Genomic DNA, 288,358 nt, shown 5'->3' with positions numbered 1-288,358 from the left:
GAAGGAGGTGGGAAGAAATCCTGGATGTGACCAACTCTCTATCCCCACACTTTAACCAATCCTATTTAGGGAGCTTCGGAAGCACCTACTTTAGTTTATCAGGACTTCTTCAGCCCTCTGCATATGGCCATAAGGTGAAGTCAGTGTTATCTGCGCAGCTATTCCTCCAGTTTTGTGAAGCTTCAAAGAAAATTCCACTGAAACATGAGTGATCTCGTATTCATTCGCTGCCATGCATTGCTTTATGTTCCATCCTAATTGGGCACTCTGAATCCAACATTAACACATTATTGGCAACTAAACCCACAGCAGCCTTGCCCCAATTAGGAATTTATAAGCTTTTGACACACCGCATGAGGCATGTTTAACCATTAAAGACAAACCTAGGAACAGTTGGCTATTATGCTCAGCTGCATGTTGCTCCATGACTGCAATTGGGCAACTCTAGACTTCAAAGGATGTGAAACCCCACTCCATCTCTTCGTGAATCACTATCCTTTCAGAGTAGATCCCAGCACATTGCAGAACCATTAAGACACATGTTTTATGTCTCAACCAGAGAAACAAATTCCCGTGTTGAAAATGAAACCATTTTCCCTCTTCCTGATGGAAGGTATGAGATCTTGTTTTGAAAACTGTTGCAGAGCAATCACAAATTCATCATCATATTTGGGAACTGGAAATGATTCATAACCAGTCATTCTTAATCAGTGGCAGATTTAAGTAGCTCACAGTCAATTGTATAACAATTGGAAAGGCTTCATTTCATCCAACCTGAAACACAGCTGTCAGGATGGGCCCCAAGAGTCACTTGAGTGGTGAAAGTAACACCTAGCATTGGACACTAGGCACAAATGTGCAAATGATGGTAAAGGAAGTGAAGAAATACACTATTTATAATGTTTATCATTTTTTTCTCTTACTGTATGTTGTAAGTGGTAAACATTTACCTGAAAGAACCCTACCAAAAATCTTTTTTTCTTTTGATAAAAAACCAATGCTCATCTCCTGAAGAGGAAGTCCTGAGCAATTTTTCAAGTTTCAAAATTAAACCTGTCCTACCTGAATCTGACTGTTATTCACTGAAAAATAAAAAAGGACAGAAAAGAGCTCTCCATGATTCCAGTGGAAGTTTAGGGCCCTTATTAGACTGTGAAAGGCTTCAAGAATCAGAGAGATACTGAGCAGAAGAGAAAGAAGAAGAGAGAAGACAAAGAAGAGAAAAGCAGGAGACAGGAAAATGAGGAGAAGGAGAAGTGCTGAGCAGGAGAATAAAAGACAGACCAAGCAGAAGCAAACCAAAGCCAAAGGAGTTCCTTTGCTGGCTGCGGGTGGATTCACTGACTCTGAGAGGCCACGTGGCTCTGCCTGGGATCGAGGCTCTTGAGAAAGAATGCCCTAGGTGGAGGGGCCTGCCTGGGGTCACATCAGCCCATCCATCCGTTTGTCGTCCCAACTACATCTGTCTCTGCTTTCCTCTAGCCCCGAGAGGCTGCCTTCCACATGGGCATCACTGGGCTCCAGCTCCTTCACCAGTGCCTACATTGAGGGTCAGCCAATGGAAGCAGGCACCAGATGGATATCACAGGCTGGGAAGTGAGAGAGATCAGAGCACTGCCTCTATTGCCTCTCTGGCCACGTGTCTCACGCTGGCTTCCTTCCTCTAGGCTACAGCTCCTCCCAAAGGCCCCTCCTCCACTGCCTCAATTTCACTTAGCGTCTGCAACGATCATTTCATCTTCTTGCCCTTCAGGCTAAGCTTTCCTTATGACTTCCCATGGTGGTTAGTCCTAGGTGTCTCATCCTCCCTTGCTAGTTTTCTTAACCTACCCATGCCTTTAGAAATAGTAACTGTAAAAAAAATCTCTGGTTATCCTCAAGGATCTAGAACCAGAAATACCATTTTACCCAGCAATTCCATTACTGGGTATATACCCAAAGGATTATACATCATTCTAGTATAAGGACACATGCACACGTATGTTCATTGCAGCACTATTCACAATAGCAAAAACCTGGAAACAACCCAAATGCCCATCAATGATAGACTGGATAAAGGAAATGTGTCACATATACACCATGGAATACTACGCAGTCATAGGAAAAGGATGAGTTCATATCCTTTGCAGTGACATGGATGAAGCTAGAAACCATCATTCTCAGCAAATGAAAACAGGAACAGAAAACCAAACACCGCATGTTCTCACTCATAAGTGGGGGTTGAACAATGAGAACACATGGACACAGGGAGGGAAACATCACACACTGTGGCCTGTCGGCAGGGTGAGGGGTTAGGGGAAGGATAGCATTAGGAGAAATACCTAATGTAGATGGCAGGTTGATGAGTGCTGCAACCACCATGCACGCGTATACCTATGTAACTAACCTGCATGTTCCACACATGTATCCCAGAACTTAAAGTATAATAAAAAAAAAAAAGAAAGAAAAAAAAATCTCTGGTCAAACATCTGAATGGAATTCTGTTTTCTGCTGGGACTCTGAGCAGTACAGGAAGCAAGGACATACCATCTGGTGCCCTCCTGGTAGCAGCTGCTCCAACTTTGGCAGATGTGGAGAACTTGAGACTTTCCACGTACCATCACCATCATCATCACCACCCTGATCCAGATGTGGAGGATATGTGTGTGTCTCTTCTAGGGAGGTTTGTGGGCTTGTTTATTTTTACTTGGCACAGCCTCTCCTCTTTCCAAATATCTTGGACCTCTCTGGTCTAAGAAGAAAAGGGAGAGAATTCGTGTTTCTTTTAGCACAAATAAACATACAAGAAAATGTGTATCTGGTAGGCATGATAAGTGTCTCCCAATAGCCACTGCCCACTCCCTTTTTTCTTCTTACCAGTGGAATCCTAACTTCAGGTTAGGTATCAGGTTCTCATAGTAAGCACAGACCATCCGCATCCTTAGAGTTCGTGTCTTGCTGAAAGCCTTGGCCATCCCTGATAATTTTATTCCCCTTCATTCAATTGGAGGCATATGAGTTGATTCTTGCCAATGAATTATGAGGGAAAGTGTTCTTGGGGCTCCGGGGTTCTCCTGGTTTTTAAAACGAAGACACCAAGTGACCTTCTGGCCTCAATGATATCAAAATGGAAAAAGAGGACGGAACTTTCCTGAATCTTTAGTGATGTTGTTTTGCTGCTAAATTAACCATCCTCAGGGCCATCCTTCCTCTGCATTTCTAATTCTATAGGATGATAAATCTCCTTTTGGTGTAAGTCATTATGAGTCAATTTAGTAGTTGTTATAGCTCAATTCATTCTGACACAGAGGCTCTCATTAGATGGTGCGCTGAAGCCAGGTGTTACTAGTCACATCACAGTTTTCACATTAAAATAAAGATATAAACTGTGCATAATGCTGCGTTTGGGTTAGAAAAGATCATAGTGGACACTGTTCTATGCTGGCAGACCCCCTGGGTTACTAAATTCTTTCAATCTCCCTGCCTTCTGTTGGCACAATGTGTACAGGGCATACACTACTTACTCTTAACCTGTCATGTAAGTGGCAGTGCTCTTGCCTGTGATTGTTTTAGGAAGGGGTAGGAAACTGTATCCTACCCCAATGTGATGTGTGAGGAGGACTTCTAAGGAGCAGAGAGTAAAAGGGGGTTTGCCAGGGACTCCAGGGAGAGGAAAACAGGGAGCTATTATTGAGTAGGAATAAAGTTTCAGTTATGCAAGATGAGTTCCAGAGAGCTGCCACTGTTCAACATAGTATCCATAGACAACAATGTATTGCACACTTAAAAATCTGTTAAAATCTAGACTGGGTAAAGAAAATGTGGTACGCATACACCATGGAATACTATGCAGCCACGAAAAAGAGCAAGATCCTGTCTTTTGCAGGAACATGGGTGGAGCTGGAGGCCATTATCCTTAAACTAACACAGGAACAGAATACCAAATACTGCATGTTTCCCTTATAAGTGGGAGCTAAATTATGAGAACTCACGGATACAAAGAGGGGAACAACAGATACTGGGGCCTACCTGAGGGTGGAGGGTGGGAGGAAAGAGAGAATCAGGAAAAATAACTAAGGGGTACTAAGCTTAATACCTGGGTGACTAAATAGTCTGTGAAATTAACCCCCCATAATGTGAGTTTACCTGTATAGCAAACCTGCATATGTACCCCTGAACCCAAAATAAAAGTTAAAAAAAAATTGTTAAAAATAATAGATCTGATGTTAAATGTTCTTACTAATAAAATCAAGATAAATTAGAGAGAGAAATACCTCAAGCAAAATTAAATAATTTAAAAATAGGTAGGACAAATTAGGCAAAGGGAAACATTAAGGTAGAGAAGAAGAACTGTAAGAACAGTAAAGGCAGTTTCTTTTATGAAGCATAGACTATGTGCCAGACACTCTTAAACAGCTGTATGCTAACAAGGAACGCTCTATCGGTTACCTCGGATTTTCCTGATGGTCTGCCCTGGAGGTGGGGACTGTTATCCCATCTTTCAGATAAGAAAACTGAGACTCTGAGTTGTATAACTCAAGGTTACAAAATAAATAAACATAACATATGTATAAATACTTTGAAAAATGTAATTAAAGTTCTCTTTCCTGGACTTTGAACTTGCAATTCCTTCTCTCTGGGGTGTTCTCTCCTATCAGGAGTGCCTGTGTCTCCCACCCCCTCTTTACCTGTCCCTCTCCTGCTTGCCCCTCCGATCTCCCCTTAGCTGTCACTCCCTCCCTGAGGCCTCCCTGAGGCCCAAGGCTGGGCAAGGCCTCCTTCTTTAGCATTTATCTTTCTGCATTTTCCTGCGTGCTCATCTGTGCCCCCACCACCACTAGACGAAGGGCTTCTGTAGAACAGCAGCCTTGTCTGTTATAATTTCTCCCATAACCCTAGTCCTTCGCACAGGTCATGTTTCAGGAAGATCTTCCAAGTAAATGAAAAGATGCATCTGCTTATGATAACCAGGGAGAATACATCCTATCATATACTTCAACATGAACTCATTACCCTCTGGGAAAAAAAAAAAAAAAAAAGGAATGAATGCCTATTACCCATAGAGACAAATAAATGATGTCATCATTACACACTAATTCCAAGTTAGCAAGCTAGTTCCTCTTTTAAAAAAAGACAAAGCATTCGACCAGACAACAGAACTGTAAGCCTTAATGCAATCTCTACAAATGACCTCTAAGAAGAAAGAATAATTTTTATAAAACAAAAAAAAACACTTAAAAATAAAGCAAAGCAGTCAAATAGGCTCCAAATCTAAAGGTGTGAACCCCACGAAGCCTAAGCGAAATCTTAGACTCTTTCTCTGAATCTCCTACACAAACCCACATACTAACCCATTCCTCAAGCCAAGAAAGAAGAAACCTAGAAACAGAAACCAAAAGATGGTGTTGAACTCCCCTGCTGAGGATTTTATTGCCAAAGCACATAAACCAAAGGGCTTCAACAATACTAGTGAGCTATTTTCTCCCACGTAGCCCAGTTGCAAACCTCCTGAAATCAATTATGGCCCAGGACTCACCATTCCCAATAAAGGTTGTGATAAAATTACTAAGGACTTTGTGTCCAGATGGGGAAAAAAAGAAAAAAAGTCAAAATGAGGAAAACAATGTCCTCCTGTGAATGGGGCCAAAATTCCTTCTTAGGAGCATTTTATCACAAGACATATTACCTACTTTCCCATCAACCACACCCTCCAGTGATACTGCATTTGAACTCTGGGATTTACAGCATCACGCATTTGGGAATAGTTTATTTTTCCATGCTGATAATTTTAAGGAAGACAAAAAAAAAAAAAAAAAAAAAAACCTTAAAAAAAAATCCAATTGGCCGACAGTAAGTGGTGGAGAAAACAGAGGAGAAATTTGATGGGAAATAAAGTAACTACTTGGAGAAACAATTCCATACAAACCAAATACTATGCCTCGCTGGGTAGAAGACTTTTATGTGTTAGGCAGAATAGCATCAAAAGGCTTCAAAAGGTTCGGACTGGACAACAATAATATTTCTCTTGAAAAGGGCTAATGAGCTACTGCTACACACAGGAATCTTGGAGGCCTATGTCCCAAAGCTAGTATCGTGTGCAGTGACCTGAGAGATTGTTAGATAATGTCATAGTGTCTTGTGCTATTTCTTAAATGTGGATTGGGATAATTAACTACTGAATATTGTGGGGAACGTCTTGATACACCTAAAGTAGGGAATAAGCTGCGCGCATAGCCAACTCCTCCAAGGAAACCCATATAAGGGCAACATTCCTGGCCTCGAGAACATCAAAATTTCTTTGCCGTCTCCTCTCTGTCCACCTGGGCCAACTCTGTAATATTCTGTATGGGGTGAGGAGTTCATTCCTGACCTAAAGATGATCAGCTCTTGAGATGAAATGTGCCAGACGGACATCCCTACATTACCTCATCCTCCTTAGCTACCAGCTTTGCAAACCCCAAGGGATGATGTAGCCCTTGGTGAAATGCACCCCAGGGCACTACTTCCATGACCTTTTCTAGGCTGCTTTCAGTTACAGACCACTTTAAACACGTGTTTTTCTTTTATTTTTTTCCCTGAGTGTTCTTCTTCAACCTTCAGACACATATTGGCAACCATTAAAACACACTCATCAATACTTTTTGGGGGCAGAGAAATCAGAAGGTGCCAGTTTAAACTCAAGTCTCTTCCTTCACGTCCTTTCCTCAAATGTTATCATCTTTCCAAAGTTCCATGCTGCTAAAGATATGACCAAGATACGGTTTCACATAAAAAAAATAAAATGTGGGCCAGGCATGGTGGCTCGCACCTGTAATCCCAACACTTTGGGAGGCCAAGGAGGGCGAATCACCTGAGGTCAGTAGTTCGAGACCAGCCTGACCAACATGGAGAAACCCCATCTCTACTAAAAATACAAAATTAACCAGGCGTGGTGGCACGTGCCTATAATCCCAGCTACTTGGGAGGCTGAGGCAGGAGAATTCCTTGAACCCAGGAGGCGGAGGCTGCAGTGAGCCAAGATCATGCCATTGCATTCCAGCCTGGGCAATAAGAGCAAAACTCCATCTCAAAGTAAAATTAAATTAAATTAAATTAAATTAAATTAAAATGTGACTTGTTTCCTCAAACTAAAGATGTGCAGGTCACAGATAGTAAAAGCTTAGCTTGACACATCTTACCAGCAATTTAAAAAAATTATGGCCGGGCGCGGTGGCTCAAGCCTGTAATCCCAGCACTTTGGGAGGCCGAGACGGGCGGATCACGAGGTCAGGAGATCGAGAAACGATCCCGGCTAACACGGTGAAACCCCGTCTCTACTAAAAAATACAAAAAAATAGCCGGGCGAGGTGGCGGGCGCCTGTAGTCCCAGCTACTCGGGAGGCTGAGGCAGGAGAATGGCGTAAACCCGGGAGGCGGAGCTTGCAGTGAGCTGAGATCCGGCCACTGCACTCCAGCCTGGGTGACAGAGCAAGACTCCGTCTCAAAAAAAAAAAAAAAAAAAAAAAAATTATACACACACACACTCCTTTTCCTTGATCCAAATGTCTGCACTATTTGTTAAGAAGAAAATAACGGGCCGGGTGCGGTGACTCACGTCTGTAATCCCAGCACTTTGGGAGGCCAAGATGGGTGGATCACGGGGTCAGAAGATCAAGACCATCCTGGCTAACATGGTAAAACCCTGTCTATACTAAAAATACAAAAATTAGCCAGGTACGGTGGCGGGCGCCTGTAGTCCCAGCTACACGGGAGGTTGAGGCAGGAGAATGGCATGAACCCGGGAGGCAGAGCTTGCAGTGAGTGGAGATCACGCCACTGCACTCCAGCCTGGGCGACAGAGCGAGACTCCGTCTCAAAAAAAAAAAAAAAAGAAGAAGAAGAAGAAAATAACCAAAATTATTATAAATACATATATACATTTTAACTCCAAAAATATGAAGAGTGTAATGCATTACAAATAATTAGAATCATCAAGTCCACATGGATCTAAACAGTATTATATGTTCAGAAAACTGGTAAATGCATGTAAAGGAAGTGTAACCATCCACTGAAGTAGGTACTTTCATTATCAGCCTTTTACAGATGAGGAAACCAAAGCAGAGGCAGAAGTAACCTACCCAAAGATACACAGTAGGTAAGTGGCAGAGCTAGGGCTCAGACCCCAGCAGTTGGGCTCCGAAGCCACACGTGTAATGACTATATTATAATGCTTTACTCCAGACAAGTGGTAAATAAAAGGATTTATTGAGCACCTACTATGTGCTGTGCACTGTGCTTGTTGTGGGGAGTGTAATATGGGACAGAAAAGTAGACACAGTTCCTGCCTCAGGAGAATCCTAGTCTTCCAACATTACCCAATCAGGAGTCCTACAAGGAGCTGTCAGAGCCTTTAGTGGGGTTTTTGTTCCAATTAGGAATGAAAGTCTTTGCTCTTTTTCTTTGAGACAAGGTCTTGCTCTGTTGCCCAGGCTGGAGTGCAGCAGTGCAATTATGGCTCACTATAGCCTCGACCTCCCGGGCTCAAGGGATCCTCTTGCCTCAGCCTCCTAAGGTAGCTGGGACACAGGTACACTCCACCACACCCTGCTAATTTTTAAGTTTTGTGTAGAGATGGGGTCTCACTATGTTGCCCATGCTAGCCTTGAACTCCTGGGCTCAAGAGATCCTCCCACCTCAGCCTCAAGTGCAGGGATTACAGGCAGGAGCTACCACACTGGCTGTTTGCTTTTTAGGGCTGCTCATACAGAGACCCATGAACGGGATGCCCTTCTTTGAGGATGACATTTTAAGGAGCATCTCATTGGCCCTAATTTGCACACTATTTGAAGTACACGCTCCTCTCAGTTCAAAATTGCCCTTTCGGGATCTCAGTGCACATATAGGACCTCCTCTCCATTTCTCCTGTGGTGCTTAGAAAATGAAAGCTACATTCCTCCTTTCAACAGCCCCAAACAGTACAGTATCCACTTAACCAGTTACAGGATGGAACCACCTCAGTGTATCAAGTCGATAACCTCAAGTAGATAAATTCTGAACACCTTGGGAGTGATTAGCCTTAGAAGAATGTCAAGAATAAATTCATTTATTGATGAGGCCATAAAAATCATATACTCCATTAAAGGTTATTCATTTCTACAATGTTAGGACTATTTAATTCAGGATCAGAATTTCACAGGGCCTACAAAAACGGTTAAGACCTGGCTGGGCGGGGTGGCTCACGCCTGTAATCCTAGCACTTTGGGAGGCCGAGGTGGGCGGATCACTTGAGGTCAGGAGTTCGAAACCAGCCTGGCCAACATGGTGAAACTCCATCTCTAATAAAAATACAAAAAAATTAGCGGAGCGGGCACCTGTAATACTGGCTACTTGGGAGACTGAGGCAGGAGAATTGCCTGAACCCAGAAGGCAGAGGTTGCTGTGAACCGAGATCACACCACTGCACTCCAGCCTGGGCAACAGAGCGAGACTCCGTTTCAAAAAAAAAAAAAATGTTTCAGACCTGAAAACAAAATATTTCTAATGTGTGAAAAGGAAATATCAATATCACACATAATAGATGTTTAATAAAGTATCTACAAAGCAGAAAACTATGTTCATAATCAACTGTATACATATACATATGTGTATATGTATGTGTGTGTGTGTGTAAATATGATTTTGTGTGGGATGTGGTTGAAATCGAATCTATTATAGTATGTAGTAGAACATTCAGATATAAGAGCAACACGAGTTTGAAGAAAAGAAATTTGTGAAGAATAGTGAGGAAGTCTAAAATTTAACTGTATGTTGGATTAGGCTTCCGAAGAGCAACCCAAAGCAATTATTTTAACTTTCCTGCTCTTGGAATTTTTAAATGTTTCTTTTAATTAATTGTCTGAAGTGAGTGGCCCATTTTGCAGGGTAGTGTTCCCTTGAATTCATGCCCCAGGTATTTACTGAGTGCCTACACTGGTGAATGACGGTCACATTCCTCGTCAAGGCTTACGCCTTATCAACATCTTCAAAGCCCTGCTGGGTCTGCTCTGGCACCAGGAGGCAGAGACAAAATCAACAGTGTCTCCTTACCTGACTGTCTTTGGCAAGAGGCAACATGACTTTGCCTTCCCCAGGGAGGAATGTTGCCTGCGCCCAAGAGCGAATCCAGCCGGGTGAACCTGCTCACCTCTCAGCGCCCTCCCTCTGGTCTGAGTGATTCAGAGGGAGACCTGCCACATTAGTGCTCCTGACTGGGTTGGGTGAGCCTGAGAAACAGGCAGCTTGCCCTTTGATGTGTCTAGACACAGCGATGATTCAGAGGTCCCTCTCCGGAGTGCCCGTGAGGAGTGCTGGAAATGTCAGGAGGAAGAAGCCTGCCTTCCTGAGGTTCCTGCTGAGCAAAGCAGGCCCCAGGCTGGACATCAGTTCTCTCTAGCTACTCCCTCTCTTCCCCTGAAGGAACCAGATGATGAATCACCCGCTGGAAAGATCCAGTTCTTTCCTTCCTAATAAACAAAATACAACTTGCAAGCCTCATTGAAAAAGTAACCAGGCCTAGTGCCCTCTAACAACACCTGTTTACCTATTTATTTTGCCATGGCTCAGAAAAGATGCATGGTGTCCTGAGGAGGACTAAAGTGGTTTTCATATGTAACTCACCTCCCCAGGTTCCTTTAGGTGTTTTCTAGAGTAGAGGACCTGAGCCTGGGGAGTAAGGGAGGCAGAGAAGGTCTATGCATCCCTGAAAGGCGGTCAAAGCGTGCATGAACGTTCATCAGGGCAGGGATTTCAGCTGGGGATTCAAAGATCTGCTAGCTCTCCAGACTAACTGAGCTCAAAGTCTTGAATTTGTATGCAGGGCCAGGCAATGTTCTATACATTCATGTAATCCTCCTAACCAAGTTACAAATTGACACTACTATTTCCTCATCCCTGTCTTACCAACTCCACAGTAAGCTACCAGTAACCGTGGCATAGCCAGGAATCTGACCCAGGCACGCTGGCTTTAGCATTCATGCACCCAACCACTGTACTGCTTAAATAAAACACAGATAAAGTGACTTACTTATCTACATTTTAGTTATACCTAGTCTGAGTGACAAGTCAGGAAGAAAAAGTAGCTTCGACCAAGAAGAAATGCAGAATTACCTGGGCTGTTTGTTGATCAATCCACTAGAACATTTGGCAAATTTTCCCGTGCTTACTATCTCGTGTCTTGGAGATGTCTATGTATATGTGTGTGTAGGGGTGTGTGTGTGTGTGTGTGTGTGTGTGTATAATTTGTGACCCAAATTTTAGTAGGTGAAAAATCAGTTAGATTCTGATCCTCGATTATTTTATTATAATTTAGTTTCCTATTCTAAATAATTTGAAACATGATAACTATTTTAGTAATTTTGGGGAAGACAATGTCTGTTCAAGGACTTTTTTGATTAGCATTTTAAAGTAAACATGTTTGTTCACTAAATAGGGAAACCCATTGTCTGGAGAACTGGCTTTGTCGTAAATGATGGTCTTCACCAGAAACCGAAGTTCATGAGTTTGCGAGTCATCTCTGACTCGTTCTTCAGGTTTGCATTAAAATTCGGGAGAAAAGGTTTATAATCTAGCTGGGTGTTTTGCTGCTGTTTTTCTTGTTGTTTTGCATTAAAGATGCTCAAAATGAATTGAGAAATAAAATCAGCCGTGCATAAAACATGGGCTTAGCCTCCTGGTCAGTGTCATGGGCAGAGGCAGAAATGGTTCCGGTGGCTGACTTAGTTAGGGAAAGGAGTAGTACTTGGGCATTAAAGATTTACCAAATTGTATTTTTGCAATTCTATTTTTGGGGCTCTGCCGAGCAAAAAAAAAAGAAAAAAGAAAAAAAAAAGGTCCTGCAGCTCATGAACCTGGACTCTGAACATCCTCTCTTTAGTTTACTATAAAGAGAAAATTATTTAATGAAAAACAGTGAACAGTGCTGGGATGAAAGTTTAAGGTCTTTTAGTTAACAGCTTTCCTGTGGTTCCTGAATTTCTGGCTGAACAAGCATAAACTGGTGAATAATGAAGGCAACCAAAGTAAAATATAGGAAACCGAAGTAAAATACTAAAATATTGACTTCACTGAAGGTCCTTTTTGAGGACGAAGAGTTAAGAAAATGATCGCACTAAGGGTTCCTTACTTAAGTAAACACTTGACAGGAAGTGAGGTGAGAAATACCTTGTCAGAAAATGTGTGGGATGCTGGAAGATTCTTTAATGCAAGTCACAGACTGGCAGGTTCCCAGCCAAATGTGGACCTCACATGTGCTTTTTTGGCTTGCATGATGTGCTTTAAACTTTTGAATTTGTTGACAGCTTTTAAAAATTGAGGGATTGCATTCTCAAAGTTGATATTTTTCTCTTGCCTCCAAAAGTTAGATCTGTTGCCAGCCGGGTGCAACGGCTCATGCCTGTAATCCCAGCACTTTGGGAGGCCAAGGTGGATGGATCACCTGAAGTCCGGAGTTCGAGACCAGCCTGGCCAATATGGTGAAACCCCGTTTCTACTAAAAATACAAAAATTAGCTGGGCATGGTGGTGCACACTTGTATTCTCAGCTACTTAGGAGACTGAGGCAGGAAAACCGTTTGAACCTACTAGATGGAGATAGAAGTAGCCAAGATAACATCAGTGCACTCCAGCCTGGGTGTCAGAGTGAGACTCTATCTCAAAAAAAAAAAAAAGTTAGATCTGTCTATGGTGGGCCCACTTTCTGCTAAGAACAGTTGGCTACAGCTGGGTAACAAAGCCCCCTTTAAGCAGGCCAGACCTTGGCTGGTTTGCCTGTTTCCACCATTCTGTAGAACCTCTCACCTGGTCTATCTCACTCAAGCAAAGCTCTGGCTTTACGTCATACGCATTTAGAATTTTCACAAGTGCCGTGGCCATGGACCACTCATTTCTTCACTGCAGGCCTTATTTTATTCACTTCAAAAAAAATTTTTTTTAAGTTGAAAACTAAAGATCTCTTTAGTTCTGTTCAGCTGTAAAATTCTCTAAGAGAAGCACTTTCCTACCCTTATGAAAAATCTTACTGGAAAAGGTGGAAAAAGAAGCTAACATTATTTTCCTCATGATTTCTGGGCCTAGAAATTTCTCTAGAGTACTATGATTTGCATGTCTGAATCTTTTGTTCTTTTATTTCATCCTCTTTTATTCTTTTCCATTAAAAAAAAAAAAATCAATCTGTTCCCTGCTCCATCCCTCACACATCTTTGTCTTTTCTTCCTGGTGACATCTTCAGTTTCCAGACTGACATTGCTAGTCATGATTTCCAGGACCCAACTGATTAAAAAATTCTTATTTTCTTATATGAGCTATAGCACTAAATTAATATTCCAACCTGATCTGTAAGAACGTAGCCGCTGTTGGACTGCAGATATATCTACAGATGCCACCAGGGCACCTACAAGACAGGAAGACACTGTCTGGACACTCGCCTTCTGTTCAGGGCAGGCCATGAACTGGTGACCACCTGGGCCTTGTCCAGTTTACAGGCATGTATCATTCAGCCCATTTTGTATTTTCAAAAATAGGAATCTATTACTAAGATTAAAAACATAAACGAGACATTTCACAAACAATCCAGATTCCTAACCACTATTTAAAATGGGAGATGTGTCTGACATGGGCCACATCTCCAGATGGCAAGAATTAGCCAAGCAGCTTCCCCTTGAGATGGGTCTGAGCTCTCCAGTCTGCCACAGGCCCCACCTGGCTTGTTTGCCCATATATACCATTTTTCTAGCTCCAGAAAGCACTGGAATCTGATCTGCAAGTTCCTGTTTGGGTTTGAAATGCCACTGTACTTAAACAATGAGATGCAAATCTAATTCACATTCAATACCCACATCCTGGTGGAAAAAGTGCATTCTAGTACTATTCCCATTTTACACATGATAAAATGAGATTTAGAGAAATGAAATCTGTTACCCAAGGTACATGCCTAGCAAGTAGACCAGCCAAGGCATATCTGACCCCAAAGCCCATTTCCTTTACCAAATGTGGTGCTTTGTCCTTCTTCTCCCTCTCTTCCTCCCTTTTTTGTTACTTCTTTACTTCCTGCCTGCCTGCCTGCCTCTTTCCTTCCTTCCCTCCCCCCCTTCTCTTCTCTTTTCTTCTCTTCTCTTCTTTTCTCCCTTCCCTTCCCTTCCCTTCTCTTCCCCTCCCCTCCCCTTCCCTCCCCTCTTCTTTCTTTTCTTTCCTTCCTTCCTTCCTTCTTTCTTTCTTTTTTTCTTTCTTTCTTTTGTATAGTGCTTGTAGAAACTGAATTGACTGAAAAGAATGTTTGGATTTGAATTCTTGGCTTCTTCTCTAAAATTGGAACATTTGCCGGTTTGTCAATACTAAGCGCTCATTCTCTGACCTCCCTCCGCTTCTTAGTAGTGGGCTGGAGCCGAACAACTGCTGTCCCCAGAGCACGGGCACCGCTTCCCAGGCTGCTGAAACTCCCATCATTTTCACACCTGACTCTCTTCAATCCCTCATGCTCCTGACAGCACCCACTGCCACCAAGGTTGACTTCTCCATCAGGAATAGTGTCGGGCCCCAGGACACTTTTAGGGGTCCACAAAAATGTTTTTATTTCAATTTATTTTAAAATCAGAAGGAAAAAGATATATAATAATGGCAATGAATATGTCATAATGAATCCAACCTGTATTTTTCTTTATGCCAATGCAGTCATTACATATAATTTCTTATTTAATTGGAAGAAGTTTCAACTGATGGAGTATGTCAATTACTTTTCACATCGAGGTTAAGAACACAGACCCTAGAGCCAGACTGCCTGGGTTGGAAACCAGGCTCTGCCTCCCCAGCCAATGTGTCCTTGGATAAGTTACTTAATCTCCTCATCTGTAAAATGAGGATAAAGTCATTGTCTCCTTTTAGACTTATTCAAGGATTAGATGAGTTCATATACATGTAAAGCACTTAGAAGAGTAAATGCGACATACATGTTTAATCTTGTTAGCTACATTTTTATGGAATGAATGATTATGTTACCACCTCCCCCACAATGTATATGTTGAAGCCCCAACCCTCAACGTGGTGGTATTTGAAGACGTGGCCGTTAGGAGGTAATTAGGGTTAGATGAAATTGTTAGGGTGAGGTCCTCGTGATGACATTAGTGCCCTGGTAAGAAAAGACACTATGTTCCCTTTTGCTCGCTTGCTCTCTCTCTCCCTGCCACATAGCGAGAAGACAGTCATCTGCCAGCCAGGAAGTTATCCCTCACCAGACCCCAACCATGCTGGTGTCCTGGTCTCACATTTCCAGTTTCCAGAACGGTGATAAAAATAAATGCCGATTGTTTCAGCCGCCCAATGGGCAGTATCTTGTTATGGCAACCCTAGCTAAGACACATGTCCAAACACAAAAAATGTTTTCTTCAGCTGTTAACATTTGATGACAACTGCCTAACACCTTTCTAACTCAGGGCTTTTCAGCCTTGACACTATAATATTATGGATCAGATTTTTGCTATTGTTGTGGGAGGCTGTCCTATGCATTGTGGAGTGTTTATCAGCCTCCCTGAACCCTGTCCACTAGATGACAGTAGCATTTCTCAATGTGACACCAAAAAGGTCTCCAAACACTGACACACATCTTTTGCTGGGGTTGGAGGTGGAACTGTCCTTGTGGAGAAGCACTGAGCTAATGCATGTCAGTCCTGAACTATGGGGCCTCAGCAATCAACAGAGCTCAGTGCCTCTAGCATCTACTTACCTTTCACTTGCCAGGAGTCCAAAGAGGAAATTCACTCTGTACATTAGATTTTGTTTTGGGTTCCCACCTATTGGCAACAAGCATCTTCGCTGATATATATTTTCGTTGCGACGTCTATGGAGAAGCTTCCTGACTTTTTATACTGTCATTCTTCATTATTGAAAGCAAGTCTTCATTAAGGTCTTGCTTTGGAATTACACAAGGGTCAGGTTTTGTGTTTTCCCCTTGAGAAGCCCCTCCGAATTCCCACTGTCAGCAGAGTAACAGAACTGAGGGGATCGGGAAGATGAGTCAGAGTCCCCCCACACCCACCCACCCACCCACCCACCCACCATTCCTCCCATCATCACTTGCAACACAAAGAGATCGCCCTAATCCTTCTTTCCTTCCTTTTCCAGCTATATTGTGGTGTGATTGACAAATAGGAATATTGAAGGTGTGCCCCGTGCTGTTTTAACATATGTATGTGTTGAGAATGATTACCACAATCAATCTAATTCACACACTCATCACTTCACATAGTTACCCGTGTGTCGGGGGTGGGGGGGCCTTTCAAATGTGTCCTAAAAGATGACACCCAATGGCAAGGCAGGCATTCAAACCCCAGGCTGCCCTGTGTGTATCAAACCCTTGAGTGAGAGAAGCAGTAGTCCCAGAGGAAGTGGGCTGATTCATTCATTCAACCCTCAGGAGGTACTCTTAGAAAAAATAACCTCTATAAAAATTAGCCGGCCGTCGTGGTGCGCACTGGTAATCCCAGCTACTCAGGAGGCTGAGGCAGGAGAATGGCTTGAACCCAGGAGGCAGAGGTTGCAGTGAGCTGAGATCACGCCACTGCACTCCAGCCTGGGCAACAGAGCAAGACTCTGTCTTAAAAAATAAATAAATAAATAACCTAGAAGCAGTAGGTAGAGTGGTTAGAAGTTCAGCTCCCCAGTCAGGGAGATGAACATGACACCTACTACCAATCTTCCAGTGGCTTCTCCATAAAATGGGAATGGTGTCATCTTTACCCAGAAGAATGGTTGTATGAGTTAAAGACAATTAGGCATGCAATGCCCTTTGCTCAGATCTTTGAATTTGGTTCATTATCATGATAAGAACAGCAATATTAATAAACGATATTTACTGAGCACTTTCTATGCACTAGACTCTGCTAACTGCTTTGCCTACATGCTGGCATTTAACTCTTACAACAGCCCCATGGTAACTGTTATTACCAGACTCATTTTATGTGGGTCAGAAACTGAGATTCAGAAATGTTAAGTAATTTTCTCCAGGTCACACAGCAATTAAGTGTTGGAGCCAGGATTTGAATCTAGTGTTTCATCCTAACCACACTATTTATTTACTTAATGTTAATGAAAACTTTATCAAGTGGATACTATTAGTGGGCCCCATTTTACGGATGAGGAAACTGAGGCACAAAAAAGTTATTTAACAGGTCACCTAGCAAGGTCAAAGTCAGGCATCCCTTGTCTGCTGCGCTGGGCACCAGATGCTATGCCAAGTCCTTGGTGTACAGTCCTATTTGACCTTTGCAAACATGGAGAAAGTGATTATCACCCACATTCTAAATCAGGACATCAAGACTTGAAGATGCACCATCAATTGCTCCTGGTTACACAGCATAATTGAGATTCAAATCCAGCTTTGGCTGGTCACAGAGCTTGTGCTTTAGCTGTTACAAAACCCAGGGGCCTCCCGCCCTGTTCCAGCGGTCAGGATCTCAAGAAGCCACTTCTCTCATTGTATTGTATTGTATTATTGTATTGTGTTGTATTGTACTGTATTTTTGAGACAGAGTCTTGCTCTGTCACCCAGGCTGGAGTGTAGTGGTGCCATCTTGGCTCCCTGCAACCTCTCCCTCCTCAGTTCAAGTGATTCTCCTGCCGCAGCCTCCCGAGTAGCTGGGATTACAGGCATGTGCCACCACAAATGGCTAATTTTTGTATTTTTAGCAGAGACACGGTTTCACCATGTTGGCTGGGCTGGTCTCCAACTTCTGGACTCAAGCAATTCTTCCCAAACTTTCGTCTCCCAAAGTGCTGGGATTACAGGCATGAGCCACCACGCCCGGCCTCTCCTTCTTTCATGTCTCCTTCCCCCATATATCCAAAAACTTAAGGTCTTTTAGGTCTAGCCTCAAACTAGGACTAAACTTTAATCTCAGGAACTCAGTTAAAGGTCACAGCTCTCAAGCAGGGGAACTGTGTGTGTGTGGTGGGCGGGGGCGGGGTCTGCCAATGATTGCCAGCTGAACTTCATCACCTCCACGACTCACTGCTAAGTCATTTCATACACATGTTGCAAAATCGAACCCAGACATTTCTTATATCCCTCTTAGGCAAACAATTTAAACAATTAAAAAAAAAAAACTTGCTTTCTTACCAAACATCTATAAAACTCGAAGAAAGAAATACCCATTTGAAAACAATTCCGTATGTTTAGGTGAGAATCACTGGTATTAGAATAGCTGAGTTGATCAGTTATTTTGATAAACGTGCCTTTAAAATTAATATTCTTACTTACCATTTGCAATAGCAAAGCCCAAGAAGCTCCAAGGTTGAGAAATACTTAAATCCAGTCTAATCCTCAGAATTTGTTCAGGGAAGCAGAACCAGGATGAGTGAGTTTGAAGAGGTTTTTTTGAGATTAGATTGTGTATGACTGTGGGAGCCGTTCCTGAAGTCAGCAGAACCGGCTGTTGAGAAGATGGGCTTGAAGTAGGAAGGCTAAAGAACAGCATGAAAGCTCTGTGATACACTGCAGCTGTGACTTTTCTCGTGGTCTCTGATCTCAACCACGCACGTGACCTGCATGAGCGGTGGAGCCTCCTCGCTACGCAGTTACACATCTGCCTGGACCAAGATTTGAAGACCAGAAGGAGTTGGTCAGCAGGGGCTTCAGGAGCCAGGAACGGAGCCACTGCCCAGCACCAAGGAGATGAGCCTGCTGAACCCCACAGCCTGCGGCAGCTGCGAACATGTTGGTTCCCTGCTGACCCCCAGATGCTTCAAACTGCCTGCTCCTCACTTCCCTCTTCTAAGTCACATGCACATTTCTCTTGCTGGCAACTCCCAGCAGGGGATATAGAAGAACACAAATTCCGGGAAATGTAGTCCCACTTTAGCTAAATTGGCGTGGTGCAAATTCTCCCTCAGGAGATGGGTTTCCGTACTTGAACATTAATAATAATGGAAGCTAATGTATTGCATCATTCGTTCAGCCATCCATCCATCTATTTATTTGTTGAGCATCCCTTGTTGGGCATTGGAGAGGCACAGGGGAACAGAACAAGGTCACAGTTCCCATGGAGCCCCCTTCGTTTTTCTTCCAGATACTGGGTTTTCTGCTTTGAGATTCAGATGAGGCTTTGGCTGACCACAGAAACTGCGCCCTCCTCTGAGACAGAGCCTACTGGCCTCTCCCTGGTCCCGTGTTCTGGATCTCAAGAGGCCACTGCTCTCCCTCTCCCATGTCTCTTTTTCCCACACATCCCAAAACTTAGGATTTCAAATGGAATTAGATGCCTGACTTTGACCTTGGACCCAATCTTTCCCACCTCATCAATTTCTCTACAAAGTGGCCAAGCTGATACTTTTAAAACATGCATGATGCCTCTCCCTGCCCTCAATGCGCCAGTGGTTTCCCAAACTCCATACAAATATAAAAGCCAATGTCATTACCATTGAAAAAGGTCTGAAAAGCCTCCAGGGTCTGGCCCTGGCCCCACCTTGGTTCCCCCACTCCAACCCACTCTCCACTCCAACCCACTCTCCACTCCCCACTCCAGCCTACTCTCCACTCCAACCCACTCTCCACTCCCCACTCCAGCCCACTCCCCACTCCAACCCACTCTCCACTCCCCACTCCAGCCCACTCTCCACTCCCCACTCCAGCCCACTCTCCACTCCAACCCACTCTCCACTCCCCACTCCAGCCCACTCCCCACTCCAGCCCACTCTCCACTCCAACCCACTCTCCACTCCCCACTCCAGCCCACTCCCCACTCCAACCCACTCTCCACTCCCCACTCCAGCCCACTCTCCACTCCCCACTCCAACCCACTCTCCACTCCCCACTCCAGCCCACTCTCCACTCCAACCCACTCTCCACTCCCCACTCCAGCCCACTCTCCACTCCAACCCACTCTCCACTCCCCACTCCAGCCCACTCTCCACTCCAACCCACTCTTCACTCCCCACTCCAACCCACTCTCCACTTCCCACTCCAACCCACTCTCCACTCCCCACTCCAACCCACTCTCCACTCTCCACTCCAGCCCACTCTCCACTCCCCACTCCTGCCCACTCTCCACTCTCCACTTCTGCCCACTCTCCACTCCTGCCCACTCTCCACTCCCCATTCCTCACTCCAGCCCACTATCCACTCCCCATTCCTCACTCCAGCCCACTCTCCACTCCCCACTCCAACCCACTCTCCACTCCCCACTCCAGCCCACTCTCTACTCCCCATTCCTCACTCCAGCCCACTCTCCACTCCCCACTCCAACTCACTCTCCACTCCCCACTCCAGCCCACTCTCCACTCCCCACTCCTGCCCACTCTCCACTCCCCACTCCTGCCCACTCTCCACTCCCCACTCCTGCCCACTCTCCACTCCCCACTCCAGCCCACTCTCCACTCCCCACTCCTGCCCACTCCTCACTCCAGGCCACTCCCCACACCAGCCCAGCCTCTTGCTTTTCCTTCACTGCACTAAGAGCTGCTGCCCCCAACTCTGTGCCCACCGGGTGCCTCTGCCTGCAGCACTCTCCCACAAGAGTGTCACAGGGCTTATCCTTGCTTGCTTGCTTTCTCCATTCAACTGTCACTTCCTGAACGAGGTTTTCTCTGTCCCCTCTGTAGAATCCTTTAGGACATTCCTACTCAAGGCACTCAGAACTACTTGACTTGCTATATATTTGCTTGTTATCCTTGGTGCCCCCTATTGCAACGGGTACCCCAGGAGGGCAGAAACTTGGTTTTATGGATGGCAACTTTTCCCTACCTACCCCTGTCCCATTCCTTTGTATTATTTCCTTCACAGCACTTATCATAATCTGGAATTGACTCATTTATTCTGATCATTTACATTTACATGTTTCCTCCCTGTCTCTCCTCACTAGAACACAGGCTCTTGGAAATGGGAGAAGTTACCTGACCAATTCATCATGTGTCCTAAGGCAGAGCTGGCAGAGACCCGCCCTCTTAGAAAGGAGTAAAGAAGGGCGTTCCCAGAGAAAGACATACTCTAAGGCAACCCTTGTACCCAAGGAAACAATCACGGCAATAAACTTATTCCTGGGACTTGCATCTTGAAAGTTGCAAAGCCCCACCTAACCAAGCAACCAAAATACATATTGCCAATAAAGGGACTCACTGACACTATGCACCCCGGAATATGATGCCCCAAGAACACAACACTATTCCGGTAGTTTTTCTGTCCAAATACTTAACCTGAATCTAATCAGGAGGAAAGAACCAGAAAAACAAACACAAACGGGGGTCATCCTACGGAATGGCTGGCCTGCGCTCTTCAAAATTGTCAGTATCAGAAAAAACAAAGGAGGGCTGAGACACCATTCTAGAATAAAGAAGACTGAAGAGAACTAATACCATCTGTGACCCTGGATCCTAGATCAGATAATTAACTCCTTAAAATAGCATTTTGGGGGCAATTGAGCAATCGAATCCAATTAGAATATGGACTCTACTGATGATAGCATTGTAGCAGTGTTAAATGTTTTTAATGTGATCAGCGCATGTGCTTATGTAAGAGAATACCCTTGCCCTTAGAAGATACATGCTGAAGTTTTTAGGAGTAAATGGGCATAATATCTGCCATTGATTCTCAAATGATTTAGCAGAAAAAAATTATGTATATATTATATCATTATATATTACATATATTACATAATACACAGTACCTGTTATAAAGAGAGAAAGTCAATGTGGCAAAATGATAACAATTCGAAGGGTCTAGGTGAAAAGTAAAAAGGTATTTATATTGTTATTCTGCTAACTTTTATAGTTTGAAATTTTTAAATAAAAAGTTGAATTTTTTTTTCAAAGCATCATGCTATCTAGAAAACACTAAGAGCGTTTGTTTTAAAATGAGATGCATGAGGCCTGAGTCCCAAGCTAGAACCAGGGCTCACCTACCAACAGAAATAGACGGGTGGGTGTGAATGAGACTGAGGGCCAGAGGAGGCACAAACCCTCACAAGCACCGCCTCAGAGAGGAGGGGCCGTCGTGGGAGAAGCCCCTGGAGGAATAAAGCAAACTACTGGATAAACAGTAAATCCTTTAGGTGAATTCATAATCTTGCTACTTCCCCAACTCTTATGTGGCTTTGAAAATAGACTGCAGGTAACAGGGAAACCCAGCTACACAGGAGGGTTATAATGAATTTCTAAACACAAGGGCCTGGTGCCTAAAAACATCGATTCAGTTCACTCAGTGGATTTCCATAGCCACTTGCACAAGGTCTAAATTTCTCAGTCAGGTGGCAACCTGCCCCCTTTACTTTCTGTTCCAGGTTACAGCCTACTACTTCCATCTCATAGTCTGGGCCCCCACATCACACTAAACCTCTTCCAGTCCCTCCAAATCAGCTGTCCTCTTGTACCTCTGTCTAGAACAATATTCCCCAAACTGTCCTTGGGGAAGAACAAGCATTGGGACTTTTTGTTGGACTTAACTTCCAATCCATCCTGTACATGCATGTGATCTTGATACAGGACAAGGGTGCGGTTTGTGTCACATGTGATACCCTCATGAATTTAACATCACCCAACCAGGTCTACACCAAGTTCAGACAGTATAGATGTATCCACTGATGAATCCACTCATCACATGCCGGGGTGTCTTTACAATGTCAAATTGCCACATACAGTTTAAACACTGAAATTCTGTTTCTGAAACACTAAGAGTGTTTGTTTTAAAATGAGATGCAGGAGGCCTGAGTCCCAAGCTAGAGCCAGGGCTCACCTACCAACAGGAATAGACGGGTGGGTGCGAATGAGACTCGGGGCCAGAGGAGACACAAACCCTCACAAGCACAGCAAAGCACAGCCTTAGAGAGGAAGGCTGTCCTCTGTAGACCCTGTAGAGATGAGGTTTCACCACGTTGGCCAGGCTGGTCTTGAACTTCTGATCTCAGGTAATCTGCCCACCTCAGCATCCCAAAGTGCTGGGATTACAGGCGTGAGCCACCGCAGCCGGCCCACCTTTCTTTACTTACCTTTAGTCCGGTACTTCTCAGAGTGAGGTCTACAGAATAGCCTGCACCAGAATCCCTTGGGGTGCTTAGTGAAAACGTAGCTTCTGGGCCCCAGCATAAACACACTTTATCCAAATCCTGGGGAGTGCAGCCCAGTCATCTGAATTTTAATAACCTTTCCAAGGAATACTAAGACACACTGAGGTTTGATAACCCCTGCCCTATATGCTTAAGGCCTCCTCTATTTACCCACCACGACATCTGCCAGCCTTTTTTTTTTTTTTTTTTTTTGTAGTTACTACATGACTTTATAGCTCCCCTGCTGCACCATAAACTCCTCAGGGCCAGGGACTGTATCATCTTTTCTTCTGTGTCTCTGGAGCCTAGAGAACAGTGTTTTGCATTCCCACCAAGGGCATACGAATGTTTTTTTGATGACTGCTATCCCAACAGGTGTGAGGTGGATACCTCCTGGGTTTGATTTGAATTTCCCTGATGATTAGTGATGAATATCTTTCCACATACCTGTTGGCCATTTGCATGTCTTCTTTGGAGAAATATTTATTGAAGTATTAGCTCGTCTCTTAATCAGGTAATTCTTTTCTGGTATAAAGTTGTAGAAGTTATATATTTGGAAATTAACTCTTACTGGATATGTAACTTGCAAATCTTTTCTCCCATTCTGTAGGTTGCCTTTCACTCTATTATTCTTTCCTTTACTGTGCAGAAGATTTTTAGTTTGACTGAGTCCCACTTGTCTAATTTTGCTTCATAATAAAACGCAGCAATCCCACTTATGAGTATTTACCAAAAAGAATTAAATTCAGGATCTTGAAGAGGTATGTGCGCTACTGTGTTCACAGCAACGTTATTCACAATTGCCAAGATGTGGAAACAACCTGAATATCCATCAAAGGATAAATGGATCAAGTAAATGTGTTATATCTATATATTCCATTGTATGTGCTTACAGGTATAATTATATTCCATATACATAACACACACACAATGGAATATAATTCAGCCTTTAAAAAGAAGGAAATCCTGAAATATGTGACAACATGAATAAACCTTGAGAACATTATGTCAAGTGAAACAAGCCGGTCACAGAAGGACAAACACTGCATGTTTCCACTTATATGAGGTAGCTGAACAGTCAAACTCATAGAAATGAAGAATGAAATGGAGGTTAACAGGGTCTGGAAGGAGGAGGAAATGGGAGTTGTTAACCAACAAATATAAAATTTCAGTTATGCAAGTTAAGTAAGTCCTAGAGACCCATGTACAACACTGTGCCATAGAAAACAACACTATACTGTACACTTACAAGTCTGTTAAGAGGGTAGATCTCGGCGGGGCACGGTGGCTCACGCCTGTAATCCCAGCACTTTGGGGGGCCAAGGCGGGAGGATCACGAGGTCAGGAGATCGAGACCATCCTGGCTAATATGGTGAAACCCCGTCTCTACTAAAAATACCAAAAAATTAGCCGGGCGTGGTGGCGGCACCTGTAGTCCCAGCTACTCGGGAGGCTGAGGCAGGAGAATGGCGTGAACCCGGGAGGCGGAGCTTGCAGTGAGCCGAGATCGCGCCACTGCACTCCAGCCTGGGCGACAGAGCGAGACTCCGTCTCAAAAAAAAAAAAAAAAAAAAAAGGAGGGTAGATCTCGTATTACATGTTCTTATCAAAATAAAATAAAATAAACCAACCCAAAACGAACCCATCTGGGAGGAAGGATTGTTTTATGTCTCCACCTGGCTTTTTGGGAATGTAAGTTCTTTAAGGAATACAAAAGCCCTTCCTGTCAAGTCATTTCACTGTTTAATTGTCATGGTTAGACATTTCATGGTGTGCTGAGTTGGGAACTTGTAAGACATTATATGCAAAGTTAGGTACTTCAGATTTAATGCGTCTATTTCATGACACGCTTTGTGTTATTCACATACACGCACCTGCACGGAGTCACCCTGCCGGATTTGCACCCGTTGACACTGATCTCATCTATGAACTGGATGCCTCACCCGCCCTCCTGGTCTGCCTTGGTTGAAGTCACACTTTAACCGGAAGGTCACAAACTCCCCAGCCTCTCTGAACCTTCCCTCAATAGGTCAGTCATAGCTCCGCCGGCACCGGACTTAAATTTCCTCTTTAAGTCCTATCTATGCTGTTGATTACTTGAGCAAGCAGCAGAAACACTGATAAACAGCAGGGAGGGATGCCGTTTTGTTCTTGCCAACCATCTCACCTCCTGGCCCTTCTCAACCCTCTCCGGGCCAGGGAGTGTGAATGAGCTGGCCATCATGAGAGCTCGTGGAGTTTACACAGACCAAGTGGAAGTCTGATTAAATAATTAACTCAACTCGGGCCCCAGCTTGCACCGTTTGACCTCTCATCTGAACCCAGCAGAAAACAAGGTGTAACACTCGGAACTGGAATCCCTAAGTCCAAAACCTCTTACAGAAAGTTTGTAGCAGAAAAAATGGTTGTTACCCCAAAAGGTACACTTAGACATAAGGTGCTAAGTGTGCTGAAACTATGAAACAGATGAAGACAAAAAGAGGAGAGAAGGCAACACAAGTAATGAAATGGGATTTCTTTATAATTATGAAACATTTCAAGCATACAAAAGCAGCCGCCATCCAGCTTTGTCAAATCTTGACATTGGTCATTCATACCTTGACACTTTCAGAACAAATCGTATCCCAGATGCAGTTGAATTGCACAGCCTTCTTTTCAGCAAACTCATCTTCATTCCTCCTTATCCAGAAACAACAGCCACCCTGAATTCAAGAATTTGGTATTCATTATTTTAAGCTTGTATGATATTCTTGCAATAGATGAATATATTCGTGATCCGTTTGTGATATTGTTTGTAGATTTTATTCTGCATATATTTTCCTGTAATTTCCTTTTAACTCAATATTTTACTTTTATGATATTACCTTGCCAATACTTAGAGCTCTCATTCATTTTTTTAATCTAGTTGCTGAACCTTCGGTTTGTTTCCATTTTTCACTATCTCAAATCCTTCTGCCATAAACATTCCTGCCCAAGTCTCCTTGCATACATGTGTGAGTTCCTCCAGGATATTAATTACTAGGTTACAGGCATGCACAGCCTCCTCCTTACTAGATCTTGCCAATTGATTCTCTCTCCACGGTTTTTGCAACTTTAAATGCCCACCAGTACTCTATGAGAGTTCCCACTGTGGTACAATTCAGTATGATTTCATTCCAAATTTTTGGTTCACACGAAGTTCTTAATGAACAGCTTTATTTCATTGGGGAAAGAAAAACATAAAAGCTCTAGGTATTAACTTATGACTACATAATGTACATACTTTAAAAAGGCATAACACAGTGAATTAATAGCTTAACATTTATACCTATCCCATATATACACAATTGCATTTATATTTTATATGAAAAGCACTTACCTCTGAGATAGAATAACAGCTTCCTAACACACGTCAATATAGTAGTAATAACAATAATTTTAAAATAATAGCTAGCAGATTTTGAGTATTGACTCTCTGCAGGCCACACTCTGCATTCCATAAATATAATAGCTTGTTTCATCCTCACAACAACCTTGTTATTTAGAAACTATTATTATTATTATTCATTATTATTCCAACTTTGTAGAAGAGCTAATAAAGCTTAAAGCAAATACGCCAGTTGGCCAGAGCCACACGGCCAGGAATTGATGAAGGCAGGGTTTGGACCATCCTCCCCTAAGCTGTGTAACTTCAGAAAATCTGCTTTGTCTGCCTGTTTCCTTGCCTGGCTAATGGAGGAAATAGGACCTGTCTCATAGGGATGAAACTGAGGCTATAATGCAAGAAGAGCAGTTAGAACAGCAACAGCACATGGTAAGCACTTTAATAATTAGTGGCTTTCACTATTTTTCAGTTTAGTAATTCCATCGTTTAAAAATAATTTAAATAAAGATAATATTAAGATGAAAAGCAAAAATTGGAGACCTTTGCTGTCACAACTGTTTCGTGCCAAACGCTTCAAATATTTCTGGCTGCCATCTTGTCTCAACGTTTCCTAATCAGTGCAAGACTGTGCTTGCTTTGAGGTTGGCTTGTAACTGGCTTCACTAGTGACTCAGAACACCATGATCACTTTCCCCTTGATTCAAAATTAAAGCAATCCTTTCAAATCCAGAGACAAATGATCCAACTGAGTATGTATACCCAGTTCAAAGGCAAGAGAAATAACTGAATGACTGCGTATGTCTCCAGAGGTAACAGGTAAGTAGAATTTGCCTTATCAAAAATCCTAATTCAAAACAAGTAAAATGTTGTTACTGTCCTCCAAAGAACCAGCCATTCTACATTACCTAGATATTAGAATCATAGAATTTCAGGTCAAGGGGAGCTTTTGAGATGATGGAAATAAAATGTTTCTAATGTGTCTTTCAAATTAGATCGGGAAACTCTACCATGCCCATTCCAGGAGAGCTAGCACATACATTGGCACATTAAAGGCTCTGAGAAGTCTAAGGATAATAACAATAATCTGTTTAATTTGCTTTGCAGTTATTTCCCTAATTGGATCACAGCATGCTTTAATTATTAATCCCCTACACCCATCCTTTGGAACCAATACCCCGCAGACCTCACCTTATCTAAAAAAGCCTCATTTTGACACATTAGCAGACTGAGGCCCAGAGGCCAGTGGGAAGATGGTGAGCAGAGTTCTTGGGTACGGAGTTTAGTACTTTCTTCATCATCCCACACATTTCCCTTTCTGGAAGAGAGCAGCTACCCACCCCCACTGCTCCACTGCCCAAAAAAATCAAGTCACATTTCTCACACAGCTCAGCATCCACGGTTACAGTCCATTGCTTTTTCCTCTTCTGTGCCACACCAGTGCAGCCGTGGCTGTACACCATAGCCATGGCTATATATTCATTATAGCCATGAATACCTGCTAAGCACTGTACTTAAATCATTCATTTGATTCGTACAATCTGGTGGATATTATCCCCATTTTATACTTGCGCTAACTGAACACTAACCTAAAAACCAGCAGAGCTGGCAACTGTCTCTTCCAAAACCGGCTCCTTCTGTGCATGGCAGGAAACTGGCTTAGCCTGCTGATTAGGAAGGGTCAGGACGGCTTATGATAGCTCTCTACAAAAATCAAAAAACTTCACAATTGCTTATTAGTTATTTTGCCAAGCAAAGAGAGTATCATCTCAATGTATAGGTGTGACACATGTCCAGAAACAGTAACTCAATTCCAAAGCTTGACAAAAGTGAAAGGCAAGCTTAGCTCTTGCTGAGAAATACCACTTTTCCAGCATGACAGGGACTATGGAAGCCACTTTATTACCACCTTCTAGGCCAGTTCTTAGCATTACATAATGATTTGATGTGCAACCATTATGTTCCAACTTGAGTTTGGTGTTAGCCTATATTCGTACCCTGGTACCACCATGTCCTAGCTGTGGGATGTTGGATGAGCTATAACACCTCCAAGACTCAGTTTTCTCAAAAAGAGCACTTGGCACAATGCTTGGCATATAACTGGCCTTCAATAAATGGTAGTTGTTTCTCCTTTGATGCACCTGGTGATCCTTGCTTCATCGTATTATCCTTTTGGTTTTGTTCTCAGTGCCCCTGCCAGCTGGCATTTCCCCCCAGCAGCTGGGCAGTCACAATGAGAATGCTTTTCCATCGTTATCAATCTAGACCAGTTACAGGCTGGAGCATTTCACCTTCTATGCCCCGGTGACCACAGTGACCTGGAGAAAATGATTGCTCGAATATCCTCAGTGACCTTGCTTGGAGATGTGTCACATTCCCCACTGGAACACATGCATTATGGGGAAATCCTAGCAATGAACCTGCAGGAGGAAAACAGACTGTCAACTACTATCCAAAGGTCAAAAGAAAGCTCAGCGGTTGTCAAGTGCTGATCCTGTTTCTTTGGGAGTCTGGCACAGAAAGATAAATCTCATTTTTCATGATCATGAATGCTCCATGTTCTCATTCATATGTGGAAGCTTAAAAAAAAAAAAAAAAAAAAAAAAAAAAAGACTTCATAAAAGCAGAGGACTATAATGTTTACCAGAGGCAGGGAACGGTGGGTAGAGTAGGGGCAGGAGGGAAAACCAAGGTGGGTAAACAGCTAGATAGGAGGAACAAGGTCTAATGTTCTATAGCACTATAGGGTAACTGTCATTAACAATTTACTATATCTTTTCAAATGACTAGAAAAGTGGACTCTGAATGTTCCCAGTGCAGAGAAATGATAACTCCTTGAGATGATGGATATGCTAATTATCCTGATTTGATCATTATAGATTGTATACATTTATCAAAATCTAGAACTCTAGCCTATAAATATGTACAATTATTGCGTCAATTAAAAAACTAATAAAAAAGATAAAAAAAGAGAAAGTAAACGTCACATTGTGAATTGTCTGATGAAAGCCACATGGCAAAGAACTGTGGGCGCCCCCTAGCGGTGGAAAGCGGTCTCTGGCGGAGAGTGAGCCGATAAAGGGGATTCTCAGTTCTATTGCTGCAAGGAAATGAATTCTGCCAACAACCAGTGGACTGGAAGGGACACTGAAACTCAGATCAGAGTGCAGTCCAGCCAGAGTGGATTTCAGCCTGGAGACCTTGAGCAGAAAACTCAGTTAACCCATACCCAGACTCCTGACCCACAAAAACTGTGGGATTATAAATGTGTGTTGTTTTAAAGCCGCCATGTTTGTTGTAATTTGTTCCACAGCAATTTACATCTAATGCGAGAGCTGTGGTTCCCTAACCAAATTCCCCTTTTTTTAAGAATACACATTTAATCAATTCATTCTGAAAAAGTTCATCCATTCCTACCCTTCACTGGCAATATTAAAAGGCCTAGGCCTTGTAAAGAATGAACAAAATCTATTTCATGATTCTCATTGCTGCTGCTCCACTCAATCGAGTGTTTTCCAAATTGCTTTCCCTGGAAAACTAGTTCTGCCAGAAAGCCATACGTCTTTTGAAAAGTCTAATGCTCAACAGACATTTTTTTTTAATCAAAGGTAGGTTCAACAAAATTAAGTCTGTTGATTCCAGGATTCCCAGGGCCTTTTATATGCTGGTATGTTCCATGTGAATTTCAAAGAGGAATAGAAAATACACAGTTTTTCACAAGCAGAGAGCAGCCAGGAAGGTACTGACCATTCTTGAAAAAGATGACACAGTTTTACGAAGCACAGTTTTGCGGGTGTATCTGCATTCCAGCACAACCTGATTTTGTGCAAGAAACTTGATTTGCTCCACTGACTCAAGTAAAGGAACCTGCCTGTAAGTAAGACTCCATTAGGAGCTGGAATACAAAGCTGGATGCAGGCAATTCAGTCAAGGGAGAAAGACAGACATGAAGAGGCCACTTTGACTCAGCATGGGAAATGCTACCATGTGGGGTGGGGCAAGTCCCATATGTGTGACTGCAGGGGACAATCAAGCAAGACTTTACCTTATCTGCCCCACCCCCTTCCACCCTGCTGACCTCACCCACTGCATTTTTTTTTCTCCCCCCACTCACTGGTCATCTTGCTCTTTCTGGAACTTACCAAGCCTGCACACTCTCAGATCTTTGCACTCTTCACTGCCTTCTCCTAGAAGATTCTTCCTCTAAATATTCATATCATTTGTTTTCTCAGTTCTTCGTGATCTCCAGACAAATGTCACCTCATCAAGGAGGTCTTCCCAGACCACCCCATTCAGTTCCAGATCCACACCTTCTTTCCTGCAGGGCCTTCTTACCCTGTAAGCTTCAGTATTTCCCCTGTACAATGGGGTGATTGGTATGGTTTGGGGATTAAATGATATGAGGTGTGGGAATAGGGCTTGACATACAAAAGCCCCCTTTCCTCTACGTATGCCTTTCCTTCACTCTGCACTTTGATCATATTCTTTCTTAAGCAAAATGACTCGATAAGCTGGGAAAGAGGAGTCCTGATTAACACGAAACCCTCTTCCTCTCCATTTCATCCTTGGCAAGTTCAATGAAAGTAACTGGTTTGAACAAGCTTTGAAAGAGGAATCAGGCTGGGCGCAGTGGCTCATGCCTGTAATCCCAGCACTTTGGGAAGCCGAGGCGAGAGGATCACTTAAGGTCAGGAGTTCGAGACCAGCCTGGTCAACATGGGAAAACCCCATTTCTCCTAAAAATACAAAAATTGGCTGGGAATGGTGGTGCATGCCTGTAGTCCCAGCTATTTGGGAGGCTGAGACACGAAAATTGCTTGAATCCAGGAGACAGAGTTTGCAGTGAGCTGAGATTGTGCCACTGTACTCCAGCCTGGGGGACAGAGCAAGACTCCATCTCAGGAAATAAATGAACAAACAAACAAACAAACAAAAGCAGAATGAGATCAGTGATTCAGGGCTAAAGCTTTTTTGACTTTCAGAGCCACTAACAGGGTCAGTGCTGTGCAGCTCAGTCAGAATGCACACGTTGACTTTCTGTCAGTGCTTCTGACTATTAGAGAAATAGGCGCTTAGGATTGAGAGGACAGAGGCAGATGAAGCAGAGTCATGTGCCACATACCATTTCCAAGGACAGACCACACCTATGACTGTGGTCCCATGAGATTATACTGGAATCAAAATATTCTTATTGCCTTGTGTTTACCATACCATAATTTTTATCATTATTTTAAAGTGTACTCCTTCTATCTATAAAAAACAAAATTTTTTTAACTGGCAAACAGCCTCAGGCAGGTCCTTCAGGAGGAATCCAGAGGAAGGCATAGTTACCATGGGCGATGACAGCTCCATGCGTGGTATTGCCCCTGAAGACTTCCAGTGGGAGCAGATGTGAACGTAGAAGACAGTGCGATATTGATGATCCTGACCGTGTGTAGGCCTAGGCTAATGTGTGTGTGTCTTCATTTTTAATGAAAAGTCTTAAAAAGTAAAACAACAAAAATTTAATAGAAAAAAAGCTTGTGTAATAAATATGTAAAGAAAAAATATTTCATACAGCTGTGCAATGTGTTTGTGTTTTAAGTGTTACTGACAGTAGTTCTCTTTGTATTCCCCTTGTGGCCAAATGTGGCTACAACGTCCAAGAAGTGCATCCTCTCAAAAGCATCCCAAGCAGGCAGGAAGGAGAACCTTCTTCCTATGACAGTCAGGGAAGAAAATGTTTCCAGAAGCATCCAGCAGACTTTCCCATATGTCTCACTGGCCAGATTGGGCCACCTGCTCACCCCTAGACCAATGAACAGGATGTCTTCCTTTTGCCCCCCAAATTCATATTCTGCTCTTTAATACCCTATGTAGACTGGTAAAGCCTACCTGTAAAGATTTTAGGATTCCTGTATACCTGGATGGTCTCAGCCAATGGGGGGTGCCAGCTCAAGGTCTCAGGGAGAGAAGACAGTGATGGGGAGAGGGGAAGGAGCCCCCTGACTTCCTCCTGGCTTGACCTCAGGCTGGCTGAGGACTTTGACATAAGGTCAATGCTCCTGTCAAGGACTGCCCCGACTTGACTCTCTCCTAAATTCTCCTCTCTTGCTCCCTTAGGTCTAGAGTTGAAGGGATCCTTCTCACGGGGAAGGCGGCTGCTCAGCTGTTGTCTGTGGTTACTTCACTCTTCCTTGCATTACCACACATTCACATCCCTATAAACAGCCTATTTTCAGGAAACGCTCCTTAAGTCACCTTATTTTGACTGTGCCATCAGTTGTTTCTTGGGTCCCTGATTTGCCACTACCTATCATTGCGAAGTAGATCGCAAGTTAGACGAATCACGAAGTACGATCGCAATTTCATTCTCCTGGGGCAAGGGAAAGGGCCTACTGTTTCCCAGAACAGTGCTTGCTACTCACCTGAAACTTGGACCCCCATCTGAGTCTGTTACCAAGAAGAATTTGAACCCGTGGCTTGAGGAGGCAATAAACAATTTCCGCCACCATCTACAGCCATGGTTCTCTAGCTGTCATGTGTGTCAGAATCTTCTGGAAGCCTTGTTGAAGTTTCTAATGCAGAAGGTCTGGAGCGAGCCTGAGAATCTGTATTTCTAAGAGTTCCAAAGTGATGCTGCTGCTGGCGACGGACTGCACTCTGAGAACCGCTGACACATACTTTAGACTCTAAGTCATCCTGGTGAGACGGAGTTGTGGGAATAAACTATCCACAGGTGAAAAGAGCCAGAAGACAGGTAAGTAGAAAAAGAACAACAGATGACACGGGGAGAGGAGGATGTGGAGAAAGTGAAGATCTCAACTGGATTTCTCGGTGCTGTTCAAGGCCACCCTCTGTGCGAAGCTCCCAACTCAAAGGGTCCTTCCCTGCTCTTGGCACTCAGGTGGCGGCACAGGTGTCTCACACCATATGTTTAGCTGGCTGTCTCCAGTAGGCTTCAAGTAAGTTTTCTTTCGTTTTCTTTTCTTTTTTTTTTTTTTAGACAGGGTCTCACTGTGTCCCAGGCTGGAGTGCAGTGGCACAGTCTCCACTCACTGCAACCTCTGCCTTCCAGGCTCAAACGATCCTCCCACCTCATCCTCCTCAGTAGCTGGGACTACAGGCGCATGACTCTATGCTGGGTCAATCTCTGTATTTTTTGTAGAGACGAAGTTACGCCGTGTTTCCCAGTCTGATCTCAAACTCCTGGGCTCAAATGATCTGCCCACCTCTGCCTCCCAAAGTGCTGGGATTACAGGTGAGCAAATTTTCTCAGGCTGGGAAATAGACGAGTCTTCTCCACTTTTCTACCTGAGCAGCCGGCACTGCGAGGGGTATGTACAATTGTCACTGAGAAAGGGAGCAGTGGAGATGGCAAAGGGAAAGAGAGAGGAGAATGAGAAAGGAAGAGAAGGAAAGAAAAAGAGAAAGAGATCATGCAGGAGAATCTCCAGGATCTGGTGACAATGCAAATTTCGATCCAGCCTGTTTGGTGTGTGGCCAGAGACCCTGCATTCTAGCATTCCCCCACAATGATGTGGAACTGCTGGTCCCTGGCCTGCACTGAGGTAGTGACGCTCACCAAACACCCTCTCTTTACCTGCTCACGTTTGCAGACAATACTAAGACCTCTGGCACAGTGGCTCTGTAACGCAAGCGCACCAGAACCACTGGAGAGTTATTGAAGACACAGATGACTGGGTGCATCCTTAGAGTTCCCAAGTCCATCCCGTGGGGTGGGACCAGATAGACTGCATTTCTGACAAGTCCCCCCAGGTGACGCAAATGATGCTGACATTTTGAGAACTGGTATACTAAATGGCAGGACCTTTTTCTTGCTATTTCTATAGCATTAAGTGACAGATATAGCCTCTATTGATTCCAGATGTTAATGGTTTTGGATGTTGATAAAAAAGAAAGCTATTTTTTTTTTTCTCCCACAAAACCCCAGGCAAGAGGAACACCGGGCCCTGACCATCTAAAATATAATCCAACTTCACCACCTGCTGGTTACTTGAAGAAGTACATATAGTGGCTGAACATCCTGTTTGAAAACACCTCATTGCAAATTAATCTTGGCAAACATAGTGCGATGCGAGACACAAACCACCACTATTTTCATCTTCATTCCTCTAGGAAATAAATATGATTTGGGTAGTTACAAAATCAGTCCCCTGATTCACGGATAACTAACATTTGGTAATATTTCCAATGTGCCAGACGTCTGCCCTTCAACAATTGATGTACATGAACTCTATGGGAAACTGAAGTGCAGAGAATTTAAGTAACTTGCTTAAAGCCACACAGAAAGAAGCGGTGGTGGCTGGGTGTGGTGGCTTGCACCTGTAATCCTAGCACTTTGGGAGGCTGAAGCAGGCAGATCACGAGGTCAGGAGTTTGAGGCCAGCCTGGCCAACATGGTGAAACCCCATCTCTACTAAAAATACCAAAAAAAAAAATTACCTGGGCATGGTGGTGGGCACTGTAATCTTAGCTACTCAGGAGGCTGAAGCAAGAGAATTGCTTGAACCCGGGAGTCGGAGGTTGCAGTGAGCCGAGATCTGCACTCCAGTTTGGGTGACAGAGCAGGACTCTATCTCAAAAGGAAAGAAAAAAGAAAAAAGGAAAAGAAGGAAGGAAAGGAAGGAAAGGAAGGAAGGAAGGAAGGAAGGAAGGAAGGAAGGAAGGAAGGCAGGCAGGCAGGCAGGCAGGAAGGGAGGGAAAGAAGTGGTGGAGACAAGATTTAAACCAGTTATTCTGCACCCAGAGTCCTACTCTAAATCCCCAGGCTAGGCTACTTCCTCCCAAAATAGCTAGAGGGAATATCCACTTAATAATTTTTGAATTAATTAGCTCATTCCTCCCAGAAACATAGCATTGGAATATACTTTAGATGCAAACTTGTCCACAGATTTATTTTATAAAGAAAAAGTCCGGGGTACAGAGAGGTGAAGTGACTTTCCCAAGGCCACACAGCAAGTTGGCGACAGAACAGCAAAGTCACCCAGACTCCTTTGAACACACCACACTTTCAGCAAAGTTTCCTAAGGGTTTTCAGGGCTCCAGCACTGGGCTGTGCCCTGTGACAAAAGGAGAACTGGGAATGTGCCCCTGCCCCTGGACAATTAGAGGTTCTGAAAATATTTGAGAGACTATGACTCTGGAAACAATGAGTTCACTCACTGAAAAAATATAAAGCCTCCTCACATTTTCTTTCTTTCTTTTTTTTTTTTTTTTTTTAAGACGGGGTTTCACTCTTGTTGCCCAGGCTGGAGTGCAGTGGCACAATCTCAGCTCACTGCAACCTCTGCCTCCTGAGTTCAAGCAATTCTCCTGCCTCAGCCTCCTGAATAACTGAGATTACAGGTGCCCATCACCATGCCTGGCTAATTTTTTGTATTTTTGTAGAGACAGGGTTTCACCATGTTGGCTAGGCTGGTCTTGAACTCCTGACCTCAGGTGATCCACCCACCTCGGCCTCCCAAAGTGCTGGGATTACAGGCGTGAGCCACCGTGCCCAGCCTTCATGCTTTCTATTCCACCATTTAAAAAATATTTTCTAGTCATTCGAATAAGCTATTAAGATTTTTTACATGTACTACCTGGATTATTATTTACTCAATATTTTTTCTGTAACCCATTCATTTTGTTGTTACTAGTTCTTGCCCTAAAGTAATAATATTTGTCCATTGAAGTGTATGACATTACTTGATACATTTGTTGCTTGATTTATTCATTTAAATACATGGAATTCATTTGTGTAATGCCTAAAAGCATCTAGCTCTCCACAAGTGACATCCCCCCAACTTTGGGGAAAAGTGACGAGGTCTTCAGTTGCCCTACGACCTGTCTTCCTATCCTGGCAATGATGTCTGCAGGTTATATGAAGTGAGGAAGTGATAGTAACCCCACTTTTCAGATGGCACAACTGAGCTTACTAAATTTATGCTTAGTGTTCCATTATTGGAACGCTAAGCGTGTAGAAATTATTTATATCCTGCTTCTCAAGGTCATCATCGAGGTCTGATTTTTCAAAGTTAAAAAATTGCAACCTCAGGCATAAATGGGTTAACCTCATTGAACCCCTGCTTTACTATCTGAAAAGTGGGGTTAATATCACTTCCTATCTGATACACTTATTATTGGGATTGAACAAAATAATCCCGCATCAATATTTGCCAAGATACAGTACGCCAGGCAAGAATCCCAAGAGAGCCTGCTATTATAGTGAGCTATTAGGATAACTCCTATGAAGCATTACATTGTATCTTTTTAAAATAAAAGACCATGAATCTCAAGGCTGGTCATCAATGTGGCACTTCATGATTTTCTTTGACAATGTCAGCCTTTCTTCAGAAGATGGGATTTTGTTACCCATTTCACAGCTAGACACACTGAGGCTTACTGGAACATCATCATAGTCCATTCCCTAAGGTGTTTGAGTAGCTCTACAGGAATGTGGCATTTTTAAATCTAATTATTGTAGATTTTCATCCTAATTTATTACCTAAATATGTGGGTGAGATTTATGCTGTTATGCATGTGAATTTTTTTCCTATATCAGGAACCAACCACCCATGAATTCTTAATGCTGCTTCCTAAGAAGGAAATGGACTCTACCCAATCGACGATGGCCTCCTTCATCATTCATGAAGGGCAGTTCTCTTTTCCCAAGAATAGATTGTTCATGTGGAGAAAACACTTAGAATTCAGAAATTCTTCCATTTATGCAGGAGGAGGAAATTGAATTTGACTGTATTCTTTGGCTTTTCTATACCATAGATATGAACATAAGGCAGCCCTCTGATTTCACGGAGGACTCAGTGACCCAGGGAGTTGACATAATTATACACAAACAGAAAAACAGGAATTATTAAAGCAGATTCAGATTCAAGCTACAAAGTCGACTCAATGGGAGGATTGTTCTTCTCTCCTCGAGGGAAGGTTGAATGAAAGTGGATGGTACCAGACAAAATCAGAAAAGTGCACTTCATTTTTTCCTCCCTACAGCCGGTTCTGCAGCGGCATTGCATACTTGGGAGCCAGCTGGGGGAAGAGGGAAACAATGCTGCTATTGAAAGGACGCTGTGTTTTGCACACATGCTTGCTTTAATAATATGCCTTGTGTTTCTGCTTGTACATATTATTTAATCTTCCCTGGTTATAAATGTCCCAGCAAATCAGCTAGTTTGCTTTGCAGTCTCAGCCCCCACTGAAACAGAAAGAAGTAAGCGCCTGATTAGGCTATGCCCTATGGGGATTCTTAACCCTGGGTGCGCTCTGAGATCGGATGGGTGGACTTTAAAAAACGCAAAGTACCTGCTGTACTTTTGTAACTCCTTTTTTGTTTCTATATGATTTAAAAGTTAGATTCATGAAATAATAATTATACATCATTGTTAACGGGCACACATGTACAAAGATACAATCTGTGACAATAACAACAGAGAGGGGGAGTGAATAGAGATGTGTAGGAGCTGACTGTTTTTGTACTATGGAAACGAAGTTGGTATTATTCACTAGGGTTTGATAAGGATAAGAAGTTAATTGCAATCCCCAAGATAACCCCTAAGAAAATAAGGAAAACATATACCAAAAAGAAAATGAAAATGATATACTACAAAAACAATCAACTAAATACAAAAATGAGGAACAAACAGCATACAAGATATACAGAAAACAAACAGCTAAATGGCTGAAGTAAGTTCTTCCTTGTCAGTAATTACTTTAAATGTAAATAAATCAAAAGCATAGATTGGCAGAATGGATTTTTTAAAATAGTTCAATATATTGAGACTCATTTTACTTTTATTTATTTATTTATTTAGTTATTTAGTTATTTAGTTATTTATCAAGACGGAGTCTCGCTCTGTCGCCCGGACTGGAGTGCAATGGTGCGATCTCGGCTCACTGCATCCTCCACCTCCTGGGTTTAAGCAATTCTCCCACCTCAGCCTCCTGAGTAGCTAGAATTACAGGTGCCTGTCACCACGCCTGGCTAACTTCTGTAATTTTTTTTCTCAGTAGATCCCGGGTTTCGCCATGTTAGTTAGACTGTTCTTGAACTCCTGACCTCAAGTCATCTGCCTGCCTCAGCCTCCCAAAGTGCTGGAATTACAGGCGTGAGCCACTGCGCCTGGCCGAGACTCACTTTAGATCTAAAAATAGAAATAGGTTGGAATAAAACAATACAAAGTGCCCCTGCGCAGGCCCCAGTCCAGGTCTGCGCAGTTTTCATCCTCAGGACAGTGGCTCCAATGACTCCAACACGCAGCCAGAATTGAGAACCACTGAGCTCGAGGCAGGTGGATGGGCTTGAATGGTCGATGTAAAGTAATCGGGGAACTAGCTGGGTGTGAAGCACCCATCCTCAGAGGAGCACCGTGAGAGGCAGCAGGGCATCATGGTCAGTGCTCGGACATCAGAGAAGCCATTGGTTCAATTCCAGCTCTTACTCTGACGGGCTGGGCTTCTTCACATCTGTCTATAACCTCCAGCTCTTTCCTGTTCTATAAATGGGGAATAACAAGAGCTCAATTGAATAACGATTCATAAAAGCCATATTATGGCTCACAATAAATTGTTTTAAATGGACCAGAATAGAATACAGGAGCATAGAATTGAATAGAATGTGTCACATGGAATAAATATAAGCAACTTTTTCAGACATGTGTGTGTGTTTCCTATAAACAGGGTTCTCAGCAAAAGTGATTGTCTAAATTGTAACTTTTACCAAAAAGTTTGAAAGCCTCTGTTCTAGCCTGAAGAGTTGTTGTGAGGATTCAATGAGACAATGCTATGGTGCATGTCACAGATGAAGAACTAAATAGGTCAGATAAATAGACAGATAGGTAGATAGACAGACAGATAGATAGATAGATAGATAGATAGATAGATAGATAGACAGACAGATAGACAGACAGACATAGACAGATATAGACATAGATAGACATAGATAGATACATACAGACATAGATGACAGAAATAGATGGTAGACAGACAATCTGTAGCATAACATGTCTAATTCAGCATACAGGGGAGAGAAACATCTGGATGACACGGTGACTGCCTCAGCTATGGTACCATTAGCAGTAGAATTGAAAAGGCTGCACTCCAAAGAGAATGTGATTTTCAAAGGGACTTGGGCCTTCAATTAGTACCTTAATTTAGTGGATAGGACTCTGCTTCCCAATATTGAGATTCAAATGGCGCCACATCTCTTCTTTTTTCTCTATCAAATGAATTTAGCTCCAAGACGTTACCAACTCAATTTCTGAGAATTTCCATCCTCATCTTGGTTGTGGAGTCTCTGCTTTTTCTATAATCGTACAATATCAGAAAAAACTAATATTATAATAGCTATTATTGAGTAGGTTTAGTATTGCTAGGCACTGAACTAAGCACTTTAAACATATTCTATTGTTAATCGTATCTATGAGATAGATACAGTTTTGACCCCCATTTTTGTTGGTTTGTTTCTGTTTTGTTTTCTTGAGACAGGGTCTTGCTCTGTGCCCAGCCTGGAGTGCAGCAGCTCACTCCAACCCCTGCCTCCCAGGCTCAAAGCATCCTCCCACCTCAGCCTCCTGAGTAGCTGAGACAACAGGTGTGCACCATCACGCCCAGCTAATTTTTTTATTTTTTGGTAGAGACAGAGTTTCGCCATGTTGCCCAGGTTGGTCTTGAGCTTCTGGGCTCAAGGGATCCACCCCTCTCAGCCTCCCAAAGTGCTAGGATTACAGGTGTGAGCCACCATGCCCAACCACAGTCCCCATTTTTACAAATAAGAAAACTGAGGGTTCAGAGTCCCCAGGGAGTGACTATACGGTTGCAGTCGCAATTTCTGCCCATTATCTCTGCTCCTGACTGGCTCTTGCACCGTCTGCTGAACTCTGCTGCTTCAAGTCGTCTCAGAGACGCTTTTCACGAATGACCTTTCCCCTGACCGTAGAATGAGAGTCAGAGACTCACATTGCTGCCCCCAGAACCTCTGCACTCAGAAGCCAGATGCCACTACCATCCCACAGCTGCCCCCACCAGGAAGACTGAGGGCAAAGGTGGTGCTGGTATCTGCTACCCACAGAAAACAGCAATTCCCCAAAAGGAGTGTTGTCCTTTTCTTGGTACTAGGCATTGCCATTTGCCTACCAGGTTGGAATCACTTCCCCTTTCTCAATCACCAGCCCATTTCCCTCCCTGACCCTCTATGCACCTCTGTCTCCCAAGAAAAGCCTGAATGTTGTCTTCTAAATGTTCAGAAAACGCTGTCTTTGATCTTGAGACAAAAAAGCTACGTCTCAGGGAAGGACAAATAGTGAACACAGATAGCTTGATGAATTTCTTGAGGTATATCTCATGGCTTCAAAACTCCTGCATTAAAGGCATGTATTTCAATACATGTGTTTGCCATGGTAACAAATACATTGCAGCAGACACTGCTGGTTCCCCCATTTCTCTGCAAATAGACACTGTTTATTTTTCCAGACAGTGATGGATCCATCCCTAGGGGGATAAGCCACACTTGCTTCAAGCCAATTTGTAGCTTCAAGCCAATTTGTAGCAACGTGTTAAAATGTGCCAGTGATTTGTCTGCAGGTGGGCAATTAACCCAATTGGCTCAGGTGTGGCCAATGAGGAAAGGACAACTCTATGAGAGTTTCTTAGAAACGTTTTCCTACATCAGAGAGCCATGCAAGGAAGAGGACCCTTTCCCTTCCCGTTCTGGACCCTGCCATGCCGGGATGTGACATTTAAATTAGTGACAACTGCGAGATTATAAGCCCAGGGACAAAAGCCAGTGCTCTGAAGATAATTCAATGGAAAGACTGATGATATTGTTAAGCTACTGTATCACCTTTGGGCTGCTGAACTGTGGATTTCTTAAGACATAACTAAGTGAACTTAGGGTCTAAACCACTGTTTGTTGGGCATTCTGCTACTTGCAGCCAAAAGTATTCCCTACAGATACACAATTCTTTCAGGCAAAGAAAAGAAATAAGTACTAGAAGAAAAAAATGGAACAAACAACGAGGCCATCGTGCGTGACCTGCTCTTTTCTGCTTTCAATTATTTGCTTTTTCAAATCTGATCTTCAACAAGCTTAGTCCTCTGTTACACCAAACCCCTATTGACTCCAATAGGATCGGCTCCAGATTCAAGAGGCGGAAGAAGAGACCCAGAGCCAGCAATTGAGACGTGGGGTTTTGCTGGGGGCTTACGTACCAGGGCGAGTTCAGTGGCAGCAGACTGGACATGAGAACCACGTGATCCAGTGGTGGTGGGCTGAGCAGAAGAACTGCCACAGCTTGCAAAAGACAAGCAGTTTATATAGCGTTTTCATGTAGTACCTTCCCCCTAACAACCTTCACCTGGCAGTCATTCAACCTCAATCCCCTCTGTGGTCCGTGTTCCATGGGATGGCCCAGGGCTCAGATGTTCTTCATAGACAGGGAACAAATCTCTAGGCTGGCCACTTCCATATCCCCTATCTCAGCACACACATTGAGGTTCATCTGCCACACAGAGTCATTCTAAAGGTATGCTTAAGTTATTGCTATCAGGTGTGTTCACCATATCCCCATCCAGACATCCTTTGGGTCTAAAGAGGTTGGATAACATGTTATTACCTATAAATGCAAAATCTTTGGATCCTTTTGTGTCTCTAGCAATACTTTTCAAAAAACTTTTCGGATTATTTTACAAGCATTCACTGTCTGCTTAGAATATTCCAGAGCAATTCCAGGACATTGAAGGGACCAAGATGCATGAGAGCTGTTCCCCGTCCTCAGGGCCTTACTGTCTAGAGGAGAGGCATGCATGGAAAAAAAATTGTTTCAAAGGTAACATGGCAAGTGAGAAAAATTCCACCTGAGCAGAGAGGAGGGACATTCATACTCAAAGCCTTCTCAGTTTCCTCGGGGAATCTTCAGTATACCTCAGGTATAAAGCACAAATGGTCAGATGTAAAGGGCATGTCCCATTCTTGGTAATATTAAAAGATCAATGAAGAAAGTTTCCAAGGTGTCCCTGGAGCACAAGAGGGAAAGAAGAACAAGCAAAGTCTTTGGATGAAAGGAAAGAGATGTGGAAAATTCCAGAAGATAAGCAAGGCTTAGGTTCCTCTTCTCCATTTTAGCAAATGACCACAGAGAAGAAGCATCTGTCACCCTTGAAAAATCCCCTAAGGGAAGACTGTTAAAAGCCTGTCTACAGGCTTGAATTGGGAACAAGGGAATGACATAGGACTACCAACCATAAATTATAAATAGAATCGTTCTAGATTCTTATGATTCCCCCCACTGAACAATTTCCTTGCTCACAAATACTTTGCAATTCTTTTATAATGGTTGGCCTTTGCTGATTTTATTTCCCCACAGAATGTAACTGAATTTTCACGGAAGCAACAACTCTCTTTATTTTTATCCTTACGGTTTACTGAATTAGGTATGACTTATTTCAGTTGCCATTAACAAGTACTACAGGTATAAGCAAGCATGGGATCAAACACAACTGAGTTACTAGGCCTTAATATCAACAGGCGGACAAAGAGGACCCAAGACCGTGGAATAGCCAACTCCCATTCACTGTCAGGGCTGTGAGCATCCTTGGGATGGAGTGGAGGAAAAGTCGATCCAGTAAACCTGTAAAGTGGAGGTGAATAATATGATCTATTTTCCTTCGGTCAATCATTCTGCTCTCTGGGCTTCACAATGTATTTCCTCACAAAAGATAATGTTTTTTAGATTGCAATGCAGCATGACACGCTTGCTATTTCAGAAAATTTGCCCAACTTTAACTGGTACTTTGAATTGCTAGCTCAACAGTTGATCAATCGGATTGATCTTAATGGGACTAGCTTCTCCAGTGCCTCTGAATCCACACAGCTCATTGCCCTCACCTCCCCTGCTGCTCTGCTTCTGTGTGCCTCTCCTGGTCCACTTCCCACCCATCTCTGCTCTCTGCTTCCCCAGGCCAACATGTATGGCTGATGGCAACACACAATTGATGTAGTGCTGTGTCCTTGGGCTTCTGGTTGGGTTTGGCTACTGGGGATCCCAGGTAGGAAATTCTAGGAAGGGACGAGAGTGAGGTGACCTCAGATTGGCAGCATCCTTAGACAGAAAATCCCTGTTCTGTTCTTACAGCAGATAGCGGGCCAGGCACGGTGGCTCACAACTGTAATCCCAGCACTTTGGGAAGCCAAGGTGGATGGATCACGAGGTCAAGAGATCGAGACCATCCTGGCCAACATGGTGAAACCCCATCTCTACTAAAAATACAAAAATTAGCTGGGTGTGGTGGCACGCACCTGTGCTACTCAGAAGGCTGAGGCAGGAGAATGGTGAACCCAGGAAGCAGAGGTTGCAATGAGCCGAGATCACGCCACTGTACTCCAGCCTGGTGACCGAGAGACTTCATCTCAAAAAAAAAAAAAAAGTGGATAGCTCTATCCCATGCTCTGTCTTTGGGGTCCACTGTTGCTACCCCTGGGTTCCAGGTTATCCTGTCCTGCTACGCCCCACTCGAAGCTTGGTAATTAATCTGTCAGGCAATGAATCTCAGTAGAATTATCCTCATATTCAAGTGTGTCATCTGCGTCATTTTGACCCTTGCTGATACACTGGATGGCTCTCAAGGATTTCATCTACTGACTTACAATTCCACAGTCATAGAAGTAGAAACTCATGGGGAAGGACCCAGTGCCTGAAACACTTTCTTTTTAGTAATAGATATTGTCGAGGATCCAAAGCCACCCTTCAGAAAACAAACTTGGTGGCCAGGGTGTGGGATTGTTTGAGAAGCTCCCTACAACACATGCTCTCCGAACAGCTGTTCTGTTCTTGGCTTTCAAACAGGGCAGTGTCCTTTTATGAACGTTTACACACTGTAACCCAGACAAGAAAAAAATATATGATTCCCAGGAAATCGGCAGTCATAAATGTATCATCCTAGGGTGAGGTCCTAGCTTTCAAAAATCTTCTCTCCTCTTTTGGAAACCTAGAGTTGCGTCGAGAATGTGCTGATTGATAAGAGCAGTATACATTACAGTAAATTCATGTGCCAGGCATCGATGAAGCACTCACTGTGGGCCAGGCATGAAGCTGAATACGTCTCATGTTCTGCCTTACATCATCTTCACCAAAGCCCTGAGAGCAGCCATTGCTGGTCTTCTCGACAGAGGAAGAATTTGAGACTGAAGGGAATGAAGTGACTCACTGTCAATTTCACAGGCAGAAAATATCAAAGCCAGGATTCAAAGCCAGGTCTGTCTGATTCCAGGGCTGCCAGATGTATACCAAGAGTGGGGCAGGCGACAGGGGCTTAAATGTTGTCTTTGTCACGTAGTGCTTGGATCATCTTGGGCAGGTCACCAAACATTCAGGGCCCACGTTTATAAAATAAGGCCAATGGAACCTGTGGCCCAGAACCATTGTCAGTAGTAACCAAGGCCCCTTCTCCCGCCTGCAGGGATTCCTATCCCTGAGTGGACGCTGGAGGACATGCAGGAGAAGGGCAGGCCGCTGGGTTTCCCGGGGGACAGGGCTTCGCTTTCCTCTTGCAAATGTGATTTCATAATTCATTCTGGCCAACTCAGACCTTAAGTTGAACAATAATGACATAGAAGCAAAAAACCACCATATATTTTATGACAGCACCGTGCCAACAGCGTGCTGTGCATTATCTCATTTAAACCCCACGCCATCCTAAGAGGAAGGAACTATCATAGCCTCATTTTCACAGTGACTGGACTGTCAGAGAGGTTAATTAGCTTTCCCAAGGCTACACAGTGAGGAGGTGGCAGAGTTCACCTCAGAACCTAAATCTACCTGGCTCCTGCACCTTTGCTCTGAACCCATTTATGCCCGAGGTTGCAATTTTTTGAAGTGAAAAATCAGACCTTGGCAATGACCTTGAGCAGTAGGATATAAATAACTCCCACATGCTTAGTGTTCCAATAATGAACACTAGGCATAAATGGATTTCACTACTCTAGACCTCTTTCCTATTTTTAAATTCTATTTAACAAGCACTTCTATGCTTACTGTATGCCAGAAACTGTTCTGAACACTTCAAATATTAACTTGTGTAAAAATTCCATGAGGTAGGTATATTATCGTGCCTACTATTACAGGTGGAGAAAACTGAGGCCCAGAGACTCTAAGTAACTTGCCCAAAGTCACACAGCCTTTCCAATTCCAAGCACACTTTTTCTTAAGTTTACAAACTAACCCAATGTCAGGCACTACAACATTTTAAGAGTGACAGATTTGAATTGCCCACTGAATTACTATTCCAAATGATGAGTGCCAACACGCTATAAAGTTTTATCCTATGTAAAAATGTGAAGGAAACAGATATTGGTTTCCAATGTTTAGCGTCACCAGAAAAAGGCTGGGACATACGATGACCCCATTGAGGATGCTGAGAAGATGCAAAAAAGCAAACTCTGCGCTGGTTTAACCTCAGACCTCCAAGAAAGCTTCCATAATATTTGCTGCAAGCAAAATAATTCTGCATTACAAGTCTGCCAGTGGGCAGCCTGGGCCAGGAGAAATGAACTGGAGAAAAGCCCAGTCTCTTGTTCAATAGGGGTATGGTGAATATGCTGTGTTGACGACTAAAGGTTAATTGCTCTGAGTAATACTGTGGCATTTAGGCCTGGTACCAAACAATCTGGGACAATATTGACCTAGATTCAGCCAACATCTGAATGCAAACACAAATGAAAATCCAAGTCTGTAGGTAGGGAGAGCCCAGGCAAGGTTCTGAATTCAGGAAGCCCAATCAGGAATGAGACGATCCCTTCAGAACCCAAAATGTAGAGTTTATATATTCCAGCACTGTTCCATTACAAACACTATGGATGCTCGGCCTTTGCACATGTGGCTCTCTGTGTTGAAATCAACTTTCTCCTCCCTGCCAGACCTCTGGCTTTCATCTGACCAATGCCACCTTTTTATTCAACTCTCAATTTATAAGACGTTTCTTTCAGAAAGTCTTATTCTCCACCTTAGACTGAGATAGTGCATCTCATTCTTGGCCTCATATTCCCCCTTTATTTCCTGCTATTTGCACATTCTTTTCACTTTATACACACCTCTCTCCCTGTTAGTCTGTAGCCCAAATAGAAAATGTACTCTTTTTATCTTTGTATCCTTTTATAATCTTAGCACTTAATGCAGGGCCTGGCACGTGGTGTGTGCTTAATAAATGTTTGGAGAACAAAAAGAATGGATGGATGGATGGATGGATGGATGGATGGATGGATGGATGGATGATTGGATGGATGGTAAAATAGATGGATGGATGACTGAATGGATAATTGGATGCATGAATGGATAGATGAATGGATAAAATGATGGTAGGTTGGATGGATGGAGGATTGGATGAATGGATAGATGGACGAGTAGATGGATGAATGGATGAAAAGATGGTAGGGTGGATAGATGGATGAATGGATGAAAAGATGGTAGGGTGGATAGATGGAAGACTGGATGGACGGATGGGTAGATGGATGGATGGGTGGGTGGATGGATGGATGGATGGATGGATGGATGGATGGATGGAGAGAGGAATGGATACATGGAGAAAGGGATGGAAGGAGGGTGGAAAGATGGACCAGTGACTTGTTGGGTGAATGGTTAGTTTCATACCTGAATGGATGGGTTAGTAGGTAAGTGAATGAATGGCTGAGTGGATGGTGTAAGGGATCGATAGGTGAATGGCTGGATGCTTCTAGAAGGCAGCTGATAAAGGAGTGACAGGACCTTTCATCTTCTGTAATTCAAAGAAACCTAATCTTTTTCAGCTATAATTGGTCCATAAAATTCTGTACATCTGTCACTGGAGAAGGAGGCCCACACCAAATTTTCCCTTACTCAGAATGAAAGTTGTTTTATTTCTGGACTCTTGCCCTCCTTCAAGATGGTGTAGTTACTAAGTAAATATATTTCCTCTGGATAAAAATTGAGTTCCATGTAAATCACATTTGTGATTGATTCTAAGACTCTGGAACCATATCTCCCCTTGTTCCTAAGGAAAAAATAGCACTTCCCTGGAGTTTTTTATCCATGTTCTCTGACAGGAGAATCATTTGTTTCTTAAGTTGTGGTAGCTTGAGGCTTGACGGGTGAAATCAAATCAACTTTGGTGGTTGATCTGAAGGATAAATAACCTCAAGCTATTAGAAGTAATGTCCGAACTTCATTTGAATTTCAACTGTATCATTTACTAGTTGTGAGGTTTGGCTAAGTTTCTTAACTTCACTAAGTCTTATTTTCATCATCTGTAAAAGGGGAACTAGGATTTATTGAAATGTAGTATAAAAGAATGGTTCGAAAACTTGTGTCAGGATACAAGAAAAATAGCATGGTGTAGTAATTGCTCAATCAATGTGAGGCTGGTATAGTAGCTGGTTGGTGGAGTAACGCAAGTAGTAATAAAAATATTTTCAATGCAGTTAATAAATGAATAACAGTACATGCAGATAGTGTTTCACAAGTTATGAAATGCTTACCAGTGGTGATAGAAAAGTTTGCACTGGGCATGAAATGAACTTTAAATACTATTCAGTCACCAACTGAGAAGGTGAGGAAGTTACTCCATTTGCCATTTTCTTTCAATTATCAGCTAATGCTTCTGGCTGTATCAAAGAGAAAGCCTTAGTTTGATGCTAGAATTTCCTTTTGTTTTTTCTTTTGAGATGGAGTCTCACCCCTGTCACCCAGGCTGGAGTGCAGTGGCGCGATCTCAGCTCACCGCAACCTCCACCTCCCAGATTCAAGCGATTCTCCCGCCTCAGTCTCCCAAGTAGCTGGAATTACAGGCGTGTGCCACCATGCCTGGCTAATTTTTTGTATCTTTAGTAGAGATGAGGTTTCACCATGTTGGCCAGGCTGGTCTCGAACTCCTGACCTCATGATCCACCCACCTTGGCCTCCCAAAGTGCTGGGATTACAGGCATGAGCCACTGCGCCCAGCGATGCTAGAATTCATTTAACATACATTTAACAGAGTGAGCTGGCCTTGGGTGTGGATCTCAGGCAGGCAACAGAGTCTAGCTAGAAAGTAAGATCTTTCTTTACATTTTTTCAGGTTTATTTTTTAATGTTACATTTTATTTGGGGGACATAATACTAATTTTTCACTTACGGTAGTCATATTCAGTCTCTATTTTAGATACTTTAAATGAAATCGTGAGTCAATTTGAAGAAAATATGTTTTCGTTTATATGGCACGAGGAATGAGAACAAAAAGCTTCGGTGTATAACTAAAGATTGGGAAGCCCTGCAATAGGAGAGAAGAAAACACAGATATGGCAAAACTGATCACGTTTACATCCACCTGTGAAAAACTTGTGTGTTTTTTTTTTTCCTGAGTTTCTGTTTCAGTCCCTCAGAGCAGTGTATGTTATTGCTTCAGAGATGGCTTCTCATTTTCTCAGCTATAGTTCTCCAGAGAAGCGAGGATAACCCAGATGTCTAAACACTATGTGAAGTGAGCTGGAAAATCTCCTTCTCCCAGGGGAAAGACAAACACTTAAGCTCGGCTTCAAACTTCTACCTCAGGCGCAACAGGAAAATCAATGGACACCACTTAGCAGCGTGGTCAGGGCTCACAAACTCACGTGTCTGCAGGGGGCAGGAAGACTCAGGAAGTATGTTTGTTCGAAGTGGGAATTAATCGTATATATATATTTAAACAGAGTCTCGCTTTGTTGCCTAGGCTGGAGTGCAATGGTGCAATCATGGCTCGCTGCAGCCTCGACCTCCCGGGTTCATGCAATCCTCCAGCCTCAGCCTCCCGGGTAGCTGGAACCACAGGCACACACCACCATGCCTGGCTAAATTTTTTTTTCAATATTTAGAGATGGGGGTCTTCCTATGTTGTGTGATATATACCAGGGTGTAAACTCTCCAGCTAAGAGCACAGTATGTATTGGATGAAAAAATTATACTTGTTTCCAACACAGACATACTTTGTATTTTAAGCATATGCAACTATGTTTATATTAAATTTTAAAATTATGTTACATTAAATGCATCAAATATCTACGAAGTATATGTGACTTTTCATTTACAAGGACGCTTTTGCATTCTTATGAAGACATGGGATCTCCTATCGTGTTCTTTTTTCATACTTTTTGTAGAAATAGTTCATGGTTCTTATAAATTTGCTTCAAGAAAAATGGCAGCACGAGGGTGAGGATAAATAGGCAATGGATGTGGGGCCAGCAGGGAGGGAGTGACAGAAACCAAGATAAACTAAGAAACAAGTGTCCCTTTGCAAAGGCTACCAATGCCTAGACCCAGTAATTGTGATGTGACAATATTGCCAAACCTTTTAATTGTTAAAGGAGAGATTAGAACTTTAAATTTATTTATTTATTTATTTGAGATGGGGTCTCGCTCTGTCGCCCAGGCTGGAGTGCAGTGGTGCAATCTCGGTTCACTGCAAGCTCCGCCTCCCAGGTTCACGCCATTCTCCTGCCTCAGCCTCCCGAGTAGCTGGGACTACAGGCGCCCGCCACCACACCCGGCTAATTTTTTATATTTTTAGTAGAGACAGGGTTTCACCGTGTTAGCCAGGATGGTCTCAATCTCCTGACCTCGTGATCTGCCCACCTCAGCCTCCCAAAGTGCTAGGATTACAGGTATGAGCCACTGCGCCTGGCCAGAACTTTAAATTTTTATATAAAGTTTCCTGATTTTTAAGTGTTGGCAATTGGCTGGGTATGGTGGCTCATGCCTGTAGTCCCAGCATTTCGGAAGGCATAGGTGGGAGACTCACTGGAGCCCAGGAGTTCAAGATCAGCCTGAGCAACATAGGGGGACCCCATCTCTACAAAAAATGAAAAAAAAAAAAAAAATCCAGGTGTAGTGGTGCACACATGCAGTCCCAGCTATCTGGAAGGCTGAAGTGGGAGGATGACTTGAGCCCAGGAGGTCCAGACTGCAGTGAGCCATGATGGTGTGGGTGACAGAGTGAGACCTTATCTTAAAAAAAAAAAAAGTTGGCAATTAATCCTCACTTGGAAAAAACACACTTCCCTCTAGCAACATCATAGAAGACTTGTCACAAAGCTCCTGCCCCCAGCCCCTTTCTTTTATCTCTGACTTGGTGGAGTAGGGAAAACTGATCCGCAAGGAGGCTGAGTGCTAGAAGATGAAAGGAACTGGGTGTCAAGAATCAATGGCTTTGGCAGTTGACAAGAGATAAAGACAAATGTTCAGTCAACATGAGACCACACTTTTAATGTCACAGACATGAAGGAAATGAAAATTACAACAGCAATCTTAATGAGACACCTTTTTAAAATTGAGCAAATACAAAATAATTTAACTGTTAACACCCAATTTTAACGTGGGTACAAAGAAACCATCCCCTTCGCACGTTTGTTCATCCATTCATCCATCCATTCACCCATCCACGGAAGTGCCAAGTATAATTCTGAGTTATAGAGACCCAGCCTGGCCTCACGGAAGCCCATCCAGTTGAACAGGAATTTGGCCATATGTATCAAATGCCTCTGAAACATGACTACCCTTTGATCCAATACTTTAACATCTGGAAAACGCTTCTAAGGGAACAGTCTAGGAAATCTGTCATGTTTATAATAGCAGAAGGTGTCAAACACTTAAATGCCCAATGTAGCCAGGGAGTTAATTCATCTAAGGTACTTAAAGCCCCCAACCCCTGTTTTAAATTTATTTGTGACATCTATAATGGAAAAAAAGTTTCTGTTTTCAAGACAGTATTTCAGAATGAGTAATATAGGTATGATATTGATATGGAAGGAAAGAAATACCAAAAGAGGGTATTTCTTAGTGACAGGATTATAGATTATTATTTTAAATTTTATCCTCTGTGTGTTTTATAATAAATTTGCGATGAAAAAACAAAAAGCAATTTTCAAATGTTTGTTCTCAGAACACTTTGCACTATTAAAAATTATATAAGATCTCAAAGAATTTTTATGTGGGTTGAGCTATAACTATTTACCACATTAAAAATTAAAATTAAGAATTTTAAAAATTAGTATAATTTCATCTCAAAGAAATAAATCCCTTCTAGTTTAACACAAACAACATTTTTATGAAAAATGATTTTTTTCTAAAAATTTTTCAACAGAACTGTTTTGTTCCAAAACACAACAAGGCAAAAATAATGATAGTTTTACATTTTTGCAACTCTCTTTACTATCTGCCTGAATAGAAGACAGCTGGATTCTCATGTCTGCTTCTGCATTCAATCTGTTGCCATATGTTGTTTTGGTTAAAGCATACAAAGCAACTCCAGCCTCTTGCAGGTCTGTAGCTGGAAAAGGGAGAAGTATTTGAACAGCCTTTTTGGGTAATTGCAGGCAGTTTCTACACCACCACCAAAACCTGGCGAGTGATAGTTGCTCAAAGTTTGTTGCAGTGTGGAATCTGAAACCTACCATTGAACTTCTTTTTTGTTTTTTTGGTTTTTTGTTTTATTTTAAATGGAGTCTTGCTCAGTCACACAGGCTGGAGTGCAGTGGTATGGTCTAGACTCACTGCAACCTCCACCTCCCAGGTTCAGGTAATTCTCCTGCCTCAGCCTCCTGAGTAGCTGAGATTACAGGCATGAGCCACCACATCCAGCTAATTTTTGTATTTTTAGTAGAAACGGGGTTTCACCATGTTGGCCAGGCTGGTCTCGAACTCCTGACCTCAGGTAATCTGCCCACCTTGGCCTCCCAAAGTGCTGGCATGGCATGAGCCACCGCTCCTGGCCTGAACTTCTTATCTGTGCCTGTGAGAGGATGAGAGTGAAAAAGCTTAGTATTATGATGAAGACGGTTTGACCTCATAAATCCCCTGGAAGGTTCAGGGATTCCTGGGCCACCCTTTGAGAAGCACTGTCTCAAAGTGTGTGTCGCTCTCAGAGGCAGCCCTAGGACAGCTGGAGTGATGGCTTCACTTTGCGTATGTTTGGATGACCTTTCAAATTGTTAATTTCATTTTTCTACTGCACATTTCAATTAAAAAAAAAAAAAACTTTCCTGAGGCCATTGTCATAGATTGGTTGTGTAGGAAGCATACTCTGAGATGGAGATTGGCCTATGGAGTTCATATTTCCTGCCTCCTATTCTATTTACCACAAGAAGAAAAAAACCCACAAGAAGTTACATGATAGGGAAAAATTATTAGCACTTCATAATACTATATTTTCAATTCTATTTGAAGAAATATTTACAGATGCTTCTGATTTAAAACGAGTTTCTGACTAAAGAGTTCCTGCCGTAGAATCCATGGACAACATTGTAATATCTATACAATTTCATTTTACCCTACATTTTTCATAATGATATCTTGAAACAAGGCAGAAAAATGGCAGAAAATATATTCCCTTCCTCAGCCCCCTCCATGAATAGAGAGTTTACCCGGGACTCCTGTAACTCCCCCACCCCTGGCATTGGTGTTCTCTCTCTGTGGATTCTGACTCAGCGTGGGGTTGGGTGAACTTCACCACGAAGCCAGTGCTGGAGCCAGGTCTCACAAAATCAGATGTTAGATTAGGTGACTCTCACCCTGTCTGAGCTCCAATCATTTGGTGTGTCCCCAAATCTAGACTAGGACCCATGAGGTCAAGATCTCCTTCCTCTGTCATTCAGGAGCTCCTGGGTTCCCTTTCTTTCCAAACCCAGAACCGAAAGTGACTGGGATTCTATCTTCAAAAAGTGTTAGAAGCATAAAAGTGAGCCACCTCTAATAAAAAAAAAAAAAAAAAAGTCTGGTAACAGCACTTTGGGAGGGTGAGGCAGGTGCATCACAAGATCAGGAGTTTGAGACCAGCCTGGCCAAGATGGTGAAACCCCATCTCTACTAAAAGTACAAAAATTAGCCTGGGGCAATGGTGGGCGCCTGTAATCTCAGCTACTCGGGAGACTGAGGCAGGAGAATCGCTTGAACCCAGGAGGTAGAGGTTGTGGTGAGCCAAGATTGTGCCACTGCACTCTAGCCTGGATGACAGAGCAAGACTCCGTCTCAAAAAAATTTAAAAAAAAAAAAAAAAAAGACCTGTTAAGACTGTTCTAAGTGTTTTGCATATATTAACTAATTTAACCCTCACAACAATGACACGTGGTAGATTCTATGGTGTTCCCCGTTTTACAGAAAGATTAAGTCTGGCTACATGTTTACCTGGCTGTCCATGGTGGAAATCTCATAAACTGTTCCTCTCTCCCCTGAGCACACCTTATCAGTTCTGCTTCCAAATTATGTCTTTATTGTTTCCTCTGTCCCCAATTCCTCTTTCTTACTTTCTTCTCCCCTCCTACCAGGGTCACACGTCATTGTAGTTGCCTGTTGACTTGACTGTATCCCTCTCTTTGAGGACATGGACTGTGCCCAGTTACCTACTGAGCCCGGCTAATAGCAGGTGCTCCAGGAACACCTATGGAATAAATTCACTGTAACTCAGTTGCCCATGGAGTAGACACTGTCGGTGGCCATCAGCTATTTCCCATTCCCAGTTATCTGCTAAAAGATAAAACCCTGTTTTTGCTTCTTTGGCAATATGTTCACCCCGGAGAGAAATCATATTTGTTTAAATTAGTGACCTTTAACCCCGACTTACACTTTAGGATTGCCTAAATTATTAAAACTACCTATCCTCCCGCCCCACCTTCAAAGATGAGGATTTAGATTTCTTAAAGCTCCCTGATTGATATTAACATACAGCCAGTGCTGAAAACCATGGGTCTAAGCCTGAGGTAGCAAATGATGACCCATAGGCCAGATACAATTGCCACCTGCTTTTGTAAATGAAGTTTTATTGGAACATAGCTACACCCATTTGTTTATGCACGGTCTATGGATGTTATTGCTCTACAATGGCAGTGTTAAATAGTTGAAATGAAAATCATATATCCCACAAAACCTAAAATATTTATTATCTATTTCTACTTAAGTGTTATATATGGTGCAAGCTATTAGTCAAAGTTCTTTTTATTTTCTTTTTCTTTTTTACAAATGGATGACCAGCTGCTCCACTACCTTGTGCTGAAAGACAATCTTTTCTCCATTGGGTTACCTTTGTAACGTGGTCAAAAATAAATAGACGGTGTATGTGTAGGTCTGTTTCTCTCTATTCCAGGGATTGGCAACTATAGCTTTTGGACAAAACCTGGACCACTACCTGCTTGCTTGTTTGTATGGGTGTTTTTTTTTTTAATTTAACGTGTTTATTTTATTTTTTAAATAATGTTTAAACTATTTTAAAGATTACTACATATTAGAAAAAACTAAAAATACAAAATTTGCATGCAAAAATTTCAAACTAGATGAAAGAGTACACAGGAAAATTCTCCCTCCCATCCCCACCCAGTTCATCCAGTTCTCCTCCCTGTAAGCAACCAACTATTACCAGTCTCCTTGATGACTGTCTAAGTCGCTACAGGAATATAAGCCTTTAAAAACTTTTTATTCAACCATGATATCCACATAGAATTTTTTTAAACTGTGTGTGTTGAGAAACACATAACATTAAATTTACCATCTTAACCATTTAAGTGTACAGTCCAGTAGTGTTAGGTACATTCACATTGTTGTACAACCATCACCACCATCCATCTCTAGAATTCTTTCTTTCTTGCAAAACTGAAGCTCTATCCCGATTAAACGACTCCCCATTCTCCCCTCCCCCCAGCTCCTGGCAACCACCATTCTACTTCCTGTCTCTATGAGTCTGAATACTCCAGTTACCTCATATAAGTGGAATTATACAGTACTTGTCTTTTTGTGATTGATTGGTTTATGTCACTTAGAATAATGTTCCCAAGGTTAATCCGTGTCGTAGCATGTATCAGAATGGTCTTCCTTTTTAAGACTAAATAATATTCTGTTGTATGGAGAGGCCACATTTTGCTTCTCTCTCCATCTGTGACGAGCACTTGGGTTGTTTCTAACTTTAGGCTATTGTGAATATTCCTTCTTCCAGTTCTTTTGAGTGCATGCCCCAAAATGAAATTGCTAGGTCATATGGTAATTCTAGTTTTAATTTTTGTGAGGAACCTCTATACTATTTTCCATAGAGTCTGCACCATTTTATATGTCCCAGTAGTCCACAAGGGTTCCAGTATCTCCACATCCTCACCAACACTTTTCTGGTTGTGGTCGTTTGTGTGTTTTGGTTTTTTGCTAGTAGATAACCTTAGTGGGTAGGAGGTGATATACAGAATGTATTTTAATTACAAAAATTAAATCATGTTTACATATTTAAAACTTCAAACAACACCAAAGTTTATAAAATTGAAATAGCAGGTCCCCTCCCCTCTCTTCCCCACCTGATACACCCTCAGTCTCCCCCCAGATGGAAGCACTGTTAATAGTTAGAGATTTTGAAATTGTATTGTCATTCTTTTTTTTTTTTTTTTTTTTTTTCCTTGAGACAGAGGCTCACTCTGCTGGCCAGGCTGGAGTGCAGTGGCATGATCTCGGCTCACTGCAACCTCTGCCTCCCGGGCTCAAGCAATTCTCTTGCCTCAGCCTTCTGAGTAGCTGGGATTACAGGCGTGTGCCACTACACCTGGCTAATTTGTATATTTTTAGTAGAGACAGGGTTTCACCATATTGGCCAGGCTGGTCTCGAACTCTTGACCTCAGGTAATCTGCCCGCCTCTGCTGGGATTACAGGTGTGAGCCACCGTGCTCTGCCTGTATTGTTATTCTTGAGCTCAGAAAACTCAGATTATTGTTGCACTCCTTCTACTCTTCCCTCCTTACACTCACTTCCATTGCCTACTTCCCTGACAAGAACCTTAGTAGGTAAATATTATTATCCCCATTTTGCAGCTGAAGAATTTGAGGCTCAGTGAGAAGTAGGTTACTTAAGGACACAAGGCAAAGCCAAGAGTTCAAATCCAGGTGAGTGGGGCTGACTCCAAGTTCAATGTTCTTTCCACAGCTTTCTCCCTCTGGCTTCTGTCCAGACTCTTAGAGTTTAGTTGTTATGTCACCACCTGTATTTTTTTAAATAAAGTTTTATTGAAACACAGCTGCATCCATTTAAACTTTTCCTTTGACTGCTTTCACCTACAATGACAGAATTGTAGTGTGAAACAGAGACCATGTGGCCCACAAAGCCTAAAATATTTGCTATCTGGATCTTTCCAGAAAACGTTTGTTGACTCCTGACCTAAGTCTATTACAGCAATCCTACTACCCTTTGCAGGGACTGGTTTGCAGATGGGAGTGGTGAGATCCAGTTCTGACAAGTGAGGCATGAAGAGAAGTCGATTACTCTGTCTGAGGCCTTCTCAAAAGCTTTTTCTCCCAAAAGGAAAAAAAAAATTCTATTTTTTCTTTCCTTTCCTTTTTTTTTTTTTTTTTTCAACAACATCTGGGAAGGAAAGGTGTTTTGTGTCTATCCCTGCTCCATACAGCTGAAGTTAGGGGGAGACTGGTGTCTAGAGCTGAGGTGGTCTTCTTGATTTGATGAGATGAATACCTGAGTCTGGCAGAGGAGAAAATCAGAAAGAACCTGAGTTGCAAAGACACTGTTGAGCAGCTGCACCAGCCCCGGAAGCACCTTCCTGTGGATTTCCTGTTAATGAAACCGGAAATGCTCTTTTGGTCTAAGCTGCTGTCCGTCATGTTTCCTGCTACTTGTGGCTAAATGCATCCTCTCTGGCTTGCCTGCCACCATGCCCTTCCCTCTATCCCATCCTCAGCAATGTCCCCAACTTAGGGATGCCAGATTTAGCAAACACAAATACAGCACATCCAGTTAAATTTGAATTTCAAGAGTATTTGAATTTCAACAATAATGAATAATTGTTTTTGTATAAGTATGTCCAATATTGTACAGGAAACATACTTATGCTATGTTTATGCAGTATTTGAGACATACTTAGAGTAAAAAAATTATTGTTGTATCTGAAATTCAAATGTAACTGGACTTCTTGTATTTTTTATTGTGATAGAATATAAGGAACATAAAATTTATCTTTTGAACCGTTTTGAATATACATTTTAGTGATATTAGGCACATTCTAAATACTGTGCAACTATCACTATTATCCATTTCCAGAACTTTTTCATCTTCCCAAACTAAACTCTGTACCCATTAAACAATAAGTTCCCATTCCCCTTCTGTCAGCCCCTGACAACCAATTCTATTTTCTTTCTCTATGAACTTAACTCTTCTCATTTAAGTGGAATTATACAATATTTTTCTTTTTCTGTCTGACTCCTTTCACTTAGCATAGTGTCTTCAGGGTTCATCCACGCTATAGCTGTGTCATAATTTCATTATTTTATCAAGCAACACTACCCCAAATTCCTCACAGTGTCAGTATATTTAGTGACCCTTCAGGATAAAGCCCAGACCCCTAGCATGATAACCAAGCTCTTTCCCTGGCCACATTCATAGCCTTATTCTCAATAAAAATAATGCTAAGTATTGCAATAATATCCTATAGTCCAGCCACTGGGCACCTGCTGATCCCAGAGTTTATGATGTATTTCCCTGCCTCTTTTCTCTCTCTCTGGAATTTCTGTCATCCACAATCCACGTCTCTTTTCCTTGCCAATTTTCAGCTTTCCAGAGGCAGTACACTCCCTACAAAGTGGCTACCAAACTTTCACCCATCCTTCTACCCCAGTGGTTCTCAACAGGGGAGGTTTTGCCCCCTAGGAGTCATTTGGCAATGTCCACAGACATCTTTTCTTATGGCAACTGGAGACATGCTCCTGGGACCTACGGGTAGAGACCAGGGATGCTCCAAACACCCTACGATGCACAGGACAGCCCCTACAGCACTGAAAATCCAGCCCCACACGGCAGTAGTGCAGAGGTGGGGAGACCTTGCTCTGCCTCCACCACCACCCTTGGCTTCTTCCTTTCTATATTACTTTTTTTATACTTCAATAATACTAATAATGATGAAAAACAGCAGCTACCTTTTGCTGCTGTACATCACAAGTTAGGTACCAGGCTGTGTGCTAGACATTTCCCATATATTAAATGTCCCATCCCTCTTTGGCAGTGAGAAAACGGTTCCAGGGAGTTTAAGGAATTTGCCCACATTCACATGTGGCATAGCTGAAGCAGAACTGAGATCTAAACCTAGACTGATATGGCAGATACCATATTGTATTCAACATGCCATGAGCCTTTGAGGCAACATTGACGTTGTGCTGGCATTCAGGTAGGCACTTAGGCTACAAATATAAATAAGACACAATTTTTGCAATCAAAGAAGGGTGCCCCGAGGTCAAGAGATCAAGACCATCTTGGCCAATATGATGCAACCCCGTCTCTACTAAAAATACAAAAATCAGCTGGGCGTGGTGGTATATGCCTGTAATCCCAGCTGCTCGGGAGGCTGAGGCAGGAGAATTGCTTGAACCCGGGAGGTAGAGGTTACAGTGAGCCAAGATCACGCCACTGCACTCCAGCCTGGTGACAGAGCGAGACTCCATCTCAAAAAAAAAGAGGAGTGCCCTACAGTGGTGACAAAAGTTAATCTCTCTGAGTATATGGCTGCATCATGGTCGTACACATCTCTGTAGACTCAACGATAGCCAATTACAGTAATAACAGGTATTTCTGGTTGAGCCCTTAGTGTTTGTCAGCATCTGGGCTTGGTGTTTTCATTCCTCATTCCATTTTATCTTCAAAACAATCCTCAGGAGAGATGTAATTGTTTCTATTTTAGAGTAAGGAGATTTTGCACAACTTGATTTTGCACATGCTTGATTTTGCACAACACAGAAATATGAGCCAGAGTTCAAACTGGGGTGTAATTCCAAGGCCCTACCCTTAACCACTCTGCTCATCACTGGTCCACTCACAGAGGTCAGTAAACAGCATATCATGATGGAGAACATGGTTTGAATTAGGAGAAATGGCAGGTGTGGTCTTTGCTGATGACAGCAGTAAATCCCCACTCCATATCCAGGGGCAGGGATAGAGGTGAATACAAAACTGTGTTCTGTGTATTGCATGATATTCTCACACTTCAACAAGATTAGGAGGATTAGACTCTGTCCATGCACTACACGGGATGCATTCTCCATAAGAAAGCATCCAATGTAGTTCTCAAAGTGTTGCGTAAGTTTTAAAATATGACCTAAAGAATCAGAGATTTCAAACAGAGAAGCATAGTCAAGTAATCTGCATTCAATGCAGTTTGCATGCGGTTTCTAGATTATTTGTGAGTTTTGTTACGATTTTTTATTTTCCTTTAATTATATTGATATGTTTATGCATGTGTGTGCATATATATTACATATGCATGTGTTAATTTAGTTGTTAAGAGTGCAGGTCCTGAGGTCAGATGCTATATGTTTAAATCGCAACCCTATCCTTAGTGACTGTGTCATTTTATTAAGCACACTGTGTGTCAGGCACTGTGCTAAACATTTTCTGTGAATTATCTCATTTAATTCCTACACCAACTCTATAACTTTGGTGCTGCCAATAGAACCATTTTTAGATCATAAAACCAAAGCACAGAAAGGGCAAACACCTCCCCAAGGATACACAGTGAATCAACTGTGAAACCAAAATTCCTTCTCAGGCTGAGTGATACCAGACCCTGGGTTCCTAACCAAAACTGACCCTGAGTTCAGCCTTGAGAGATCTGCCCCCATGGCTTAGTTTAGCGTAAGACATTGGTCTTCACCGAACCTGTTTCCTCCTCACGCAAATAGATACTTCTTATGTCACAGGATTATGGTGAGGAGCATATCAGATAAAGCACAAGAAAGCGATCTGAAAAATGCCAAGTGATGGGTGGCATACAAAAAGACAAAGGTGCGTGTCAGATTTCCTGTCTCAGCTGGAGCAGGGTGGGCATCCCAACTGGCAGGAGACCAGCTGCCACTGACATGTCACGGGTACATGACCACACTATAACGTCTGGGTCATGCCTTCCTCTGGTTCAGTGATCAAAAACCCAGTGAACACGGCTTAGCATGAGTGAGAAGCCTGTGTGGAGGACAGAATATAGGCAGGGAGGCAGGGGCAGGTCTGGAAAGGGTCCTGGGGAGTTTTCTGATTTCAGTTTTCCAATGACTCTTTTCGATTCAACAACCAGCTCCATCCTGATTTTCAGAAAAGCAGTTTGATAACAGGAGATGACAGCCACGTGTGCTTGTCAATATTTGAAGAGGGGTGGAGATCGTAAAGAGAGAAGATTAAGAGGCAAACCAAGTCGGGGGTGTGATGGTGAGCACCACCTGAAGTCTGTGTAGCAAGGAGATACTTTACCCTTAGTGAACTCCCTCCTTTGTCGACACCGGGAAGTAAATTCTTCCACCAAGAAGTCTGCACTTTTGAAGACTTGTTGCTACCTCCACCCAGGATCCTCAGCTTGGTTTATTGCTCTGTGGTTGCCATCTTGAAAATCTTAACACAGCTGACCCTTGAACATCATGGGGAGTAGGGGCGTCAATCCTGTGCAGTTGAAAATACAAGTATAACTTTTGACTTTGCAGAAACTTAACTACTCATAGACTACTGTTGACCAGAATCCTTACAAATAACATAAACATGTTTTCTACGTTATATGTATTAACACATGTTTTCTATGTTATATGTGTTACATTTGCATACTGTATTCTTACAATAAAGTAAGCTAGAGAAAAGAAAATGTTATTAAGAACATTAAATTCTAAGATTATAAGCTCACACCTATAATCCCAGCACTTTGGGAGACTGAGGCGGGCGGATCACTTGAGGTCAGGAGTTCCAGACCAGCCTGGTCAACATGGAGAAACCCCACCTCTACCAAAAATGCAAAAATTAACGAGGCAAGGTGGTGCACGCCTGTAGTCCCAGCTACTTGGGAGGCTGAGGCAAGAGAATTGCTTGAACCCAGGAGGCAGAGGTTGCAGTGAGCTGAGATAGCACCACTGCACTCCAGTCTGGGTGACAGAGCAAGACTCCATCTCAAACAAACAAAAAAAAAAAGAGTAAGTCCAATCAGCCAGGAGTTGCAGAGTACCTACTCTATCATAGAGGGATTCCCTTCCTCGTTTTGCAGGGTGCTAGGAGTTGGAGATACAAGAATAGATGCAAAATAATCACAAAGGAACACACAGCCGAGGGGGCTGACAGAGACTTATGCAAGCACAGTAGCTTGCTCGTAATCCCACAGCAGATCAGTAAGAATCAAGATCTGAGCCCTTGTTTGTCTCAACCCAAGGCCAGAGCCCAAGCTCCTAAGCCTCCAGGCTTGAGTCAGTACTTAGTGTGTGCATGGCTGCTGCTTAATAATTGGGTTTACTATATTCCAGATTGACATGTACAGTGCTGAGCTGGAATTGAGTTTACAGCCCTAATTATGGTGTGCCTGGTTGTGTATTCAGCATTTATTTAAATAGTATTTTTTTTTTTTTCTTAAATGGTGATTTCTGAAAGAGGCCTTTCCCAGCTTTATTTCTCTCTCTTAGCTGCCTTGGCTTTTCTTTTATAATAAGGATCACACCCTGTAATTCTATGTTTATATTTACAGGATTGTATGTTCAATGACATGGAGCGCAAGAAGGGTAGAGACCCACCATCTTTTACTCACCTCTCTAAACTCAGGCTTACATATAGCCTGATGCTCGACAAGTATTCGTGATAGGGGTTAAGCTGAGTATATTGTTGAATAGAACCACAATAATTATTGCTTTGCAATAATTCTCTTGAATGTCTTTTCCAGAGCACCAAGTAGTGTAACTTATCATATTTCCTTTCTTGCATTGGCTGTTAGGAAGCTCAAAGTCATATCTGCAAACCCTTCATAGCAAGTCTGTAAATCAACATGCGCATTTATTTTCAATCCTGTTCTCATTTGATGTTCCAAATTTTGTTCTTCTATTTTCTTTTGTTACATGCTATTTCATGCTCTCATAATCTATTGTATATGTCCTTGTAAGACACTCTAAACTTGAATTAAATAAATTGCATAGTCTGTCGAATTTCTGGCCTGCAAAGAAAAAGCATGCCCTTTCCAACACCATGGTATGTCTCCAGAGCAGTAAACCACCCTGAGGTTACCTGATTTCTGGTGTCCAAACCCCTTTGGGAGTAAGGTTTACACGACTAGGGGTAGTCGAGTGGATGAGAAGCTATTTCCTTCCAATTAGGTGGTTAGGTGGTGGTGGAGGTGGTGTTCTGAAGTAAATGAAGGTAAAAGGCAGACAGAACTGCAAAATCTCACAGAACGTGTTTTCCCTGCTCTGACCATGACCTACGGTTACTGGGGAAGGAAACTGCCTAACCAGGTCAACCCGGCAGCCTCAGTGGGTGAGGGGCACTGGGTAGAATACTTGGGGTGCCAGGGAGGCATTAATGCCAGAGGAGTCAGGTGCTCAGTTTTTATTGGAGTTGGGAGGGCAGCCCCACATCAGGAAGAGAACCTGTTTCTGCAGGACGGTCGGCGGAGAAGGGAGGACTCCACCCAGGCTTGTGTTTGCCCTGCTCTGTGTATTCAGCCAGCAGGCTCTGCACAAGGAAGCAAAGTGCAAGGAGCCGGGCTCCACCAACAGCTCGGCACTGGACAGCACGCACTGGAGACCCAGGACCCTGTGCAGGAGCAGCTCCAGGGGACACCAGGGGACTGAAGGTACTCCCACAGGGGCTCAGCAGGTAACTGCTTTCAGATCCTTTAGGCATGGCTGGAGAGTTTGCTGTTAGTGGTAGACGGTGTCATATAGAGGCCAGGGGTCAGAGAGGGTCAAGTTTGATTCCAGCTCTGCCTTCTGTTCACTGTGTGGCCTTGGATGTGTGTAAGCCTCAGTTTCGCTATCTGTGTAATGAACCCAAAGATGGCACTCATCTCAAAGTTCTTAGCTTTACAAGGAGCAAATGACAATGTGGTCAGTGTCAGGCACATAGCCACATAAATGCTCCTATTTGGTGGAACCATTATTGAGGGTCTTTTCAAGCACAGGACTTGGGGAGAAGTCAGTGGATGGAGGGATAGGCTGTGTGATTTGGGGATCCATCAGGGCAAGAATCCCCCACAGCTGAGTGGAATCTGAGCCTTCACCTTAGGCATTGCCTAAATAAGTAGGGAGATAGGAAAAAGGACTTGTGGACTGCCTTTTGTGAATCTTATTTCACTCTCAAGACCACCCTGTGAGACAGCTGCTGATTCAAATCCCGGCTGCAGGACCTCTGATGTTTACATGTCCCTCTGAACCAGTTTCCTGCCTGGAAGAGTCATTGCGATTAGAATGCGGGTGCGCTGGAGCCACACGGCCAGATACCAGCCCCAGCTCCACCCCGGGCTGGCTGGGTGCCCTGGAGCAGGTTCCCTCAGCCCTCTGGGCCTCAGTTTCCTCATCTGTAAAATGAACCTAATAACAGTACTGAGATCAAAGGGCTGAGAGGACTACTGCACGTAAATACCTATGCAGTTAGTAACTCTTAGCTGTGGTTCTTGTTTTTGCTGTTACCATCATCTCCATTTTACAACTAGGAACATGAGGCTGGGTGAAGAGGGACCTGGACCTGGTTCCAAGGTCTCATGAAAAGGACGCTGTGGAACTGGAGTCCAGTCGGGCCTGGGATGAGGGTGCAGCCAGTGAGACTGTCACCTTGGGCAGGAAATTTAAGGGATGCCCAAAAACTCTGTCATGGAGATAAATGGTATGTTAACACAATGTTTTTTTGTGTTTTTTTGTTTAGTTTTGTTTTGTTTTGTTTGAGACGGAGTCTCGCTCTGTCGCCCAGGCTGGAGTGCAGCAGCGCGATCTCCGCTCACTGCAAGCTCCGCCGCCTCCTGGGTTCACGCCATTCTCCTGCCTCAACCTCCCTAGAAGCTGGGACTACAGGCGCCCGCCACCACGCCCGGCTAATTTTTTTTGTATTTTCAGCAGAGACGGGGTTTCACCATGTTGGCCAGAATGGTCTCGATCTCCTGACCTCGTGATCCACCCGCCTCGGCCTCCCAAAGTGCTGGGATTACAGGCGTGAGCCACCGCGCCCGGCCCACACAACAGTTTTAGAAGTCAGAATTAGTGGCAAGACACCCATGATGAGCAAACTACCAACATGTTAGGGAAAGATAAGATCAAGAACAGCGTTAATTTTGATTTTCATAAATTTCATGTTAAAATACTATTCATCTCCATGACTGAGCTTTTCGGCCTCCCTTACATTGCTCCCCCCAAATCCAGGGTCTGATCCACCTCAGCCTTGTGGGGATCCTGAGCCGATCGCAGCGGCTTCAGGTCCTGGGTGTATATACTCAGGGTCTGCAGAGGGCGCTTCCTCCTGAATAAAGACGACAGACGGGGCGGGGCATGCTAAAGTAGCTTTTCATTTAAGCCAGGGTCGGGGAACAAACCAATGTCCCAAATCATAGAAGATTCTTTTTTTCCAAAGAGTTCTGGAACGTAGAAGGGTTTTGATTTTAGGAAAAAGGCATGGACTTTGGGAAAAGCAACGGGCCCGTTAAAGCCCATGGGTTCTGCCTGCTTTACCATGACCAGAGACGTGGAGGGAGAGGAACTGAAAAAGGCTTCGGGTTGGGGGCGGGGGGACCTTTGCACCATGCAGGCCCATCTGTCCTGCTCGAGTATTAGATGTGAGTTGATTGTCTCTGTGTCTGCAGCTTCTCTTCAAGCCAAGTGCCCTGCCATGAAGCAGTTCAGGATTTAAGTGCCTGAGTCACATAGACCCAGGTTCAAACCCCAGGTGTGCCTCTCTGTAGCTTTCTGACTGCTATTCTTGGGCAGGTAGGACTAGCAAGGTGCCTACTCTCGTGGAGGTGCCATTCGTGAGAGGAGGGGATGCATTGCTCAGCCTTGGTTTCTTTGTCTGTGCGATCAGGGAATAATGGGATTTATTCTGCCAGTGAGCACCTGGGAGATAAAATGCAGGGAGGCGCTCACTCTCTGCTGTCGATTCCGCGCTGGAGATGGTTGCCCTCCTGCATTTTGTGCCCTGCTATGCTCACCCTGGTGCTGCTTGGCACATAGTAAGCCTCCAATTAACATTACCTGCGATTATCATGCATTTAAAAATGTTTGGTGGCCGGGCGCAGTGGCTCATGCCTGTAATCCCAGCACTTTGGGAGGCCGAGGCAGGCGGATCACAAGGTCAGGAGATCGAGACCATCCTGGCTAACACGGTGAAACCCCGTCTCTACTAAAAACACAAAAAATTAGCCGGGCGCAGTGGCGGGCGCCTGTAGTCCCAGCTACTCAGGAGGCTGAGGCAGGAGAATGGCATGATCCCAGGAGGCGGAGCTTGCAGTGAGCCGAGATGGCGCCACTGCACTCCAGCCAGGGGGACAGAGCGAGACTCCGTCTCAAAAAAAAAAAAAAAAATTGTTTGGTGCAATAATAAGACTATGAGAGTGAGCTCTAAGATTTTTGGGATTACCACCCATTTGTGCAAACATAATTAAGTACTCCAAGAGCAAAACATCAATCACCAAGCAGCCCTAAACACCCAAGGTAATTTCGATAAAGGCACCGCTGCCCCCGGACCCACAAAGTCCCATACCAGGAATCAGGGCTTGAGCAGTACAGTGAGGACTGGATTTCAGTCGCCTGTGTCCCCTTGTGCAGGAGGCAACCTGTAGCACTGTACATGGCACTCCTGATAATAGCTACCGTGTTCCTAGCACCGTGCGGGCACACACAAGGAGCTGCAGGACTGTGGGGCAGGCAAAGCGGGTCTGTTCTTTCCTCCTGCAAGGTCTTTACTGACCTTGGGGGCAGAGGGCTGGTTCTGCTGGGTGTGCCAGCCTCGCCATGTCGGCATCACCTTCAGCTGAGCGATGAGGAGGGCCCCTGGGTTACCTACATTCCATTGCATTGATCGAAGGTGTTGCTTGTTTACTTGGTGACTAATTCTGTCACCATTCCACCCTTCAAAACCACCTCCCCTTCCATTTAACAGTCATCTAGCTGCCTGCTGGCGATGACATTTCAGAAGTGCTTTCTCCAGGCCAGCTTTCATGGGGTTTGGCATTTGGCCTGTTTCCAGGAGGAGGGCCTACTGTTAATCTGTAACTACAAGGAGGCGACATGGAACATCTATCACTGCGTAGAAGAGGAGGGATTTGAGGGCAGCCTCCGTGAGGCCAATTCACTCATGGATCAGAACACAGAGCTAACTCAATTATAACAATAATAAGCTAAATGAATAACATTAGCAATAACTAACATTTACTTACCTGAGTACTGCCAAGCCCTGGTGCTATATCCTTACAGTGATTATCAATGACTCTTCAATTATTCAATCCTCACTTTATTTTATTTATTTATTTATTGAGACAGAGTCTTGTTCTGTCGCTCAGGCTGGAATGCAGTGGTGCGATCTCAGCTCACTGCAACCTCCGCCTCCCGGGTTCAAGCGATTCTCCTGCCTCAGTCTCCTGAATAGCTGGGATTACAGGCATTATGCCTCCACATCTGGCTAATTTTTGTTTTTTTAGCAGAGACAGAGTTGCGCCATGTTGGCCAGGATTGTCTCGAATTCCTGACCTCAAGTGATCCACCCACCTCAGCCTCCCAAAGTGCTGGGATTACAGGCATGAGCCACAGCGCCCAGCCTAATCCTCACTTTAGATTGTACCATATATATTCCTTGCCTAGTTATAATTTTCTCATTTCAAGAATGAATATACAAGAAATATTTTATATTCCATGTTCTATTGTATTACATATAAATAGTTCATAAAATTATAACATCACTTATACAGCAGAAGAGATAGTATAAAGTATAGAAAGTAAAAAGTTAAGAGTCTAAACTCTCGACTTGAGTTTGCGAGGTTTAAGTCCTGATTCTCCCACTTACTAGAAGATGCTCTGTATTAGTCAGCTTGGGCTGCGGTAACCAAAATACCATAGACTAGGTGGCTTAAACAACAGTCATTTGTTTTCTTATAGTTCTGGAGGTTGGAAGTCCAAGATCAAGGTTCCGGCTGATGCATTCTTGGTGAGACCATTCTTCCTGGCTAGCCAACAGCTGCCTTCTTGCTGTGTCCTCACACCGTTGAGAGAGAGAGAAAGTGCTCTTTGATGTCTCTTTTTATAATGACACTAATTCTATCAGATGAAGGTCCACCCTTCTGATTTCATTTAGCCTTGATTCCTTAGAGGCCATATGTCCAAGTGCAGTCATATTGCACGTTAGGGTTTCAACACGAATCCAACACGAATCCATAGCATGATCTTAAGTGAGGAGCTTGAGTACCCTGGGCTCAGGTTCTGCATCTGTAAAATGGGGACAATAAAGATGCCTGCCTCATAGGGCTCTGATGAGGATGTAGAGTTAACATAGAGACGCGTTCAGAGCAATGCCTGGCATAAGGTAGGCACTACAGAAATGTTAGCTATTATTACTGCTAATGTATGGCCCATTTTATTTACTGCTTATACGAACAGCTTATCTCTATTCCTCAACTGCTGAGCACCAGCCACCCAGTTTTACAACACATGGGCCACACCCTTCTAATCTTCACAGGAGCTCCATGCAAGGAATCTATTATGGTCCTTCCTCCCACCCCTCCCTTCTCAGACAAGGAGCCCGGGCTTACGCACATGGCCAGTGTGAGCCAGAGGGGAGCCCACGCAGAGGGCTTGTGCTATTTCACCACCACGGATGAATTTGCTCACGTGCTTTTCATAAATGCAGATCCCTAGGTGACACCTGGCTATCAACATGAGGAGAAAATCCCCAAGTCCGGGTGCTAGACCAGGGTCTCTCAATACCAGCACAAGCGACCCTCAGCAAAGCAGGCAATTCTTCACTGGGGGAAGGGGGCGGTCCTGGGCATTGCAGCACCATCCCCAGCCTCTACCCACCGGATGCCAGTGCACGCCCCCCAAAGCTGAACCGTGACAATCAAAACTGCATGCAGGCATTTCCAAATGCCCCTTGGGGGCAGAAATCGCTCCTGGCTCCAGAAACACTGTGCTCCACTTACTGTGAGGGAGAAACAAAGAACAGCACATTTCCAAAGAGAAAGCGTTTAGCAAAGCAATGGAAGTCATCAAGGAATAGGACAAGAGCCAAAATACGAAATATAGATATACAGTCCTGGAAAATTGGGACCAAAATAAAATACCCTAGACATTGTAAATATGGCATCTATTTCTATAGTGTGTGTGTGTGAGAGATAGATAAATTAGATGATAGATAGATAGATAGATAGATAGATAGATAGATAGATAGATAGATAGATAGATACTTATCATAAAGTTGAAATACTGTCAGTCGAACCATCATGAGTTGAGTTTGGGACATGTATATCACTAACACCTACTAGGTGCGTGCCCTGCCAGGCACTTTCCCATCACCTTGACCCCTCCCCACGGTACCATGATGTATCAGGACGTGCCTCAACCTCTGTGCTCCGGTTTCTCATCAGACAACTGGGAAAATAAAAGTACCTAACCCGGAGGGTTGCTGGGAGGACCAAGAGAAGCAAATATATGCAAATCAGAACTGCTCAGCACAGAGAAAACACTCCAGATTGTGTTTATTATTGTCACCATTATGAATACTGTCATTTTCCACCAGAAAGATACGTTCAGAGGGGTCAAGTGCTTTGCCCAAAGCCCCATGATGGTGGGATTTTACAGAGGCCTGTCTCACTGCAGAGCTCTTGTTCTCAAGAGGAGAGAGGGGAGCCCCAGAGATGCAGGAGGGCATGACCGCTCGACTCGGGCAGCCTCTGCGGGGCATGCGGGCTTGCTTCTGAACAACCAGCTGCAAAGCCTGCCCCCCCCGCCAGTTCTGGAGGAAGGGAAGATGGAGACCCAGGACAGTTCTCTTGATTTGCAAGCGGACAAAACAGTGCGCCAGCAAAGCAGTGCCCCTAGAAAGGTTGTGAGTGTATTCAGATGCCTGGGTGACGGTGTTCTGTGGACCCCAAAGCCTGAGCTGTTCCTCAGTCTGAGAATCCCTGGGCCTGGTTGTCTAGGTCAGGGTAGGCAGCAGCCAGGAGAGTTCTGACCCCAGGAGACACTCATTCTCTCACCCCAGAAATATCCAGAACAGGGGCTGTCAGCCATGGAAACCACCTAGAGATCTCGAAAGTACCCCGATGCCTGGCCCCACCCCAGAGAATCTGCTGTCCTCGGTCTGGCTGGGGCCTGGGCATGGAGATCTCAGAACTCTGCAGGAGGTTCTCACGTGCAGCCCTGTCTGGGAACTCTGGGGACGGGCCCCCAGGACACAGGCAGGAGGCGGGGAAGTGGAGGGGCTTTCTCATCTGATCCCCCACAATCAACCCCCAGTGGCAAAGTGCCAAACCCTCAAACACAAGTCTAATTTCAAAAGCAACACCCCTCCACCCACCAGAGCTTAGTATGTTTAATGTCGAATAAAGTCATAAAGACAAAACACTCATATAATCAGTTCATGAAAGAAAGGGCATTTTAACACCCCATTCAAACTTTTTCTTTTTCAAAAATGAAAGCTAGCTCTTTCGCTTGTATGTTTATCGTGAAAAACTCTATCTGATTTATTTTTCTCTTTTTGGGAAATGGGAGAAAACTATTACAGACAAAAATTACTGTCTGAACTGCCTTGAGCCTCAGTTTTCCCATCTATTAAATGGGGATTTTAAAAAAAGTCTCCATGTAAGTCATTCTGGTTTGCCCAGGATTTTCCAGTTTTAACATAAAGAGTCCCGTGTCCTAGAACATCCTCATTCCTGGAAAAGCCTTGAAGATGGTTTTACCATCACAGTGTTTTTCATACTGTGAGAATCACTGGGGCATTTGCTAAAAATACAAATTCCAGGGCCCCAACTTGACTTTTTGGTGAGAGGATCACGGGAATCAGAAATGTTGCCGGATTCCTCAATAGAGTCTCACTACCAGGCACCTGTGGGAGAAACGGGCTTCAAAGAGCAAAGATCATATCGGGGAGAGTCCTATTCATGCTAACACTTGCACAATGCTCGTTATGTGCCAGACCCTGTTCAGGGCACTTTGCTTCTATTCACTGGTTTGATTCTCATACCAGCCCCTTGAGATGGAGGCTATAATTATCCCGATTTTTACAGATGAGGAAACTGAGGCCCAGCGAGGCTCAGTAATGCTCGGAGATTCCAAACTCCAGAGCCCACATTCCCATCCTGTGTGCTGCACTGGTGTCTACACAGAGCTTCAGCGCTGGGTTGGCACACCGCAAGCTCTGCATACAAGTCATATATGGTATCATTATTACGAGTTCCAGGACCTTTGGGGCACTGGCACTGAAAGAGTTGCCATCTTCTTGCCAACTGTTAACAGAAGACTTCATTGCAAAACATCAAAATGCTTCTTTCAGTCCTCCCAGTTGTTTGGACCTAGTCCTGTAGTCTGAATAAATTCACTTCTGCTAATATTGACGTCAGCCAACAGATGGCAGTAACCTTTTGCTTTTGTCCCACCCAGATAAATCCTGTTCCTTAAAAGGTTGACGGACAGGCAGGAGCAATTTAGCAACACATGCATTATAACTGCTAGTGGAAAGTGACAATATCTGAATCCAGGTTATCACTGAAAAAGACATGCGATTAGATTTTCCTTCTTTCAGTCCCCTTCACCTTGAAGTGGCCGAGAGGCTACTTAGGATGTGCAATGATCAGAATAATGTAACCCCAACTCTGTGAGAAGAAAAAGCTTCTCTCCTACTTCCATACACCATGCATCTTCCAGCTCCAAGATTTTTCATAACCTCCAGCGTTGATTCAAAGTAGCTCTGTTAGGATTGAATTTACATTAAATAGGAAGAGCTTTAAAATAAAGCTTGTAAACCTACTGTCAAAATAATTTTAAAACTTGTTAAAAGCTGAATTTAGATAGATACTTTGTGTATATATATTCTCGCATGTGCATTTATGACCATGTTTTTGTGTATCCTTGACCAAGATATTTAACCTGCATGCCTCAGTTTCTACACCAGCAAAATTGAAATAATAACAATACTTCTGCCTTGTTGAATTGCTGCAAAGAGCAAATTAGTTTTACTGCAAATAAAGCTCCTAGAACAGTTTCTCAACAGATGGTAAGCGCTCACCAAATGTTGTTATTGTTATTACTCTATCATTTCTATGATTTTTTAGAGTTGTCGTCATTGTTTTTATACATAGTAGGTTCAAATCCCGGTAAACTTTCTGTAAAGAGTCAGATAGTAAATATTTTAGGCTTTGCAGGCCATAGGTCTCTGTTGCAAGTACTCAGCCCCATCATTATAGCATGAAACCCATCACAGACAATATATAAATAAAAGGGCATGGCTATCTTCCAGCAAAACTTTATTTATGGATGCTGAGATTTGACTTTCATATAATTTTCATGTGTCACATTCTATGATTCTTCTTTTTTTTCCAACCATTTATAAATTTAAAACTCATTTTTAGCTCACTGGCCTACTGAAACAGGCAGTGAGCTGAATCTGGCCTCTGCTGTTCTTTGCCAACCCTGGTCTTGAGGATTCAATGTTATTGTCCCATTAACAGACAGAAGCGATGATCTGATGCAAGTGTTTGAGTCATGGATCTTTATAAATAGAAAAGAGTACAAAACAACAAGTGTCCTATATGTTTTAGCAGTGCTCAGCTTTATCATGTGGTATGATCAGAAGACATACAAAATCCCCAGATTTGGTTATGTATTAAATTCCTGTAAGAGAACACATGGTGAGATCCACGACCTTTTGTTTGGCCTCCTCAATATCCAATTGCTCAACGCATCTACTACCAGGGAGTATAAACTCACACCAAAGGCGAGAGATCCACAAGAATCCTGGTGATTCATTGGCTCCTTTCAGCCAGAAATCAAAAGTCCTAATTTTTATTCCAAGAGCCACTGGAGCAGATAAGCCAGAAGCTAGGTCTTTGGAGATGGGCTACATTGGAATTATGTGTGCAAGAGAACTTTAGGTGGCAAGACAGCAGGTCTTCGGAGGGGCTGCAAGGGTTCTCGTGTAGGGATCGGATATATTAGGAGTCAGTTCCTCACTGGATGTTTGTCCTTGGTGAGTCTTGGAGGCTCCATTCCACCTTTTTAAGGAAAGCTAGTAATATGCAGAACATTCCGCTGGTTAGGAGCACAGCCAGACTGTGTTTGAAACTTGCTCATTAACTGGGTGACCTTTGGAAAATAATTTAAGCCCCTTGAGTTTCGGCTTCCTCATATGAAGAATGAAATCAGGATGCCTCTATCACACAGGAACGCTATAGGACTACATGAGACAATACAGGTGAAGCACTCAGAAATTAGAGCTTGGAATTGAGAACATGCTGAGTAATGATTTCCTGTTATCATCATCATTATAACAAAGCTCTTCAGAGGTTTGGTGATGATGTGGTCGTGTACCTAGGTCTGTGCCTCCTATGTGAGAGATGTTATCCATGGTTATTCCCTCCATTGACTAATAATAATTGAGCTCCCAATAAATGCAAACACACTGCTAAGATTAGGAGATACAAAATTGGGTGAAGGTAGACACTGCCTTTGACCTCAGGGTGCTTACCATTTCTTTTGGAAGGGAGACATAAATACTCAGCTTTGCCCTTCACCTATGGGACCATAACCACATTAATGGTCATTTCAGAACTATCCTACCCAGCATTGCCACAACCTGCCATCTCCCATATGATCCCATCTCACGTGATGTTATTAATTACTTTTATTCGACGGGGCGCAGTGGCTCACGCCTGTAATCCCAGCACTTTGGGAGGCCAAGGCGGGTGGATCACATGAGGTCAGGCATTCGAGACCAGCCCAGCCAACATGGTGAAACCCCGTCTCTACTAAAAATACAAAAAAAAATTGCCGGGTGTTGTGCCACGCACCTGTTATCCCAGCTACTCAGGAGGCTGAGGCAGGAGAATCGTTGAAACCCAGGAGGCAGAGGTTTCAGTGAGCTGAGATTGAACCACTGCACTCCAGCCTGTGCGACAGAGAGAGACTCCATCTCAAAAAAAAATTACTTTTATTCACAACTTAGAACCCTATGCGTTTTTGTTTAATAAGCACATATGTTTTGCTTAACATGAGCTAGACATTGTTCTAACCAGGTCACAAGCATTAACTCATTGGGTCCTTATAGCAGTCTTATGAGGCACAGTGAGGCTAATTAACTCTCCCAAGCACACACAGCCACAAGGGGCAGAGAGAGGATTCATGCCCAGACAGTTTTGCTCTAGAGTCTGTGCTCATAACCACTGTGCCATGCTGCCTTGAACTATCAGAAATGACCTCATTTGTGGATTTATTGTTCATATGTTAACTCTCTCCCTGTGTACCATATTTCAGCTCTGTGAAGTCAGAGGGCCTTGCGTGTTTAATTCACAGCTGTAACCCTAGTGCCTCGCATAGCTGTGCTCAATAGACAAGTCATACGCTGCATAATGATACCTTAGTCAATAATGGACCACATACACTTAGTGGTCGCATGAGATTATAGTATTACGTATTTACTGTACTTTTTCTGTTTCAATATGTTTAGGTGCACAAATACTTCCCAGTGTGTCACAGTTTCCCCAAGTGTTCAATGTAGTTGCACACTGTGCAGGTTAGTGGCCTAGGAACAATAGGCTATACCATACAGCCTAGGTGTGTAGTAGGCTATACCATCTATGATGTTCACACAACCATCATATCGTCTAACGATGCATTTCTCAGAACATTTCCTCCCCCTTGAGTGACACATGACCATATGTGTTAAATCAATGAAAGCATGACGATATACCCAAGTAAGTATATAATTACAAACCCTGCTAAATGCTATGAAAAAAAAAAAAAAGGCAGTAGTGTAAAAGGTTTTAATAGGGGAATTAATTTAGTTTGAGAATCAGAAAAAGCTAAAAATTATTATTTCAATTACCCTCATTCTAAAATCTTAATAGCTGTGACTCTAGCTAAGAGAGAAAAAAATGCTATCTACACTGAATACACTTTTCATAATGATAAATATTTTCCCCTATCAGTGAAATGCAACTGAAAATTATGACTGCATTTAACTTTAATTCTTTTGAATAGATGAGTCCAAAATCTCATTTCTATTCCCCAAAATAAATATAAGCAATGATACAGTTGAGCTGTGTCTCTACGCAAACTCTTTTTTTTTTTTTTTTTTTTGAGACAGAGTCTCTGCCGCCTGGGCTGGAGTGCAGTGGCCGGATCTCAGCTCACTGCAAGCTCCGCCTCCCGGGTTCACGCCATTCTCCTGCCTCAGCCTCCCGAGTAGCTGGGACTACAGGCGCCCGCCACCTCGCCCGGCTAGTTTTTTTGTATTTTTTAGTAGAGACGGGGTTTCACCGTGTTAGCCAGGATGGTCTCGATCTCCTGACCTCGTGATCCGCCCGTCTCGGCCTCCCAAAGTGCTGGGATTACAGGCTTGAGCCATCTACGCAAACTCTTATCTTGAATTGTAATCCTCATAATCCCCACGTCAAGGGTGGAACCAGGTGGAGATAACTGGATCATTGGGGCAGTTTCCTCCATGCTGTTCTCGTGATACTGAGTGAGTCTCACGAGATCTGATGATTTTATAAGCATCTGGCATTTCCCCAGCTCGCACGCATTCTCCTGGTACCCTGTGAAGAGGTGCCCTCTGCCATGATTGTAAGTTTCCTGAGGCCTCCCCAGCCATGCAGAACCATGAGTCAATTCAACCTCTTTTCTTTTTTCTTTTTTTTTTTTTTTTTTTTTTTTTGAGACGGAGTCTCGCTCTGCCGCCCAGGCTGGAGTGCAGTGGCCGGATCTCAGCTCACTGCAAGCTCCGCCTCCCGGGTTCCCGCCATTCTCCTGTCTCAGCCTCCCCAGTAGCTGGGACTACAGGCGCCCGCCACCTCGCCCGGCTAGTTTTTTGTATTTTTTTTAGTAGAGACGGGGTTTCACCATGTTAGCCAGGATGGTCTCGATCTCCCGACCTCGTGATCCGCCCGTCTCGGCCTCCCAAAGTGCTGGGATTACAGGCTTGAGCCACCGCGCCCGGCCTCAACCTCTTTTCTTTATAAATTACCCAGTCTCGGGTATTTCTTCATAGCAGTGTGAGAACGGACTAATATAAGCAATTTGTTCTGATCTCAGCTGATGATAATACAGCCATGGGCAACTTGCCAGGCCTCTGCACCTTCGTATCGCATGTAGTTTCGTTTGGTTTTGATTTCTTTCTCTCTTCCTCTCCATTATAGGAGCAATGGGTAACCAAATGAGCGTTCCCCAAAGAGTTGAAGACCAAGAGAATGAACCAGAAGCAGAGATTTACAAGGTAGTGTAGTAACCATTAAAGGGGCATCAGCAGAAAAAAAAAAAAAAAAAAAAAGGAACTTCCTGTATTTGACAAGTGTGTTGACTAAAAAGTCCTGGCTGCTGATTGATTGTGTCTGTGTGTGCAAGACAGTGGAGTGAGGATAACCTAAAAGGTGTCAGAATCCGCATATTAAACTCGTGCTCCACCCCTGACTTGACAAGTGTCCATTTGAGCCTGGGGTGCCCTCCGTGCGAGGGGTCAGAGCTTCCTGTGAGGGTGGGATAACCTGAGCTGAGGCACCATTGTGTGCGCTCATAATAACTGGAGTCCACTCTTGGAGTGAGTTATTTTGGTTCTCCGAGGTGTGATAGAAAGCTGGGGAGCTTCTAGAAACACAGCCTTTAAGTTAAGTTTAATTTTTGTGAGACATCCTTGTATCTTCGAGGTTCTTCCTTGAGTTCTGATTTTGCCCCCCAAGATTTGTCTCACAATGTCACGTGGTCTGTTTCAGGACAACGCGTCTGCTCAGAACGGGGTTCCGGTGGTGATGTCGACCCACACAGTTCAGCACTTCGAGGAAGGTCGGTGGGAAGGGCACTCTGGGAAGGGCAGCTATCCTCTCATGGGGAAGGAGGGTCTGCAGGTGCTGTTTATGGTGGAAAAAAAAAAAATGAGAGGGTTGAAGCCGCAGGTTCACTTTGAAAACACTTGCATTTGTTCCTTGGGCTACCATGCACGGGTGGCTTACACAACAGAAATGTATTGTCTCACAGTGCTGAAGGCCAAAAGTTCAAAATAAAGTTCTCAGCAGCAGTGGTTCCTTCTGAGGATCATCAGGGAGAACATGTTCCATGCCACTCTCATTGGCTTGTGGATGGCCATCTTCTCCCTGCATTTTCATGCCATCTTCCCTCTATGCACATCTAAATTTCCCCTTCATCATATGAAAACAGTCATGCTGGATTAGGGCCCACTCTAATAACCTCATCTTAACTTGATCATCTGCAAAGATTCTGTTTCCAAATAAGGCCACATTCACAGGGGGTTAGGACTTCAGCAACTTTTGGGGCGATATGATTCAGCCATAACAATGGATCTCTTCTGAGCTTCTGACAGCTGGGGGAGACTGAGGAGTTACAGCAGATAAGATAAAAGCAATAGAGTGAAAACATGAAGATTGGCAGGCCTAGGTTGCAATCCCTGCCCTGCAGATGACTGGCCGTGTGACCTGGCACAAGACATCCGCTTTTCTCAGCCTCAGTTTTCTCATCTGTAAAATGAGGATAAAAGTACCTACCTCAGAGAATTGCTATGAGGATTAAAGGAGGTTGTTTATTAAACATTTAACATGGTCCCCAGCGATATTTCATATATTCCTTTCCCCAAAATGTGCACAGCCTCTGCCACTATCAGCACTTATGAATTCCTCTGAAACTGGTAAATTATACAAGACAGCAGAGTTTTGTCCACATGAGGGCAGTGTTAAAACTGAGGCATATATTTATCTATTTGAGTTTATCCTGGAGTATAAGACTATATATTCAATGTTTTCAGAGTGGTCAGGTTCTACTATGTGACAGATACATATAAATTATATAAGAAGAGCTAGTACAGCCCAGTAGTTGAGGGTAAGAACTCTGCAATCAGACTGCTGGCTTTGCCACCTACTAGCTGTGTGACCTTGAGCAAGTTACATAACCTCTCTGAACCTCTGGCTCCTCATCCATACAGCGGAAGTAATAACAGTACCTATAGCATAAGCATCTGATATAACAAAAGCACATTCTACAGTGCCTGACAGATAATAAGTGCTTCTATCATTATCATATTATGGTTATGGGTGTTTTCATTCACATAAAAGATTGTGCGCTTCGGTTTCCTTTCCTGAGTAATGAAGGAGGTATATTATAGCATTGGTTCCAAAGGTTTTAGAATTTCCTGGGGGAATGTATTAAAATTTCCGTGCCCTAGTCTCATCCCATAGCTGCTATTCAGAACACTCTAAGGTTGGGGACTGAGAATCTGAACTATTAGGGGCTCTGTAGAAGGTTCTTTTTAAAAAAATTTCATAGCTTTAGGGTAAAAGTGGTTTTTGGTTACATGGATGTGATTATATAGTGGCAAAGTCTGGGCTTTTAATGTACCTGTTACCCCAGTAGTGTACATTGTACCCAATAGGTAATTTTCAACCCTCATTCTACTCCCACCCTCCCTTCTTTGGAGTCTCCAATGTCCATTATACTACCCTATGACCCTGTATACACATAGCTTAGCTCCCACTTGTAAGTGAGAACATGCAGCATTTGGTTTCTGTTCTTAAGTTGCTTCACTTAGAATAATGGCCTCCATTTCCATCCAAGTTGCTTCAAAAGACATTATTTTGTTATTTTTATGGCTGAGTAGTATTCCATGAGGGGTGTGTGTGTATATTTTATATATATATAATATATATATAACATATATATATATATATATATATAATATATATATATATATATAAAATCAACACATCCCTCACCATACATAGCTACTTTTTTGTTTTTGTTGTAGGGTGTGGTGAGGACCCTTACGATATACTCTTAGCAAATTTCAAGTGAGCAAAACAGTATTATTAACTTATATTTACCATGCAACTTATTCATCTTATGAGTGAAAGTATGTACCCTTTGACCAAAATTTTCCCTGGACCTCAGCCCCTGGTAATCACCATTTACTCTCTGCTTCTATGAATTCAACTTTTTTAGATTCCACATGTAAGTGAGATCATATAGTATTTGCCTTTCTGTGTCTAGCTCCTTTCACTTATCATAAAGTCCTCCAGGTTCAAGTTGCAAATGCCAATATTTCCTTCTTTTGTATGACTGAATATTCCATTGTGTGTGTGTATATTTATACACATGTATATGTGTGTGTCCATATATATATTTTATTTATCCATTCATCCACTGATGGACACATAGGTCGTTCCCATATCTTGGCTATTGTGAATAATGCTGCAATGAACTTGGGACTACAGCTACCCTGCCTTCATTTTTTTAGATATATACCCAGAGGTGGATTGCTGAATCATATGGTAGTTGATATGGTTTTGCTCTGTGTCCCCACCCAAATCTCATTTTTAATTGCACTCCCATAATTCCTATGTGTTGTGGGAGGGACCCAGTGGGAGATAATTTGAATCATGGGGGCAGTTTCCCCCATACTGTTCTCATGGTAGTGAATAAGTCTCATGAGATCGGATGGTTTTATCAGGGGCTTCCACTTTTGCATCTTCCTCATTTTCTCTTGCCACCGCCATGTAAGAAGTGCCTTTCACCTCCCACCATGATTCTGAGGCCTCCCCAGTCATGTGGATCTGTAAGTCCAATTCAACCTGTTTTTCTTCCCAGTCTCGGATATGTCTTTATCAGCAGTGTGAAAACAGACTGATATAGTAGTTTTATTTTTTAACTTTCTTAGGAACATCCATACTATTTCCCATAATGACTATGCCAGTTTACATTCTCATTTTGGCCCAATTTTTAATCGGGTTGTTTTCAATTATCCTCTTATATTTAATATGGAGTGCCAGGGCAGGGAATGAATAGGGAAAAATTGTTGGGATTGAGAAAGCCTGTCTCTCTACCCTTCTGTCTATCCTCCATCTCACTCTCTCTTTTCTTTCCTCTCTCACCTGTAATAAATTTATGTTTTATATATGTGTGTATATATATGCATGTGTATTAACATATATGAGCTATACATATGCATAGGTATAGCTCATATATGTGTATATCTCACATATGTATATGCACATATTTGAGATATACATATATGTATGCATATTTCATATATACGTATGTATATCACAAAGATGTTCCCGAAAGGAGGGACACAGGTAAGAGAAACCGAGGACAACAGTCTGAAATAGCAGTTGCTGTGTGAACACCTACACATGACAAGGGAAAAGAAACACACATTTACGAGTCATGGGTTATTTGTACCTCGCCCTCATACCTGGCAGTCTTGCTTTCAACATCCTCAGCTACCACTGGAGAATTTGTAAAGAGTCCCAGTTAATCCCAAGGTAGCAATTTTGCCTGTTATTCATTTACATCTTCAACCTGTGCAACTTGCTTTAGAGTGCTTACCCCTTTTAAGCTTATTATTGTCCTCATGCTGTTTTCCTAAGATTATTAGCTAAGTTATAATTTTCAGTGCAGTTTTAAGGAGTATAAAAGTGGAATTCTGAGTGATCTTTTTTTTATCTTTCAGAGAGAATTCTTTGACCATGTCTTTTGATGCACATTTCTATTGATCTCTGTTGGTGTATACATATATGTATATAGATATAGAAAAGTCATTGGAAAAATATGTAAATAGAAATCTAGGTGACTGTTGGGTTTCTTTTTATCTATACTTTTCCTATTTAAAAAAATTGCAATTAAAACAGTTCATTGGTGATACAGTTTGGTTGTGTCCCCACCCAAATCTCATCTTGAACTGTAGCTCCCATAATCCCCACGTGTCATGGGAGGGACACAGTGGGAGGTAATTGAATCATAGGGGCGTGTTTTTCCCATGCTGTTCTCATGATAGTGAATAAGTCTCACAAGATTTGATGGTTTTATAAATGGGAGTTCTTCTGCTTATGCTCCCTTGCCTGCTGCCATGTAAGATATCCCTTTGCTCTTCCTTTGTCATCTGCCATGATTGTGAGATCTCCCCAGCCATATGGAGCTGTGAGTCCACTAAACCTCTTTCCTTTATAAATCTTGGGTATGTCTTCATTAATAGCATGAGAACAGACTAATACAATTGGCATCCAATAATATTTGCTATGAAGGCTTATTTAGAAGCAGCAATGGTACAGTGGCTAACCAAACAGCCAAAGAGGCTGGGATGCTACATTTGAATCATGGCTCCAATAAGTGAACTTGGGCAGGTTTCTGAACTTCTTTGTTCTGTCATCTGTAAAATGGGAATTATAATAATGATAAGAGCAAGCTTCTAAGTTGTTGTATGGTTTAAATAAGTTGATACTCTTAAACTCTCAGAACAGTGTCTGGCATGTGGTAAATACATTAGGAAAGTTATTCTGTCTTAGATTTAATGTCAATTGACTTAAAGACTGCCATTGCTGTTTGAAGTTAACTGTATTATTTCTTCCTAACATATCTTTTGGAACTTTAAAATCAAAAGTTAAAACTAGTCTTTCCGATATCCCTTATGCTTTGTAAGTCTTTTATTTGTCTTCAGATACAATGTGAGAGATATCAATCAGGGAAAATACCTCTTTTAAACTAAAACATGAAATTACATTCTGTACCCTCCTAGAAAGAAATGTATCGTGTAGAGTGCTTTTTCTTAGTAAGAGCAAGCCATCATGGGAATTTGATATCAAACATTAAGTAATACAATCCACGTGGATTAGAGATCTTTCTTGAAAGCTTGGGATTATTGTTCATCTTAAGTAATGATATATTGAAAAATCAAAATGTCTCAGTTTTTGCTTATGTTCTATTTCTAGCTTAACTCACCAATTTTAGATGTTATTTGAGTGTCCCGTTTTGAAGTAGGTTGTCAACGATGTTAAAGCAGCATACCATGTGATTTACCTGCAATGCCACTAAGACCAACATATTTGCTTGCAAACTTTGGGTGAGAGGCTTATGTGCTTGTTCTGCTAAAATACAATTGTTTAAATTAGTATCTTCAATTTGTCTCTATCCTTTTCAAATAGTTTTTTTGTTTGAATCCAAAAATATCTGGATAATTATTTGTATTAGAGCAAAATATCTATCATTAGAAAAACGGTTAATCCAATTAGGGTATATCCATACAATGGTCTCGTGATCTGTTTGTGCTGCTGTAACAAAATACCATAGACCGGATAATTTATAAAGAGTAGAAATTTATTTCTCTTAGTTCTAAAGGCTGGGAAGTCCAAGATCAAAGCACCAGCAGGTTCAGTGTCTGGTGAGGGCCCTGTTCTATACTTCCAATATGGCACCTTGTTGCTGTGCCCACCAGAGTGGAGGAATGCTGTGTCCTCATACAGCAGAAGCAACAGAAGGGCATGAAAGGGACTAGCTAGTTCCCTCAGGTCCTTTTATAAAGTCTATAATTCCATTTATGTGGTCTTTGCCCTCTAAACTTAATCACCTCCTTAAGGCCCCACCTCTTAATATGATCACATGGTAATTAAGTTTCAACATATGAATTTTGGGGGACACATTCAGGCTATAGCAGATGGTATACTCCTTAGCAATAAATAAGAAGGAACTACCGATCAATGCAACAGCATGGATGAATCTCAAAATTATTATACTGAGAAAAAGAAGCCAGACACAAAAGGCAACATACTATATGATTCCATGTATATAACATTCTAGAAAGGGCACAAATGTAGTGATAGAAAGTAGATCAGTGGTTGCCAGGGGCTGGGGCTGGTTGAGGCAGTCACTGCAGAGGGACATCAGGAAACTTTGGAATGATGGAGAAGCTTTATATCTTCATCATGATGGAGGTTACATGACTGCATATTTTGTCAAAATGCACTGAATTGTGCTATTAAAGTTGGTGGATTTTATTGTATGTAAATTATACTTCAATCAGATAAATCTGATTTTTGTAAATGCTGTTAAGGTACAATGAAGTTTTTTAAAAATCAGCATAGTTGGCCAAGCGCAGTGGGTCACGCCTGTAATCCCAGCACTTTGGGAGGCCAAGACGGGTGGATCACCTGAGGTCGGGAGTTCGAGACCAGCCTGGTCAACATGGGGAAACCCCATCTCTACTAAAAATGCAAAAATTAGCTGGGCGTGGTGACACACGTCTGTAATCCCAGATACTCAGGGGGCTGAGGAAGGAGAATCTTTCTTGAACCTGGGGAGGTGGATGTTGCAGTGAGCTGAGATCGTGCCACTACACTCCAGAGTAAAAGACAGAGAGAGAATCCATCTCAACAACAACAACAAAAAAATCAGCATAGTCAAAAGCAGCTCACATCAACTAAAGAAAAAAAATAAATTCAATAAAGAATGGGGGAAAAGATCACTTGCTATGTTAAAAGGGTGTCTTCTGCTCAACCAGTTCCTTTACTTCCTCTGAATTCATCACTGGGGGCAGGAGGAGTCTGCACAAAAGAAAGTAATGTGATGGGGAGGTGTTTTGTGAAGAGATGACACCTCTTAGCTATTCTGTCAGCCCATTCCTCCCATATACTGCCCAGGAGAGGGAGACCTCAGGAGACTGTCACCTGATACCTATTGACCTCCCCCTAGTAAGTGTGGTATGTGAATTTATTGCATCTCATTGAATCAGACAACTTCAAGTAGGACCACACCTCGCAGTTGAGCACATCACCTTCCTGTGGCGTGCAGAGATCCCCGGTTTTGTTCACATGCAAACTTTGGTGGATTGTGAAGGAGAAACTCAATCTCCCATGTCTCAGAGATCAGGCAGTTAGAAAGGACAGAACATTTAGTCCCACACGCCACTGTCAGGCCGGACCAAATTAATCATCCTAGAAAGAGAATACTCTGTTCCATTTAGTGAAACTTTACCACGGACGTGCCACAACCCCTATTAATATGCAACAATCACTTTCCCACCAGTAAGAAAGGAGAATGACGGCTGCTCCTTACCTTTTTCACTCAAAAGCTAAAAAGAGAAGAGAAAGCCTAAGCCTAGAGATTCTGGGAAGGAAATACCTAAAAAGGCTTTTTACCACCTTAAGAATATAGTTGTTTTCTATTTGTTTCTTTGCAAAAGACCCCCCTGAAGAGACAGATGGCCAGTATTAGCATAAAACCAAGCTCTGTGAGAGCACAGCTAATGCTGCTGTGATATAATTAACGTTTTGTTCTTCAATAACAAAAACATAGTTTTTAAAGGCACATATGTTTTCAAGGGGGATCCCAGAGTCATCTTCTCACTCAAGCAGAGCTGAGGTGTTGGGGAGGGATGCAAGAGGAGGCAGAGTGTGGATGGCCAGGGCAAAGAAGGCAAGTGGGCAAGTGGGGATGACACGCTGGCCTCACAGGTGACATCCAGGACTAGACAAGGTAATGCATTAAGAGCTAAGCGAATCCTATTCATGAAATTGTAATATCACTGACGTGTATCTGTGTATCTGTGTACTATATCTGTGCTCTGTACATAAAAGGAATCAGTTTTGTTCATCCTCCCCCACAGAACCAATTTTCGCCCCCTCGGGATAAATACCATCCCCACTGAGACTGCATACACTAGGGAGAGCAACTTATGAGATTTCTTCGTATATGAGACCACAGAGTATCATAGCTAAGAGTCCAGCACACGGCACGGTGCCCCTCCTCCCATCAAATGCTCATGTCTAATCTTCAGCACCTATGAGTATGTGACCTTACATGGCAAAAGGACTTTGCAGATGTGACTAAGGAATGTGAGATGATGATATTATCCTGGATTATCCAGGTGGACTCAATGTGATCATAAGGGTCTTCGTAAGAGGGAGGTAGAAGGGTTGGAGTAGGAAAAGGTGTGATTATGGGAGCAGATGTCACAGACAGAGAGAGACTTAAAGATGCTACACTGCTGGCCTGGAAGCTGGAGGATGCAGCCACAAGCCAAGGAATGTAGGTGACCTCTGGATACTAGAGAAGAGAAGGAAATAGATTCTCCCCTACAGCCTCTAGACGCTGACCCATTTTTGACCTACAACCTTCAGAAGCATAATATATTTGTGCTGGGGCATTTGGGGTAATTTGTTACAGCAATCGGAAATGGAACTATATCCTCTCAAGCATAGGACTCTAACAGACCCGGGCATAGGTTTTGGCTCTGCCACTCACTAGCTGTACAACCTTGGCAAGGAAGTTGTATTCTGAGTCTTATCTGTAAAATTGGAATAATAGTATGAACTTTGTAGGGGAGCTCTAAAAACAGCAGCTGGCACAAGATAAATGTGCTGAAATAAAGGATTCTGGGCAAAACCAAAAGTAGAGGCTATTGGGGTGGGTGCAGTGGTTCCAGCCTAAAATCCCAGCACTTTGGGAGGCTGAAGTGGGAGGACTGCTTGAGTCCAAGACTTTGAGTTCAGCCTGGGCAACAGAGAGACCCCATCTCTATTTAAAAAAAAAAAAAAAAGTAGAGGCTATTCTCATACTTATTCTTTACCGTTGGCTTTCCCTGACATATCACCTGATCAGATTTTCCCACCTGCATGTTATTTTTGCCTAAAACTTCATAGATCTTTGGAGAAATAAAAATGCTGATTTTTGCCCTTCTTTGATTCCTTTCTAGCAAATTTGTGACATTAGTTCTCAGACTTCACTGCTGATGTATGTCAGAGACTAAGACATGCCTTCTCTGCCAGGACACATCATTTTCCAGAAACAGAAGGAATGTTTGACCTGGATAAGAGGTTTCTAAAATTAGTATCTTCCTTTTTGCTCCTAGTCATTGTTCCTAAAAAGAATTGACTAATTTTGCTTTAAAAAAAAAAAAAAAGGTGTTAAGTGGAATCATTTTATTGGATTGAAAATTCTAACTTGAGCAAAGTGCTCCTGCCAATAACATAATGAGTGAGAAGAGAAGCATTTGCCAATATCAATGCCTGGGCAAAGTGCAATGGGAGACCCAATGCCAAAAAGCATAGCTCCCTGATGTAGTAAAAAATACAGGCAACAGCACTTGTCTGGAAGGGAGCAAATACATGTGTTCTCCTAGTGTCCACTATTTCCCTCCAATTGGTCTTATTTTTTATCTGTTTCTAAACTCAGGTAAAAGTCCCTGAGAGCAGGGTGCTTGCCATCCTTTTTTGTTATGAGGGTCCCAGAGCTCAGCACAAGGCCTGAGATACACTAAAGACTTAGAAATGGTTGATGAATGAACAGTGGCATATTAAGCCAGTGGAAGCAGAGGAACAAAATAATAAGGCCGAAGGGCAAGTTCCCAGACTCTGCTGCACTCAGCTTCAAGGAATGCAACGCTGGCTAAGTAAATATCACTTTTAATTTGAGCAAGAAGTCTGGAGGTGGCAGTTCTAAATTTGGTGCAGCAGTCTGACAGCCTCATCAAAACACCAAGTACATGAGCCAATTGTGTCACTCCTGCTCACAAGATGGCTGTCGCAGAACCAAACATCACATCTCTACATCATGGGATCCAAAAGCAGGAGAGGAAAGGCCAAACTTTGCCACCATTTTTTTTTCTCCTTGTATTATGAGAGGAAGGAGGATCTTTCCGCGAAGCCTCTGCCCCCATGTAGGCATCCTCTTATTGGCCAGAGCTATATCACGTGGCCCATACCAGCTGCATGGGATGCAGGGAATCAAGCATCTCCCTGAGATGCAGGCGAATAATAATAATAATACATGGTTGGGGCTGGAGAGGATTGGCTATTGGGCAGGCCACAAGCAGTGTCTGCCAGAGGTGATTCCAAAGAATTATTAGAATTGAGCAAAGGAATGTAGTTCATATCCTTACTCTGGCCTTTCAAAAGACGTTAAGGAGATCTAACTCACGTCCTAAACACCACTTTTCTCTCTCCTCCTACCACATTGCTATGTGTCTCTCACTCAAAAGGCTCCCTATCCTCAACTCTCCACCTTGAATCTCTGCAAGACACCCCATCCTCATGAGGCAGGGGAATAGGGTCTGGAGGCAGGGAAGCTAAGGACTTCCTAGAACTAAGTCATGCAGAAAACCCTCAACTTTCTATGCCCGACTGTGGGCGTAACTCCACTTCAGCTGTGGCAGGAAATATCCTCTTCATTTGCATAGGGTGTACACCAAGTAAATAACTTTGTAACTTTACTTCATCCTCTTCATTTACATAGAGCATACACCAAGTAACCAATGGGAAACTGCTAGAGGGTATTTAAACTCCAGAAAATTCTGTAACCAGCACTCTTAAGCCACTTGCTCGAACCTGCTCCCACTCTGTGGAGTGTACTTTAATTTCTATAAATCTGTGCTTTCATTGCTTTGTGCATTTTGTCCAATTTTTTTTGTTCAAAACACCAAGAACCTGGACGACTCTCCACTGATAACACTCACAGGCACTCTCCTCTCTTCTTTCCCTCCATTGCACTGTATCACCACTCAGTCTAAAGTAATAACAGAGAGTTCTGAACACTGGCTCTCCCCAATGGCCCAACAGCTCTTTGTGCCTCTGTCTTCCTTGGGAGTGAGCAAGAGCCCTGGGGAAATCTCATCCTTCCCAAACTCAGTGCTTTTTCTCACCAAAAAGCCTAGTGGAGAATTCCTGTTAGATAAAATTGTCTTCCCTATTGCATTATTGTGGTTGATAGTCTCCAAAGATGCACACACACACACAACCCACCACCCAATAAGCCATGCTTCCTGGTATTCACACCCCTGTGTAGTTCCCTCTGGGCTGGTCCTATATAACCAACAGTATGTAGTAGAAGGTATGACACAGGACTTTCAAGAAGCCTTTTAAGAAGACTTGGAGTTTCTGCCTTGTCTCTTGCAACACTAGCTCTGGGAAAGGCTAGACACAATGTCAGAAGTTCTACCCTGAGATTGCCACGCTGTGAGATAGCCCAAGCTAGTCACATGAAGAAGCCATGAGGCAAGAGAGAGGTGCCCAGCCAGTCCCCAAATATTCCAGCCATCCCAGTCCAGGAACAAGACCTGTGGGTAAAGAAAACATCACGGGCATTTCAGCTAATAGATGCCGTATGAGGAAGGACCATGGAAACCAGCCCATAGCCGGAACTAAAGCTCCAGACATATGTCCGTGTGTGAGCCGTCCTAGCCATCTTCATCCTTTCAAGGCACCCCAGCTGTGGCTCCATCATAGAGCAAAGATAAGCTGATCCTATCGTCTCTGCCTGAATTCTTTTTTTTTTTTTTTTTTTTTTTTGAGACAGAATCTCACTCTGTCACCCTGGCTGGAGTAGAGTGGCACGATCTTGGCTTGCTGCAATGTCCATCTCCCAGATTCAAGTGGTTCTCCTGCCTCAGTCTCTCGAGTAGCTGGGATTACAAGCACGTACCACTATGCCTGGCTAATTTTTGTATTTTTAGTAGAGACAGGTTTTCACCATGTTGGCCAGGCTGCTCTGGAACTACTTAACTTCAGGTGATCTGCCCACCTCAGCCTCCCAAAGTGCTGGAACTACAGGTGTGAGCCACTGCACCTGGTGTCTGCCTGAATTCTTTTTTGTTTTGTTTTTTTGTTTTTTGGAGATGGAGTCTCACACTGTCCACTGGGCTGGAGTGCAGTGGCATGATCTTAGCTCACTGCAACTTCCACCTACCGGCTTCAAGTGATTCTCCTGCCTCAGCCTCCCAAGTAGCTGGGATTACAGGCACCTGCCACCATGCCCAGCTAATTTTTTGTATTTTTAGTAGAGACAGGGTTCCACTATGTTGGCCAGGCTGGTCTCAAACTCCTGACCTCATGATCCGCCCACCTCAGTCTCCCGAAGGGCTAGGATTATAGACATGAGCCACCACGCCTGGCCCTGAATTCTTAATGCATGGAATCATGAGCTAATAAAATGGTGGTTAAGTCATTCATTTTGGGGATGCTTGTTACACAGCCATAGATAACTGAAATAACTATTAGTATGCATTTTAATTCTTTGTATTTTATTTTTACATGCATATATACTTACATAAATACTAATTAACATATATGAATAAATGCAATAATATTTTCTGTTATATTGTTTTGGTGAAACCTTTCTTTCTCTTTTTCTTATTGGCTCCTTCCTCATCTCGCATCTTCCCTACCCCCTCCAAGGACACCCAAGCTAACAACCTAATATTTCTTCTTTCATATTTTTCTCTTTGTTCTATACTTTGTAAAAGACAAATCTGAGACACAATAAAATTTCGAAGAGTTTATCTGAATAGAGGCAATTCATTAATTTGAGAAAACAAAACCAAAAGGGTTTAGTGTTTTGATGACAAAGCATCACATGCAAGAATGTAGGGAAAATCCCGAAGTATAATATAACATTTTTTTGATTTGTTACAATTACACAGTTGCCTTGTTTGATCATCTCATTGGAAAGTGCCCAGTTATATAATTTTAAATTTGTTGACTGTTTCTGATTGGTTGAGCTCAAGTTCTGTTTTTCTTTAGCATAGGCATTTACAAGAAACAGTTCGAGTTGTTTTGCTTAGGTTTGCAAATCAAGCAAGGTTTAGATCACTTATATGGTCTAATAGGCTTTGTCTGCTCAGGGATTCTTCAGGTCTGGTCTTTATTTTAATTTACTTTAACAATCCCCATACAGACATTTCCCAGCACATCCATTAATAGTGTTATTTTTTCACTGTAATAATCTTCCCCATCTCACTTAACAATATTTGGAAATCCCTCCAGATTCAACTGGTATAACTTTAATCCATTTTTTTTAAAGCTACAATGTACTTCAAGGTATAGACATACTATAATTCATTCAGCCATTATGCTAATGTTGGGCATTCAGTTTTTTTCTTATTTTTCTCTGACAATTTTTACCTGGGCGTGAATTTTTTTTGTTTTGTTTGTTTGTTTGTTTGTTTGTTTTTGTTTTTGTTTTAGATGAGGTCTTGCTCTGTCACCCAGCTGGAGTGCAGTGGCATGATGATGGCTCACTGCAGCCTTGACCTCCAGGGCTCAAGGAATCCTCTTGCCTCAGCCTCCTGTGTAACTGGGATCACAGGCACACACCACCACACCTGGATAATTTTTTAATTTTTTTGTAAATTATTTTCTGTAAATTATTTTTCTGTTATCCAGGCTGGTCTCAAACTCCTGGGCTCAAGTGACCCTCCCTCTTTGGCCTCCCACATTGCTGGGATTAGAGGCGTGAGTCACAGCACTCCGCTGGCATAAGTATTTTTAAACTCCTAATGTTTATCCAATATTAAAAGTTATTTGGAATACGCTTAGAAAATTTCTTGTTTTCTTTTTTTTTTTTTTTGAGACAGAGTCTCCTTCTGCCGCCCAAGCTGGAGTGCAGTGGCGCAATCTCAGCTCACTGCAACCTCCACCTTCCGGGTTCAAGCGATTGTCATGCCTCAGCCTCCCTGGTAGCTGAGATTACAGGCGCGCGCCACCGCGTCTGGCTAATTTTTGTATTTTTAGTAGAGATAGGGTTTCACTATGTTGGCCAGGCTGGTCTCAAACTCCTGACCTCAGGTAATCCACCAACACTGGCCTTCCAAAGTGCTGGGATTATAGGCATGAGCCACCACGCCCAGGCGGAAAATTTCTTATTCGCATTTTTCAGAAATAAAACATTGACATTTCTGTTTTAAATTTTTAAGGATTTTTTTGTACTTCCCGTGACTGATACTCTGGACACAACTTACTGTTTCATGGCTCATACAGTCTGATTTTGTTAACTGCCATGCAACTGCTGCTTGAGTAATACACAACTTTCTCTTTGCCTCTTCGGACCGAGAAGAAGACGAGGCAGCACACTTGGGCTCGAAAGGTAAAAACATTGGCAACGTTTCAGGATCACTTGTCTCTGTCTTGGAGAATAGACCAAGAGAGAGAGGAGAGACCAAGAGACAACATGGAAAAAAAAACATGAAAAGAGAAACAGCATTGACAAATAACAGCTGCACTCAGTTCTCTTCCTCAAGGTGCATTTTAACCAGATCTTGAAATCGAATAAACACACCTACAATTCTAATCCTAGAGTGGACATTTTTTTAAAAATCTGCTTTTCGTATCCTTTTACCACACCAAAAAGAACTTAACGAACAATATTCATTTAACAAAAATAAAAATAATCAGTGAGACCAAAGAAATGGTAAGGTGCCCTCCAAGTTTCTGGACGCTTATCAATGAAAGCACATACTGTATCAGTGGGTAGGATCTGTTACATGCAAAGCGTACCTCAAAGAGCAAATGTTTCTGGGAACAAGAACTGAAAAATGTAAGCAGAGCCTGCCTCCATGTGTGGGTAAAATAGCAGAGCCCAATAGCAGTGATTCTCGGAGTTGTCCCTGGGCCAGCAGCATCACATCACCTGGGAACCTGCTAGATGTGCAGTTTCTGCAGCTGGAGCCCAGACCTCCTGAGTCAGAAACATCCCGTCCCCGGGGGGTGGGGCCCAGCTATCTGTTCCCACAACACCTCCCGGGTATTCTTTCGCTGGCTCAAGTCTGAGGACCATGTAAGAACTGGCTCAAGGCTCTGAGTGAAATGGAGTTTGCAGGGAACTGGAAAGTCTCCTTGTTTACCGGGCTCCACGCAGCTTCGAGGATGGCTGCCCTGGGAAACCCTTAGCCAGTAATAAGATATTTCTCTGACAGCCTGATTTTAGGACTTTCAAATGAAATTTCCCAATTCAAAAAAATATAAACACTGTGTTGGCCAAACAATCAGCAGACCTCATAGTTGGCAACCTCCGATAGTGTGAAGTTTATTTTTTTCCCTACTTCAAATCCCTCAAAAAAGATGGCTATAAAAAAATCATCATCATCATCATCAAGCTATCAATCGGTTACATTGAAATCCTGTAACCGATTTCAGCTGTGCTTGCAGATTTCTGGGCTCACCAGGCACCCTGCCCATCACAATGTGCTTCCCGCGTGTATTTTCCACAGAGAGGGACAGTGGTAGGATGTTGCCAGTGGCTGGTCTTCTTTGCAGCTTTCTGTCACGTAGTCTTAAGCCAGTAAGTTGGCTACGTGGTTAATTCATGAGTCCTCTTAAAAATTCCTTCTGAGAGTTACATCAACTCCAGGTGATGTAAAAGGAAAAGCTGGATTTTCTGAATTTGCCAAGCAGAGGCTCAGACTCTGCAATATGGAGATGTCCCCAAGGCCATGATACTCGCTCAGCAAGCAGGGCCCACCCGGCCTATCAACCCCTCCAGTCAAAGCTGATGCTCATTAGTGAGAAGCCGCCTCGCTGCTGGGCCAGCCCCAGGCAAATCGGGAAATAGGTCAAACGTTCAGTCCACTTTGAATCCCACCTCTCGTAGTTCCCTGCTTTCATTTTTTCTTTTCATTATTTCTTCATTTCTTAATGGCACGGATGGGGTAGATGCATATACATAGTAAACATTCTGAGTGACATACATAATAAGATAAGGCAGAGAAAAAATCCCCACCCTAACTCTGATGGCTCCCCAAACCCCATCCCAAATTTCCTTCCTTAGAGGTAAATACTCTACAGTTTCTTGTATCCAGAGGTATCCCAAGCATGTCTATTTATACATTCTCTCCTCAACCTCTTGACACCATTTTTTAAAAATGGAAACATACTGTACATGCTTTTGGATAGAGTTTTTTTTTCTTACTTAAATTCCTTGGGGAATTTTAATGCCTGTGGAGTATTTTATTGTAGGGACATGTGATTATTTATTTTTTTTTAACTTTTATTTAGGTTCAGAGTACATGTGCAGGTTTGTTATATAGGTAAACTTGCATCATGGGGGTTTGTTGTACAGATTATTATGTCACCCAGGTACCAAGCCTAGTACCCAATAGTTATTTTTTCTGATCGACTTCCTCCTCCACCCTCAAGTAGGCTCTGTGTCGGTCGTTCCCCTCTTTGTGTCCATGTGTCCTCAAGGACACATGATAATTTATTGAACTGGGTTTCTACTAATAAGTGTTTGGGTCATTTCCAGTTTTTCTTTTTTTTTTTTTTTTTTTTGAGACGGAGTCTCGCTCTGTCGCCCAGGCTGGAGTGCAGTGGCCGGATCTCAGTTCACTGCAAGCTCCGCCTCCCGGGTTTACGCCATTCTCCTGCCTCAGCCTCCCGAGTAGCTGGGACTTCAGGCGCCCACCACCTCGCCCGGCTAGTTTTTTGTATTTTTTTTTAGTAGAGACGGGGTTTCACCGTATTAGCCAGGATGGTCTCAATCGCCTGACCTCGTGATCCGCCCGTCTCGGCCTCCCAAAGTGCTGAGATTACGAGCTTGAGCCACCGCGCCCGGCCCATTTCCAGTTTTTTGCTACAACTACAGTAGTCCAGCAAATAGTTCCATACGTAAGCCTTTTTACCCCTATGCAATTATATTTCTAGGATAACATTCTAGAAGTGGAAGTTAGACTCACAGTGTTTGTGAAATTTTAAGTATTAATAGATATTACTGAGCTATTCCCCAAAGAGGTGGCCAAATTACACTCCCACCCACGATCTATACAGCGGCTTTTTTTTTTTTTTTTTTTTTTTTTGAGACAGAGTCTCACTCTGTTGCCCGGGTTAGAGTGTAGTGGCCTAATCTCGGCTCACTGCAACCTCTGCCTCCCAGGTTCAAGTGATTCTCCTGCCACAGCCTCCCAAGTAGCTGGGATTACAGGCACCCACCACTACGCCCAGCTAATTTTTTGGTTTTTTGTTGTTTTGCTTTTTAGTAGAGACGGGGTTTCACCATGTTGGCGAGGCTGGTCTTGAACTCCTGACCTTGTGATTTGCCCACCTCGGCCTCCCAAAATGCTGGGATTACAGGCGTAAGCCACCGCACCCGGCCGCAGCTGCTCTTTTTTTATGCTCTTTCCATTGGGGCCCTCAAATGTCTCCTTTTTAACCAATTTGGCAGGGAAAGCCAAGTGTCATAATTTTATCGTGCTTTTATTTTACTACTTATGAGGCCAAACATCTTTTCTTCTGCTGAAAAGCTGGCTGCACGTCTTTTCCTATGAACTCTTAACTCCTTTTTGTTGTCTATTTCCTACCCCCACCCCTTGGTGCTGTGTTGCTGTTTATTTATCTAATTCTTCTTTTTACAAACGGAGGTACAATTCACCTACCGTAAACTTCACCTTTTAGGGTGACAATTCAGTGATTTTAAGGATATTTGCACCATGCGTGCAACCGTTCCACGTCTCATTCCAGAACATCGTCATCACTCCAAAAGGAAACTCCCTACCCTTTAGAGATTAGTTTTTTCCCTGTTCCCAACCACTGGCAACCACTAGTCTGTTTTCTGCCTCGATGGATTTGCCTCTTCTAGACACTTTATAAAAGTGGACTCATACAATATTTTGCTTTTTGTGTCTGGCGTCTTTCACTTAGCATCATGCTTCCAAGTATAAAGCATGATATAACATGGATCAGTGCTTTGTTTCTTCTTATGGTTGGTTAATACTCTATTGTATGCAAATGCTAGATTTCCTTTTTCCAATCGATGGATATTTGGGTTGTTTCCACTTTTCAGCTGTTATGAAAATGCTGCTATGGACATTTGTGTACAAGTTTTTGTGTGGACATATGTTTTTATTTTCTTGCTTACCTAGGAATGGAATTGCTGGGTCTTAGGGTAACTCCATGTTTAACTTTTCCAGGAACTGTTAAACTGCTTTCCAAAGCAGCTGTACCATGTCACGTTCCCGCCAGCAATGCGTGAGCGTTCCGATGTTTCCACATCTTCCCTAACGCTGGTTATTGTCTGTCTCATTATGGCCATCCTCGTGGGTGTGAAGACGGATCAGGCTGTGGCTTCGACTGCACTTCCCTAATGAGATGATGCTAGGCATCTTTTTACGAGTTCCTTGGCCATTTGTGTATCTGCTCCGAAGAAAGCAGTATTGTCCTGATTTGGCTACTTTGCTGCACCCTGAGCCTCTTGTCTCTGTTTCCTGTGTAATTTTTCCAGAGTCTCAAAGTAATAATAGTCACCCTTTGGCAATCTTCTGTGTCCTGAACTCAACCTGCCCCTCAACCCCATCTCCACAGCTGACCCGTGGTGTCCTAACAATGGAAGCCACTGATGGAATAATAGACCACATCCCCTGGTAAGCTGCTTACCACTTAAAAGGTGCTTGAGACACTCGTTGCTGCTGGAAATGTGAACCTCTAGAGCCTTTTTGAGAAAAGAATATGGCAGTGTCTGTTTTTAAAAATTAATTGCATATTGATTTGTGTGTAACACTTCTACATCTGTGCCTCTATTCTATAGAAATATAGCACGAGTTTAGGATTTTTGGACATGAAAATTTATTCCAGCCATAGTGGAAATGGAAAAAATGATGTGGAAACTACCAGGATATTCATTGATTAGGCAATGGTTTGAATATCTTTTGGTATATCCATACTAAGGAATATTATGCACCTACTTTAGAAGATAAGATGGATTTGGAGCTATTGACTATGAGGACCAAGTATAATGTACAAAAGTAATCAGAAAATATGTCTATTGTGATCAATTTCTATAAAAACAACAATGACAGATACAGTTCCTGTTTATGTGTATCTGGGATGCTTACACATGTTTGCGTGAGTATAAACAAAGTTCAATATGCTACATCAGGTTGCAGATGTTATTTATCTGGCAATGAGGGTGGAGGATAGAGACAGGAAAAACAAAGGGTTCAGAGAGATTAATTATTTTGGTTGTAAACACAGATTAAATGTACATTATTATCAGATTTACAAAAAAAAAAAAAACAAAAGACCAAATGAAACATCTGATATGTCTTTAAATGAAAATATTGGCTCGTGTTGGAGCAAAGGCTGGTTTTGCATTTGAGTGAACTTTGCGTATTCCAGAGTTTGTAGCACAGGAATGACAGGAAATACATGACCAAAGAAAAGAGTGGAAATGGTGAGTGTCACCCTCAGTCTTGCCCCACAGTATCCGATCATCACTGCCGCTTTTAGAGGATGCTTTCTGAAGAGCACGGGGGTAGCAGTACCTTTGCCTGCATTCCATTTGAATCCAGCATTTCTATCACTAAATGTCCAGACATGTTGTATAAAGCTGATAGTTAAGAATTCTACCACGATGTTCCAAAATCCCATCCTTTTATTTATGCTAGAATTTCTTGGCAAAGACATTCTGGCTTTTTAATGTACGGATGAAAAGCATGAAATGCGATCATTCAGTGAAAGTTTCAAATCTAACATCTTCCTCCAAGCCATAAGTATCTGCCACATGTACCCTGACTTTGAGACCTTTAAAACAACAAATGCATTTGCACAACATAGAAAGCCACAGCTGTTTGAAGTGTGATTTGACTCTTGCAGTATGACCATTAAAGGGTCATTTTTGCATCAGTTTTTGAGGTCTTCATGAAGTTTTGAGTTTTCCCAAAGGCCTACCATAGTCCTTTGATATTCTAATGCAACTCTCTTTTGAAGAACTTACTGTATTGTGTTGTCCACTTTTCCGTCTTCGGTGATCTGTTTTAACTTTGCCAGATGCTTGTCCAACCACAGTCATGTGTGTGATCTGAGCAGCTCACCAGTGTTACAAGACTCTATAAACCCCTGCATTTTTTGCAAGATTTGCAATTTCCCTTTGCAATCAGTGTGTGTATGTCCACTTTATCCTGAATCCTGACAGATCAGGCTATTGATGCATAGGACGGTGTTGCTTGCATAGGAAGAGATGATTGGGTGGTGAATAATGTTCATACATGGACACTTTGTAAATAAAATTGTAATGTCAGTTTCTGCTTTCCTCTTTAAGCTGAAGGCTTGGAGGATTTGGATAATGTATTGTCAGAGAAAAGGAATTCCATCCAGCACAACATCAGTCTCTTCTCGGAGCCTCAGTTTCCCGACCTGTTCACTGGCATGCCCTACTACGGTTACAATCATGGTCCTTTGCGGAGTGTTTTCTAGGCTGTGCCTCAAGCTCTGTGCTTGCTGCTTCACCCACGTTACCTGGCTTAATCCTATTGTCTAGCACTATGGGAGACACTGGAATGCAGCTGTAAGCAGAGAAGACCAAGTCCGGGTCCACCTGGGGCTTCAGGTAGTGGAGAGGAAACAAGTGAAGAAGAAATTAATGGGATTATTTCAGAGAGTGATGAATCCTCTGTGGAGTCTAGAGAATAAACGGTGTGAGCAGGAGGTGTTACTTCAGATGGAGAAGTCAGGGAAGGCCTGACATGACCTAAGCTTGAATGATAAGAAGGTAACCATAGGAAGATCTTAGTGAAAATATTTTCAGCTTGAAAGAATAACTAGTGGTGAGGGCTGCAGGTGGAAACATGCTGGTATGTTGAGAGGTGTGAGGAAAAACAGCACAAGCTGGAGTTCTGGAGGGTGTGGCCCATGGTAGAGAGTTTGGATTTTTGTTTTAATTTTGTGAGGCCCTTCTTTGGATGATTTTATGCAGATGAATGACATAATCTAATTTTTATTTAAAACCCACAATATATAGATATCAATGTTTCCCAGATGTGGTAAAACAGGGGGTTTTTTCCCCCTCTTGTGCATAATTTTTTCTTGGGTATCCACTAATTCTATTAACTAAACTTTGTCTACTTTGTTCATCTTCCCTTCCTTCTGTTTCTTCTTTCTCTTCTGTTCTTGCTTTGGATACCACATGTTGTTGGGAGTTTGAACTTTGGAATCAGGCAAACGTGGGTTCAAATACTAAATCTACCAGTCATTAGCTGGACAAGGTTAGAAAACTGACTTGAGTTTTCACAGCCTCAGTTTCCCGACCTGTAAAATGGGAGTGATGATAGTACCTAACTTGTAGATTTGCTGTTATACTTAAATAAAATGTTTCTTGTTATAGACATTTATCCAAAAAAATAAATAAATAATAAATAAAATGTTATACATAAATACAATGCCTCTTGTTACATACATTTATCCTAATGCTGGGAAACAATCCATGAATGTTAGCTATTGTTTTTACAGCTTGATATCATCAGGCTTTGTGTCCCACCCAAATCTCATCTTGAATTTAATCCCCATAATCCCCACATGTCAAGGGAGAGACCAGGTGGAGGTGATAGGATCATGGGAGCAGTTTCCTCCATGCTGTTCTCATGAAAGTGAGTGAGTTCTCACAAGATCTGATGGTTTCATAAGGCGCTCTTCCCCCTTCATTTGGCACTTCTTCTTGCTGCCTTGTGAAGAAAGTTCCTTGCCCCCCTTTGACTTCCACCATGATTGTAAGTTTCCTGAGGCCTCCCCAGCCATGCTAAACTGTGAGTCAATTAAACCTCTTCCTTTATACATTACCCAGTCTTGGGCAGTTCTTTATAACAGGATGGAAATAGACTAGTACACAGCTGTAGCAAGTGAAAGTTTTAGCTTTGGCACATGAAAAAAAAAGATAATTCTTCCTAAGAAGTTTTGACTATTGTAATACAAACGTGTGTATGCATGTATGTTTAAATATATAACTAGAACTCTGATGAAGCAGCTTGTTTTGACTAGAATATTTGGTACTTTGAAAATTATAAACATTTCTGAAACTTGCTTGGCCCGGATACTTATGCTTCTTACAATAAATTGATTTATATCACTACTGTTTTTAAAAGTCTTCCTAGAAAAATCAAGTTTGTAAATTAAACTATTGGAATAATTCCTTTCCTTATGGCTTACATTTAAAAATACAAAATAGTAATTATATTAGTAATATATTAGTATAACAAAAATGACTACTGTTTACCAAACTCCTATCATCTACCAGTCCGCAGTAAGCACTGTCTGGGCAATATTTCATTTAATCCTCAGAATCACCCTCTGAAGAAGGCACTGTTATTTTCATGCCCATTTGTAAGAAAACTGAGGCACAGAGACAGGAGACAACTTTCCTGGGTTATCCATTTAAAGAGTGAGCAGTTTAGAGCCAAAGCCAGGTTCCTCTGATCCACAATCCAAGTTCTTAACAATTATACAAGGATGGCACTGGAAGTAAGTTTTTAATCACATATACAGATAAAATGACTGTCTTTTAAAAAACATGCAGCACAAAATATTTTTCTACACTAAGAAAATCAAAAATTTCAACTCTACCTTCTAAATATTTTGGAGCTGCTATTGTCATTCTTACTTGATTTCTTTTAAATTTTCCTTAAATTCTTTGATGTTTTTAAAAATGAAAAGTAACATCTCCTTGGTATGTCATCTTTTTGCATTTTTTTAACTTTTAAGTTCAGGGGTACACGGGCAGGTTTGTTATATAGGTAAATTTGTGTCATGGGGGTTTGTTATACAGATTATTTCATCACCCAGGTATCAAGCCTGGGTGATGAAATAGGTATTATTAATACCTGGGTGATGAAATAATATCTATTAGTTATTTATTTTTTCTGATCCTCTCCCTCCTCCCACCCACCACCCTCCGATGGACCCCAGTGTGTGTTTCTCCCCCTGTGTGGCCATATGTTCTTATCATTTAGCTCCCATTTATAAGTGAGAACATGCAGTATTTGATTTTCTTTTTCTGCATTACTTTGCTAAGGATAATGGCCTCCAGCTCTATTCATGTTCCTGCAAAGGACATGATCTTGTTCTTTTTTATGGCTACATAGTATTCCATGGTGTACATGTACCACATTTTCTTCAACCAGGTTATCATTGGTGGGTATTTAGGTTGATTCCATGTCTTTGCTATTGTAAATAGTGCTGCAATGAACATATGCATGCATGTATCTTTATAAAAGAATGATTTCTATTTTTGGGGTATGTACCCAGTAATGGAATTGCTGGGTGGAATGGTATTTCTATCTTTAGGTCTTTGAGGAATTGCCACACTGTCTTCCACAATGGTTGAACTAATTTACACTCCCATCAACAGTGTATAAGCATTCCTTTCTCTCCACTACCTCACCAGCATCTTATTTTTTGACTTTTTAATAGTATCATTCTGACTGGTATTAGATGGTATCTCATTGTGGTTTTTGATTTGCATTTCTCTGATGATTAGTAATATTGAGCTTTTTTTCATATGCTTGTTGATTACCTGTATGCCTTCTTTTAAAAAATGTCTGTTCATGTCCTTTGCCCACTTTTTTATAGGGTTGTTTAGTTTTTCCTTGTAAATTTAAGTTACTTATAGATGCTGGATATTAGACCTTTATCGGATGCCTAGTTTGCAAACATTTTCTTCCATTCTGTAGGTTGCCTGTATACTCGGTTGATAGTTTCTTTTGCTGTGCAGAAGGTCTTTCATTTAATTAGGTCCCATTTGCCAATAATTGCTTTTGTTGCAATTGTTATTGATGTCTTTGTCATGAACTCTTTGTCCATGCCTATGTCCTCAATGGTATTGTCCAGGTTGTCTTCCAGGGTTTTTATAGTTCTGGGTTTTACAGTCAAGTCTTTAATTCATCTTGAGTTGATTTTTGTATATGTTGTAAGAAAGGGGTCCAGTTTTAATCTGTGTACGGCTAGCCGGTTATCCCAGCACTTTTTATTGAATAGGAAATCTTTTCCCCATTGCATGTTTTTGTCAGGTTTGTTGAAGATTAGATAGTTGTAGGTGTGTGGTCTTATTTCTGGGTTCTCTATTCTGTTCCATTGGTCTATGTGTCTGTTTTTGTACCAGTATTATGTTGTTTTGGTTACCGTATCCTTGTAGTATAGTTTGAAGTCAGGTAGCATGATGCCTTCAGCTTTATCCTTTTTGTTTAGGATTGCCTTGGTAGTAATTCAGGCTCTTTTTTGGGTTCCATATGAATTTTAAAATAGTTTTCTCTGGTTCCGTGAAGAATCTCAACAGTAGTTTAATAGGGATAGCATTGAATCTATAAATTGCTTTGGGCAATATGGCCATTTTAATGATACTGATTTTTCCTATCAATGAGCATGGAATGTTTTTCCATTTGTTTGTGTCATCTCTAATTAGCAGTGGTTCATTATTCTCCTTGTAGAGATCTTTCAGCTCCCTAGTTAGCTATATTCCTAGGTATTTTATTTTTTTTGTGGTGATTGTGAATGGGAGTTCATTCCTGATTTGGCTCCTGGCTTGACGGTTGTTGATGCATGGGAATGCCAGTAATTTTTGCACATTGATTTTGTATCCTGAGACTTTGCTGAAGTTGTTTACCAGCTTAAGAAGCTTTGGGGCTGAGACTATGGGGTTTTCTAGATATAGGATCATGTAGTCTGCAAACAACAATAGTTTGACGTCCTCTCTTCCTATTTGGATGCCCTTTATTTATTTCTCTTGCCTGATTGCCCTGGCCCAGACTTCCAATACTATGTTGAATAGGAGTGGTGAGAGAGGTCATCCTTGTCTTGTGCCAGTCTTCAAAGAAAATGCTTCCAGCTTTTGCCCATTCAGTATGATGTTAGCTGTGGGTTTGTCATACATGGCTCTTATTATTTTGAGGTATGTTCCTTCAATACCTAGTTGATTGAGAGTTTCTAACGTAAATGGATGCCTAATTTTATTGAAAATCTTTTCTACATCTGTTGAGATAATCATATAGTTGTTGTCTTTAGTTCTGTTTCTGTGATGAATCACATTTATTGATTTGCATATGTTAAACCAACCTTGCATCCCAGGGATAAAGCCTACTTGATTATGGTGGATAAGCTTTTTGGTGTGCTGCTGGATTCAGTTTGCCAGTATTTTGTTGAGGATTTTTGCATTGAAGTTCATCAAGGATACTGGCCTGAAGCTTTTGTTGTTATATCTCTGCCAGGTTTTGATATCAGGATGATGCTGGCCTCATCAAATGAGTTAGGAAGGTCTCCTTCCTACTCAATTTTTTGGAATAATTTCAGTAGGAATTGTACCAGCTCTTCTTTGTACAACTGGTAGAATTTACCTGTGACTCCATCTGGTACTGGATTTTTTTATGGTTGGTAGTCTATTCCAGATACCTGGATGTAAGGAATTTATTCTTTTTCAAAGCAACATATTGGTACTTTAAAATAAAAAAGGCTGTCCATGGAAAGTACTTTGTGTTTTTCAAAGACTTTTTCTCTGACTATAACACTCTTACTTACCACTAACTCCTTTGCTTTCCAGCCAGTGGGTAAGGAAGAGAGGAATTAAAAGGAAGGAAATAAGTTGGTGCTCTTGGCAGTTTGAAAAGCCCTTCCCTGTTTTGAATCTTAGCATTTCCCTTTTTGTCAACCATTCTCTCTTCCCCTGGCATGGACCATTCCCACAATTCATTTATACCCACTCTGACACTTCAGCCTTACTTGCTAACTTTATACCCTGATGCATCCACCTATCACTTACTTATTCTCCCTCTTTTTTTCTTCTTTAGTATAGTATTTGCCATCATTACGAATTCCTGAATCACAGAAAAAAAGGTTAAGAAGAGCTAGAAGATCAATGTGCTGACAGGGTGATTTCCTTCAGGTTCAGGTTTATGAGAAACCCCTAACATTCATCCCTGGGCTTGCCCCAGACGATTTCTTCCCTGTCCCTCAATGCTTAATCCAGCTCACTCTTCCCCCTTTTTTATTTGTTCTTTAGTCTAGACACTGCGAGACACTAGAGTTTGGCAAAAATAATTGCTAATGGAGGCACGTGTGTGTGTGTGTATGTATTTCTCACTACATATTAATGAGCAATATGAATAGATCAAAGAAATCTCAATTCTTCCCTTTCTTTTTCTGTCTTCCTGCAAACAGGTATTGAAAAGTGTCTGACTACAGATGTATCAAGCAAAATGCAACGTTGTCAAAGGCATGTGAGAAACCTGAAAAGATAGCACAGTATCTGTCAATTATAAAGCACCTATTACGGAAAAGGCATTGTGCCAGATCCTTTGCATGACTTTTCTTCTTTAAGCATTACAACAGCCTTGCAGGAGACTATCAATATTCCCATTTTGCAAATGAAGAGATTCAAAGATTTTTGGTGATTTACCCATTATCACACAGCCTATCAGTAGAGAATCTTCATCTTTAACTGGGATCCCAACATTCTTGGTGTTCTTTTTTTCCTGAATATTACATTCATTTATAATAGGGTCCTAGAAAAGAAGGACCCTTTTATCGTTAATTTAGGTCAAGGCAGAGGTCAAAGGAGAAAGGGTGGATGTTGGAAACAGTGCCCTTCCCTGGAAGGGTTGGCGCCTATACCCACAGACACAGTCTTGGCCAGATAACGCTACCCCTTTAATTCCACACTAGCCTGATGTCTAATTTGCCTTCTTGTGTAGACATCTGCTCTTCCAGCCTTTCAAAGAGAAACCTTCTGAGTACTGTATTTTAAAAATATTCCCATATTCTTAACAGTCTATGCTAATACAAGTCCTTGGTAAGACAGAGAGAGCATGAACTTAGAAGTCAGATTTCTGCCTGAAGCCAGACTCTGCTGCTTACTAGCTTACTGGGCAGCCAGGGGAGGGTATACTAACCTCTCTGACTGTCAGTTTTCTCACTCATGAATAATGATAATAACTAATGTTTGTGATATTTATTAAGCACTTAATATATTCCAGACACTGTTGTACTTGCTTTAAGACTATTAACTCATGTAATCTTTGTACAAAATTACGAGGTAGATTCATTATCCGTCTCCGTTTACCAGAAAGTTGAGGTACAGAAAGTTAGATAACCTGGATTCAAACAGACATTTCGGCTCAGTGCTTCTGAAACGTGATTTTGTCCTCCAGGGGACGTTTAGCAATGCCTAGAGATATTTTTGGTTGTCATGATTGGGACATGTGACTGGCATCTAGTGGGCAGAGGCCAGGGACGCTGCTAATCAGCCTGTGATGCACAGGACGAACCTTCATATCAAAGAATAATCTGGTTTCAAATGTGAGTAGCGGTGAGGTTGAGAAACCTTGTTCTAGCTCCAGAACCCAAGCTCCTAATTGCTGTACTGCCTCCCGGTTGACATCGTGACAATATGCTGCTCACAGAGTTCTTACGAAGATAAAAGAAGATTAATTAACATTGACTGTCACTCATTCCACACCTGGCAGCTAGTGACTTTCCATTAAGTAGCTTTCCCTCCTCACCAACCTTGCCTTCTCCTCTCCCAAGAAAAGCAGGGTCCAGGGAGATCTGGAGAGCTAACTTCTACCTTTCAGAATGACCAGAGAACAACACAGTTCCAGTTTGCAGTATGGCTTTTGTATAAAAAATGTCTGGAGTCCGTTATTAGTGCCTGAATTTCCCAGCTTGGCTGAATAACTGCTGTTTATGTTTATGTTTACAGTCGACTTGGGAATAAGTGTCAAGACGGATAATGTGGCCACTTCTTCCCCCGAGACAATGGAGATAAGTGCTGTTGCGGATGCCAACGGAAAGAATCTTGGGAAAGAGGCCAAACCCGAGGCACCAGCTGCCAAATCTCGTTTTTTCTTGATGCTCTCTCGGCCTGTACCAGGACGTACCGGAGACCAAGCCACAGATTCATCCCTTGGATCAGTGAAGCTTGATGTCAGCTCCAATAAAGCTCCAGCAAACAAAGACCCAAGTGAGAGCTGGACACTTCCGGTGGCAGCTGGACCAGGGCAGGACACAGATAAAACCCCAGGGCACGCCCCGGCCCAAGACAAGGTCCTCTCTGCCGCCGGGGATCCCACACTTCTCCCACCTGAGGCAGGGAGAGCAGGAGGAGAAGCTCCCTCCAAGCCCAAGGACTCCAGCTTTTTTGAGAAATTCTTCAAGCTGGACAAGGGACAGGAAAACGTGCCAGGTGACAGCCAGCAGGAAGCCAAGAGGGCAGAGCATCAAGACAAGGTGGACGAGGTTCCTGGATTATCAAGGCAGTCCGATGATGTCCCTGCAGGGAAGGTAAGTGTGCCAAGGTGTATCCACTTGGTTCTGAACACATGCTCGGGGGCACTGATGGGATAAGACCACTGCACATATGCAGTCAGTCACCCTGGGCCTAGGCAAGGTAGCAAGCTGTTGACCCCTCTAGAACAAATAGCACATTGTAGCAGAGTGTCACCCCGATGTTTCTCTGGGTAGAAACATCTGTATGAAGAACAATAACAGCTGTGGCATCTGCTTTATGTAAAAGAAAAGAGGAGGTGAGTTACATGCAGATGAATTTGTCCATCCATTTTTCAAAGGCGGAAGTAGACAGGTTGCGTTTACGATCAATAGATTCTGGACGGAAAGGCATTAGTGGAATAAAAATGGTTCCTAAAAGATGCTACCTAGTCTCTGTAGTCTGTTGACATGCAGACTTTTGTTGGAACACATTTCCTTTCTTACTCTTAGTGGCCTGAATTGATATTAACTATCTTTTGCACTATGGTATGTGTTTGAATAAAGAGATTTTACAGCTCTGGGCAGACTCTTTAATGTACTAATTCTTTTCCAACAAAGAGGAGCATAATACCTTTGTAAAAATTAGGGGGATTTTTTGTTTGTTTGTTTTGGAGTTTTTGTTTGTTTGTTTGTTTTGGTTTTCAAAGAAGGTATGTCACTTTTTTCCCTGAGCAAACAAAGGCAAGCTCTTTTTGACACTAAAAAGAGCATTTGCTTTTAACCTTGAGAGAGCTTGTTTGTATTCAAGGCAGGAAAAGAACTCCTTAAAACAAGAAGGAAGTAAAATTTGATACATTATAGGTTTAGGGCGTGCATTTCCTTGGTTAACAGACTTTTAAAATAACAATTTTTTCAAAACTTGGGAATAAAGTTAAGTGCCACTAGCAGACTTTAGAGCCAGGAAAAAATTGGACGAACTCCAAATATGTTTGTCTTAATAACAATGCAACTTTGCACTTCCGAAGTGCTAATAATTACACTTGCTGTCATTTATCGAAAATGTTCAATGTGCCAGGCTCTACTCTAAGCACTGTATGTAAATTATTTTATCGAAAATATTCAATGTGCCAGGCTCTACTCTAAGCACTGTATGTAAATTATTTTCCTTAATGAAAATGAGTATCATGTTAATCTGTGGTTTTAATGCATCCAGGGTGCTGTGAAGAATTACATTATGAAGACTGGGCACCACTGAACACTCTGGAGGGTTAGAATTGGGAAAAGGTAGTCGGGATCATGTGTTTTAGGCTCTTACTGTCAGCATTCTTATGGTTTCTATACATTTTGACTCAGAGCTTATTTCCTACATGTCTTTCAGAGTTTAAAAATTTTCCCTTCAAACACGCACTTTCCAGTTCGAAAAGCCAGTTGAATAGCTTGCCATATAATTTAAAGTGAGTCTCCAAATGCATCCAGGCATCTGCTCCTTACTGAGTGTGACACTGCGCCAGGCACAGGTGAGGCACAGGGATCACAGTGGAGAGCGAGACACAGAGTCTCCGCCCTGGTGGAGTTCACTGTTCAGTGAGAGAAGTGAATAAAGAAACCTGCAATTGCAATGCAAGATGCCAAGTGCTGTGCTGTTGGAGCAGAGAGTGGGGGAAATGCCAGACGCCAGGAGAACTGGGCTCCATGGCGCAGGGAACATTCCATCAAATGCATGAACCGGGACCTGAAAGTTACGTGTACAGAGGCGGTAAACTGGTCATCAATATTCCTGCATAAGGGAAAAACTGCTTATTACTTGTGCCTGAGTGGGGAAACCATTCTCATTATTGGTCATAGACTTCTAAAGCCATTTGAGGTTGTGATTTTTTAACAGTCATGTGTTTCTTTTGCTTGGGCATCCAAAGCCTATCCATTGGCTGAGTTAGGAGAAGATTGAGTTATTTATGGAAAGACAATGAAGGAATGTGTTTTACTCATCTTTGCACAGGTGTCCAGTGATTCATCCAAATCCCCATCTTAATTAAGTAAACCAGTTCAGCATAGGATAGCCAGCCCTCCAATGTACTCAGCCATAAAACCTCAACACACTCAATCTATTTCTAGTCTAAGAAAAGTGAGGAAAAGTTTTGGAGTTGTGATTTATTAACTCAGCTTTCTTTATTGAAAAAGAACTCTTAGGGACAGAACCTCAATTTGAGTGGAATGTGTTCCAAAATGAGATTTGAGTCAGAAAATGGGAGCTTGTGTTGGGAACATGGCAGGTATCTAATATAGCAAAGCCCTTGTGTAATATTTTCAAGTTACAATGATCTCTCAGAAGACCCAAGAATTGTAACTGTCTTCCTTTCTGAATAAGTGAATTCACTCCCTCAGATTCACCAATGAAGTCTGAATCTGATTTTGTTACATTACAAATTTCCATTTTTTTCAGTGATATTGAAATTTGAAACACTGAGTGCCCACTTTGTACCATGTACATATGAAACACAGAAAAGTTATGAAATAGCCATTTCTCCCTCAGCCTGTGAACTTGTGGATATCCAGATGCATATGCCTGCAAAGATTTTTAACAACAACAACAAAACAGCCTTCTGATTGTCAAGGTTTCTTATCTGACTCCTGGCTGCATAGTTCTGTATTTAGCGGGAAAAAAAGCAATTGTTCTATAAATGTAATGAGACAATCCAACCCTCAGAAAATAACATGAATAAAACTTCTCAATCAGTGGCTTTCTTGGTGGGAGTACCACATTGTGCATGGATGGACGTCAGTGTATTGATTCAGAATTCTTAGGGTGAATTATGCCTTGGACTCAGCCGCGTCCACTGCCCCCCTCCAGGAGCCCTTCCCCCCACTCTTATGGCTTGCTCCCTGCTGGATTGGAATTCCAACCACAAACCCACAGAGCTGTGAATTAGGAGAAAGATGCCACCATTTCATCCTGGGGGAAACACACAAATCTTCTGTGTTTTCAGAACGACAATCTTATTTTTGTGCCTTATAAAACTACATTCAGGGCATAGCATAATTAAAACAAGGCAAGAATTCATGAACAAATGAAGCATTTACTACATAGGCCAAAGAAAAGATAAATTATATGCCTGAAAGGTTTCACTGAGCTGTGATTCACACAAACCAATGTGTTGGCAAGGATGAGGTTTTTTTTCCCTCTCCCCACAACAACTGAACCAGAGCTGTAAGATATGCATTTGAAAGATTCATCACACACAAAAAATAATCACATAATGCAAACTTGACTTTTATTGGTTAAAAATAAAACCCACCAAATTTCTGTTATCAACACAGTACTTCCAGAGTTGTATTTGTGTTGAGTGGGGGTGTGGGGTGCTTAAAGTGTTGCCAGGCAGAGTTTCATAAGATTGAAGAATATCTTTTTTCTTTTAAAAAATGTAATTAAATCCTACAGGCATTACTTTAGCACCAGCCTTGTGCAAGGCATTTGAAAAATAAATCATGTTTCTAGACTTTCAAGGAGTGTATAATCTAGTAAGAGACATAATATTTTAAGAGACATTGTGATAAGTGCATCAGTCCTCAGGTTGGCTCAGGCTACTAATAATAAGAACAATATTCTGTGCTTTCACTTCCCTTCTTTTTTCTCTTGAACACACTCCATTCAGGCTCTTGTCACAGCCGCCATGATGTTGCAAATTCCCCACCATCACCCTGGTTGCCAAATCCTATAGATCTCTGTCTTTGTCCTAGTAGATCTGACCTGCAAGTTGAATCTGACACAGTGAGTGGGTGGGTCACACCTCACTGCTTGAAACAGCATCCTTCCACCTCCCTAGCTAATTTTCCTTCATCTCCTTTGCAGGATCTCACCCTGTAAATGTTGGACTTCTCCAGGGTTCACTTCTTGGATATCTCTAACTACGCTTATTTCCTTGAAGGTTTCCCTCAGTCCCAAAGGTTTAAATACTGCTATGGTTGGCAAGTTCCACATTTACATCTCTAGCCTGGATCCATCCCTGAAGTCCAGACATGAGTCTCAGCTGCCTCCTCTTCCATGTGTCTGCTTGAATTTCTACATCCCCACTTGGCTGCTCACTGAGTATCTAAACTCTAATGTGTCCAAAATGGAACTCTTCATTCATCACCTAACAACAATAAAAACAAAACGCCCACCGGTTTCATTCACAGGGTTGTCCCTCTCAGGGCATGACAACTTCATCCTGCCTCTACTGTTTAGTGGTAGAATTGGAATTCAAGAACCAAGGTCTCCAGAGTCCTTTTCTACATGGTATTTAGTGTGAATTAAACGTAAGCATCATAGTCAGGTAGCCTAGGTTTCCTCTCTACCTCTGTCACCTACTGGCTGTTTGACCTGGAGCAAGCTACTTCACCTCCTGAGCCTCAGTTTCCTCATCTGTAAAATGGGGATAATAATAGTATCTAGCACATTTTCACATTGTTCATGCTTTTAGAGATTAAATGAAATAGGCCATATAAAGTACTTAGCACAAATTGCATTTTGAAAAAAAAAAGAGTAATTAGCTATTACTAGTATTGTGGGTTTTCTCCCTACTACCTCATATTTTATTTTTATATTTTGCCTTTCCCTTCCATAGTCCTCAACCCAAACTCACAGAGATAGCACAGTTGACTCTAATTTAAGAGTTGTATAACCAAAGGCACAAATCCTAACTTGGGTGAGAAGAGTATAAAAGTTGAAAAATTATTTTTGAAACAATAGAAATGTTAGTGTCCATGCCCATAAGCCTCGGTTTCTTTGTCTGACATTTAAGGCTTTCCACAATCTTTCCTCTGCCTATTTTCCAACTGCATTTTCCACCCTTCCCTTAAATTTCTCTAGTCAATATGGCCAACACCTGACCTGTGCAAACGCCATTTTCTCCGCCTTTGTCTCTTTCTCTGTTTATCAAACATTGACTTGATATTCAGCGCCAGGTTCTCCATGAAGCTAACCAGATATCTCCACTCTTGGATGATTTCGGACAGCATGAATCCCTCTCGCATTTTACGTCAAATTCTGTGATTAAATCATTTTGAAGAAATCAGCTCATTAAGCCATCAAACCTGACCAGAGAATTCCTGTATTTTCAACCGTTTTACAGACAAAGAAGTCAACAGTTCAGAGAAACCAAATCACTCCTGGCGCACAGCTAAAAATTGGCACAGCCAAAATTGTCCATCTCCAAAGCCCATAGTCTTAGATAGTCAACGTTTCTATTTTTGCCAATTATTGAAACTTGTTCAATGAAGTTGCAACTTGAAGCAATGAAATTCAAAGATACTAGCATATGCAAAGTTGTAAATACCTAAAATCCCAAGTGAAAAATAAAAACAAAAAGAATTACCCAATTTCAACATTAGAAGGCCAAGTGAATTATTAATTGTTTCTTATTTTGTGTTGTTTCTGCCTTATGTCCACAAGGCCATGCCTTTTCAACTGGTAAAGAGAACTAGCCACCCAAAAGACTTTGTCAGTGCAAAGGGAAAATCCATCTGACATTATGCAAGTTTTGGAGTAAACAAGGTCCTCAGCTATACCACTGGGATTTTGATGCATTTAGCAGTAAGAAATGCTTAATATGAGATGTTTGCTGTGGCAGAGATGATGTGGAAGTGTTAGGAGCCTGGGTGACCTGGGTATGAGTCCAGACTCTACGACTTAATAGCTGTGTGGTTGCGCTAAATGACAATAATTGCCCCATTTTTAAGTAATTCATTATTTCTAGGCTGTGTAGTAAGCATTTTGCATACATTTTCTGCTTTTATTCTTAAAACAACCCAACAAAGTAGGTATTTCTATTGCCATTGAACAGAGGAGAGAACTTGGGGAGAACTTAAGTTACCTGTGTAAGGTCACAAAGCTAATTAGTGGGAGAAGTGGAACAAAGAGCCATCTGTCACCTAAGCCTGTTATACTCAATCATTTCAAAACCTGTGTTTTCATCCACAAAAGGAAGCTACTACCTGCCCTAGGGATTTTTGTAAAGTTAGAAGATAATATAGGCCATCAGCAGTAGTAATGCTAAATAAAACGGTATATTTTCTAAATTGTTAGAAACTTAGAAATGAATAATTATGAAATAGATCAAATGGCTTTTCAGAGTGATGGAGTTTGAATAGTGTATCATTTAGGGGTTGGTAATATATCATTTTTACTTTGGCTGCAGGAAACACACACACACACAACACTCAATTAATTAGTGGTTCACTTAACAAGGAGAATGTACTATTTCTTGCATGTAATAAGAACCCTAGAGGTAGGGGAGTACAGGTTGCTTCAACATCTTTGCAGCCCCCACTAAACCGCCTCAGTCTTACTCTGCTGGTATCCTCCATTATTGCTTAGTCCCTAGGCTTAGTCCCTTGTGGTTTTAACATGATTCCAAGTATGCAGAAATACCTCTCTTTATTGTGCTTCATAGATGCTGCATTTTTACAAATTAAAGGTTTGTGACAAGCCTGCATCAAGCAAGTCTATCAGCACCATTTTTCCAATGGCCTGTGTTCACTTTGTGTCTTTGTGTCAGCATTTTAGAAATAAAGTTTTTGTTTTAATTTTTATTTTAAGTTCTGGGGTACACATGCAGGGCATACAGGAGCCCCTAGGTGACCTGCATGTGTACCCCAGAATTTAAAATAAATGTGTGCTGTGGTGGTTTGCTGCACCTATCAACTCACCACCTAGGTATTAAGCCCAGCATGCATTAGCTATTTATCCCATAACCCCCTGACAGGCCCCAGTGTGTGTTGTTCCCCTTCCTGTGTCCATCTGTTCTCATTGTTCAGCTCCTGCTTATAAGTGAGAACATGCGGCGTTTGGTTTTCTGTTCCTGCGTTAGTTTGCCAAGGATAATGACTTTCAGCTCCATCCACATCCCTGCAAAGGACATGATTTTGTTCCTTTTTATGGATGCATAGTATTCCATTGCAGTACTACTCACAATAGCAAAAACATGGAATCAATCCAAATGCCCATCAACAATAGACTGGATAAAGAAAATGTGGTACATATACACCATGAGATAAGGCATTTTTAAATTAAAGTATGTACATTGTTTTTTTAGACATAATGCTATTGCACACTTAATAGACTCCTGCATAGTGGAGAACTTTTATGTGCACCAGGAAACCGAAAAATGTGTGTGACTCTATTGTGATAGTCACTCTATTGCAGTGACCTGGAATTGGACCTGTAATATTTTTCGATGTATGTGTCATAATGTCCTATAAATAAGAAAGGAGTTTCCTAAAATTTATCCTTAGATCCCTTTGGTGAAATTGAGTCACGTGTCTGTGTTGAAGTGCAAATAGCTATCAGCTAGCATTTTCAGTTTTTTCAGTAGAAAGAAGGTTCTTCCAGCAAAGATAACATGCCACAGATAGAAACCAGATTTATCTTCTTTACCTAACATTGTCTGGAAATCATTAAGTGAATGGAGCAAGTAGAAGCTGCTACAGTATCCACCTATGGTAATTCATCTGAGTGTTTTCATTACATTAGTTTTGCAATTTAACTGTGACCCCATAGTAAGAACTAGACTTTACAACTTGAGCTGATATACATGCGCATACGTGAAACAAAGAATTCATGAAGTAATACTATTCCTGCAGCCAGTAACCCCTGCAGGGATTTTGTATTGTTTTCTATTCTGTTTGATTTGTTTACTGCTGGTTTTGACCCACTAAATTATTTTCCAATCTACTAATGATCACAGTCTGAAATTTGGAGAACGCTGTTCTGCTATCTGACTGCTTTGACACATTGAGACAATTATCTTAAGGTACATGGCCGTTTTTTATGCAACTGAGTATTCCCAATGCCTGGCATAATGACTGGCACATGTTGGCATCCAATAATGTGTGTTAAATGAACCTGACAAGAATAAGGGTGGTACACGTCATGTGTCAACTTTTCAAAGAGTGTTAGGATGTATTATTGCAATGTCATTATCTGGTCTGCCTAAACAACTTGAAACAGTCGTTTCAAAATATACACGGTGTATATGATTTCACTTAAACTTTAGAATCATAGTACAATAGATTTGTACTATTTACTTCATATTTTAAATTTGGTCTTTAACATATCATGGCGTTAATCAGTGGAAATATCTAGTAAATTTTTTTTGCAATTAATTTGTAAAACAAGTTTTGAGTTACCATTCCCTCTGGTGTCGTCCCATCCGATTCGCTCCCTCAAAAATTATAACGGCTATAACTTATCAAGTTTACTAAGTCACGGAAAGGTAAAGTAACTTGTGCAAAATCATAGTGCTAGAAAGTGGCAGGTTGGAAATTGGTCACCATTGCCCACACACGTAACCACTGTGCCTACAGGTTCAAAGAGATGGAACACTTTAAAACTTTGGAAACATCTTATATCTTTCAAAATTTCTAAAACTAGTATTAGTCAGGGTTCTCCAAAGGGACAGAACTAACAGGATAGAGGTATATATTAAAGGGAGTTTATTAAGGAGAATTGCCTCACATTATTACAAGGTAAAATCACACTGTAGGCCGTCTGCAAGCTGAGGAAGGTAGGAAGCCAGTAGTGGCTGAAGTCCAAAAGCCTCGAAAGTAGGTAGGCCGACAGTGCAGCCGTCAGTCTGTGGCCAAAGGCCCAAGAGCCCCTGGCAAACCACTGGTGTAAGTCCAAAAGTCCAAAGGCCGAAGAACCTGGAGTCTAATATCCAAGAGCAGGAATCATCCAGCACAGGAGAAAGATGAAGGCTGGAAGACTCAGCAGACCAGCTTAGCCCACCTTCTTCCATCTGCTTTGTTCTAGCCATGCTGCCAGCCGATTGGAAGTTGCCCACCCACATCAAGGGTGGGTCTTCTCCCAGTCCGCTGACTCAAATGTTAATCTCCTCTGGCAACACCCTCATAGACACACCCAGAAACAATACTTTACCAGCCCTCTAGGCATCCTTCAATCCAATCAAGTTGACACCTAATGTTAACCAGCACACTAGTACTTCCCAAGTTGGTCTGTGGAACATTAGTCCAATAAGATGGGCCTATAAATAGGGCTCCGCTATGGAATAATTTCAGAAAATATATTTGCTTTATAGTCTCTACTGAAGATTCGCAATGGACATCAGCCTTCTAAAGGCTCTGAGAAGTCCTGCAGCAAGCATGCCTGTTTCACTTTGTTTAACCAAGTGTTTCTCAAACTTAATCATCCATGTAACTGTTGGGCCTCTAACAAGGTGGCTCAATTTTCCAAGGAACGATTCTTCTAGAGAGTGTTGAGCTAGGCATTTAGACCAGAAGTTGTATGATGTTGGCTGTGGGTTTGAAGAAGTAAAATAAAATAAAAAACATAAACCAGAAATTGAAAACTAGCCACCTGTAGAATGCCTCTAGCCACAGATACGTCTTACTTGGCCTATATAGTGTTTTAAATAATATTTTAATTCATTAATTATATTTTTGAACTGACAAAGTTGATGATATTTTAAAGCAATGATATGTCAATACAATTCTATATTTCAGACTTCCCCACGATGGGTAGTTTTGCCCTATATTTGCAGACAGAATGTGAGTTGTGACTGTCCCTTAAGATGGGGCATGGCATCCACTCTCCAGTTTACCAAATGATTCCCAACAGCACAGCCATGTAGGTTGTCCTTCGTCATAACACTTGCTTTGGTATTTTTCTTGGGTACAGTTGAGAATCAAGTAAATACACCCATCATGGACCACTTTACTTCCTTCATCCTTCATAGCACTTATAATTTGAAGCTACTTAGATGACCATCTGTCATTCCAGCCTGAGAGTCAATCAGGCAGCCAATGTTGGGCAATATATAAAAGGGTTGGATACTTTCATTGATTCATGCAACAAATATGAGTATTTTCTTTGTGCCAGGGATGATTTTAGGTTCCACAGCAGGTAGAACAGTGTACTTCATGGGAGCTTTCCTTCTAGTGGAGAGACCAGCAATTTAAAAAAGGAAGAAAATTAACAAGCAAACACTTCCAGAGTTTAGAAAGAACTCTGAGTGAAATAAACAGAGTTTTGAGATAGAAAGTGGAGAGAAGAGTGAAAATTAAACTGGGTGAGGAACAGAAACAGAGAAGTGTTTAAACAGTCAGTGAATAGGACGCGCCTTTCTCTTTCTTTCTTTCTTTGCACAGGCCAAACAATTCTTAGAAAGTCTGCAGCCTAATTCTGGCGCATTCAAAACTGTTTTCTCGCTTCGGGGAAGTGTTTGTTAAACAGATGACGAATGTGTTCTAGGCTGTGGATTATGAGTTTTTGTATTTCAAGGCAGGTTTTCTGGTGTGGTTTTTTGTTTGTTTGTTTGTTTGTTTTGTTTGTTTCCATAACATTGGGTACTTTTCCTTTAGTAAACATGAAATGCTGTTACCAGTCTGGAAGGTTGTGCGTGTTAGGAACTAATCATGGAACAAAAGAATCTTCCACAAATCCCTTTTGCCCAATGTGGCTTACCTTCACTCACTCTGCCTGCAGCAGTATTTTCCCATTTTAAGTCATACATATTGTCCAGGCGTGGTGGCTCATGCCTATAATCCCAGCACTTTGGGAGGCTGAGGCAGGAGGATCGCTTGAGACCAGGAGTTCAAGACCAGCCTGGCCAACATAGTGAAACTCCATCTCTACTAAAAATACAAAAATTAGCCAGGCATGGTGGTACACGCCTATAATCTCAGCTACTCAGGAAGCTGAGACATGAGAATCCCTTGAACCTGGGAGATGGAGGTTGCAGTGAGCCGAGATCGCACCACTGCACTCCAGCCTGGGCAACAGAGCGAGACTCCATCTCAAAAAAATAAGAAAAAGAAATCACACATAAGTAGACTCCACTTAAGAGTGTGCCAACTCATGTGTCCTTAGGAATATCCCCAAAGCAAAACCTACTGCCCAAAGGGAAACAAGAGAAGAACATTTTATTGCTTAATTCTCTACCCGCATTTTACTTGCCATTGGAACTCAAGTTGACAGATTCACTTACCCCTCCAGCAGAGGAGTTGCTGAGGGAGAAAACAGAAAATGCTCACTAGCTTTATATGGGAAGCAAGTGTGTGTTGCTCTCTTAGATAGATTTCTTTCCACCCTCCACCTATGTCAGCAACAGACAATGGTTTATTTAATCTTACAAATGTAACATCTCCACATCAGTTAATAACTATGGATTAATGATGATATACCATGCTAAGGCCCTGGGCTACACTTCTGCTGCCCCCATGTGAGATGAGCCTTAAATATCCTGAGGTTATGTCCACAGGGTAGTAAAACAGGTAGTGATGTTTTGATTTACAGTAAAGAGTATCACACTGGATAATTGGTCCAACCTAGCTTGGTTCAATTAGTATAAGCAGCTAAAATTAACATTGCCTCTCTCTTCCCCAAAAGAGGAAGAAAAATGGCTAAGTGGAACATTTTTATATCTGTGTTATCCAGACTAAATTCCCATCTCAGAAAAGATGCCAGAGGACAATGGAAATCTAGATTTCTTGGTTTTATATTTTCATGTTATTTTATTTCCCTCTGAACTCTTAGATAATTTCTTGATCAACTACCTGGACCACTAAAAAGCTTGTTTCCACCATGGCACTTTGGCATATGCAATTTTAAAGTCTTCAAACACACATGCTTTCTAAATTAGCAAATCTGCGTTTAATAATTTATTGATTGATAGATCAGTAGGGTGACTATAGTTTATTGTACATTTCAAACTAGCTAAAATCGAATAAGTCAAATGCTTTTAGCATAAAGAGAAGACAAATATTTGAAGTGATGAATTCAAGTACACTAATTTGATCTTTACAAATTATATGAATGTATTAAATTATCACACATACCCCAAAATTATGTACATCCATTATGCATCAATAAAAAATGTTTTAAAAGAATGTATTGAGAACACAATCAATATTTTATTCATGGGGCTATAAAATTTTTCCAGTATTGTGTATAAGAAAAAAAGCTGAAATGAATCAATAGGTCTTCTATATTGATTGTGATACACCCTTACACTAGACACCATAAACAAGGGTGACATAAAAATAGAATTGGTCAGGTGAAGAAAGCCGTAATATAATGTTAAATGAGAAAAGCAGATTTTGAAATAGCACATAGAAGAATCTCCTTTGGGTAAAAATGATCTCTGCCTGCTTGTGCCATAGATCTGTCATTCCCCCCAAAGAGTAGCGTGGAATAAATCATTGCAAATTGTTGGCAGCAGTTGACTTTCGGTAATAGAATAATTGATGCATTTTGTTTTATTCTTTGTTCATCTGTATTTTCTCTTTTTGATAAAAGGAGCACTGTAGTGAACCACCAATCTAAGTAAAAGTAAGAAAATATCACTGTCTAGGTAATTTCTTGATTTCTCCCCTAGGCTGCATTAAGAGGCTGACGATTCCTGAGCTGTGTTAGTTAGAAATTGCCACAGGCTGCTAGCAACAGTTCAACAAGAGGTTATTTTCGTCTAACAATAATTTCCAAACTATGCCACCCAGAGCTTATGTGACAATTGATTGTTCAGAAAGAATAACAACTTTTTAAATATACTTATAGCTAATGTGTAATAATCTCCAGTAGGAAATCAGGGAGAGAAATTTTGTCCTAACTGGGCAGATTTGAAGCCCTTTCGTAACTGGATTTCCTGTGGTTGTGCCGTCTGTGTTCTTTCCCTGTTTTTGCCATGGGCTTGAAAGATGTGAATGCATTATTTAAAAAACTACTCAATGAATTTTTATCAGTTGATGTAAATTGGGTAGGAGTAGTGGAAAAAATAAAAGTACAGAATTACCTGCATTAATATATATTTATATACAGTGTAGGTATAATGTATATACCTACATTTATATATATACACATATATACACACACATACACACACACACACACACACACAGTGACTTTGAGCGCTGTAGTAAAACAAACTTTAAAAAAAAAGTTTGGGCATCTTGGCTCATGCCTGTAATCCCAACACTTTGGGAGGCCAAGGTGGGTGGATCACCTGAGGTCAGGAGTTTGAGACCAACCTGGCCAACATGGTGAAACCCCGTCTCTGCTAAAAATACAAAAATTAGCCGGGCGTGGTGGCACATGCTGTAATCCCAGCTACTCAGGAGGCTGAAGCAGGAGCATCACTTGAACCTGGGAGGCTGAGGTTGCAGTGAGATGAGATTGCACCATTGCACTCCAGCCTCGGCAACATCTCAAAAAAAAAAAAAAAATCATAGTCTGCTTAGGAAATTCTGAGATTCTGCAAAATATCTTTAGTATTGGTCTTCACATTCCTTCCTGCTTGCATATTAATTTGCTTTCCTTTCTAGGCAAACTGGGGGACAAATTCTATCTTCAAAAATTAATCAAACCCTATTTTTCTTCCTGAATCTGACAATGGCTACATGCAGGTGTTTTCAGAAGAAGAAAAATGGCTCCATGACGGTCCAGAGACCACTATTGCCCAGCAAATCGAACCCTCTGTGCTTGTGTGATGTTCTCTGGGGAGAGGGAGCAGAGCCTTCCCTTTTATCCCAGGCAGCACGGGGCTCAAATTGCTAACAGATGGAACGGAGTGGAGTCACGAGTTTCTGTACTGTTCAACATTTTTCAGATAAATTTTTTTGTATTCACCTGTACTTTCGGTACTGATTCGTAGTATTAAGACTCGGAGTAAAATCGATGCTGCCCAGTGAGGAAATCTAGATGGAGCAGAGGCATCACAAATCATTCCAGACAAGGCTTTTTAAGCCTTACCTTATATTTTCACTTTAACAATGTAGATCTTGCTTAAAGGAGTCAGAAGTCCAGCTGACAATACACAGTTGAAAGAAAGTGCCAGAAGTTCCATATGGGCCTTATTATAGACAATCAAATTATGACAAGGCGGCATTATTCTTCAACATGACAAATTGTAATCACTTTAGTAGTGTTCCTGTCTGTTTGCTCTTTGAAGCCAACAAAAAAGAAAATATATATAAACTTCTCACACAGAGGTGAAAAACAAGCCAACACCACGGACACCTGTTTGCTTAAAGACAGTTTCCAGGTATTTCCTGGAGAATGTCTCTGTTTCCATATAATGTTGTTTGCTGAGAATGATTTGGAGGCCTGGTGAGAATGGCAGCAGCACCTACAAATGACACGTTTAAAGCACAGGCCACACGCTGGTGGCCTGAAGGCTGGACTCTCATCCCAGCTGGGCTTAGTTTGGCTCTTTTGATGTTTCCAAATTTTTTTAGTTATTCATGCATATTTTGCTTTAGTCTTCATTTTAAAATGTAACATGTTCACTCTGTTCAAAACAAAAAAATTATAAAATGCCACCCAGTAGATAATTACTGTTTGTATTTTTTAACGTATCTTTCTAGGGTTTCTTTGAGCATGTATAAGCAATAAAAAGTGTATCTTTTTAGGGTGTCTTTGAGCATATATAAGAAATAAAACATAAATTCTTATTCTTTCTTTTTTACACAAACAGTAACATAATATGCACTCCATTCTATTCTACTCTTGTTTTCAGTTAACAATACTTTCTGTATCCGTAGGGAGCTTCCTCACTTGTAACGCCTGCAGAGTATTCTGTTGAATGGTTGTACCATGAGTTATTTAACCAGGACCCCATTAATGCCCTTTGGCTGGCTTCCAGACTTTCGCTATTAACCTCACTGCAATGAATAACCTTGTACATTTGCTATTTCACACATGTGAGTTTAGGTTTATCCTCTACATCAACTCTTAGAGATGGAAATACTGGGTAAAAGAATATATTCTTTTTTACAGTTTTGGTACATAATGCCACATTGCCCTCCATCAGGATTGAATTAGTTTATACTTGTAATAGCAACACACGACTGCCTTCTTCACACAAGCTTGGCCAATGAATGTTTTTGTAAACATTTGGATTTTTTACTTTTCAATCTTTCTTTTCATGACTTCTGGATTTCTAGTCATACACACAAAAGCCTTCTCAATCCAAAATGAAAAGATGTTCTCCATGTTTCCTTGTAGTATTTTTAATCTATTTGGATTTTATTCTGGCAGAGGGTTGAGTTGTGACACCAAGTTAATTTTTTTCCAGATGGCTGCTCTGTTTTTCCTACATCTTTTATTTAAAAGTTCTTCACTTCAATAGACTTTAGGTATCATGTTTAGCATATACTGAATTCCTCTATGTATTTGGAATTTTACCACCTTGTTATCATCAGCCATACAATATATGTATGTAAGCCTGATGCTAACATATGTTGTATGGTTGATGGTAACATATGTTGTATGGCTGATGGTTACAAAGTAGAAAAATATACAGCAGAGAAAAGGAATAAAGTGGCAGGAACTTAAAATAGGACAGGCCTTGGTGAGAAGATAATATTTGAGTAAACATCTGAAGGAAAGGAGATAGAATCAGTGCAGCATGGCACTGAAAAGCCTTTGGCCTCTGAAATCAGCTGGGCCTGGGGTCAAATCCTAACTCTACTTTATGACCTTAGGCAAGTTATTTATTCTTTCTGTGCATTAATTTATTCATCTATATAATTGGAATTACAAATAGTGCATACTTCATGGGATCATTGTAAAAATTAAATGGGATCTTTTTAACAAACTTAGCACTTTGCCTGACACATAAAGGCTGATCATTTTTATTGTTGTCATAGCCACTTTTTTTGTCATTACACACTCCTTAAATAATTCATGGCTGCAAAATATTCCATCACATTGTTACAGGTGAATTTCACATGTTAAAACCACGTGCTAATTTATTTAACTGCAGATCCCAAAAGTTCGACTTTTTAAGTGGTTCTTCATTGTTACTCTTCCAGAAATATCCTATAAAGCTTTTTTTTTTTTAACTTGGAAATTATTGCGGATTCACATGCAGTTGTAAGAAATAGAACAGTTATCCCTTTATCCAGTGTCACTGAACGGTAACATCTTCAGACCTATAGTGCACTATCACAACCAGGATATTGACAATGATGCAATCAAATAGAGAACATTTTCATCCCCACAAGGATACTGCGTACTGACTGTTACAGGCGCATCCACTTCCCTCTCACCCCCATCCCTTTTCTTAACTCCTGGCAACCACTAGTCTGTTCTCCATTCCTGTAGCTTTATTATTTCAAGAATCCTATCTAAATAGTATCATACAGTGGGTACCGTTTTTCAGATAGGATTTTTTTCCCCTTCAGCGTAAATCCCTGGAAATTAATCCAGATCACTGAGTGTCTTGGTAGATATTGGTCCTTTTCTTCCTTTTTGACTGCCAAGTAGTATCCCCTGCTGTGGATGTACCAGTTTGATGTGTGGTTGTTCCAACTTTGAGGCTATTGTGAATAACTTGGCTTTAAACATTAATGTATAGGTTTTTGTGTGAATGTAATTATTCATTTCTCTAGGAGAAATGACCAGAAGTGCAATCACTATAGTTGCATGTTTCATTGATTGATTGATTGATTGATTGATTGATTGAGATTGGATCTTGCTCTGTTGCCCAGGCAAGTGCAGTGGTGCCATCTTGGCTCAACAACCCAGGCTCAAGTGATCCTCCCGTCTCAGCCCCCAGAGTAGCTGGGATTACAGACACTTGCCACCAAGCCCTGCCTGCATGTTTAATTATTTAAGAAACTGTCAAACTGTTTTCTATTCTGCCTGTATCACTTTACATTTCTACCAGCAATGTAAAGTGATTACATTGTAAAGTGAGTAATCGAGTTTCTTGCACCCTTCCCGGCATTTAATAGTCACTATTTTTTTTGCTTTTACCACCCTGATGGGTGCATAGTGATATCTCATTATGGTTTTAATTTGCATTTTTCTAATAGTTAATGAGATTGAACATCTTTCATGTGCTTATTTGCCATCTGTATATCCTCTGCAATGAAATGCCCCCTCACGTCTTTTGCCCATTTTCTAATTGGATTGTTTTATTTGTTTTTAATGTTGAGTTTGAGTTTTTTTCTCTTAAATGTATTCTAAATACTAGTCTCTTGTCAGATATGTGGTTTGCAAATATTTTCTTCCACTCTCTGGTTTCCTTTTTCATCTTTTTAACAGGATCTTTTACAGGGCAAAATTTTTTAATTTTGATGAATTCCAATTTATTATATTTTCTTTTTATGGATTTTGCTTTTGGTCTTTGGTCTTTTATGGATTTTTTAACCACAGGTCTCAGAAATTTCGTCTTATTTTTTTTTCCTAAAGTTTTATATTTGACATTTTATGTTTAAGTCCATGATCTATTTTGAGATAACTTTTATGTAAGATCTGAGACTTAAATTGAGGTTCTTTCTTTTCCTCTATAGATGTCAAATTGCTCTAGCACAATTTGTTGAAAAGACTATCTTTATTCTATAGAATTGCTTTTACACCTTTGTCAAAAGTCATTTGGGCATACTTGTGTGTCTTTTCTGGCTTCTGTATTCTGTTTGTTCTGTATGTCTGTGTCTCCACCAATACCATACCACCTTGCTTACTGTAGCTATATAACAAGGCTTGTTATCAGATAGACTGATTCATCAATTTATTTTTTAAAAATTTAGTTATTCTAATTCCTTTGTCTTTCCATATAAATGTTAGAATAACCTCGTCTGTCTCTACAAAATGTCTTGCTACAAGTGCTAGAATTTCGATAGGAATTGCGTTAAACCTGTATATCAATTTGGAGCAGATTGACATCTTTACTATGTGAGTCTTCCAATCCATGAACATTGTATGTCTCTCCATTTATTTAGGTCTCCTATGATTTCTTTCATTGGCATTATATAGCTTTCAGCATACAAGTTTTGCACATGTATTGTTAGATATAAACCTTAGGATTTCATTTTTATGTGATTATTATGGTATTGTATATTTAATTTCAGTGCCCATGGGTTCATTCCTAGTATATAGAAATCTAGATCATTTTTGCATGTTTATCTTGTATTCTTCAGCCTTGCTAAACTCAGTTATTAATTCTAGGTGTTATTCTGCTGATTCCTTAGGATTTTCTAATTTTGAAAATAATGAAATTGTCTAATTTTGCCATCTTCTAATGGGGACAGTTTTATTTCTTCCTTTTCAGTGTGTATTCCCTATAATTACTTTCTTGCCTGAATATATTTCCTAGAACTTCCACTACTACATAGAATACAAATAATGAGAGCTGACATCCTTGTCTTTCTCCTAATCTTAGGAGAAATGCATTCAGTCTTTCAGATTAAGGATAATGTTAGTTCTCAAATTTTATTTTGTTTTGTATTTATTTTTATTTTATTTTGTAGTCTTTATCAAGTTGAGGAAGCACCCTCTGCTACTGTCTTCTTCAGAGTTTTTATCATGAATGGAGGATTGAATTTTGTTGAATACTTTTTCTGCATTCACTGTTGTGATCATATGACCTTTCTTCTTTAGTCTGTCACTATTGTGGAGAACATCAATTAATTTTCAAATATTAATCAAGCTTGCAAACCTATAGTAAATCCCATTTGGTTATGATGTATACTTCTTTTCACATATTTCTGAAATCTACCTGCTAATATTTTGTTAAGAGTGTTTGCATTTATACTCATGAGGTATATTGATCTGTAGGGTATTTTTCCTTTTATTTGGTACTGTCTTTATCGTTTCTGGTATCAAGTTTTTGGTAACTAGCTTTATAAAATAAATTAGTAAGCATTCCCTCTTCTGTTTTCTAGAAGAGTTCATGTAGAATTGGTGTAATTCTTCTTTAAACATTTTGTAGAATTCTCCAGTGAAATCTTCTGGGCCTGAAGACTTCTTTCCTGGAAGTTTTTAAATTATGAATTCAATTTTCTTAATAGTTATATGGAAATTTAAATCATTTCTATTATATTGGGTCAGTTATAACAGTTTGTGTTTTTTGAGCAAATGTTCCATTTTGCCTGTTATCAAATTTATGTGGGTAGCATTGGTTATAGCATTCTCCTATCCAGTTTCGTACCTGATGCTGGGAATTTGGATCCTGACTCTCTTGCTCTCTCTTTTTTGTTGTCTGTTGTCTCTACTAATAGAGGTTTTTGCTGCTGCTTCTCTCTGTCTCTCCCATTATGCTGTTGATTTCACTCCCTGGGCTTTTGGTTTTCATTATTATACCTTTCAATTCTAACATTTCCATTTTAGTCATTTTTATATCTTCTATTTCTTTGCTAGGGCTTTCTAGTTTTTCATTTGTTTCAAGCATTGTTACAATTGTTAATTGAAGCATTTTGTTGTGGCTACTTTAAAATCTTTGTCAGAGGCCGGGCACAGTGGCTTACACCTGTAATCCCAGCACTTTAGGAGGCCAAGGTGGGCAGATCACTTGAGTTTAGGAATTCGAGACCAGCCTGACCAACATAGTAAAACCCCCATCTCTAGTAAAAACACAAAAATTAGCTGGGCATGGTGGTGCACACCTGTTATACCAGTTGTTCAGGAGGCTGAGGGAGGAGAGTCACTTGAATCTGGGAGGTGGAGGCTGCCGTGAGCCAAGATTGTGGCACTACACTCCAGCCTGGGTGACAGAGCAAGACTCCACCTCAAAAAAAAAAAAAAAAAAATTATTTGTCAGATAATTCTAGCATCTCTGTCATCTCATCTTCATGTTGACATCTATTGATTGTCTTGTTTTTATTATGTTTGAGGCCTTCTTAGTTCTTGGTATGACAAATTATCTTCGACTGAAATCTGACCATTTTTGTATTATAAGACTGCATCTTGCTTAAACTTTCTATTTTAGCTGGCTGTCCCTAACGCCATTCCAGCAGTACTGGGGCTGCTACCTCATTACTGTCAGGTTCCTCAACAGCCTCCATTGTGGGGGGGGGGCGGGGTGCACTGGGTGGAGGCGGGAGTTCGTTCTGCTCACATGATCTCCACTGATACCACAGTGGAGATCTCATTACCACGGGCTGACGCTAACTCCGCTGGGTCTCTTCTCACACTACCCCAGTGCGGAGAGGGAGGAACACCTCATTACTGCTGGGTGGGTTTGGAAGTCCAGGTTCCCCATGTGGTCCCCACAGACACCATGGTGGAGAGGGCTTATTACCAACTGGTGAGGATGAGAATCCCAGCTCCCTACTTAGCCTCATAGATGCCATCTTGGCAGGGGCATTGGGATAGCCTATTGCAGTCTTGTGAAGGTGGAAGTCTACACTCCCCACTTGGTTTTCTCTGGCATGGGAGATGGTGAGACCACAGAATGTCTTGTGGTATTTGGCTGAAGTAGTATGGTCATTGTCTAAAAGTTTTCTATCTTGCTAGATTGCCCTTTCCTAGTCCTTTAGTCAGAGAGAGTAGGCTTTCGGGAAGGATTTGTGTATGTGTCAGAGCCTACAGGTGCTTCCAGGTTGCTAACATCTTCGACTCCAAGTCTGGGGTACATGAGGCAAAAAGAAAACCCAAGGAATTTACCATCATGTTGTTCCTCGGGTCCTCAGCTGGTCTGCCTTCTCTTCTCCGCCTTTCAGAGTCCTTTTATGTATGTTTTCTATATAATGTCCAGGGTTCTTCATTGTCCTTGGTGAGAGGAACAGGAGAAAGTGTGTGCGCCCCATCTTCCCAGAAGCAGAAGTCTTATGTTCTTTTTTAATGTCAACCTAAGAAGAAAACAAATTTCAAAGTAAGGGCTTAAGTTCAAGCTGAGAATTTCACCTGGAAAGGCCATAAAACTCTTACTCAGGAAGAGCCACGGGCAAACCTTCTCCTTGCCCCGGGACAGCAGATCTTGCTCTTCCACAGCTGCTCTCTGTCCAAGGCAGGAGACATTACTGCAGTTGGGAAATCAGGGAAGCAGAGAGGCTAGAGAAGATGTCATGGGGCAATGCAGAAAGGCCAGGGGCTCCTGTGTTGCTGGAGTTCTTTTGAACCGTGTCCACTCCAGTAGGGTTCTTTCTCCAGGTTACAGAAGTACTCACAGCTTTCTTCCTCATTCAGAGGGCGTCCATTGTGGCAGATCCTGATGGCCACCTAGATCCATGGAGTCCACTTGATATTTTAGTAATAAATATAAAGCTGACATCACTATATTCCATTTTGTTTTGAGAAGGTCAATAGATATTCCCTGTGTGTCTAGCCATGGAACCACAAAAAAGAATCATTGCCTTGCAGCCCTTTAGGAAACCCAATCCGGGCAGGAGCTGGGGGCAGCCTAGACATAGCCCCTTTTATTTTCTATGATGAGCACTGGGGAGCATGTGGGCTGTGAGGCCGGAGTAGCTCAGACCAGTGGACCCAGGCTGGGGGTCAGAAGAGCTGCCTGCTCGCCTCCACGGCAGCTGCAGAGAACCTTGCCTATTGTCTAAGTAGCCAGCAGCCCATCACCTCACCCTCCATGGCCTTGCCTTTTTCTTTTCTCCTTAGCCGCCCTCACCGCCTGAGTCATCTGTGAGATGTATTCGTTTATCTGTATTTTTGTCCACTTGGTTTTTTCCCTTGTGAGAATTTCAGCTCCCCAAGGACAGAGGCTGTTTCAGTCTCATTCACAGCTGTACCCTCACTGCCTCCATCAGTGGGAAGCACACAGTAGATATTTGATCAAAAACTTCTCTCCTAATCCTTCATGACACCATAGGCAGATCCCCAAACTTGCTGTGATTCAAAAGTCCTGTTTGATCCAACTTTTTTTTTTTTTTTTTTTTTTTTGAGATGGAGTCTCACTCTGTCGCCCAGGCTGTAGTGCGGTGGTGCGATCTTGGCTCTCTGCAACCTCCAGCAGCTCTTGGGTTCAAATGATTCTCCTATCTCAGCCTCCCAGTAGCTGGGATTACAGGCATGCACCACCACGCCTAGCTAATTTTTGCATTTTTAATAGAGGCGGGGTTTCACCATGTTGGCCAGGCTGGTCTCGAACCCCTGACCCCACGTGATCTGCCTGCCTTGGTCTCCCAAAGTGCTAGGATTTACAGGCATGAGCCACCATGCCCAGCCCAATCCAACTTTAAAACTTTAATCTCACATTCGTTATAACATTCATCCCATTCCTGCTAGAATCAAGCTCTGCCTTGACCCGTGGCCTGAGGTCCTTGCAGTCTGGAAGAAGGGGTACTTGCTTTTTTTCCTCTCCTCTTCCCCAACTCGTGTGTGTGAGTTTAGGGAGGAGGAGTTAAGGGAAAAGAGCTCTAGGCTTTTTGCCTTGCAGGTGCCATTGTTCTCTCCGACTCTGACTCTCCGTATTTTCTCTGTTGTGGGCATCCACACGATGTCTCTCTTAAGGGAATAGGTGGGGACTTCTCCACTTCCAAACTTGGTGATGGAACCCTCGGCTGCTTCTGCTGCTGTTGAGCCCCTTTGCCCTGCGCCCACCCTCCTGGTGAGATGAAGTGAGGCTGCCTGAGCCCAAACACCTTCCACGGCACCTATTCCTTAAATGTCAGTCAACACTTCCTCAGCCTGACTTCAAATTGTCGTTATAACCATCTTGCTTTTCATAACCCCCATACCTCTGCTGAACTGAATAACCTGCCCCCAAACCCTCCCCAAACCCATCCCCACCTCATCTTTTTCCGCGTTTCTCACATGCCTTCCTCCATATCCGCTTGACAGAAATTTCTCCATCACCACCCCACATTCCTCCCTGTTTCTACGAGTCTCCTTGCAAGCTATGCTCCGTGGCCTTGGGCAAATGCTGCTTCATCTTCGAGTCTCCCTCTCCCTTCCAGTTCAGTCACTCTTGACCTTGGTGCACACTGGAATCACCTGGGGAGGTCTAAAAATATTGGCATCTGAGCCTCACCTCCAAAAGGACTAATGTAATTGGTTGGCGTGGAATCTGGGTATTGGCATTTGTTTAAAAAGCTGCTCAGGTGATTCTAAAATCCAGCCGTGCTGAGACCCAGTGGGCTGATGAAACTAACTTGTCTTTTTTTTTCTTGAGACAGGGACTTGCTCTGTCACCCAGGCTGGAGTTCAATGGCACAATCATGGCTCACTGCAGCCTTGACCTCCCTGGCTCAAACAATTCTCCTGCCTCAGCCTCCCAAGTAGCTAGGACCACAGGTGCATGCCACCACGCCTGGCTAATTTCTGTTTTGTTTTGTTTTGTTTTTGTTTTGTTTCATAGAAACAAGGTCTCACTATGTTGCCCAGGCTGGTCTTGAACTCCTGTGTTCAAGCAGTCCTCCTGCATTGACCTCCCAAATTGCTAGGATTACAGATGTGAGCCACTATGCTTAGCCTCACTTGTCTTTTTATCAGAGAACTTGTCCCTATCTACTGACCTTTATCCACCATAAGACTCCAAGCATCTAGGAGAGAGGACAGTGTCAGATTCATTTGTGTAAGTCTCACAGCTCACCACAGTGCTCAGTACTTAAATTAAACACAATAATAATAGCTAACCATTACTGGATGCTTCCTGTGTGCTGCACATTCTCGTGAGTCCTTTGTATGGATTATCCCATTTACTCCCTCAACAACCCTAAAAGGCAGGTGCTACTCATCACCCCACTTTTACAAAGGAGCAAATTGTAACCTAGAGTTAGGGAAAGTGCAGCACCGCAGAGCTGGAGATGACAGAGCAGTGATCGGGCCTGGGCAGCTGGCCTCTGCACAGCTTGTATGCAGTCACACTGAGGGTTAGGATTTGGGGAGACACAAACTTTCAGTCCACAATACACAGTGAAAGGATAACTTCAGAGCCCATGCTAACGCTGTGTGGCCTCTGCACAGCTTGTATGTAATGTAACTACCCCCACGTGGTTACCGAGTGAGGATGCATTCATGAATGGCGCTCCTGGGCAACACCTTACTTAGGCCTGTGGGGAATTTCTCAGTCTAGATTTATGTCTTGTGCCACTTTCATAATGACTCATCTTCAAGACACCTGTTCAGTTATTCATGTAATAGCTTTATTTAAAGTTTTACTTTATACTGACTGAACTTCACCTAAGCAAAAATATCCATAATATCAAAAGGTTGATGCTAGACTTATTTTTCTAGTGCACAATTCTTAGTTCAGGCTGCTATCAAAGTACCGTAGACTGGATGGCTTATAGACAACAGAAATTGATTTCTCACAGTTTTGGAGGCTATGAGTCTGAAACCAAGGTGCCAGCATGGTTGGGTTCTGGTGAGGACCCTCTTCTGGGTTGCAGACGGCCAACTTCTCATTGCCTCCTGGAGTGATGGAAAGAGGACTAGAACACTTACTGGGGTCTCTTTTATAAGAGCACTAATCCTACTCATGAGGGCTCCACCCCCATAGCCTAGTCACCTCCCCCAAGGCCCCTACCTCCTAATACCATCACATCAGAAGTTAGGATTTCAACACATGAATTTTGGGGAGACACAAACTTTCAGTCCATAATACACATTAAAAGAATAACTATGTGTGTGTGCACATACCACCTAAAAAAAAATCGCCTCCCCCATACGTATATCAACACTCCTCTGCTATAAACAGAATTTGCAACCATCCTTCTAATCAACCAGCTTAACCACTTGGATCCCAATTATACCTCGGAGTTCATTTTTAAAAGTTCAACTCATATTAGAACCTGTTTTTTAAAAGTACATCTCTTCCAAAGCAAAACACTTTTCTCCTGGAATTAACAAAGAAAACCTAACAAGACTGTTAAGGCCGTGGCTTTTATTTGCTTTTAGTTTTATGAAGCTTCAGCTGTTTATGAGGCATTTCACAAGAAGTATGCTTCCATTTAGAAAGAGTCCTGGGGCTGAATGAAACCCTTGTAGAATACGTGTATTATTGTTACTTTTAAAATACTCACCAAAATGTGTTTCTTGTATTTTTGTAGCCATTTCACAAAAGCCCCATTTTTAACGCAAATTATTCCAACCTGGCCTTTGGTGTTAGGCTGGTCTAAGTGCGTAATCTAAGTGCCAACTGAGTGATGAGAACCATGGTATAGAAATTCAGAGAAGGGGACAGATTCCATGGGTGGCATGACCCAGAAAAACGTCAGTGGGAGAAGGTAGACTTGATTCCAATCATGAAGAATGCATTTGAAGAGGGAAGACAGAAGCTGGAATAGAGAGCCCAGTGTACAAAGGCATAGGGAAAAGAATTTGTTCCATATCCTTTCATCCTTTAACAAATGTTTCTCATGAATATACTCTGTGTCAGGATCTTTGCAAATTGTATGGCGTTCTTATTGCTTTTTTTTTTTTTTTTGGTCTGTTTGGCTAACATTTATTAGACACTTCTATACTAGGCATTATGCTAAGGAATTTACATGCATTGTTTCTTATGGAAACTCACAACAAATTATACCAGGCAAGGTTTATTATTAATCCTGTGTTCCATAGGAAGACCATATCTCAGAGAGGCTAAGAGCCCAGCTGGGGTTCCTCAACCTGTGAGTGGAGCTGGGAGGTGAATATGGAGTCTTTGTCAGGCACTGGGACTTTTATCAACCACTTGATCCTGTTGTGAATGAGACACACACAGTGCCTGTCCTCAGATGCCCAGTTGAGCAGGTGATACTGGCAATTAATCAATTATGATTCAGTATGATGGGTACTGATGAGAGGGGAATTAATGAAAACAAATAGCATTAAGAGATAAAGAGCTTAAATTCTTGTTTGCAAAATTACTCAGTTGAATACCAGTCTGTGGGAAAAGAAAGAGAGAGATTGATTATTGACATTCATTCTTCCCTTCATTTATTCATTTATAAATAATGTTCATAATCGTTATCACAAATTAATATAAAAAGATCTGCTACACCCCTAGAACAAGATTTATTATTAATTTTAGGTGACAAAGTTCATATTTCAAATACGCTTATTAATTTCAAACTTAGGGAGCTCACTTCTTTTCGGACCTGATTTGATCCTCATTGCTGTTCACATGCTAATGTAGCTCAAGATTCATGAATCACCAAAAATGACCTCACCTGTAGCCAGCTACAGGGAAGTCAACACTGTCTACTATTAACAGAGTAGAAGCCTTCAACTAAGGGAGAGTTACAGGAACTGGCCTTGCCCTCTTGCCTAAACAGAAGAAAACCTGGACAAAAAACACCAAACAATAATTTTTAAGACTGTTTTAAGACATCAGGCAACAAGGATAGGTGTTCTCTGAGAGACAGGACATAAGAGATGATCCCTATGTCTGCTCCTGCCTGCTGCCTTGAGAGAGTTTCCAGCCCACAGCCTAGGGGGCAGGAACTGAGGCAGAGTGCAGCAGGCTCCTTGAGCACATGGTGGCCAGAGTTCATAGACAAAGCATCAAAGGAGACAGAGAGAATGTAGAGCAAACTCCAAGGGTCTGTCAAAGGGCCTCACAGAGTACGAGGCAGAGAGCTGACCAACATGTTCATGTGAGGAAACTAGCAAAGACTGGAGGGGAAAAAAAAACACACCGGAAAGGCATTTCCACAGGGCCAGAGAGAGTGCCTTCTCTCACCAGCCAGGCTAGAAAACCTCATTATTAATAAGGCACTGGGTAGAGTAGTCACATGGTCTTTCCTCATTAGCGAGAAAAGATTAGCTTCCTAGACTAGAAACGATTTTGGTCCTGCCTAATGTAACTGCCAAAGGGTTATTTTTGCCCACTGCCCAGACAGAGCCAATTTATCAAGAAAGGGAAATGGCAATGGAGAGAGTTTAATACACTTAGAGCCAACTAAATGTGAGATTAGAGTTTTATTTTTACTCAAATCAACCTCCCCCCGGAATTCAGAGGCTAGAGTTTTTTGTTTGTTTGTTTTTGGTTTTTTATTATTATTATACTTTAAGTTCTAGGGTACATGTGCATAACGTGCAGGTTTGTTACATATGTATACTTGTGCCATGTTGGTGTGCTGCACCCATCAACTCGTCAGCACCCAAGGCTAGAGTTTTTTTAAAGTCAGTTTGGCAGGCAGAGAGCTAAGGCATGGAGGATGCTGATTAGTTGATTGGGGGCAGAATCTCAGGACATCAGAGATGTCCTCTTGTACCGAGTCAGTTCCTGGGTGGGGGCCGCAAGTCCAGATGAGCCAGACCAAAATGCAGGGTCTGAAGAATATCTCAAATACCAATCTTAGGTTAAAGCAATAATGTTTTCCGTATGACAATTGGGGAGGTTAAGAATCTTGTGACCTCTGGCTGTATGACTCCTGAGCCATAATTTCTAATGTTGTGTCTAATTTGCTAGTTTTACGAAGGTGGACTGGTCCTCAAGAAAAAAAGGGGCTTGTTTGGGGAAGGGACTGTTATCATCTTTGTTTCAAAGTTAAACTATAACTAAATTCCTCCCAAAGTTAGTGTGGCCTACCCCCAGGGATGAAGAAGGGCAGCTTGGAAGTTAAAGGCAAGATGGTGTTGGTTAGGTGAGATCTCTTTCACAGTCACAATTTTTTCACTCATAGTTTTTGCAAAGTCAGTTTCACGAACGAATCTTAAAAGCCAGAACTAAGAGGATCAAACTGATTTTAAGTATTTTAACTACCTCCAAAAACACAGTTCAAAAATATTTATAGGAACAAATAAATGCCCAGCCACCCAAACAGGTAAGATTCACAATGTCTGACATGCAAACAAAAATTACCAGGAAAGCAAAGAGGCAGGAAAATGTAACTCATGATGTGAAGAGAAATCAATCAAAACCTACCCAGAACTGACACAGGTGTTAGAATTGGCAAAAAATAAAAAGCAATAAAAAGAATTAGCATAAACGTGTCTCATATGTTTGGAAAGTTAAGTAGAGACATAGAAGATATATTTTTAAAATCCAAATCAAATTTCTAGAGATAAAAACTACAGTGTGTGAGGTGAAAAATACACTGGATGACATTAACAATGGATTAGACAATGCAGAAAATAAAATTTGTGAGTTTAAATACACAGCACTAGAAACTATCCAAAATGAATCATGGGGCAGTGGGTGAAAAGGAAGAGGGCTTTTTTAAAAAGAAGAAAGAAAGGAACATCAATGAGCTACAGGATAACCCCGAGTAGGCTAGTAGGCAGGTAATTGGAGTCCTTGAAAGGAGAGAAAAAGAAAGAAGAAAAGATATTTGAAGACATATGGCTAAAAATTGATGATTGATAGTCTCACTTGGATTGAATCATTTGTTCATTCATTCATTAGTAATTATTGAGACTGTACCATGTGCACAAGTGTAGGTGCTGAGGAACCACAAGGGAGAAAAAGAACCTTCTTTGGGTTATATTCCAGTGAGCGGAGAGGAACAAAACACAAAATGAGTAAGTGAGAGTTTTAATATAATTCTCAGTCTTGCCACTGAGAGCCAGATAATTCTTCACCCTGTGCACTGCAGGAATTTTAGCAGCATGCCTGGCATCTATCCTCTAGATACCAGTAGTAGCTCACCCACCCACTACTCGTGACAATCAAAAAAAAATGTCTCCAGATGTTACCAAATGTCCCTGGGGAGAAGAGGAGCCAGTAATATATTAGAAGTGAAATATACTAGTAAAAAAAATAAAGCAATTAGCAGCATCAGATATGCTGAGATATATTATAGCAACTTAAAGTAAAGTGGTAAAGAAAGACCTCGATAAAAACATGGCCATTGGCCTGGGCACCCAGCCCAATGGCCTGTAATTACATGACTGTAATCATAGCACTTTGGGAGGGCAAGGTGGGTGGATTACCTGAGGTCAGGAGTTTGAGACCAGCCTGGCCAACATGGTGAAACCCCATCTCTACTAAAAATACAAAAATTAGACAGGCATGATGGCACACACAGTAATCCCAGCTACTCGAGAGGCTGAGGCAGGAGAATTGCTTGAGCCGGGGAGACGGAGGTTGCAGTGGGCCGAGATCGCACCACTGCACTCCAGCCTGGGTGACAGAGTGAGACTGTCTAAAAAAAAAAAAAAAGTGACAATTGAAAAAAACTTGAAGGAAGTAAGGTCGCATGCTCCAGGCAGGCAGAAGCTCATCCCAGATGTAAAAGTCCTGAGGCAAGAGCCTACCTGACGTGTTCAAAGAAGAGTAAGCAGGTCACTGGGGTTACAAAAGAGTGACCCGGGGGGAAAATAAAACAAAAAAAAAAGGGCAGAAAAGCAACGAGAATGGAATGGAAGAGGGGTACTTCTCCAGGAATGAGCAGGAGGGTCCTGTTATCACAAGGAGTAAGGAATGCTGCTTAGGCAGAAACAAGTTAATGCTTACACTTGCCAACCGTGTGGCCTTGGACATGATGTTTAAACCTCTTTGGGCCTCAGTTGTCTCATCTGTAAGATGCCTCGCACAATCTTGGCAAAGATTAGATAAGACAGATTTGTGAAGGTGCCTCATAGCTGTAAAGCTCTACAAGCATAAACAAGCATTGTTGAAGACGTAAGGGTGACATGTTTAAACAAGTTACAAGTGCAGTACTTTTTGGGAGAGTTAAGTTATGAAGGATTTTTATGGGTGGAATTTATGGATTTAGTCTATATTTATATACACTCCCAATGAGGATCTTGGTTCTCCACCACCTGGATTTAATTTATATGATGTCACATTTTACTGCACATACTATATAAGTTTAGCAAAGTTGACACTCATGGCCAAATAATCTATAGCATTTTAAGATGTTCAGTTCTGACAGGTCTGAGTTATAATCCCCAGATTGGCCTCTCTCAAGCTGTGTGACCTTAGACAAGTAACCTAAACTCTCTGAGCCTCATTTCATGGTTTGAAACTGTTAATTGTAATATTTGTCTCAGAAGATTGTTGTAAAGATTAAGTGACATATGTTTAGTACATTTATTTGTACAGTGGTTTGCATGCTGTAATTGTAAAATATTTGACATATTGACATTATATATTATTATATAATAAATAATGATATGCTAAGATTAAGTGACCTTGTTCAAATTATACTAACTTAGGAAAGAGAAACCACTGGTGTACATGTAGTGCTTAATAAATAGTTGATGTAATTTGTACATTTGACCCCACCTAAATCTCATGTTGAACTGCAATCCCCTATGCTGGAGGTTTGGCCTGGTAAAATACCACAGGGGTGGATCCATCATGAATGGCTTGGGCCATCTCCTTGGTGGTAAGTGAGCTCTTGCTCTGAGTTCACATGCGATCCAGTCATTTGAAAGTTTATGGCACCGCCCCCTCCACTCTTTCTCTCTTGCTCCTGCTCTGACCCTGTGCTGTGCCTGCTCCCACTTCTCCTTCTGCCATGATTGTAAGCTTCCTGAGGCCTCCCAGAAGCCAAGCAGATGCCAGCCCCATGCTTTCTGTAAAGGCTGAAGAACTGTGAGCCAATTAAACCTCTTTTCTTTATAAATTACCCAGAATCTTTATAGCAATGCAAAAACGACCTAGTACAATCATCCATTAAAATGAGTTGAATAGTATCTCAGTGGTTGAGATAGTCAACCCATATCTGTTTATACTGCTGGTCCAGACCCTGCCAACCCCAGAGGAGAAAGTATAAAATCCAGGGTCTAAATGCAGTGCTACCACATCCCACTCTACACTACTGGGAGAAGCGGTCAAAATAGAAATAGCAAGTCTTCTGTGGGCTTCTGCCAGCTCACACACTGGGAATGGTTAGAAATTGCTTTTGAGGACACAGAAGTGTCTCCTTCCATTCTCCTGTAAGTAAAGGAACTGGCAGCATGGGGGCAGGGAGATGGTGTGGAGAAGGCGGAACCCACCGCCCGGGGATGAAAGGAAAGACTACATGGGGATGAAAGGGAGAGCAAAGAGTAAAGAGGAAGCTCAACCAGCAGGTGAGGGTCAAGTCCGCCTCCCTCACTCCACCCATCTCCAGACCAAGCTCCCCACTGCCAGGCCACGACCACATGCACCGACCTGCCTGGCCTGGACACGTTTTAGGTCTCACCTGTCCCCACCACCGGTGCACCAAACAGCTTCTCAGACCCACCGAACTACCTGCAGGACCTCTCTGTTGAAATCTTCTTATTTTTGGCAAAAATATTAATCAAGTTTATATAATTTGCATACCTCTTGACCCAAAAATTTCACTTTTGATAATTTACCCAAAGAAAATATAGACACACATGAGTATTTAAAAATAAAAGTGTGAGATGCCTACTTTACTACTGCTTGTAATACTCTAGATGTACAACTATACACACTGTGAATGTCCATCAATAAGGATATTAGACAATAAACAATGTGATAACCAAGCTATGGAATAAATGTCACCTGAGTCGTAAAGAATGATGCAGATTTAGCTGTGTTGCAATGGGAAGTTTCTTTACTACTTTTTCACGTGAGAATTTATGCTGGTACAGATAGCGCTATTCTATGTTTGTAAAATTTTCATAAATGATACATATTTATTGAATGCCTTCTGTGGGCCTCGCTGTCCTTGGTACTTGAGAAAAGCACTGAGTGAAGTAGATATTATCCCTGTCTTTGTCGAGTTGATAGTCTAATGGGAATATAAGAAAAAGCACAAATACTGAGAAGTAAACAGAACTGCTGATACAGCAAAGATTTTTAAAAGGGCAAGGGACTCTGGTGGAGACGATGGTGGTGGGAGGACAGCCTTAGATGAAGGTTTAGGGATGATCTCTCCAAAGAGATGACACTTATGACCTTAAGGATGGATGGAAATTACCTATGGGCAGACAGAGGAGCAGAATGTTTCAAACAGAGAGCCAGAAGTTTGGAAATAGCCTGTGGTATGTTTGAAAAACTCAAAGAAAGCGGGCCAGAAAATGGAGTGAAGGAGCACATGGCACAGAGAGGACAGAGACCAAGGCAGGGGCAGGCCATGTTAGACATTGGAGATCCTGCGTCAGAGTTTGGGTTGACTCCAAGAGCTGTCAGAAGCTACTGGAGTGTGGTAAGGAGTGGGAAGATGGGATCAGTTGAGTAAAGAACGTATTGGGAGGGTCAGGAGCTCAAGCAGAGACAGGGCCGAGGCTGTTGCAGTCATAAGGTGGAGAGGTGTTAGCTTCCTGTCCTGGGGCCCTGAGAGTGGAGATGGTGAAAGGAAGACAGATTCAGAACGCATCCTACCCTCCTGAGAGATGTCAGGGAGAAAATCATTTCCCCTGTCACACCCCTCGCACCAATGAACCTCAGATCTCAAAAGCAAAGTAGTTATTTCAAAACACCAGTACTTTTTCTTTTTTCTTTTTTTTTTTTTTAAGTTGATATCACTCACCTCTGTGGAAATTGTGGGAAACCAAATAACACCATCTCTGGGGATAATGTACACATCATTAGATAAGGAGACTACAAAGATGGAAAATATCAATACCTTACACAACTTCTTTGCAGAATTGGAAGAAAAGGTTTTTTGTTTGAAATGCAACATGCACTGCTGTGTTTGTTACCCTTTGGCTCCAAACAATGTCCCTCCGACCAACAGCAAATGCTGAATATGTTAGAAAGAGGGGGAGGGAAGGAAGAGTGACTCTTATAATCTCATGATTGTTCTGTACACCCGTGGGCAGAAGAAGTATGACTGGAATTAGTGGGTAAGAGAGAAAGGGGTGTGAAGCAAATGTATGACTTTGAGAGTTCACATTCATCAAGTGGCAACTGTGAAAACTTTTGCTCCTAGGACATAGTTGACGGCAAGGAAAAAGAAGGACAAGAAGTTGGAACTGTGAATTGCTCTGTCCCTGGGGACCCAGAAGGACTGGAGACTGCAAAGGGTGACTCCCAGACAGCAGCTATAGCAGAGAATAATAATTCCATCATGAGTTTCTTTAAAACTCTGGTAAGCAGTTTTCTCCTCTTTTCCCCTCAACTCTAATGCTCAAAATTTTGTTAATTCTAAGAATAATGCACATTTGAATGTTCCTGTACTGAATGGATTATCATGGTGCAGTTGGAGCACGGGAGGGAACAGGGACAAGATGTGCTTCATAAGGAAGCTGTGTTAAATCAGGCTTTTAGCGAGAGAGCCCCTGAAATTGGGAACCATGGTATAAGCAGTGGATGCCCAAATCATGTAACATGGACTGTGTTGCAATAGAATTCTATTGCAATTGAATGTCTTATGGTCCTTGATCATAAAAATAATTGAAAAATATCTCCCTGTGTCATAGACCTCAAAGCAGTTTTGCCACTCAAATGGCAAATAAAATACTGTAGAAATCACTCAAAGAAAAAAAAAAAAAAAAAAAAAAAACTCTGAATGAATGAATGCATAGTGAAGCAGACCATCCCAAATGTGTTTGGGCATTTCCAAATATCAAGACTAACCTCAAAAGAAAAGACAGTGAATGTCAACAGAATGTGCCACAAACACCAGAGGGTTGCACATGTGTTTGGAGTAATGGTAGAATTTATGGAAAGTCTGTGGTCTTCCAGGAGACAGTTTTGAGTGTGGTCAAACTCTTGGTAAACGTATAAGATCAAATGTATCTCATTCTAAGATATTAATTTTGTTAACTTTTGTATTACCCGGCAGTCCTGAGATTTCTATTGAACTAAAAGTACTTCTCATTTTGTTCTTGACTTGTATGGTGAACTGGACCACCCTAAAGAATTATTTATCTGTGAAATAAAAATCACTCTACAGAGCAATGATTTCTAATATTTGGCTTTCTCAAACTTTTAAGGTTTCACCTAACAAAGCTGAAACAAAAAAGGACCCGGAAGACACGGTAGGTAGTCTGAAGTGTGTATGTATATGTTTGAGTTTGCACATAGAACTGGATTTGAATTTGTGTCTGCTTGCTTGTTTTTTGAATATGTGTGTGTGTATCATATTATATCTATATATGTGACTAGCAATTTAATAGTGCTGTTAGATTGTCTTTAAAATATTTTATTTATGTTAATGGCAGTTTAATTAAAATTTTACTGGAAGGCGTGAAAGATGTGCCAACTCTGGCTAAAGAATATCACAATACCAATTTCTTACATAGCGTAAGAACAGAATACTAGTAATTATATCATCATCTTAGTCTTTTCAGTTGTGTGTAGAGGGACCCAGGGAATATAGTAAAACACAGTCCGTCTAAAGTAGAAGAAAGCTTTTCAGTAGGACATGGACTCTAAAAAAATAAAGTAGAAGAAAGTTACTATATTTTTGTCTTTTAAAAAATATGTTATTTTTCAATGTAATTTGAAAAATAAATCTTTACTGCAAAGGCAGCAGTTTGGTGAAATAAAATAGCTTCCATGGGACACTTGCCAAACGGATGGCCATGCAGAGGCATTAGGACACACTACAGAGCCTAGATTCTTCACTGTCATACAAGAAATTCAGCCAAGTCCCCTCAAAATACATTTGGTTTGAAATAACATCTTCCTAGAGATGTTCTCCCTTTACACTTGACAAGGCCCGTTACCTCTAGTGGAATACACGGTTTAAGTTTCACGGGAACCATGAGGGAAGTTTAACTTGGTGACAGATAAGTGTCTTGGGTCCTTTTTCTGATATTGGAAAGTGCTTTGAAAAACAGTGGGATCAGATACATGGCCTGGTTTGCCCCCTACATCTGCTACCCATATGTGAAGGAGTTGGCTGTGAAAAGAGGATCCTAGATTTTGTCTCGAAAGACCTGCATTTCAGCTCCAGTTCTGCTACTTGATAGTGGTACAGTCTTAATCTATCTGAACCCAAGTTTCCATGTCTATAAAATTGGGACAAAAAAATTCTTTCTCCTGGACCCCAGCATCGAAAGAAGGTGTGGCAGTGCCTTGCAAACTACAGAGCTCTGATTAAATGTAGCAATCCCTATTTCCATGAGCCCAGCCAAGACTGGTTGGATGACATGACTATATTTGTATTGTATTTATTGGTTCCTCGAGAATTTAATTCTTCCATTGAAAAAAAAAATATGTATCTGAAGCATCTACATGCATTTTCCTATAAAATTATTCATTTGCTATGAGGTCATAGGGTCAAGGTCAATGAATGGTTGGGGCAAAATGTATTTCTTTTGGTTCTATGTCTTGCATTGTTTCAAGCCACATAGAGTGAAAGGATTTAAACAGTGGGGTATGGGGGGAGTGTGTGTGTGGCTTCCCACGTGACCTGATGCACTCATTCTCTTTAGCTGGTCATGCACCAAGACTCCTCCCTGACCCAGAATGTGGTCAAAGCTGAATGTACCTACCTGATAAAATCTCACCATCCTGCCCAGGAAGCCGTGGGGTCATGTTAGTGGAGCTGGGTCTCAAAAGAGGGTTTTGTGAACGTAGGTTGTGCATGACACCCACAAACAGATGTGTTTTCTACAAACCTGGTTCTCATACCTTGCAATTTTGATATCTTTTCTACTGAAGTTCTTGGATTCATGCTTTTGAAGTCTGTGTCATTTTCAGCCCACTACCTTCCCTATACAAAAGGCCCTGACATTTGTAACTTGAGTCAGCAATCTTGAGTGGTTGTAGCCAGGCTATTTTGGTTTCAATCTCCCTCTACTTCGCCTCAGTGGATTGGTTCACAGTACACATTTTCTTTGCCTGGGGGATCTACCCAACTAGAATTGAACTGAAATTTTTGCAGGTGCTATTGCTTCCATAAAGTTTCTAAAAGTGAATCAAAGGGGATCGATTTGAGACTAAAAGACGTTCAGTAGCAGTATTTGCTTTGACGCCAGGATGAAAAATAAATATTTTGTCTGCAGGTATTTTTTACTTTACCGTGTAGTAATAGCATTTAGATATCTACAACTATCGAGTAGAGACTGCATCATCTTGTCCTATTATTTGTCTTCAGCAAATGGAGATACAGAGTTTTGTTTTGTTCTGTCTTGCTTTGAGGTGTGTTCATCTGGGTCATTTAAATAGGTCACTGTTGAAAATCATTGTGTATCTAAAATTGACTGTGAATATGGAAGTTTAAAAAAGGTAAACATTTACACGGTGTTTGGTGGTTAGGAAAGGGGATGATGTACCAACAGTTAATTGTCACAGTGTATTAATGCACTTTAAAACAACAGAAAAGAAAAAGAATTTTGTTCAAAAACAAAGCTCTGAGGTTGTGACTGCTGTTGCCCCAAAGGCATCGAAAGCAGAAAGTGTCTGTGATGGACAAGCTGGTCAGAAGACATCTGAGATCCAGGCTAGAGGCGCCAAGAAAAAGCACCTGGATAGCCCCAGGCTAGGACTTGCCTTTAGAAAATTCTTTAGGCATAAGGTCTGTATCTTGTTAAAGTAGGAGGAAAAACAAGAACTCTGGTCTTCACAAGACATGTGCCATTCTGAGCCCACCCAGCTCCTCTCCAGTAAAAACAGAGCCTTGGGTGCTGAGGATCGTTAAAAGAGAATTAAAGATGATATGAATTAAACTTCAGTGATTTTTAAGTCCCCGTAGTCAAACATTTCAAACAGGTATCTTCCTAGTGTGGACCAGGGTTCTGGAACTATCCTTCTAACCCAGTATTTCCCAAATGTCAATCACTTGTATACCACCTTCCCCATTTTTGTTAGATGTACTATTATTTGATATTGTTACATTGAAATTGACCTATTTTCTATTTAAATCTATCTTTAAAAGAAACCTTATGTCATATATAGAAAATCAGAATAATTTTTCATAAAAGGAAGGTAAGCATTAATATGGCTAATTAAAAAGACATTACATTCTAGCTACCTCATTTGTGTTAAGCTCTGAATCTGATGCTCTTTCTAGCTTTATTAAAAGGTGATTCATTGGCCAATGTTAGAAAAATGTTAAAGACGTACCATCACCAGACTGAGACTTTCTCCAGAATGTTAGTATAAGGATTAAATGAGAGTTGGAAAAAGAGAAGTATTTTCACTATTTGAATACTATTTAATATCATATTTCTGCACAATCTATAATATTCTCTGATCCACCAATGGTATGCTTCCTACATTTTGGGAAATACTCTTCTAATCTCAAGTAACAATGTTATCTTTCTGTGGTCTGTTTCATCTAATTCCAATATTAACTAAGCTTACACTGAACCCAAATAAAAGTCCAGGCGGAAAAAAGCAATGAATGAAGGCAGAGCACGTTTTAACTCCATGTCCTTGGGAAGCTGGACAACGCTGAAGTCAGTTTGGGAAGTATTACGCTTCCAGTGTCTAAGAAGACGCCAGTGTTTGTCTGAAACCATCAGTTTAAAGGATCCCTGAATTGGGTTAGCATGCATGAAAATTTGTTTAAAATATCAGCCATTTTCCACCAAGTCGAATGCGTGTATTAAAAAAACATCCCTACCTGGATGTCACACAGTCCCGGGATTGTATATGCAAATAAGCACTCCATAGAAAGTTCTCACAGCTGAATCTATATTTGCATAAGCAGACTATGTTATGAAGCCACGTTTCAATTTCCATACAGGAGAATTTTGTTCTGTAAAGAGAGAAGAATGGGGAGTGATAAATCTTGCAAGGGGGGAGGGGAGATTAAAATGTGCTCCAACATCACATGGGAAATAACTTAGTAACTGCTGGTGAAACGTGTCATAGATCTCATATGAAAGAATAGTTTGACTCCTACTTGGAGCTTTTGTAAGTAAGGGGCCTTGAAAGTTTAAGAAGTATATGACATTTCCCCACATCTGCATTTCATGATGACATTCACTTCACGCACTACAAAATTTTACATCTGCAGTATCTCTTGCCACCCATAAAGGGACCACCCAAATTCAATGTTATCATTCCTAGGGCTTCCAAAAACCATTGGCCTCCCATCTTGTCACTGAGATAGATAGGGAAAAGACAGGATTCTGGAATAGCAGGAAGATGTAGAGGGAACAGCCTTCTGGGATTCTGTAACACAGACACAAGGACCTCAGGGTTTTGCCTTGAGTGGCATTCAGTGTATTTTTTTATGTAAGTGTAAATCCAAGTAAGGGACACCTCCCAAATGTTCTGAATTCTCATTTTCGCAGCAGTTTGTTAGAGCTCATTGCCTTTTACCTCTGCACCTGAGACAGTTTATTTCTTTTTCTCCTTTGATTATTTCTGTTGTCTCTAAAGATAGGAAAATAGAGCCTTTAAATAACCAGCCAGATTCTCTCAGTGACGTTATCATGATTTTAGGCGGTGTGATACTCTCCATTTCCCCCTGAGTTTGTCACCTGGAACAGAAAATGGGAAATTCAAGCAAATTAAAGGATAAAACCATTTTGCTATTAAAAAAAAAGTTACCAATTCTGATTAATCCTGGGGGTTTATTTCTCTACATCTCTATGATCCTTCTTATAAAAAGAATTTTCTCAGTTCAAAAAGTGGGGAAGTCTGAAATCAGTAAATGAAATACATTCAGTGTCAGCTTTTGCTGAATTGGAACCATTTTTCTTGGCCTAATGGCATGTCATGTCTCAGAATCAAGCTTTTTCATGTGGCCACCACTGTTTGGTGACAACTTTAGACACAAAACAGAGCATTGCTTTAGAATGCTTTTGCCAGGCCCCAAAATGCTCCCCTCCCTCCTCAGGTTTTCCCCATGCCTACCCTTTCTGTAAGGCAGCTGAAGTATTCCAAGCAGCATGCGTGATTCATAAGCTCTACCATTCATTCATTGTTTTTGGTTCTTGGTGTAGTGTTTACTAACATCTCCTCTCTCCCACACCCAATGTGGAAACAAGATGAAAATTTATTAAGAAGGTAAGGTCATTTGACATACAATCTCCAAATTGAATCCACTAGAATTTCATAGGTAGGGCCACCAGGTAAAATACAGAGGACTCAGTTAAATTCAAATTGTTGACAAACAAGGAATAACTTTTTAATTTAAATATAAGTATGTCCCATGCAATATTTGGGACATACTTATGCTAGAAAATTATTCTTGCTGATCTGAAATTAATATTTAATGGAGTATTTTATATTCTTATTCTCATGTGCTAAATCTGGCAACCCTACTCATGAGATTGCCTCCGAAAACACAATTAAAATTTTTGTAGTCTCCTCTGTAATGCAAACAAAGAATATCCAGTTGCTTGATGCTGGCAGAACTCCATCTGGGAGGCTTCTTTGGGAAGGGAGGAGAGTGGTGGGCAGCAATGAAAAGACTAATGGTGTTCTGACTGGTACTCTACAACCCAGTGAGGAAGGGGTGGGTGGCTGGAAATATGGCATGGCAGGATCTTGTGTGGGTGTCTCTCTCTGGTCCCTGTCATAGACTGTAATTATTAATTGAATGATTGTCTGTTTCGTGCCAGAAGGTAGGCCTGATGGGAATTCGGGATGTAATCATGGCCAAGACTTTCTTGGTCTTGGAATATGATGATGACCAAGACTCTAGCAAAAGAGATACATATTCAACAAACAGCTACACAAATAAATTAGAATTATATTATTACTATAACTATAGTACGGTCGTGCCCTTGTAATGTTTTTTCAGGGGTTTCTGGATATCCTCCCAATGCAAAAAGAAAACAAATTGGTCATTTCCCTATGAAACTGATCAGAATAGATGTGTTTCCGAATCTTTATCTCAGTATCATCCCCCACCATGATGCTTTCTCGGACTATTTTTTACCCTAATCACCCTTCCCTCCACGAAATTTTAATGTAACGAATATTCTTTATACCTGTTAATGCACTGTAATTCTTTAGGGGAGCCACAGACCATGTTAATATCTAATTTGGCATAACCCTTCTCCCAAGAACAAAGGCAATTATTATTTTTTGTTGTATATTGCCCTTGTCGAGAATGGTGGTATAGATTTCCTTCCCTGATGGGTGGAATAGCCCAGGGAGCAGGAAATCTTGATTCACTGGAAACAATGTCGTATGGAGTCACTATTAATGCTTGGGTTTGGGGATCAGACTCCCTGGATTCAATTGTCAGCTCTGCCCCCTCGTTAGTGTAACCGTGGGCAAGTTACTTAGCCACCAAGCAACTAAATTTCCTTGTCTGTGAAACTGACATAAAAATTAGTGTCTTCCTGTAAGTTGCAGCATTTGATAGTACCATTAGAAAATTATAGTTAACAGTAATTTATTGCATATTTCAAAATAGCTAGAAGAGAAGAATTGTAAGTTTCCAACACAAAGAAAGGATAAAAGTTTGAGGTGATGGAAATTCCAGTTACCCTGGTTTAATCATTGCACTTTGTATACAGGTACCAAAATATCACATGTGACCCCCGAAAATATGTACAACTATTGTTCATCAATTTTAAAATAGAAAAAGTAATAGTTCCTTCCTCATAGGACTTTTGTCAGGACATTCAGGTGCTTAAAACAGTCTGTCACTGTTACCTTTTATTCTTGTCATCAAATAAAAGTTTAAAGTTGGAAATTATGTCTTCAAGATGCAACGATGGTAGGCAGAGAGAGAAAGGGTGGTGGCTGAGTGGTGAAAACGGCCAAGTATGCAATGCATTAAGTAAACTGGAGCTGTCGCAGGGAACAGGGAAATTCTGGCACTCCAGGACCTGGAGGCCTTGTTTTTTGTAACCTCTATGTGACTCTGGGTAAGTGGGCTAAATGCACATCAAAGGGAACCCTTGAGCCAGAAAAATAACACAGCATTTAGAAAAGGTACAAAGCCAAGCCACAGAAGTTACACCAAAATAGCATGGGACCATGAAGCCTCCCTTCTAATGACTTTGGCAGGATTGATGATTAGCTTAAAGCAACCAGAGCCCTTTCTTAGAGATGGGGATGAGGTCAGCCCCAACCCCCGGATTCTTCGTCTAAAATGGACCACTGGGCATATGGAGATTCTCCCAGGAAAGCAGAAGGAGAGGTTGTTGTTGGAGAAGTAGCCACGCTTGGCCACTCTTTGCTCCGATACTTGCTGAAGGATCGTAGGGCAGTTGTTCCCTGTGCATGAAAAACTCTCCTCTTCCCTTCTCTGGTTAATTTTCAGTCACCTTTCAGATCAAAGCACAGCCATCCTGTTCTCAGTAAAGCCTTCCCTGATTTTCATGAGTGGATCAAACTCTTTGATTTAGCTTTTTATGGGATTGAGAGGAATAACCTCAAATCCCCTCCCCACTCAGTAGCACTTATTACGGTTGAAATTTTACATTTGTTGGTGGAATTATTTACTGTCATCCTCTCCCTGAAGACATGTAACCCCAACACTTAGAATATATCATGGCTCAGAGAAGACACTCAAAGTGGCTTTTAAATGAATTAATGAATAATACTTTCTCTTATTTTCTAAAATAGAAAACAAGCTACTTAGCATGTGTGTGTTAGGAGGAGGGGTACTTACCCTTTAACCAGTCCCCTTTAATTTAATTACCGTGTAGAGCTAAAATAGCACCAGGTGCTCAAGACCATTTGGGACATTTGTATTGCAGAATTTTATGAGCTCAGCCATTTTGACTTCACTGTCTATGAAAGGCAAAGGTTATTTTAAATTCCAACATTTTGCCATTTTGTATACTTTTAAATGGAACTGGAGCTATTCCAGTATCAACTATCACAAAATTCATTTCCAGACATTAGTTCTTTATCTTAACTTGAACTTAGAATCTGCCCAATGGATGACTCCTTCTTGGTATTAAAAAATTCAGCAAAGAAGATGTTGTGTCTTGCATCAAATAGTAAAGTTCATGTTATTTGCAGACATCCTTTGGGGAAGCAATGCGCTGCCTTGGAAGAGCTCTAGACAGGAGCCAGAAGTTCAGACTTGAGGCCAGGTTGTGCCCTTGTTCAGCATTGGGCAGATCATTGGCCTCAGTTTCTCCATCCATGAAAATTCATGCATTGGACCAGATGGGCTTTAAGACTCTTTCCAGGATCAAAAAATACTATCAAACTTTCTGAATTTGTCCATATTCTTTTTTTTTTTTTTTTTTTTTTTTGAGATGGTGTCTTATTCTGTTGCCTAGGCTGGAGTACAGTGGCACGATCATGGCTCACTGCAGCCTCCTGGGCTCAAGCAATCCTCCTGCCTCGGCCTCCAAGTAGCTGGGACCACAGGTGCAAGCCACCATGCCCAGCTCATTTTTTATTATTTGTAGAGATAGGGTTTCACCATGTTGCCCTGGCTGGTCTTGAACTCCTGACCTCAAGAAATCCTCCCACATCGGCCTCCCAAAGTGCTGGGATTACAAGTGTTGGGCCACCACACCTGGCCCATACCCCATTTTTATTGCAATACATTTTTTCTTTTAGTCAGAAAATTTAGTCAAGGATATTACATCCCTGGGAATTTAAAGGGATTGAGTCACAAGTATCCGGAGCAAAAAAATCATAAAATGAAGATGTTTAGGATCAAGAGGTTAGGTCAGATTAACCTGATGTTAAAATTATGAGTACCAATATTCACTCATGTCAAGATAGATTCTGACTATAATTCTCCCAACTCTTCCTTTATCTCATGACTCAGTGGGTGGCAGAGTGTAGAAATTAACACCCCCTTGCTGAAGAAATCAGGTGTCCTGGAATTGGACTTCAGGGCAGCTGCTCAGAGAGAGACAGAAAAAGAGAAGGGAGACAAGGACAGAGGAAGAGAGAGAAAGACAGAGGGATGGAGGGGGAGGAAGGGAAGAAGGGAAGGAAGAGAGAGGAAGAGAGGAAATAAAGACCGAATGGATAACATTTGAAGAAGTTTTAATTGTGGAGTGTAGGGGCTGCACCTAAAAGTGAAGAAGTAGGTTTTGTGGACACTCTTCCAATTCAAAACCCTTTCACCAAGTTCCAGTCTAGTTGTCTTTTACTAACTTTATAGCCTAACTCAGTCATCCCCAAAGTGGAGTGTGGAGAAAAATTTCAGAAGTTCTATATTTATTTTAACTCTTCTTTAATTTCTAATTTTGATTAGTAAAATGATACATGTTTATAATATATACATAAATAAGTATGCATGTATTGAAGGTGGAAATTCAAAATGTTTTTACTAATGGGAACTTGATTGAAACCATTTGGAGACCAGTGGCCTAAATCAGAACTCCATATTCTAACAGCAAAGGGCGTCTTACCACCACCTTGATTCCTAATGAGTTACTTACATAAACATAATTAATAATGCTTCTATGTTTCTTTTTTAAAAGAAAAAATCTTAACTTTTTCCAAGATTTTAACACAAGTCCACATTCACAGTAAAAAATTTTTAAATACAGAAAAATATAAAGGAGAAAATTAACATTATGTATAACCTCAGTCCGTGTTTATTAAAAAGAGATCTTCCATTTTTAAAATTTTGAGACCATTTTGAATGTTTTCCTTTCATTTTTTTAACTCTTTAGGGTGCTGAAAAGTCACCCACCACTTCAGCTGACCTTAAGTCAGACAAAGCCAACTTTACATCCCAGGAGACCCAAGGGGCAGTTAAGAATCCCAAAGGATGTAACCCATCAGGGCACACACAGTCCACGACAACCCCTGAAACTGCAAAGGAAGGCATCAAGGAGAAATCAGGCCCCACCTCTCTGCCTCTGGGCAAACTGTTTTGGAAAAAGGTAAGTCTAATTTTCAAGCTTTAGAGAGTCGTCAGGGTGGGGATGACTCGAGAAATTCTTTCTGTTGGGCTAACTGTTGTCCTCAACAATGTATGGAAGGTATTTTTTCTTCTTCTTCAAAATGTCTCGACTTGCCATTGAGTTGAAGCCTTCTAATGTGTTCCCAGAAAGAATGAAATGCCTGTCATGTTATAAACATGTGTTTCGTGGGGAAGAAGAGGAAATGAACAAGTAGAATTTTTCATTCTTTGAGTGACTTCATTTCATGACAGAGGGTTGTGGTATTTCATGATTTCATTTTCATTCTGAAATGGTTTAAAATTCTGGCTTCAGCCGGGCACAGTGGCTCACCCCTGTAATTCCAGCACTTTGGGAGGCCAAGGTGGGCGGATCACGAGGTCGGGAGATCGAGACCATCCTGGTTAACCCGGTGAAACCCTGTCTCTACTAAAAATACAAAAAATTAGCCCGGTGTGGTGGCCGGCGCCTGTAGTCCCAGCTGCTTGGGAGGCTGAGGCAGGAGAATGGGGTGAACCTGGGAGGCAGAGGTTGCAGTGAGCCGAGATCGTGCCGCTGCACTCCAGCCTGAGTGACTGAGCGAGACTCCATCTCAAAAAAACAAAAAACAAAAAACAAAAAAACCTGGCTTCTTCGTGGGCTCTTTGAGCACTCTTACTCTGGCAAGACGAGCCACCTAGGGGCTCTCTGTCTTCACTCCTCCCCAGTCAGGCAGAATCATTCATTATCAGCCACTAGGTCTCCACTCTCCTTTTAGAAACCTAGGGGGTGTCCATCAGTTCACCACTAGGCTAGGCACACACTGTGCTCTATGACAGGAAAAGTCAAACCACTGTCCGATTTTGTTCCCGTCTGAGGTCTGAGTGGTGCAAGGACAGGGGGATTAGGGCTGAGTTATTCTAGATCTATTCCTCAATTATCATTGCTGAGCAAGCCTCAGCTGCTACACATGTGCAGAGCTTGTGTCTGTTTTAAATTTGGCCAAAAGATGAGCAAGAAGTTGGAGATGAGGGTGTGGGTGGAATTCGTAGAGTTGGAAAAATCTAACTTCAGAATTTCATCAAAACATCTATTGCACTTGGCACACCACGCAAAGCAGATGATGAATGCAGATGTCACTGTGGTGTCAGCTTTACTCTCTCGTCCAGAATCCAGCTGGATGCAGGGCCTGTTCCCTGTTTGCTTCCTGTCATACAGAAACCTTCCTTCTAGGTTCTTCCCAGAACACAATCTTCAATATTTCATAAAAACTTTGGATGATGTCAGCTGACACATTCTGTTGTAATCGTTTTTCTTCATCACCCACCATTACTTATCTGAAAATATCTTTTACCAGCAATATAATAGAAGAAACAATTTCCAAGTGAGTTATATGTGTATTTGGGAGACAAGAGAGAAGACTTAAGTGGCCCATATTTGAATAATTTTAGTTAAATAATTATCACGTATTCATATGCATATTCAAGGTGCCTTAGGAAAAATAGAGTTAGCACATTAAATTTGAGATTAACATATGTTTTGCTCAAGGTTAAATAAGCATATGTTGTTGAAAAAGGAATCTAATAAAAAGGATAGTGTTATATCAATAATCGTTCTGATAGTAGATAAATAATGGTAAATTTGGGTCCTCCAAGACGCAGACACCAAGACAGAATTGACATGCAAGAGATTTATTGGAGGAAGATATCGGTGAAGAAGTAAGAGTGGCAGGGCTAGGTACAGAGAGCCTTCAGACTACAGAGAGTTCTGACCATCTAGGAAGAAAGAGAGAGAAGGAAGGAGGAATGGGTGGAGAAAGCCTCAAACTGAGGGTGGTTCTAAGAAAGTCCTGACCAAGCCAGTGGAGAATCGTAGAGTACAGATTGCGTGTTCTGGGAGGCCCACACTGGACCGGAATGAATGGCTCAGTCAGTACTCTTGTCGTGCCCAGTCATTGGTAAGAGCCCCCAGGGAGAGGAGTGGATGCTAAAGCCTTGACGGGTGGGGCTGTCCTTCTTGCAGGAATCTGAACAGCACGTTTCCATGGCTGCTACAGATGATACGATATGGCAAAAACCACACAGGTGGCGTGCCAGTGGCTGAAGTTTGAGGAACACTGATGTAAGAGCTAAAAGTTTGAAATCAGACAGATCTGATTTTGAGACTCAGTTCGTCTCTATGAGCTTTCGTTTCCTCACTTGTAATATGCAAATGATAACAGTACCTATGTCAAACAAATGAAGTAAGGATTCAGTGAAATAATGATGGTAAAACCTCCAACACTGGACCTAGTACAAAAGTGCCCATTGAACAGTGTTACCTCTCATCTGTTTCCTCTGTGCTCGGGAGGGTTGAAGAACTAACCGTGCCGGCCTGTTTATCTTTCTGTACTGTCCGGTTTGAGAAAGCTGCTAAACTGTTGCCTCAAGTGCTTATTTAATGTTTGGAATCTACAAGAGATACAATGGTTCTTCTCTGAAGTTCAAGCTATTCCTTTGAAAAACAATGTCAGGACAACTTGACATTCATCTCCCTAATGATAGAACTTCATGATTTCAGTCTCACTGTCTTTTGCGCCACTATTTAGCTTTATTTATTTAGTATATCATTAAAAATATGAAGTTAAAAGAAATCAAAAACCAAATCCCCTGTGTCTCTCCTTCTTGCGCCTAATCAGAAGAAAAGGCTCTACAAGGAAGTTTTACTTACTCGACAATATTTTAATTGCTTCATTTGTGCTAAGTTGTTTTGTGCTAAATAGTTTGTGCTAAATACTAGGCATTGAAAAAGCAGCAGTAAACAAGTGTCTGTCCTTTCCTAGCTTATATTCTTGTAAGAAAGCGTATGTTCTAGTAGAAAACAAAATGAGGACCTTTGTTTCCTTTAAATTACAAAGACTATGATTATAAATTCACCCTTGTAAATTTTTGAAGAGTTTCGAAAAATGCAAAGGGAAATTCTAGGAAATTCTTACATTTTCTTATATTTTCACTGATAACTAACCTAACCTCTCTTTCTTCTCTCATTTTTAGTTGAAAAGCTTTCAAACATACTGATTTTCAAGTTTATAAGCCTGTAGTTATGGACAGCAGAAACGAATTTTTCCCAAAACAGGCTATGGATATGAACGTATAAGTTGTTTTGATTTATAGTCTTTATTGCTAGAGTAGTTATTATTATAAAATTTAAAAAATACCTTTAAGGAAACCAATTTCAAATTATGTTGTATTTTCCAAAAACATGTTTAAAATGCAGTTAACTGGAGTAAATATGCCCTTTATTGTTCTGAGTAAACTGGGTTCTCACTTGCCCTGTGATACAAATAACAGGTTAAATGTGAGATCCAGGCATGGCTCAAAGAACTGACTCAAAGAGGATGCTATAATACATCAGTCATAAGTTATTTACACTATTTGAGTTTCTTTTCCTCATTTGTTGAATAAGAGGATTGGGATACATAATGTTGATAATTCTTGTGTATGACAAGGCTTACATAACAGAATCAGAAAGGTTGAACTATGTATCCTTGGACAAATTGCTTGACCACTCAAAGACCCTCCTTTCTAATCTATAAAATAAGGACTATGTTTTTCTCACAGTATTGTTATAAGAAACCAATAATTGTACATATAAAGCACCTAATATACAGTATGTGCTCAATGAATGATGTCCTCATTTCTTCAAGTATGAACAATCAGTGGTCATGACTAACTACGCACGTGTGGCTTCTGGTGTTAACACCACCCTAAGTACAAAACAAGTATAAAATTCATTTGCTATCATCAAAAGATTTGAAATCCATTTGGAGGACCATGATACACACACACACACATGTATTTGTAATTAATAATTGATATATTTGGAATATCTTCAAAATAGCCCTTTTCTGCTTTCCTTTGGGGGAGACAAAGAGTGGGGTGGGAAGAGAATGTGCACTCTGAAGCCACAGAGACATTATCAGGTCTCAGTTCTGACAGTTACTGACTGAATTTTAGCGGAGCACTTAAACTCTTGAGCCTCAGTTTCTTCAGTTGTAAAATTGGCCAATGATACCTATCTTTCATGTTTATTGGGAGGAATGAGAAAGAAAGAAAAGAAAGAAAAGAGAAAGAAAGAAAGAAAGAAAGAAAGAAAGAAAGAAAGAAAGAAAGAAAGAAAGAAAGAGAAAGAAAGAGAAAAAAAGAAAGAAAGAAAGAGAAAAAAAGAAAGAAAGAAAGAAGGAAGGAAGGAAGGAAGGAAGGAAGGAAGGAAAGAAGGAAAAGAACACCAAAAGACTGATATTCAGTGAATTATAACCCCATTCTGAAACAATGAAATTTGCAATTTAGTGTTACTCTCTGGAGTACAGGTAACAAATGCTATGGTTGTTTAGAAAAGGGAGTAATCAGTGTACGTCAAAACAGACTTAAGAACTTAAAAAAATGTATCTGAATCTTTTGGGTGATTTGTTTCAAATACAGATTTTAACACCTTCCCATTGGGGATTCTGGTTGAGAAAATGTGGGCATATGTCTGGACAATTATGGAAGCACTTGAAAGATGGGCTGACCAATCTGGGCTTAATAGAAAATGTCTTAGGGCTACTGTGAGCTTAATGAACTCAGAAGAGCTGTCACATGATCAAAATGATGCTTTTAGAAGACTCACTAGGAACAGGGCAAATGCTGGCTTAAGTGTTACCATATGAAAGTCTTTTAAAGAAACCTTAAGAATTGAATTTGCTCTTTAAAGGAGAAGCAACTCTGTTATTCTAGTTTCTATGGATAAGCTATCTGCTGTTTAGCTCCCCTATTCTTAGCAATATAAATGTCCATACAGGAGCCGGTAGATTTCAGACTAGACTTTTTTATTGTCACCGTTAATGAGGCTGGACCTCAACTGTGGATCATCCACCACAACGTACTCATTGGCAGTAGAAAATAATGAACTGAAAAATGATGCTCCTGGTTCCTTAGCTCACAGGCTTCCTGTTATATAGAGAACATACAGAAAGAAGGGAGAAGTTGCCTTCATTTGTCTTTATGTATGAGCACGGAAACAATGCCCAATACAAATACAGGTTAAATGTGAGATCCAGGCTTGGCTCAAAGAGCGAACTCAGAGGATGCTCTAATACATCAGTCAGCTTTCAAGGAGAGTAGAGACACACCTCAAGCCCCAAAGGCAGGTGTGATGTTCGAGTAAGAGCAAAGGTTTAATAGATGTTCCAGTAGAGACCTAGAAATTAAAGGAGATTGGTTTCCATTTTGAATACTAGCTTGGAATACACCATAAAGCACTGAACCCACTGCCTGACAATAATAGCCTAAGAGTGGCCCTACAATGTGGGTTGTCATCATTATTATCTTTATTAGCATTACTATTTTTTTCAACTCTGTGCAATTGCATCTAATGCATGCTACTAAGCTGGAGGAATGCAAGCCAACAAAGAATATTTATTAAGAAACACAACACATTGCAAGGAGCTGTCTTTGGAAAGGCCTCTGGAATCTGGCCTCAGCCCTGTTTATTCAAAATTTTTATCAGTTAACTTGGACAACGACCAAGTCAAAAGAACATTTATCAAGTTTACAAGCTGGGTGGGTTCACTAATGTAGTCCAAAATATAAACAATATGAATCTCAAAATAATGGCACAATGGGCTGAAGTTAGTATGACCTAGAATATTTGGTTTTCAAAGATCAACATGCCACTATGTTATGGTACTTGGGCCATCAAGATTTTAACTAAGACCCACATTGTCCCCTACTCCATTCCAACTTTGGAACCTAATATAACCTATTAGTTAGCAGTGTTAAAAATGTCTGTTTATAAGGGGTTCAGTAGCAAACATACATCTGGCCCAAGCCGGCTTAAGAACATTTCAAAAGCGATATAGAATTACTCAAGAAAATTCCTAAATAGGTCTAGTAGATCTAGCCAATGTCACTGCTTCCCAGCATTTATAAAAATCGCTACTGTTAATTGAAAATATACCATGTGCAGGTACCGTGCTAAGTGCTTTACATAAACAAAATAAATATCAGCAATTTTCGTAGAATGCTGAGCATAAATGAATCCATGCCCACACAAATCCCATCCAGATAGTTCCAGGGATCCAAGATAGGTGATCATGAATCAGCCTGGGCTGCCATATGTCCCTTCTGGGTGGTCACCCCCAAGCCACACCACTGCCACCACCGCAGCCACCAAGGAGATGATCCGTGCCAATTTATCCCACTCGTCACTGCTGCTGGGACTCCCAAGCCCACCGGAGTTCACCTGTCTCTTGCAAGGCAACAGGCAGAAAACGTTTTCCTTCCATGTTAAGCTCAGTGCTGAAAGGAGAATCCCGCTGCAGCTGCTTGGGCCCCAGAGTGACCCCATTTGGCAAGACCCACCGTCGGCATCCATACAGCCCCTTTTCTCTCCAGTCCACACCCAATTCAAGAGTAGCTGAGCTGGACTGGGTTGTGCTACCAGTCACCAGCACCCTACCCAGAACCACTATTTCCCACAAGCCCTGGAGGTTGCTGATTCTGGAGTTCCCATTGCTCCTGGTAAATTCTCTTTCTAGGGTCCATTTCTTGAAACCTTTATTTTTGCTCCACTTCAATGCATTCTGGCTTATAGAAAAGTCTATAAACCACTGTACCCTAATTCCAGACATGGTTCAAGTTGTTCCTGCCGCTCCCCCATACGCATACCTTCCAGGATCTCCAACTCCCGTGTAAATGAGAGTCTTCATGTAAGTACCAAGAGGAACCATGTGGGTTTGACTCCAGCCACCAGGCTTCAGTGAGTCGCAGCTGTGCTTCAGCCGTGATTTTCCCTCCACAGGCTTTATTTTATTTTTCCTTAAAACAACGCCATGATCGGTAGATAGTCTAACAGTCAGCCTTTGAGTTAAGTGAACTGAGGTGCAGAGAAGTGTGATTAATTTGCCCAAGATTGCATTGCTGAAACACTGAATTTGTACCTGATTCCTTAGTGTATGGTGCTCTAGACTTGGATTCTGAGCAGATTTTCTTTTACATGTATCAAACGCTAAAAGGGGGATCAGAACCTGTCCTCTTATTATCCATTTTTGAATTCTTATATTAACTGGATATTTTGACAACTGCTAACAGAAGGCTACACTTGTAGGCCAGTGTGCAAATGTACAAAAATAGTTCAAAATTATTTAGAATGGCTCTTGGACACAATCTGAGAAGCATTGAATCATTTACATAGTGCATTTATCTCCTGTTTTCATTCTGCTCCAATTCTCCTGGTGACATTAAGAATCTCTTCTTGGCCGGGCGTGGTGGCTCATGCGTGTAATCCCAGCACTTTGAGAGGCCAAGTTGGGCAGATCACAAGGTCAGCAGATCAAGATCATCCTGGCTAACACGGGGAAACCCCGTTTCCACAAATTTAATACAAAAAATTAGCCGGGCATGGTGGCAGGCGCCTGTAGTCCCAGCTACTCGGGAGGCTGAGGCAGGAGAATGGTGTGAACCTGGGAGGCGGAGCTTGCAGTGAGCCAAGATTGTGCCACTGTACTCCAGCCTGGGTGACAGAGCAAGACTCTGTCTCAAAAAAAAAAAAAAGACGTCTCTTCTTGATATTCACAGGCATTTATTACTGTACAAACACCTGCTGATCTCTTTTTTAAAGACTTAAAAACAATTAGAACTTAATGCATGTTTTTTATTTATTGTACTTTTTAATACGTACTACTACTTATAGCAAGGATGTTGATATGACATTTACTGTAATGATAAGGCATTTCTTTTAAAATATATTTAACTTTAAAAAGTAAAATACATTTAAGTAAAAAATATTAAGTAAAAATATATTTAAGTAAAAAGAGGGTCAGTTTAAAGAAAAACATCAACTAAATAGAGGTGGTACATGGTCAGGTCAAGAATTAGAACATGGTATGAAAATCACTGAAGTCTGAGAGATGCTCAACTAAATTAGTTCCCAAAAGTAGTGCTTTGCCAAATAGCCAGACTTTAAAAATATAAAATAGCAATTCCTTTTGAAACAGACAATATTTATAATGCCAGATTTAAAACATCAGAAAGATGTGGAGGTCTGAAACCATAATGAAGATTTTAAAAATCTGTTCAGAAGCAGCCACTTATATTCCTCACTATCACCTACATTGGTAATGGAATCTATACCAAGTTACCAGTTGCTTCTGAAATATAGTGAGCAATGAACAGCCAGAAACTTTCTAGACACGGGCAATCAAAGATAAAAACTAGTCTTGTTGCAATAAACTGGGACAGGAAAAAGGGTGTGAAAACCTAGAAGTACTGTTCTTAAATAATGGAAGAGTTTTCTCAGTCTAATATAAACAGTATAATGATTCCTGAAACTTTTGTGGGCTGACCTTAGGTCTGGCTTTAAAGATACCATTTGGTTCATTACCTGTTCATAGTATTAACTAGTGTCTGACTAACCTCAGAGAAAAGGGGTGCAGTTTAAAGAAAGTATCTGATTTGGTTTGGCTGTGTCCCCACCTAAATCTCATCTCAAATTGTGATCCCCATAATCCCCAGGTGTCAAAGGAGGGACCTGATAGGAGGTGATTGGATCATGGGGGGAGCTTCCCCCATGCTGTTCTCTTGATAGCGAGTGAATTTTCATAAGATATGATGGCTTAATAAGGGGCTCTTCTCCCTTCACTCTCTCTTGCCTGCCACCATGTAAGATGTGCCTGTTTCCCCTTCCACCATGATTGTAAGTTTCCTGAGGCCTCCCCAGCCATGTGGAACTGTGAATCTATTAAACCTCTTTCCTTTATAAATTACCCAGTCTCAGGTAGTATCTTTATAGCAGTGTAAAAACAGATTAATACAGTAACACTACTGCTAATTTCTTCTGAACACACTGCAATTTCCTGATAATCAGAAGCTTCCAGAAATTCAACAATCTCTTTTAGGAACATTTTTGTGCCCAGAGAAACTTCACTATGGGAAGAAGATAACTAGAAATAAATTATGCAATCTGAAGATCTCATCTAGAGAGACAATAAGTCTGTATGTGAAGAAAGAAGTTCACACAATTGCCAAAAAAATGTGTTTCTGACCCTTGAAGTCATCATAGCAGGGGAAAATTTGGTTTTTAGATGTAAAATAAATGCATTAGAAACATTTCTACCACTTTCTGGTTCTAGTTTAACTGGAACAAGTGGCTTCACCTCTCTGAACCTCTATTTCTTACTCTGTAAGTGATCACAATACTTACCATTTTGGGGTGCTTTGAGTGAGATAATATATAATGCAAGATGCCTAGTGCAGAAGATATATTTGTAAATATTACTTCCTGTCTTCCCCTCCCCTGGATGTCTTAAAGAAAAAAAATAGGACTTAGTAACAAAATGGATATAGACAGAGTTCTTAACTTGTAATCCAAGAGGAGAGACACAGAAGGTCTATGAATCCTGAAATTATTTGCAAAGTATATTGTTTATGTGCATTTCTCTGGGAGGAGAGTCCAGATCTATGAAATGAGTCTCAAAGTGGTCTGTAACATCCACACCCGTCCGTCCAGAAGTTTAAGAACCACCAAAAGAAAGATACAAAAATGAACTCCAAAGTTGGCTGATAGAATAATTGTGACTTTGAACTTTGACAGAATCGGGATAACTCCTATCCCACTTGGGGCAGGACTGCATATGCCAGAATTACTCCAGGGAGTATAATGGTGTTTGAATGTAGATAAGTAGGACTGCAGCAATCTAGCCTTCCACAGACATGTTTTAGTCAAATTGAATTTTGACTTGATGAACTTGGCCTAGACTGAGGCCTGATGAAAGCAGCGGCCCCTACTGCTGGCCCCTGTGCTATGGTCAGGATAGGGCTTGGACCTTGCCTATTGTATTATAAAGCCTGCTTGCTCAAAAGGGCCACTGAATGAGTTTCTCTGGACTTATTACCAGAATTTTCCTGAGCAGCTTCTTTGTTTTTACCTAACAGTGACTCTGTATTGAATGATTAATTGCATTTCTCTCTTTTCATCAGCTACTAGAAAATATAAAGACAAGTACGTTGCTTACCTACAGCAGTTAGCATTTTCTTGCTTACCTACAGCAGTTAGCATTTTCTGTGACAACACTTCTGCTTGCTCCATTTGTATCATGGCTGCATCCGTGTTTTAATTTTCTCTTGGTTGCATTTTAAAATACATAACTATATATATATACATATATATATACATATATACTGTTTTCATTTTTGTAAGTCTCCTTCAAGTCCTTTTTAGAATGAGGTGTACATAGGCAATTCAGTGTCCCCAAATGCACCACAAGACTGTGAGCCCAACTAACCCTTTGCTTTTATGTAACAATTTTGTTTTTGTAACCTTTTAACTCTCACTTTTGTTTTTATCTTCCTTTAGTCAGTTAAAGAGGACTCAGTCCCCACAGGTGCAGAGGAGAATGTAAGTTACACATTGCACAGCAGAATCATTCCATTCTCATCTTCCGCCATGTTGGACAATTGGGCATTTTCAGCTCTGGGATCCTGTGTTCTTGCATGCTGCCAGTGTGATTTGTTTGTTGTAGACTCTTTCACCCCATATGTGATTAGGGACGCATGGAGGATAACATTGGATGAATTTTTGTAACTCTCATTGAATCAGTGCAAAATAAGTGCAAAATCAGGGCACGAATTTTTATAATTGTTATCAGTAGGGGATGAAAGAGTCTACTACACGTAAGAACAGCTTTGTGCTTCCTTGAGGGATAATGATGCTCCGCCTGCTGCTTCATTCCACCTTGACTGCTCGTTCACTCTTATTTCCATGGTAATCCAGTTTCTTACTAATTCTGGGCGGTACCCAGGACAGGGAGTTGCATCAGACATGAGAATATCTTGCAGCAATAGACGCTGAGAATGTCAGTCTCAGGTTAAGACAGCTGACTCCACAGGTCTACCTCTGAGATAGAGACGTTGAGCCTCACTGTTTTCCTGGCTTTTAATCTTCTAGAGGAATCGTCAAAATTTTCAAGACAGTACATTCATCCCTGAAAGGGATGGTGCTATGTAAAGCACCACAAAAACGTAGCTTCCAGGGAGATTAATAAATTGACCTCATGAGTTTCAGACCCAAAACAACAGCTGTCTGCCCTGAAAGAAGTACAGTCTTTGGGAAATTTTTATAAGTAGGGATAAGTGAATTCACAGCTCCTTAAGATAGAAACCGGACATTATTGTTTTGCCAAAGCAAAACTGTTCTGGGTGTCCCTTATTTACTTGCCACAAATAGGGAGTGTGTTTTTATTTTTATTTAGTTATGGGAACTGAACAGATGTTGAACATCCAAACACGTTCCTGAAATGTTGTCTGTGATGTGGAATAAAAATTAGAATGGCTATGTTATGATTTTTGTTGGAAGAAAAATCTTGAAATTGTGTCCAGAGTTGGTTCCTTCCATTGGGTTCTTGGTCTCGCTGACTTCAAGAAAGAAGCCACAGACCTTCACAGTGAGTGTTACAGCTCTTAAAGGTGGCACAGACCCAAAGAGTGAGCAGCAGCAAGATTTATTGTGAAGAGCAAAAGAACAAAGCTTCCACAGCATGGAAGGGGACCCAAGTGGGTTGTTGCTACTGGCTAGGGTGGCCAGCTTTTACTTCCTTATTTGACCCCACCTACATCCTGCTGATTGGTTCATTTTACAGACCGCTGATTGGTCCATTTTACAGAGTGCTGATTGGTGTGTTTACAAACCTTTAGCTAGACACAGAACACTGATTGGTGCATTTTTACAGAGTGCTGATTAGTGCATTTACAATCCTTTAGCTAGACACAGAGCACTGATTGGTGCATTTTTACAGAGTGCTGATTAGTGCATTTACAATCCTTTTGCTAGACAGAGTGCTGATTGGTGCATTTACAATCCTTTAGCTAGACACAGAGCACTGATTGGTGCATTTTTACAGAGTGCTGATTGGTGCGTTTACAATCCCCTAGCAAGACAGAAAAGTTCTCCAAGTCCCCACTTGACCCGGGAAATCCAGCTGGCTTCACCTCTCAAAATCTGTTTGTTAGTTTTGCTGCCCTTCCTTCCTTCCTTCCTTCCTTCCTTCCTTCCTTCCTTCCTTCCTTCCCTCCTTTCTTGAGCCAATCTTAGTAGCTCAGCAAAGCTAAGGTCTCTCATCATTCCAGAAAGTTCTCATGAATTACTATTTTATAGAAAGTCAAAGTTTGTATTCCAGCAACCTACAAGAAGGAACTCCACAAGACTTCTTCCCATGAACTTTAAGTTTAAAAGCTGCCAGTAAAATCTGTAGCATCTGTTAGCTTTGAGGTTCTGACTTTTCTAAAGAAAAACTTTTTGGATATTTGTGTGCAGTTGCTTGTTTAGGGAACCCTGTGTTTCCCACAGCTCAGATGCTACAATGCAGAGTTGATCTCTAACAGGCAAACAGAAGATATTCCATGTTCTAGTGTGAAATTTTAAATAGAAATATAAACAGGAATTAAAAGTTAAATTATTGACACCAAACAAACAATAACACAAAAACTGATGATAAGGACATAAAATAAGGCAAAATATTTGTTAAATAAAATAAACAAGCATTATAAAAATTGCCTTAAATGACTTAACACTACAAGTGACATTTTGATTTTTAAGGCTCAATATTTCATCCTCTTTTTTTTGTTTGTGTGTTTGTTTGTTTGTTTGTTTGTTTGTTTTCTTGAGACAGAATTTTGCTCTTTTCACCCAGGCTGGAGTGCAGTGGTGCAATCTCAGCTCACTGCAACCTCTGGCCCCCCAGGTTTGAGTGATTCTCCTGCCTCAGCCTCCCAAGTAGCTGGGATTACAGGCAGGTGCCACCACACCTGGCAAATTTTTGTATTTTTAGTAGACACAGGGTTTCACCATCTTGGCCAGGCTGGTCTCAAACTCCTGATCTGAAGTGATCTGCCCATCTTGGCCTCCCAAAGTGCTGGGATTACAGGCGTGAGCCACCACTCCCAGCATCAGTATTTCATCTTTTGACAGCCTATCACTTGGAGGGAATGAGGATGATGGTTGTGACGTTGATCCCATCATCTTCAGGGCATACCACCTCATGAGCCTCAGTTTACTCCTCTGTTAAATGGCAATAATAATATCACCTACACTTTAGGGTTCTTGTGAAAATTAAATGAGATAATATCTATAGCATGCTTACTTCAGTGCCTGAAATGTAGGAGGAACTCAATAATTTTAGGGATCAGCAAACTATAGCTCATGGGCCAAATACAGCCCACAAGCTAAAAATGATGTTTACATTCTAGAATGGTTGATAAAAATTAAAAGAAGAATATTTTATGATGTGAATTCAAAGTTCAAATTCAGTGTCCAGAAATAAAGTTTTATTAGAACACAGTCATGCTCATTCCTTTACATATCATCTATGGCTGCTTTACTGCTAGGTAGCAGAGTTGAGTAGTTTCAACAGAGACACTGATTGGCAGGGCCTTTGCAGGAAAAGTTTGCCACCTTCTGCAGTAATTGTTAGCAAATTAGCAAATAGGAGACAACATAGTAAGTGAGCATGTCCCAGTAATCAGTGATTTTATTTCCTAGTGAAATTATACAGCTCACAGCTGACTCCGTGTCCATGTGGATTGAAGGAATATGTAAAACAGAGTTAGATTTAATTTCCACCTCCCAAATAAGAGAGAAAGCATTAGTCAAAACAATGTATTGTACTCTACAACTTCACAACAGGACAATTGGATGTGATTAACCATATTACAAGAGTGCTTTAAATAGCGACTTCTGGCTAAAATGTGGTTGAATTTATTCTTTAAAATTTCTCCCACCTACACCTTTCTGGAACTAATCTATCAACTGATGCAAGGCCCACTTGTATTAAAAAAAAAAAAAGAAAGAAAGAAAAAAAAGACAGAGTGATGTCAACATTTCTCAAAGTTTTTCACAGAAAGAAAAATAAGGATTTTTGAAGCCTATGGAAATTTAGTGCTTTTCCTAGAATGTGCTTCTGGTCCTATCAGAAATAAATCTTTTTTAACTCTTGAAATGATAGAATCTATCAGTTGTAGTAAAAAAAAAAAAAAAAGAAAAGAAAAAAAAATGTTTTGCTCATTGGTTGAGTTAATGTTCTAATGAAAAAAAAAAATTCTTTCCTTCCAATAACCTGCAAGACCATGGAAACAGGTACTTCTGTTGCTTATCCCTCTTAATAAGTAACCTCTCAGTTGCAAGTGAAAGAAAACCCAGTTCAACCTGGATTAGAAAGAAAGTGGCATTTACTGGCTCTCATCACTAGAAAGTTAAATTGGTTTCAAATAAAGTTTAATTCAGGGCTCTCCCTGGGTTCAGCCTTCTTGGCCTGGCTACATTTTCAGCTTTCCAACATCACATCACTCAGTCCAAAGTAAATGAGCTATTTGTCAAGTAGCAACCCTACATGTCCTGGAAATTTGTTCTGTTTCACTGACTGAAATGCATTCACATGCTGTATTCATCAGCTTTTGCCAGGTTATGTTGCAGTAACAACCAAGTCCCAAATTTCAGTGCTTCTGAATAGCAAAGAAGTTGTTTGTTTGTTTTTTTTTCCTTTTCTCACTCATGCTACAAGCCAGCTAGCAGTTGGCTTTGGCTAACCCATTTGGCCTCTTAATGCTGAGGTCAGTAGGGAAGCAACAGTGCCTTCAAAAAGGAGATGCAGTTCTTGTTGCAGAGAGAAAATGGTGGCATGGGTGAATCACGCAATGGATCCTAAAGCTTCTGCTTAGCCATGGTATATGTCATATCTACCCATGTTCCATTCACTAAAGCAAGTCACACATCAATGGGCACAGGTGTGTAATTCATTTGCAGGAAGATAGGGTAAATAATTAGAGAAATAATACAATTTGCCGCATGCTGTCATTTCTAAACCAACACAGTCAAAGAGCTTGATCATGTTGATTGGTTTAGACCTTTTCAATTGGCTTCATTCAAACTACATAGTCTTGAAGTTAGGGAAGATTGCTCTCCCAAGGCAAAATTACAATGTGTAAGCAGATGAGAGAGAATAGTTACTGAGTAGAAAAAAAAAAATCTGTAGGAGGTCTTTGTAATCAATCACATTAAAAATCCAGTTAAAATAATCTTCAAAATATTCTAAAATAAAAACCTTTAATGTTAATATGATGTTGTGCATGAAGTTTAGATGGAGGAAATCTATTTTGCCATGAATCAGTTTCCAAAAGCCACAGCTCTAGTAAAAACTGTATAACCAAATTTCAAGAGTAAGTGTAGTATAACATTTGAGGCAGAAAGGGAGACTCTTCACTGAAATGTATATTGTCAATATTAGATGTACCAGCCATCTTCATGCTCTGTCTACCATATCCTCTACAGAAATCAAGCAGGCAGGATTTAATTCTAAAATGTAGCACACATCTGACTTTAATTATGTCCATTCATGATTTCCAAAATTAAAATGTGCAGATGCGGTCATATATTCTAAATAGGAAACAACTTTTTCCAAAGCCCTGGCCTGGGAGAAATTTGGAAAATTATCCAAATAAAAATTGAATTCTTATGTCTGTATATGCAAATCAGATCTTTACTTAGCCAAGATTGTTCTGGATTTCCACACTGGATGTCAGTGGATTTTCCTTGGCTACTAAAAGCCAACTTCTTGGCCTGACTTCAAAGGGAGTGGAAGTCTCCAGAAGTACTGTATTTTTTTACCTGCTGAAATACTTGTGTTCTGGAGAATGGACTTGTGGCCTAGGATTTATGGGTTGATACCTCTCAACATTTGCAAAGGCTCAGCAAGGGAACCACTGGCATCTAAATAGAATTGATTTACAGAGTTATTGCCATACAATCTGATCATTTTATTTATGAGTAATTTTTCCTCCAGGTCTTTGCACACAAAGAAAGAACTCATTGCCTCAAAGACAGAATACTTCTGAACCCAAACTCCATTCCTTATCTACTTAAGAGCTATTTTCTATTTCTCTACTCTTCTACCCTTAGTTTTAGGCAAAGTTGCCAACTTTATATCCCCAAAGTATTTGATCATGATTAGTCTAAGTTAGTGATCTCATTTCCTTCACTAATAAGTGGCCTGGGGCTAAGTGGCTTCGCTCTGACCTGTGAAATTTAGGTACCCTGAGGTAGGAGATGAAAATGCAGATGTTTATTTTTTGCAAGTCTTTGGCTGTGACCTTCCTTCCTTCTCAGAACATTGGATTGAGGATGTGATATCTGGAATTGTCACAGCTATTTTTATAACCACGAGGTAACAAATAAAATGATGAAAATCTAGCACGCCAAGAATAGTAGAGCCAAGAACAGAAAGAGTCAAAGTTCTTAGAGATATTGTGGAGCCACCGAAGCAACCCCAGAACTTCTTGTTCCATGTTTTCATTGGTTAAGCCACTATTAGATACGTTCAGTTGCCACAGAAAATGCCATCCTCATTGTAATGCCTATTTATCTGTGGTGAGACTTTGGCCAAGTCATTCAATTATTCACTCTTTATCTATAGAATAGGGATAATGTTATATTTCCTAAGCTGTCAAACTACTTCTTGATGCCATTTATAAAAGAATATTAAACACCCTGTACAACACCAGGCATAGTAAGAAGTAGCTATAAATATAATCATCTCTAAATAATGGATATGTGCATGGTGCATAATCCAGATAATTCATGCTCATAGAGTAAATAGCTCTAACATTAACACAAATAACAACCACTAGCATTAACTGAGCACATGGTGCTAAGAACTTGACATGTATTGCCTGATTTAAGATGCAGACAACTTTCTGATGTGTATACGATCCCACTGATAACAGAGAAGACGAAAGCACAGAGCTGTTGAGCACTGAGCTTAGATTAGCACACCCATAAGGGGTACAGATGTGATTTAGAGCCCAGCAAGTTGTTCTGGAGCTTGTCCTCTATGACCACGAGTTAGACTGCCTACATTTCAGCCTCACCTGAAGAAGCTTGTGGCTCACACTTATTTTTCAGAAATGCAATTGAATTAGTTCAAAATGTGGAAATCCATGTCCACGCTCTATTACCATTCTCAGTCTCTGATATGGCTCCAGTCTCCACCTCGTTTCCTAAAGATAGATTGGGATCCAAAACCAGCAGCCCCGCAGCAGGCCATTCCTCACAAATAGGTTTTGTTTGGCCAAGCCAGCGTTTTTAATCATTTAACGTCTTTAGATGGGACAGTTTGACTTTACTTTGTCATCATCCCTATCACTCCTTTTTGTCTTATGTCTGGTCCATCAGTGCCGATATTCTCTGCCTTACCTCCTGAGGACTTTTGAGTTTATAACCCCCCAACTTCCATTTTTGTTTACAGAAAAGAAAATACTAGAAATTGTGTCAATAGCTTAAGAAAATTAATTTAGCTTAAGCAATATGATTTCGTTGCCAAATGCTGGGGTGTTCCGCATGCTGATTTGTTGATGGGCAACTCCCTGAATCAAATGACAATACAGAGACTAAGGGTTCTTCTCGATTTGGAAAATTCGGGTCATTTGCAAACCAATGGTTTGTTCTATATGATGGGAAAGAAAATGGTTCTCAGCAGACCATATTTTTGGAAATAACTGAGTCCCCTTCCCCTACCCCCTGACACCAAGAAAAGGCTCCGAGAAAGCCGGGGGTCTGGCTCAGCAAAGACAAGTGGGAAGATACCTTTGACTCTATGGCACTTTCCAGGGAGCAGCAGGTGAAAACCATGCAGTTTAAAGGGCAGATAGGAAATATTTCAGGCTTCATAGGCCGTTTGCGGTCTCCACCCCACACATTTTATCTTTTAAAATATTTCTTCCGACGCTTTAAATGCGTAAAATCCATCAGGCATGGTCGCGTGTGCTGATAGTCTCAGCTACTTAGGAGGCCGAGGTGGGAGGATCCCTTGAGCCCAGGAGTTGAAAGCCAGCCTGGGCAACGTAGCGCGTCTTCATTTCTTAAATAAATAAATAAAATTAAAAGGCAAAGACCATCCTTAGCCCAGGAGCCATACAGAGGCAGTCACTGAGCTAGATCTGGTAGTATTTTGCCAGCCCCTGCCTCAGGAAACGAAGGAAATAATAAAAGCCTCTCCTGGCCAATTCGCTCTGTCCTGTTGCAGGGAGCAACACAAATGCAGAAACTGTCCCAGATGTGACTGGGGCCCTGTACAAATGGAGTGAGGCACTGCAAAAGAACACAAGTTGAGAGCAGAGTATGGTAGATGGGCCCTTCCATCCAAGCCGCCACAGACACTCAGAGGCAGGGGACATCGAGCTCACTAGGTACCATGGCCAGGGCCGTGAACAACTTAGCCATCATTTTCTTGCCAAGTTCATTTTTCTTCTGAAAGCATAAACTTCAATTAAGTGAAATTGCAAGTGACTGTTCTGGGGAAAAATTAGATGTCACTTAATGAGGAAGCGGATTAAACGGAGTGGTTTTTACACTCTCCTTTCTACAAAGAGGACAGATTCTTCACAGTTGCAGGGGAACTGGAAAGAGAACTGGAAGCTGTCATGGTTACCGTCTCTAAGGTTGGACTCTTAAGAAAATGATTATTCCTGGTTTCTACACAGGCCAAGTGTAATTCACCTCGGTGGCAGATTAAAGAGGTGGGTTTACTAGAATAGAATGGGTATTGGGCATGCTCCAAAGGACAGTCCCCAAAAAGAACCTCCTATCTCTTCTTCCCCTTGGGGAAGGGATTTTGCCACTACCGTGTCAATGTGGCAGCTGCTTGGAAATTGGTGCATTGCTTCTCCAAGAGGTGCCTGTGTAGAAATGGTCATAGATTCAAAACTGTAGCTACTACGTGGACAGGGGGGCAACAAGGACCCCACTTTGTAAAACGTGTTTTGGGGGAATGTTTTGTTTTTCATTTTCTTATTACCTGGCAAAATAATCCAGGTGGTGTGTGAATCACCAGTAGAGATTATAAAGTCCAAGGAAGTAGAATCAGCCTTACAAACAGTGGACCTCAACGAAGGAGATGCTACACCCGAACCCACAGAAGCGAAACTCAAAAGAGAAGAAAGCAAACCAAGAACCTCTCTGATGACGTTTCTCAGACAAATGGTAAGCCCCTTACTTCCAGTATAGGAAACCTAAAGTACCTAGAGTGGCTTCTGGGAACAATGGGCTCATGCCACAGGTAGTAGGAGACATAATTGTAGACAGTATGTATGGAATATGATTGGAATATGAATTGTGTAGTGAGAAAATTCCCTTTTTTCCTTCTGATTCAATCATACAGAAAGTCTCCGTTTGTTGCTAATATTCTTTAACCCTTTAATGCCTGCTAACTCTTTTTAACAAAAAAAGAGCTGCCCTTGGGTTCGAATTTTTTTTTAATTTCAATAGTTGTGGACATACAAGTGGTTTGGGGTTACATGGATTAGTTCTTTAGTGGTGATTTCTGAGACTTTAGTGCACCTGTCACCCGAGCAGTATGCACTATAGCCAGTATGCAGTCTTTTATCCCTCACCCCTCTCCCAACCTTCTCCCCTGAGTCCCCCAAAGTCCATTATATCATTTTTATGCCTTTGTATCCTCATAGCTTAGCCCCCACTTATAAGTGACAACATACAGTATTCGGTTTTCCATTCCTGAGTTACTTCACTTAGAATAATGGCCTCCAGCTCCATCCAAGTTGCTGCAAAAGACATTATTTCATTGCTTTTTCTGGCTCAGTAGTATTCCATGGTGTACATATGCCACATTTTCTTTATCCACTCATTGGTTGATAGGCACTTAGGTTGGTTCCATATTTTTGCAATTGTGAATTGTGCTGCTATAAACATGTGTGTGCAGGTGTCTTTTTCAGATAATGACTTATTTTCCTTTGGGTAGATACCCAGTAGTGGGATTGCTGGATCGAAGAGTGAATATACGTTTAGTTTTTTAAGGAATCTCCACACTGTTTCCCATAGTGGTTGTGCCAGTTCACATTCCCACCAACACTGTAAAAGTGTTCCCTTTTCACCACATCCACACCAACATCTATTTTTTTTTTCAGCTTTTTAATTGCGGTTGGGTCCAAATTTTGGCATACAATAGCATCTAACTAGAAGTTACTATTATTGCTTACTTTTATTTATTTTTAAAGTTTCCTTCTGTTGGTGGTCAATGATACTGCTTTTCTCATTATGGTAATGATATGAGGTTTTCTTTGAAATGCATTTGTTTACATAAAGAATATCAGGTATTTTAAGGATTATGTATTAAATAGTCCAAGTTATATAAAGATGTGGCAAAAATTCTGAAGGTGACATGTGAGTGACACAAATTTGGACAAAACTAGCTTACAGATAAACTAAATAGGAAATGACAACATAATATTCCAATAGTGAAATATGTAACTTAGTTGATGAATTAGCCATGCTTTTAATTTGTGTAGAATAGAAAGAATGTGATAGATACATTTTACTATTTACAACAAGCCATGCACATTAAATGTCTAAACAGCCAGGAGCTTAAATAATATAATGCAACAAAACCTAAATCAGTTGGAGAACAAAAAACAAAAAATGCATGTAAAAGGTCATTAGTTTAATTCTCTTTTAATGAAAAACAAGAATTTCATTATAGTGTGCCTTTATTTTCAGGAGTATTTGGAGTTTAATCCTTTGAGAAAGCAACTCTCTAATTTCACAGGCTCAACCTGTTAAGGAATTCTTTCTAGCCTACAAAACAAAACAAAACCCTTGCCAATGCGAACTGAGGCATATTAGAAATAATTGTGTTAGAAATTGTTGACAGGAATCATTTTCTTTTCTTGTTATATTCTCATGGAGTAAAAAGTGTAGAATCAGTTGTGGGCGGCCCATATGGCCAAAACCCCATCTATCTCATTGGCCATTTGATCTGAAGTTTGGCAGTGAAAATGGAGATTAAGACCTGAGATTTTTTTAAACCAATTTTTACATGATGCCAGGAAAGAAAAGAACATTTGGTCTGTTTCTGGCAACTCATCTAACTTACAAATGGGATCCCCAAATAACTCATCATAATATTGACAGCGATCAGCTTTTCCATTTCTGGATGGAATTGAGAGATACCGGAAAAAAAAAAAAAGCAAATACAATGAAGGTCTCTTCCAAGTAACCAACACGAAGCTCCTTCATTTAAAACAGGGAAAAGGACAAGAAACTCCAAAGAAAGCGTGAGAAGAAAAAAAAGAAAAAACAAAAAAGACCTCTAAACCACTCACAGCATCCATCTAAAACAAATTGTTAAATTCTAATGAGGTCTTATATTGCTTAAATGTATCCCCCAGAGCTATCTTTTAGATGCTGTTTGGGAAAATTTTGGGGGAGTAGAAAATGTGTAAGTCTAAATTCTGAGGGAAACAAATTGAGAAGAAAAGCGTCCTTTGGAATCAATTCGCCATAGGATAGGGAAGAAGGTAGATGAGGACACTCTTTTCCCCAGCAATCCCCTTTGGATTCTTAGAATTGGGTCTCATGATGTCCATTGTTCTTATTACCAGTTGCCCATGAAAAGGCCTGGGAACATGAACATTATCTTTGCAAAGTTTAAATACTGATTGTTGGAATTTCCTTTAAAATTCCACGTACTCTAAGTATTTTTTTTTTCTTTTTCAGTTTTGCTTTCATTAAAACACTATATATTATATTGTGATTAATTCAAATAAACAGATGATGAGTTTTCCAGCTTACTAAAATCCCTACCACTCCCTATTGTCACACCCAGTCTAGCTCACTCATTTATGTTACCGGCTCTTTCCCTGTGGGTATTTGGGTTTGCAACCCCTGACAGAGAACCATCTCATTCTTTAGAACAACTTATTTGAATCATACTGTCTGGATTTATCATACTTAGATTAACTATTGCTCAATGGATGGACATTTGGTATGTTTTCAACTTTTTGCATTTCATTCATTCACTTCTTCAACAAATAATTATTGAGTGTTCATTATATTCAGGCACAAGGGATACAACAGTGAGCGTAAACAGGTGTGGTCTGTTTCCCCGTGGAGAAGAAAATAGACATTTATTTTTAACTCTATCCTCATATTCAGTGAGCACACACCAAGTGTCTTACCCACGTTATCTCAATTGCTTCGCAAGCCTGTATGAAGATCCTTATACACCTACTTTTATGCACATGTGTTAACGTCCCCATTGCGGAGATTTCTGGAAGTTGACTCTAGCAATTATTTTTAGGAAATACTTTTTGGTAACATGTCCATGGCTTCCAAACTGATTCAAAGTCTTTGGATTTATGCAGGAAAGAAAAAACCTGCCCACAGTTTGAAAATAGAGACAACATCTGGCCCATCACTAAGGGTTTTTTGAGGTTGCGGGGGGAGGGGTGGGTTGAGCCAAATAAATAAACATTTCAAACAAATTTTGGATATTGTTAGCAAAATATCGGTTTGTTTAAATAATTGTCTTAATGGAAGAGAAAACTCAATAGAATAACCTATGCTTTGTATTCAGTTTCACCATTCACCAAATCATTGATTTTCTACTTTCTATCCTTCGCATTTCTCCCCCTTTTTTTTTTTCTTTTTGAAACAGTCTCGCTTTGTCACCCAGGTTGGAGTGCGGTGGCACAGTCTCTGCTCACTGCAACCTCTACCTCCTGAGTTCAAGCAAGTCTCATGTCTCAGCCTCCCGAGTAGCTGGGATTACAAGCGTATGCCAACACACCTGGCTAATTTTGTGTTTTTAGTAGAGACAGGGTTTCACCATATTGGCCAGGCTGGTCTCAAACTCCTGACCTCAGGTGATCCACCCGCCTCGGGCTCCCAAAGTGCTAGTATTACAGGCATGAACCACGGCGCCCAGCTGGAGATCTTTTTCTTTCTAGAAATTTACTGCTCATAAAAATAAAAACAGGAAAAAAAAATCATTTTTAAAATAACTATATTTTAGGGAAAGGAAAACAGAATCATATAAGTCCTAACAGGGTATTCAACACATAGAGACGTAGCACTTCACAAAAATTCTGCGGGCTCCTGCAGGATTTTAAATAATTGCGAGGAATATCGAAGACATCTGTCATGCCCTAAATAGGAAAAGATTCTTATACATATTAATTCAGCTGTATGTCAAGAAATTGAATATTTGAAGTGCTGGTGTATTTTTATAAAGTGAGGGGGTAGAATATTGCATTCATGTGTCCACAAAGCATGTAGGCAGATGAAACCAGAAAGATGGTAGATAGAAATATCTAGATACAGATTTATACTTCGTCAATATTAATAACACCTTACACATGAGTGTGCTTTCCTCCTCCAAACTATTTTCACCTACATTACTTCATTTACTCCTCCTCATATCTTTCTTTGGACCATTAGATTTGTAAGAAAATCCTTGTTGGAATAATGTTCTCGGGCTTAGAGAAATACTATGAGCTTTAATAATGGGTAAATTAAAAGTCCAAATGAGGAGGCAGCCATAAAATCAGAGGGTTTTATTTTTTTAATTAATTACATTCAATCCAGTAAGTGTAACAAAACCTGTTGAAATGTACTATTGGAGGTGGAAAGAGGGTGGTCTGTGATGGTAGTTACAAAACAGAAAACCAAAAGTCTTCAATCTGAAATTCTTCCCTGAGCTTTAAAACATTAATACTGATTTGCTCTTTAAGGAAAGATTTCTGAAGGAAGCATTAATTTGGCCAATTCCTGTCCCTACAAATGACTTGTATCCCTTTCTACCCTAAAAGGGTCACTGTAGTCATTCAGTACTTTTCAGTTACCGGTAGTAATAACAATGAGAGCTACCGTTTATTTACTGTGTGCTAGGCACTTTGCACACAGTATCTCATTTATTAATAGAGAACTCCAGGAAACAAGCGCTCTGTCTTTCCCATGGTGGACATGAGGATACAGAGACTCGTGAGTATTTACGGGATTTTTCCACCGTCTCAGAGCTGGTAAGCGGGAGAGCCAGAATTCCAACTAGTTTTTTTGTTTTGTTGTCATTTTGTTATTCTAAAGCTCACCCTTTGACTCATGTGTAATTGCTGCTTCCTGTGCTTCTGCAGCTGATATTCTCAGAAAGGATATGAAGGTAGAACAACCACATGCTCCATTTTTGTGATTTCTTTAGTAGTGCGTTCTGTGGAAATACCATTTTGATGCATTGAGCTGTTGCACTTACCTAAAATGACAATAAGGCAAAGGAGAAGAAGATTAATATATGGCTTACTTAAAGCTTGCACATAGATTTTCTAAATACATTTGTCGCTAAAACAAAACCATGGCTGGGGAGTTTTCCTGACTAGTCCAATTCCATTTCAAGTGAGCATCTTGGTAAAATACTAGACTCACATCCATTACCTTTGTTGATCCTAGAAATTTCCAGTAGATGCCGTTCCTTGGATTTGTTTTCTGGTAAACAGTATTGCAGATATACTCACCATATATTAAATTTTCAACCCAATTATTTTTCTTTAAAATGTCAATTGCGTTTGAATTATATTGCCATCAAAATACATTAACATTCCTTTCAAAGAAATGTGAACTGACCACCAAACATTTTTGCTAGATTTTTGAATAGCTAAGTGATATACATTGGAGATGGTTCAAACATTCCTCAGAGTATCAAGCTATAGGAATGCATGACACGATGAAAGAAATAAAAAATGATTTCATTAATATACAAGGCGTGGATGCCACAAGTAGCTTCCATCTCAACACTGCAGGCTGAAAGCCCTGAGATGCTTCACCTTTGACTCTCATGAATAAAAATTAACTCCATGAAGAAAGTTGCTCAGTATCACACTGGAAAATCTCTGAAATTACTTCATGGTCTTTAAACTGTTCTTCAAAGTATTAAATAGTCTCTGGAAGAATTTTAGTCTCTTTAAACAGTAACTTTGCTATTTTTGACAGCTGGAAAAAATAAGCTTCTATGTTTATGGTTCCTTCGAATAGAGTTCAACATGAATTATTCTGATTTGTCTCTGCAAAGAAAAAAAGAAAGATGGATAGAAGAAAAGGAGGGAAGTGAGGGAGAGAGGACAGGAGGAAGGAAGGAAGGAAGGAAGGAAGGAAGGAAGGAAGGAAGGAAGGAAACAGTTGTTATTAATAATAACTGCTGCTACAGAAGTGACTTCAGATGGACTTAATAAGATTCTAAGTCTAAACCCAAACTGCAGTCACCTTTGCATACATACAGCTTTATATGCCTCAGAATAAGCAATAAAGAAAAATCGCTGAAAAATTTGAGATACTCTCTCTCTCTTCTTATTTTTTCTTTTTAAGAAGTTGAACTTCATTGCAGTAATCTCCCTGACAGCCTGGAGGTCTGTTTTCATGATGTCAGCTGAGATCAGCTGCTGTCAACACAGCCTTCTGATTCAATCCCAATTCTTCTCCAAGGGCTCTCAAAGAAATGGGGGGAAAGAAAGCAAATTGAAACCTTAAATTGGCAGAGTCCCTAATGAATGCCAAATTGAAACAACTAATGGGAAGTTTAGAATTCCTCTCTCCTAGGGGGCAAGTGAGAGAACTTTATTCTCTAGAAAGTGGTGGAGTGGTCATGCATGACTCTTCACGTCCATTCAGTGTTTGCCTAAAAAGCCATTTTGTGCATTTGTTTGTTTTTTTGCTGCTCAGCATTCCCCAGAGGTTGACAGATGTGATCCAAAGCCATAGTGTAAAGGCCACTTGGGAATGCGCTTGAGTAGGAAGAGCTGTGACAACACAGCCTGAATTTGGAGGCTGAGTTAAATCCCTATGTGTCCAAAGCTTTGGGTGTGATGGGAAGGCTGACAGAGCTGATTGTGAGGAGGGAAGAAATAACCAAGAGTTCATTTCTTTTTCTAAGCCTTCTCAAGCAAGACTGGCCTTTGTAGAACAAGGCACAGGACACGGAGGAAGGAAAAGCCCACTTTCCATGTAGATAGATCTAAATTTTGTGGAGAGGACAGTCCGATGTTTGTTTGCCATTGGGTTGAAAATCTCAGTGAAACCCGCAACAATGAATGTTCCTCAGTACACGGAACTTCCAGACACCGCCTCTTTCACACTAAGCAGTATATTAAAAAGAGTACAGCCCTTCTGAAATTCCAGTGCTTTGGGAGGCCAAGGCTGGAGGATCACTTGAGCCCAGGAGCTTGAGGCCAGCCTGGGCAACATAGTGACACTCCATCTCTGCAAAAAAAATTTTAAAAAATAACTGGGCCAGGCACAGTGGCTCATGCCTGTAATCCTAACGTTTTGGGAGGCCAAGGCAGGTGGATCACGTGAGGTCAGGAGTTTGAGACAAGCCTGGCCAACATGGTGAAACCCTGTCTCTACTAAAAATACAAAAATTAGCTGGGCATGGTGGCAGGCGCCTGTAGTCCCAACTATTCAAGAGGCTGAAGCAGGAGAATTACTTGAACCTGGGAGGCAGAGGCTGCAGTGAGCCAAGATCATGCCACTGCACTCCAGCTTGAGCAACAGAGTGAGACTCTCTCAAAAAAAAAAATAATAATAATAGCTGGACATGGTGGTGTACACCTGCAGTCCTATCTATCTGGGAGGCTGAGGCAGGAGGATTGCTTGACCATGGAGGTTAAGGCTGCTGTTAATGGTGATTATGCCGCTGTACTCCAGCCTGGGTGACAGTGGGACCTTGTCTCTTAAAAATAATAATAATAGCAAAAATAAAGAAAAGCACAGTTGACTCCTGATGAGGGGACATCCCATAAACATCCACATTTGAGTTTGGTCATCTTCCGTCTTATCCAAGCTTTTGTCATTTTGTTTAACATTCAGCAATTTCATACAGTGAATGCTCAGTAAATGTTTATTGACTGAGTGGTGCCTCCTGCCTTCTAGGGGCAGTATCAGGAGGTGGTTTAGAGTCTGGAATATAGTCATTGCCTGCTGTCCAATACTGGCACTCAAACCTGCTAGTTCCATGGTGATGCTAGCATCTTTGAGCTTCCATTTCCTTGTCTGAAAAATAAAGTAATTCCTCATCTTAAGGTTCTGACATAATGAATAAATGAAATAATGCAAGTTATTATCTCATTTAGCACAATGCCCAGCACTTAGTAAGCACTCCACTAAAAATTATCCTTCATAAATAACAGTTTGTATTATCTCTAATGTGAACACCATAGCTCAGATAACAAAGATACATAATATTAATCAGTCAGAAAGTATTTGAGTGCCTTCAATGGACAGTCAAGGCCATAAATAACAGTGGAATCTGGAGTCTTCCTCTTTGCCCCACATTGTTGAAACCCTGCTCTCTACACTCCTCCCATAGCTGGGAAGAGGAGACATTAAGCAGTGATCAAATATGTGGGAATTAGACCTGAGTCAATGTTGTTGATAAGAATTGAGCATTTTATTACCAGATTTTTAAGGTATCAAGCACTAAGCAAAGGATATTACTAAATGCACGGTTAAAACCACAGACCTCAGCATGAGTCTGAACTTGTATATGGCCAACTTGCTGAGCGCAGTGGTGCTCAAACTCAAACAATCCTTAGCGCCACCTGGAGAGCTTATTAAAATGCAGATCGTTGAGCCTCCACCCCTGAAAGCTTCTGATTCATTAAGCTCCAGAGTGGGTCTCCAGAATTTGCCTTTCTAGCAAGTTCCCAGGTGATGCTGAAGCTGCTGGTCCTGGAATCACACTTCTAGAACCATTAGCCTAGAGTGTGGAGTTTAAGGAGTCAAGGCCAACCCCATTTATCCCTGTCACTGGTGTTGCTGGCTATAGGGGGTGCTAAAGGGTAGAAAATGAAATACTCAGCCGGGCACGGTGGCTCAAGCCTGTAATCCCAGCACTTTGGGAGGCTGAGACGGGCGGATCACAAGGTCAGGAGATCAAGACCATCCTGGCTAACACGGTGAAACCCCGTCTCTACTAAAAAATACAAAAAACTAGCCGGGCGAGGTGGCGGGCGCCTGTGGTCCCAGCTACTCCGGAGGCTGAGGCAGGAGAATGGCGTAAACCCGGGAGGCGGAGCTTGCAGTGAGCTGAGATCCGGCCACTGCACTCCAGCCTGGGCGACAGAGCCAGACTCAGTCTCAAAAAAAAAAAAAAAAAAAAAAAAGAAAAAAAAGAAAATGAAATACTCAGCAAAACTCTATCAAGAAGAGAAAAAAAACAAAACAATAAAACACCCACAGCCTAAATATTCCCAGTGGAAGGCTACTCATGGGTCAGTTGTTCATTCAGTCTTCATTTAATATGTTCAACTATCTCCTCCTTCCAACACTAATTGGAACCATCATCATTTATCTGAGAATTGCCTAATTCCAGGATTTAGTACTTTTGTTATTTTTGAAGGCCAACACTTGAATTTAATTAGATACGGTTACAAATTGCATGGAAATCTCTATCTGATGAGTAACATGTTTCCAGTTGGTCTTCCATTTGTCTTGATCCCAAACCTCCATGATAAATGACTGAGATCATCCATTTCAGAACCTTCCTGCATTCTCCATGTCACTGTACTTGTGGTGGCTGAAGGCCATTGTCTGTTTGTTATTTTAGTCAGTGAAAGGGGATGGAGGGATCACCCACTCAGAAGAAATAAATGGGAAAGACTCCAGCTGCCAAGTAAGTAACCTCGAACTCAGTTTGGTGGTGGGATTAGCTGGTGTATTCTCACTTCTTCACAGTATACTTTTCAATAACATTCTCAGCCACAGCCGACTCATTTAACATCTCAGGATTAAGCACCTACTATATACCAAGAACGAGACTGGGATCTGCAGACACAAGCGTGAACAAACTACAGTTCCTCAGCTTTATCCTATCAAAAAGTTTTCACACATGCGCTCCCCTCTTTTCTGCATTAAAAATCTCTTCTCACCCTTCACTTTTTGCCATAAATGTCACCTCCTCAAAAAGACCTTCCATATCTGCCTCTCATAACTACACCTTGTTCTTTTATTTCATAGCATCATCACAAATTGTAATAATTCATTTATCTCCCCTGCCCCTTCTCATGTCTGCCTGGAATGTCTGTGGAGCAAGAAGTCTCCTTTTATTTCTCTGTCACCTTGCATGGTGTTTGGCAAGTACTCGAATCTATGTCTTGAAGAGAATAAAGACATGGAGCGGGGGGACCACACAGTTTGCTTTCATTACTTTCTTTATTCTAAAGAAATATAGTTATGACATGTTTATAACTACATATGTTCCTTTTTTAAAATGGGATCATGCAACTGTACTCCTTTTTTAATTTAAAAATACACCTCCACAAAAAAATGGCATCAAATATTCTTCTAGTAGTTTTGACAATATAGAGAAGTGGCTACAAGAATGAGTGGTAGACTCAAACTATCTGGTTCAAATCCTGGCTCAACCTTTTTTTTTTTTTTTTTTTTTTTTTCCCTGTGTGACTTAGGCAAATTGCCAAATCTGTCAGTGCCTCAGCTTCCTCATCTATACAAAGAAGCTATGAAAAGTACTTCCTCATAGGGTTGTCATACTTAGATGAATCAATACGTGTAAAACATAACATTTCTGGTACAGAGGGCTCAGTACATGTTAGCTACTGTATTAGTCAGCATGGGCTGCCATAACAAAATGCCATAGGTGGTTGCTTTAAAAGCAGAAATGTATTTTGTTGCAGTTCTTGTGGATGGAAAAGATAGGATTAAGGAGTAAGCAAATCAGCAGAGTTTGGTTCCTGGTGAGGACTGTGTTCCTGGCTTGTAAACAGCCACCTTCTTGTGTCCTTACATGGCAGAGAGAGAAAGAGAATAAGCTCGCCAATGTCTCTTTTTATAAGGACACTAATCCTATTGGGGCAGGGCTCCACCCTATGCCTTTGTTTAACCTTAATTACTTCCTATTCCAAATATAATCACATTGGGAGTTAGGGATTCAACATATGCATTGGGGTGGAGGCACAATTCTACTGTTAACAGTGTCTATTTGTTACTATTACTATTATGCAGCTGATAGGGAATTTCCATCTATAATGTTGCCCATATCACACTCATGAATGGACAGCAATGACTGTAAATAGGTTATAGTATTTTTATTTCCATAATAATTGGTTTATCCTACATTTTTAAAACAGGAAATATATTGCTTTTTACTATACTCATTTTGTTTCTTAAGTTATGACTATACCTGGCCCCCAAACTATGTCCCTGGACAACTTTGGAACCAAAATTCCCAAAGATTATTACCTAAAAACAGGATAAAATCATTTTATTCAAAAAGAAAAGCTTAAATATGATGGTATATTTTGTCTGGAATTTTACAGTGAAGGAATTATGCCAATAACCTTGGTGATTCTAAAATTGGAATGACATCGTACAAATCCAAATAAGCTGGAAACATCATTCTATTTATACGCACCTAGGAGTGTTTTCAGAATCCAGTTGGGAATTTTATTTTCCGGAGCCTTGGATTCAGACTTGAGAACACTGGTGTGTCCTTTCCATTTTTAGCTAATTTAATTCTCACAGCACCATAAGGTGTCATTTCTTTTATTGCTCCCATAGAGATGAGGAAACTAAGAGGTCAGTTTATCCTTGGTCACACAGCAAGGTTATGGTGGAATTAGAAACAAACCAGGTCCTTCTGACTCCAGGCACTGAGCTCTTAGCCACTCACTGCATCTTAAAGTCTTCTACACAACAAAAACAGTTAACAAGGCATTTGAACTGGGATCTCTGGTTTCTGGCCTTTCTGAAGAGCGTGGTGGTGAGAGTTTCTGTTTCATTCTAAGGAGAGTATCTGCTCTGGGCTATCTATCGTACTTGGACATCCATCTCTTAGCATTTGCTGCAACTCTGACAGTTGGGCTCTGCCAGAAGTATTCAAGACATGTATTGCAGAAGAGCTTCTCAAGGTACACTGGATGCCTGTTGCTTCTTTCTCCAAGGACTTCTGGCCTCTGAAGAGCACCGGTGGAGGCCTTCTGGACTGGGGAGTCTCTGCCATTTGACTTCCCGTTTATTTCTGAGGGGGGTGCATGATTCACTGGAGTGAAAGGAAAGCTCTCCTTCAGTTGATGCCTTCTCCATCAAAGCTGCTACCTTGTTATAGAACTTTTTACCTGGGGACAGTACATAACTTCATGAATCACGCTATACACACGTATCCGGTGGGTCAAGTGTGTTTGACAGTTGCCACCGTCAGGGCTTTAAAACTTTTGAAGTCAATATTTAGAAGTTGACATATTTTGCATTTTTAAAAATTTAATTTCAAGGTTCTCTTGAAAAACAGAAGTTCTGACCATACTGGAGCTGCAAGCCTACGTGGTATCTCTTGGCTGGATCAGGGCAACTGTTGCCCTTTGGACAGGGCATATAACGCTCAGTCTCCCCTGCTCTAAATTTTCTCCCCAACATCAAAGCCAGCCTTGCTTGAACTGGTGCTTTCCTTACACTGGAGAAATATTTTTTTGGATGTTTGTTGCTTTTGCAGCCAGAGAAATAAGATATTCACATGGTTATTCTTACCCCAACCTGCATTTACTAGATTTTTGGATTTTACAGCCTCATCTCATAAAATTATTAGAAACATGTGGGATTGTAAACCTTTCATTTTGACAAAAAAAAGGATATACATTCAAAACTAATAAAACAGTCATCTCTTTTACCACCATTTCATGAAGCAAAAGGACAATTTCACACCAAAAATTAGGGTAGATGTAATCATGAAGAAAAGAATGGGCATCCCCCAAGAAAACACTCACATGTGGTTGCAAGTGGGAGGAGCCCCCTCAAAGCTGGCTTCAGCATAGAAAGTCTTCAGGAACAGCTAGATCTAGGAGGCACACATGATACCATCAATGCCTGGTCTTTCTCTCTCTGTCTCTCTCCATCTCTCAGCTGTGCTTTTCTCTATGTTGGCTTCCTTTTCGGGAAGATTTTCCCTAGAAATATTGGTGGTTCTGGAAGCTCCAGTCTTACAACTTCACAGCTTCAAATCTAAGAGAAAGGGAACCAGCCTCTCTCTTATTTCAGCAAAGCTGTGAGATTAGCTCCAGTGTTATCTGCATTTGGCTATGCTGAGCCAATCACAGCAGGCCAATCACAGACAGTGCTCTGATTGGTCAGGCCTAAGTCACACGCTCTTGTCTGGAGGTGGAAGTAGTTTGCCTGGACCACATGGAGTAGATGAGGAAGAAGGGTGTTTCCCCAAGAAAAAGCCAAGTTCTGGTACCAGAATAAGGGATAAAGAGTGCTTTCTGGGATAACATAAAATGTATTAATGAATTACTAGATAACTAAATAAATGTCCCCACCATGACTTCATAAGTGCAAATTTTTCTTTTTTTTTTACTTTCATTTCACCTAGGATTCATGAAAATGTAGATACTACCCACCATTTGAACATCTCTGTTTTAACATATTTATTCCCTTGCTATTGAGAGTTGCCCTGCAGCCACTAAAAATGTACTTTGTTTGAAATTGCTGTAGACATCAGACTCCGCAGAAAAGACTATCACACCACCAGAGCCAGAACCAACAGGAGCGCCCCAGAAGGGCAAAGAGGGCTCCTCGAAGGACAAGAAGTCAGCAGTCGAGATGAACAAACAGAAGAGCAACAAGCAGGAAGCCAAAGAACCAGCCCAGTGCACAGAGCAGGCCACGGTGGACACGAACTCACTGCAGAATGGGGACAAGCTCCAAAAGAGACCTGAGAAGCGGCAGCAGTCCCTTGGGGGCTTCTTTAAAGGCCTGGTAGGTGGATTTTTTTGTTTGTTTGTTTGTTTGTTTGTTTGCCTCTTCTTTCTGGGCTCTCTCCTTCCCCAAGACCATCTGTCCCAGTCAGTTTTTCAAATTCTACATGTGGCTCTTCACGCTGGGATCCCAGGTCTATCACTCAGGGTTTTTGAACTGCTATGTGACTTCCAGCAGGTTCAATCCTTCTCCACTTTACAAACTGAGACCTTAAGCAAGTTATTGCCTCTCTGAACCAGATTTTTTATCTGTGCATAAATAATGGTGCCTAACTCACAGAGTTCATGAAACAGTTAGGTGAGATAATGCATCTAGTGTGTCTTGTGCATAGTAGATGCTCTGGGTAATATTTGTTGAATGAATGAATGGAGAATTAATGCATTATTGGCTTATTTTATTTACATTATATTATACCAATTAGAAGTGTTTAAAAAAATTAGACAAATCAAGTTAAAACACACTTTATGTTGTGAGCAAAGAACAATTCATGAATTGGGCAGCACTCAAAACCCAAAGAGGTTCAGAGAGCAATGAGCAGTAAGCTTTCACAGGCCAAACATGGAAGCAAAGTAGAAAATTTATCTGATTGGGTACAATGAGGCATTTGCCTTATTTGGTCACAATGTGATGAGGTGTCTGCCTTATTTGGGAATGGTCTGATCAATTGGTTGCCTGTAATTGGCTGAAGTTTAGCTATTTGTGATTGGCTGCAACCTGGCTATTTATTACAAAAAAAAAAAAAAGTATCCTCATAAGGTAGGTTTTGGTTTGTTTACTTACTGAGTGTGGTTGCAGTTTGTTACATAGATACTCAGAGTAAGGAGACTGCCTCAGGCTAAAGGCCTGCTTATTTAATTTAACAAGGGTGTAAATGTACAATTGTGTTACTCCATGGACTATAGAATCAATGGCTGCTAGATGCAGAGGAAATTTTTTTACTGATTGCAATTTTAGGCAGACTGGTGAGGAGGTGTTTTAGATTTGCTTATTTTACTCTCCTTTACAAAATGGAAGCCCATCTTCACCACTGGACTCCATGAGGGTAGGGGCGCCGCCTTTCAGGTTCAAGGCTGTATCTCAAGCACTTGAAATAGGACTGCATAAACAGCAAGTGCTTGACAAACAAAGGAGTGAATGGATGAGATTAAAATAATAGATACCAAAATAGGATATATAAACTTGGAATACATTACTTGAAATTGTTGCGCTTCGATAAAACATTGTACTCCACTTCAAGCACACTTGCAATTTCTACTTGCATGTTTAAAAAATACCCACTTTGTGAATGGAGACACTGAAACTGCATATCCATTAATCATTTAATTTACATATGGAAACCACTGAAATTTCTTCCCTTCCTTCCTTCCTTTTTTCCCTTCTTCCTTCTTTCATTTTTCTTCCAAAAATATTTATTAAGCACTGCATCTAAAGCACATTCACACTCATAGCTTCTCTCTCCTATTCCACAAGATGTAATAGTTCTTTATTAGCTGCTGCTTTCTGGGTGTAGTGCAGTCTTCAAACTAATCATGTAGTCCTTGCAGTGGTTTCATTGATGTGAGGAATGTAGATGTTGATGTAAAGCAAGAATGCCAGTTCGTAGCCCTGAGAGAGACTTCACCCACCTGGGTGAGGCTCTATTGGATTTGCCCACACAAGTCTTCTCAAAATGTACTGTGCACACGAATCACCCAGGGATCTATTAACACACATTCTGATTGAGTAGTTCTGGGGTCCAACCTGGGATACCACAAAGCTCCTGATTGATGCTACAAAAGCTGCTGATCCAGGGACCACACTTTGAGTAGCAAGTTGCTAAAGGACCAGAAAAGAAGATGTTGGGGAAAGCATTTGGGTTTCTTTTAGTTTACTCTTTTTTTTTTTTTTTTTTTTTTTTTTGAGATGGAGTTTCGCTCTTGTTGCCCAGGCTGGAGTACAATGGTGCAATGTTGGCTCACCGCAACCTCCGCCTCCCAGGTTCAAGCGATTCTCTTCCTTCAGTCTCCCAAGTAGCTGGGATTACAAGCATGTGCCACTATCCCTGGCTACTTTTGTATTTTTACTTGAGACGGGGTTTCTCCAAGTTGGTCAGGCTGGTCTCGAACTCCCGACCTCGAGTGATCCACCCGCCTTGGCCTCCCAAAGTGCTGAGATAACAGGCATGAGCCACAGCGCCTGGCCTTAGTTTACACTTTTTTTTTTTTTTTTTTTTTTTTTTTTTTTGAGACGGAGTGTCACGCTGTTGCCCAGGCTGGAGTGCAGTGGCGCGATCTCGGCTCACTGCAAGCTCCGCCTCCCGGGTTCCCGCCATTCTCCTGCCTCAGCCTCCTGAGTAGCTGGGACTACAGGCGCCAGCCACCACGCCCGGCTAATTTTTTTTTTTTTTGTATTTTTAGTAGAGACGGGGTTTCACTGTGGTCTCGATCTCCTGACCTTGTGATCCGCCTGCCTCGGCCTCCCAAAGTGCTGGGATTACAGGCTTGAGCCACCACGCCCGGCCAGTTTACACTTTTTTAACCCATGATTTATTCATTCATTTAAAATGAACACCACCCACAGAATGATTTACATTGTGGCTTCTAATTATTTTAATAGAAGCCAGCCTCTACAATAAGCACGAAGGCTGAAAAAGAAAGATGGTATGGCAAAGTTCAGATGATTTCTAATAATCTGGTCATTCATTTAACAAATATTTGTAGAGTATTTAGAATCCTGGCACTGAGCTAGACCAGAGGTATTAAAAATGCAACCCTTGTTTTTGTAAATAAAGTTTTATTGGAACATTGCCATGTTCATTCATTTACATGTTGTCTGTAGCTGCTTTCACACAAAAACATGAGGGTTGACTAGTTGGATTGACTAGTCAACTAGACTGCATGGCTCATAAGACTTAAAATATTTGCCATCTGGCCCTTTGCAGAAAACATGTTCCAAGCCTTGAACTAGGCACTGGAGGTACATTCAGCAAACAAAGGGGATGGGGTCCCTGACATCACGGGTTCATATTCTAAGGGGAAGCATGGAGCTAAAAAGTATTAATAGATAAGTTAAAAAACAAAGTTAAACTTATTAAAACTACAAAGTTAAAGTTACAAAATTAAAGGCAAAATTTGCCAACAAAATTGTAGGTCTGGGAGATCACTGAGGGAAATAAACAAGGTCCCGCGATAGAGTTTACCTAAGTATGGATGGGAGGTGTGTGCTACTTTTGCCTGAGTGTGTGTGGGGGGCGGGGTGTGCTACTTTTAATTGGTGGATCCCAAAATTGTCTCTGAGGAGATATGTCTGAGATGAGACAGGAAGGGTTAAAGGTGCCAGACAGGAAGAGAGCAACGTTCATTCTTCCAGGAGGAGGGGACAGCCCTGGCAGAGGCGTGGGGGTGGGAATGAGCTTAGTGAGCTTAGTACATTTCAGGAAGAGAAACGAGGCCCTGGTTGCTGCGGGTGGAGAGGTAGGGTGGGGGAAGAATGGTGGAAGTAAGATTGGAGCCGTGGGCTGGGACCTGCTCGTGCAGGCTGTACAGGCTGTGCACGGAATGGGGACATAATCCTACCTGAGCAGGGAAGCTACTCACAGATATTAAGTAAGAAGTCTTGGCCCCTGTTGATAACATTCAAAGATTTTATTTTGCTGCTGTGCTGGAGAATGGCTGTTGAAGGTCATTAGGAGCTAGTTAATACAGGTCATGTTTCCTGGGAGAGCTGATGGAGACTGGCCTGGTGATTCCTGAGGAAGAGACAAGAAGTGGACAGGTTTGAGACACTAATTACAGTTCTAGACACCGAGTCCCTCCTCTGGGACCACACTCCTTTACAGACCTCATCTCTTTAGGATGGCAGCATCCCTGCAGGGTGGGACTGCTTCTGCCACACCTCCCAGACACATAAGCCAGGCCTCCAAGAAGCTGGTCTTTTCCTGAACATTCCACAAGTTCTCAGAGACAGAGTCAGCATTCAGCTCAGGTGCCCTAGACCCCAAGTCCTGCACTGTCCCAGTGTCACAAGGCCTTCAGCAATGATGGAGGATGGAGGGGGGCTTCCCTGCCACTGTCCAAAGACCAAGCCTCAAAGACTTTCAAGCTGGACACATTCCCCAGGGTTGCCCGACTGCCTTCCTGGGAGGGGAACGCTGGCAGCCAAATCTGTCACCGCCCACAGAACTCTAGTGGTGCCTGTCACCCACAGGAAATGAGACACACCACAGGCCGATCCCTGCGTGATCTTTGTCTCACAGTGACGTCCTCATTAGTCAGGTCCTCTTTTCCTCCTTCTCCATCATGCTGCTTGAGTTCTAACTGAGAGCAACCCACTTGGTTTTCAAAAATCTGGAAAGAACTGGAAGGAAGCCCTTGGAATTCACGAAGTCCAACTGTTTGCAAACATTTTCCTTTCTTTTTGAGCGAAGGGACTTTTTTTGTTTACAAAAGAAAATGTCACAAAACCTCTGTGTGTGTGTGTGTGTGTGTGTGTACAGATATATGCATATATGCACACACAGACACATATGATAAAAGTGAAACTATTCTGATTGGTGGAAGACTGGATTTCTCCCTTCCCCTAAGCACCACTTTTTTGATGGCCCCTTTCCCGGCCTTCCCCTTTCCCATTTTCTTGGGCCGCTGAACTGCTAGATTCTGTGCAGTGCAATCTGCAGGCAGGTTTAGCAGATGAACAGAGGGAGGTTTGAAAGGGGAATACGTCTGTCCACACTGGTGTGGGCTGAACCGAGGCTTGTGACAGTCAGCACAGTCACTCCAAGGAGCCTGAGACCAAGGACTAGGTCATCTTGGAGCCTCAGTTTCTGCATCTGTAAAACAGGGTGAATAATAATCACTGTCCACCTCACTGGGCTGGAGATAGAACAGGTAAGAGAATGGGTCTGGTTTGGCCTTGTGAACTGTGAAGTGTAGTCCTGGTATACGAGGCAGGAAAAGGGTTGGATTTAAGTCTCTGACTTCCAAGGTGGAGTCTCAGTGAGGCCAGAAGGGCACGTGTATGAGGCCAGTGAGTTAGGTGTGGTCTGTGGCAACCTGAAGGGCTGGTGCCCACCTAAAGGGGGTGCCAACACCAGCCACATGTTACCTTGGGGAACTGCAGACCCATTGTGGCAGGACCTGTCCATTTATTCAAGAGAAAATAACAAAAGTGGGGAATTTTTATGAGAAAATACCTAATTTTTAAATGCCAGCATCTAATTTTTTAAAATAAATGAAGAAAATGCTTGTACAAGTTCATCTATATGCAAAGTTCAGGCCCGTGGCAGCCACTTGGCCATCTGAGTTTGCTGTTTAGCCCATCAAGCCCCAAGGTCAAGCTCATGGAACCTAAAGGATGGAAACCTCAGGGAAGTAAGCTTTCATAGAGGTGAGCTGACTGGGCAGGGTGGAGCCTGCGTGAACCAGGACCCACGGCAAGGCATGCTGGGCAAACAGAGGCAGGATGGATGGGTGCCACCCATGGCCAGCCTGAGACCAGGCTCTAGACACTTGCAAGAAGCTTGTTCCTGGACTTAAACCCAGCTCTCTTCTAGTGGCTGCATGAGCTTGGACCTGTCACCTTGCTGAGTTTCAAATACCGGATTAATGAAGTGAATGGTGCTGACATCACAGGGTTAGCATGAAGATGAAATGCAGTCGTGTACAATGCCCTAAGAGCAATGCTTGTGAGGTTTAATTAGTCAGGAAAGGCTATTTTGTGAGTATTACTTAGTTAGCCCCTGCCCTGGGTTGTAAAGGTGCAGAGATGAGTCGGGCACCGCTGTGCCATGGGGAGTCCCGGCACCCCACTTACTGGCAGGGACTTGGCTAAAGTAGCTTAGGCTCTCTGGGCTTCAGCAGCCTCTTCTGTAGCCTCAGAGCGGCAGTGGCATCAACCTCATGGGCTGCAGTGAGGACCAGGTGGAATAGGGGCAGTCGAAGACCTCACACACATGAGGCAGCAGGCTCTCAGCGGCGAGGGGCCTGCCAGAGGTCATGAAACCAGAAAGGGATGGAGCATCCCCAAATCCACAGCTGACTCCTGAGCCCAAGCTTTGAGTATCTCACGGTGTCCTGGTCATCTCTTAATGCCTCAGAACTATTAATAACACAATGTGTTGTGTGCAGTACGTGCTCAATATATATTGTTGAATGAATTAGTGAATTCAACTACGACCACTAAAAATAATGACAACTCTTTTGTCACACTTACTGTGTGACAAAGATTGTTCAAAGTACATTGCATATACTAACATTTAATCTTCAAAACTACCCTGTGAATTCCCCTTTTATCAATGGAAAAATTAAGGCTTAAGTAGAGGGTTAAGCAATTTGATCAAAGTCACCCAGCTAGGAAGTGACAGGTCTGGTGTTCAAAGCCCAGCAATCTGATTCCATGGTAAATTACACGAAATTACACTACACTGTGTAGTATATACAATGTACTATACTATGCTAGATTATACAGGGCACTACACAATCTATGTACTCTCTCTCTATATATACTATATATGTGCCCTATGTACATCATATATACTAAACTACACTCTATTTATTATGCTATAATACACTCTATATATTTCATATTATACGATACCATGTATATTCTACTGCATTATACTACATGATGCTATGTACATATATTAGACCATATATACTTTGTGATAGTATATTATACTTCCCTTTCCTATACTATATACTATACTGTTCTGTATATATCATACTATATTATACATTATGCTATGCTATACTATATTTACTATACTATACAATGTGCTAAACTATACTGTGCTATAGTTACCATACTTGACTATACTGTATATGTATACTATATATACTATAAAATACACAATACCCTATATTATACTATCCTATATTACCTTATACTACACTATACTGTCTATATATACTATGCTACAAACACATTATACTACTCTATACTATATATATACTGTAATATACAATATATACAATCTTATACTGTACTACCCTATACTGCCTTATAGTATAAACGGAGGTCCACAATTGATCCATGCAGCAATGTGGGTGAATCTCAAATGCACTATGCTACATGAAGGAAGCCAGTCTGAAGGGCTGTATATGCTCCAGGATCCCACGACATGACATCCTGGCAAAGGCAGAACTCTAGGGATAAGAACAGATCGGTGCTTTCCAGGGTCTGTGTTGGGGAGGGGTTGACCACAGAAGGCACAAGAAGGATCTGGGAGGGGACAGAACCATGTGACATGTCAATCTGGGTGGTGGTTTTAGGTAGCTATTTGTGTTGGTCTATCCTCATAGAACCAAATACAGAAAACGTTAACTTTACTTTTTGTAAGTTTTACTTGACAGAAACGGTAAAATAATAATAATAATAGTACCCAAGCTAGGCATAGTGGCTTACACCTGTAACTCCAACACTTTGGGAGACCAAGGTAGGAGGATCACATGAGCCCAGGAGTTCAAGAGCAGCCTGGACAACAAATTGAGACCCCATCTCTACAAAAAATTCAAAAATTAGCTGGATGTGGTGGTGTGCACCCGTAGTCTGAGCTACTGGGGAGGCTGACGTGAGGGGATCATTTGAGCCCAGGACTTCAAGGCTACAGTGAACCACAATCCCACCCCTGTACTTCAGCCTAGGCAACAGAGTGAGACTTTGTCTCAAAAAAGTAAAATAAAATAATAGTATCTGTCTGACAACATTCCTTCACCTACATTCAGTCAGTGTTAAGGTTAGGTACCTGCAAGGCACTGAGACACACAGAATCTATGCAACTTCCAATATGGTGTAGAAGACAGATGTTAGACAAATAGATTAGATAATAAAATCATTTCAGAGAGTGGTATGTTCTGAGAGAAAATAAAACAGGGTGATGAACCTAGATGGTAACTGGGGAGCAGGGGCTAAAGTGAGGTAGAATTGGTTGGGGTTTCTACACCCCAGGTAGTAAGTGCATTATAAGTATGAACTCACTTTATCTTGGGAACAACCCTCTGAGGTACGTTTGCCATTTCCATTTTAAAGATAAAGAAACCAAAGCACAAAGATGATAAGTAATTTGTCCAAGTTTTCACAAAGCTAGAAAGTCATGTAACTGGGTATCAAACCCGGGCATCTGATTGGAGACCATTCTCTTATCCAGCACTGAGGAATGAGATACATTAATTTAGCACAGCACCTAGCACAGAGTAAGTACTACATAAATGGCCATTGTTGCTGTTGACATTACAGATCTTCAATAGGCTGCCACGTCTTTCTGTTTTTCTCCAGGGACCAAAGCGGATGTTGGATGCTCAAGTGCAAACAGACCCAGTATCCATCGGACCAGTTGGCAAATCCAAGTAAACAAATCAGCACGGTTCCCACCAGGTTCTCCTGCCACCAAGATGTGTTCTCCTTACTCCATCTCCTCCTCAAACATGTTCCATGTATATATTCTTCTGATAGCCAGCAAATGAAATTCTGCCTAGAAATTAAGCCCGAGCTGTTGTATATTGAGGTGTATTATTTACGTCTCTGGTCCAGTCTTTTCTGGCAAATCACTGTAAAGATGGTTTAGCAGGTCACCTAGTTGGGTCGGAAGAGTTGATGATCACCAAGTGGGAAAGGGAGGGAGTAGAGGAATGTGTTCGGTTTAAGTGATGAAAATGGCAGTGGTGGCCGGGTGTGGTGGCTCTCGCCTGTAATCCCAGCACTTTGGGAGGCCAAGGCGGGTGGATCACCCGAGGTCAGGAGGTTAAGACTAGCCTGGCCAACATCGTGAAACCCATCTCTACTAAAAATACAAAAATTAGCCAGTCATGGTGGCACGCACCTGTAAAAATACAAAAATTAGCCAGTCATGGTGGCACGCACCTGTAGTCCCAGCTACTCGGGAGCCCGAGGCACGAGAATCGCTTGTACCCAGTAGGTGGAGGTTGCGGTGAGTGGAAGCTGCACCATTGCACTCTACCCTGGGCGACAGAGCAAGATTCTGTCAAAAAAAAAAAAAAAAAAAAAAAAGGCAGTGGCAAGTAAGTTGTGGAAGAGAAATGGTGCTAGAAGGAATTAAGCATTGTAGTAAACACGTGCTTGTCCTCTAAGCTTGAAGAGGGGAGATGAAAATCCATTTGTTTAAATTCACATTTCAAGGAGGGAGAACCCGGGCAGTGTTGGACGGTTGCCAATTTCCTAGAATGGACTGTGTGGGGTATAGAAAAAGGAATGAATAAGTGTTGTTTTTCAAATAGGGTCCTTGGAAGTTATTGATGAGAGGGAAAAGATTAACTGGGGAGGGCTTAAAATGATTTGGGAAAACAATTGCTTTTGAGGCTCAGTGACAAGGGCAAAGATTACAACTTAAAAAAATAAATAAATAAAGGAAGTTGCACAGTTATTTTGCAACACAAGGGGGCGGTAAGGGCCCCATTTTTAGCCTGTATTCTGTATCCCTAACAAAGATTTGGTCTCTGCTATCTTACATTATTAATGTTTCTCAGATGGCTGAGGGGCTCGCTTCATCTGTTCCGTCTGACACTTATCTCAAGTGTGTCTGTCATTCCTAATGTTCTCAGGATGTGCTTTGGTAAAACCCTCCCCATAACCTCAGTTAATAAAAATTCACAGAAGATTATTCAAATACCTGAGTTGTTCTTAATATCTGTACAAAGGAGTAAATAGGACCCTGAGTCTATTAAAATGTAATTCAAAGTAGCATATGATTGACTGACAGTCATGTAAACTGTGTCTTTCTTTTTCTGATTTAATAAAAAATACATTTACTTCTAAAGTATCTTTTAATTTCCAACTTTCAAAGCAGTCCCACTCTATATCTGAGACGGCTCTAACTTCTACAGTATAAAATCCATACTCTTCCTCCATTATCTTCTTTGGAAGATAATTCTCTCCCAGATCCTCCCAGATTTCCTTGTATATGGGCACACACACACACACAAACGCGTGCACCTATATGTCTGCATGTACACACACATGCGTGTATAGAATAGTGCTGTCTTAGGCCAGGTTGCCTGGAGCAGAACCTGAGATGGGGATTTGGACACATACGATATACTGGGAGTGGGCTCCCAGGGAAAGCGAGTAAGAGGAAAAAAAAGAGGGCAAGAAAGGAGTTGGGCAAGGGTTGGTTTCAGCTGGAGCATGAATTGCACCACCCAGATAGTTTGACCTTGAGGCAAGGGAGCCGGCCTTTGAACCCCCGGAGGTGAACTGTGGGCTGTCCTGGGAGGTGGAGGGATGGAGAAGCTGGGATGCCTAAGTAACTGGAGGATGAGTGCATTGGCAGTGTCCGCTACAGATACACACATATATGTTCAGATACATATTTATACCCATATTTGCATATATATGCACACATTCATGTGTATAAATATATATCATTCAGGAATAGATCCATGCACTCACACAGTCATATTTACATACATGCAAATAAATAAATGTAACTAACACAGATCCACACACACTTTGGCTCACACAAATCTATGCAATTCATCACACATTGATTGGAGATAAATACTGAATATACTCTCCTGATGTGGACCTCAACTATAAGGACAAGTTTGATGCTTAGGCAAATCACACCACGACTTTGGCAAATAGGCATTTGGAAAATGTGTTCAACAAAATATGGTATCACTCAAAACCCAGGTGTAAGTGAGGAGCGGATCCTGTGCTGCGGGGGCCTGTTAGCTCCCAGCTTGGACAGGCCGAATTCGTGTTTCAAATAAAGACCAAAGGTCTTTTCCTTGCAGCTGGGTCAGCTTTTCCACACCTCCTGACCATACCTCGAGATTACTCACACCTGTGCCTCACCCAGTTGCGAACTATCTCGTGCTGCTTAGTATCAGAATGCTTAACTTGACACGAAGCAGGAAAACAGCACTTGGGGAAGCCCTTGATGGGAGGCCCATCACTGCCATCATCAGAGCACCGGGTGATTCAAGGAAACCAGGCAGCTGCTATTCCTTTGTCTCCAAACACCGCGGGAATTGCCTGCTGCAACCTTTGGTGAGCTCCTGAGCTGCAGTCCACTGAGGAAGGTGATAGTATCATTTGCAAGTTTCACCTCGCTGGGTACAGGGGCTTTTTGCCCAGATAAGAAATGCCCCTCGGCAGGATGGAGAGAAACAGACTGAGTAGCCCAGGCCAGTTACTTAGCTAGTTACTAAGGCAGATGGAGCCCTCCCAAGCCCCCCACTCAAACAAAACAAAACAAAACAAACAAACAAAAAAAATGCTCTTTGCTGAGAATCTCTCTGCAAAGCATGCCAACAGTTTTTATAACTGGTTTCCTATGCTCCTGGGCCAAAAAAGAGAATAGTCTTCTAATGAAATTGCTTTTTTAAAAAAAAAAAAAAAAAGCAAGAAAGACCAGAGAGAAGTAAAGCACATGACTTATTGGGAGAACTCTCAATTCAGTTATAGCTTAAGAAACAATACTCCATTTTTGTGTTTGTGTGTGTGTTGTTGTTGTGTTGAGTTGAGATCCCATTCCCAATGCATTTACAACAAATACTAATGCCCACCCCTTATGCTGACCTAGAGTGAAAAAGAGTAGAAACTCACCCGTAAACCCAAGAAAGCCTTTAGGACACAGACTCCCAGAAATGCCACTCAGACAACAAGCAGTGGGGAAAATAAGCAAAGCAAAGTGGCACACAGGAAAACATTATGAAAAGAGAAAGAATTAAGACCGGGGGGAAGGAGCAAAAATGCCTTTATTATCATGATTATTTATTGACTTATTATTTATTTTTAGGTACACAGGGAAGCGTGTCTTCTCCCATGTCAAGAAGAAGTGGCCTTTCCAGGAATGGAGCTATTGAGCTGAAATGGCTGCCACTGCACACACACACACACACACACACACACACACACACACGCACGCACACACACACCTCCCTTCCAGTTCCAGCTGACGGTGACTTTTTGACTGGTAACCATAAAAGAATTCATTCAAAAGGGCAGTTGTTCCCAGCAGCCAGTGAGGTCCTTCCTGCGTTCGTCGTCTTGGAGAAGGAGGCACATACCAAAATAGAAGGCAAAATGGGAAGGAAAAGAGAAAGAAAGTGAAATTCCTGTGTTTTTGTTGTATGTATCCCCTTGCTTTTTAGACAAATTATCAGGGGTTTAAACTACACACTCTCTCCCCTCCCTCCTCCCACTTCACACACACTAGATTGTTCTTGTTTGTTTGCAAACAGTCCAGAAGCACTGGGGTCTCATCAAATTAGATTCTAAGTGTCTTAAAGAATGAGATTTCAAGAAACCAAGAATCTGTGTCCTTCCCCTTCTCGAAGTGCCTGGAAGGGTGCAGATTTCTCCCACCTGCATCTGGCAATGTTATTTCCTATGTCAGAGAATCCCAAGTAGATCTTATACCTTAAAAAATAAAATAAAATCAGCTACACTACCTACCTTACAGGGAAGGAAAAAGAAATGATTCCAATTATTAACTAACCCAAGATACAAACACAGGGGAAACTAGGGAATGTGCTTTGCAGCAATGTAAGACTATAGGAGTTGGTTTTAACCATCCTTTGAATGTCCCTTTTTAAGCCTTTTTAAAAGGCAATTTTGCACGATGAGTAGAATTAGGCTTCTCCGTGGTCAAGATTTTGTTCACTCTATCAGTGCAAATTAAGTGGCACTGGCCCACTGGAAATTATAGTCTCCATTAGGAAGAAAAGAAATTACTTACCGAGCAGCAAATTCTCTAAATTTGTAATTCAGATCTTTAGCGCAGAATGCCGGTCAGGATCCAGCCCTTTGCATAAATTGGTTTTCTGGGGAGTTTAACCCCTTAGCCTCTGTTGCCCTTTTCTTGAACGGTATTCACGCAACCCTCTCCATCTCCTGGCCCTTTAACTGGCCCGGGTAGAAGTTGCAGTCCACAATTTCACAGAAGTAAGGATAATACATTGTCACACATTACCGTTTATAAAGTGCTCTGGGTACCATCTGTAATTTAAGGCTGTATTTCCCTCACTGAACTTAAGTGCTTCCTTTGTTACATTTCATTACTGGAGGACCGGCATGCACCTGTATAGATTCTTTTTTTTTTCGTTTTCTGTTTTGTTTTGTTTTTCCAAATGAGCACTTCTTGACAAAATGGCCCCCAGCTGCACTTCTGCTATGACAGCCATGGAAGGGCTGGTTCCTTACGTGAGCTCCTCTCCCAGAAGCATGCTTTTGTCAAAATACAACCACATGGGGGAGCTGCAGGACCTGGGGTTCTACAGTGCCTAGCCCTTTTTCCCTGATTGCCTAATCAGGAAACTGGGCCAAAGCAGCCTGAGAGTGTGTATTTGTTGATTAACTTCTAGAAAGCAGTCAAGTTTAATGAGGAGAACTAGAACGAGAAAGCTGAACTGGGCAAGTCAGTTGCCTTCTACGATTCTCAGTCCTCCAAACGAAGATAAGGTTGGTTGGTTTGTGTTTCCATCCTTATCTGCTCCATCTTGGAAGAAGCTCAAGGAAGATTGTGTGATTGCAAAACGTTTAAGTTGGTGTCATTGCAGTGCATTTAAATAATCCTTACTGGCCCATCCTGCTCCACAAAGCAGCTTTACCTCTCATCTTCTCCACTCCCAAATAGAGAGCAAGTGACTTAAACTCTGAGTGTCCTCCCTCAACAATGGGCTAATAATAGAGCCTACTGGTGGAGTTGCTGTCAGCATGCAGTGAGATGGTGCATACCAAACATTTATTGCAGTGGCTGGCACATTGTAAGCACTTAGGAAAGGCAAGCTATTCTATCATGGGGAAATTTTAGCACCAAGTAACAGAAAACCCCTACTTGAATTGGCAGATAATCATAACAATAAGGGTATTTATCATTTCATATAACAGGTGTTGTATAACATCTTTGGCTTTGATTCTCTGAGACTCTGTTCCAGCTAACAACGATAATGAGGAAATGTATCTTTTCATATAACTGGTGTTAAGTCTCACAGCCTGGCTCTGGTTCTCTGACACTCCATTCTGCCATGTTCCATGGGCTGACTTCATCCTAAAACTGTGCTGAATGATGGCTGCAGTTCCAGGCAAGGGGATTTGGGAATACCATAATCAGTTTCAATGAATCATTTTGGTGAAATCATTGTTGAGAAGGCAATACAATGATGCAGTAGACAGTAAAGCCATTATTGATATCAGTGTTTTTAAGGCTCACCGTTCCCCAAACTAACTATGCCCCTTCAATTCACACTCAGGGGATTTGTGTAATGACGGTCCCCACCTTCCAAAGCAGGGCGACTAGACTGTGAACTTATCAAGATCTGGACCTTCTTGTCTTGCTCATTCACTGTTCTGTTGTCAGTGTCTAGCACAATGCCTGGACATGGTAGATACTCAACAAATATTGGTTGAATGGATAAATGGATAAACAAACATCCTGTGGCCACACCCATTGGGGATCGCCTTATCCTCTAGTGTGAATTTGTTTTAACTCCGAATACCTGATCACCCTAACCAGACATCTACCCTTCCCAGGCAACCAGCCCAATGGTTCTAAAAGTACAGTCCCAGGACCAAGCAGCCTCAGCACCACCTGAAAACATATTAGGAATGCAAACTCTCAAGCCCCGCTCCATACCTGCAGAATCAAAAACTCCTGGGATGGGACCCAGTAACCTGTGTTTTAGCAACCCCTCAGGTGGTTCCAATGAAGGAGAAAATGTGAAAACCACTGGTCCAGGTAGAGCTACCACTTCACTGAGCATCAGCAGTGTGTTTGGTCCAAAGACAGGCCCTGAAGATGCATACAGAATAAAAGCTAGCACTGAACCTCACTAGATGCCAGGTATTGTGTGTCACATGACTTGACCTTGTTCACTGCTTATTTCACAGATGAGGAAACTAAGGCTCAGAGAGAGAAAACGACTTTGCCCAAGAACATACATGGCACAGCCAAGGTTCAAATCCAACCTAAGTACATAAAGGCTTGCATTCGTGTCTGTGGGACAGACAGGCAGGCAAAAAAACAATAATAATACCATGTAAGAGAAGCTAATGCAGGATGTCGTGGGACTCAGGGGAAGGCACTGGCGCAAGACCACAGCGGGTGGAGGTTGGCCACTTTGGGGAGGTGACAGTTGAGTTAACTCACACAAAGTGAATAAGTGTTGGACAAAAGAGCTCCCAGAAGAACAGCAAGGGCAAGAGCCCAGGGTCCATGGAGAGAATGGCAGGTAGCTTAGCATGGCTGAAGTGAGACTGTGGGGAGAACGGATCAGAGGATGGAAGCTGGGGAGGTGGCACAGAGGGATCTCAAGGACTTGGAGTAAAGAGTCCATAGTAACGAGTTTAAATTGTCTCTGGAGGGCAATGGGGAGCCATGGAAGATATTTGAGCTGGAGGGTGACATAGTCAGATTTGTATTTTGGCTGCAGGTAGGATCTAATACAAAAGCAATTCAACTAATATTCACTGAGTGACCTGAGCTATCTGGGAGATATTTATTATAATGTGTTAAACTTCTTTGAAGATTGTAAGAAAGAGATAAAACCTCTAAATGGTTTTGACCCTTAAAAGGACACGTAAATGGTTATTTCTAAGCGTCATAAACATGGACTTGGGATTTGACCTCATCATTCACCCAGATGATTCACACCCATGATCCCAGGCCATGAGGTCTTGAGCAGATTACTTCTCAGAGCCTTGGTTTGTTCCTCTGTGGAATGGGAATGCTAACAGCACTTATCTCAGAAAGTTGTGAGAATAAAAGAGACCATGCATTTAGAGCGTGTAGGCACCGTGTCTGGAAGGTCATGAGTGCTCACTTAGCTTATTGATGAGGATGCAGATGACCTCGGCCTGCAATAGAACAGATGTGTTCTCTTTCACGGACCGAAGGCCACCCAGCCTTTGGGACATCCTTAAACTTTGCCCCAGTTTCTCCTCATCCTCATAAGCAGTTGACTGGCTGGCTTATCTAGACAAAAGAAAGGAGGGAGGAGAGAAAGCAAAGAAAATGTTCATTCTCCCTGCTGTTCACCCCATTCTGAAGTAAGGCAGAATTTCTGGAGAGGGGGCTCGGGTCCAACCGTGGCTGTCCTTGGTCGTATGGTTGCATCTACTTATAATGGTGGCCAAGTCACCATGGCAGTAGGTGATGTGGCTGCCCTGCCCCATCATCTTCAGCCACCCAAGTTTACCTGCAGCACTGACAGCTTCCCACCCCAAAACTCCTCGTTCTTTGCTTTTCCTCTTGGTGGCTTTCTCCAGGGGCTGTAGGAGCTTGTTTAGCCCACCTGCATGGCATTTTGAAAATACCTGAAATTTTATGCCCCGAAGGACAACTCTCAATCAATGAAAGATGGGAGAGGGCAGGTAAATATCTCAGCTGCCCCATCTCTCAGTGGGACAATGTTGAGGGGTCGTCTTCATGTTCTCTCAAGGGTCCTCAGCAAGACCAAGCCACTCGTCACCCACAGCAGTAACATACTCATGAGCACGCGCCCCTCCCCCCCACCATTTGTGCTTCCTGGGATCACTTCCCAAATAAACTACTTGCACCCAAGTTTTTGTCTTAGGATCTGTGTCTTACGTTAAAAACTTCTGGCCGGGCGCCGTGGCTCAAGCCTGTAATCCCAGCACTTTAGGAGGCCGAGAGGGGCGGATCACAAGGTCAGGAGATGGAGACCATCCTGGCTAACACGGTGAAACCCCGTCTCTACTAAAAAAAAATACAAAACACTAGCCGGGCGAGGTGGCGGGCGCCTGTAGTCCCAGCTACTGCGGAGGCTGAGGCAGGAGAATGGCCGGAACCCGGGAGGCGGAGCTTGCAGTGAGCTGAGATCCGGCCACAGCACTCCAGCCCGGGCGACAGAGCGAGACTCCGTCTCAAAAAAAAAAAAAAAAAAAAAAAAAGGATCACCTGAAGTCAGGGGTTCTAGACTAGCCTGGCCAACATGGTAAAACCCTATCTCTACTAAAAATACAAAAGTTAGCTGGGCGTGGCCGGGCGCGGTGGCTCATGCCTGTAATCCCAGCACTTCGGGAGGCCCAGGTGGACAGATCACCTGAGGTCAGGAGTTTGAGACCAGCCTGACCAACATGGAGAAACCCCATCTCTACTAAAAATACAAAATTAGGCGGACGTGGTAGCACATGCCTGTAATCCCAGCTACTAGGGAGGCTGCGGCAGGAGAATCGCTTGAACCGGGGAGGGGAGGTTGCGGTGAGCCGAGATGGCACCATTGCACTCCAGCCTGGGCAACAAGAGCGAAACTCCGTCTCAAAAAAAAAAAAAAAAAATTAGCCAGGCGTGGTGGCAGGCGCCTGTAATCTCAGCTACTTGGAGGGCTGAGGCAGGAGAATTGCTTGAACCTGGGAGGCAGAGGTTGCAGTGAGCCGAGACTGCGCTATCACACTACAGCCTGGGGGACAAGAGCGAGACTTCGTTTCAAAAACAAAAAAAAAAATCTGTGTCTTAGGGTTTTCTCGGGAACATCTATCCCATGACAAGGAGCTGAATAGAAGGACATTAATATGGGCGCTAGTTTTAAAGGTGCTGGAAGAGTTGAAAAGACAAGCATGTTGAAAAGACACCCAGAGATTAGACATAGAAATAGGCTACAAACAGAACTGCCTCTAGAGACAGATAGCCAAAGGGAAGAGGTGATGCACTGGAGCCAGGGAACCCGGGCACCCTGTGGGAAGTAGAACCCCATGTGGATGGGGGTGAGGCTGCTTGAGGGTAGCTGGAACCAGATGGAAGCTTCTGCAAGCAGTACCTTTATTGTTGTTTGGAGGGAGGAGGCAGGAAAAATATGTGTCAGTGCTGCGCATTGGCTGAACCTAACCAGAAGCCAGTTGGTAAAGGAACCTGGGAAATGCAGTTTGAAGAGAAACTTGGAAAAATGATCTAAGAGTAAACAGACAAATACCTAGCACAGTTGGTGGCTTTAAGAGGAGGAAAAAGGGAAGGGAAGGAAAGGGGAGGGGAGGGGGAAGGGGCAACCTTGATTCGGGTCCCACCCCCTTCCCTGGCTCTAAATAAATGAACATGTATGCTACGGTCATGCTGACATCTTTGTCTCCTCTTTATCTTCAGAAGAGAGCAGTAGCTATGAACACAGGCTCTGGGTCCAAACGGCCTTGGTTGGAATCCCAGTGATGCTACTTGCTAGCCACATTGCTTTGAGCAAGTTCCTTAATTTTTTCGAGCTTCACTTTCACATCCAAAAAGTGGAGACACTAGCAGAATCCACCTCACTGAGTTGCTGTGGGCATTTAATGATGTATTCCATGCAAAGCACAACATTAGTGTCTAATAAATGTTCATGCTCATGGAGACATACTGTTCTTTGAGTTATCAATCAGCTTTTTCAAGTTCCTGCTAAAACTTCCTTCTCCTCTTTATCACTCACACCTCCAACTTCAATGTCAAGAATCTACCCCTTGTCTCTACTTCACTGTCTTTAAAAAAATAAATCAATCAATCTTTCTATTTTCATAGAGGTTCTGTGAGAACTGAGGAGAAACAGCCTTTCTCCTCCCCTCTGGGCTCGTAACACTCTCTCCGCATCGCCTGCCCCCTCCCTATCTTTGCTGGCCAGTTGTTCACAAGTAGCTTAACAGTTTTGAGAATACAAAAACAGGAAACTATGCCCCAGCCCTAAGACTAAAAAACTCATGTGCAAATCCTTCAGTGGACAGATTTCTTCAGCTTTCAAAAACTAAGGCCTTGAAAAATCAGGTCCCATGGCCAAGATCTCTGGATTTGCTTAATCATTTCCTTTGCAAATTTATAACCTCTTTAACCATGAAGAGAGATGGTGAGAAAGGGGGAGGCGGGAGTTGAAAATGTTTTAAGTCAACCACAAGACAGGACAGGAAACTCTGGGGGGGGGGGGGGGGCGGGGGTTGCATTTCTCTTTAATCCCTCTGTGGCAGAGAGGCCTAAGATAGCAGCTCTGGAAAACTGTTTATTGTCCCAGAAATGACCGTTCTGGGATATTGTTTTGCTGTTGATATTGACCCAGAGAAAAATGTGGCAGCCTTCTTCATTCAGTGGCTTACTAGAGAATAGAAGAGCAGGGAGGGCTCTGAGACACCCCGGTCTGACCCTCTGCTTGACTCATGCAACAGACATTTATTGAGTGGCTGCCCTGCCCTCCAATGGATAGATAGGACTGAGACGGCCTCCCAAAGAGGTAAAATTAACTTCCTTGCTTTTTCAATGCCATTTGAAAAGTTAAAGAATCTACTGGGGGCTGTCTACTAGAAGCATCTAAAATAGGTGATCCAAAGCTGTTTTATTATTAAAATTCCTGAAAGACAAAAAGACGTTTTTTGGTTTTTTGTTTTTTTGTGGTTTTCTGCCCTTCCTTCTCGCTTTCTGAGTTTTTCTTGGCTAATCAGAGTCATGTCCTTTTTTTAACCTTTAAGGTACGTTCCTGTCTTTAGCAGTGGTTTTTATTTGAAGCCAGGGCCCAACCCACTTATGTGGATCCAGCGAATGGAATGGAATGGAACAGAATGGAATAGAAAAGAACACAGTGGAAATCTCATGGTGCATCACGGGTAATATGGGCAACATTTATTAGTGGAAGATTTGTTTTGATTGCTAATGTATGTGTATAGATTCAAAATGTATTTCTTGTTATGATTTGTCATAAGAAAAGTGTAAAAGCCTCTGATCTTTAATATAGTTCGGCGGCTAAAAGTGTGGGATCTAGAGTCTACTAGCATGAGTTTGAATGTCAGCCTGTCCCTCTGACTGGCTGTTTGATGGACAGGCTGATTATCCTCTCTGGACTCACTTACTTAAGGGAAATACAACACAATAGAGACATAAAATGAATATTGGATATCACAGTGTCTGAATTTCTGGGGTCATTTATCTTCAGAAAATGCCATCCTGCCCCCTGTGTCTTTCCTTTGGCCCAGCATTCTGCCGATTGTCTAGGGTCTACTCACCTTAGGTGAAGCTACTTCCTCTAGCTTAACCTCTCTCGATTTGATCTCCCTTCATTCCCTCTACCTCTACCTGCTGTCTCTAACATCATCTGTGGAAAACCAAAGCCATTTAATATGTAAAATTTATCTTGGGAAAATGGCTACATAATTGCAGACTGTCTTACCTACTAAGTACAAATATAAAAGCTAGACAAAAACCTTGAAGGCATCCTAAAAGAGAGATAAAGCGCTCCACTTCAATTGAAAGCAACAATAAGACTGACAGTTGACTTTCAGCAGAGCTAATGAAAGTCTTAGGACAAACTCCTTAAAAAAAAAAAAGATAAGATGGAAAAGAAAAAGAAAAGAAGAAAGAAAAAAAATAAGGGGTTGAAAAAACCCCTGGCAACCTATAGTTCTACACCTAGTAAGAAATAGCTATCAAAATTGAAGATAACTATGTTTTCAGATAAACAAAAACTAAGTTACTATATTACCAGCAGATCCTTACTAAAAGAAATACTAAAAGATACCCTTTAAGAAAAAAATAAAATGATCTCAGATGGAAGAATAAAAATGTAGGAAAGAATTAAAAGCAACAGAAGGATAAATGTGTCGGTAAATCTAAACGAATACCAACTATGTTAAAAGATCATAATAATGTCTTCTGGGATTTAAAATATATATAGAAGGCCAGGTGTGGTGGCTCACACCTGTAATTCCAGCACTTTGGGAGGCCAAAGTGGGTGGATCACTTCAGGTCAGGAGTTTGAGACCAGCCTAGCCAACACGGTGAAACCCCGTCTCTACTAAAAATACAAAAATTAGCCGGGCATGGTGGCACAGTAGTAGTCCCAGCTACTCGGGAGGCTGAGGCAGGAGAATCACTTGAACCTAGGAGGCAGAGGTTGCAGCGAACCAAGACTGTGCCACTACACTCCAGCCTGAGCAACAGAGCAAGACTCTATCTCAAAAAGAAATAAAATATAAAATAAAATACAATATATGTAGAGTTAAAATACATGGTAGCAATAACACAAAAGATAGTCAAGGAAAAAAAAAGGTACTAAGCATGTTCCAAATTCTTTTATTGCCTGAAAGCTAGCAAATATACTAATTTTATTAGATCCTGATAAGTCAGGAATTATCATTGTAATCTATAAGGTAATAAAAAATATAGAAAAAAACAAGCTAATAGGAGAAGCACAATGATTGAAAAAAGACTTCATTAATTTAAAAGGTCAGAAAGGAGAAAATGGGGAACTTGTAAAAGTTGAGACTAATTAAAACAATAATATATTAATATCCTGATAGTACTATACTAATAATTACTTTACGTGTAAATAGACTAAATATTCCAATTAAAAGACAGATAGATTGTATGCTAAATAAAAAACAAAAACCCAAATATAATCTTCTTACAAGAGATAAGACCTAAATATAAGCACACAGAAAAGATGAAAATAAAGATAGAAACAGATATTTCATGAACATACTAATCGAAAGAAAACTAGTGTAGCTATTCTAGTATCAGATGGAATACACTTTAAGAAAAGAGGCAACATAAAAGATAAAGAGGATTATCTTACAATAACGAAAAGAGTCAATCCTACCAGAAAAAGCAATTCTAAATCTACAGTAGCTACTAGAATAGCTTCAATATACATAAAGCAGAAACTGCCAGATCTAAAAGGAGATATAAATCCACAATTATAGAGGTAGGCTTTAACATATTTCTATCAACAACTGATAAACAAAAAGATAATAAGTCAGTAAGAATGGAGAAATTTTGACCAGCACTATTTACACACTTGGCCTAACTGACATTTGTAGAACAAATCAACCAGTAACTGCCCAGTGCATCTTCTTTTTCTAAGTGCACATGGAACATTTAACAAAAGTTGTCACATACTGGACTATGGAGTAGGTCTCAACAAACTTCAGATGCTGAAAGCACACAATATGTTCTCTGACTACAGTAGAATTAGCTAGAAATCAATAAGGATAAGAAAATGTCTAAGTAATTGGAAATTAGGCAAAACAATTCAAATAGCTCGTGATTTAAGAGAAATCACAGTAGAAATTAGAAAATATTTATTTGACATATCAAAATGTAGCATTCAGCTAAAGCTGTGCTTATAGGGAAATGTTTATCTTTAAATACACATATTAGATAACAAGAGAGGAAGAAAATCAATGACCTAAGAACACAGTTTAGAAACTTAGAAAAATAAAAGCAATCAAACCTAGAAAAATTAGAAACAGGGAGATAATAAAGATAAGAGAAGACAGTTATGAAAAGAAAACAAATGTACAACAAAACATCTCTTTGCAGAGATGCAACACCTCTTATTGTCAGATTAACTACCATTCATTTGTTCATCCATCTTTGCATTCATTCATTCATTCATTCATTCAATAAATATTTACTGAGAATCTATGCTGTGGATCAGGCACTGTTCTAATTTCTTAGAATAAAGAAGTGAACAAAACAAAGTTCTTCCCTTCAAAGAGCTTATATTTTGGTATAGGAAACAGGCAGTAAACAAACCACTAGTGATAAGATGTCAAAAAGTGGAATATGCTATTAGTAAATGAAAAAGCAGAGTAATACAGAGTGATACAGAGTAATACAGAGTAAAGGCCACGTGAATTTAGTTGGGTTGATCAGGGAAAGGCTCTTTCAAGATGACATTTGACCAGAGAGTTCCATAGAATGGGGAGTGAATCATGCAAATATGAGGAAGAAAAGCATTCCAGACAAAAGGTACTGCACAAGTACTGCACAACCTTAGGGCTTGAAGAGGTACTGCACAAGCCCTAAGGTGAATGCACATTTGACACATTGAAAAGAGCTTGTATGCTCTTGCATAATGTTGGACAGGCTGTCAGAAACCAGAAAGGCCTTGTAACCAGGATGGTAAGACCTGGATTGTAGCCTGAACATGATAGGAAGATGCTAGAACATTTTCGGCAGGGAAGGGACAGAATCTGATCATTCATAAGACATATTTTTCCATTTCTCCTCCAGGAGGTTAATTTGTCACTTTCTCCCTGACAGGCTTTAAATTCTGTAATTCAAGTTCTATTAGCATGATTTTCCAAGGAAAAAGCAAACTTTCTCCGTAAATAAATCCTCCTGCCCTCCTGCCAGGAGAGAGGGCTTCAAGCAGCTTTTCTAAGAGAGATTTTTTTTCACCTCATGATAGTTGGATGTTAGGAAAGTCACAGAGACAGAACAAGTCATAAACATCACTGAGGTCTGTCTGAGGTTGGTTGAACAGGTGTATGTGAAAACCCTTAACCCCACCAGGAAGGACATGTGACTATGAGGAGGGAGTAAAAATATGATGAAACTGTTAGTGGACTTTCTGTTCTGAGCACAAGAAACATTTCCACCATGCAAGCAAGTAGAAATGTAAATGACACCTCAGAGAAGAGTTTCAAGTCAAAGAGATGGATGCCGCAGCCTTCAAAAGACAGTGAGATCATTTCAGCACAATTTTCAAATGCAGCCTCCCCAGTACAGCCTACAATCATGTTTCTTCGGGGAAGAGGCAACGCATTCTGCTAAAACTTGAATTTGTTTCCAAGATTTAAATACCAGAAAAATGCATACGCAAATTCAGATTTCCATGTTCTCTTGAAATATTGGAAGTTGGAGGATCATGGACAAAATCTAGGACACCAAACGACCCTCCCCCTTTGCTGGGGCTTAGTCTCACTTTTACACAATCCCCACAGAACTCTTCTTACCTGCTCAGCCCCCAGAGCTCTCTGCAGATATGCTCTCTAGTTTAAGAAATGAGGTTGATGAATTGAGGAAGAGAAAGCACATTTCTCAAAGCGTTTCCCAGAGGACCACCAATCCTATAAGGTATTCTAAGGGATCTAAAGCTTCACAATCTGGTAGGCAGAATTCTAAAGTGGTCCCCAAGATTGTCCCCTCCTTGACCTGGTGTACATGGCATCCATAATCCCCGAACCTGGAACATTGGCTGGACCTTTGAATTGATGAGCTATCACTACTATGATTAAGTTAGATGACAAAGGTAAAAGAATGTTGTATCTAAGGTCCCCAGTCAGTTGACTTTGATTTAATCAAGAGGAAGATTATCCTGGGTAGGCCGGGTTTAATCAGGTGATCCCTTAAAAGGAACTAGGGAAGCAGCAGCAGATGTTGTCCCATGGCCTTGTATGGGACACAATGCAAACCGCCATGCTGTGGAGAGAACAACATAGCAGCCAACTAGGAGCTCTAGGAGCTGAGTTCCTCAGTCCTGCAACTGCCAGGAACTGAATTCTGTCAAAAACTGGTGAGCTCAGAAGAGGACTCAGGCCTCAAATGAGATTACAACTCTGACCAATATGTTGATTTCAGCCTAGTGAGACTCAAAGCGAAGGATCCAGCTAACTTATACCCAGAGTCTCAAACTGTTAGATAGTAAATGGGTATTGTTTTAAGTGGCTAACTCTGCGGTGATTTGCCACAGAATGATAGAAAATTAACGCACCTGTGTCCATTCAACAAGGATTTAATGAGTGAACCTACTACATGTTAGGTGCTGTTCTAGAAACTGAAGATGCACAGAGAGCAAGACAGACAAAGTTCTTGCTCTCCTGGAGCTTACAGTCTAGTAGGGAAAGTCAGATCATAAACAGGAAAAACAAGGGCCAGGCACGGTGGCTCACACCTGTAATCCCATACTTTGGGAGACCAAGGTGGGCAGACTGCTTGAGCTCAGCAGTTTGAAAGCAGCCTGGGCAACATGGCAAAACCGCATCTCTACTAAAGATACAAAAAAAAACCCTGCATGGTGGCTTACGCCTGTAATCCTAATACTTTGGGAGGCCGAGGTGGGCAGATCACCTGAGGTTGGGAGTTCAAGAACAGCCTGGCCAACATGGAGAAACCCCATCTCTATTAAAAATACAAAATTAGCCAGGCTTGGTTGGTAATCCCAGTTACTTGGGAGGCTGAGGCAGGAGAATTGCTTGAAACCAGGAGGCGGAGGTTGCAGTGAGCTGAGATCCCACCATTGCACTCCAGCCTGTGCAACAAGACCAAAAACTCTGTCTACAAAAAAAAAAAATACAAAAAAAATTAGCTGGGCATGGTGGTGTGTGCCTTTAGTCCCAGCTACTCAGGAGGCTGAGATGGTAGGATTGCTTGAGACTGGGAGGCGGAGGTTGCAGGGAACTGAGATGGCACCACTACACTCCAGCCTGGGTAACAGAGCAGGGTCACACGTTTGACCTTCAGTGGTCACACGTTTTTGGGTGTTTTGTTTTGTCTAACAGAAAACAAAAAACGTGTGACCACTGAAGGCTAAGCAGGACAGAATATAACTTCGTCGTGTACACTCCTGAAGGTTATATTAATAGATTCTGGGTTACTGACTCCAGAATCCATTTGCTCATTGGTTTCCTAGCAGAAACCAATGAGCAAAGGTAATTCAAGAGGTTACATAAGCAAAAATAATAGTAATTAATAGGAAAAAAGAGATATAGTTTTATTAATGTTGATAAATGCTACATATACCAAAATACTAAATCAGGGAAAGGGGACAGGATGTGATGGATAGCCAGCGACAGCTTCTCTGAGGAGGTGACATGGAGCATGAACCTGAAGGACAAAGGGAGCAAGCCCTGGAGGAATCTGAGACAACAGCATGGTTTGAAAACACCCGCTGTTGTCTTTCTCTTGAGGAACCCCGGAACACGTGCGGATATTAAAGGCTCTGAGAATCCCTGCAGTAAATAACCAGTTGCAAGTTGCTGAGTCCAGTACCCCTGAACTTATTAAAACCTGTGATTCCACGAATTAGTCATCCTCTTCACAGGCTTTATAAAATATTGGATCAGTGGCCAGGCACAGTGGCTCACGCCTGTAATCCTAGCACTTTGGGAGGCCGAGGCAGGTGGATTACCTGAGGTCAGGCGTTCAAAACCAGCCTGGCCAACATGGCAAAACCCCATCTCTACTAAAAATACAAAAATTAGCCGGGCGTGGTGGTGCACGCCTGTAGTCCCAGCTACTCAGACGGCTGAGGCAGGAGAATCACTTGAACCCGGGAGGCACAGGTTACAGTGAACCGAGATCGCTGCACTCCAGCCTAGGTGACAGAGTGAGACTCCATTACAAATATACATATATATATGATCAGGAGCCAAATCCTTGGGGAGCACCTATTTTAGATGTGAAGGAAAAAAGCAGATAGAAATTGGTCCAGAGAAAGAGGTGAGCTTCCAGTGTGCCCTCCACACAGCGGCCAGAATGAGTCTTTTAAAATTTAAGTCAGATCAGCTCCAAGCCTTCCAATGGAGGAAACGGGGAGAGGAGTTTGGAGGCTGTTGCTGTCGTGCAGCTCAGCGATGACTGGAATTTGACCGAGGTGCTGCTGCAGGATGGTGAAGAGTGACCAGATTCTGGATCTATTTGGGAGATGGAGAGGGTGGGGTTTGCTGTTGGACTGGATGAGGGTAGGAGACAAAGGCAGGAGCCCAGGTTGATGACGAAGGACTCAGGGCTCTGAATCAGGAGTGGCTGATTTATGCTGCGTAGTTAGCATTTTGGAAAGGTAGGGGTGTGTGTACGATGCAGTCAGACGGTAGTCAGAGCATTTACATACGTGAGTCAACCTGGGAGTGAACTTGTGTCCAACTGAACATGAAGCAATTATTCAAAGTTGGTTTCCGGAATATTCCCAGGGTGAAATAACTTCCTGTGTTTATCACTGCCTTCTCAGTTTAAGTGCTTGCTTGTCTAGTGAACTGAGTTAGCCTTGTCTGTTGAAACTTGGAGTGGTGGGCATGCAGGAAAAATTCTGTGAAAATTTCAGGAAACTGACAGACACTTCTGAAAGAAAAGAAAGTGAACAACATTATCCCTGGCCTTTTTTTTTTTTTTTTTTTTTTTGAGACAGACTCTCGCTCTGTCACCCAGGCTGGAGTGCAGTGGCCGATCTCCGCTCACTGCAAGCTCCGCCTCCCGGGTTCACACCGTTCTCCTGCCTCAGCCTCCTGATAGCTGGGACTACAGGTGCCTGCCACGACTCCCGGCTAATTTTTTGTATTTTTAGTAGAGACGGGGTTTCACAGTGTTAGCCAGGATGGTCTCGATCTCCTGACCTCATGATCCGCCCGCCTCGGCCTCCCAAAGTGCTGGGATTACAGGTGTGAGCCACCAGCCTGGCCTCCTGGCCTCTTTTATGAGAGGGGAATTGATTGATTTATTCAGTGCCTGATCGAGTATTGCCTGTGAGTAAATATTTAGGGGAGTGATAAATTAAGAAAAGCGCAGAACACCCCAGTGTAATGGAAGGGAGCCACTCCAAAGGCCAGATGTCGAGAAAATACTATGGGAGCTGCCACGTGCATAATTGAGTTGCAGACCCTTGTGTGATATGCTTGAAGTCTTGGTTAAGAACGTGGAATCGGGCCGGGCGCGGTGGCTCAAGCCTGTAATCCCAGCACTTTGGGAGGCCGAGGCGGGTGGATCACGAGGTCAGGAGATCGAGACTATCCTGGCTAACATGGTGAAACCCCGTCTCTACTAAAAATACAAAAAAATTAGCCGGGCGTGGTAGCGGGCGCCTGTAGTCCCAGCTACTTGGGAGGCTGAGTCGGGAGAATGGCGTGAACCCAGGGGGCGGAGCTTGCAGTGAGCCGAGATCGCGCCACTGCACTCCAGCCTGGGAGACACAGCGAGACTCCGTCTCAAAAAAAAAAAAAAAAAAAAAAAGAACGTGGAATCTACAACTCAACTCTCCCACTGAGCTAAGTGTGAGAGCTTGTTCAAGCTAAGACACTGAGCTAGAACATCTTGTCTCAGCTTCTTCACTATAAAATAGGGGTGGTGCTATTATGATAATAATGGTGTTGTTCTGTGGTGATAATACCATCATCATAGAAGGAAATCAGATACAGACACACACTGCTCAGAGCAGTGCCTGGCATCAAGCTAGCACAGAATCAGCATCTGCAATTGTTATTATGATGCTGTTTCAGACGTGTATTTTTCTGTATTATGAAACCACAACGTATTTTTAAATGTTAGAGGAGAGAATGGAAAAGCAACCATCATAATCCCATTCCCCTGGCACAATCTTAATTTTTCACAGTCCCTGCAAATATTTTTTACATAGATCATTTCGTATTTATGAAAGTAGCTGGCATATAGTAGGCACTCAATAAAATGCTTACTGGCTGACTCCCCAGTTCAGTGCAAACTATTTTGTTTTATGCTTTGTGTACCTAAAATTATATCAGATATATTTTGCTTTGGTTTCTTTTTCCTCATAAACAACACGATTACAATTGTATGGCTACAAGATATCTCATGGTGTCAATGTAACAAGCCTTGAATAAGTCATTTTTCTTTTGCTGTACTATTATACATGGAATCACTACAAACCACACTATTTTAGATAACACCACATTGAACCGTTTAGTACACAGTGTTTTGCCTTTTTTCTAAAATTTCTTAAGACAACTGTGGAATTTGGAAATAAATACTCTCAGCTAAACTTTTAAGTTATCTGTAAGGGAGCCTAAAAAAGTTAAACCAAAATGAGATTCTTTTTATAAGATCAGGTTGTAATAAAATGAATTTCACAAGATGACAGTTCCATGAATGAAATAGTGACCTCATTTTCATTTTGAAAAGCTGCTTTCCCCTCATCCAAAAAAGTTGTATTAGAAACAATTCCTGCAATACTCTAGTGATCTTTTATCTGAGATTAATAAAAGATATGAGTATTTTGATGTATGCATTAACAAAAGAACAATAAATTCAACTTTAGTAGGTGTAAGTAAGGAAAGATCTCAGCAGATCTGGTTAACTCTAAGTCTGGCTTTAGAAAGCCACAGTGAGTCGGGCATGGTGGCTCACAATTGTAATCCCACCACTTTGGGAGGCCAAGGCGAGTGGATCACCTGAGATCAGAAGTTCAAGACCAGCCTGGCCAACATGGCGAAACCCTGTTTCTACTAAAAATACAAAACTTAGCCAGGCATGGTGGCAGGCACCTGTAATCCCAGTTACTCAGGAGGCTGAGGCAGAATTGCTTGAACCCAGGAGGCAGCGGTTGAGGTGGGCCGAGATCGTGCCACTGCACTCCAGCCTGGGCAACAGAGAGAGACTCCATCTCAAAAAAAAAAAAAGAGAGAGAGAGAGAATCTTTCTCCTTAAACTCTCTTTACTTTATCCTTTTTTTATTATTTATGTATGTATTTATTTATTTATTTTAAGAGACAAGGCCTTGATCTGCCACCCAGGCTGGTGTGCAGTGGCGCAGTCACAGCTCACTGCAACCTCAAACTCCTGAGCTCAAGAGATCCTTCTGCCTCAGCCTCCTAAGTAGTTGAGACTACAGGCATATGCCACCATGCCCAGCAATCTTTTAATTTTCTTGTAGAGACTGTTTTGAGCTATGTTGTTCAGGCTGGTCTTGAACTCCTGGCCTCAAGGAGTCTTCCCATCTTGGCCTCCTAAAGTTCTGGGATCACAGGCAAGAGCCACCACAGCCAGCCATGTCCTTTCTTATTTTATCACCTGAATTATGGCCATAAGGCAGGATGAAAAGAAAACAAAATTAGAGAACCTGAGAATGAAATCATTGATTCAGTAACTGTTACATGTTCTACCCTGGATATATTCCATTTAATCTTCAGAGGAACACAGTGAGGTGGGGTTCTTCATCTCCTTTCTACACATGAGAAAACTGAGGTGTAAGGAGGTTATAGAATTTGCCAGAAGCCACAGAGCTGTTAAGCAAAAAAGCAAAGATTCCAAATGGGAGTGCGTGATTCCCAGTTTGCAGACTGAATCACAAGGCTGCATCGCCTCCTGCCATGTTGGGGAAAGCAGCGGGGGTCAGTATGAGGGAGGCAGGCAGAGTCCTTCTCTCTGAATGTTCAGGTCAGCATGAGGAGACAGGGGCCACATCTTTGTTGTTAGCTTGTGTCTACAGCTCCCTAGAGTTCTGTGTTTCTCTTACAAAGTTAAGAACACACAACACCCCCTTGAGTTAGGAGCGGGAAAGAGTTGACTTTTGTTACCCAGTCTTGGGGAAGTTGATGGTTCTAGGTCCTTTTCACTGTGTGGAGGCCTGACATTTGGTATTTGGGGAAAAAGTGGGAGAAAAAAGACTCCAAAATCCAAGCCCAGGCTGCTTAGGGCCTGCCTGCCCGATTGCTTGCCAAACAGGAACCCTTCCTTGGCTGTCTTCCCTCCTAAATGATTTTCAAACTACAGTTTTAAAAACAGTTCCTTTGGGGAATTATAAAAGCAATCATGTTTTTGATGGAAAATTGTTGTGTCAACAGAAATGCATGAAAAATAAAATCACCAATTTCCCCATCACCCAGAAAGAACCACTGTTAACATTTTAACTACTTTTCCTTCTTTTTTTCCTTTATGCGTAAATACTATTTTGTAAGCACTCAACTGCATAAAAAGTTTTGTAGTATGCACTTTTAAAATTAAACATTGTATTATCAGCATTTTCCCATGTTCTAAAATTTTTCTAAAACTTGGAAAACATGATTTTTAACAACTACCTAATAGTCTACTCTATAGATTATTATAACATTTAATAATTTCTCTATTGGCGGACATTCCTTTGTATCCTATTTCAAGCAACATTTCCCCATACAGATGTTTAGCCTTTATACAGAGATTATAGTTTGATTCCACCATTCAAACTATTTTTATTTCACACCAACTTCCTTCTAGGCTTTTCTGTATCAGAAGAGTTGGGATGTAAATTACAGGAGTGATCTCAGCTCAGAAACAAATTCCATTGCTGTACCGTAGCAGCAACGCCCTCTGAGGAGAAGCCAACATGCCCTTTTAGTAAGTTTTTGGGTCACTCCAGTTAAAAGCAAACCAACACAGAAGTTTCCCTTGACTCTCCTCCCCCACCCTGTTTCTCTTCCCCTTAATTTCAATTTCTGCCTCTTTACCTCCCATTTACTTCTCAGAATGTTGTAATCTATCTTCCACTCCCATAAATGCTGAAACAGCCCTTGCAAAACACTAAATTCATTGTGCTATGCTTTAATTTCTAATTGCACAAGTGATACACGACAGCACTTTCTTAATTAAAATGATAATTAACAACTTAAAAGTAAATATTAAATTCACTTTTTTTTTTTTTTTTTTTTTTGAGACGGAGTCTCGCTCTGTCGCCCAGGCTGGAGTGCAGTGGCCGGATCTCGGCTCACTGCAAGCTCCACCTCCCGGGTTCACGCCATTCTCCTGCCTCAGCCTCCCGAGTAGCTGGGACTACAGGCGCCCACCACCTCGCCCGGCTAGTTTTTTTGTATTTTTTAGTAGAGACAGGGTTTCACCATGTTAGCCAGGATGGTCTCGATCTCCTGACCTCGTGGTCCGCCTGTCTCGGCCTCCCAAAGTGCTGGGATTACAGGCTTGAGCCACCGCGCCCGGCCTTAAATTCACTTTTTTTACTTTTTTATTTTTTAATTTTTTTTTTTTTTTTTTTTTTTTTTGAGATGGACTCATGCTCTGTTGCCCAGACTGGAGTGCAATAGCACGATCTTAGCTCACTGCAACCTCTGCCTCTGGGGTTCAAGCAATTCTTCTGCCTCAGCCTCCTGAATAGCTGGGATTACAGGTGCCTGCCACCATGCCCAGCTAATTTTTGTATTTTTAGTAGAGATGGGGTTTTCCCATGTTGGCCAGACTGGTCTCTTGGCCAGGGTGGTCTTGAACTCCTGATGGACATTTAGGTTGTTTCTAGTTCTTCACTGAAACAAACAATAATACAACAAAGGGCACCCTTCTCCCTGTGCACCCATGAGAATCTCATTTCTCTAGGGCAGATACAGAGAATTGCACCTGCAGGCTGATCCAGTGCACACTTTTCCTTTTAACATTAATGGGCTCCAACAACCTCCCCACCACCACCACAACGCAGCACATTCACATGAACAACCCATTTCAACCCCATGCTACTCGGCTCTTCAGTAGCCTCGTACAGCAGGTTCCCCACTTCTAACTTTTATTCCACTTTGCCGTCCTGTTGCTTTCCCTCTCTCGAAGCCCAAACTTCTAAATCCCCTTTGCAATCTTCCCCTTTTCTGTCCATCCTGAAATGTGATTGTTGCCTGGAATTCTCCTTGTTGTGCTGAATGATCTCGTATATTCCTATGACTGGCACAACCAGTTCCCTCACAGGTCACAGACTCAAATACTTACGGAAGGCAGGCGGGGCAAAGAAATACTGAGGAATCCATGTACCTCCCCCAGTACCCAAGCCCCCACCCCACCCCCCAGCTCCAGCTGTTGTTGCTTTATTGGAATCTATGCCGAATACTCTCAGATTTCTTTTTCTCAAAAGGAGGTGGAAATCAGACTTTAAATATAAGTGCTCGCATTTTCTTAAGAATTGAAAATCAATTCAAAAGAAATTTTAATTCCTTTTGTTCAACAAAACACCCCTGTGGAGCAGGTTCAGCTGCCAAGATCCCAGACGGTGACTTCCACCTCAAACACAATCACTGCCCTCCTCACATCCTCCCTTTCCTGACACCCACCTGTGCCTTATCCAATCAGACACCAGTCCCATGATTCCACCTGAGACATCATTCCAGAATTCAGCCCACCCTTCTGTCCTTCCTGTCACTTCCTTAATTCCAACTCCCAACAAATCAAATCCTGACTGTGACCAGAACATCCTAACTGGCTTTCCTGCCATTAGGTGATGCCTACCCTACCTGCCTTGTGCTACCCTCTGCTCCATTCAAAAGCATTCTTGCCATGGCTGCTGGAGAGAACCTCACGTCAGAAGAGGCAGGGAGGGGAGAAGGAAGAGGTGGAGGCGGAGAGAGGAGGAGAAAGGGAGAGCATCCATGTCTTCCCTGCTCAGAGAGCCTTGCTGGTGCCATGTTGCCCATCAAACAGTTGCTAACTGTGGCCACCTTTGTTCAGCACTTGACCCAACATTATAAAATTTGATCCAATATTATGAAGTCAGATTTCATATAAGTATTTAGCTATTGGGCTTTTCCTGATATATCTAATTTGCCCTAGCCGCGATGGTTCACACCTATAATCCCAGCACTTTGGGAGGCCGAGGCAGGCGGATCACCTGAGGTCAGGAGTTCAAGACCAGCCTGGCCAATATGGTGAAACCCTGTCTCTACTAAAAATACAAAAATTAGCCGGGCATGGTGGCGGACACCTGTAATCCCAGCTACTCAGGAGGCTGAGGCAGGACAGTAGCTTGAACCTGGGTGACGGAGGTTGCAGTGAGCTGAGATCTTGCCACTGCACACCAGCCTGAGTGACAAGATCGAGACTCTGTATCAAAAAAAAAAAAAAAAAATCTAACTGGCTTTTAGCAGGGGGTCTTTAGTCTCCCATGGAATCAGTCTTCTAGAGCCAGGTAGTGACCATTGCTTTGGGGAGTCACGTGCTTTACAGTTCTGCAGTTTTTCTACTTTCTCTATTTCTGTACCTGGCCAGCCTCATGCACAGATGTTACTGCCTGGCCCTGAAGGAGCTTCCAACCACTGAACCACAGGCCGAAATTCAATCTGTTAATGTGCCCACAAGACCCTGTGTGATCAGCCCCTATGCCCCGCCACAGTCTCTACTCCCGGCCCTTCCCTTCATCCCCATCCTTTCTTCCACCACTAATAACAGTTGACTCACAAAGAAAGTGTTTCAGACCTGAACCTAACCACCACTCAAATGCCATGGTTGTTTTCGTTACTTAAATCAAGGCAGACAAACTCCGTTCAGAGAGGTCTTCCCTTTGGCTCAATAAATCTCTCTTCAAATCGCTAATGAAGTTGAACTTGCTCTAGACACTGCATTTCAGGTTTACGAAACTACTACTGAAGCTCTTCATTTAGTTCTCAGGAGTGTACTACTCAGCACAGATGCTAATAGAGGGAGACTGAGTTGCTGACGGACAAAGACACACCTAATTTATTTAAAACCCCCAGGAGAAGTGTAGTGAAGTTCACCCAGTAAGAATGCGGTTCACATTCTTAGAGCACACACACACACACACACACACACACACACACACACCCCTTAACTGTCTCCTCGATATATATAATTATTATACATAATGATTATTTTGCTCCATGGTAATTAGTTACAAATAAAAGTTGCTCCTATAAACTACTGAGTTAGGATGATTTTTGTAAAACTAGACACAAATTTCCGTGTTTTAAAGATTCTTTGAAATGTTAAAGTCTACTTTACTTTAGACTTACGATGCTACCCCTAATTGGGTCTCCCCTTTTTTTTTTTTTTTTTTTTTTTGAGACAGAGTCTCGCTCTGTTGCCTGGACTGGAGTGCAGTGGCGTGATCTCAGCTCACTGCCACCTCCGCCTCCCGGGTTCAAGCGATTCTCCCCCTCCCGCAGCCTCCCGAGTAGCTGGGATTACAGGCACATGCCCAGCTAATTTTTGTAGTTACACTAGAGATGGGGTTTCACCATGTTGGCCAGGCTGATCTTGAACTCCTGACCTCAGGTGACCCGCCTGCCTCAGCCTCCCAAAGTGCTGGTATTACAGGAGTGAGCCACCGCTCCCGACTGAGTCTCCTTCTTAGTATTAATAACATGATTTCAACTTGGTAGGTGTGGGCGATGAAAACTACATTTCCCAGCTTCCTTTGCAACTAGGCGGGCCATTTAACAGACCTCTGGCCGATGAGATGTCAGAATCATTGATTGGGGCTTCCCCAAAAGTTCCTTAAAGGTGGAGGTGGGGTAGCCTGCAGGAGTGCAGACTTCAGTGATTCCTTCGGCCCGTCTCCCTGGAAGACGATGTGACGATCAGAGAAGAGTCAAAAAATCTGGCCTTGAAATCCATACCACATCAACTACTACTTTCCGTGTTTTAAAGATTCTTTGAAATGGTAAAGTCCATTTGATGCTTACCCCTAATTGAGCCTAACTGAGTCTCCCTAACTGAGTCTCCCTTCTTTATTTCTTTTTTTTTTTTTTTTTTTTTTTTTTTTGAGACAGAGTCTCGCTCTGACGCCCAGGCTGGAGTGCAATGGCGCGATCTTGGCTCACTGCAACCTCCGCCTCCTGAGTTCAAGCGATTCTCCCACCTCAGCCTCCCGAGTAGCTGGGATTACAGGCACATGCCTGGCTATTTTTTGTATTTTTAGTAGAGACGGGGTAGAGTAGAGGTAGGCAGCTACCTAGCTCTAGGTAGTTACCTCTGAATTATACCTCTGCCTCTAGCTATCTACCTCTAGATTATGCAGTAAATGAGAAACATAAATCTTACCTAAGCGGCTGGTATCTGGGTTTTCCATTATAGGCAGGTAAACTATATTCTGTTCAAAGTAGTTTTGAACAACTGAAGAAAATGAACATATTTTTCCCGCTGGCTAGCTCACTCAGAATCATGGGAAGGTCCTAATTAAGAAACAGCTGTAAATAATAATATTTTATTCATATTATCTCAAAATTCTTAATGTGCCATTTTACCATTTTCTGCCTTTTGATCCACATACAATCCAACATGAAATTTATCAACTACACATGTAAAAACAGTGATGTGGAGAAACGCACCATCTGCAAAATTTCAACCCAAAGTTTTATTTCCATTTTGGCCTAAAGCAAGATGTTCCTTGTGGGGGTGGGAGGCCCTCCATTTCCCACCTTACTCTGCCTGACTCAACCTGAATGCATCCCATTGGCATTCTGGATTTTTCTATAATCTCCTTTCCTTAATAAATTCAAGATTGCTCCACAAATCACCAACAGCTTATAATAGCATTACTGTTTCTGGGCTAAGTCAGGGATGCAGCACTGGCCAGTAGCTATGTCTATGGATTATCTGAATAATTGCTTCAATTCCCCACTTGTTTCTGAGTGAGTGTAGGCCTGACCCCCGGGCATGGCTGAACATTACTCATAGTCAAACCGAGAGTTTCAACGCTAAATGTGACAATGTGTGCTATATCTGTTTTCTCTCTAGCAGATTATTCAAATACCATCTAGTTGAAGTCAAGCTGTCCCAAAGCCCACTGAATCTTTGCCCCAAAGGTCCCTGTAGGAGCCCTTGAAGAGCTTCCTTTGCTATATTGTAATCTCTTTCTCAGTGAATATGTGATGATTGGATGCTTTCAGCCCAATTCTTTTCTCCTGCCTCATGTCCCCTAGAGATCCCAATGGCTCCTTATAAAAGCCATGTGTGTCTTATCTCTTCCCATGCAGTCGCTAAAACCAGAAAGCAGGCTGGAAAACATTTCCCCCAACTGTACTGTTTTTCATCATTTCTTTCTGACACCCTCAGATAACTTGTTAGCATATTGTCTTTCTCTATTCAGTGCCGCCCTCACCGGGTGTTTGGAGGCTTAATGACATCACCCAGGAATTTGTAATTAGAAACAAAAATGCCTCTTTCAAAATCTATTAACACTGGGAGAGGGAAGAAAAAAAAAACTTTTTAAGTTGCTGGTACAACCCCAAATGAATGAGGCCTCTTCTGACCGGACAGAAACACTGCCAGCTTTCAGGACGCTCCCAAGAAAGCACTGAAAACAAGTCACAAGTAACCTTTCCGGCTGCTGGTGCCAGTGCCACACGCAAGGGCTGACACCAGGACCTGAGATTGGCCTTGGACATTTTATAAGAAATGACACTGCTCTCTTGACTTTCCCTGGGAGAAGTTGTGTTTCTCGAAGCTTCTATAAGTCTCCAAGAAGTGTTGTGAATTTCTATCTCTGTAGAGACTAAGCCCAGTGGCTTTTGATTACTGAGTTTTTATTCATTCAGTAAATTGTCTGGAGGGCCTCTCCCAACGAGCCTATTCCTGGGGTCTTGGCTGCTGTCAGTGGGGGTCGTGGTGTGTTCCTGTGAATAACAAGACCAGAGCTCTACTGTCTGATAGCCACTAGACACATGTGACTATTTAAATGTTAATTCGGAATAACAAAAATTAAATGAAGTTAAAAATTTGTTCCCTCACAGTTGTGTAGCTGCATTTCAAGAGCCCAGTAGCCACATGTGGGTGGTGGTTACCATATAGGACAGGACAGGCCAGGCGCGGTGGCTCACGCCTGTAATCCCAGGGAGGCCGAGGCAGGTGGATCACCTGAAGTCAGGAGTTGGAGACCTTCCTGGCCAACATGGCGAAACACTGTCTCTACTAAAAATACAAAAATTAGCCAGCCATGGTGGCGGGTGCCTGTAATCCCAGCTACTCGGGAGGCTGAGGTAGGAGAATCGCTTGAATTTAGGAGTTGGAGGTTGCAGTGAGCCGAGATCGTGCCACTGCACTCCAGCCTGGGTGATAGAGAAAGACTCTGTCTCGAAAATAAATAAATAAAATGGATAGGACAGGATAGATGCAAAACATTCCTATCATCCTAGAAAGCTCTCTCTGAGCAGTGCTGGACTAGGTAGTCGGATTTGCCTGGGACACTCCTGGACTATACCTGCTGTCTCGGCATCATCATCAATAGCACCCTGTTTCACTCTCAAAAATGTCCTGGTAATTCGGCTACCCTCTCTACCCCACTGAGCCATGCTCTTTGCTAGGACTTCCCTGAAACCCAAAACCCTTTGTCTTGATGAATAAGTTAGCAGTGTCCAGCAATCTCCCTCCTTTCCCGCCCCCGCCCCCCCCATTCCATCTCACCTATCAAAAGCAACAATTTTAGGAACAGGAAAAAAAAAAAATCCAAGTGAAGAAGTTGTCATTTCTCCCCAACTAAATGATTTCCTTGTCAGCGGTTTCAGTTTTGTTTTGTATTTCCCTTTGCCTAAAGCAGCTCCGATGGGCGCCCTTTGCCCTGAATCATGCCCACAGATCACACAGGAAGGAGGCCGTCCCGGCTTCTCCTGAGCCCTCCCGGCCGCCCTCCTTACTCCCAGCCTCCCCTTCCCGTCTTGCCCAGCAGAGGGCATCTGAGTTTAATATTCTCAATAAAGAACATGTACACAAGCACTTAGGATTTTTTTTTTCTTTCTTCCAGTGATACTTTTTCTTTATGACCAGCAAATTGAGGTGCCAGATAATATAGGTCACCTGAAGGACAAGCCGTCAGAATCGGAGCTCAGAGCCGCTCAGCCCGGCCGCCAGCTCGTTAGGGAACCGCACACTCAGCTCCCACCCAGCTCGGGACGCCCAGCGGGAGCCTCCCTTGCAAACACCAGCAGACACCATTTTGCAGAACTCTTAAGAAACGCGGGTTAAATGTGTTAGGTACAACGCATGCAGCCACGACGGGCATGGAAAGCGAGAGGGCTGGCCCGGGGAGAAGCAAACCTCCTGAGGTTGGGATTGCTCTTGCTGGGGGCTTTGTAAACAGCCTTGCATCTCACACCTCTGCCAGGCAACAAAATGGTGGTGGCTCTAAAAAATAAATAAATAAATAAACGACGCGGGGGTGGGGGGAAGGTGGCACCAGGTAGGTACCAGAGATGGACTTTTATACAATTTTCTTGGGCTGCCGGTTACCAACAGTTGTTCTCTCTCTTTTTCTTTCTTCCTTTCTTTCTCTGTCTCTGTCTCTCTTTCTCCACCCCCTCCCCCTCTCTCTCTCTTCCTCCTCCCTCCCTCTCTCTTATTCTCCTTGCTATATTCTCTGCAGTAATCTTCCCCGTTCTACTGAAGGGGGCGAAAGACCCAACTGATTTGACTCCAGTTCCTCCTCCTCAGCCTTGCCAATTCCTAATTAAGCATACTTTCTGATTTGTTTCTATGTATCTTAAGGGGTGAGGTGCTGAGGCAAGTTACGAGTTTGGGTTACCTTGTTTGCCTGTTTTGGTGCATTGAACATATTTACGAGATGAAAAAGCTCCTTTCTAAGTGGGTGTTAACTGCTGTAAGATTCCCAGAAAACGTGTTGAAGGGACATCTAAACGGAAAATGTGCAGTATTACTCCATTGCACCTTTTAGAATAAAACAAGCATTGTGGCTACTCTGTTGGGCTCTGGTGGCAGTGTGGCAGCGAGCGATTTGTGTGACTGCGGCACATTCGTTTTCCTTTTCTATTATAATCCCACCTTCCTTAAGGAATAAATGAGAGCGTACAGCAAAGAGCTAAGCAAAGTTGCATGACACAGCTTCGGTAAATGGCAGCTATCACTGTTTTATTATGTCTTTGCTTCAAGCTCTCTCCCTGGGCCTGGAGCTCAGCTTCTGCGCACAAATGCTTGATGGAGAGAGCTCTGTGTTATCTGAACCTAGAAATTCTACAGCAGAGGTTTGGCTCCACCTCACCATTGATTTCCTTTCCGTGATTTTGTAAGTCATCGCTTTGTGATGCAATTTCTCTGTATGAAACAAATGAGTATTTTTTTTTTTTACCACCCCTTCTGAGACTGTTGATAAAACACACTCGACAAATGTTTACGGCACCCTTGTGAGGCACTAAGGAATGAGGAGAAATCCACACCTAACCACCACCACCAGGCATCCCAGTGTGCTCAGGGCAGCGCCAGTTTTTGCCGAAGTATTAAAAGCCCCTCCTTTCATTCCCCCAAGTGTCTTTGATGGGCTGGTTAGTTATAAGGTCACCCTATAGAAAACATAACGCCAGGTCTAGAGAAAGTCAGAGTCAGGGTGAGAGGAGAGACTGGGAGGAGGAGGTGGGCACTGGAGACCAGATAACCAGAGAGACAACAGATAGATACATAGATAGACAGGTCATAGAGATACATAGAGAGATAAGAAAGATGATAGATAAGACACACAGATGATAGATAGATAGACGATAGATACATACAATATATAGAGATGAGTAGATAAAGATAGGTACAGTCAGGAATGGTGGCTCATGCCTGTAATCCCAGCACTTTGGCAGTCTGAGGCAGGAGGATCACTTGAGTACAGAGTTTGAGACCAGCCTGGGCAACGTAATGGGACCCAGTCTCTATTAAATAAATTTTTTTAAAGATAGATAAGTAATAGGTACATAAATAGATGACAGACACATAGATACATAATACATACATAGATGATAGATTGATGGAAAATAGAGGATGGATAGATAGATGGTAGATATATACATATAGATGGATAGATAAAGATAGATAAGTAATCGAAACAAACAGATACATAGATACATACATCAAAAGATAAAGGATAGATGGATAGAAAGATGGCTGGATGGATGGACAGATAAATAGATACATAGAGATTAAGAGAAGGAGAAATGAAGCTAAATGAAGCTTCATTTAGCTGAGAAACTGAATGACCACGGGGAAATGTGTCATCTTTCTAAGTCGCTGCTGCTTCATGGGGAAAGCAGGGACCACTGAGTCAGGCCTGCTTCCAGGGTGTGTAGCTGATGAAATGACAGGTACCTGAATACCTGGCACAGGACCTGTCAACAGGCAGCTAAGGCATAGCAAAGAAAGCATTTGCCTTCTTAAGAACCAAAGAGGAAACCTCAAAAGAAAACCATCATCATACATAAAGTTATGTGTCATTTCCAAAAATATAATTATCTTATGCTTTATTATATTTTTTTTTTAAATTTTTTTTTTTTTTTTTTTTTTTTTTGAGACGGAGTCTGTCTCTGTCGCCCGCGCTGGAGTGCAGTGGTGCGATCTTGGCTCACTGCAAGCGCCACCTCCCAGTTTCCTGCCGTATTGGTGCTCCGTGAATACTTGTTAAGGGATGATGGGCGGATCTCGGGGTCCTGTGCTGCTCTGTGATTCTTCCACTCTGCCTGACTCTCTTCCACCTATTATCTTTCTTATTTTCATTCTTTTCCATTTCTTCTTATTCTCCACTTGGCAATTGCCACTTCCATCTTCCTCATAAAGCCACCAAAAGAAGAAACAAAAAGAAAAAAATATTCAACATGGAGAAATACACTTGTCTTTCCCAATCTTGAAATTGGAGGTTTGACTGCCAAGGCAAGTGCTTGGCTCATCTCAGTGAAGCTGTGGGAAGACTGCTGCAGGCGGCGCTCCTGGAAGCCCTGCGGCAGAGGCTCTTCACCGTGTGCTCATGGCCACACAGCTAGGAAGTGGCAGGCACCACTACCACTGCAGCCATGCTGCAATCCACACCGTTCCAACCCAAGCACCTCATCATTTCACTCCATGCTCCATGGCCCTAGTCAGTCAAGTCTGGGTGGGGATTTTAAACCTTCTTTGCTTAGACTATGTTAGATTCCAGACTTATTTTTAAAAGCAAAAAGAGGCCGGGCATGGTGGCTCACGCCTGTAACCCCAGCAGTTTGGGAGGCCAAGGTGGGTGGATCACTTGAGGTCAGGAGTTCGAGACAGGCCTGGCCATCACGGTGAAACCCCATCTCTACTAAAACTACAAATATTAGCCAGGCATGGTGGTGGGCGCCTGTAATACCAGCTACTCAGGAGGCTGAGGCAGGAGAATTGCTTGAACCCAGGAGGCGGAGGTTGCAGTGAGCCGAGATCGCGCCACTGCACTCCAGCCTGGGTGACAAGAATGAGACTCTGTCTCAAAAAAAAAAAAAAAAAGAAAAGAAAGAAAAGAAGAAAGAAGAGAGGCACGGCATAGTGGCTCACGCCTATAATCCCAGCACTTTGGGAGGCCACGCTGGGCAGATCACTTGAGGTCAGGAATTCGAGACCATCCTGGTCAACACGGCAAAACCCCGTGTCTACTAAAAATGCAAAAATCAGCTGGGCGTGGTGACAGCCACCCAAGTAACTTGTAATCCCAGCTACTCGGGTGGCTGAGGCAGGAGGATCACTTGAACCCAGGAGGCAGAGGTTGCAGTGAGCCAAGATCACACCACTGTACTCCAGCCTGCGCAACGGAGCAAAACTCCATCTCAAAAAAAAAGGAGAGAAAAAAAAAGTGCTATCACCCTTAAGAAGCAGCTAGATCAAGTACTTTATCAGTGATTCTCAAATTGAAGTATACATAGGAATCATCTGAAGCAGTTAACTCCCTAAGCCTCACGGTCTATAAAGCATCTATAAAACAAGGATACTAACAATAGCTACTTCCTAGACTTCTGTAAAATTTAAAAAAGTTTTAAGTGTGTTTTAACCAGGAGCCTTTCAGTTGCAATGGCAGAAACCTCAACTGAAATTGACTTAAGCAAAATAGGAATTTATTGACTCATATAACTTAATGATCCAGGAGATGATAGCTTCAGGCATGGCTAAATCCAGGGGGCTCAAACCATATCCACTCTGTTCTTTTTTTTTTTTTTTTCTGCTTTCTTCTATGTTGGCTTCATTCTTGGCTTGGCCCCTCTCTGTAGTAGACTCTGATTACTTCATGGTTCCCTTTTCTCCATGTTAAGTCCAAGAAAAGATAAAAACATCTGTTAGCCAATAATTTATTTTTTTCTTTCTTTTTTCTTTCTTTCTTTTTTTTTTTTTTTTTTGAAACAGGGTCTCACTCTGTTGCTCAGGCTGGAGTGCAGTGGCGTGATCAGGGCTTACTGCAACCTAGACCTCCTGAGCTCCAGCAATTCTCAGCCTCCCAAGTAGCTGGAACTACAGGTACACGCCAGCATGCCTAGCAAATTTTTTGTGGTTTGTTTTTTTGTTGCTGCTGTTTTTGTTTTTTGTTGTTTTTGTTTTTGTTTTTTGAGGCAGAGTCTCACTCTGTCGCCCAGGCTGGAGTGCAATGGCGTGATATCGGCTTACTGCAATCTCCGCCTCCAGGGTTCAAGCAATTCTCCTGTCTCAGCCTTCCAAGTAGCTGGGATTACAGGCGCCCACCACTAGGCCCAGCTAATTTTTCTGTTTTTAGTAGAGACGGGGTTTCGCCATGTTGGCCAGGCTGGTCTCAAACTCCTGACCTCAGGAGATCCGCCCGCCTCAGTCTCCCAAAGTGCTGGGATTGCAGGAGTGAGCCACTGCACCTGGCAAATTTTTTTTTTTTTTTTTTTTTTGGTAGAGAAAAGGTTTTGTTTTGTTATGTTGCCTAGGGTGGTCTCGAACTCAAGTGATCTGCTCGCCTTTGCCTCCCAAAGTGCTGGGATCCCAGGCGTGAGCTGCTGCGCCAAGCCTCTTGCCCAGTAACTTCAGCGAAAGTCCTGGGCTCAAGATTCACTTGACCACTTAGACCATTTATGAACCAATCAGTTTGCCAAGCTGGGAATCAGTGTTCATCCCTGAAGTCAGAGCACACAGCTCCCTAAAAACCACGAGCTGAAAAGTGGGGGTGGTAGTTAGCCAAAGGAAAATTAGGGAGCTTTTTACACAAGGGGAATAAATGTGTGAATACAAAAATCTATGGATGCCCACAACATGTGGCCTGGTACACATGTAAGTACTCAATCTGTGTTAGCTATTAAAGGGAGCACCTGACCAGAGGGCAAGGAATATTTGGGGATCACTGAAGCTTCAGAATCACACCTTTCAGCTGGTGGTTCTGTACCTTGGCAGGACATCAGAAGTTCTTGCAGAGCTTCTAAACTCTCCCATCTGTGGCCCACGTTCAGTTCTGATTCAGTTGATCTGGGATGGGGTCTGAACAGCACTGGGTGTTAAATCCACCCAAGAGAATTTAATGAACTGCCAGGGCTGAAAATTACTGCTCTAAGCTAATGCATTTGCTTGGCCAGTGCCCACAGACCTCTTAGCCATAGCACCAAATCCTGTAAGACCCAAGGAATTATTAGGAAGTACTAATTATATGTGAAGTCTTAATGCGGAATTTGAAAATCTCCCGAAATTATTTCTTCCAATGTTCTCAATGCTAAAACGGGACTTTGGTGATAGCTTTTTTTTTTTTTTTAATGAGACAAGAGTCTCGCTCTGTTGCCTGGTCTGGAGTGCAGTGGCCCTATCTCGGCTCACTGCAACCTCCACCTCCTGGGTTCGAGGTATTCTCCAGCCTCAGCTCCCCAATAGCTGGGATTACAGGCATGCGCCACCGCATTCGGCAATTTTTGTATTTTTAGTAGAGACAGAGTTTCACCATATTGACCAGGCTGATCTCGAACTTCCAACCTCAGGTGATCCGCCCACCTTGGCCTCCCAAAGCGCTGAGGCATGAGCCACTGTGCCCGGCCAGTGATAGCTTTAAAAATGCGACATAGAACTGAACTCTGTGTGTGTGTGTGTGTGTGTGTGTGTGTGTGTGTAACATGTGCGTGTGTGCTTGTGTGCGTGCCTACATGTGCCTTGCATTGGTGGTTAATTTAGCAACACAGATGACTCAAGAACTTAACTAATGTTGAGGTCATGACATCTTGTGTTTTCAACTTTATTCCTCCCCTCCCCCCGCCTTGTCTCATCCACAAACATTGGCTTCAACGTTGGAGGTATGTAATGCTACCAGTGATGAACAGATAGACACCACCTGCCTCCAGATGTAATATCCTGAGGAGGATACAACATCCTCTATGCCCCACAGTAAAGTAAACAGCAAAGAATGCATAACCTACACTTAATCAAGACATTTCAGACAAACAGAAAATGGGGAACATTCTGTCAAACAGGAGGAAGCTGTAGTCTTTGAAAATGCTAATATCATAACAGACAAAAAAAACTGCTGTGAGAATGTTCCAGGTTACAGGACTGCACAAACAATCATGCAGATGGATATTAAGATATTAATAGATAAATAAAGGCAATCCAGGTGTTTTTGTACTACTTCTATATTTGTAACTTTGAGCTTTTTTTTCTTTTTTTTTTTTTTTAGACAGAGTCTCACTCTGTCACCCAGGCTGGAGTACAGTGGTGTGGCCTCAGCTCACTGCAACTTCCACCTCCTGGGTTCAAGCGATTCTCATGCTTCAGCCTCCTGGGTAGCTGGGATTACAGGCATGCACCACCACGCCCAGCTAATTTTTGAATTTTTTTAAGTAGAGACAGAGTTTCTCCATGTTGGCCAGGTCTCAAACTCCTGACCTCAAGTGACTCACCGGTCTCAGCCTCCTAAAATGCTGGAATTATAGGCGTAAGCCACCGTGCCCAGCCTGAATTTATTTTCAAATAAAAGGTGTTTTAAAAGCTGTGGACAAAGAAATACTATAAACAATAACCAGAATGTTCGTTTAGTTGAAATGTGGAAATACTCTTCATGACTCATCAAGATTAAGAATTGTAAACACACACGCACCCCGTATATCAAAACTCATTCTTCATTCTAATACAGTTCCTATTTGCATACAGGGCCGTTCATCAAAATGTCAAGTACATCTATCCCTGAGCATTTTCATAAATTTCCCCAGATTAGGGGGCTCACAGGAAGTTGTCAGATGGCACAGCCACACCCCCAGTGGTTTCTCAGGACTCTAGAAATTTCTGAAATACAGGCCAAGCACTCACTCTTGCCAGTAAGTTACACTGAAGCAGTTATATAGTAGAATTGATTATGTAACACAAAACCATGGTATCCATTGCCCCGAGAGAGTAGAATTTAAATCTTTACCTGGGCTCACAAGGTCCTGCCTCAAGTCCAGTCTCAGTTCATCCTTTGGACTTCTTCTGGAAGATTCCTCCATATCAGCCTGCCTTCTGGTCTTAGCCTTTCCCTTTCTTACCTTGGGGCTTGTGCACCTGCCATTCCCTCTCCTGGAAAGCTCTTCCCCAGAGCTTCGCGTAACTGCCTTTGAATCACGTAAGTCTCAACTGTCATCCAGCGCTATTTATTTTCTTCACAGAAATGACCACTAAGTGGAACTTTTTAAAACTTGGATTATTTCTTCTACGCAAATTTAGATTCCCTAAGGGCAGAAACCTCATCTGAACACTTCCCACGGTGCGTGGGCTCTGGGCACATTTTCCCCACTGTCTGGAGCACTGTTCCCATTGTGTGTTGCTCAGCACACCCCTCACACCACACATCTGGTTCATGCTCAAGTCTCACTGGCTCACAGTCCTTCCCAGAACACCCTCCTGCTCCTTCCTTTGCTTTATTTCTTTTCACAGCACTTGCTACTAGTGACTATGCGCGCACACACACACACATACACAATCACACACAGTATATGTGACAAATACAATATATATATTTCTGATTATTTTTTCCACTACCTCCTGCCCCCGGCCCCCAACAGACTGCAAACTCCATGAGGGCAGGGAATTTTTTTTTTTTTTTTTTTTGAGATGGAATCTCACTGTGTGGCCTAGGCTGGAGTGCAATGGCGTGATCTCATCTTACTTCAACCTCCACCTTCCAGGTTCAAGAGGTTCCCCTGCCTCAGCCTCCCAGGTAGCTGGGATTACAGGCACCTGTCATCACACCCAGCTAATTTTTGTACTTTTAGTAGAGACTGGGTTTCACCATGTTGGCCAGGCTGGTCTTTAACTCCTGACCTCAATTGATCCACCTGCCTTGACCTCCCAAAGTGCTGGGATTACTGGCATGAACCACTGCGCCCAGCTGGGAATTCATATTTTTAATGTATCCCAGCATGTAAATCCAAACACCTGAATCCCAGCACCCAAATCCAAACCTGGAGTGTAACAGATGCTCTATATTTCTCGAATGAGTCACTGAACAAATGAGCAGAGCTGTATTCATAGTAGGCATTCCACAAATGGACATTAGAAAGAACAAAATTGGAAGCCTTCAACTAATTGAGTTTAATTAAGACTTACCATAAATCTACGATAACCAGGACAGTGTGTTATTGGCATAAGATTATATAGAGAGATCAATGGAACATAAAGAAATATGCCCACACAAATATGATAAATTGATTTTGTATAAAGGTACCAGTTTATCTCATAGGAAAATGGTAGTCTTTTCAGCAAGCGATACTTGAATAATTGGATATCAGTATGCAAAAATAATGAACGACCCCCATTACCAATGGCCTACATCATTTCCTGTATCTAGTAGATTCTTCGGTGGCTGTTCTGCCCACTAAGTCCTCCAGCCCCTCTATGGCACATCCTTTATTAGTGTCTTTCTTAAAAAATATCCGATCAGTTGGGAAGCATTGATGGCCAAAAAGGCCTTGCCTGACCACTCTCTAGCTCCTTCCCTTGCTCATTGCTCCTCATTGCATGTGCTCCCTCTAACATTGTAGAGTTCATATTTTTGCTTATTATCAACGTACACATAAACTCCACCCCCTTATCCTCTCACCTCTCTATCTTCATCCCCCTACCTCATTCCCTATAGACAGGAATGATCTGTGTAAGGTGATTTTTCTCACTACTGTATCCCTAGTACCTAGACCGTCCACATGGAACAGATGTGATCACAAAGTTTTGGAAGAAACTTGCAAGTCCATCGTCCAACACTTACATCTTTATAGATGGGGAAATCCAAAGACAGTAAGTGATTTCCCCGAAGCTCTCACGGCTAGCTGGGGCAAAGCCACAGAGCAAGCAATGAATTCCCTTGGGTCCCCATCAAGTTAGTGTCAGTTCCATAACGCCACACTGCCCTTCTCTTCCAGGCCTACGGAGGCAGGAAGCACAAGACACAACCTAATCATGTTTTTAAATCTTAATTTTTTGACCGGGCACGGTGGCTCATGCCTGTAATCCCAGCACTTTGGGAGGTCAAGTCAGGTGGATCACAAGGTCAGGAGTTTGAGACCAGCCTGACCAACATGGTGAAACCCCGTCTCTACTAAAAATACAAAAATTAACTGGACACAACAGCGCATGCCTGTAGTCCCAGCTACTCAGGAGGCTGAGGCCGGAGAATCGCTTGACCCCGGAGGCACAGGTTGCAGTGAGCCGAGATCATGCCACTGCACTCCAGCCTGGAAGACAGAGTGAGATTCCATCTCAAAAAAAAAAAAAAAAAAATCTTAATTTTGTATTAACTTAATGCCTTCTGGTATGGTTGGCTGTGAGGAGCCAAGGGACATTTGGCCTTGGCCTCATATTGACTTTCCGATGTCATCTCCAAAAAGATTGCATGAATTCACAGGGATGCATTCGTAATAGGACAATTTTACACTATGTTCCCATTCACAGATCATGTTACCTCAAGCTCATTCTAAGATAATATGGTTAATAACTTCTGTAACCTTGTATACAGCACAATGCCATTGCAATGAACAGTAATTTGTGTGTGTGTGTGTATTCAAGCTTTTATTTTGTTCAATATAACACTGAAAAATATTCCAAGGAGACCGGTGGTGACTTATGCCTGTAATCCCAGCACTTTGGGAGGCCAAGCCTGGGGTACCGCTTGAGACCAGGAGTTCGAGACTGGTGTGGGCAACATAATGAGACCCTGTCTCTACAAAAAATTAAAAAACAAAAATTAGCCAGGCATGGTGGCACATGGCTATAGTTCTCAGCTACTCAAGAGGCTGAGGTGGGAAGATCACTTGAGCCCAGGAGGTCAAGGCTGCAGTAAGTCTTGACGGAACCACTGCACTCCAGCTTGGGTGACAGAATGAGACCCTATCTCTGAAAAACAAAGAAAAGAAAATATTTCATAAATTTGGGTAACCCCTATTTTGGCATCTCTTCATCTTTATGTCTTGAAATGCCAGATGCCTCATTGACTGGACACATCTGTGTCTCTCCCAGCTTCTGTGTGGTCCCAGGCCCTGTACCTGTTTAGTGTCCATGTTCTTGGAGGTAGACCCCTATTGCGCTTACTTCCTGAGGGCACACAGATCTCTGGAAAGCTGAAAGAGGAAGACAGTCCTCTTAGGCACTAGCACTAACAAGGAGCGATGGTTATGCAACCAGCTTGCAAAATTTTCCTTTGGCATCTCTAGACAACTCAGCCCTGTCCCTGGTTGCATGGTGTTTGGTGGATGACTTGGCATGAAGCATTATATCTACAAGAAAAACAAGTCAAAGGCTGATGCCTCTGATGGGGAAATCACCACTCACTCAGTGGGCAGCCACAGGAAATGGGTACCTGTCTATACGGGGGCACAGGATTATGGAGCAACATCCCACATGCCAGAGCATAACGTAGAGGCTTATTAAGGACAGATACTTGGGAGTGTACGTTTATCAAAAACTCAGATGGGTGAATGGCCATCACAAATGGGAGAAAGAACTGTCAGCCAACAGGGTGACTCAGGGGCTGAGTGTGCACCTCTGTTATGAAAAGTGATTGTTTAAAAAAAAAAGTTGTTTGCACTCATCACAGATATCAACATTTGAAGGCACTGGCTGATTCCAACTTATGCCATAAATGACTATTCAATTGCAATGGGAATAGCTTAGACAAATTTTCTGTGATTAAAGCTGGCCAGTTCCTCAAAATAAAAGTCCAACCTGGAGCACAAGTGAGTCTGAGTGCTTGGTCCTTGGAATAGTGACTTTTCTCTCTTGTCAAGTTTGGTCTCTAACCAAAATAAGTATTAACCTTTATACATTTAGAGTACAGATGAATAGGAGGAGGATGAAATAGCCGAGACTGCCTTTGCTGCACATGACAATGACATAACTCAATCTTGTTTAAGAATGAAAGGGAACTTAGCACTTGTAACTGAAGCATCCAAGTTTACTGCTGACTCCAGGCACAGCTGGATCCAGGCAGCAAGAAGCGTTATGAGGAGTGTGTCATTCTCTATATCTTGGCTGTCCTTTCCTCTATATTGCCATTACTTTCAGGAAGGCTGTCTCCATGTGAATGGCAAAGCAATCATCTGTGGCTTCAGGCCTAGATGATCTGCACAGCTGGTGACTCCAAAAGAAACCAAAAGAAACACACACACGCGCACACACACACACCCCTTTTTCCCAATAGCTCTCACAAAAGTCCCAGGCAAGAATCTCTCTGGCTATACTTGGAACACACACCCAACCCAGAACCCATTCTCCTTGTAGCCCATTTTGTGCATATCCCGTTGATCACCATGTCCAGCCATGCTGCCATGAGGATTCTTTTCAAGTCTCTTTAGGCATCCACATAAGGGGTACTGTGGAGTGTAGAGATGACCATTTCTTTGAATACTATAATAGATGCAATAGTAGGCTTGCATTCAAGGTACCATAGTACAGTATAAGAAAAAATATATATATATATGCCTTTGTAAACTGCTTCCTCACTCAGGATCCGGGGGATGCTCCCTTCTGAAGGGAAGAGCAGGCACCCCACGCCCTCCCAGCTCAAGCTTCCCCTGCCACCTGCACGTGTGTGAATTGGCAGGTTCCACTAATATTGGTATTTCCCTCTCATTGCTACTATTACCCCCGCCAAGCTTGGGATGGCAGAGTTGGAGTCATATCCTTTCAAGGAGCCTAAAGATGTGACTCCTCTGCATTGATGAGAGGCACAGAAGAGGGAAAAGCAAGGAAAGATTTTAGTGAGCTCTGAAGTCCTACCTGCCATTCCACTAAATGCCAGAATCATCTGGCCTCACTTAGTGGGTGGAGCAAATTCCTGCCCCCCAGGGCCTCCCTCCTGAACCTGCAAGGTTGGTGGGAGAGGGAGACCCTCCCCAAAAGAGGAAGCCTGTTGTGTTGAGAGTGATTTCAGAGACCTCAGCCAGGAAAGGCAAATCAAAATAACCCTTACACTCTGCCGCCTTCTTCCTTCGGAGAGGAATGTTTCCTGGCACGGTGCTGCAGCTTAATAAATTGCATGCAGTAGATTTCAGGCCTTGAGAAAATCTTAACACTAGCTAATATGACCAGCATTAACAGAATTTCTTGGAGCTTAAAATAACAAAAAAAGCTCATTGACGGATTCCCACTTTTATTCCTGTCCCCCTTTTCCACTTAGCCTTAAAATGTTTTTAATAATAAATTTTTATTAACAACAACGAAAAAAAAAAAAAAACACAGAGTGAAGCACTTCACAAGATCTTGCCCAGTTTATTTTTTTTTTTAATCTGTAATAATGACAATAACATTTCAGCATTGGAATATTTATTCAAACAAAATCTCCAGATCTTTACATCCTGAGTCTGCGAGAGCTGGACACATGCCCTTGCTAATTATCAACCTTCTGAACCAGTTCGAGGCATGGGATTAGAAACTGCTGTGGAATTTGAACTCACTGACATTCGTCTGAGTCAGCTACTCTGAACTCACAATCTACTATAAGGACCTGAGCATTTCCTTCTACCATTTCCTCAGAACCTACTCGGGAGTATTCGGGGGAAGGTTGTCACAAACATATTTGCAATAAAAATAATCAAACAAATGGAGAGCATGTCTATTTCCGGAATTAGATTATTTTGATAGTGAAGGAATCAAATGGAATAAGGGGCAGGCAGAAGTCAGGTAAGTCCAGTATTACTATGTCCACATGCTTAAATTTCACTCCTGGGGGCTTATTGTCCCTAACAATGGCCCTTTGAGCTATGGAATATGGGGAATAACTAACCTTTTTCTAGCCTGCCAGTGAGAACTACCACTATATATTGGTAAGTATTTCCGTACAAAATTCACTTGGAAAGGATATTGTTTCAAGCCTGGACAAAGCTCATATTGTCGTGTTCCAGTTCCAGTTATTTTAGGCAAGGAAGGGGAATTTCCACGGGTCCCTACAATCAGTTTTGAGCACTTAGCTCTGAGTAACAACTTCCTGGTAATCTGTCAGAGCCCAACTTATTTAACAGAGAAAAAAAAAATCCCCTTATACTATGCATGAAATTCTTAGCCAAGCAAGCCACCTTAAGAATACATCAATTAGCTCAGGCAGGAGTAGAGACGTGACCTCATCCAGCGGAGAGAATGCAAGCAACTTGATTCTAAAAGGAAGAAATGAAATGAGTCAACGCAAATTCCCAGCTAGAATACACAACTAAGAGTCATTTAATGTCAATGTTGATGATAATAGTATAACTCTCATTCATAGCATACTTACCATAGGCCAAGTATTAGCCCATCCAAACCCCTTATTGCCCTGGTCCTATTTGCAAGTTTATTATATTTAAGTTTTATTTTCAAGAGTCAACTAATATATGTTAAATAAATAATAGTACAGGTGGCAACAGATATGGCAAAAATCCAAAGTAATAAGCAAATGACAATTGGGATACATTACCTGAACAATACCATTTCTATAAATAAATAAAAAATACACCATCATAACAAAGAAAGTAAATAAAATTACCATGTTTTGAAATTGAAGTTTAATTAGGTGCCAGCCATTTGTAAGCATTAACTCTAAGCCTCACAAAAGCCCTAAGAATTGGGAAATATTGCTATTCCCATTTTACAGACATGGAAACTAAGGCTTATATTGCTAAGTCATTGGCTCAAGGTCACATGGCTAAAGTGGCAGAGCCGGGATTCTATCCCACTCTCGCTAGATGCCAGAACCCAGGCAGATGTTACTGTGGCATTATTGGCACTTGTGTCAAGCACGGTGAGGGATTTCAGCAACACTCAGTCTGGATGATACCACACACCCCTCCAGGCAAAGGAAACGCCCACAGGCCACTGAAAAAGAAGCCACTTCCTGTCCCTGCAAAGAGAGAACATCTCCATTCTTGAGTCAAGTTCCTCACCATCTCTGGGCTCAGCCTCTAAGCTAAACAATTTATCTTTGGAGTGACAGGTGATGACTTAGTCACCCTGGCTCTGCCCTTCTCCCGTTTCCTATAAACCAGCTGTGTTTCATGGGTGATTTAGAGCATAACCTCAGAACACATAGGCTTTTATGGAACAAGCAATCATTGGGCACTGCAGAGAAGCTGTCATGCCCCCTCACCCATCCCCCCAAGCCCATTGGCAGAGCTAACAGCTCCCAGCTGTCTCATTCAGCAGAACAGAAGCCAATTCACCTGGGAGATTATCTCCTCACTCTTAATGAGGCCAGCCCACAGCCAGTAACTGACTGTTCCAGGCCATGAAAGGCCAGCCCCTTTGCTTCAACATAAGCTAATGCTGGGGTGCAGTAGCTGCTCCCAATATATGCAATGTATATCCCCAAGGCATCAGGCTGAAGCTAGACTGCAGTTGACAAAAACCTCTGCTTCGCTCCTTCTCCCACCTTGTCCTGCTGCCTGGGTTCCCATTCCCCTGGGAGCCTTCTCTCACTAAACCACTGCCCCCCAACCCCCATCCCCAGTCCTGCTTTCAAACCCAAACCACCACCCACCATGTGCCACCATGATAGGTACTGGAGACGTGTGTTAAGTAAGTAGGATTTTTGAACTCCAGGAGCTCATACTAGTGAAGGAACCAGTTACACAAACCCAATAGAATAGGGTAAGAACTATAATAAAATGTGCATTCTTTTTATTCTTTCTCTTATTTTAGTACTTCTGTGCACCCCGGCCTATGATAAACATTATCCTGACATTGTTCCATTTGATTCTGAGAACAAACCCATGAGGGAGGCACTGCAATTAACCCTTTTCATGGACAAAAAAAAAAAAACAAACCCAAGTGTTCACAAAGGTTAATTAACTAGCCGTTAAGTGTAGAGATGGTACTTGAACCCATTTCTCTTTAAATTTCCTTGCTCTTTTACAGGGCATCTTTCCCGCTTCTTGAGATCAGCTGTCAGCAAACCATGCTCCCTAGGCACTGCCTGTTTGTGCAAATAAAGTTTTATTAAAACACAGCCACACCCATTATTTACCTATGTCTATGGCTGCATTCAGTCTACGAAGGCAGAGGTGAGTAGCTGACAGAGAGCCTGAAGGGCCTGCAAAACTGAAAACATCTACTACATCTCCCTTTTTACAGCTACAGCAGTAGCCAGCTCTCCTCTACTTGATGAGCTTCTGTTCTCCTTCAGCCTCAGAAAAAGAGAAACCAGGAATTTTCTTCCCTCCAAATCGAGGTTCTCCATCAACTGCAGCCTACAGTGGAACCTGTGCTCCCTTGCCCTGAGTCTGGGAGAAACTTACTCATTCACTAAGCTCCCGTGCAGCACTTGCTGGAGGACAAATTCAGATTATCTGATTGGCCTGTGTTCCTCTTGCTGTTTCAGCTACCAACACGTTAAAAGGAACTCTATCATTTCCTCAACGGATTATTCCTGTCGAGAACCACAAGGAAGCTTCCTCTTGAGATTTCAGCCTGGAATCCTCATTGTTCAAATATATGCCATTACCTTTTAAATCAACCCCCGAGAAGTTCCTCTTCTAGCCTTTTATTTATGGAATTTCAATGCTTGGAAATGGTGATCACCTCCTCCCAAGGTTTTCTGCCACATGGTTCATACTTGAGCCCTTTTCATCTTTTCCCATAAGTTAATCACTTCTTAATTATGTTTTGTTGCCCAGTCTTTGAACTGTTGTCCAATCTGTTTGCATACTGGGGTGATTACAATACAATGAGTATCATGAGCCTGACTGAGAGGAAATATACCCAGTCCATCCAGGACCAAATGGCCAGCTGAGAATAGCCACCAGGCTATTCTCTTTCTGAAGGCTTCTTCCAGTCACCAGAATTTTCTGGATGTGTTATTCATAGCTTGAACTAGCTCTGCTTTTGGTTTTGATTTTTGGGGATTTGGGGGTTTTTTGTCGCTGTTGTTATTGAGGCGGAGTCTAACTCTGTCGCCAGGCTGGAGTGCAGTGGCGCGATCTCAGCTCATTGCAACCTCCACCTCCCAGGTTCAAGCGATTCTCCTGCCTCAGCCTCCCGAGTAGCTGGGACTACAGGTGCGTGCCACCACGGCTGGCTAATTGTTTTATTTTTACTACAGACGGGGTCTCACCATGTTGGCCAGGATGGTCTTGATATTTTGACCTCGTGATCCATCCACGTTGGCCTCCCAGAGTGCTGGAATTACAGACACGAGCCACCACACCTGGCCCTAGCTAGGTTCATTTGGTACCATAAGTCTCTGATTTTTAATGTTAACTCCTGCACCAAGTAAAACTTAGAACAACCTTTCTGCAAAGCAATTTTATCACATACACTAAGGATGTTTTAAAGTTTGTATCCTTTGACTCAATAACCCTACCTCTAGAATGAGCTGTTAGCCTGAGAACCCAATGAAATAATCAGAGATGTCATAAAACAATGTAAATATAAGGATGTTCATCATGGCATTATTTTAAATAAAGAGGGAAAAATCAATTTTTATGTAAAGAAATGGCTAAAAATAATTTCATTTCTTTCTGAAGCAATATTCTATAGGCACAAAAATGATGTGTTCAAAGAGTTTTTGTTAATGTCGTAAAATATTCATGTAGCAATGTTAAGTAAAAAAAAAAAACTATATATGGAATAATACCACATTTTAAAACCCTTATATTTTTCTGTGTGTGCATGCATTATATATATTTTATAAATATATAGTAAATATATTAACTTTTAATTGTTTTATTCATTACTGTGTGTCTAAAGCCTAGCCAAGATTTCTTAATCTTCTTAATCATGGCACTACTGACATTTGGGGCTGGATAATTCTTTGTCATGAGGGCTGTTCTATGCATTGTAGGATGTTTAATAGCATCCTGAACTCTACCTACTAAATGCCAATAGCACCTGGTCCTAGATGTGACAACCAAAATGTCTCCAGATATTGCTAAATCCCCTCAGGGGACAAAATTTTGCCTTTGAAAACCACTGGCCTAGAACATATAATAGAGGATCAATGATATTGTTGAATAATTCAATGAATTAGAAAACATACATGAAAATTCCAGTAGTTATTTCTTGTTAATGTGATTACTTTCTTTTTAATACTTCACTGTATTTTTCCAAATTTGCCACCATAAGCATATGCAAGTCCCATTAGTAATCTATTACCTATAATTCCAAAATCCACAAAGCTCATTTGACAGCAAAACATGGATTCTTCTGAGTTTACATGAAGTCTTTAATGTTCTCAGGTGGTGTGACTATCCATACATTTCTCTGAAGAAGTATTAACATATTATTTGACATTTAGTGTAAACAAAACGCATCTAAAAGCTCAAAAAATTTGGCTCACAAAATGCATCTGGCCCCTGGGTTGGGGACACAGGATTGTGGGCTTGTATTACTTTTATAATCAAGGGGATAGGGAGGTGAAAATTATAATGATACTCCCCTGCTCAACAGAGGACAATCAATTAAGAAGGTACGCCACCTAGAACATTCTCTTCAAAAAGCAAATTATGGAAAAAGACCAGGTGCGATGGCACACGCCTATAATCCCAGCACTTTGGGAGGCCAAGATGGGCGAATTACTTGAGGTCAGGAGTTCAAGACCAGCCTGGTCAAATGGCGAAACCCCATTTCTACAAAAATAATAAAATTAGCTGGGCATGGTGGTGTCTGCCTGTAATCCAAGCTACTTGGGAGGCTGAGGCAGGAGAATGGTTTGAACCCTGGAGGCGGAGTTTGCAGTGTGCTGAGATTGCACCACTGCACTCCAGCCTGGGTGACAGAGCAAGACTCCATCTCAAAAAAAAAAAAAAAAAATTAGGGGAAAAAATAAATTACAGACAAGTTTAGTCATCTTATTTTATAGGAATAAGAATGAGGAAACAGATGCTCGCAGAAGTTCAGACCAGAAGTCCTGCAAGCTTATGAATGTGGATGTGAGGTAGGGATCTTGGGTCTGTGTGGTTGTTATGTCTCCCATCTGAACTACCACACACAACCGCTTTCCTGTTTTGTTGACACACAGTGCAGTACCTCGCATAGATAGACACCAATTATGTTGGTTAGGTGAATGAATGAATGAGCACCTTCCTGCCGCAAAGTTAATTCCTTAGAAGGCTCAGATCATCTGAATTCTATCTTATAATAAAAAGGAAATCAAGCAAGTTAGGGCCAGGCAGGGACTAAATAAGTGCCTGAGGCAGACAGATAAGTCTTCAGTTGCAGCATTGAAACGGTCACCGGTGATGATATAAACAGTTGTACCATCTGTGCGATGCCTTTATCAGGTGTAGGGGGACAGGCCCTGGCACCAGACCCGTTGGGTTCCAATTCAGGTTCAGCACTTACTAGTTGCAAGTTAATTAAAGGTTCTGCACCTCAACATCCTTATTTATAAAATGGGAATAATACTAAGACTTCCATTACACGTCTATCATGACGATGAGATGAGTTGATACAGAAAAAGTGCTTCTAGGAGTCTCTGGCCCATGGCAAGCACCAGTAAGTAGCCTCTCCTCTTTATCCCCAGTGCGTCTTCTTAATTGTTCATTTGGCTGCTCTCAGCCCCCATGAAGTGGCTAGCACGGAGAGGCAGGGCTGCAGGATGTCAAGGCTCCGTGTTCAGATGGTCTTGGGTTCACACTCCTCGCAATGACAAGCTGTGTGACAGAGCAACACTACCTCTTTGTGCCTTGGTGTCCTCACAGATACAACCTCAATAATAATACATCATTATGGAAACTTTATGAAGACTATATAAACTAATAGGTGCAAAATGTTCAGCTCAGTCATTTCGCAATAATAATGACTCTTTTTGTAAACATCCTTACTCTTTTTTTTTTTTTTTTTTGAGACTGGGTCTTGCTCTGTTGCCCTGGCTGGAGTGCAGTGGTGTGGTCACAGCTCATTGCAGTCTCAACTTCCTGGGCTCAAGTGATCTTCCTGCCTCAGCCTCCTGAATAGCTAAGACTACAGGCACGCACCACCATGCCTGGCTACATTTTTGGTAGAGAGAGGGGTCTCGATTTGTTGTCCAGGCTGATCTCAAACTCCTGGCCTCAAGAGATTCTCCCGCCTTGGCCTCCCAAAGTGCTGAGATTACAGGTGTGAGCCACTGTGCACGGTGAAACAGCCCCATTCTGATGATGAGAAACTGAGAAGCAAAAAGGTTAAGGATTAAGAACCTAAAGATACAGAAATCCAGCCAGCGTGTTGGCTCATGCCTGTAGTCCCAGCTACTAGGGAGGTTGACACAGGAAGACAGCTTGAGTCAAGGTCATTCAGGCAGCAGTGCGCCGTGATGGCACCACTGCACTCCAGCCTGGGTGACAGAGCCAGACCCCATTTCTAAAAAAAAAAAAATTTAAATAAAGATACAGCCGGGCGCGGTGGCTCAAGCCTGTAATCCCAGCACTTTGGGAGGCCGAGACGGGCGGATCACGAGGTCAGGAGATCGAGACCATCCTGGCTAAAACGGTGAAACCCCGTCTCTACTAAAAAATACAAAAAACTAGCCGGGCGAGGCGGCAGGCGCCTGTAGTCCCAGCTACTCGGGAGGCTGAGTCAGGAGAATGGCCTGAACCCGGGAGGCGGAGCTTGCAGTGAGCTGAGATCCGGCCACTGCACTCCAGCCTGGGCGACAGCGCGAGACTCCGTCTCAAAAAAATAAAAATAAAAAATAAAATAAAATAAATAAAGATACAGAATTTTCAGCTTTTCTGCAAGAATGGTGCACCCTGAAGTATGTTATGCCAACCACTGGTGGGATACAGAAGGGTATTCAGAGAGCTATCGGCAACATTATGTATTACTGTTTTGGGTGTTTTTTTTGTTTGTTTGTTTGTTTGTTTTTAAGGTGGAGTCTCACTCTGTCGCCCAGGCTGGAGTGCAATGGCGTGATCTCGGCTCACTGCAACCTCTGCCTTGCGGGTTCAAGCAATTCTCCTGCTTCAGCCTCCTGAGTAGCTGGGACTACAGATGCATGCCACCACACCCAGCTAATTTTGGTATTTTTAGTACAGACAAGGTTTCACCATGTTGGCCAGGCTGGTCTCAAACTCCTGACCTCAGGTGATCCGCCCACCTCGGCCTCCCAAAGTGCTGGGATTACAGGCGTGAGCCACTGCGCCTGGCTGTATTACTTTTAATAGTTGTGTATTTTCATGGACACAAATATACTTAAGAGTGGAGGGTGGGGTGGGGAGAGGATGGAAAAACTACCTATTCGTACTATACTTACTACCTGGGTGACAAAATAATCTGTACACCAAAACCCCATGACACACAATTTACCTATATAACAAACCTGCACATGTATCCCTGAACCTAAAATAAAAGATTTTTAAAAAGCATTCTTAAAAAAAAATGCTATGTATTTTTTTTCAGAGTTTCTATCTGTGGCAAGAAAATCAGCCTCCCATTTACCACAGTGATATAAAGTTTTCTTCTTATGTCAATGTAGTCAATATCCAAATAATGGGTTCATTTAAAGAAAAATCTTAAGTCAACACTAAACAAGGCAGCAAGAGATATGGCAAAAATCATGAAGTTCATTTGTGAGCAGTGGCATGAGAGACACTGTGGTAGACCACATCTGGTGATTCAAATCACCCAGCAAGATGGTCAAGGGGCCCTTCAAGGGTTGCAGGCAGTGATAGTCTTGTGATTCACTCCCACGTTCTTTATAAGTGAATCTTTCCTTTCTCTGAGTACACGTTGACCTATTCCTTCATGAATTTCTTGACCACAAATTAGAACCATGTTACGAACGTCTTGGGCTCCAATTTTTCCTCTTTCCTAATTTCCCCCTTGATGTCATTAACTAGTGTGTGTGTGTGTGTGTGTGTGTGTGTGTGTGTGTGTAAAAGACAGAAAAAGAAAGGGTGAGGGAGGGAGGGAGAGATGCTTGGGAACAAAGACCATACATGCCTCCCTTGTTCACACCACCTGCTTCAATAATGGACATGTGGGAGCAGCTTAATAGTGGTCGTTTACCATGTGGTATGCATGCATGATTGTTTCTAATCCACCCAGCACTTGGCAAGGTAGACAGTATCACACTCCAGTTTTTACAAATGAGGAGGAACTTGAGGCTTACAGGGGTGAGGTGGACCCAGGTGGAAGCCGCTAATGTGGCAATATTAGAAGCTGAACCTGGGTAGCCTGAACTTAGAGCCTAGATCTAAACCCTTGTCCACTTACCCACTTTAAAAGATGCCAGGTAGGAGAAGGGAGGGAAGAGGAGGAGAATGGAGGGGAGGGGAGGGGAAAGGAAGGGAGAGAAGGGAAAAGGAGATGGGAGGGAGGAAAGAAGGAGGAAGGGAAGGGAAGGGAAGGGAAGGGAAGGGAAGGGAGCCGAGACATAGAGGCAACAATATTATTTTTATTTATTTATTTACTTATTTTGAGACAAAGTCTTGCTCTGTCACCCAGGCTGGAGTTCAGTGGCACAATCACAGCTCACTGCAACGTCTGCTTCCTGGGTTCAAGCGATTCTCCTGCCTCAGCCTCCCAAGTAGCTGGGATTACAGGCACCCACCAGCACACCCCACTAATTTTTATATTTTTAGTAGAGATGAGGTTTCACCATGTTGGCCAGGCTGGTCTTGAACTCCTGCCTTAGGTGATCCGCCCACCTCAGCCTGCCAAAGTGCTGGGGTTACAGGCGTGAGCCACTGCGCCAGACCAATAATATTATTTTTCAACTACCTAACTAAAGTTCCATGTCTTGGGTTCTCTTTTGCACTAAGCATTGGACAGACATCATCTTTATTCCTCATCTAAAATCTCTGCTCAGAGGAAGCTTGACTTGGAGACAGGGTAGAGGTTTGGTATTTAGTCATTTGCTGTCAGGACAGAAGTCGCTAAAGTCAGGCAAGCTATAGTTCCAATCTTGAATCTGCCATCTAAAAGCTGAGCAACTGTGGGCTCATTATTTATACTGCCCAGGCCTCGGTTTCCCCATCTGTAATAGGGATGATGATACCTACTCCATCAGGTCCTACAGGGATCAGACGAGATCATGTGTCCCCTGTGCCTGCTTCATAGCATGTTCTCGGTGTATGGTTGCTGTAATTATTGCTGTTGCTATTACCATTATCCACACACCTTATAAGTCTTGGAAGCAAACTATCAACCTAGGGCCATTTTAAGAGAGTAAGGAGCTTATGAGTTAAAGTTGGACTTGAACATCAGGGAGTGCAATCAGCAGAACAATGGCTCTCCAAAAATATCCACATCCTAATTCCCAAAACCTGTGACTGTGTCCCCTTGCATGGCAAGAGGGAATTAAGATTGTAAACAGAATTGGCTTGACTCATCAGCTAACCTTAAAATAAGGAGTTCAGCTTGGATTTTCCAAGTGGCCCACTGTAATCTCACAGGTGCTTAAAAGTGGAAGAGGAAGACAGTCAAGTAGTCAGAAAGAAATGTGACTCTAGAAGAAAAGCACAGAGAGAGCCAATGCTGCTGGCTTTCAGTGGAGAAGGGGACGTGAGCCGAGGAATGTGGGCAGCCTCGAAGGCTGGAAAAGGCAAGGAAACAGATTCTCCTCTTGCACACCCAGAGGAACTGGCAAAACCTTGATTTTAGCTGCATGAGACTTGTGTTGGGCTTCTGACCTCTGGAACTGTAAGATAAAGCATTTGTGTTGTTTTAAGTCACTTAGCGCTTAAGGGCGTTTGTTACCGCAGCAACCATAGGAAACTGACACGATGAGAGAAGACTGAAAAGCTGGCTTCAGATCCATAAGGAAGTCAGAGGTCTTGACAACTTGCCTCATGCAGGCGGTTTTGTCTCACTGACCTTCTAAAAACTACAGTAGAGACGATCACTGCTTCTGCTTCTCTCCGTCCCCTGCAGTGTTGGGAGCCTGGGTGCGCTCACTCAGCAGATCCAGGCAAGGCTGCTGGGAGGATGTCCTCACTGGCCAGGGACAAACAAGTGATTGCATTCAGATGGGCCCCAGCCACCAGCAGGGCCCAGCAGGGAGAAGATGTTCTAGGCTGGGCAGAGGGTGCTGTCGTTTTTTTGCAAGGCCAGGAAATGGCCTTCTAGACTGGAAATTGAAGGGCTCATGGAGTGATGGCTATTTTTTCCTTCACAAGAGAGGTCTGGTTAAAACAGGAAACACCATTCGCAGCAGACAGACATCAGGGCACCATGCTTTCTCTGTTTCCTTCACAATCTAACTGGGCTCACCAAGGCCAGAATGGGGGCTGACACTTGGACACTGTCCATCTATGAAGGAATATTTTGTCATCTTTCAAGGGCAGCTGTTCCTCTCCCATTACCTAAAAGGAAGCATAATGTGCATACAATAAAAGCACAGATCTTAAGTGTTTAGTTCTGGGTTTTGAGAATTATATACACTCCTGTAATTAACATCCACCCAAAACAAGTAAGGGAATGTGTCCTTTAGCCCAGAAAGCACCATGGGCTGTTTGTTAAGCAATGCCAGGCACCACGCCCCACCCCCAGAGGCAATGACTAACCTGCTTTTGGTTGCTATAGATTCATCTTTCCTGTAATTTCATAGAAATCGAATAATTCAGACTGTGCTCCTTCATGTCTGTCTTCTTCCACTCTATGTGATTTTGATATTCATTCATGTTGTTGCATGGATTGTCTGTTCCATTTTCTTACTGAATAATCATATTTCACTGTATAGATAGACCTCATTTTTTAAAAAATCTATTTTGCAGCTGGATGCGGTGGCTCATGCCTGTAATCCCAGCATTTTGGGAGGCCGAGGCGGGCGCATCACCTGAGGTCAGGAGTTGGAGACCAGCTTGGCCAACATGGTGAAACCCCGTCTCTACTAAAAATACAAAAATTAGCCGGGGGTGGTGGCAGGCGCCTGTAGTCCCAGCTACTCAGGAGGCTAAGGCAGGAGAATCACTTGAACCAGCGAGGCAGATGTTGCAGTGAGCCAAGAGCATGCCACTGCACTCCAGCTTGGGCGACAGAGCAAGACTCTGTCTCAAAAAAATAAATAAATAAAATAATAAAAAATACAAAATCTATTTTGCTATTAACGCCATTTGGGTTGTTTCCGGTTTGTGGCTATTATGAATAAAGTTGCTATGCATATTCATGTATAAGTCTTTGTGTAGAAACAGGTTTTCATTTCTCTTGGGTAATACGTAAGAGTAGAGTCTATAAGAAACTGCCAAACAGTTGTACTCCCCTTAGCAATGAACCAGCCTTCTGGTTACCCTTCCTCCTCACCAACATTTGTTTTCTTTTTTTGGTTTTTTCGCTATTCTAATATGTGTGAAATTGTATCTCATTGTGGTTTTAAGTTGCACTTCGATGTCTTTTGCTCATTTTTAAAAGTTGTGTTTATCTTTTTATCGTTTGTAGTTCTTGATATACTTTGGATACAAGTTATCACATATGCAAAATTTTCCCCAAATCTGTGGCTTGTCTACCTACTCTCCTAATACAGTTGACCCTTGAACAACACAGGTTTGAACCGTGTGGTTCCACTTATACACAGATTTTTTCAAGCAACTGCAAATCAAAAATACGGTATTTTCAGGTTGCATAACACAGGGCTGACTTTTCATATACTCAGATTCCACAGAACCAACTGGGGGAATTGAGTATGCGTGGATTTTGGTACATGTGGCAGGTTCCAGATTGGTCTGTAGTATCTTTGGATGAACAAAGCTTAAAAATTTAATGTTGACCAATTTATTTATTTTATTTTATGATTAGTGCTTTTTGTGTCCTAAGAAATCATTGCCTAACCCAAGCCTATGATAATACTATTCTATGTTTTCTTCTAGAATACTCTAGTGTAAGTTTATATTTAGATCTCTGATCTAACTCAAATTTATTTTTGTGTCTGGAGTTAGTATGGGAGAATGAACCAATAAATACAATGAGTATTTGTTAATTTCCTACCAATGGCCAGGCACCATGGAGACGGCAGGATCACTGTCCCTGAGTTTAGGGTCCAGTGCAGGGTTCAGCAAACCTTTTCTCTAAAGGGCCACATGGTGAATATTTTAGGCTGTACAGGCCATACAGTCCCTGCTGCCATTACTCTATTCTGCCTTGTAAGGCAAAAGTCGCCATGGGCAGTACCTAAACATGTGAGCATGGCTGTGTTCCAATAAGAGTATTCATAAACAATGAAATTTGAATTTTTTTACTTCACAAAATACTCTTTTTATTTTTATTTTCTTAACCAGTTAAAAATATAAAAACCATTTTTAGCTTGTGGACTATACAAAAACAAGAAGCCACCAGGTTTGACCTGCAGCCCCAGGCCACAGTTTGCCAACTCTTGGGCTGCTCAGCAAGGCAAACATTCAACGAACATGAGGCCACGCTGTGATACCAGCAGGGAAGCAAAGAGCCGCGTTCTGTGGGTGAGAAGATGACAGGCAGTGGCTAATCTGCTTTGGATGAGATCAAAAGGAATTATAACTAAACCACAATGAGCTACCAAAAATAACAAGTGTTGGTGAGGATGTAGAGAAATGGGAACCTTTGTCTATTGCTGGCACAAATGTAAAATGATGCAGCCATTGAGGAAAACAAAAAAACAGAATACCACATGATCCAGCGATTCCACTTGTAGGTGTAAACCCAAATAATTAAAGGTAGCAAACAGATACCTTTTTTTTTTTTGAGAAAGAGTCTCACTCTGTCACCCATGCTGGAATGCAATGGTGCAATCTCAGCTCACTGCAACCTCCGCCTCCCTGGTTCAGGCGATTCTCCTGCCTCAGCCTCCTGAGTAGCTGGGATTGCAGGTGCACGCCACTACACCCAGCTAATTTTTGTATTTTTAGTAGAGACAGGGCTTCACCATGTTGGTCAGGCTGGTCTTGAGCTCCCGACCTCAGGTGATCTGCCCACCTTGGCTCACAAAGTGCTGGGATTACAGGCATGAGCCACCGCGCCGAACCAAACAGATCCTTTATTAGAGCAATGCTCATAGCACATATTGACAATAGCCAAAGGGTAGAAACAACCACATTCCATCAACAGATAAATGCATAAACAGGTATGTGCATACAATGGAATACTATTCAGCCATAAAAAGAGTGGAATTCTGATCCATGCTATGACACAGATGAAACCTGAAAACATGCCAAGTGAAATAAACCAAACCCAAGAGAAAAATATTCTATGATTCAATTTTTATGAGGTACATAGAATAGACACATTTATAGAGACAGAAAGTATAACAGAAGCTCAGGGTCTGCTGGGGAGAATGGGGGGTTGTTATTTAAGGAGTACAGAGTTTCTGTTTGGGATGATGAAAAAACGTTGGCAATGGATAGTGGTGTTGGTCATCCAACACTGGAAATGCATTGAATCCCACTGAGTTGTGCACTTATTAATGGCTACAATGGTAAATTTTATGTTATGTATATTTTACCACAATAAAAATATGCTTAAAGTTAAAATAAAAAAGGAATTAAAACTAAAGATCTCACTATTATCAACAACAAGAGTCAAACTCTGTAAAAATTTTTAAGAGATTTATTCTGAGCCAAATGTGAGTAGCCATGACCCATGACACCGCCCTTGGGAGACCCTGAGAACATACGCCCCAGGTGGACAGGGCACAGCTCGACTTTCTATATTTTAGGGGAACATAAGACATCAAATACATGTAAGATATACATTGGTTTAGTCCAGAAAAATGGGACTACTTGAAGTGGGGTAAGGGGAAGGTGGTTCCAGGTTCCAGGTAGATTTTAAATTTTTCTGTGGCCGGACACAGTGGCTCATGCCTGTAATCCCAGCATTTTGGGAGGCCGAGGCGGGCGGATCACCTGAGGTCGAGAGTTCAAGACGAGCCTGACCAACATGGAGAAACCCCATCTCTACTAAAAATTCAAAATTAGTCGGGTGTGGTAGCACATGCCTATAATCCCAGCTACTAGGGAGGCTGAGGCAGGAGAACTGCTTGAACCTGGGAGGTGGAGGTTGTAGTGAGCCGAGATTGTGCCATTGCACTCCAGCCTGGGCAACAAGAGTGAAACTCCACCTCAAAAAAATAATAAAATTTTCTGATTGGCGGCCGGGCGCAATGGCTCATGCCTGCAATCCCAGTACTTTGGGAGGCCAAGGCGGACTGATCACCTGAGGTCAGGAGTTCGAGACCAGCCTGGCCAACATGGTGAAATCCTGTCTCTACTAAAAGTCCAAAAATTAGCTGGGCATGGTGGCAGGCGCCTGTAATCGCAGCTACTCAGGTGGCTGAGTGAGGCAAGAGAATCGCTTGAACCCAGGAGGCAGAGGTTGAAGTGAGCCAAGATCGTGCCACAGCACTCCAGCCTGGGTGACAAGAACAAGACTGTCTCAAAAAACAAAATAATAATAAAAATTAAAAAATTAAAATTAAAAAAATAAAATTTTCTGATTGGCAATTGGTTGAAAGAGTTATTATCCATAGAAAGTAATATCTGGGTTACAATCAGCCAAAGTTTTCTCATGCAAAGGAAGCCTCCAGGTAGCAGACTTCACAGAGAATAGATTGTAAATGTTTCTTACCAGACTTAAGGTCTGTGCTGATGTTAAATGCTCCAACGGCTTTCTTGAATTACAAAAGGGAGGAGAGCATAATGACGCATGTCCAACCTCCCCCTCTTTCCTGTCATGGGCTGAACCAGCATTTCAAGTTAAATTTGGAGTGCCCTGGGTGAGGAAGGGGTCCATTCAGATGGTTGGAAGGCAGGGAGGGCCTTCAAATTTTATTTTTGGTTAACACTCTGTGTCTTTCCAGCACTAAGTCTATGTCATACGTTAATTCATTTAGTCTTCACAACACTATGAGATAGGTTTGTTATTATCATTATACCCATTTTATATATGAAAAAACTGAGGCCCTAAGAGTTGATAACTTGCCCAAAGTCATACACCTAGCGAGCCACAGAATCAGGATTCAAACCTGAGAAGTCTGGCTCCAGGCCTGTGTTTCAGTTACCACGCTACACTGCCTCTAAAAGCAGTAGTGACCCTCCAGCTGGGCTAACCACTAGAGTTCCCTGGGAGCACTTAAAAATCTCCACGTCCTTGCCGGACACGGTGGCTCACACCTGTAATCCCAGCACTTTGGAGCACTTTGGGAGGCTGAGGTGGGCGGATCACAAGGTCAAGAGATCAAGACGATCCTGGCCAATATACTGAAACCCCGTCTCTACTAAAAATACAAAAATTAACTGGGTGTGGTGGCACTTGCCTGTAATCCCAGCTACTTGGGAGGCTGAGGCAGGAGAATCACTTGAAACCGGGAGGCAGAGGTTGCAGTGAGCTGAGATCATCCCACTGCACTCCAGCCTGGCAACAGAGCGAGACTCCATCTCAAAAAAAAAAAAAAAAAAAGTCCACATCCAGGCAGCACCTCTGGGGGTTGAACCAGCACTATGATTTGGAAAAGCTCCCCAGGTGGTTCAGTGTGCAACCAAGGTTGGGAATAACCGCCTCAAAGGACAGCCTTCTCTCAGGAGATGACATTTCAACCATGACCTCAAAAGTGACATGAGTCAGCCGTGTGGGCGGGGGAGCGTGGCGGAGGGGGACAGAAGGATCATGTATTCCGTGTATTTTATTCATTACGTATTTTCATCAAACCACTTTTGTCTTTCTCTTATGTAAGAAGAATGGCATGCGTCCTAATAATAATTATTCAGCTGTCATGCTGTAAGCATAATAGTAAACACTTGTTGTGTGTTATCACCATTAGCACGCATGCTGATCTTATGAAGTCAACACCATCATCCCATTTTACAGATGAAGCAACCAAAGCCTAAAATGAGTTAGCTCCTCGCCTGAGGCCACACTGGTACTAAGTGGCAGTGTGGGGACACTCAGGTGTGTTAATAGCTCAGCTCTCTGGCTCCTCCTTTCCCAGTAAAGCTTGCCAAAGGCATCCCAGACAAGAGTGAGAAAGGAAGTGATCTATCCACTTCTGGGTGGTTTGGTTTTACGCTGTTTCCTGCACTTGTTTGCCTGTGGTGGAGCCCCTCAGTGAACCCCATCTCTTAGTAGACTGAGTCAGAACCTTGGTGCTCCTCTAACACCGTAATGGTCAGAAAGGAGCTCTCAGAAGAGGCTAAGTAATGCCTCTAAATAATCTCAGTCTGGGGTGCAGAGGAGGCTTGAGGCTGGGAGAACATTTTGGGGGAAATTCAATGTATTCTCAGCTAGAAACCAATATGTAGGTTTACGGGGTTTCTAGTCCAGGGAGAAGGTAAGTGAATGTGTGTGTGTGTGTGTGTGTGTGTGTGTGTGTGTGTGTGTGTGTGTGTGTGTTCCCAGGTCTGGAGCATGTGGATCATGTCCACAACCTAGAACAAGCCCACCTGGGGAGAGAAGGTCGCCTTGGAGAACACAATATTGTAGGAGAGTCCCTTGACTTTTTCTTCCCAATTTAGAAAGCCCAAGGCCACGTTTTGCTTGTTCATCACTGACCTTAGAACAGCATCTGGAAGGTAGTTGCTCACTAAAATTTGTGGAGCAAGTGAATAGACACAATGGGATAAGGGCAGGGGAGTTGACTCAGTCTAGGAGGTTGTGGAGGGCTCCCCTACAGAGGCAGTGGCCAGCTGAACAGGTGTTAACTAAAGAAAAGCCAGAAGGAAAGAATGCTCCAGGGAGAACAAAGTTCCTGTTCCAAGGTCAAACTGAGCTTTCCTCTGATTCTTTGTCACACATAACTGGCAAGGAAACTGAGGCTCAAAGAAGCTTAGTGACCTTGCCAATTATCACATAGTAGAAAACACCAGAGCTTGGGTTTGAACTTGGACTCCAGACTGCTCTCCCAGGGCACTTCTTTTTTCGAGACAGAGTCTCACTCTGTCACCCAGGCTGGAGTACAGTGGTGCAATCTCGGCTCATTTGCTTCCCAGGTTCAAGCGATTCCCGTGCCTTAGCCTCCCACGTAGCTGGGATTACAGGCATGTGTCACCATGCCTGGGTAATTTTTCTTTTTTTGTTATTTTTTGTAGACAAGAGGTTTCACCATGATGGTCAGGCTACTGCTCTCAAACTCCTGACCCCAGGTGATCTGCCCGCCTCGGCCTCCCCAAGTGCTGGGATTATAGGCATGAGCCACTACACCCGGCATCCCAGTGCACTTCTGTTGCACATTAGCAAATAGACAACAGGAGGATAGTAAGAGTGAATAATTTATATTTCATGGTGACACAAGGACCCCAACTATCATCACCAATGATACAAATCATACAACAGTATCAATCACATTGATTAGGAACTTACCATATGCCAGGCACTAGTGTGTGTGTGTTTGAAATGCATATATATCTTCAATTAATCGCCACCAAAAAGCCTAAGGAATGGATGCTATTACCATCCCTATTTTATAGTTGTGTAAATGAGGTCCAGATGGATTAAGTAACAAGCTTCGACAAATGGTATCAGATCAAGTTACAAAGCTTCTGTACAGCAAAGGAAACAATCAACATAGTGAAGAGACAGCCCACAGAATGGGAGAAAATATTTGCAAACTACCCATCTGACAAGGGATTAATAATCAGAAAATAAAATAAACTTCAACAACTCTGTAGGAAAAAAATCTGGCCTGGTGAAGTGGCTCACACCTTTAATCCCAGCACTTTGGGAGGCTGAGGCAGGTGAATCACTTGAGGCCAGGAGTTCAAGGTCAGCCTGGGAAACATGGTGAAACCCCATCTCAACAACAAGTTAGCTGGGCATGGTGGCATGTGCTTGTGCTTGCGGTCTCAGCTACTTGGGAGGTGGGAAGATTGCCTGAGCCCAGGAGGTTGAGGCTGCTGAGAGCCATGATTGAGCCACCACACTCCAGCCTCAGTGACAGAGTGAGACCCTGTCTAAAAAAAAATAAAATATATAAAGACATAATAATCCACTCAAAATGGACAAAAGGTTTGACTGGACATTCCTTAAAAGAAGACATACAAATAGCAAATAGGCACATGAAAAGGTGCTCAACATCACTGATCATCAGAGAAATTAAAATCAAAACTCCAATGAGATATCATCTCAACCCAGTTAAAATGGCTTATATTCAAAAGACAGGCAATAACAAATGCTGGCGAGGATGTAGAGAAAAGGGATCCCTCATATATTGTTGGTAAGAATGTACCTTAGTACAACCACTATGGAAAACAGTTTGGAGGTTCCACAAAAAACTAAAAATAGTGCTACCCTATGAGCCAGCAATCCCACTGCTGGGTATATATCCAAAAGAAAGCACATCAGAACATCAAAGAGATACCTGCACTCCAGTTTGTTGAAACACTGTTCACATAGTCAAGATTTGGAAGCAACCTAAGAGTCCATCAGCAGATGAACGGATCAAGAAAATGTGGTACTTACACACAATGGAGTACTATTCAGTCATAAAAAAGAATGAGATCCTGTTATTTGCAATGATGTGGATAGAATTGGAGGTCATCATATTAACTAAAATAAGCCAGACACAGGAAGAGGAACATCACACATTCTCACTTATTTGTGAGATCTAAACATCAAAACAGTTGATCTCATGGAAACAGGAGAAGGATGGTTTCCAGAGGCTGGAAGTGCAGGGTTGGGTGGTGGTGGGGGGTTGGTGGGGTGGGGGAAGGTGGGGATGGCTAATGCGTACAAGGAACAAAGAAAGTTAGAAAGAATGGATAAGACCTAGTATGTGAGAGCACAACAGGGTGACTATAGTCAATAATAGTTTAACTGTACATTACAAAATAACTCAAATGGTATAATTGGATTGTCTGTAACACAAGCGATAAATGCTTGAGGGGACAGATACTCCATTTTTCATAATGTTATTATTACACATTGCACGCCTGTATCAAAACATCTAATGTACCCCATAAGCATATACACCGACTATGGACCTACAAACATTAAAAATTTTAACTATATAAATATACACAGACACACACACACACGTAACAAGCCTCAGTTTACACAGCTGACAAGGCGCAGAGCAGAAGATCAAACTCCGGAGCATCATGGAGCTCAGCCACTGTTCTCCTGGCCGGCCAGACATTTCAGTTCCTGGCATCGGATAAACTGACTTTTGGATGTCACCCAGTCAACGATAATAATAATTATTATTATATCTTGCTTTTTGAATGATTAGATCTTGCTTTTCTTAGGGCTTTTTACTCTTCTGTTGCAAGAGAACTTTCACAGTCATTCGACAAACCCCACTTTTCAAAACCAGACGTTTTAATATTATGTCTCAGGTAATGGAAATTTTTTTAGTCACAGGCTGTGAAAACGTAATCAGTAAATAGCCATATAGAGAATGAATGGGACTGCAGAGTAGATTCTTATCAGCTTGGGGCCAACACCCTGCTGCACATCCCTAGGCCCAGAGGGGCCTGGTCAGGAGGCTGGGAGGCAAGGCATCTTTCCCCAGAAGAAAGCCCAGCTCCTAAAACTCCTGGCCCGTCTCCGCCCCTTCCCCACTCCACTCTGCAAGAGGAAGAGTGATTGGTCTGGCTGGTAGATTGGGGAAGAATAAAGGGGCCGAGCTGCCACCTGCTCCTTGTATATTTGGGTAGGAGGGAGTTGCCCACAGATCTTGTGTTCTCTGTTCCTGTTGGAGTTGGAGGGGTTGCCTAATTCTGGTCAGTGCTGGCAAACCCTCTGGCCCACACATATTTATAGACTTTTCAGCAATAAAAGTGGCATTTTGGCTTATTATTATTATTTTTTTTGAGATGGGGAGTCTTTCTCTGTCACCCAGGCTAGAGTGCAGTGGTGTGATCTTGGCTCATGCAACCTCCATCTCCTGAATTCAAGCAATTGTCCTGTCTCAGCCTCCCAAGTAGCTGAGATTACAGGCACATGCCACCATGCCTCAGCTAATTTTTGTATTTTTAGTAGAGACCGGGTTTCACCATATTGGTCAGGCTGGTCTCGAACTCCTGACCTCAGGTGATCCGCCTGCCTCGGCCTCCCAAAGTGCTGGGATTACCAGCATGAATCACCACGCCTGGTCCACATTTTGGCTTGTTCTTCTGTCTTGTGGCTCAGCTGTTTAAGAACCCAGGCAGGGAAGAAAGGGCTATTTGTTGGACCTCCTCAAAAAGCCCAGCAGAAAGAAGGCTTCTTTTAGGGAGCTTTAGTGAAGGGAGCAATTGTTAAACACTGGGGATGTGTTTTTCTTTTCTATTCACTTATTTGCCCCACCATTGACTGGCTAAGCACCTACTATGTGCCTGGTACTGCACCAGGCACCCTCTGAATAAAGATGAGCTCTCAAAAGTGAGAGCAAAGACAGAATCGAGACTGAATTAAGTTTCACTTCCAACCTTTCTACAGGAGGTGACCACGAGGAAGGAAGAATAATGGTTGGGTTTGAAAAGCCCAGCATTCATTTCGGGTTCTTTGGGTTACACAGCAACTTTAGGTGACTATCTACCCTCACAAACCATTGTGAGTCATCTCAGCAGAGTGTTAATTAAGACACCTTGTTCTCTGTTAGCCAAGGAATGAGTCCATGGCCAAGGCAAATCATCAAACTCTAAGTGCAGGGATGGAGAGTCTTTACTAGAGTGACATGGAGTAGAAAACAGAATTGCAGCTCACCCTTTCCAGCAGAAGCTCTCAAGAAGCATTTCTGCTCCCTAGAAATGTGGGAGTTTTGAGAAACACATCTCAAAGAATAATAAAATAACAGCCAAGGTTTATTAAGCTTGTTGTTGCTTCTCACAACCATCCTGGGAGCTAGGCATTAGCTCATGTCTGTCTGTCTGTCTGTCTCTCTCTCCCCTCACCCCACTCCTCCTCTCTTCTTCCTCTCTGCCTCTGTATTTCTTTGTTTCTTAGGACTCCTTTCTCCACCTGTGAGTTACTCAATATCCATGTATTAAACCCTTTTTAGCACAAGATAGTTTTGTTTTGTTTTGTTTTGTTTTGTTTGAGACCGAGTCTCTCCCTGTCGCCCAGGTTGGAGTGCAGTGGCGCACTCTCGGCTCACTGCAACCTCCACCTCCTGGGATCAAGTGATTCTCATGCCTCAGCCTCCCGAGTAACTGGGACTACAGGTGTGCACCACCACACCCAGCTAATTTTTGTATTTTCAGTAGAGATGGGGTTTCCTCATGTTGGCCAGGCTGGTCTCGAACTCCTGACCTCAGGTGATCCCCCCCCCGCCGGCCTCTTAAAGTGCTGGGATTACAGGCGCAAGTCACTGTGCCCGGCCAGGTTTCAGCACAAGATACACTTGGTCCCCTCTACAAGAGACCACACTAATCCCACCCTAGGGAGGCCTTGTGGCTCAATGGTTAAGAGCACAAGTTCTGGCCAGGCGCGGTGGCTCAAGTCTGTAATCCCAGCATTTTGGGAGGCCAAGATGGGTGGATCACGAGGTCAGGAGATCGAGACCATCCTGGCTAACACAGTGAAACCCCGTCTCTAATAAAAAATCCAAAAAAATAGCCGGGTGCGGTGGCGGGCGCCTGTAGTCCCAGCTACTCGGGAGGCTGAGGCAGGAAAATGGCATAAACCCAGGAGGTGGGGCTTGCAGTGAGCTGAGATCTGGCCACTGCACCCCAGCCTGGGCGACAGAGTAAGACTCCGTCTCAAAAAAAAAAAAAAAAAAAGGAGCACAAGTTCTTGAGTCACATGGTCCTGGGTGTTAAACCTGCTTCTGCTCATTATTGATTGGTCTGAAACACACTAACTTTCCAAGCCTCAGGTCCTCATCTTTGAATACAGGATAATAATAGTGCCTAGCTCCAAGGAAGGTTGTGTGAAGCAATCACATGCTTAATAAACCTTGGCTGTTATTTTACTTATCATTCTAGATTTGTTCTGAGAAGTCATGCAAAACAGGAATATAGATTGCAAAAAGATGCTAAGCAGGAAGGCACTAAAGGAAGCCTTTCTCCAAAGGGGATGTTTATTTCAGCGATGCACTGGGAGGGGGGCTGGGGGGAGCTCAACCAGCTGTTTTCCAGGAAATTGTCCACTTAACCCAGGGTGAGCTCTAAATTTTAATGACTAGCCAGTGTGGAAGGACTGGAAAGAGAAGAAAACAAACAAGGATGATGTAAAAATCCAACCACACGCTGCATAAACTCTGTGGTCTCCAAAATTTAATTAGAATCCTGAGTTTGGAGGCATTTCCCATCCCTCCAAATGAAAACCATCACCAATATTCTACCGGTAGCTAAAAAATGAAGCTAAATCATAGTAATCATCAGAAACTAGAATACTGGAAGCAGTAAGATGTAAATGATTAACCCAAACCCAAGGACTGGGGACTTTGCCTCTGAAGTTTCTTCTGCCTGAAATTTTCTCCCCAGTCTCCACCCCTGTACCTCTTTCCTGCACCATCTCAACCTTCTCATCTCAGCTCAGATGTCACCTCCTCAGAGAAGCCCTCCTAATTCTCAAATGGAACTACACTCCAAGAGTTATTGACTTTTCCTTGCCAGCAGTACCAAGTTTGTGATCAAACATTTCTATGATTATTTAATCAGTGGATTTTCCCCAAGTAGACTGCTCGTTTCAGGTGGTCAGAGATCTCGTCTATTTCATTCAACACTGTAGATCAGGGTAGATCAGTTCCAGACTTACAACAGAAACTCTATATATCTTTGTTGATTGAGTGAGTTTGAAGTTTGGTAAATTTCTCTTAGTTATCATTAATTCACTCACTGGATGAGGCCTTAGAGTTGTACTGTATGCTGTTCAACAGTGAACATCATCATTAGTTCATTCAATTAGCAAATATCTGTGAGTGTTTAATACCTGCTGGGCACCAATTTGAACAATGAGGATACCGCAGTGACAGAGACAGAAATCCACACCCACATGGAACTTACATTGTAGTGGGAGAAGAGCATCAACAAATAAAAACGACACACGTCTGAAGAGTCAGAAGTGCTCTGGAGAAAAAATACAGAGACAGATAAGGAGGAACATGTGTATAAGGGGGCATTTAAAAACAAAACAAAACAAAAACAGAGTCTTACTCTGTCACCTAGGCTGGAATGCAGTGACACTACAACTCACTGTAGCCTCCAACTCCTGGGTTCAAGCAATCCTCCCACCTCGGCCACCAGAGTAGCTGGGACCACAGGTCCACACCACCATGCCTGGCTAAGTGTTGTCTTTTTTTTTGTGGAGACAGGGTTTCACCATGTTGCCCAGGCTGGTCTTGAACTCCTGGGCTCAAGTGATCCTTCCACCTCAGCCGCCTAAAGCCCTGGGATTGCAGGCAGGAGCCACAGCTCCTGTCCCGCTGGGGCAATTTTAAAGGGAGATGCTGGAGAGGACCTCACTGAGCAGAGACCTCCACAAGGAAAGGAGCACTCAATGTAGCATATGGGGGAAGTCCTTCCAGAAAGAGAGCAGCACACTCACAGGGCCTCGGGGGCGTGCCCTTAGATAGTGTGCCTAGAGTGGAGTAAGCAAGGAAAAGAATGGTGGGTGGGCGAGCTGGTCAGAGAGGGGCATTTGGGCCGACGTGACTAAACGGCTTTAGATTTCACTCTGAGCTAGCCGTCTTTGGATAGCTCTGGAAACAGATGTGACATTGGAAATGATTTTCCCGGAGACTAGATGGAAGGAGGGCACAGGGGCATGTAGAGACAGTAAGTGCAGTGACTGCAGGAAGCTCCAGGGACCCCTGTGGCTGCCTGGACCAGGGTGGAAGCAGGACACAGTGGTGGTCTCAGGTTCTCCGAAGGTAAAGGCAACTGAAGGTGCGAACAGGATGAGTGTGGAATGTGAGGGGGAAAGGGGCGCCCCGGACGCCTCCAATATCTGGGGTCTGAGCCACTGAAGGAATAGAGTCGCAGCGCGCTGAGAGGGGAAGACCAGGAGAGATCAGGACAGGAGGAAGGTGGTGATGGTGGGAATGGGAAGTTCAGGAATCGGGTTTTAGGCATGCGACATTTCAAATTGTTTTTATACATCCAAAGTAGTGTAGGGTAGCGTAAGGTAGACACAGTTCTTGCCCCTCTGGGCACTTATATCCTAATGAGGGAAACATCCAATAAACAACAAAACAAAGAGGTAAGATCACATGTCCAGCAGTGACAGGGGTTCTGAAGGTGATGTGACAGTAAATGGCAACCACACAGGTGACCAGGGGCAGCCTTTGTGGCGAGGAGACATTAGGGCCTAGACCCAGGACAGAGGACAGCAAGGCAAAGTCGCCGAGGAAGGAATGAGCTACGCATGTTGGAGGGACAGAAGGAGATCAGAACAGAATGACCAAGAGGGAGGAGGGAAGGGATGAGGGGAGGTGGCCATGGCTTTTCTTGTGTGACACCAGAAGGCTTCTCCCCATCCTGGGTGGTTCTTTCAATGTGAAGGGAAGCCATGAGGAGGCTTTACAGAAGGAGAATGTCGTCATCTGATTTCCATTCTTATAAAATGGAAATGGGGGCCAGGCGCGGTGGCTCATGCCTGTAATCCCAGCACTTTGGGAGGCTGAGGCGGGTAGATCACTTGAGGTCAGGAGTTTGAGACCAGCCTGGCCAACACGGTGAAACTCTGTCTCTACTAAAAAAATACAAAAAGCCGGGCATCATGGCACATGCCTGTAATCCCAGCTACTCGGGAGGCTGAGGCAAGAGAATTGCTTGAACCCAGGAGGCGGAGCTTGTGGTGAATCGAGATCGTGCCACTGCACTCCAGCCTGGGTGACCGAGCGAGACTCCGTCTCAAAAAATATTAATGAAATATAATAAAATAAAATAATAAAATAAAATGGAAATGGAGAATGGATTCACTGGAGAGGGAGACAACTGAAGCAGTGGGTAAACCAACTGGGAGTCCCCGACAGTTGTCCAGTCAAAATACCACATGGACTTGGCCACCTCAATGAAGATGGGGTAAAGCCGGTTGATTTCAGACCTGCTCTAGAGGGAGAGACAACAGGCTATCCAGACTGGGTGAGGAGATTAGAGGAAGAAGAAACAGGGACATGCTGACGTTGTTGTTGTTAGGCTGGGAAAAGATAGCTGGCGGCCCCTGAGAACAGAGAACCCAAGTTCTCTTTGGGTCCTGTTAAGTTTGAAATTGATGAGGAAGCAGGAACAGGGAATACATAGCGGTACTTTAAATTAAAAAGTTAGCTCTTCTCCGGGCCTCCTCTCTGTGCCTAGCGGAAGTGACGCAAGCTGCACCGGAAGTGATGCGAGGCGTAACAGTAGTGACGTGAGCATAGCGGAAGTGACTACGGCCGCGGTGTCGTGCTGTGACGAAGGGAGATGGCATTGTATACGCTAGAACGGGGTTCTGCCTACCTCGAGACCGCTGCTGTTCGGAGACCTGCAGGTGAATGCCCCATCACCATGTCTGACCAGGAGGCAAAACCTTCAACTGAGGATTTGGGGGATAAGATAAAAGATGAAGATATTAAACTCAGGGTTATTGGACAGGATAGCAGTGAGATTCACTTCAAAGTGAAAATGACAACACCTCTCAAGAAACTCAAGGAATCGTACTGTCAGAGACAGGGCGTTCCAGTGAATTCCCTCAGGTTTCTCTTTGAAGGTCAGAGAATTGCTGATAATCATACTCCAGAAGAACTGGGAATGGAGGAAGAAGATGTGATTGAAGTTTATCAGGAACAAATCGGGGGTCATTCAACAGTTTAGACATTCTTTTTTTTTTTTCCTTTTCCCTCAGTCCTTTTTTATTTTTAAAATAGTTCGTATGTAACGTGGAATTTAAAACGGAATTGAAAACAGGCACTCTATCTCTTTAAAACATCTGGTAATTTGAATTCTAGTTCTCATTATTCATTATTGTTTGTTTTCATTATGCTGATTTCTGGTGATCAAGGCTCAGTCCTCTTCATATTGCTCTCTCCTTTTATAAAAATTACGTGTGCACAGAGAGGCCACCTTTTTCAGGACTGTACATTTTCAGATGACAAGATCGACCAATGCAAGTGTTCATAATGACTTTCCAGTTGGCCCTGATGTTCAACCATGTGATTGTTTCACTCCTGGACTATGACTTTTGGTGGGAGATGGAAGTTTTTTAAAGAACTGAGCTGTGGAAAAATGACTTCTCCTTAACAACTTGAAGCTATTTTTAAAATTTGAGGGTCTGGACCAAAAGAAAAGGAGCATCAGGTTAAGTCAAGATGACAGATAAGGTTGAGCTTAATGACTAACTCCAAAGATGGCTTCCCTGAAGAAAAGGCATTTGAAGATTTTTTTTTCTTAATCTTGTCAGAAGATCCCAGAAAAGTTCTAATTTTCATTAGCAATAAAGGTATACATGCAGAAATGAATACAACAGAATGCTGCTCTTTTTTATTCGTACTTTTTGGCCTGAGATACCGGGTTTTAAATGGACAGTGACTACACCAGCTTCATTAAAATAAACAATATTGTAAAAATCATAAAAGAAAAAAGTAAAATCTAGATACAGACTAGTGGAAAAATCAGGAGTATCCAGCTTGATGGGTTTTCCCAAAGGGACACCCATCGAAAGTTCCTCTGCACCCCCTTCTATCACTTCCCCACTACAGTAGTTAAGGGTAACTACTGCCCTAGTCTTAAGCAATAAACAAGTTTTATTGGCGTTTTTAAACCTATGATTAGAGGTAAGTGAGGGCATTTGCCCAGAATTTCTCAAAAAATTACCTCAGTTAAGACCGGATGCAGTGGTTCACCCTGTGATCCCAGCACTTTGGGAGGCCGAGGTGGGCGGATCACGAGGTCAGGAGATGGAGACCATCCTGGCTAACATGGTGAAACCCCGTCTCTACTAAAAATACAAAAATTAGCCGGGCATGGTGGTGTGTGCCTGTAATCCCAGTTACTTGGGAGGCTGAGACAGGAGAATCGCTTGAACCGAGGAGGCAGAGGTTGCAGTGAACTGAGATGGCACCACTGCACTCCTGCCTGGGTGACAGCAAGATCCGGTCTCAAAAAAAAAAATTGCCTCAGTTGGCTGGGCGCTGTGGCTCATGCCAGTAATCCCATCGCTGTGGGAGGAGCCTTTGAGGCCAGGAGTTTGAGACCAGCCTGGGCAACTTAGTGAAACTCTGTCTCTACAAAAAATTTAAAAAATTAGCCAGCCATGCTCGTCCATGCCTATAATTCCAGTTATTTGGGAGACTGAAGTGGGAAAATTGGTTGAGCACAGGAAGTTGAGGCTGCAGTGAGCTAGGATTGCACCACTGCACTCTAACCTGGGCAAGAATGAAACCCTGTCTCTTACACAAAAAAAGAAAAGTGGGGGGAGGGTGTGAAATAAACCTGTTTGTTTTTGTTTTTGTTTTCCTTTTAGATTGAGTAAGAAGGTTTTGTTTCGTTGTTTGGCACGGAGAGGGTGCTTGTTTGTCCTTGTCCTCCTTCCCATGGTGAGGCACTGATACAGAGTGTGTGTGGGGTCTCCCCTAGCCCCTTGGCTGGCAGACAGGTATAACTGCAAACCTGCAAACCCTACTCCTTTCAGTAGCAAGTTCCCTCCTGCCCATCCCTTCCCTTTTGAGGTTTTTTTTCTGGTCCCATCCCAACAGACAGCTCTTCTTAAGGAATCATCAGTTTATAGCTCTTGCAGTGTTCATTTAAATGTTTTAATGCATATACAGCCAACTTCATTCTATTCCAAAAATTCATTTCTCCTTTCTCTCTCTCTCAGTGTCTCTCTCTCTCTCTCTCTTTTTCTCTCTCTCTCTTCCTCCCTCCCTCTCCCTGCTCCTGTGATTATTTTTTTTGGAAATAATTCCACTCACTTTCTGCCTCCATAAACCTCTGACTCCAGCAGATGGAACAAGGCTGCTATTCCAAGTCAACGGAATCAACGGGCCAGCTACAAGTGGGAGGCGAGTGGTACGCACTGCAGTTTCACCCGAGTAGGTGATGTTGTGGCAACACTCACAGAACAAAAGTTTCACCTTTTTCATGGATTTTTACTTCTCAGGAGGCCTTAGTGCTACAGTCTTTTAATTGGAGAACTGTTTTCCCCTCCTTGACTCTGCACACGTTTTCTATATAATATTAAACAGTAACCTGTGAGTCTCCCACATCCTAGTATGCTCTGGATCACAGACCACATTTTTAAAACACACACACACACACACACACACACACACACACACACACCCCACACGACCAAAATCTGTACCGGCTGACTGCTGGCAAAGTAAAACCGCATTAAATTTGGCTTGCTTACTTGCTTGCTTGCTTTTTCTTTCTTCTTTCTTTCTTTCTTTTTAACAGCTTGATTGAGACATGATTTACTTATCATAATATTCATCCATTTCAAGTGTGCAATTCCGTATGTTTTTAAATTTTTTTACAGAGTTGTGTATTGGCTATTTCTTCTTGGAAATAGGGCCACTGGGGAAGCTCTTGACCCCAAGGCCCGTCTCCCCACTTTGAACACGGACCAGTAAATAGCAGAGAGCAAATTCTGGTTCACCCCCAAAATAGTTTTTATTCATTTCATTGTGCCATTAACAGCTTACTTCCTGTGTTTTGATTCTGAGCTGTTCAGAAGCCACGTTCTAAGAAGCCACATTGCTTAGTTTTTAACACCATCAAGAGATTTCTTTTGTGTGAAAGGTGTTTTTTGTTTGTTAGTGGTTTATTTGGAGTCTTCAGCTCCTGCTTTATCTGCTGGGCTAATTAGAGAGATTTGAAATGAACCTTTGTGGCATGATAGACTGTACAGAAATATTTGGTATTCAGAGCTAAGCTTAAACATTCATAGCATTCTTACTTTTGAAACTAGTGGAAAGGAAGAGACTTAGAAATATAAGTAGGGCACAGAGGCCTAGACCCTTTCCCTAGTATTAAATTCTTTTTTTTTTTTTTTTTTTTTTGAGACGGAGTCTGGCTCTGTGGCCCAGGTTGGAGTGCAGTGGCCGGATCTCAGCTCACTGCAAGCTCCGCCTCCTGGGTTCACGCCATTCTCCTGCCTCAGCCCCCCAAGTAGCTGGGACTACAGGCGCCCGCCACCTCGCCCGGCTAGTTTTTTGTATTTTTTTAGTAGAGACGGGGTTTCACCGAGTTAGCCAGGATGGTCTCGATCTCCTGACCTCGTGATCCGCCCGTCTCGGCCTCCCAAAGTGCTGGGATTACAGGCTTGAGCCACCGCGCCCGGCCTTAAATTCTTATTATATGATTTGGCTTTAACTCTGTGAGTCTCATTTTCTCATCTGAAGAACAGGAATTAAAATAACCACTTCAGGAGATTAGCCTGAGGATCCCATTCATGTGAAAGCACCTAGAACAAAATCAACTTAAACAAAAAAACTATCAATATTCATTGAATATGAATCTCGAAGAACTTAACTAGTGGTATAAGAATTCTGTTTGTCAGGGTGCATTAATAAAAGCACAGTGCCTTCTGTTAAATGAGGATGTACTAGTTTAGTTATTCACTCAATGGATAGGTCATTACTTGCTGCGTGCCAGGCACTAGGGAGGGAATAGGGGACAGGCAGGCAGACAGGTGGAGGCGATCTTCACAATATGGTTGTGCAAATAAATATCTAAGGATAAATTGTGCAAGGGTTTTTACAGAAACTTCTAGGATGTGCATGTGTGTGTATCTTTAAAGCAATTTAAGAGAATGTGTATTTTGTTGATAAATTTATGCCTATAGGCATAGAAAAATTTTTCTAGAACAACCCATGAGAAATTAGTTACAGGGGTTTTATTTTTATGAAAGGAACTAGAAAAGTACATAGGGGAACATCTTCCACTTTTTATTCTGTACCTTTCTATAAAATTTTAAGTTTTGGCCGGGCGCGGTGACTCAAGCCTGTAATCCCAGCACTTTGGGAGGCCGAGACGGGCGGATCACGAGGTCGGGAGATCGAGACCATCCTGGCTAACACGGTGAAACCCCGTCTCTACTAAAAAAATACAAAAAACTAGCCGGGCGAGGTGGTGGGCGCCTGTAGTCCCAGCTACTCGGGAGGCTGAGGCAGGAGAATGGCGTGAACCCGGGAGGCGGAGCTTGCAGTGAGCTGAGATCCGGCCACTGCACTCCAGCCTGGGCGACAGAGCGAGACTCCGTCTCAAAAAAAAATAAATAAATAAAATAAAATAAAATTTTAAGTTTCTAACTCTAAACTTTTTTTTTTTTTTTGAGACAGGGTCTCACTCACTCTATCACCCAGGCTGGAGTGCAGTGACTCAATCTTGGCTCACTGCAACCTCCGCCTCCCAGGTTCAATCAATTCTCCTGCCTCAGCCTCCCGAATAGCTGGGATTACAGGCATGTGCCACCACGTCTGGCAAATGTTTGTATTTTTAGTAAAGACGGGGTTTCACTATGGTTGGCCAGGCTGGTGATCTGCCTGCCTCAGCCTCCCAAAGTGCTGGGATTACAGGCATGAGCAGCCGCAGCCTCAACTCGTGTTTTTATTGTTTGTTTGTTTGTTTGTTTGTTTAAGTGTTGCTAGGGCTTCTCTGATCAGTAGGCTGAAAGGCCGTTTTTTTATTTTTCTTAAACTTTTCTCTACTGAAAACAAGACCTGCTATTTAAGATGGATAAATGATTAACTCTTGGAAATATAAATTGTCGCGTTAAGCCATTTAAACATTAAACATAATATTATTATTCTTAAAAAGACAAAGGTCATTTGCCAGAGTGTAAGAATTCATCAACCTACACCAAACCGTTTCTAGCCTGCTCTTGCCTACAAAGTTTGCCCAGGCAATAATACTTCTATTCAATAGGTATCTACTCAATGCCTGCAGTATAACAGGCATCCTTCTGGGTATTGGTTGATAAAACAAAGCCCTCAGTGAGTCACAGCCTGGATTCTAGTTGGATAAGCTAGACAATAAATAAGTCAAACAAATAGATAATAATTGCTGTGAAGAGTAACCAGGGGAGATGGAGGGTGCTTTTTGTTTATTATACAGAATACATTTTGGAGTTGCATTCACTACAAATAGAACGGTCAGGAGACCCGTCTGAAGAGATACCGTCTCAGCAGAGGCTTGCATGAAGGAAGGAAGGAAGGTGTGAGCCCTGCAAAGGAAAAACAGTTCCTGGCCAGAAGGAGCTGAAAAGACTCTGAAACAGGAGAGCTTAAAACCAGTCAAGCAGAGTGCTGAGCTCAGGACTGTTTGTGATGCTATTCTGTCCACCTGTGCTATTGCTCAGGACAGCTCATAATTCAAAACTTAGTTTTTAAAAAGTAAACATGAAACACTCATTACTATTATTACCTTTATGATTGTAGGACTTGGAATATGTGGTTCTGGGCATTGCTTCTCTTTTTTAGATATATAATAAAATAGTTAATGTAAACTATACCTACTAAAGGAGCAAAGACGTATCTTATATGCCAAAAAGAATTTAACTCTTATAGCTATATTTATTTACAGTCACTACAATAATTTTTTAATCTATTATCTTAAAACCTCATAAAATATACTTTTTAAACGATTGCAGTACATGCCTGTTTTCATTCATTGCAAATTAAGTAAGTAAGTGTTACTTCAAGGTCATAAGGAAAAATACTCAGAGACAAACAAAAAAGGACAGTGAGACACGTTGTTTTCAGCCTACTCTAAGGTGCCCACCAGTAGGAGGAGCACTGTGGTAGGTGAGTAAAACCACACACTATTTAAAAAGCCAACACAAAAGCCCAGCCCTTGGTTCAGTTCGCTCAGCTTCCCAACTGTGTGGCTTAGAATGCCTTCCCACGGAGGCCCTCACCTGAAAATCAAGGGCTGGCTATTCAGTGATCTCTGAGTCCCTTGATGCATTATTTCCCTTTCCTTTTGTCTATTTTCAGTTCTAACTCTATGAATTCTGACTAAAAGTACTATTTTGTAACCAGTTGTCTTCGTTATAACTGGCTGAGCATTAAACTAACCTCTTCTTTTCTCAAGCAGGAGTCTGTGGGCAGGTAGTTCTAAAGTAGTATTTCCCAACCAGAAGTGATCCCCCCACCTCCCCTTCTTGGAGACACTGGCAACGTTGACACTTTACATATATATATATATATATATATATATACTTTTTTTTTTTTTTGAGACAAGGTCTCACTCTGTTGCCCAGGCTGAAGTGCAGTCATGGCTCACTGCAGCCTCGACCTCCCCAGGTTCAGGTGATCCTCCCGCCTCAGCCTCCTGAGTAGCTGAGACCACAGGCACACACCACCACTCCCAGCTAATTTTTTTGTAGAGATGGGGTTTTGCCATATTGCTTAGGCTGCATACTTATATATAATATGTATACTATATTATATATAAAATTATATAGTGTATATTCTACATGTTATATATGCTATATATAATATAGTATGTAATATACTGTATCATATATACATGATATATATATCATATAGTATATAATATATAGTGTATATAATATACTATATATTATAGTATGATATATGTGATTATATATGATCTATATCATATGCTATATTCTATATATGTATAATTATATTTGTATATAAATTTATATATTATATAATAGATAACATTTATTTTAGTTGTGTGTGTGTGTGTATATATATATATATTTTAGAGGCAATGTCTTCCTACATTACCCAGCCTTAACTAGAGCTCCTGGGCTTAAAGGAACCTCCTGCCTCAGCCATCTGAGTAGCTGGGGCTACAGATGAACCCACTGTGCCCAGCTCTCAGTTTTCCCATTTTTTATTTTCATGACTGTAGAGGGAACAGCTACTGTCACCAGATACTGGTGAGCACCCTACACTATCCGGGACAGCTGCCAACAAATAAAGAATGCTCTAATCCAACATTTCATTAGCGCCAAGGATGAGAATCTTGGATATGGAGAAATTGGGAAAAATGATGAGGGGAAAAGTGGGGGACCTTATTTACTGATGATGTCCATGGGGTATTTCCCAAGTAAGAAACAGCAGACAACTTTTGCTTCGATTGATGGTGATTCTCTTCTGTTGATTGCTGTTTATTTTTTCTGAAGACTTGGGTGTGTGACATAAGTAACCCCATGGTAGCCCAGGGCACAATGGGAGAAATGAAAAATGGAAGACAGGTTCAAACATGCAGTATGACTGCAAGAGTAACCTTTCAGTTCTAAAAGTTGAAAAAGTTTTCAGATCCTTGGTGTACTTTATCAGCAGAACGTTCATCTGCATATGGCATTCAGAAGCAAACTAAACTTTTTTTTTCCCCCTGAGTCTTTTGTTTCCAAATCAATGGGAAACAAAGGATACCCCTGCTCCATTCAGGCAGTTTCAATGATTCTCAAATCAACGTGGGAGCAGTCGTTGGGCCATTTAAAATATACAGTGATAAAAAAAAAAAGCATACTTATTAACCTTATAAACATTCTATAAAAGTACAAGGGGAACCTTTATAAAGAATAGCCAAGTGTCCTTTTTATGGAATAGCCCTTTGTACTTTGAAATGTTCATGTCTATAAAATAGAATTGGACGGAGGAGCCTAGGATAATGCAATTTCCATGTATTCTAGTAATTGTTCTGTTAAAACATTATTTTTCAGCGTCTTAACACTCAGAAGATTAAGTTACCTCACTCCAAGATCAGTTCCACTTTTAAAAAGCACTTTTGACCCATATTTAACCAACCGTCAGAAAGGATTCAAAAGAGGGCTAATTGAGCACTGAGTGTTTGAAGCATTCAAATCATGGCCCAGGTTTCTTCTTGAAAACACCAACAGCGCAGCCTGGCAGGAAGCAGGGATTAGACAAGAGAATTGATTGAAACTTGCCTTCCAAACTGGAAGAAAAACTTTCAATAAGAAAGCGTGAAGTTTGAAATCACTGCATGTTATATTATTCATCTTTCAAACTGCCTCCAGCCTTATTGGATGTCATTTTCTCCTCTTACCCCAGCTCTGAGCTGCCACTGGAATTCACCAAGAAACCCACTTTAGCAAGAATGACCCACCCTTCAGAGGAAAGTAACCACCCTTAGCCCGGTTCTCTTTATCACTCTATTCTGTCCCCACTCTATGTGCACTCTATCTCTTCGTTCTATCTATGTGTTTTGCAATTCCCTCTGGTATTCCAAGGCCAACGAAACCACAGCCTCCAATAAGAGTGCTAAACCCGAATAGATTCACTGCTAAGCTCTGTTTTTAACCCTTTTCACCTACCAATTTCAATGTTCTCTTTAATAGGTTAGCTATGGCAGACCTCAACAGAATCAAGTTACGGGAGGGCAAGCTGGAAAACCTCACAGGGGGGATTTCATGAAGAAGAGAGAAGCCTGGCTGTTTGTCATCTAAATTCTTGTCCTAATCTCCCTTACCACCCCCAACAAATACAAGCAGCAGGAAACTAACAGTGATAATCAATAATCTAATAACCTCAGCCAGCCTCAAGTTCTGTTGTTGTTTTCCTTAAAACAAACAAAACGAAAATAAGCATTCTGCCCAGAATCGAGAGAGAGAGACAGAGAGACAGAGAGAGAGAGAGAGAGAGAGAGAGAGAGAGAAACCTATCTCCTAAAATCCCAGAAGTTTGCTGCCAGTGATTCAGTACATACCTGACCAAAAAAAAAAAAAAAAAAATGTTGCTTAACTGGTTTGGTTGTTTCAGCTGGCTACTACCAAGAGAAGTAAACAGAACCTTATCATTTCAGTTAAGTCTGGCTTGAGCATTATTTTCAAGTAAATATTTATAATTTCAATGCTATTCCATTGCTACCACTGCTGTCTTTGGATTGGACCGACTGAAACATTGTCTTGGATTAGCCTGACTCCATAGCAACAGGCCAGGAGAGGCTGCACCCTCACTGCCTGTCCTTTCTGTGGCTGGAGAGGAGAGGAGGAGGTATTTGGTGACACTCGCCATCAGGACTTTGCAGCTTTCTTGCCAGATAGCAGCTGAATTGAGGAATATCCTTCCTTTGCCATTTGGGCTCCAGTCGATCAGGATTTTTGCTGATCACTTTGCACATCTCAATGAATTTGACACACGGGCATTTTTTTCTCTCTCTCTCTCTTCATTCAGGAAGTGGAGAGCTGAGCCCTGAGATTCTTTCTGCTCCGATGATATAAACAAATTGTAGAGGAAGTCAAGTCAAACTTTCCCTTACTTCTTTTGTTCTCCCAACTAGCAATTCAGAAAACAGAGCCAACTTTTCTTGGATGCCTTTTAAAGATTGCTCTTTAACTGGAAAGGCAGAAACTCTCTTGCTTTATTTTGTATCTGTAAAAACAAAGATTCTCCTAAACATATTTTGTTTTCAGAAAAGCAGAAATGCCCTAGAAGCTAAAAAAATAATAATAATAACTCTTTTCTGAGACTTTTCAAACCAAATTGCTCCTTTGTCATTACAGTTACCTAATTGTTTTTTCTTTCCTTCACAAATCTCCAGGCTAAAATACAAACAAGAGAGCAATAACGATCTTTGCGTGGATAATAGCTAAACCTGAATAGAAGCTTCCAGGGCCCTAATACACAGCCAAGGAAAGCTAACAGTCATGATTCAATAAAGGTGCCATGTAAGGCATGCGCCAGACAGAAAGGAGACACCATATCTGTGTAATCTACAGACACTGCTTTAAAAATCACATAATGAAGTCCTTCCCATGGTGGTGGCTACTTGAAGCTTTATCATCAGCTTGTAAGATTTCATCTCTGGGTTTCACCGATGGTTCTGAGAACAAACGTTTTCAAACCAGAGGCACCTGCTAATCCAGGAGACATACTCACCACACCTATTCTCATCCTCCAGTGAAAGAAGCTCTGTGTTAAATGACTGAAGGGAAACAGAAGGGAATATGTAACAAAATATATGCAGGAGCAGCCCCGGGGTGGCTTCCCATGCTGAGTGTTCTGTTACATTAATCCTGGCACACAAAAAAATGCGACAGCCACGTGGATATCAATATCCTGCATTGTTTGTCCTCCATGACCCTCTCTGTACACAGGTGGGTAGCCCAGAGTTCATCACAACCCTTTTCTCTCATGAAACATATTAGAGATCAAACACAGGCTCAAACTACTTCCTGAGTCTCAGTGTTCTCCTCTGTAAAATGGGATATATGGTGGCTGTCACATGGGTTAGAAATAATATGGGTATGGGTATAGGTATAGAGATAGTTCTCGCTTAATCCAATGTGTGGCTCCTGTTAGGTTCTCGATAAAAAAATTGTTGTGATTTTTTTTTTTTTTTTTTTTTTTTTTTTGAGACGGAGTCTCGCTCTGTCACCCAGGCTGGAGCATAGTGGCCGGATCTCAGCTCACTGCAAGCTCCGCCTCCCGGGTTTACACCATTCTCCTGCCTCAGCCTCCCGAGTAGCTGGGACTACAGGTGCCCGCCACCCGCCCAGCTAGTTTTTTGTATTTTTTTAGTAGAGACGGGTTTTCACCGTGTTAGCCAGGATGGTCTCGATCTCCTGACCTCGTGATCCGCCCATCTCGGCCTCCCAAAGTGCTGGGATTACAGGCTTGAGCCTCCGCTCCCGGCCTGTTATGATTGTTGAAATTCATAACACTATGTGAGTTCTCCTGGGTCAGGAAAAACTAGCATTGGTAGAAGCTCAACCTTGCAGTCTTTGCAGTTATTTCTGTCAGAATACTTTTCCTCAGTCACGATCCTCTCCTCCCTCTTTATCTATAAATATGCATATACTGTAGATATTTATAGACTAATAGGTATATAAAATCCTTCATGCAAGTTGTAATTGACTGTGTAATTACTGAATAAACAGTGGATGAAAGGATAATGGTAGGTTCTGAAAGCCAGCTTTAATTCACATTTTATTTTATATTCATTAAACTGTTTATTTACTTGTCTACATTCTCCTCTCTGTTGATTATTTTCCAGGCATGCATTTCCCTCGAGCAATGATCAGGCTGAGAAAGTGATTTCATTTCCATTGCAAGGGAGACAGAGAAACAAACAGAAAACCCGGAGGCAGTGACTTCCCAGGAGTGCCCCAGAGTGTGGGTATTGCTAGTAGAAGCTGCGTGCACCTCTACAGCCCGGAACTATTTTTGAAGCTTTGATGTAGAAACACGCAATACCCACAGTGACCTTAAATTTCTGTAAAACAAATATAGCATGCATTGATGCAATTGCCGTATATTTATAGAATTCAACAATTGTCTTCCACCAACTTTATCAAATATCTGCTACGTGGGGGGGTGCTAGGACAGAAACATAAACAGCCCTGATTGGCCCATTATGCAGACGAAGCACAGGCTTGGAGGACCAGAAAAGCAGAGAGAACACCGTGCTCCTGCCTTGCTGGCCAAATGACGCAACAAGAACATTCAGGAAAGTTACTTTAAGTTTCAACATACAGATTTTTTTGTCCCTTTAAAAGACATACTTTTACATTTTAGTTGAGTTTTGTTTTCGTTTTTATGTGGGTACAGGTCTTGGGATGGTTCGGATTTATGTTCAGAAAATTTTTACTCCTCATCACTTTGAAGGAATACCCTTCCCTGACTTACGGATGCTGGACTTGGCCATGTGACTATTGGTCAGTAAGATGTTAGCAAGTATGATGCCAGCAAGGCCACTGTGGATTTGCACAGTAGGGCTGGCTCTCCTGCACTTCCAACATTGCCTTGAGATGCACACACATGCCTGCATCCAAGGAAGATGGAAGACACCTGGAGCAAACTTGGAAGCAGCCCATAATTTGAAGCCCAGCCCAGACCACCCCAGGTCATCTAAACCCCAGCTAACTTGCAAATGTTTATGTGAGAATAAATAATTACCATTTTAAGCCACTGAGTCTTGGAGTGATTTTTTGCATTATTGTGGCAACAGCTGAGTAATGTAGGCCTCATAATATTTATAGGTTTTACTCTGGCCATGGCATACTAATACAGATCCTGGAGGAGTCGTGGGGGCGGGGGGGGGGATTAATTTTAAAAAATAATTCAAACTCTTGCATTACTGATTCGACTTTGTTTTGTAAATCAAGGTGAATCATTGTCTTTCATATGCTAAATGAAATTAGACGCCCATAATGTTTCACTACAGCAGCATATGATTAAAGAGCAAGAGAGGTATGAGATACTTATTTTTTCATCTAGATAAAGCCTTCATTCCACAAATGCTTCATTCAGAAAAAAAAAAAAAAAAATGTTTCACTTGTTAAAGGGATACTCATTCAGCTCTTTTGTGCTGGACCTCGAAGATACAGTTTTGAGTATTAATAACTCTTCTCAAGTGCTTATGATGAGCCAGGCATTGTTCTTAGTGGTTTATCTGCATCAACTCATTTAACCTTCAGAACTTAATGCAATATTACTATGATTGCGCCCATTTTACAGATGAGAAAACTGAGAAGCTGAGAGGTGAAGTGACTTATCCAAGCTTCCATGACTTATAAGTAACAGAGTCAGGATTCAAATCCGGGCCATCTGACTTTGGAGTACATGTGTTTTACCTATCGTGATAAGACATGCGTAGTTTCTATTGACAGGGAGTTTACCGAGTAAAGAGGGCAACAACTTTAAACAAGAAGACCAATCAATCATTACAAACCATGGGCAGGACCATCATGGAAAAGAACAGGAAACTATGGTGAAGAGTAACAGGAAGGGTGGGGCGCAGTGGCTCATGCCTGTAATCCCAGCACTTTGGGAGGCCAGGTCCAGCAGATCGCTTGAGGTCAGGAGTTTGAGACCAGCCTGGCCAACATGGTGAAACCCCATCTCTACTAAAAATACAAAAATTACCCCAGCATGGCAGCGAGTGCCTGTAATCCCAGCTACTCGGGAGGCTAAGGGAGGAGAATCACTGGAACCTGGGAGGTGGAGCTTGCAGTGAGCCGAGATTGCACCACTGCACTCCAACCCGGGCAACAGATTCTGTCTCAAAAAAAAAAAAAAAAAAAAAAGAATAACAGGGAGGACCTGTTTTAGATAGGTGTTCAGAGAAGTCTTTTCTTATTAGGTGATTTTGTCTGAAGAATGAATGGGATCAGATGGAAAAATCGCTAGGAAAGAGAAGAATGTTCCAGGCAGAAGGACTAGCAGGGAGGTGAGTGTTGAAGCAGTCTATAGGTTGGTATGTACTCAGGACTGAAAAATGCTCATTGCTTCAGTGAGGCTGAGGGGGTGAGTATGTCTTTTACTTATTGCCATAGGAGGGTAGTTGGTCAGCAAATTTTTTATAAAGAGCCAAATAGCAAATTCTTTAGGTTTTATAGGCCATGTAGCCTCTGATGCAATTACTGAACTCAGACATTGTCATACAAAAGCATCCACATAGAATGAGCACAGCTGTGTTCCAGTAAAACAGTATATGCAGACACTGAAATTTACCTTTCAGTGTTGCAGTTCCACAAACAGCAAGCATGTGTGTGAGAACACACAGGATGGTCACAGTTAGTGCATTTCCAACAAATCCAGTGGCCTCTCATGAATTTTGTTTTTTGAGACAGCCTCACTTTGTCCCCCATGCTGGAGTGCAATGGCATGATCTCAGTTCACTGCAACCTCCTTCTCCCGGGTTTAAGCAACTCTCAGCCTCGGTCTCTCAAATAGCTGGGGTTATAGGTGGGCGCCACCACATCCGGCTAATTTTTGTATTTTTAGTAGAGATGGGGTTTCACCATGTTGGCCAGGCTGGTCTCCAACTTCTGACCTTGGTTGAGCTGTCTGCCTCGGCTTCCCAAAGTGCTGGGATTACAGGCGTGAGCCGCTGTGCCTAGCCGCCTCTCATGATGTTGGATGCACCCTGCCCTTTAACTCTCAGTGAGATCTCTGTTGAAACAGAACACAGGTCACACCATTAAGAACAAGATAGAATTTTGAATAAAAGTAACAAATAAGCGATTAGGTTATCTAATCATCCTATTATTAAAGAGGAGTACATGATAGAATCATCCAGAAAAATGAGGCAAAGTTCGTGTTGACATGATGTATTGGCATTGACAAAGATAACATAAAACACATGCTCCATCTTTACAAAGAGGATGGGGACAAGACTGGTTAATGAGTGTCATCCTTCAAAGAGCACTGAAGATTGCTGCCCAAGAAAACTTGAAATGCCCTGAAATCTTGGAGGTCATGTAAGAAAGAAATGTGATATATGTTTCCTCAAATTTAACACAATAATGCTAAAATTTTACAATACCTGACCAGTAATAAGTGGCCAAAAGAAACTTTTCAAAACTGACACTAATAATTAAAACACACACAAACACACACACAAATTTTGATCCATCATGCCAGGCACAGTGGCTCACACCTGCAATCTCAACACTTTGGGAGGGTCACTTGAGGCCAGGAGTTCAGGACCAGCATGCGCAGTATAGCAAGACCTCGTCTCTACAAAAAAAAGAAAACAAAAAAAATTGAATTAGTCAAGCGTGGTGGCTAATACTTGTGGTCCCAGCTACTCTAGAGGCTGAGGCAGGACAGTCACCTGAACCCAGGAGTGTGACGATGCAGTTAGCATATGATCACTCCATGGCATTCCAGCCTGGGCAACAGAGTGAGAACCTGTCTGTAAAATTAAATTAAATTATATTAAAAATTCTGGGGCCAGGCGCGGTGGCTCACACCTGTAATTCCAGCACTTTGGGAGGCCGAGACGGGTGGATCATGAGGTCAGGAGATCGAGACCATCCTGGCTAACACGGTGAAACCCCATCTCTAATAAATACAAAAAAAAAAAAAAAATTAGCCGGGCGTGGTGGCGGGCGCCTGTGGTCCCAGCTACTCAGAAGGCTGAGGCAGGAGAATAGCGTGAATCTGGGAGGCGGAGCTTGCAGTGAGCGGAGATCGTGCCACCGCACTCCAGCCTGGGTGACAGAGCCAGACTCCGTCTCAAAAAAAAAAAAAAAAAAATTCTGATCAGTCATGATGGAGGAAAGACTAAATCCTCTTTCTCATAGTCTCTCTATATAAAATAATAACCCAATATTGTTAAAAGATAATTAAAGAGTTTGTAGCTAAAACATATAGGACAAAAGTATCATAGTGGGCGCCTGTAGTCCCAGCTACTCGGGAGGCTGAGGCAGGACAATCACTTGAACCCGAGAGGCAGAGGTTACACTGAGCCGAGATCGCAACACTGCACTGCAGCCTGGGCGACAGAGCAAGACTGTGTTTTAAAAAAAAGTCAAGCAGTTTGTTAATTTTTATAAGATGCTATTTTGGGGGGATTTTATGATATTAGTGATATTTTTCAGCTTAAAAGTTTTTACAATTTGTTGTACTTTCTTCTTTTATTCTAAATAAACATTAACTTTCCTAACTAATTTTGTGTTCTTTTTCTTTTAGGAAGCCCCCAATTGCATAAGGTTCAAGACCTATAAACAGGAATCGCCTCCGTTAAAGCACCTACTATATGAGCCAAGCATATTCAGATGCTAGAAATCATTGAACGAAACAGATGGAGGTGGTTTAAAAATATGTCCACAAATTCTCTGGCACTCCTGTCTCCAGAAGGTAGAGGTTATTTCCCTTCCCCTTGAGTGCAGGCTATTCCTTGTTTCTAAGAAATAGAAGGTTGTGGGGGCAACACTGGGTGACATCCAAGACAAATCATAAAAGGCACTGGAGTTTCCTCCTTGCTGTTCCTCCTAGGAACCCAGCTGCTGTGACATGAGAACTCAAGCCGCCCTATGGGAAGGTCTGTATGGTGAGGAACGGAGGCCTCCAGCCAACAGCCATGTGTGTGAGCCTGCTTAGAAGCGTGTTGTCCAACTCCAGTCAAGCCTTTAGGTGCCTCCAGCCCAAAACAACATCTTGACTGCATCTTGACTATTCACGAGAGGCCCTGAGCCAGAACCATCCATCCAAACTGCTGTAGGATTGCTGACCTCAGAAACTGTGAGATAAGAAATGTTCATTATTTTTCTAGCTGGCACTTGAGACAATCTTTTACTTAATAAATAGAAAAAATGTTTTTTTGAATGTTCATATTTTAAGCAAGTAAGTTAAGGAACAATTTGTTACACAGCAAGAGATAATTAATATACTGACAAAAGTTCCAGTTTCATGATTCTTATATCCTGAATTTTATTAACTAGACAATGAATGAATGACTTTTGAGAATGATGAACAGTAAACACTTTAAGAAATGCACCAAATTATCCTACCACTTGATCCAGCAATCCCACTACTAGGTATCTACCCAGAGGAAAAGAAGTCATGATACAAAAATTAGCCAGGCATGGTGACAAGACGCCTGTAATCCCAGCTAGTTGGGAGGCTGAGACAGGAGAATCGCTTGAACCTGGGGCGGAGGTTGCAATGAGCCGAGATTGCACCAGGCTCACTCCAGCCTGAGCAACAGAGCAAGACTCCATCTCAAAAAAAAAAAAAAAAAAAAAGAAAAAAAAGGAAAAGAAGTCATTATACGAAAAAGATACTTGCATACACATTATAGCAGCACAACTTGCAATTGAAAAATGTGGAACCAACCCAAAAGCCCATTAATTAATGAGTGGATAAAGAAACTGTGGCGTGTGTGTGTGTGTATATATCTCTCTTACAGATATCTCTTATATCATATATATCATATATCTATCATATATCTGTCATATATGTCATATATCATATATACCATATATCATATATATCATATATGACATGATATATGATATATATGGTATATGATATATATGATAGAATACTACTCAGTCATTAAAGGAAATGAATTAATGGCATTCGCAGCAACCTGGACGGCATTGGAGACTATTATTCTAAGTGAAGTAACTCAGGAATGGAAAACCAAACATTGTATGTCCTCACTCGTAAGTGGGAGCTAAGCTATGAGGATGCAAAGGCATAAGAATGGCACAATGGACTTTGGGGCCTCAGGGAGAGAGGGTGGGAAGCGGGTGGGGGATAAAAGACTACAAACTGGGTTCTGTGTATACTGCTGTGGTGATGGGTGCACCAAAATCTCACAAATCACCACTCAAGAACTTACTTATGTAACCAAATACCACCTGTTACCCAAAAAACCTATGGAAATAAAAAACGTTTAAAAAATAAATGTATCAGCTGGGTGCGGTGGCTCACGCCTGTAATCCCAACACTTTGGGAGGCTGAGGCGGGTGGACCCCCTGAGGTCGGGAGTTTGAGACCAGCCTCAACATGGAGAGAAACCAGCTCTCTACTAAAAATACAAAATTAGCTGGGTGTGGTGGTGCATGCCTGTAATCCCAGGAGGGAGGCTGAGGCAGAAGAATTGCTTGAACCTGGGAGGCAGAGGTTGCAGGGAGCCGAGATCGCGCCACTGCACTCCAGCCTGGGCAACAAGAGTGAAACTCCGTATCAAAAAATAAATAAATAAATAAATGTATCAAATTATCATTATGTGTGAATTCTTTTATCAAATATTTATTGAGTAGCACCATATGTTTATCTACTTTTAGGCATTGAGCTGGGCTAATTGACAAGAAAGACATAAACCCGCCCCTCATGGAGGGGAGCTATTAGAGAACTATTAGATAATCAATGTCACAAAGTCAATGAATTAAGTGATCAGAAATTAAAACCCCCAAATCTACACTCTTAGTCGTGGTATAATATTGTCATCCAGTCTGGCAGAAAATCAGGTTTTTGCCCTGTGTCTAACACTCACTCCCTGAAGAACACTGGAATCAGGGCTGAGTTCCCCTGTTCTAGTTCAAACATCCCCTGATTATGAAACTGTCAATCATAAGTATGAATGAAGTGCTTGTTACAGTCCGGCACAGTGCCAAACCCTTTATATGCATTATCTCAGTTCATCCTCATGACAGCTCCCTGTTCCTCGGCCGCTTCCACTCTGGAGCCCTTCCCAGGCTCCCTTGCAACTTGGCCTTATGGCACCATTCAGGCCAGTGAAGCCTGAATGGAAGAGACTGTTGGAAAGTTTCTGGGCAGGGTTTTGTTGTCTTGAAAATGACTGGATGTCAGTGGTTCTACTTGTTTCTCTTCTCCCTGCCATAAAAGTGAATTGGCTTAGGCATCCTGTGACCATAAGGAAAGACTAGGGGAACCACAAAGCACTGACATTCTTGAGCTATGGAAGCACACTGCTACCTCTGCATCCTTTAAAGTGAGGAAAAATTGTAACCTCTTTGTTTCAGCCTCTGTTGGCTTTTTGTTATAGTGGTTACTACTTACAGCTGAAAGCCTTCCCAGCTGATCTAATGAAATTGGGACAGAGAACTATTAGATAATCAATGTCACAAAGTCAATGAACTGAGTGATCAGAAATTAAAACCCCCAAATCTGCACTCTCGGTCATGATATGACATTGTCATTATGGTTTCCACAAGTAAGCAAAGACACACACACACACACACACACAAAACTATAGCAAATATAAGCAAATATATTTATCTAGTTTCCTTGATGGGATCCAATTAGAGTAACAAGGCTCTTTGATACTGTCTCAAAGTATAAGATATCAAATTTTCATTCCAATTTTAACAAGTACTTAATTGGACATTTCTGGGAAGTCCTGAGAAGCTAAGAAATTCATTAATATTGATGATGGTGTTGGAAATATGTTAACGATGGATATGTCTTTTAGAAGAGCTAATTAAATAGAGATAAATTCTACTTTTTGAGGGTCCTTCCAACAAAGTGTTTATGGAGCACCTACAATGTACCTGGTAATTTATTTCTATCATATTACTTAGTCTCTCTACTAGCCAGCAAACTGAGCCCATGCACCCCATTTTAGAGATGGGAACACTGCAGCTCAGAGGTTGAGTAGCTTGTCCAGATGGTCCAGCTTGTGGTGGAATCAGAATTGAACTCAGTTCAGTTGAGCAGTTCGGAGCCTGGACCACTGCATGTTATAAGGAGAGAGTGGTAAAATATGATACACATATGTGACAATAGAATAAGCAATATTAGATATGACAACAACTATGACAGTTTATACATGAGTGAATGAAGTTTGGGTAAAGGCTCCAGTGACAGTTATTGGAGTAAAACAAATATGAATCAGTTCCTGCTCCAGCATCATCTAGCTGTGACCTCAGTTAGGCAAGTTTCATAATCGCCCTGAGCCTCAATTTCTTCCTCTGTAAAATGGGGGCAATACTAATATCAATCTCACAGGGTTGTTCGGAGCATTCAATGGGACAAGGCTGTCCAGCCCTTTAAAAATATTAACAGTTATTCATTTAATATTTTTCCATACTTTGAAACCACCTTTGCAAAAATTACAACCAAGAAAACTATGTCAGTGAACAAGATCTGACCTGACTCCATCTTGCTTCTAACCTCCAAGCGGTCCTTGTTTGTTCCCGGGTGGATTCCAAACTAACTTGGGGAGGAACTTAGTCCATAGTTTAACTCTGAAAGAAAGACTGTAACAAAAACCCTCTTCCTGACTGGGGACTAGACTGCCCTTGCAGGACTAACAAATTAGATACAAAATTTAAAAGTATGGGTTAGAAGCCTTGCAGCTGGAGGCTGCGAGGTTCTGAACCTCCCCAAATTGCTCCTGCGGATAAAACTGCTATTGTAAAACCGAAGATCCATCCGTGCCTGAGGTATTTTCAGACCCTGTACTCAGTGAATCGGTTAGCATCGCCCTGGATAAACTGGCTCATCTGGTCCTATGGCTCCTACCCAGAAACTGACTCGGCACAAGAGGACCCCTTTCACTCCCTAGGATTTCATCTCCAGCCTAACCAATCAGCACTCCCCATTTTTCAACCTCCTGCCCACCAAATTATCCTTAAAAACCCTGATCTCTGAGTTTTCGGGGAGACTGATTTGAGTAATAACAAAACTCCGGTCTCCTGTACAGCCGGCTCTGCATGAATTAAACTCTTTCTGTATTGCAATTCCCCTGTTTTGATAAATCAGCTCTGTCTAGGCAATGAGCAAGGAGAACCCATTGGGCAGTTACAACTTCCTCCCTATGTTCACAGGAATCCGTTTTCTTTCTTTTGATCTGGGTATTCCCCCTTGACAACTACATACACTATCAGTAGTGGAAGAAGAAATACATAATAATCAAAAGAGCAAATAATCTCTGCAAAAGCCATGTCCTGAACTTTGCTAAGAACAATCTGTCAGTTTTTCACACCTGTGGCAAGTACAAAATGAAAAGAGAGCACAGGCCAGCTGGGCGCAGTGGCTCATGCTTGTAATCCCAGCACTTTGGGAGGCCAAGGCGGGCAGATCACCTGAGGTCAGGAATTCAAAACCAGCCTGGCCAACATGGCAAAACCCTGTCTCTACTAAAAAATACAAAAATTAGCCGGGCATGGTGGCTCATGCCTGTAATCCCAGCTACTCGGAAGGCTGAGGCAGAAGAATCGCTTGAACCTGGGAGACAGAGGTTGCAGTGAGCCGAGATCACGCCATCACACTCCAGCCTGGGTGGCAGAGTGAGACTCCATCTTAAAAAAAAAAAAAAGAAAGAAAGAAAAAAAAGAAAAGAGAGCACAGTGAGGTCACCTGAAAAGGAGAACAGAGGGTTTTGCTGTCCTGGCTTGGAGCTTCCTTTTGCTCCCCTCACACTATCCCCTGCCATTTTTTTTTTCATTTTTGCTTTCATTGATCTCTCTACCTCTTTCTGTAGTTACACCAGCACTTATTTCTGTCTTAATAGATCCCTGACCTTTCCCCTGAGAAGTAGTTTCCTGGTTTCGAAGAGAAAGATCAAGCAAAATTGAGAATTTTCCATTTAAAAAAAAAAAAAAAAAGCCTTGTGGTAGGTAGAATTCTAGCCTGGCCCCCATGGTCCCCACCCTATCCCCATTGAGTGTGGACTGGACCTAGTGACTTCCTAACAAATAGAATAGAGTAAAGAGGATGGGATGTCATTTCCTTCATTGGGTTGCAAAAGATTGTGACTTTCATCTTGCTAGCAGACTCTCTCTATGGCCTTCTCAACTTGCACACTTCGATGAAGCAAGTTGCCATCTGGAATGCCCCAGGTGGCAAGGAATGGGGGGTAGCCTCTGACCAACAGTTGGAAACGATCTGAGGCCCTCAATCTAACAGCCCTCAGGGAACTGATAACCGCATGAGCCTGGACATAATTTCTCCCCATGTAGAGTTTTTACATGAAATCCCAACATAGGGTGACATCTTGAATGTCGGTTTGTATGAGACCCTGAAGCAAGGGCTCAGATTCTGACCCACAGAAACTATGAAAAAATAAATACATCTTGTTATAAGATGCTAAATGTTTAGATAACTTGTGACACAGCAAATACAAACCCAGATAGTCAATCAATAATGAATAGAGGCCGGGCGCGGTGGCTCAAGCCTGTAATCCCAGCACTTTGGGAGGCCGAGACGGGCGGATCACGAGGTCAGGAGATCGAGACCATCCTGGCTAATATGGTGAAACCCCGTCTCTACTAAAAAATACAAAAAACTAGCCGGGCGAGGTGGTGGGCGCCTGTAGTACCAGCTACTCGGGAGGCTGAGGCAGGAGAATGGCGTAAACCCGGGAGGCGGAGCTTGCAGTGAGCTGAGATCCGGCCACTGCACTCCAGCCTGGGCGACAAAGCGAGACTCCGTCTCAAAAAAAAAAAAAAATAATAATAATAATAATAATAATGAATAGAGAGGAAGAAAGGGAAGAGCTGGATCAAGAGGTGGCACCTCTGGATTCCAGCCACACTTTGCACCTTCTATTCAGATCATCTTAGGAAAAGCATTTCCTTTCTCTGTCTTGCTATCTTCTTCTGACAAATGACAGAGTCGAATTATAAGTTGTGAATATTTTGTAGCTTTTCTCTTTCAAAATCTAGTGACTTTCAACCGTGGGCTCACATTTCATCTTGATGAACAGCCTGTTAGAACTAGGTAGAAGCTGTCCTCGTAAAACAGGGCATGGAATTTTCAGTTCACCTCAGTCCTCACCTGACCCTGTTTGCTCATGTACCTTACCCGCCAGACATGGCGTTCGAGACAGTGATTCCTGTGGCAGGGGATCCTCTGCATTCATTTGGTTCCTTTGAGGTGCAGACTGTCAGGCTGCAAAGTGGAAAAAGCACGCCTGACATTTCCTGGGAGAAACAGCTGGAGGGAGAAGGGGAAGGAGTTTTCCCACAATGCTGGCCTAACCCCCACAGAGGAAGAAGGGAAGAAAGGACAAAGGACGGGTTGGTAGGGGAAGTCTGAGAGGGTGGTGCAGTTCTGAGAAAGTTTTGAAAAAGCCAAAGTCATGTATCAGAGGAGTCTCATGACCCTCAGGAACAAGCCTGCCTTAGTATCCCTGTCGCATGTAGTCATGGGCAAGGAGCAGTCCACGGGAAACGTGACCTTGGCACAAATGTGATAATAGATTTCAGATCACACCATTGCAGGGCTCTCGGTCAGTTACAGTCCCTGCTGCAGGAAATACAAGAGGTACATGTTTCTGTCTTCCATGTCTCCGAAAGTTCCTTGTAGCCTAAAAATCCTACCTAAATATGGAACCCACAGGGTAAATATGACCCCTAGTTGTATTTTGGTTGGCATATGGTGTTTAAAAACATTAGCTACAACACCAAAACCACAATCCATAGAGGAAAGTTTTGATAAATTAGACTTTATCAAAATTCACTCTGAAAAACACTGTTAAGAGAATGAAAAGACAAGCTACAGACTAGAAGAAAATATTTGCAAATCATATATTTGACAAAGGATTTTGAGAATATGTTTTTTAAACTCTCAAAATTCAATAATAAGAAAATAAACCGGCTGGGCACAGTGGCTCACACCTGTAATCCCACCACTTTGGGAGGCCAAGACAGGTGGATCACCTGAGGTCAGGTGTTCAAGACCAGCTTGGTCAACATGGCGAAATCCCATCTCTGCTAAAAATACAAAATTAGCCAGGTGTGGTGGCGCATGCCTGTAATCTCAGGTACTTGGGAGGCTGAGGCAGGAGAATCGCTTGAACCCAGGAGGCGGAGATTGCAGTGAGCCAAGATCGTACCATAGAACTCCATCCTGGGCAACAAGAGCAAAACTCTATATCAAAAACAAAAGAAAAAGAAAAGGAAAAGAAACTACCCATTTTTAAAATGGGGAAAAGATTTAGGCCAAGCGCTATGGCTCACACCTGTAATCCCAGCACTTTGGGAGGCCAAGGCAAGAGGATCGCTTGAGGCCAGGAGTTCGAGACCAGCCTGGCCAACAAGGTGAAACCCTGTCTCTACTAAAAATACAAAAATTAGTCAGACGCGGTGGCATGCATCTGTAGTCCCAGCTACTCAGGAGGCTGAGACATGAGAATTGCTTGAACACAGCCTTCCAAACTGGGAGGAGACAGAAGTCGTAGTAAACTGAGATCATGCCACTGTACTCCAGTCTGGGCGATAGAGCAAGACTGCGTTTCTCAAAAAACAAATTACTATACTGTGTCAAAACTTATTGTGTTGTACACCAAAAAGAGTGAATTTTACTGCATGAAAATTTTAAAATACATTTCAAAAAATACAGCCAAGCCATCATCCCTGCTGTGTATGCTAGTACATATTAGTGCTCCACTGATGTGTTCATCACAAGCACCTCTACCAATTCCCAAACTGTGTTTTTGGAGGGAGCTACAGTCCCTTGTTGAAACTTCTACTTTAGAACAAGGAGTTTGGGATGGACTCAGACTTCTGCAATGGTATGCGAAATTGTGCACAGATGTGTAATTTCCTGGGCAAAAAGTCCCAGCTGATGTCAAATGTTCACGAATAATATGGTGGTAACGAGCACGGGGCTCTCTGCTGATGGGGTGGGCGAATTTACATCTTCACTCTCTGGCACTATATGAGCTTGAACCACTTACACTTAACCCTCCAGAGCTTGAGTTTATTATCAGTAAAAGGGCAATAACACTAATCGTAGACACTTCAAAGGGCTGGTGTAAGGATTAAATAGAATAATGGATGTAAAACAGCACATGTGCAATTAATCCCCCATATATGTATTTTCAGATTTTTTTTTCTTTTTTTTTTTGAGACGTGTTTCACTCTGTCACCCAGGCTGGAGTGCAGTGGTGCAATCTCGGCTCACTGCAACCTCTGCCTCCCAGGTTCAAGCAATTCTCTGCCTCAGCCTCCCAAAGTGCTGGGATTACAGGCATGAGCCACTGCGCCCGGCATTGTCAGAAATTTCAAAAGAAACTTGAAGAGTCATGAAAGTGACTGCACATTTACCAAACATCTCCTGTTTTTAAAGTACTTCACAGAGATTCTCATGTTACTTATCCTCAGTTTGTAGATCCTGAATTCAGAGAAGTCAGTAGCTTGCCCAAGGCCACACAGCAAATACACAGCACAGCCAGAATTCCCAAGATGTTTATTCTCTTCTTGCCACGCAGCACAGCCTTCCAAACTGGGAGGAGGAAGAAGCCAAGAGGGTTGCGTTGCTACCTCAAGGGGAATTTCCCATTTGCCGAACACACAAAATCCCCATTCCCAAGGCCCACTGCCACTTTCCTGTCCTCCCAAGTTCCTTTCTTCCTTGAGGTCCTGTATCAAGCCCCTGCCCTTCTTCCGTGTTCCGTCTGCCCTGTTCTAGTGGTGTGAGTTAGTGCTTCTCAACACTGTTTTCACCTGTAATCCTCTGGAGAGCCTTTTAGACTTTTTTTTTTAAATTGTCCCCCATGATACTTCAATACCACATACATACTGTGTTATCTGTTTATGTATGGTACTTATGTTGTGTATTTTATATATATATATATATAATTTTTTTTTTTTTGAGACAGAGTTTCGCTCTTGTCTCCCAGGCTGGAGTGCAATGGCACGATCTCAGCTCACTGCAACCTCCGCCTCCTGGGTTCAAGCAATTCTCCTGCCTCAGCCTCCCGAGTAGCTGGGATGACAGGTGCCCACCACCACACCTGGCTAATTTTTTTGTATTTTTAGTAGAGTCGGGGTTTCACCATGTTGGCCAGGCTGGTCTTGAACTGCTGACCTCAGATGTCCACCCGCCTCAGCCTCCCAAAGTGCTGTGATTACAGGCATGAGCCACCATGTCCGGCATATATGTATATATATATAGACATAGATAATATTTTTATATATATTATATATTTATATATATTTTATATATATATAGAGAGAGAGGGGTTTTTTTTTTTTTTTTTTGAGACGGAGTCTTGTTCTGTCACCCAGGCTGGAGTGCAGTGGCATGATCTCAGCTCACTGCAACTTTCACTTTCCAGGTTCAAGTGATTCTCCTGCCTCAGCCTCCTGAGTAGCTGGGATTACAGGCATGCACCACCATACCCGGCGAATTTTTTTAATATATATTTTTGGTAGAGACGGGATTTCACCATGTTGGGCCAGGCTGGTCTAGAACTCCTGACCTCAAGTGATCTGCCCACCTCGGCCTCCCAAAGTGCTGGGATTATAGGCGTGAGCCACTGTGCCTGGCCTATATTAATGTTTTTTAAAGTGAGATTCTCTCACCTCTTCCCAAGAACCAGTTTTACCCCTTCGAGGGCAGTATCATTTCCACAGGGAACATGCAGTGTCAGAGTTGGTAGCAGGTGCAGCCACAGCAGCACAGCGTGGCCCAGGGCTTCATGTGAGCCTGGACAACTGCAAGAGCTGCTCGTGCATTCACCTGTCAGTCTTCTCCGTATGTGTTCATGACCAGGTTCTATCCAGAACTGATAAGCTGCCCCCCTCCACTGGCCTCTTCTTGAAACTCTTCTCCAATTGTATTTTGATCTTTGCTAATCTTTTCCCATCTTTGTTCACTTACAGGCTAGATGTCGAAGTGATTACAGCAAAGCAAAAAACATAGCAGGATGTTTGGTTTCTCTTCCAGGTGGCGAGATTACCCCTGATTATCGCAAAATCCATAGTTTCTCAGCTTTTTAAACTTCTTCTAAACTGCCACTTTAATTTCAATACAGTGTTTCTCAGTTGCTGTTTCAAAAGAACATTTAGATTTTGAATACATACCAAACCAGCCCTTTTCTTTTTTTTTTTTTTTTTTTTTTTTTTTGAGACGGAGTCTCGCTCTGTCGCCCAAGCTGGAGTGCAGTGGCGCGATCCTGGCTCACTGCAAGCTCCGCCTCCTGGGTTCACGCCATTCTCCTGCCCCAGCCTCCCGAGTAGCTGGGACTACAGGCGCCCGCCACTGCGCCCGGCTCATTTTTTGTATTTTTAGTAGAGACGGGGTTTCACCGTGGTCTCGATCTCCTGACCTTGTGATCCGCCCGCCTCGGCCTCCCAAAGTGCTGGGATTACAGGCGTGAGCCACCGCGCCCGGCCCTAACCAGCCCTTTTCTAGACATCAGGAGAGGCAATCTTCACCAAACACTGAGCAAAACTCTTTTCAGAGATTATCGATATTTTTGCAGCAGCTGCTAATTTACACAGGAGAAAATGGAGGTTCAGAGATGTCCATCAATTCACCCAAGGTCACATGAGGATAAGCGCTGGTCAGCTCAGGCTGCAAATTCAAGACAGACTGGTTAACCACGATAATAAGCCATCACTTAATTTTAGTGTATCACTTCCCTCAAAGTGGGGAGGAGCACGGAAAACAGAGATTTTAAAAGAGGAAGGAGGAATCTTTGTGCTTGAAATAAGTTTATTCTCCCAAACACAATAGCGGGACCCTGTTGCTGAGTATTACACAGGCCTTTTTAAGAGATTCATCTGATAACAGATGAAGATCTGCTACTCGACCACTTACTTGACTGCTTTTAGCAAGACATTTCTCTCTTACTACTCAATTACTACATTATAAAATGATTCCCTCGAAGGAGAATCTTCCCAATGAACACAAGGCTCCAAGGGGGAAAGCTCAACCTCTTAGCCTTTACCCGATGTGCCCAGAGACTTTCGACAGCTTTGAGAATGAGTTGTGTTTTCTGCGTTATTCAAATTGGCTTTCTACATAACGCTCTTCAGTTTGGTCTGCATTGTGTTAACCTTGAATAGTTTCTTTTATCCTTGTAAAATTAAGTAAACACTCCATCAGTTTCTTTCCATACTTAAGGAAAGAAAATATTTTCCTTCTATAATGTTCTGTGATGTGTTTTTTTTATCATGTGTGCAGTCACGGGGAATATGCCTTCTGTAATGCTCTATATACAAATTTCCTCTAATCCTCACCACAACTTCCGGTAACTGGCTCAATACCGAGTTCCAAGATTTAAAAAGGAAGCTCAGAGAAGTGACGTGACTTGCCGGGGGGCACAAAGCTGGGTATTGACGGAAGAAGAATTCATGCCCACTTTCTGCTGGCACCAGGATTCATGTGCTTTTCACTAACACCATTTTCCCATGCGTGGCCAACAAATATATCGGTCAAAACTATCCTCTTTCAGGCACCTTTAGAACTTCTACCAGAAGCCTAAATTTTATATTTAGAATCCAACCAAATGGCAAAAAAGAAAAGAAATCCCGTTACCTGACATTTTCAGTTCATCACTTTTTAGGTTCTTAAAACTGTAGGCAGACTTCCAATTTCCAGCAATCAGGAAGCTTGGGAGTCACCACTTCATCCTAACAACAGGGAGAAGGCTAAACAAAGTAAAAACCAAACAGTTCTTTTAGATTCTTATGAGAAGAGAGGTCATGGGGCAAACCATTACTCCCCAAACTGGAGAGACCATATCCGGAATCACAATTTACCAGGGCAGAAAGCTCCGTGGGAACCGGTGCCAGGGTAGGCACACCTGAAGTGTGATTGATTCATGGCTCGAAGCTTAGTGTAGACAAGTCAGAAAGTTAAAAACTCCAGGGGGTCCGTGAAAGACAACAAGAGAATAAGAAGATAAGCCACAGAGTGAGAGAAAATATTTGCAAAAGATACAACTGATAAAGAACTATTATCTAAAATATACAAAGAACTCCTAAAACTCAATAAGAAGAAAAACAATGAAATTTTAAAATGGGCCAAAGACCTTAACAGACATTTCACCAAGGAAGAAACACAGATCACAGATAAACAATGAAAAGATGTTCCATATCTTATGTCATCTGGGCAATGCCAAGTATACAACAATGAAATACCATGACACACTTATTAGAACGGCCAAGACTCAGAACAACAACGCTACCAAATGCCAATGAGGATGTACAGCAATAAGAACTGTCATTCATTGTTGGTGGAAATGCAAAATGGTCCAGGCACTTTGGAAGACAGTTTGGCAGCTTCTTACAAAGCTAAGCATAATCTTACCATATGATCCAGCAATTGTACTCCTTGGTATTTACCCAAAGAGTTGAAAACGTATGTCTATACAAAAATCTGCACATGAATGTTTATTGCAGCTTTATTTATAATTGCCAAAACATGGAAGTAACCAAGATGTCCTTTGGTAGGTGAATGGATAAACAAACTGTAATAGATCCAGACAATAGAATATTATTCAGCACTTAAAACAAAATTGCTATCAAGCCATGAAAAGACATGGAGGAAAGGTAAGTGCACATGACTGAGAGCAAGTAGCCAATCTGAAAAGGCTATATACTGCCCATATCCCCAGCACTTTGGGAGGCCAAGGCGGGAAGATCACTTGAGGCCAGGAGTTCAAGACCAGCTTGGTCAACATGACAAAACCACACCTCTACTAAAAATATAAAAATTAGCTGAATGGGATGGCGCTCACCTGTATTCCCTGTTACTTGGGAGGTTGAGGCAGAAGAATTGCTTGAAGCCGGGAGGCAGAAGTTGCAGTGAGCCAAGTTCATGCCACTGTACTCCAGCCTCAGTGACAGAGGAAAACTCCATCTCAAAAAAAAAAAAAAACCACAGACATATCTCAGACATATTGCAGATTCTGTTCCAGACCCCCATAATAAAGCAAACATCACAATAAAGTGAGTCACACGTTTTTTGTTTCCCAGTGCATATAAAATTTATGTTTGCACTATACTGTAGTCTATTGAGTGTGCAATAGCATTATGTCTAAAAATATTTATAGACCTTAATGTAAAAATATTTTATTGGCAAAAAATGCTAATGATCATCGGAGACTTCAGACAGTGGCCATCTTCTTGCTGCCAGAGGATCTTGCCTCGGTGGCTGCTGACTGATCAGGGTGGTGGTTGCTGAAGGTTGAGGTGGCTGCGCCAATTTCTTAAAATAAGGCTATGCAGTTTGCTGCTTCAGTTGACTCCTTTCACAAAAGATTTCTCTGTAGCATGAGATGCTGTTTGAGAGCATTTTACCCACAATTGAACTTTTTAAAAAATTAGAGTCAATCCTTTCAAACCCTGCCATTGCTTTGTCAACAAAGTTTATGTCATATTCTGAATCCTTTGTTGTCATTTCAACAATGTTCACATATTCACCAGGAGTAGATTCCATCTCAATAAACCTCTTCATATTTTTTCTTTTTTTCTTTTTTTTTTTTTTTTCTTTCCGAGACGGAGTCTCGCTTTGTCCCCCAGGCTGGAGTGCAGTGGCGCGATCTCGGCTCACTGCAAGCTCCGCCTCCCGGGTTCACGCCATTCTCCTGCCTCAGCCTCCCGAGTAGCTGGGACTACAGGCCCCTGCCACCACGCCCGGCTAATTTTTTGTATTTTTAGTAGAGACGGGGTTTCACCGTGGTCTCTATCTCCTGACCTTGTGATCCGCCCGCCTCGGCCTCCCAAAGTGCTGGGATTACAGGCGTGAGCCACCGTGCCCAGCCTATTTTTTTTCTTTTTGAGGCAGAGTGTTACTCTGTCGCCCAGGCTGGAATGCAATGGCGCCATCTCAGCTCACTGCTACTGCCTACCCCGGGTTCAAGTGATTCTCCTGCCTCAGCCTCCTGAGCAGCTGGGATTACAGTTGTGCACCACTATGCCCAACCATTTTTGTATTTTTAGTAGAGATAGGGTTTCACCATGTTGGCCAGGCCGGTCTCGAACTCCTGGCCTCCAGTGATCCACCCACCTCAGCTTCTCGAAGTGCTGTGATTACAGGCGTCAGCCACCCCATCTGGCCTTAAGAAATCACTTTCTAGCCGGGCACGGTGGCTCAAGCCTGTAATCCCAGCACTTTGGGAGGCTGAGACGGGCGGATCACAAGGTCAGGAGATCAAGACCATCCTGGCTAACACGGTGAAACCCCGTCTCTACTAAAAAATACAAAAAAAAACTAGCCGGGCGAGGTGGCGGGCGCCTGTGGTCCCAGCTACTCCGGAGGCTGAGGCAGGAGAATGGTGTAAACCCGGGAGGCAGAGCTTGCAGTGAGCTGAGATCCGGCCACTGCACTCCAGCCTGGGCGACAGAGCCAGACTCAGTCTCAAAAAAAAAAAAAAAAAAGAAATCACCTTCTGTGCTCATCCATAAGGAGCAAGTCCTCATGTGGTCAAGTTTTACCATGAGATTGCAGCAATTCAGTCAGATCTTCAGGCTCCACTTCTACTAATAATTCCAGTTCTCTTGCCATTTCCATCACATCTGCAGTTACTTCCTTCACTGAAGTCTTTAAACCCCTCAAAGTCACCTATAAAGGCTGAAATCAGCTTCTTCCAAACCCGTTCATGTTGATATTTTGACCTCCTCCCACGAAGCAAGAATGTTTGTAATGGCATCTAAAATCATGAATTCTTTCCAGAAGGTTTTCAATTTACTTTGCCCAGATCTATCAGAGGAATCACGATCTATAGCAGCTATAGCCTTAGAAATGCATTTCTTAAATAATAACACTTGAAAGTCAAAATTCCTCCTTGATTCAAGAGCTGCAGAATGGACGTTGTGTCAGCAGGCATGAAAGCAACATTCACCTCTTTGAACATCTCCGTCAGAGCTCTGGAGTGATCTGGTACATTGTCAATGGGCAGTAATATTTTGAATTTTTTTTCCCCTGAGATGTAGGTTTCAACAGTGGACTTAAAGTTTTCAGTAAACCCAGCTGTAAACAGATGTGCTGTCAACCAGACTTTGTCATTCCACCTATGGAGCATGGGCAGAGTAGATTTAGCATTATTTTTTAGGGGCCATAGGATTTTCAGAATGGTAAATGAGCATTGGCTTCAACTTACAGTTACCAGCTACATTAGCCCTTAACAAAAGAGTCAGCCTTTGAAGCTTTGAAGCCAGGCATTGACTTCTTTCTAGCAGTGAAAGTCCTAGATGCTATCCTCTTCCAATTGAAGTTTGTTTCATCTACACTGAAAATCTATTGCTTAATGTGGTCACCTCCATCAATGATCTTAGCTAGAGCTTCTGGAGAACTTGCTGCAGCTTCTCCATCAGCACCTGCTGCTTCACCTTGCACTTTTATCTTTTTTTTTTTTTTTTTTTTTTTTTTGAGATGGAATCTAGCTCTGTCACCCAGGCTGGAGTGCAGTGGTACGATCTTGGCTCACTGCAACCTCCGCCTCACAGGTTCAAGCAATTCTCCTGCCTCAGCCTCCTGAGTAGCTGGGATTACAGGCACCTGCCACCATGCCCAGCTAATTTTTGTATTTTTAGTAGCGACAGGGTTTCACTGTGTTAGCAAGGCTGGTCTCAAACTCGTGACCTCGTGATCCACCCGCCTCAGCGTCCCAAAGTGCTGGGATTACAAGCATGAGCCACTGTGCACTTCAATCTTATGGAGATGGCTTATTTCCTTAAACTTCATGAGCCAACCTCTGCTAGCTTCCAATGTTTCTTCTGCAACTTCTTCACCTCTCTACCTTCCACAGAATTGAAGAGAGTTAGAGCCTTGCTTTGAATTAGGTTTTGGCTTTAGGAAATATTACAGCTGATTTGATTTTCTCTCCAGACCGCTAAAATTTTCTCCA

General features: G+C 42.1%; 2 protein-coding genes and 3 long non-coding RNA genes across 10 annotated transcripts; 2 read left to right on the top strand and 3 right to left on the bottom strand.

Moving 5' to 3' along the window:
* Positions 1-62,608: 62,608 nt before the first annotated feature.
* On the top strand, positions 62,609-189,347 carry BCAS1 (brain enriched myelin associated protein 1). 6 transcript variants are annotated; one of them, XM_015148747.3, is made up of 13 exons: positions 62,609-62,969; positions 75,481-75,557; positions 76,051-76,120; positions 103,325-103,905; positions 136,258-136,416; positions 137,264-137,308; positions 139,660-139,794; positions 146,786-146,998; positions 157,367-157,408; positions 165,869-166,036; positions 175,440-175,505; positions 179,336-179,599; positions 187,850-189,347. In XM_015148747.3, exons 2-13 carry the CDS (start codon positions 75,486-75,488, stop codon positions 187,922-187,924), a joined length of 1,890 nt encoding a protein of 629 aa, XP_015004233.3. In that variant the 5' UTR covers positions 62,609-62,969; positions 75,481-75,485; the 3' UTR covers positions 187,925-189,347. The 6 variants fall into 6 exon arrangements, with proteins under 6 accessions (XP_015004233.3, XP_015004236.3, XP_077808132.1 ...); XM_015148750.3 differs by lacking the exon at positions 139,660-139,794; XM_077952006.1 differs by lacking the exons at positions 139,660-139,794; positions 146,786-146,998.
* LOC144332192 (uncharacterized) lies at positions 187,849-190,458 on the bottom strand. The gene is made up of 2 exons (XR_013400055.1): positions 188,435-190,458; positions 187,849-188,393 (listed from the first exon to the last, which is right to left on the bottom strand). It is a non-coding gene; the product is annotated as an uncharacterized LOC144332192 (long non-coding RNA).
* Positions 190,459-191,274: 816 nt separating this feature from the next.
* LOC107000357 (uncharacterized) lies at positions 191,275-196,442 on the bottom strand. The gene is made up of 2 exons (XR_001447433.3): positions 192,276-196,442; positions 191,275-191,583 (listed from the first exon to the last, which is right to left on the bottom strand). It is a non-coding gene; the product is annotated as an uncharacterized LOC107000357 (long non-coding RNA).
* A 7,682-nt stretch (positions 196,443-204,124) lies between these two features.
* On the bottom strand, positions 204,125-217,306 carry LOC144332193 (uncharacterized). Its single transcript, XR_013400056.1, has 3 exons — positions 217,125-217,306; positions 214,764-214,909; positions 204,125-206,339 (listed from the first exon to the last, which is right to left on the bottom strand). It is a non-coding gene; the product is annotated as an uncharacterized LOC144332193 (long non-coding RNA).
* Positions 217,307-255,788: 38,482 nt separating this feature from the next.
* LOC699185 (small ubiquitin-related modifier 5) lies at positions 255,789-257,177 on the top strand. The gene has a single exon (XM_028828769.2). The coding sequence runs from the start codon at positions 256,049-256,051 to the stop codon at positions 256,436-256,438; it is 390 nt and encodes a 129-aa protein (XP_028684602.1). The 5' UTR covers positions 255,789-256,048; the 3' UTR covers positions 256,439-257,177.
* Positions 257,178-288,358: the final 31,181 nt, after the last annotated feature.

Source organism: Macaca mulatta, chromosome 10 (assembly GCF_049350105.2).
Source record: "Macaca mulatta isolate MMU2019108-1 chromosome 10, T2T-MMU8v2.0, whole genome shotgun sequence".
Lineage (NCBI taxonomy): Eukaryota > Metazoa > Chordata > Mammalia > Primates > Cercopithecidae > Macaca > Macaca mulatta.
This window is presented reverse-complemented; position numbering and strand designations above follow the sequence as displayed.

Excerpts from the sequence above, each read along its gene's own strand:
- BCAS1 (XM_015148747.3), top strand. The coding sequence starts at position 75,486 with ATGGGTAACCAAATGAGCGTTCCCCAAAGAGTTGAAGACCAAGAGAAT. Across the intron at positions 136,417-137,263 it reads TGAGTTTCTTTAAAACTCTG|GTTTCACCTAACAAAGCTGA; the intron begins GTAAGCAGTTTT and ends CAAACTTTTAAG. Across the intron at positions 137,309-139,659 it reads AAAAGGACCCGGAAGACACG|GCATCGAAAGCAGAAAGTGT; the intron begins GTAGGTAGTCTG and ends GTTGCCCCAAAG.
- LOC699185 (XM_028828769.2), top strand. The coding sequence starts at position 256,049 with ATGGCATTGTATACGCTAGAACGGGGTTCTGCCTACCTCGAGACCGCT.